The sequence below is a fragment of the Hyla sarda genome, chromosome 1 (assembly GCF_029499605.1).
Source record: "Hyla sarda isolate aHylSar1 chromosome 1, aHylSar1.hap1, whole genome shotgun sequence".
Lineage (NCBI taxonomy): Eukaryota > Metazoa > Chordata > Amphibia > Anura > Hylidae > Hyla > Hyla sarda.
In genome coordinates this window covers 283,311,180-283,564,059 of record NC_079189.1, presented here as the reverse complement: position 1 = coordinate 283,564,059, position 252,880 = coordinate 283,311,180, and the positions used below count along the sequence as shown (strand labels likewise).

General features: G+C 44.5%; 3 protein-coding genes and 1 pseudogene across 11 annotated transcripts; 2 read left to right on the top strand and 2 right to left on the bottom strand.

Moving 5' to 3' along the window:
* Positions 1-18,546: 18,546 nt before the first annotated feature.
* AMH (anti-Mullerian hormone) lies at positions 18,547-42,182 on the top strand. Its single transcript, XM_056574184.1, has 5 exons — positions 18,547-19,221; positions 19,455-19,621; positions 19,942-20,062; positions 20,635-20,776; positions 39,428-42,182. The coding sequence occupies exons 1-5, from the start codon at positions 18,801-18,803 to the stop codon at positions 40,299-40,301; spliced, it is 1,725 nt and encodes a 574-aa protein (XP_056430159.1). The 5' UTR covers positions 18,547-18,800; the 3' UTR covers positions 40,302-42,182.
* Positions 42,183-48,206: 6,024 nt separating this feature from the next.
* Positions 48,207-158,503, bottom strand: JSRP1 (junctional sarcoplasmic reticulum protein 1). 9 transcript variants are annotated; one of them, XM_056574103.1, is made up of 8 exons: positions 158,364-158,503; positions 109,006-109,068; positions 102,544-102,602; positions 100,855-100,906; positions 99,348-99,514; positions 88,571-88,728; positions 87,093-87,160; positions 48,209-49,294 (listed from the first exon to the last, which is right to left on the bottom strand). In XM_056574103.1, exons 6-8 carry the CDS (start codon positions 88,710-88,712, stop codon positions 48,677-48,679), a joined length of 828 nt encoding a protein of 275 aa, XP_056430078.1. In that variant the 5' UTR covers positions 88,713-88,728; positions 99,348-99,514; positions 100,855-100,906; positions 102,544-102,602; positions 109,006-109,068; positions 158,364-158,503; the 3' UTR covers positions 48,209-48,676. The 9 variants fall into 9 exon arrangements, with proteins under 9 accessions (XP_056430132.1, XP_056430078.1, XP_056430068.1 ...); XM_056574093.1 differs by lacking the exon at positions 100,855-100,906; XM_056574147.1 differs by lacking the exon at positions 109,006-109,068 and having other exon boundaries at positions 158,364-158,501.
* A 138-nt stretch (positions 158,504-158,641) lies between these two features.
* Positions 158,642-170,313, top strand: OAZ1 (ornithine decarboxylase antizyme 1). Its single transcript, XM_056574170.1, is given in 6 exon segments — positions 158,642-158,912; positions 160,612-160,669; positions 160,671-160,757; positions 163,771-163,943; positions 168,269-168,354; positions 169,945-170,313. Coding segments are annotated over 6 exon segments (648 nt in total). The 5' UTR covers positions 158,642-158,796; the 3' UTR covers positions 170,073-170,313.
* A 19,166-nt stretch (positions 170,314-189,479) lies between these two features.
* On the bottom strand, positions 189,480-189,589 carry LOC130343303 (U2 spliceosomal RNA; annotated as a pseudogene).
* Positions 189,590-252,880: the final 63,291 nt, after the last annotated feature.

Genomic DNA, 252,880 nt, shown 5'->3' with positions numbered 1-252,880 from the left:
ATATATGTGTGTGTGTGTGTGTATATATATGTGTGTGTGTGTGTGTATATATATGTGTGTGTGTGTGTGTGTGTATATATGTGTATGTGTGTATATATATATGTATATATATATATATATATATATGTGTATGTTCCACAAAAACTTTCAAACGGCTAAAGATATTAACATGAAACTTGGCACACGTTACATATGTCAACAACAAACATAGGATAGGTAATTTAACCCTTACTCACCCCCATTTGCCAGGGGCAGGGCTTATGTTTAAAGTCCCATACAAGTCTATGGGAAATATGTTACCGCATAACTTCCAAACGGCTGGAGATATTTCAATAATACTTGGTCACATATTACTTATATGTCCACTTAAAATATAGGATAGTTAATTTAACCCTTAACTACCCCCATTTGTGAGGGACGGGGTTTTTGTTTAAAGTCCCATGCAAATCAATGGGAAATGTATGTTCCCATATAATTTCCATACGGCTGGAGCTATTTCAATACCTGGTACACATATTACGGGACGGGATAGGAGGTCGAGATTGGAGGACCGGGATAGGAGGTCGGGATAGGACAACAATATAGGAGGACTGCATATGAAGTCAAAAGCTTTCTCCTTCGTTTATTTTCCTCCCCAACAAGGATTACGAAGGAAAAACCCGGCAACGCCGGGTACTCAGCTAGTACATATATAAAACTCAACGTGTGTGTGTGTATATGTATGTGTGTTTGTTCCAGCATCACGTCCAAACGGCTAAAGATATTAACATGAAACTTGGCACACGTTACTTATATGTCAACAACAAACATAGGATAGGTGATTTAACCGTTACTCACCCCCATTTGCCAGGGGCAGGGTTTATGTTTAAAGTCCCATACAAGTCAATTTGAAATATGTTACTGCATAACTTCCAAACGGCTGGAGATATAATAATACTTGGTCACATGTTACTTATATGTCCACTTAAAATATAGGATACCTAATTTAACCCTTAACTACCCCCATTTGTGAGGGTCGGGGTTTTTGTTTAAAGTCCTATGCAAATCAAGGGGAAATGTATGTTCCCACATCACTTCCTGGAGATGTTGAGATAGGAGGTCAAGATAGGAGGATGGGATAGGAGGTCGGGGTATGAGGAAGGGATATGGGGTTGGGATATGACAACAATATATGGGGATGGGATTTGAAGTCAAAAGCTTCCTCCTTTTGTTGATTTTCCTCCCCAACAAGGATGAGGAAGGAAAAACCGGGCAACGCCGGGTATTCAGCTAGGACGGGATGGTCGGGATAGAAGGTCGAGTTAGGTCGGGATATGAGGACGGGATAGGAGTTCGTGATAAGAGGCTGGGATAGGAGGTCGGGAAAGGAGGTCGAGATAGGAAGTGGGGATATTAGGACGGGATAGGAGGTCGGGGTATGAGGACGGCATAGGAGGTCAGGGTATGAGGACGGGATAGGAGGTCGGGGTTTGAGGACGGGATATGGGGTTGGGATATGACAACAATATATGGGGATGGGATATGAAGTCAAAAGCTTCCTACTTTGTTGATTTTCCTCCCCAACAAGGATGAGGAAGGAAAAACCGGGCAATGCCGGTTACTCAGCTAGTATATATATATATATATATATATATATATATATATATATATATATAACTCAATTGTGTGTGTGTGTGTGTGTGTGCGCGCGCGCGCGTGCGTGTATGTATGTTCCAGCATCACGTCCAAACGGCTAAAGATATTAACATGAAACTTGGCACACATGTTACTTATATGTCTACAACAAACATAAGATAGGTCATTTAACCCTTACTCTCCCCCCATTTGCCAGGGGCGGGGTTTTTGTTTAAAGTCCCATACAAGTCTATGGGAAATATGTTACTGCATAACTTCCAAACGGCTGGAGATATTTCGATAATACTTGGTCACATGTTACTTATATGTCCGCTTAAAATATAGGATAGCTAATTTAACCCTTAACTACCCCTATTTGTGAGGTTCGGGTTTTTCGTTTAAAGTCCCACGCAAATCAATGGGAAATGTATGTTCCCACATAACTTCCATATGGCTGGAGATATTTCAATACCTGGTACACATATTATGGGTCGGGACGGGATAGGAGGACAGGATATGGGGTTGGGATATGAAGTCAAAAGCTTCCTCTGTTGATTTTCCTCCACAACAAGGATTAGGAAGGAAAAACCGGGCAACGCTGGGTACTCAGCTAGTTATTGATATATTTGCTTTGGTAAGGTCTAACAAAAAACTTACATTTTAATATAGGTGTGTGGTTGAAATCGCGGCGTCCCGAACAGCTTGCAGGACACCGGGAGGGCCCTTACCTGCCTCCTCGGTGTCCGATCGATGAATGACTGCTCCGTGCCTGAGATCCAGGCAGGAGCAGTCAAGCGCCGATAACGCTGATCAAAGGCGTGTTAATACACGCCAGTGATTAGCATAGGAGATCAGTGTGTGCAGTGTTATAGGTCCCTATGGGACCTATAACACTGCAAAAAAAAAGTTTAAAAAAAGTGTTAATAAAGGTCATTTAACCCCTTCCCTAATATAAGTTTGAATCAACCCCTTTTTCCCATAAAAAAAATAAAACAGTGTAAATAAAAATAAACATATGTGGTATCACCCGGTGCGTAAATGTCCGAACTATAAAAATATATTGTTAATTAAACCACAGTGTCAATGGCGTACGCGCAAAAAAATTCCAAAGTCCAAAAAAGCGTATTTTGGTCACTTTTTATACCATTAAAAAATGAATAAAAAGTGATTAAAAAGTCCGATCAAAACAAAAATCATACCGATAAAAACTTCAGATCACGGCGCAAAAAATTAGCCCTCATACCGCCCAGTACGTGGAAAAATAAAAAAGTTATAGGGGTCAGAAGATGACATTTTTAAACGTATACATTTTCCTGCATGTAGTGATATTTTCCAAAAGTACGACAAAATCAAACCTATATAAGTAGGGTATCATTTTAACCGTATGGACCTACAGAATAATAAGGTGTAATTTTTACCAAAATATGCACTGCGTAGAAACGGAAGCCCCCAAAAGTTACAAAATGGCGTTTTTTCTTCGATTTTGTCACACAATGATTTTTTTTTTCGTTTCGTCGTGAATTTTTGGGTAAAATGACTGATGTCACTGCAAAGTAGAATTGGTGACGCAAAAAATAAGCCATAATATGGATTTTTAGGTGGAAAATTGAAAGGATTATGATTTTTTAAAAGGTAAGGAGGAAAAAACGAAAGTGCAAAAACTGAAAAACCCTGAGTCCTTAAGGGGTTAAAGAAGTACAAAGGCACTATTGTGTGCAGCAATATACTACCTACTGTTTTTTATGGCGGAAAAATGTTATTCCTTTCTAGTATATCAAACACCAAAAAGCTGATGCTTTTTGACAGGTTCACTATAAATGCTTTGTAGTGCTACTAGGGTCACTGCTATATTAGACTCCTGACCCTGAATCTATACATTGCTTTTTTAAATTGACCCTTTCGGCGAAGAGCTCACACTTTGAATTGATACGCAAACAATGAGGTACATTTTTTTTTTTTTTAAACCAAAAGGTAATAAATGTTAATAACAGGATTGCACAGGTCACTTCATATACCAGATCATGGCAGAAAAAATTAGCCCCCATACAGCCCCGTATATGGAAAAATTAAAGATAAAGAAGTCAGAAGAGGACATTTTTAATCATAGGAGGAAAAAAACAAAACCTCCTTCTGCTCCTTTAAGGGAATACACATACTCCCAGTGTGCCCTCCCATGTGGCTGCGCAGCACAATAGAGCAACGCCTGAGAGAGGGTTGAGAGACTACACTATAGGAGGCCAGGCACATGAATTAAGCTCCTTTCTCACCATTTCAAATCCATTCCGCACATTTTTCCCATATCGTGCAGCCCTTTATTTTTTAAACTGTAAATTTTTATTGACTTTGACATAAAAAAAAAAAACAACAAATATCAGGGGATGAATGTCCCCAAGGGGTCAGAATAACAAACATTGAGTACAATAATAATAAAAATAGCAATACTTCAAACCATGGCATCCAGAAATACAGTAATGTCACCCAATGGTCAACCAGGCAATCCAACGCAGTTCTGAACATACTGTTCTTCACCATTGGTGTTCTATACTAACAGTAAACAAGTGGACCACAATGATGGGAAACACAAAAGGGAAAAGAGGACAGAAGAGAGAGAAAGAGTAAACAGTGAGGTAAGGTGGTAAAAGAAAAGGTCTGATCAGATGGTTATGAGTCAGGGAGGTTGTCTATCAGTAAATCTGTCCCATGGGTCCCATACTGAAAAGAACTGCTGGGTAGTGTTGTTAAGGAAGGCCGTTAAAGACTCCAGAGAACGAATCTCACGCACTCTGGCTATCAGCTCATCCTCTGATGGGGCAGGGTCTGCTTCCAATGTTTGGCAATAAGGGTCTTGGCCACTAGGACCATATGCAAAAACAGCTTGAAAGTTTTTTTGGTCAACAGGTAAACTAAGGGGTCTAGAGGAACCAAGACACCCAGTACCTCCCGGAGCAGTTTTTGGACCACCCCCCAATAGGGACGTATGAGTGGACAGGACCAAAATATGTGGAAGACATCGCCCAATCCTACACCACATCTCCAACACTGGGGGGATATCAGGGTACAGCTTATTGAGCAGGACAGGGGTATGGTACCATCCTATCAGCATCTTCTATTGTGTCTCTTTGTATGCAGTACAAATAGAGGCCCACTCCCAAATGACCCACTGAGGGATTGTAATAGTGGTATCAAGTGTTTCTTCCCATCGGGTCATGTATCGGTGGGAAGGAGGGGTACCATCCGGGGGGGAGATAAGTAGGGCATAAATGCTCGAGAGTAATCCCTTCGTCTGAGGCCCACTCCTACACAGCCTCTCAAAGCTCGTTGGGAGTGACACAGTCAACGTTCCCCGCCTCGAGGGTAAGTAGTGCCGAAGCTGGGTATAGTGGGCTAATTCAGAGGCCGGGAGCTCCCATCACTCAACCATCCGTTCAAACGAAAGGAGAGTGTGTGTAACAGGGTCTACAACATCAGCCCAGCAAAAGAGTCCCCGAGAACCTCATACCCTAACCATAGGAGAAGTAACCCCCGGGGAGAAGTTTGGGTGATATAGAAAGGACTGCATGGGGGGGAAAAGGGGAGAAAAGACTGAACCGTTGCGAACAATAAGTCCACACATATTTGGAGAACTAGCCAAGGAGACATGTGGCATGGACCACAGTAAGGAGTTAGGGTGAATGGGTGCCAACCATAGTTTTTCCAGTTCCATCCACATACTATACGCAAGATAGGAGGACCAGGCCGCTAGGTGGCGCAAGTGGGCCGCCCAGTAGTATTTTGTTATATCCGGTACTCCCAACCCTCCCGAGGATCGACTCGTCATCATCACTGACATGGGGAGCCAATGTCTCTTTCCATCCCAAATTAACCTCAAAATAGCTGTCTGAAACGAGCGTAATGCAGCAAGGGGGACTCGCACCGGCAATGTTTAAAAAAAATATAGTATCTTAGGGAGAATGTTCATCTTGACAGCTGCTACTCGCGTGAAAAAAAGAGATAGATAAATGGAGGTCACAATACAACAGTGTGCGCATCTCTCAGATAAGAGAGGGAAAGTTAGCAGAGTACAAGGAGGAATAGCTCGGAGAGAGCGATACCCCTAGGTATCGTATAGCAGTAGGGAACCAAGGAAAAGAATAAGTGGCCCGATGGAGGGCCACGACAGGAGAAGGGAGATTAAGAAAGATTTACTTTATAGCCAGATACCAGCCCATACATATGCAGGAGTTTATACATTGTGGGTAGGGACATAAGAGGGTTAGTAAGGGTAAGCAAGACATCGATTGCAAAGAGGCAAATCTTAAAGGTCCTGTTATGAAGGGACACCCCAGAAATGTCCGGGTCCCCCCAGATCAGAGCAGCCAGCGGCTCTATACATAAGGCAAAGACCAGGGGGGATAGCGGACAGCCCTGCCTGGTGCCATTATGGATAGTAATAGGAGAGGAAGAAGTAGCCAGGAGTTTAAGGGAAACAGTAGGAGTGGCATAGAGACCCTGCAGTGCCGTAAGGAAATTCACAGTGATCCCAAATTTTTTAAGAGTAACGAACATAAACGGCCAACCCAACCTATCAAAACCTTTTCAGCATCTAGGCTCAGAATCAAGGCCTATTCAGATCTCCGGTTAACTAAATCACTGAGGTCTATTACCCTCCTCGTATTATCACCACCCAGTCTACAGGGGATGAAACCAACCTGAAACTTTTGTATAAGGGTAGGCATAAATGCACATAGGCGGTTAGCCATCACTTTAGAAAATAGCTTCAGGCCAGAGTTTAGGAGGGCTATAGGCCTATAGCTTGAGCAATCGTGAGGGTCTTTCCCGGGCTTAGGGATCAGCGTAATTAAGGAATGCAGGAAGGACTGCGGGATACCACTCAAAAAGGAATTGAATAGAGGGAGTAGTTTGGGCAGGAGGACAGAAGAATAGGTCTTATAATAGAGGTAAGTAAAGCCATCTGGCCCCGGGGAGCGCCCTGCCGGCAAGGATCCAAGTATGTCAGTCAATTCCTCAAGAGTGACCAGGGCATTAAGAGTTTCCCGGTCAGCCGTCGAGAGAGCAGGTAAGCTGCACTTAAAAAAAAAGGAGTCCAGCGCCCCGGCCCTCTCCCCTGGGTCCACAGGAAGCTGAGTAGAAAGAGAATATAGTTTGGAGTAGGGATCGACCGATTATTGGTTTGGCCGATATTATCGGCCGATAATCCCGATTTTGGACGTTATCGGCATCGGCAATTACCTTGCCGACAATGCCCCGCTCAGCACTGCCCCCCCCCCCACGCACTTCACACCCCACCGCACCGGCCAGAGACCACCGCTGCCCCATTGCCTCCCCGGTTTTATAATTACCAGTTCCCGGGGTCCGTGCTACTTCTGGCTCCTGCGGCGTCCTGTGTTATGCTGTGCGTTACGCTGTGTGCTGGGCAATGACGAGTGACGTCCTCAACACAACGTCACTGTCAGTGCGCACAGTGACAGCTCAGGACGCCACCGGATCCAGAAGTAGTGCCGACCCCGGGAACAGGTAATTATAAAACCGGGGATGGGGGAGGCAATGGGGCAGCGGCGGTGGTTGGACTAAGGTCAGGCAGGGCGAGAGAAGCGGGTGACGGCGGTCTCTGGCCCCGCAAAAGCCGCTGCAGTTCATTGATTTAAAGCATCCGCTTCTTCGGGGCCTCAGAGTCCTTCAGAGCGGAGAGGATCTGAGCCGCCGCACGGTCACGCAGGCGCCTAGCCAGCATTGTATGAGTTTTGTTACCTTTTTCATAAAATTGTTGTTTGGCATAAAGCAATTGCCTTTCCACTTTATGGATGGCCAAGTCCCCCAATTTAGACCGCACAGCAACAAAAGCCTCTACACCGAGAGAGAGGGGGTCGCCGGTAAGAGGGTTTCCAAGGTAGAATTCTCATCCTTCAGTCCTCAGGAGCGAGTCAAGGCATCACGTTTCAGTCTAGAGCTCAATGCTAGCTATACAATAGCCTCTGACCACCGCCTTATGAGCCTCCCATAAGATGGCAGGAGAAGACAGAGCCCTCATTATTTGCAAAATAATCAGCGATGCTCGCCAAGATCAACTCCCGAGAAGGAAGGGATTTGAGCAAGGAGTCGTTGAGACGCCAGTGACAGTGACGTACAGGAGAGGTAAACAGAGAGAAAGAGACAAGGACAGGGCCATGATCCAACCAAGAGATAGGTACCAAGGAGGCTGAGGAGAGCATGCGGACTAGAGGGAGGTTCCCAAAAAAATTATCAATATGGGTATTTGTTTTGTGGGGATGTGAGTAGAAAGAAAAAGAACAGTCCGAGGAGTGGTTAATATGCCATAAATCATAGAGTCCAGGCGAACGAATTAGCCGCCGAAAAAGCGTAGATAAGCGCAGCTGGGGGGGAACAGCAGGGAGCCCGTGAGCGACTGGCGGTCCACAGAGGGAGAAAAAATGTTTTAAATCCCATCCCAGTAGCCAGGCCGCAGGAGGATAGGTATGAAAACGTGCCAGAACCTGATGCAAAAATGGAATCTGGGTAGTGTTAGGGGCATATAGGTTACAGAGAAGCATCTGCTTACCTCCCAGGGTCCCTAGTATAATCACAAACCTACCGGATGGGTCAGCATAGGTGGACGAAATTTGCATCGGACATGATCTAGAGATCAGGATGGCCACCTCCGCCACTTTCCTATCCGAGGAAGCTACATAGGCCTGTGGATATAAGTGTGTGTGGAAGTGAAACAATCCTGACTTGTCAAAGTGCGTCTCACAAAGGTATACAATATCTGCCTTTAAGGCCACGAGTTCCCGATGAAGCAAACGCCATTTAGTGGGGGTGTTTAGACACCACACATTCAGGGAGACGCACTTAGCCATGAGGGATCAGAAAGATGTGGAGCTGTTGCATATCAAGGTACTCACTCGCTGTAGGGGCATCACAGGGCATCCAGGACAGTAGGGGAGCATACCACCAACTTCCTGGAGAGCTAGGAGAGAAAAGAAGGAAAAAGAAGGAGAAGAAACTGGAACAAAAGAGGGGGAATACAGGGGAAAGACACACCAGACAAACAAATGGGAGCAGCAGGGAGGGAGAACACGACAAACAAAACTTTAAATAAAAAAATGGCATAAATGCCAGAGGGGAGACCATTTTGGCAAGGCTATACATCCAATCACAATAGATCCGTAACAGGTACCATGGCCTCAGAGGGGGCAGTGGAAGAACACACCAAAGGGAATGCCAACCAGAATATAGGTCCCACTCAATGGCCATGCTAAGGTTTACCCAACAATAACATCTCTAATGAGAACAATTAGCATAACAAAGTAGCACACAAAGGTTAGAGCAATAAATTGGCAAGCACTAAAAGAAGAGAGGTTAAGTGTCTGCAGTCCCAATACAGCAACAACTCAGGAGTCCCGATTAGCCTCCTCAAGGGGGGTCAGCTCCACGACCCGGGGATCCAATCTGAGAAGTCGCTCGACCCCCTCTAAAGCGCTTCCCACAGACAGGTTGCCACACCGGTGGCAGAGGAGGAGGTGGAGAGATTTGACCCCAGTCCTGGAGTCGGGGGACAGGGATGTCCAATGTAGCACAGAAATCCGGCAAATCTGTGAAGGACCGCAACACTGCAGAGCGTCTCTCCTGGCTTGTAAGGCAAACGGGAAAGCCCACGGTATGGCATCTGTGCAGAACGCAGAGTAGATAAGAGAGGCTGCAACAACCTCTGCTTGCATCAGGTAATCCATGAGAGATCCTGGTACAATTGAATAGCGGTGCCATCAAAATCAAAGTTCTTTAAAGAGCATGATTTTGCCATGATCCTCTCTTTCAGCTGGAAATCCGTCACACAGCAGATGACATCTCTAAGCGAGCCATTAGCCGGCCGGGGTCAGAGAGCCTATTGCGCTCGATCCAATTTGATCTTGTGAGACGAGGGTTCCCCCAGAATCATGTTGAATATAGCCTCCAGGGTAATGTGGAGATCCTCAGCCTGCGTAGCCTCCGGAAGCCTCCTCATCCGAATGTTATTACGCCGACCCCTGTTGTCAAGGTCCTCCACATGAGTGCATATCATTGAGAAAGTCTGCTGGGTGGACACCGATCCCTGAAGCTGTGCAATCATCCACCCTGCTGAACATCAAATCATCCACATGCTGAAGATCCTTGCGTATTGCGGCAATCTCTGCCCTGCAGGCGTCTTTAACTTCAGTAATGAGTGCTTTAAAATCTGCTTTAGAAGGCAGGTGAGAGAGTAGCTGACTAAAGTCCATAGACAAAGAGGCAGAGGCAGGGACTCCGGAATATGCTATCTCCGAGCCACTATCCCAGTCAAGGCGGCCCATGACCATGCGAGGGGACCCCAGCAACCCCTGGGCCGAGGAGGGGCCCAGCAAGGGTACCACCCCAGGGGCTCCCCCTGAGGGCCTATGCAAGGCCATGATCCTCTGTGGCTTAGGAGACGAGACAGAGAGGTCCGCAGAGGCCTCAGGTGACCAGCTACCCGCTGCAGAGGACAGGGTGGTAGGAACTGTCCAGGAAGCTAGGTTCTCAAGTGCACACTCACTGGAGGGGGAGGCTGAGTGCGCAACAGATTGCAATGCAGCGGAGGAGGACCCCTGTATATCTGCTGGGGGATTCCCCTCTGTATACTGCCCCAGCAAAGAATTCAAGTCGTGGGGAGAGCAGGCACTGGCTTCCGGTACTGGCAAGGGGACAAAGGTTGCTGAGCAGAGACAATCCAGGGTCTGCTGCTGGTGTGCAGCAGCAGAAACTGCCGGCACAGCTCCGGGGCCGTGAGGAGCACTGAGCAACTGTGCGCCACGCAGTCCACCTGATCCCGGGGACTGCCAAAGGAGAGAGCCAGGTGAGGTACCTTGGGGCACAGGAGTGCCGTCCAGCGCTGCGGTACTGTCCTGAGCGCGATGCTAAAGGGAGCGCAACGTGCGCACGGGTACAGGCGAAGCAGGCCGGGAGGCCGGAGCTGATGAAGAAGACTCGTGGAAGTATCGGGCAATCCCTCCGGAGGCTGCTTGTAGGGCGAGAGGTCCGCAGGGTCCTCTTACGCCTGCGGGCACCCCTCGTCATGGTTGAGAGTAGTCAGGGTAGCTAATGGAGCTACTTGTTCGACCACGAGGTGCGGAGCTCCTAGTTTAGGCGGCCATCTTTGGCAGCGGAAAGCCACGCCCCCGTGCAGCCCTAATTTAAATTCACATTAAGCTAGCACAAAAGCTGCACTGACTACATGCACAGTGGGTAACAGTCAGGATCTCACCACTGATTCTGATCACACAACAATGCTGATCATGGCATCTAAAGCAGTTGTGGGCCACCCGCAGCATGATCACAGGGGGTTAGATAAGTAAAGATGGTGGCAGGCGGAGGTCTGCTCAAATGCTCCGTGCCGCTCTCAGGGTATCTTGTTGTAACCCAAGAGTTCTTAGAGAGGTAAGTTCAGTAATATCTGTACCCCTGTTCATGATATTTAGAGATTCTCTGGTGTCTGGTATTGTGCCAAGGGACTGGCGCAAGGCGAATGTGGTGCCAATCTTCAAAAAGGGCTCTAGGTCTTCCCCAGGAAACTATAGACCGGTAAGTTTAACGTGCATTGTGGGTAAATTGTTTGAAGGACTTATAAGGGATTACATACAGGAATACATAGGGGATAATTGTATTATAAGTGATAGCCAGCATGGGTTTACTAAGGATAGAAGTTGTCAAACCAATCTAATTTGCTTTTATGAAGAGGTGAGTAGAAGCCTTGACAGAGGAATGGCTGTGGATATAGTGTTTCTGGATTTTGCTAAAGCATTTGATACTGTCCCTCATAGACGTCTGACAGGTAAGTTAAGGTCTTTGGGTTTGGAAATTTTAGTTTGTAACTGGATTGAACACTGGCTTATGGATCGTACCCAGAGAGTGGTGGTCAATGATTCGTACTCTGATTGGTCCCCGGTTATTAGTGGTGTACCCCAAGGTTCAGTACTGGGAGTGCTGTTGTTTAATTTATTTATCAATGATATAGAGGATGGTATTAACAGCTCTGTTTCTATCTTTGCAGATGACACCAAGCTTTGTAGCACAGTACAGTCTATAGAGGATGTGCATAAGTTACAAGATGACTTGGATAGACTAAGTGTCTGGGCATCCACTTGGCAAATGAGGTTCAATGTGGATAAATGTAAAGTTATGCATCTGGGTACTAATAACCTGCATGCATCGTATGTCTTAGGGGGGATTAAACTGGCAGAGTCACTGGTAGAGAAGGATCTGGGTGTACTTGTAGATCACAGACTACAGAATAGCATGCAATGTCAGGCTGCTGCTTCCAAAGCCGGCAGGATATTGTCATGTATCAAAAGAGGCATGGACTCAAGGGACAGGGACATAATACTCCCCCTTTATAAATCATTGGTACGGCCTTACCTGGAATATGCTGTTCAGTTTTGGGCACCTGTCCATAAAAGGGACACTGCGGAGTTGGAAAGGGTGCAGAGACGCGCGACTAAACTAATATGGGGCATGGAACATCTTAGCTATGAGGAGCGATTAAAGGAGTTACAATTGTTTAGTCTTGAGAAGAGATGTTTAAGGGGGGATATGATAAACGTATATAAGTATATTAATGGCCCATACAAAAAATATGGAGAAAAACTGTTCCAGGTTAAACCCCCCCAAAGGACGAGGGGGCACTCCCTCTGTCTGGAGAAGAAAAAGTTTAGTCTCAAGGGGCGACACGCCTTCTTTACCGTGAGGACTGTGAATTTATGGAACGGTCTACCTCAGGAACTGGTCACAGCAGGAACAATTAACAGCTTTAAAACAGGATTAGATACATTCCTGGAACAAAATAAGATTAATGCTTATGAAGAAATATAAAATCTCATCCCTTCCCCAATATCGCGCCACACCCCTACCCCTTAATTCCCTGGTTGAACTTGATGGACATATGTCTTTTTTCGACCGTACTAACTATGTAACTATGTAACTCTTTAAACAAGCAGGCTATACAAGTAGATTGCCGATTTTACTGATCAGTGCTATGCCATTGCATAGCACAGAACAGTAAAAGCAATAATTTAGCTATTACTATATATTTATAGTGTATACTAAAAAAGAAAAAAAAGGTCAGCACATCCTACACAACTATTATATATATCAAGTAGACAGGTGCAAGCTGCTGCAGCTGAACTACAAGTACAAACAAGAGTTACAGCAGCACACTGCTAGCGCAAAGATACTTGTAGTACTGTTTGTACTTTTAGTTCAACCGCAGTAGCTTGCACCTGTGTACTTGATATATATAGTTGTGTAGGATGTACTGAGCATTTTTTGCTTTTTATGTTACATATGTGGAGGGAGTGGCTGACTCCATATTGGTCCGTGCACTCTACCCATTCCACTAGGTGTTTTTAAGTAGGGAATAGCTGGATCTTACATGCCCAGAAATTGTAGGCTTAGGCTAGGTTCACACTGCGGAATGTCCAGGCAGAATTTTTGACGGAGATTGAGCCGGCGGCACTAGGACCATGTGGGCTGCATTGCCATCCCCATAGATGGCAATGCGTTTCTGGGTGGATCTTTTTGAGAGATCTGCTCAGAAATGCATTGCCATCTATGGGGACGGCAATGCAGTCCACACGGACCTAGTGCCTCCGGCAGAAATTCTGCCCAGAGATTCCGCAGTGTGAACCTAGCCTCAGTGCTAGCCCAAGAGAGGCATATCTATAGTGTAGGGTCCGTTCCAACTGAGGTCATCGTGGTGGGATGGTAGACACTATTTGGCCAAATGGTGAGCTAAGAACCTCTAATTTTCTCTATTACAGTATTGCAATGAAAAAGTGTTGTATTACACATATCTTAGCACTAGTAGGGTGCTTCTGTAATTCTTTTGTTTGTACTTACAGTGTATACTATTTATATTTAAATAGATTGCTATGAATTGTCTAAAAAGTGTGGGTACTTTAGAAATGTAAAATATATATATATATATATATTTTTTATATAAGCCCCTCGGACTACCGGTTCCAAGGCACTGATGCACGGCCATGTAAGTGAGCTCCATGCCTCCCTTCTGCATACTGCCCATACCCACAAACATACCGGACATTGGAGAAGCTCACCTGGCAGACCACCTCTCCCTCAACTTCTGCATATTGAGACGGTCACTATCCGCAGCTGGTCGCGGGTATCTCCAGACTGCTTCTCCCTCAGTGGCGGCGTGTTATGTGCCCCAGATGGTGGTGGAGCCCACGCTGATAAGTTTAGATACTCCTGTGCTGCTCTTCCTTTTCCCAGCAGCATCACCTGCAGTGGACACCATAGATGAACGTATCCCAATGCTGGGCTTCTCAAGTAGACAGCTAGCACTAGAAGTAGCGAAACTAATATCTCTGCAGCTCTTGTACAAATTAACCTGGATGTAACTGCTCACACAGGACAGATAAATGAATTAGAACAGAGGACAGCTGTCCTTGAAGATGAGCTAGAAGGGACAAAAACAGATTTACATTTCCTATCCCAGGCTAATAGGGTCCTTATGGACAAAGTGGAAGACTTTGAAAACCATTCACGGAACAATCTGGATGGTGGGTCTCCCAGAATCATTCCCACTCTCTCAGCTAGTGGCATAGTGCTCCTCTTACATACCACTGGCTCTGAGCCTGACAGGCACCTACACTGTGGTATGAACTCACAGGGTGGTCGCCTGTGATGATCAAAGGCCATAAGATCTTTTTTTTTTTTTTTTTTTGGGGGGGGGGGGAGACTTATACTTGAGGGGATTTAGGAGTGATTTTGGTTGCTGCATATTGGGAGTGTCATATGTTGTTGTCTACATTCTTGATGCCATTTTGGCAGGGTGTGCATTGTGACTGATCAAATATCAATAGTGGCAGCTTCTGTATCTCTATTCTACTGTCTTTTCGCCCCAACACTGGCTCCTCTTAGTCTCCATAGCAGGGGATGTCTTCTCTTCGGATTAGGGGATGAGCCCCTGATTTTTTTCCGCCACCACATACTTTCCTCTATCTCCCTGGAAGACTCTTCTCTAACTTCTCTCTTTTAGGATTGATTTCCTCTAGGGCAGTGGTTCCTAACCAGGGGTACAAGTACTCCCAGGGGTACTTAGTTCTCCAGGGGATACCTGAAAACAAATCAGTAATGGTGACTCCAGCCATAGGTCACTTTTTCTACAGTGTTGGTAGGCTAACGTTATTGCATCGAGGAGTGGAGCTGAAGGACAGCAGAGGAGAAGCATGGGCATTGGGCTGCTCTGAGCTTGGGCTGCTCTAACTACCATAAACTTTGGTGCTCCACTGCTTCTGCAGACTGGGGACCGTCTGCTATGAGCTATAGCCATAGGTCTCAAGACCAAAGGAGCAGTGGAGCACCAAAGCGTGACAGTATAGGGGCCTAAAACTATATAGGGGCACAGAGGGAGTCTAATTATTTTATAGGGACACAAAGCCAGAATTTTTACAATGTGGGCAATGCACATGAGGAGTATGTAAAGAGGTGGGTATTGTAATGGAGAAAGGTTTGTTTGGCTGGTTCTGTGGAGATAAGTCTTGGCCGGAAGAAATGTTGATGGCAATCTAGGCCAGATAGTGAAGAAAAAAGAAGAGTAAATAACTACAATCAGAGAAGATGTCACATGTGAATCGGGGGGACTAGGCAGATAGTGGAGGAGCAGGCAGCCTGGGGAGAGGATATGGAGTAAAGTAAAGCATATGAATTCTACTTTATTCCTTATAAAAATGTCTCTTCTATGGAGGTACAATTTTTGGGAATGGTCAAGGGGTACTCGGGAAAAAAAAAAAGGTTGGGAACCACTCCCCTAGGGAATAGAGGTTCTATTGGTGGAGCCTGGTTCTCTGCTACCCTGAGCAGGGGGAGTTGGGTCTCTTCCACGTGGGCAGTAAGTATTTTGTTAGATGGTTCAGCTTTTGCATCAGAGAAAAAAGTGAAGTCTGTAAGATTGCTGGTGCTACTATGTGGTGGTGGTGGTGGTGTTGTCTTTTTTCTCTGCTATGGTGTACCACTTTTCTTCCAACAGGTTTTGTCCACTTTTTCTCTCATAGACCTGGTTATAGTAGGTGACATCTTGCTCTCTTTTCCAGTGCTGTCCAGGGATCCAGGCAGTAAATCTGTCCCCATTGTTAACCGATGACTATCCTGTCATGGAATGTTAAAGAGTACCTCTCATTATCTTATAATTCTCCCAGTTCACTGCCCCCATCATGACGAACCGCCCCGTCTGTATTTTCTGCTCAGTCAGATTCACATTGATCTATTTTGATCCACGGGAACCTCCAGTAACCAGTGCCGACCTCTTTCTTACCTTTATCAGTCAGATTCACAGACGGGAAAAAGGTGTTACCCACCAGGCGTGACATCATCTGAAGCAATACAGGGGAGAACTTCCTCCCTCACTCTGCTACACACAGTCCAGAGCAGTTCAGTGTGTGAGATGAGCTCTGATTGGATAATGCTGCACACCCACCCCTCAGCATTTCCTGTATTTGGACTTCTGCCAGGCCAGAGATGTGAAATGTGCTCTGGACAAGTAGGGAGACACCTAGTGGCAGCTTTTTTAAATATAAATAAAACATAGAAAACGTAATTTAAAAAACAAAGTACATTAGAAAGATTTTAGTATTTACCATAAGGAGTGCAATAGCAAAAATTAGTTTAAATAATAGTGCCCATTAAATCTTACTAATGAAAGGGTTCTTTTCAGTGAAAACACAGTTGTCCACCAGTATGGCGAGGAAAATGTTCGCGTACGAACAACATGTGGGCGACCATATTGCAGTCCAAAGACCTGCTTGTAACAGACACTGCCATACTGCAGGACATTGTTGTCTAAAATGAAAAACAAAGAATAAGTAACAAAATTAATGAACTCTGGTGACTTGTCAGTTGTTTCCAATAATTCCCATGTAGCCTGTGCATCCGCATCATGAGAGAGGCGGGTGTACAGGCTCTCTACGTCCACCGATGCTAATTTGAACCCAGGCTGCCAATGGAATTCAAGAACCATGATCAAATCTCCTGTATCCCTAAAATAAGAGGCAATCTCATTCAACAATGTGGAAATCAGCCAGTACAGCTTGACAGGTACTCTAGTCGGTGAGCCAATCCCCGAGACTATGCTACTATACTACTTAATAATTGGTTTATTTTGCAAGGTAATGAGGAGATGCAGTACAAGAGAGACCCTTAATTACTTATAAAAAAAATAAAATGATTGGGGACTATATAAAAAAGAAGTGAGATGGATCCTGAGGCTAGATGTAATGGGCTCACTAGGTCTTAATGAACGGACAGAACTCAATGCTTTATTATGATTCTCTTTGCGGTTTGCTTTTAGATATGTTTTTAACTTGACACCTTCCTCTGTTTGTTTACTTGTTACTATAGTAACGTAAGGTCAGGGGTTGCATAAAATGTATCTGTGACGCAATGACGCTAGGGCCAATTGAAGCGCGTGTAGAGTGCAAACCGGCAACCGTCGCCCAGCGGAAAAATCCCTGTGTTTTTGTGTCCTGTATGTCCCCAAAAAGCACTGATGTTATTTGTTTTTGCACAATAAAGAAGCAAGAAGTAGTGACTATGGTGAGTGCCCTGATTTATTTTCTTGGGTGAAGTATTTCTATGGACTGCATATGTGCAGTTAGAGAGCACCACAGGTCACTAAGGAACTGCTGTACAAAGGGATTAAGTGTGAAGTTGAAGGGGCATTTGCTTAACACTACTAGTGCTGGGTCATCTGTTGTTTGCATGAAGTTACTGTCCTTGACATATTCATTGCTGAGCATCCCTCCAGACTAACTTACTCTGGTTTTCCTGATCAAATGGAAAAACGGACGGTATAGTTCTCGCTGACTTCTGAACAGCGTTCTCATATTTTCCACTTGGTCCTCCACTTGTCTTTATGTCTTCTCTTTGTTTTAGGTGTATATAAAATACCCTGTGGGGGACTCGTAGTCGGGACTGGTGGTCGGCGCCTTCACTGTTCAGTCTTATTGCACTAATGCTTCACCATACATTCATTTCTCTTTCAGTCAACCATGCAAAATCTTGTTCATTTTCCTACCTGGTTTGCTGTTGTATATTACTCACAATTTTGCCTTTGATGTACTTAAATGCATTTAAAAGGGGTCTGGATACATTTGCGGATTGTAATACCATTCATTATAGGTTATAGTCACTAAATTATGGAGAAGGAATTTTATTTCTACTTCATGGTATATTTTACTTTCCTCTAGATCAACACTTTAGGGTAACAGGTTAACCTGGTGCATGGCGGTTTTTCACCTTACAAACTATAGCCCAAATTTATCAATCTGCGTGAAACAAAAACTGGAGTGATTTGCTCACAGCAACCAATCACAGCTCCGCTTTATATCTTAAAGACCTCTGGTAAGATTACAGCTGAATTTTGATTGGTTGTTAAGAGAGATTAGACAAATTGACAATTTTGGGTCTGTGTTATATTCGTTTAATGCTAAACATTAGTCCAAATAACAGTCTCACCATCCTAAGGAAGTACTATTAACATGTGGAAAACAAACTTGGTTTCTTTATTCACTCAATGTCATAAGAACGGCAACATTTCTTCTCTATCACTGAACCATTTTCAAGCCATATCAGAATACGATTGTCATATTTTAGGCTACAATTAGTCTTTGATTGCAGCGTAGACAGATGGCTCTCATGTATCTCCTCTTCTGTAATAATCATATATACCCTTCTGGAACCCTTTTTGGCAAACACAAAGCCAACACATTAATAGATGAGGCACCTTCAATAGAGGTATTGTTATACTATGTTCAAGGACAAGGTACAGGAGATTCTTTCACAGAAGCAACATTCTAAAAATACACTGCTAGGGATTCCATCCCATCTGCATTAAAAAAAATATATACACACGGGAGAAGTCTGTTTGGGAATATACATCCCACGGGTTGTTCAAGGTTTAAGGTTTGGCCAAAACAAGAAAACTTGCCTCCCTTTTGTATGGTTTCTGGCAGCATACTCTTTCTCAAAGAAAGCATCAGGGGTGTGACAGTACCAACAAAGCTGCTTAGGTGGAAAGTAGTCTTTTTGAAAGATGCCTCTGACCCAGGACATATTTAAAGACAGAGGCTTTAAATAGAGTTCTCACTCCAGACTCTTTCACCTTTTTGTATTTACAAACAGTGATGGGGTTTTTTCCCATTTGTTTCTTGTTTTTGTTTCCATTACTTTGTCAAACACTGCCCAGCAATGTCAGTAAGAGGGAAAGAGAATTGACACTGATAGATGATGAGCGTCTTGTCTTGGCAGAAGACCTATCCCATGGTGATCATAATACCAATAAGGATGCATCAATGAATTTTCCAGCATCAGAGTGTGGAAAAAATGTAGGCACTAAATGGGGAAACCTAGAGACTCATGGGTTTCTCAGAGAGTATGAGACTGGTTTTCTGGACAGAATAAAACAGAAGCAATGGGAAGATCTTGCATTATTTGGCATGTGCGCGGAAGAGCTACAGGCTGCTAATAAGGGAGCTATAAATGAACTGGCAAGATTTATTACAGAACCTGAAGGGAAACAGCTTCTTGTCCTGCATCTTGAAAAAGGTGAGTTGACTTTGGGGAACATTTAGCTGATGGATAATACTTAATCAAATTTAAGAATAATCCCTAGAAATGTTTCACTTAAATTTATTCGTGGGTCTATGATTGTACCTTTGTCTTTACCAGCTCAGATGATTCAGCATTGCTTCCACCACACTTTGGCTTGCATCAAACATGCTTTTTGCATTTTTCATTACATTGTTAAGAATAATACATACTTTGTGTCTGACCTACAGTGGACAGGGAGATTGGGACCAACTTCCAATTTCAAGGAAGTATGAGGCAGCATATCCCCCTTCTTCAGTATCTGCACTTCCTTGTAGTGGTCTTTTATCCTGATACACACAACCTCACAATGGAATCTAAGGTCATGATATCAGGTGACGCCGTCCCACAAAGCCAGGTAAGTCAGTTAAAAGATCAGTTATTTGCAAGAAACATATGGTCTGCTTTAAAAATAAAAAATTATATATATATATATATATATATATATATATACACACACACACATACATATACATACACACATAGGCAATCTCAGTTTTATCATTTATTTACATGTACAATAACAACTATCATATAAACATAAGAAATATCTGATAAAGATATATCACTATTAAGAATAAAATTATACATTTGTTAGCTGGACATTATCCCTTTATTATTTAGGTCATATAGCAGGGGAAGTCTGATGTTCTGATTATTATTATTCTGTTGTTCCAGGTTGTTTGCTTGTCACAAGAAACTCGCTATGTTGTTGTCAGGCTGAGTGAACAGTTTATGGACATTGAACCAGAGGACCTACAACTCAACACATCCTTCCAAATAAAAAAGTATTCAGATGGTAAGACCTCTACACCAACGCCTCATAGTACACAATAGAGTCTCTAAAGACGATCTAATTTAAAATAAACCTGTCATGTAGGACAGCATAACTTAACAGCTGATATCAGCGTTCTGTCCTTAAGTTGGGATGCTAGGTTAGCAGAACATACACCCGATCACGCAATGCACTGCAAAAAAAAGTCGCGGCTGTTTCGGCCTTAGCCAGCGATTGATGGACTTCTTCCTATACATAGTGATAGGGAGAAATCTGTCTATCATTGACAGGTGGGCGGACACAATAGTGACCCTTCTCTGGTCATGTACTGCATTCTATTAGGTGTAGGCTCCTCTAACCTACAATACACCCAACATAAGGGAGAGAGCTAAAAAAAAAAAAAAAAGCAATTCTGTCCTAATGTATGCTGCCTGTCTGTCTCACAATAGATAGATCGTTTTTCTACAAACTGAGTGCCACAGGTTGGATATCACTATCAACACTGTGGATATTTACTATTCTTTAGTCTATGACTAATCTGAAGGAATATTGCTGACAAGACAAAGACCTTTCTAATTTTATTTTTTTATTATTAGGATCTGTTCTTTCACCTACACAAGCTGCATGGCACCTAATTGGCATGGATAAAAGGTGCTTTAGCAAGATCACACCTGTCATATTTATGGTATTAAGCCACAGTGCCCCTATAAGATTTGATCATACTCTCTCAGTCTCCAGGTAAGCATATTACTAATTTCAGTTAGAAAACGATGAGGTATGATTAGAAGTAATCTTCTAATGTGCATAATTCATGTAGTATCTAATTGCATAAGCATAATGTAAATGATATGCTTTATGGTACTAATATTCACAATATTCCTTTAGAATGCAATCAGTGTCCTCTGAGTGACTTATACTTATAGTGCTAATGTTATAGTACCCTTACCAACATAATTGTAAATCATCTACATTAGATTGTGATCATACCTGTTCTTCTTTAACTTTTAAACACAGTAGACCTGAAACTAAATAGTTAAAAAAAAAACACACTACAAGCATAAGGCTGGGTTCACATCACGTTTTTGCCATACAGTTTTCATTCAGTTTTTCTAAAGAAAACTGTATGGCAAAAAAAAACGTATGGAACAGTATGGGATGTTTCCCACTGACATCCATGTTAAAAAAAAACGTATGCTGTTGTAGTACGGTTTTTAACCGGAGACAAAATCGTGGTCAACCATGGTTTTGACTCCGGTTTAAAAACCGTACTGCAACCGCATAAGTTTTTTTTTTAACATGGAAGTCAATGGGAAACGCACATGTATACGGTTCCATACGGGAAACCGTATACGGTTTTTACTTTGCACATGTGTATTTGTATCCTAAAGTCCCCACCCAACATCCCTCCCATAAAAAATGGACAAAATTTTCAAAAACGTATGTGTTTTTTATAAAAACAGACGGAACTATATGCTTTTAAAAACAGTATACGATTTAAAAACGCATACGGTGTACTTTTTCCCATACTGTTCCATCCGTGTTTTTTTGCCATCCAGTTTTCTTTAGAAAAACTGATTGAAAACAGTATGGCAAAAACGTGATGTGAACCCAGGCTTACTTATACATTGTCTTATGCCAAGTGCAGTGCCTAAGAGTGTTGATGCATGGCTCAGGGATTCTAAAACACTGAAGAGAGTCACTGTCATGTACTGTTCTCTCAGGGCCTGAACTAGGCATATCTCAGTAGGTTACCATGTTTACCTCTATATGTTTGTATTTCATCGCCTTAGCGCTGCTTCATTACTAGGTGTATTTGCTACTGGTTTACTAAATTCTGTAAGTGACGGATTCTGAATGCACACAGTCAGATGTATGGGATTTGTACAACAAATTAGCAATGTGTGAAAATTCCCTATTGGTAGCTTCTACAAGATAGAGTTGACGTGCAAAAAACCTAAATGCATTTAGTATCCACCAGTAAACCGCAGGTAATGTGATGAGACATTACACACAGCATGGAGATGAAAGTGCTTGTGGCACATATCGTAAAAAGTCAGAAAGAAGTGCAAAAAAATGAATACAGTAGGAGAAAGTGGCACAACAATGAGTTTCTAATGCAAATTATTATTTCAAAAAGCAAGTACACATAGCAAATGAAAGGCCAGATGCCAGAGAAAAAACACTAGTAACAGTAACATTTCATGCTGTGAAGTGCTACTTCAGGCATGTTATCTAAAGATGAACTCCACAATGCTTTTCCCAATTATCCAGGAGCAATTTGGTAATGAACAATGCTTTTTTTCAGCACAACAGAGGAAAATATTACATGCCAAAAGTAATGACTAAGTATCTTGGTAACCAAAACAATGACATTTTGGGTTCATGGCCAGGAATCCCCGAATCCTGTGGTCAAAAAGTGGATGGATAAACAAAAAGGCAGAGATTGTGTGTGATAAACTTCAGTATTTGGCACAGAAGCTGATATCCAGTACGCCAGGCCAAATTACAGAAGTATTTAACCTGTTGGGGATGAAGGGCGTACAGGTATGCCCTTGCGTCCTGGTAGTTAAGGACCAAGAGTGTACCTGTATGCCCTTGGTATTTCCAATCACCGCCACTTGCTGGGCGGTAATCGGAACAGGATGGCTGCTGAAAACATTCAGCAGGCATTCCATGTAAATGCCCAGGGAGGTGATCAGACCCCCCCCCCCCCTCCATCGGCGTGATTCGCTTGTCAATTATGACCAGCGAATCACGGTACTTCTGTTACAATCTAGTCTCTGGTTAGCTGATGGCACAGAAGATGAGGGTGATTGGTGCTGTTTGAGACACCAATCACCCTCCACTGGCAGGAGGGAGGTGGCACTGATGCCAGCTCCTGTTCGCTCTGATTGGCCAGTCAGAACCAACCGACCAATCAGAGCTACTGCTGGGGAACCTTCCTCTCTGCCTGCCTGATCCTGAGTCTGGACGGAGAGAAGAGCAGGAGCAGAAGCGATCAGCAGTGGCGGCGACGGTTGCAGCGGGATCAGCGGCGGAGATCAATGGTGGCAGACGGGGATCGTATGGCCGGCAGCAGGATCAGGTGAGAGGGACACTATTTTTCTTCACCTGTTGCAAAACTCCAACTCCCAGCATGCATGATCTGTCAATGCATGCTGAGAATTGTAGTTTTGCAACAGCTGGAGGCACACTGGTTGGAAAACACTGAGTTAAGGTCTAAGTTAAACTACCAGCATGCCCCTCGGCTGTCTGCGCATGCTGGGAGTTGTTTTGCAACAGCTGAAGGCACACTTTTTGATCGAAAAGAAGTGCCTCTAGTGGTTTCATAACTACAACTCCTAGCATGCATGGACAGTCAAAAGGCATGCTGGGCGTTGTCTTTATGCAACAGCTGGAGGCACATAACTACAACTCTAAGCATGCCAGGAGTTGTAGTTATGCATCGCCTAAAGGCACGTCTTTTATATCAAAAAGTGTGCCTCCAGCTGTTGCATATCTACAACTCCCAGCATGCCCTGACAGCCGAATGGCATGCTAGGAGTTGTAGTTATACAACAGCTAGAGCACAAGGCTGGTTTACACTAAGTTTCCCGCTCTGAGTTTGAGTTGGAAAATCCTCCATTGCTCAAACTTGTAGCGGGAAACCCATTGTAAAGCTGACCATGTGTATTGCAGTAAAAACACTGCACTACACTACACTATACTTACACAAAATAAAAAGAGTAATACACTGCATATACACACACCCTTACACTGTTACACCCCCCCCCCCACATAAGAATTAAAACCACCTTGTTTCCTAAGCAGAGCTTCCAGCTGCAGCAAAATAGCAACTCCTAGCATGCATGGACTGCCATTGACCATCCAGCAGGCATGCTGGAAGTTGTAGTTTTTAAACAGCTGGAGACACCCTGTTAGGCAAATTACTAATCTGGGCCTCAAATGCGCATGGCGCTCCCTCACTATGGAGCCCTGTCTTATTTCAAGGCATCAGTTTAGGGCCACATATGGGGTATTTCCGTACTCGGGAGAAATTGTGTTACAAATTTGGGGGGGCTTTTTCTCCTTTTACCCCTTATGAAAAAGAAAAGTTGGGGGATACACCAGCATGATAGTATAAAAAAAATTACAATTTCTACACTTACATGCTGATGTAGCCCCATACTTTTAATTTTCAGAAGAGGTAAAAAGAGAAAAAGACCCCAACATTTTTAATTTTACACCACACAGATGTCTTACAAATTTTTGGAACAGTGGTCCGTGAAAATGAAAAATGTAATTTGTCAAACACCAGTGGAGTTTAAATGCTCACAGCACCCCTTGTTACATTCATTGAGGGGTGTAGTTTCCAAAATGAGGTCACATGTTGGGGGGTCCACTGTTCTGGCACAATGGGGGCTTTGTAAATGCACATAGCACCCGACTTCCATTCTAACCAAATTCTCTATCCAAAAGCCCAATGGCGCTACTTATCTTTTGAGCACTGTAGTGCGCCCGCAGGACACTTTACGTTCACATATGGGGTATTTCCATACTCTGTGGGGTGTTAAGGCTCACTGAAACCCTTTTTAGGTTCCTTGATGTGTGTAGTTTCCAAAATAGTATGCCATGTATTTTTTTTTTTAGCTGTTCTGACACCATGGGGTTTCCTAAAGGCGACATGCCCCCCAAAAAACATTTCAGCTAAATTTGCTCTCCAAGAGCCCTATGATGCTCCTTCCCTTCTGAGCCCTCTAGTGCACCCACAGAGCACTTTACATCCACATATGAGGCATTTCCTTACTAGAGAGAAATTGGGTTACAAATTTTAATGTTTTTTCTCCTTTTACCTCTTGTGAAAATGAAAGTGTTTAACAAACATGCCATGAAGTAGACATATATTGATTCACATATACAATATAATTTATTTGTCATGTCCATTTACCTTACAAGCAGAGAGTTTCAACGTTTTCAAAGAATTTTTCACCAAGAAATGATGCAAGTATCGAATTTACCACTATCTTAACCCCTTAAGGACCAGGCCATTTTTCACTGTAGGACCAGAGCGTTTTTTGCACATCTGACCACTTTCACTTTAAGCATTAATCACTCTGGGATGCTTTTACCTTTCATTCTGATTCCGAGACAGTTTTTTTGTGACATATTCTACGTAAAATTTTGTCGATACTGAAAAAATTGAAAATTGTGCATTTTTCTAACTTTGAAGCTCTCTGCTTGTAAGGAAAATAGACATTCCAAATACATTATATTTTGATTCACAAATACAATATGTCAACTTTATGTTTGCATCATAAAGTTGACATGTTTTTACTTTTGCAAGACATCAGAGGGCTTCAAAGTTCAGCAGCAATTTTCCAATTTTTCACAAAATTTTCAAAATCAGAATTTTTCATGGACCAGTTCAGGTTTGAAGTGGATTTGAAGGGCCTTCATATTAGAAATCCCCCATAAATGACCCCATTATAAAAACTGCACCCCTCAAAGTATTCAAAATGACATTCAGTAAGTGTGTTAACCCTTTACGTGTTTCACAGGAATAGCAGCAAAGTGAAGGAGAAAATTCAAAATCACTCGCATGTTCTTGTAGACCCAGTTTTTGATTTTTTACAAGGGGTAAACGGAGAAAAATCCTCTCAAAATTTGTAACCCAATTTCTCTCGAGTAAGGAAATACCTCATGTGTATGTCAAGTGTTCTGTGGGCGCAGTAGAGGGCTCAGAAGGGAAGGAGCGACAGTGGGATTTTGGAGAGTGAGTTTTTCTGAAATGGTTTTTGGGGGGCATGTCACATTTAGGAAGCCCCTATGGTGCCAGAACAGCAGAAAAAATCCCACATGGCATACCATTTTGGAAACTACACCCCTCAAGGCACCACACAGGTGTTTGACGACTTTTCTTTAAAGTCACATGTGTAAATGAAAAAAAAATTTTTTTCACTAAAGTGCAGATTTCCCCCCCAAATTTACCATTTTTATAAAGGGTAATGGGAGAAAATGCCCCCCCCCCCCAAATTTGTAACTTCATCTCTTCTGAGTTTGGAAATACCCCATGTTAGGACGTAAAATTCTCTGCGGGCGAACTACAATGCTCAGAAGAGAAGGAGTCACATTTGACTTTTGGAAAGCAAATTTTGAAGAAATGGTTATTGGGGGGCATGTCGCATTTAGGAAGCCCCTAAGGTGCCAGAACAGCAAAAATACCCACATGGCATACTATTTTGTAAACTACACCCCTAAAGGAATGTAACAAGGGGTACAGTGAGCCTTAACACCTCACAGGTATTTCACGACTTTTTGTTAAATGAAAAAAAAAAATTTTCACAAAAATGCTGGTTTTTCCCCAAATTTTACATTTTTACAAGGGGTAATAGGAGAAAATTACCCCCAAAATTTGTCACCCCATTTCTTCTGAGTATGGAAATACCCCATGTGTGGACGTCAAGTGCTCTGCGGGCGAACTACAATGCTCAGAAGAGGAGGAGCGCCATTGAACTTTTGAAGAGTGAATTTGTTTGGAATGGAAGTCAGGGGCCATGTGCATTTACAAAGCCCCTCGTGGTGCCAGAACAGTGGACCCCCCCACATGTGTCCCCATTTTGGAAACTACACCCCTCTCAGAATTTAATAATGGGTGCAGTGAGCATTTACACCCCACTGGCATTTGACAGATCTTTGGAACAGTGGGCTGAGCAAATGAAAAATTACATTTTTCATTTTCACGGACCACTGTTCCAAAAATCTGTCAGACACCTGTGGGGCGTAAATGCTCACTGTACCCCTTATTACATTACATGAGGGGTGTAGTTTCCAAAAAGGGGTCACATGTGGGGGGGTCCATTGTTCTGGCACTATGGGGGCTTTGTAAACACACGTGGCCTTCAATTCTGGACACATTTTCTCTTCAAAATCCCAATGGTGCTCCTTCTCTTCTGAGCATTGTGGTGCACCCGCAGAGCACTTTACATCCACATATGGGGTATGTTCTTACTCAGAAGAAATGGGGTTACAAATTTTTTTTTTCCTATTTTCCCTTGTGAAAATGAAAAATTTAGGGTAACACCAGCATTTTAGTGAACAAAAAATTATTTTTTTTTCATTTTCCCATCCAACTTTAACGAAAATTTGTCAAACACCTGTGGGGTGTTAAGGCTCACTATACCCCTTGTTACATTCCGTGAGGGGTGGTTTCCAAAATGGTGTCACATGTCGGTATTTATTTTTTTGCGTTCATGTCAGAACCGCTGTAAAATCAGCCACCCCTGTGCAAATCACCAATTTAGGCCTCAAATGTACATAGTGCGCTCTCACTCCTGAGCCTTGTTGTGCGCCTGCAGAGCATTTTACGCCCACATTTGGGGTATTTCCGTACTCAGGAGAAATTGCGTTACAAATTTTTTTCCTTTTACCTCTTGTGAAAATAAAAAGTAAAGGGCAACACCAGCATGTTAGTGCTTGGGCTCCGAAGTGAGAGAGCGCCATGCGCATTTGAGGACTGAATTAGGGGTGGACATAGGGGTATTCTACACCAGTGATTCCCAAACAGGGTGCCTCCAGCTGTTGCTAAACTCCCAGCATGCCTGGACAGTCAGTGGCTGTCCAGAAATGCTGGGAGTTGTTGTTTTGCAACAGCTAGCGGCTCTGTTTTGGAAACACTGCCATACAATATGTTTATCATTTTTATTTGGGGGTGGGTGGGTTGGAGACAGTGTAAGGGGGTGTATATGTAGTGTTTTGCCCTTTATTATGTGTTGGTGTAGTGTAGTGTAGTGTTTTTAGGGTACATTTGCACTAGCGGAGGTTTACAGTGAGTTCCCCGCTAGAAGTTTGCGCTGCGGCGAAAAATTTGCCGCAGCCCAAACTTGAAACAGGGAACTTACTGTAAACCTGCCTGTGTGAATGTACCCTGTACATTCACATGGGGGGGCAAACCTCCAGCTGTTTCAAAACTACAACTCCCAGCATGCACTGACAGACCGTGCATGCTGGGAGTTGTACTTTTGAAACAGCTGGAGGCACACTGGTTGGAAAACCTTCAGTTAGGTTCTATTATCTAACTCAATATTTTTCAAACAATGTGCCTCCAGCTGTTGCAAAACTACAACTCCCAGCATGTACTGATTGCCAGTAGTTATGCAACAGCTGGAGGTACACAACTACAACTCCCAGCATGCCGAGGCTGTTTGGGCATGCTGGGATTTGCAGTTTTGCAACATCTGGAGAGCTACAGTATAGAGACCACTGCAAACTGTGGCCCTCCAGATGCCCAGACAGTAAACAGTTGTGTGGGCATGCTAGGAGTTGTAGTTTTGCAATATATGGAGGGCTATAGTTGAGAGACTACTGTAAAGTGGTCTCAAACTGTAGCCCTCCAGCTGTTGCACAACTACAAATCCCAGCATGCCCAAACAGCTGTCTGGGCATGCTGGGAGTTGTAGTTTTGCAACATCTGGAGTGCTACAATATAGAGACCACTGTATAGTGGTCTCAAACTGTAGCCCTCCAGATGTTGCTAGGCAACTCACCGGCTTCTGTAGGATCCAGCTGCACGACATCGCCGCCTGCTGATCTCCAACACCGATCGTCGTCCGCAGGGTAAGTGGACGTTGGCGCCGGTCCTCCTCGGTTTCCCCGTTCTGCCTGGCCTATTGTGGGTGGGCAGAAAGAGGAAAATGAAAGTTAACCCCCCCCGCCCCCGATCTGCTATTGGTTGTCGCGTCTATACGACCAATAGCAGGGATAGGAGGGGTGGCACCCCTGCCACCTCACTCCTATGCCTTCAGGGGGATCGTGGGTGTCTTGGACAACCGCAATCCCTTAAATTCCGGGTCACTGGGTCACCATTGACCCGTAATGACCTGGAATCGCGCAAATCGCAAGTGTGAATTCACTTCGGCGATTTGCGCCGATCACCGACATGGGGGGGTCTGATGACCCCCCTGGGCATTTGCGCGGGGTGACTGCTGATCAATATCAGCAGTCACCCCGGTCCCCACGCGGCAGGGACTGAAATTCCCAGGGACGTACCCGTACGTCCTTGGTCCTTAACTACCAGGGTGCTTAGATGTACGCATACGTCCATGGTCCTTAAAGGAGTAGTCCAGTGGTGATTCAGTGGTGAGCAACTTATCCCCTATCCTAAGGATAGGGGATAAGTTGCAGATCGCGGGGGGTCCGACCGCTGGGGCCCCCTGCGATCTCCTGTACGGAGCCCCGAGAGCCCGCTGGAAGGGGGCGTGTCAACCTCCGCACGAGGCGGCGGCCGACACGCCCCCTCAATACAACTCTATGGCAGAGCCGAAGCGCTGCCTTCGGCAATCTCCGGCTCTGCCATAGAGATGTATTGAGGGGGCGTGTAGGCCGCCGCCTCGTGCGGGGGTCGACACCCGCTATCTCGGCGGAGAGCCGGGGCCCCGTACAGAGAGATCGCAGGGGGCCCCAGCGGTCGGACCCCCCGCGATCTCAAACTTATCCCCTATCCTTAGGATAGGGGATACGTTTTTCACCACTGGACTACCCCTTTAAGGGGTTAAAGTAAAATATGTCACGAAAAAACAATCTCTGAATCAAAAGTAAAAGAGGTCAGATTTGCTAAAAAATTGCCTGATTCTTAAGGTCAAAATGGGCTCCGTGCTTAACCCCTTAAGGACTCAGCCCATTTTGGCCTTAAGGACAGAGAATTTTATTTTTATGTTTTTGTTTTTTCCTCCTCGCCTTCAAAAAATCATAACTCTTTTATATTTTCATCCACAGACTAGTATGAGGGCTTGTTTTTTGCACAACCAGTTGTCCGTTGTAATGCCATCACTCACTTTACCATAAAATGTATGGCGCAACCCAAAAAATACTATTTGTGTGGGGAAAATAAAAAGAAAACCGCAATTTAGCTAATTTTGGAAGGTTTCGCTTTCACGCCATACAGTTTATGGTAAAAATGACATGTGTTCTTTATTCTTTGGGTCAATACAATTAAAATGATACCCATGATAACATACTTTTCTATTACTGCTGTGCTTAAAAATAAAAATCGCAAACTTTTTAACAAAATTAGTACATTTAAGATCCCTCTATTTTGAAGACCTATAACTTTTAAATTTTTTCGCATAAGCGGCGGTATGAGGGCTCATTTTTTGCGCCGTGATCTGTACTTTTTATTGATACCATATTTGCATATCAAAAACTTGATACATTTTTTTATCAATGTTTTTTGGAATAAAATGTTATAAAAAAGCCGTTCACAGTACGGTATCATTTAAATAATATTTTAACATTTCGGATATTTATGAACGCGGCGATACCAAATATGTTTATAATTTTTTTTTTTTTTTTTTACACTTTTTGGGGGGTGAAATGGGGAAAATGGGACAATTTACATTTTTATTGGAGGAGAGGATTATTCAAATTTTGTAAACTTAAAAAAAAAACTTTTTTAGCTTTTTTTTTTTACACTTTGATAGTCCCCATAGGGGACTATTTATAGCAATCATTTGATTGCTAATACAGTACTGTTCAGTGATATACATAGGGCATAGCACTGATCAGTGTTATCGGTCATCTTCTGCTCTGGTCTGCTCAATATAAGACCAGAGCAGAAGACCCGTGGAAGACAGTGCAGGCAGGCGAGGGGACCTCCTTCTGCCGTTCTGGATGACTGGATCTCCGCGACAGCCGCTGTGGGCAACCTGATCATCCATTTTAGTGACTGCAGCGCTGCAGATGCTGTGATCTGTATTGATCACGGCATCTGAGGGGTTAATGGCAGACATCCGCGTGATCGCAAATGACGGCCATTACCGGCTGGTCCCTGGCTGCTACAAGCAGCCGGGATCTTCCGCGCATGACCTGAGCATCACTTTGCTACTCGTGGTCATGTATAGGACGTAAATGTACGTCATGGTGCATTAAGTACCACCGCACCAGGACGTACATTTACATCCAGTGTCCTTGAGGGGTTAAAGAGGTACTCCATTGGCCAGCCTTCCTGCTGCATTCGGAACATTTAGTTCTGAACGCTGTGCTCGCGCTGCGGTGGTCGGCCATGCCCCCTAATGACGTCAGGCCAAGCCCCCTCAATGCAAGTCTATGGGAGAGGGCATGACGGCTTCTCCGCCCCTGCCCATAGACTTACATTGAGGGGGCGTGGCCTGACATCACGAGTGGGCATGGCCGACCACCACAGCGTGAGCACAGCGTTCAGAACTAAATACAGACACATCTGACTAAAAGATCTAAACACACTGAAGCAGAAAACTTTGTTAAACCAAAATTCATGTATTGCATCCTTTTAATCCCTTAACCCCTTAAGGACCCAGGACGTACTAGAACGTCCTGGCACCCTGGGCTTTAAGGACCCAGGACGTACTAGTACGTCCCGGTGTTTCTCCGGTCTCTGCCGTGCCCCGGGCAGAGATCGGAAGCGGATGACTGCTGAAATGCTTCAGCAGGCATCCAGGCCAAACGCCGAGGGGGGCCATGTAGGCCCCCATGTCGGCGATCGCCGCAAATCGCAAGGGAAATCGCCCTTGCGATCTCCGGCGATACCGGGCTGATCGGGTCTCTGGGACCCGACCGCCCAGTAATTTTGCATGATCCCGGTTGTCACAGACAGCCAGGACCATGCTAAAGAATAGGAGCGAGGTGGCAAGCCTGCCACCTCCTCCGATCCCCTGCGATTCTTCGGTTAGTTAACCGACCAATCGCAGGGGGGGGGGGGGGGGGGGCGGTTACTTCCTCCCGCCCTGCCCGGCCCCTTGAAGTCCGGAGAGGACGGGAGGAAGACCGGAGGACGCGGTGAGGGAGGGGGGAGTACTTACCTCGTCCCTGAAGACCCGGATCCAGACGATGAAGACGGCGGCGGTGGCGACAGGTGAGTAGATCTTCAGCCGCGGTCGGGCCCTTTACAGCAATGCACGTCGCCGTAAAGCGACCTGAATTGCTGTAATGGGACCCTGTAAACTACAACTCCCAGTTTTGCAACATCTGGAGGTCCACAGTTTGGAGACCACTGTGCCCTTCCAGATGTTGCAAAACTACACATCCTCAGCATGCCCTTACTGTCCAGGCATGCTGGGAGTTGTAGTTCTGTAGCATCTGGCCCTTCAGATGTTGCAGAACTACAACTCCCAGCATGCCTGGACAGTTTTGGCATACTGGGAGTTGTAGTTTTGCAACATCTGGAGGGCTACAGCTTGGACACCACTACACAGTGGTCCCAAACTGTTCTCCTTCAGGCTGTTGCGTAACCACTACTCCCAATATGCCCTTCGGCTGCCTGGGCATGCTGGGAGTTGTGGTTTTGCAACAACTGGAGGCACACTGGTTGGGAAACATTGTCTGTTTCCTAACTCAGTGTTTCCCAACCCGTGTGCCTCCAGCTGTTGCAAAACTATAACTACCAGCATGCACTGATAGATTGTGCATGCTGGGAGTTGTAGTTTTGCAACAGCTGGAGGTTTCCCCAACCCCCCCCCCCCCTGTGAATGTACAGGGTACATTCACATGGGCAGGGGGCTTGCAGTGAGTATCAGGCTGCAAGTTTGCGATGCAGCAAATTTTGCGCGGCAGCTCAAACTCGCAGCGGGAAACTCGCTGTAATCCCCCGCCCGTGTGACTGTACCCTAAAAACACTACACTACACTGCCACAAAATAAAAAGTAAAAAACACTACATATACACATACCCCTACACAGCCCCCCTCCCCAATAAAAATGAAAAACGTCTGGTACGCCACTCTTTCCAAAATGGAGCCTCCAGCTGTTGCAAAACAACAACTCCCAGTATTGCTGGACAGCCGTTGACTGTCCAAGCATGCTGGGAGTTTTGCAACAGCTGGAGGCACCCTGTTTGGGAATCGCTGGCGTAGAATACCCCTATGTCCACCCCTATGCAAATCCCTAATTCAGGCCTCAAATGCACATGGCGCTCTCACTTTGGAGCCCTGTCGTATTTCAAGGCAACAGTTTAGGGTCACATATGGGGTATCGCCGTACTCGGGAGAAATTGCCTAACAAATTTTGGGGGGCTTTTTCTCCTTTCACCCCCTTATGAAAAGGGGAAGTTGGGGTCTACACCAGCATGTTAGTGTAAAAAAAAAAAATTTTTACACTAACATGCTGGTGTAGCCCTATACTTTTCATTTTGACAAGCGGTAAAAGGGAAAAAAGCCCCCCAAAATTTGTAATGCAGTTTCTTCCGACTACGGAGATACCCCATATGTGGGCGTAAAGTGCTCTGGGGGCGCACAACAAGGCCCAGAAGGGAGAGTGCACCATGTACATTTGAGGTGATTTGCACAGGGGTGGCTGATTGTTACAGCGGTTTTGACAAACGCAAAAAAAACAAAACCCCACATGTGACCCCATTTTGGAAACTACACCCCTCACGGAATGTAATGAGGGGTGTGTAGTGAGAATTTACACCCCACATGTGTCTGACGGATCATTGGAATAATGGGCTGTGCAAATAAAAAAAAATTGTACAGCCCACTGTTCCAAAGATCTGACAGACACCAGTGGGGGGTAAATGCTCACTGTACCCCTTGTTACATTCCTCAAGGGGTCTAGTTTCCAAAATGGGATGCCATGTGGAGGTTATTTTGCTGTCCTGGCACCATAGGGGCTTCCTAAATGCGACATGCCCCCCGAGCAAAATTTGCTCTCAAAAAGCCAAATATGACTCCTTCTCTTCTGAGCACTGTAGTTCGCCCGTAGTGCACTTCAGGTCAACTTATGGGGTACTTCCATACCCAGAAGAGATGGGGTTACAAATTTTGGGGGTATTTTCTGCTATTAACCCTTGCATAAATGTGAAATTTGGGGGGGAAACACACATTTTAGTGAAATTTTTTTTTTTTACGTATGCAAAAGTCGTGAAACCCCTGTGGGGTATTAAGGCTCACTTAATTCCTTGTTACGTTCCTCAAGGGGTCTAGTTTGCAAAATGGTATGGCATGTTGGTATTTTTTGCTGTCCTAGCACCACAGGGGCTTCCTAAATGCGACATGCCGCCGAGCAAAATTTGCTCTCAAAAAGCCAAATATGACTCCTTCTCTTCTGAGCATTGTAGTTTGCCCGTAGTGCACTTCAGGTCAACTTATGGGGTACCTCCATACTCAGAAGAGATGAGTTTACAAATTTTGGGGGGTATTTTCTGCTATTAACCCTTGCAAAAATGTGAAATTTGGGGGGAAAACACACATTTTTGTGAAATATATATATATTTTTTTGCATATGCAAAAGTCGTGAAACACCTGTGGGGTATTAAGGCTCACCTAATTCCTTGTTACGTTCCTCAAGGGGTCTAGTTTTCAAAATGGTATGCCATGTGTTTTTTTTTTTTTGCTGTTCTGGCACCATAGGGGCTTCCTAAATGCAACATGCCCCCCAAAAACCATTTCTGAAAAACGTACTCTCCAAAATCCCCTTGTCGCTCCTTCGCTTCTGAGCCCTCTACTGCGCCTGCCGAACACTTTACATAGACATATGAGGTATGTGCTTACTCGAGAGAAATTGGGCTACAAATATAAGTATAAATTTTCTCCCTTTACCCCTTGTAAAAATTCAAAAATTGGGTCTACAAGAAAATGCGAGTGTAAAAAATTAAGATTGTGAATTTTCTCCTTCACTTTGCTGCTATTCCTGTGAAACACCTAAAGGGTTAAAACGCTGACTGAATGTCATTTTGAATACTTTGGGGGGTGCCGTTTTTATAATGGGGTCTTTTGTGGGGTATTTCTAATATGAAGACCCTTCAAATCCACTTCAATCCTGAACTGGTCCCTGAAAAATAGTGAGTTTGAAAATTTTGTGAAAAATTGGAAAATTGCTGCTGAACTTTGAAGCCCTCTGATGTCTTCCAAAAGTAAAAACACGTAAATTTTATGATGCAAACATAAAGTAGACATATTGTATATGTGAATAAAAATATTTTTTTTTGGAATATCCATTTTCCTTACAAGCAGAGAGCTTCAAAGTTAGAATAATGCTAAATTTTCAAATTTTTCATAAAATTTGGGGATTTTTCACCAAGAAAGGATGCAAGTTACCACAAAATTTTACCACTATGTTAAAGTAGAATATGTCACGAAAAAACAATCTCGGAATCAGAATGATAACTAAAAGCATTCCAGAGTTATTAATGTTTAAAGTGACAGTGGTCAGATGTTCAAAAAATGGCCGGGTCCTAAGGTGTAAAATGGCTGGGTCCTTAAGGGGTTAAGGACCAGGGCAATTTTCACTGTAGGACCAGAGCGTTTTTTGCACATCTGAACACTTTCACTTTAAGCATTAATAACTATGGGATGTTTTTACCTATCATTCTAATTCCGAGATTGTTTTTTTCGTGACATATTCTACTTTATGTTATTGGTAAAATTTTGTCGATACTTGCACCATTTCTTAGTGAAAAATTCCCAAATTTGATGAAAAAATTGAAAATGTAGCATTTTTCTAACTTTGAAGCTCTCTGCTTGTAAGGAAAATAGACATTCTAAATAAATAATATTTTGATTCACATATACAATATGTCTACTTTATGTTTGCATCATAAAGTTGACATGTTTCAACTTTTGGACGACATCAGAGGGCTTCAAAGTTCAGCAGCCATTTTCCAATTTTTCACCAAATTTTCAAAATCGGAATTTTTCATGGACCAGTTCAGGTTTGAAGTGGATTTGAAGGGCCTTCATATTAGAAATACCCCACAAATGACCCCATTATAAAAACTGCACCCCTCAAAGTATTCAAAATGACATTCAGTAAGTGTGTTAACCCTTTACGTGTTTCACAGGAATAGCAGCAAAGTGAAGGAGAAAATTCAAAATCACTCGCATGTTCTTGTAGACCCAGTTTTTGAATTGTTACAAGAGGTAAAAGGAAAAAAATACTCTCAAAATTTGTAACCCAATTTCTCTCGAGTAAGGAAATACCTCATATGTGTATGTCAAGTGTTCGGCGGGCGCTGTAGAGGGCTCAGAAGGGAGGGAGCGACAATGGGATTTTGGAGAGTGAGTTTTTCTGAAATGGTTTTTGGGGGGCATTTCACATTTAGGAAGCCCCTATGATGCCAGAACAGCAAAAAAAAAACAAAAAAAAAAAAACACATGGTATACTATTTTGGAAACTACACCCCTCAAGGAATGTAACTAGGGGTACAGGAAGCCTTAACACCTCACAGGTATTTCACAACTTTTTGTTAAAGTCAGATGTGTAAATGAAAAATAAAAACATTTTCACTAAAATGCTTTTTTTTCCCCAAACTTTACATTTTTACAAGGGGTAATAGGAGAAAATTACCCCCAAAATTTGTAACCCCATTTCTTCTGAAGAAAAAACTGATGTCCAGCGCTGCTCCCATATAAAAGTAAAATTCTTTATTCAAACATGACACCAACAGGTACAGAAGACACAGTAGTCACAGGTAGGTGATGCGTTTCAGCCCACCAAAGGGGCCTTAGTCATGGTATGAATAAAGAATTCTACTTTTATACGGGAGCAGCGCTGGACATCAGTTTTTTCTTCATTGTATACACTTGGGTACGGTCCGTACCAGTCCGTGCGCAGCAGGACGTGGGAGGTGAGCTGAACACTTCTCTACACAGCTTCCCATTTCTTCTGTATGGAAATACCCCATGTGTGGACATCCAGTGCTCTGCTGGCGCACTACAATGCTCAGAAGAGAAGGAGCGCCATTAAGCTTTTGAAAAGGGAATTTGTTTACAAAGCCCCCCGTGGTGCCAGAACAGTGGACATGTGACCACATGTGACCCCATTTTGGAAACTACACCCCTCACAGAATTTAATAAGGGGTTCAGTGAGCATTTAAACCCCACTGACGTTTGACAGATCTTTGGAACAGTGGGCTGTGCAAATGAAAAATTAAAATTTTCATTTTCACGGACCACTGTTCCAAAAATCTGTCAAACGTCAGTGGGGTTTAAATGCTCACTGTACCCCTTATTACATTACATGAGGGGTGTAGTTTCCAAAATGGGGTCACATGTGGGTATTTATTTTTTTGCGTTTATGTCAGAACCGCTGTAAAATCAGCCACCCTGTGCAAATCACCGATTTAGGCCTCAAATGCACATAGTTCTCTCTCACTCCTGAGCCTCGTTGTGCCCCCGCTGAGCATTTTACGCCCACATATGGGGCATTTCCGTACTCAGGAGAAATTGCATTACAAATTTTGGGGGTCTTTTTTTCCTTTTACCTCTTGTGAAAATAAAAAGTAAAGGACAACACCAGTATGTTAGTGTAAACATTTGTTTTTTTACACTAACAGGCTGGTGTAGACCCCAACTTTTCCTTTTCATAAGGGGTAAAAGGAGAAAAAGCCCCCCAAAATTTGTAGTGCAATTTCTCCCGAGTACGGAAATACCCCATATGTGGCCCTAAACTGTTTCCTTGAAATACGACAGGGCTCCGAAGTGAGAGAGCGCCATGCACATTTGAGGACTAAATTAGGGATTACATAGGAGTGGACATGGGGTATTCTACGCCAATGATTCCCAAACAGGGTGCCTCCAGCTGTTGCTAAACTCCCAGCATGCCTGGACAGTCAGTGGCTGTCCAGAAATGCTGGGAGTTGTTGTTTTGCAACAGCTGGAGGCTCCGTTTTAGAAACACTGCCGTACGATACGTTTTTCATTTTTATTGGGGGGAGGGGGGGCAGTGTAAGGGGGTGTATATGTAGTGTTATACCCTTTATTATGTGTTCATGTAGTGTAGTGTTTTTAGGGTACATTCACACTGGCGGCGGTTTACAGTGATTTTACCAATAGGAGTATGCGCTGTGGCGAAAAATTTTCCGCAGCTCATACTTGAAGCAGGACACTTACTGTAAACCTGCCTGTGTGAATGTACCCTGTACATTCACATGGGTTGGCAAACCTCCAGTGCATGCTGGGAGTTGTACTTTTGCAACAGCTGGAGGCACACTGGTTGGAAAACCTTCAATTAGGTTCTGTTACCTAACTCAGTATTTACCAACCAGTGTGCCTCCAGCTGTTGCAAAACTACTACTCCCAGCATGTACTGATCGCCGAAGGGAATGCTGGGAGATGTAGTTATGCAACAGCTGGAGGACCACAACTACAACTCCTAGCATGCCGAGACAGCTGTTTGCTGTTTGGGCATGCTGGGATTTGCAGTTTGCAACATCTGTAGGGCTACAATTTAGAGATCTCCAAACTGTGGACCTCCAGCTGTTGCAAAACTACAAATCCCAGCATGCCCAGACAGCAAACTGCTGTTTGGGCATGCTGGGAGTTGCAGTTTTGCAATATCTGGAGGGCCACAGTTAGAGATCACTGCCAGTGATCTCCAAACTGGGGCCCTCCAGCTGTTGCAAAACTACAAATCCCTGCATGCCCAAACAGCTGTCTGGGCATGCTGGGAGTTGTAGTTTTGCAACATCTGGAGGGTTACAGTTTAGAGACCACTGTATAGTGGTCTCAAACTGTACCCTCCAGATGTTGCTAGGCAACTTACCGGCTTCCGTCGGATCCAGCCGCATGACATCGCCGGACTCCGATCTCCGACACCGATGGTCGCCCGCAGCCTCGCCCGCGGGGTAAGTGGACGTCGGCGCCGGTCCTCTGACGGTTCCCCGTTCTGCCCCGCCTATTGTGGGTGGGCAGAACGGGGAAACCGAAAGTAAAGCCCCCCGCCCCCGATCTGCTATTGGTGGTTGCGTCTAGACCACCAATAGCAGGGATAGGAGGGGTGGCACCCCTCCCACCTCACTCCTATGCCTTCAGGGGGATCCTGGGTGTCTTGGACAACCGCGATCCCCCTTATATTCCGGGTCACTGGGTCACCATAGACCCGTCTGACCAGGAATAGCCACAAATCGCAAGTGTGAATAAAAAAAAAAATTTAATTTTAATCAACAAGTTAAACAACTTTATAAATTACTTCTATTTTAAAATCTTAATCCTTCCAGTACTTATCAGCTGCTATATTCCGGACATGGGCAGAAGTGTCAGCAGAGAGCACTGTGATCAGACAGAAAGGAAATTCAAAAAGAAAAGAACTTCCTGTGGCGCATATAGCAGCTGATAAGTACTAGAAGGATTAAGATTTTTAAATAGAAGTCATTTACAAATCTATTTAACTTTCTGGCACCAGTTGATTTAAATATCAACATTTTTTTCCAGTGGAGTACCCAATAATTAGACAAACACATAACTCATATACACCCATTTCTAAAGATAGCCCCTCTATTACATTGCTAAAGCTCCTTTCAAATACAAAGCATTATGGTTATACTGACAGCCACTTTGACGTTTGCGTGAAAATAAGCAAGGAACAGTTTTGCTTTATCTGATATGTATCTGGCCATTCTTACCTCATGCCGCACATTCATATCAGGTTTCTATGTTTATGCTTGCAGTGTTCACAATCAAATGATTCATTCCAAGGATACATTTTTGGAAACTCTGTCCCATTTCTCAACACTTCTGATGACCTCTCAAACTAAAACATCTTCCACTGTCCATGTGTCCCTTGATCCTAATGATGAAAGTGCTGGTGACCTTCGTCCCCAATTGTTGAATGTTACAGAGGCAGAGGCACTGGAGTGGTTGGTGGACTCTCAAGAACCCCTTGTGTTTCAGATTTTACCAGGAAGCAAACATCTCTTGGCTAATAGAATCCAAAAAAGGCTGAATGGGACACAACTTGAGAGAATCACAGAAAAGACACAAGAGGTGCTAGAGGACATGAAAGATATCTTTTCAACTAGAGAGCATATCCAAATCCTTCATAAACTCATTAATTCTTGCCATAGCCACATCAATGTTAGCTATATATCTACAGATCAGGAGCAGTCAGCACAGCTGGGAGATAAGCAACATAGGAAACTGCATTCACTGATGCTCCTTAAAACTTTACAAACAATACGCACTTATTGGCAAGATCGCAAAAAATTATCACGACAAAATCGTGGAGCGGGCCTCAAACATTATTGTCGTCTGCAAGAGCTGACCATCAACTTAAAACCACATAAGGACATACACCTACCAGAAGAAATAAACATCAACAACTGTGTAGGACCTTGCCGCTTCCCACAGACCACTCAAAGCAATTACGAGGCCCACGTTATTCTACTCATCCAGCTTCAGGAAAAAATACAATCTAGCCTTGATCGGCCACCTTGTTGTGTACCGATTCAGTACCAAGAGCAATATCTGATTGTGGCACAAAAGAATGGCTGCGAGCTCCACAAGTACCCCAACATGATTGCCAAAGAATGTGGTTGTAGATAGGTACATTATGTAAAAGCATTATATTAAGTTTTACGTAAAATATTAAGTGTTAATTTCTACAAATATGAGAAAAAAAGAATACATGTGCTACATATGCATTGGCAGCCAAAACACGCTATAATATTTCATCTCGGCCTCAGGAGGATATTGATTTTATATCACATAAAATGGAGAGCTCCTTGATTTCTTGCAGCTAGACTTATACACCTTTAATTTACATTGCAAAATATGAGACATACAAAACACTGGGAACATTTAGTTTGATGTACACTGTTAAGCTTCTTCATGTAGCTCAAAAGAGATATATGAAAGGAGGCCATTTCTTTTTATACCCCCTCTCCTCCTAAGCTGCACTTTTACCTTTCTTTGAATAATTTCACATACCTTCACACAGGGCTCTGTAGTGAATCTTCTACATATTTTCCTTTTGGCAGCTGAAAAAGGACAAAAGGTTTGAACTCCAGGAAAGAGTATGGGGACAGTATATGCATAAGAGCGTGCAAAATTGGGTAGTCTCCAATGTCACGCCCCCTCCCATAGACTTGCATTGAGGGGCGGAGTGTGACATCACACTGGGGCGGAGTCATGACATCACGATCTTCCGTCCCCGTGGTCGAGATGGACTCAGCATGAGGACCTCCAGCGGTAAAGGTGGGTGCCGCATGGTAGATCCTCGGGGTCCCCAGCAGCGGGACCCTGGCAATCTGACATCTTATCCCCTATCCTTTGGATAGGGGATAAGATGTCTAGGGGCGGAGTACCCCTTTAAACCAGTGTATTTTCATAATATACCTCCACCTAATAACACCTGTTTTCATCAGTATACAGACACTTTAAAAAAAGCATTTTCCCACTGCTTGCATTTCTTGTTCGAAAATTCTGCAGCCAAACATGACTTTAAAGAGGTATTCCGCTAGACATGTTATCCCCTATTCAAAGGATAGGGGATAACATGTCTGATTGTGGGGGTGCGGCGGCTGGGGACCCCCATGATCTCTGCAGCAGTACCCCAGTCATCCGGTGCACAGCACGATCATGGAAGCTCCAGGCTTCCGTGACTGTAATGCTGCAGCGTCGGCCCGGAGATCACAGGACCCCCCGCGATCAGACAGAGTAGCAACAGAGTACCCCTTTAACCTCTCTTATTTTTCCAAACACAGTAATACATGTATGTAGAGAAATTCACCTGGCACTGCTTTGGGATGAATATTCCTTTTGCTAAGCGGTCATCTGGTCAGTGCTGCGATCAGCAAACAGGTGGTGGTGCTCACGCTAAATAGTCACTGCATATAGACACAAAGAAGAAGCTTCAAAGAAAGATGCGGATCACTCACCACACATACGATGCGGTTTCCTTTATTCCATGTGTAGCAGTACAGATGGCTAAACACAGACAGATGTTATGGCAGGGCAGTAGGTGTTGGGAGCCCCGTCCAAAGTATAGCCATCTGTACTGCTACACATGGAATAAAGGAAACAGCATCGTATGTGTGGTGAGTGATCCGTGTCTTTCTTTGAAGCTTCTTCTTTGTGTCTATATACAGTAATACATGTTTTACTTTTTAATAATATTTTTAAGGTATTTGCAGCTATATAAGAGGACGTTCTGGGCATAAAACAGGAGGAGGCAACTGCACCACTTTTAAGCTGCACAAGTTTTGATAAATCTTCCCCTATTTCACAAGATATGCCCCTTCTTCTGCAAAGATATCATGGAAGGTTAGGTTTTCTATATACAAGTCAACTGATTATGATTATTATGTACCCTGTAAGTTTTCTGTTGTCCATACTGTAAAGGTGCAGTTGATTTATTGTTTTCTATTTCTATATGTGTGTGTTTATGTATATATATATATATATATATATATATATATATATATATACATATATATGCACACACACATACTATAAAACACTTCAATAATAAAACATCTGCCATGAAATGCAGAGTAACAGAGATCCATGGCAAAAACTTGTCTCTCAACTATGTTTTCCTGATGTCCCCTTTACGTGTTAAACTTCCTTAAACTGCTTGTAGATGAGTAGGATTTTTTTTTAAACCTGTATTTAATATTAAAAACCTGCTTTTAAAACTGTTTTTGCTTTTTTTCAATAAGCATTTAAAATGAAACATCTAAGGTCTCGAAAATGACATGCTACTGGGCCTCAAACTGCTTCATATGTGGGTAATACAAATTCCTATCTGCAGTGATATGATATGGCAGACAATTATACAATATCATGTAGTCTGGTGACAGGCTGATGAGAAATCTGTAGACAAAGGTTTTGACTTGGATTACTCCTACTACTACAATGTTCCCCATTCCAGTCCTCAAGGAAACCCAACAGATCCTTGTATTGAGGTTTTTCTTTAAAACAGCAAAAGTGACTGACATAGCTTACTTTTATGAATATTTACCAGAGAAATCCATAGGAAGTTATCAAGACATGCTCCAAAATTGCTATAAAAGTCTTAGCTATTTCTAGAGAATTACTTTAAAATAAATCTGGCGGATATTCAGTAATAACTGAGATTATTGGAGGTGTGGTATGCATAAATGACCCAGTAATTTATTTTTATTCTTACATTTGGAAGTACTTATTTTTTTGCCATCCCTTGGAGTAACACAGCAAGAAAATCACAGACTGAATGTGCAGATGAACTATGTAACTGTTTGCAAAATATTCCTCTGTAAACTAAATTCTTTGGAGTATTATGAGTAATTCCATGTGAGCAAACACATTCTTCCTTCCTTTTTTATCATACAAATAAGAGTTGAGGAATAACCAAGGATAAAAACTCAGATATAGCTGTTTACTGTTTATGTGGGTCCTGCTGTAAAAACTGGGAGTATTGCAGGACAGAAACAAAAATATTTGAATTAAATTAATCCTAACATTGTTATTATGAAAAAGCTGTTATCTTACATTAAATACCTTACTTATTAAAAGGCGCATATTTTATTTTGTAAAAATCCATTTCCCCCTGAACAGTTGTTCTACAAGTTTATACCGATATTCACATACTACAAGTTTGGTTTTTTCACTAGCAATATAGGTTATAGATAGATTTGAACCCCATCCAATGGAGCTAATTCATGTGTTGTTTACAGTCATGGCTTTCATTTCTGAGCCAAGAAGTGACAATACCGATTCCTATTGAAATGTGAGAAAAAGCTCTGTGTGAACATCTGTTGTTTCTAACAGTTCTGGATCATCCATCTTTCTGAATTATTGGATGCTGGGTTAAGGAATGTATATTCAGACAGGTAGATTAATGCAAGTAAGAAAACAAAGCACGCCCAATAGCTTAAATCAAATAGGTGGTTTATTTATCCATGTTGAGACCAAGCATGTTGCATAGTCAAAACAGTAACATGAATAAATACAAGATCTATTTGATTGGAACTATTTGGAGTTCTTTGGTTCCTTCCTTACATCAAGATTTTGGATCCTTGTTTAAGATCCTAACATCTGGCACCTGCCAAATGGATTTCCATTTCCATATAGGTAGATACATAGATTTTTAAATTGAAAGGGTATGAAAACTGTTTAAATGCATTGTATGTAATTTTGTTATGTTGCGGCCTTGTACTAATATGAAAAAAAATAAGATAAAATACATTTACCCTATCATTTTGTAAATAATACCCCATAATGACAAAGTACAAACAACATTTTTGAAATTTTAGCAAATTTATTAAAAACGGATAAATGAAAATGTTGCAGATAGTAATGATCACATATGACAATTACATAGATTTCTTAATGCTTTTCTTTAGTGATTCATTTTCCATAGTACAAAAAAAATATCCAAAGATCTCCAGTATTACAGTCATTAAAGAATACAAAGTTAGACATCACCCATAGTGCTCGACAGTCCTCAGCAAACGGAATCTCTTCGCCCTTTCCCGAGCATCCTATTGCTGACGCTCCTTCTCACGAAGGGGTGGACAAGTGAGCAGTCGCCGGACACTTCCGACATTTTGGAGGACACGCCCCCTTTCTCAAGTATCCCTATCGTGCTCCCACCACCATATACATAGTAATTCACATCTCGTGCGAACTCAATTCTGAAACGAGAAGTTATATATTAAAACCACAGTAAAAAAAACGCTTTGCAATTAAAAACATCAATTATCATGAGTATATTCTTAGCAGCAATATATATACATTTCATTCACAGAAATCCCGAAAAATTACATATTTCATTGAGCCCATCTGGGGTCAATGAATTCTATGTTTCAATCCAAAAAACTTCTCTGTAACAATTTCTTTTTCACAATTTCTTCTGATGCCCCCTCAATTTCTTCTGATACCTTCCACCGTAATTCACTAGCTTGGTGCCCAAATTCAGCTAAATGCTTCGCTACTCCTGTTTCACCATATTTATTAGTTGCCTCTGTTTGATTCTGACTCACTATAGTTCTCATGTTCCGGATTGTGCAACGATGCTCGCTAATCAACTGGGCATGTCAATCATAAGAGGACAAAAAAAAGTAATGTTACCTTCTCTCTTTTTACCTTCTTATTCGGTCTCAAATTTTCCCTCTGAATTTCCTGTACCTCTTCACCCACTTTTCTCACCATACTTTCATTATATCCTCTTTTAACAAATTTTTTAATCAACATTTCCTTATTTTTAACATAATCTTCAATATTACTACAAATTCTCCTAGCTCTTATAAATTGTCCCCTAGGTATCCCTTTAAACGTCTTAGGGGCATGCTGGCTCTGTCACAATAGTAAATTATTATCAGCCTCTTTTTTTATATAAGGTAGATTCAAGCTTTGTCCCATTTCTATACACCTCCACATCAAGATAATGGATTCGCTGGAGATGTAAACCCAATGAGTGGATGACAATCATTTAATTGTTTTACATATTCCTCTAACTGTTCATGAGAACCTGACCATAATAAAAAATATGTCATCCAGGTATCGAACCCATATTTTCACATAGCTACTCGTTGCAAAATATTTAACAAATAACTCTTCAAACTTAGCTAACAAAATATTAGCGACATTAAGTGCGACAGGGGACCCCATCGAGGTCCCCTGTACCTGTAAATAAAAATCTCCAAATCTAAAGTAATTTTTCATAAGTATCATCTCCAGCAAATCCATAATAAACCTGATCTTAGAGTTACTCAGTGTAAGGTCTTTTATTATTTCTTCTCTTACTGCAATAAGTCCTTCTTGATTCGGTAGGTTAATATAGAGACTCTTTATATCTAACATACACAATAATGTTTCCTTTGTTACCTCTATATGGATCAAGAATTCATTAGTGTCACTTAAACAATTTCTCAATTTTCTAACAACGTTCTGCAAAAATCCATCTACATATACTGCCAAGGGATAAAGAATGGAGTCGACACCCGTGACTATGGGACGTCTTGGGGGTCTCTCCATATCCTTATGCACCGTAGGAAGTTATATAAAATAGGTATTCTCGGTGGTTGTTAACCAAGGCCTGTTGGATCGTGGCATCAATAATACCATTATTTTACGGCTTCTTCCAACACAGAAAATATCTTGACTAAATTGATTAGTAGGGTCCCCTTTTAGTTTTTTGGCTTCTTGCAGGTAAAGTTCTTTATCCCACAGCACTGTAGCCCAGCCTTTGTCAGCCTTTTTCACAACCACCCATCATCTTTTACCAATTCTGTTTTTAACACATCTTTTTTATTTATTTATTTATATATATATATATATATATATATATATATCTTTCCATGTCTGGGTTGCCAGAATTGTATCAGCATTATCAGAACTGATCTTGTATGTCATCCATTACAGGGTACAAAGATCCCCATCAAGGGTTGGTGTAGTTGTAATTCCAAACAAGTCATTTACCTTCTAAAATCTCCATGCTGCCAGATTTATATCGGCCAAACAATGAGAAATGTGAAATGCCGGATTAGCGAGCATCGTTGAACAATCCGGAACATGAGAAGTATAGTGAGTCAGAATCAAAACAGAGGTAACTAATAAATATGGTGAAACAGGAGTAGCGAAGGATTTAGCTGAATTTGAGCACCAAGCTAGTGAATTAAGGTGGATGGTATTAGAAGAAATTGAGGGGGCATCAGAAGAAATTGTGAAAAAGAAATTGTTACAGAGAAAAGTGTTTTGGATTGAAACATTGAAATAATTGACCCTAGATGGGCTCAATGAAATAAGTAATTTTTCGATATTTCTGTGAATGAACATCTATATATATATATATATATATATATATATATTGCTGCTAAGAATATACACATAATAATTGATGTTTTTAATTGCAAAGCATTTTTTCCTGTGGTTTTAATATATAACCTCTCATTTCAGAATTGAGTTTGTGCGAGATCTGAATTACTATGTATATGGTGGTGGGAGCAAGATAGGGATACTTTAGAAAGGGGGTGTGTCCTCTGAAACATCGGAAGTGTCCGGTGACTGCTGGCTTGTCCCCCCTTTGTGAGAGGAAGGAGCATCAGCAATAGGATGCTCGGGAAAGGGCGAAGATATTCCGATTGCTGAGGAATGTCGAGCGTGTCAAGTGAGCACTATGGGTGATGTCTAACTTTAATGACTAATACTGGAGATCTATGGATCTTTATTTGTACTATGAAAAATGAATCACTAAAGAAAAGCATTAAGAAATCTATGGGTTTTTCAAGTGTGATCCTTACTATCCATGGTTGCCCTGGGATATGGAATTGAGCCTCCATTTTTTTTTTTAACTACACTTACACTATAGTGCGATTTAAGGTTTATCTGTATGGAACAACCAGGACTCTTCCTTGATCTGGCCGCCCCATCAAACTAAGAAATCAGGGGTGAAAGGCCTTGGTAAGAGAGGTGACTAAGAACCCAATGGTCACTCTGGCTGCACTCTAAAGATCCTATGTGCAGATGGGAGAAACTTCCAGAAGGTCAACCATCACTGCAGCACACCACTAATCTGGGCTTGAGTGGGCAGAAAAAAAACCTCTTTTTAGTTTTCAAATAACACCTAATGGTTCTTTTATGTGTGATAAAAAAATACTCTGTCTGCTAAAATCAAAATGTTACTTTTTAGCCTCAATTCTAAGTGTCATGTCTGGAGGTTACCAGGCACTGCTGATCACCTTCCCAATTTCAATCCATACAGGAAGCATGGGGGGATTTGTGACAATTTTAGACAAGAATTAGCATTAATAGATTTTTCGAGTTCCACCACATTATAATAATACTCCTGATGTCAACTCAAAATACATAAGAGCAGCACATTACATGTGGCACAGGCAGAGAGTGCTTTAAAGTAATACATATAGCACCTATAGCACTGCAAATTGAATGTGGTTGCAAGTAATGATGACTGTTAAGAGTAAAGTAATAAAGATATATGTGGCTAGTAGCAAATCCCATAAGGTTAGGTATTAAAGGGGTTCTCCGGTGCTTAGACATCTTATCCCCTATCCAAAGGATAGGGGATAAGATGCCTGATCGTGGGAGTCCCGCCGCTGGGGACCCCCGGGATCTTGCACGCGGCACCCCGTTTGTAATCAGTCCCCGGAGCGTGTTTGCTCCGGGTATGATTACGGACGACCACAAGGCCGGCGGCGTGTGACGTCATGCCGCCGGTGGCGTGTGACGTCACGCTCCCCCCCTCAATGCAAGCCTATGGGAGGGGGCATGATAGCTGTCACGCCCACTTCCGTGGGCTTGCATTGAGGGCGGAGTGTGATGTCACATGCTGCCGGCCTTGTGGTCGTCCGTAATCAGACCCGGTGCGAACACGCTCCGGGGACTGATTACAAACGGGGTGCCGCGTGCAAGATCCCGGGGGTCCCCAGCGGCGGCACTCCCTCGATCAGGCATCTTATCCCCTATCCTTTGGATAGGGGATAAGATGTCAAAGCACTGGAGAACCCCTTTAAAATGGAAGCCTGTAGGTAGCATAAAAGAAGTAGTTTGATATCGTAATTTTTGCCATTTTTAATTTTCTCTCAATCACATATTTATCATTTAAATATTTTTAAATGAGCAGTAGACATTTTTTATTTAAATAAAAGATCAGAAAAACTAAAAGTTTTTTTAATTTTTATTACAGAATTTTCTAAGCTAGTGTTAGTGTTATATTTAGGCCTACAATGCCTCATTATTAAATAAAAACAAAACAAAAACCATAGAATTAACTATATTGATTTTCACTATTTTAGTGTTAACTAGATTCTGAATTCATAACTAGTGATTTAACTAGTGATAATGATAGTTAATGATATCCATGGAATAGGCTATGACTGCTTTGTTCTCAACTTTTCATCACAGTAGTTTAGTCACTGTATATATCCACATTTAATTATACCCTTAGTACTGCCCTTCAGGACAAAGATTAAGAAGCATTAATTATAATGCCTTTTCTTGTGGTCCTTTTCTTGGCGATACTCTTTATACCCCTTACTCTCCTTTTCCTCTTTTTTTCCCTTGTTTTGTTTGATGTATTTATTTTGTTCATCTTTTTCCTTTCTATATGGCTTTCCATAATCTTGTTTCTTTGAGTGGTCATATTTGTTTTCATATTTTTTCTGGTTACTTTTTTCTTTGTATGGCTTAACTTTTGCATCTGCAAAAGATTTGATTGGATCTTTGGTTTTTTTCTGAAATGGAAATACATCCCTACTTTGAGAACCATCCTCAGTTGCTCTTCGTATTTTGCCAGCTTTGGCTTCCATGTATTTGCTTTTGGACTTTAACCCCCATTGTTCAGTTAGCTTTTCGCTGTCTGTTTTTGTCTCCGTTTTCTCGTACTGTGGTGTCTCTTTTGTTACCAAATCTTCCTCAGTTTCAATTGTTTCATCTACTTCTACACTGGTTAGTTCTGGTTCTTCATCTTCAGGCAGTTCAACATCTTCTATCATTGGTCGGTCTGATTGTTCAATATCAGGAGATGATGATTGCTCGACTACAGGCATCTCTGGTTCAGATGAGCCAAACCAAGCTTCAAAAAACCATGGTTCTGACTGACAAAGAAATTGTAAACATCAAACATCTTGTCATTTATTTAACAGTAGATTATAACAGGAAAAGGAAAAGAATATTGAAAAAAAGAACCAGCAGTGGGGTAGCATGTCTGTAGATCAATAGGTATAGTCCCTGCAAATTCTAAAACCACATTATCTAGAGAAGGCCCTAACAGAATGCTGTAGCAACATGTTATTGTGCTGGAGTCTTAATAAATTAAAGGGGTACTCCGGTGAAAAACTTTTTTTTTTTAAATCAACTGGTGTCAGAAAGTTAAAGGGGTTATCCAGCATAAGGTGATTTTAGTACGTAATGGACATGCTTAGGAAGGATCTGCGTTTGTCTTGGGCTAAATGGCTATGCTGTGAGATTACCAGAACACTGTTGCTAGCTTTCTCTGAACTTGTATTTCCTGTTTTCACTTTTCTTGTTTGCCTACAAATCCCATGATACCATGTTTCTCCTTCACACATATCAGCTACCCCACCCATTGAAACATAAATGAGCTGCAGACCTGTGGTTTTCAATCAGAGTGACTTCAGCTGTTGCATTACTTGCAGATTGCTCTCTCCACCCATTGAAGCAGACAGGCTCCCTGTCATTAGCTGACTAGTGAGTCAGGTCTCGACCGCATTGCAAGCTGGGAAAATTCCGAGACAGCAGTCATTTTGTATGCTGTTAAAAATAAATATTGGGATGAAAATCACATTGTGAGAAAACCGTCACACAGTGGAATACTACAGTGGAAATTATTTTCCGTTTGAAACACAGAGCTGTCTGCTGACATCATGAGCACAGTGCTCTCTGCTGACATCTCTGTCCATTTTAGGAACTGTCCAGAGTAAAAGGAAATAGCCATAGCAAACATATGCTGTTCTGGACAGTTCCAAAAATGGACAGAGATGTCAGCAGAGAGCACTGTGCTCATGATGTCAGCAGACAGCTCTGTGTTTCAAAAAGAAAATAATTTCCGCTGTAGTATTCAGCATCTAATAAGTAAAGGAAGGATTAAGATTTTTTAATAGAAGTAATTTACAAATCTGTAACTTTATGGCACCAGTTGATTTAAAAAAAAGTGTAAAGTGTGTTTCACTGGAGTACCCCTTTAATCCGAATTTTACAAACAAACCAATACCCCAAATTAATTTGAAATTCAGATTAATAAAGTGTGCAACGAATAATTTCTCTGAGCATATCTCATAACAGCCAGACATACAACTTTGACAGAGTTTCTAGTGCCATATGGTTGTTTAAGGAACCAGAGTGCCAACTCTCCTGTTACCATTACTTGCGGCAGGCATAGTTGGCAACATTAATGAAGGTATCAAACAGAATAGATAATAGTAGTCGACACTCCTACCCCGGCAAAGCCTCACTTACAACAGACTTTTCACAGTACACAGCTTACACACAGCGGATAGCTTCTGACTGCCTGTCCTAAACCATTGACCGTGGTTGCAGAGCCCCAGAGACACAGTTCCATAAATGCAGGTATGAAAGAAGATAGGCGTCACTCACCAGTCAGATGATACAGGTAGGGCTGCAGCTAACGATTATTTTAATAATAGATTAGTTGTCGATTATTTTATCGATCGGAAAAAATTTCAAAATTCCAAAAAAAGAGGTTCAGCTGATTCTACTTGAAAAATGATGTACAATGGCCATATTAAAAGTTTCTAGCAAGATGTGACCAAACAGCAGAAACTTTTTTTTTTTTTACATTTACGCCAGTTGCTGTACAGTACAGAAACAGTGTAAATTTGATACTGCCGCACGGGTAACTGTCTGAACTATTAAAATAAAATTTTAATGATTCAAAGATTCACTAATATTTTAATAGTTCAGACAGTTAGCCATGCGGCAGTATGAAATATGTAAAAAAATTAAATTAAATTAAAAAAAATGATTTGACTTTTTTTGTATATCAATAGGAAAAGGGGGGGGGGTAATTTTTATTGGGGGAGCAGTTTATTTACATTATTATTTTATTTTTTTACTTTACTCTTTTTATATAGGCTCTTTAGGTTTCTCACCCCTATTAAATGCTACTACCCAAGATCTAGGAGCCATTAACACTCTGTCATCTTGCAGATAAGGAACCTTCCATCCCTCCTGATCCCACTATTGAGGTTTTGCCATTTAGAGGTGGCAATCCCTCCACGTACTCTTCCCCCCCCCAACCCCTGTCCCGGTAGGCAGCTCTATTGACTTGTTCCCCAGGGCAGTGGAACGAGATGTTAGGGCTTTAATTTACCCCCCACAAAAAAGCAACCTGTTGATGGGTGAAAAGAGGGCTTTAAAATGGCTTAAATCACGACCTGATCTTAAAATTGTTAAGGCAGATAAAGGGGGTAGCACTGTTGTTATGTTTTTCACCATGTACGATGAAGAAAAAAATGTGGTTATTAGGCGACACCACTACCTACACTAAACTCAAAGTTGATCCTACCACCAAAACTATGAGCCAACTACTTTCTTTCTTAAGAACTAGATGTGAGCCAGGTATCATATCACAAAACACTGCTGAGAAACATCTTCCCAAAAATCCTTCATATGCGAAATTATATTTTCTGCCTAAGGTTCACAGGTCGCAGAAAGTACAATTGGTCACGCAAAAAACAAGCCCTTATATGGGTCTGTAGATGGAAATATAAAAGAGTTATGGATTTTAGAAGGCGAGGAGGAAAATGCAAAAATAGAATTGGCCTGTTCCTTAAGGTTAAAATGGGCTTGGTCCTTAAGGGGTTAAGGATACCGGTGATCTGTTGACTCACTTGCAACATTTCACTTGGCAACACACATACCATCTCACTTCTATTGATGTTGAGAGCCTGTACACCCGCATCTCCCATGATGCGGGTGTAGAGGCTATCCGGGAATTCCTTTACTACACTGACAAGACTACAGAGTTCACCGATTTTATCTGTGAAGCACTCCTGTTCATCCTCTCCCACAATGAATTCAAGGGCGGCGAGGGCTGGTACAGACAGGAGAGCGGGACTGCGATGGGCACCCCGGTCTCCTGTACTTATGCAAACCTGTTCCTCTCCGTCCTTGAAAGCCGCTATGTTTTTTCATCCACCAGTTGCTTTGCCCGTAACATCAAACTTTTTCTCAGGTATGTAGACGATATTATTGTAATATGGGAGGGCTCCAAAGCCATGAATTCATGAATTTAATGAATCCATATTGTAATATGGGAGGGCTCCAAAGCCATGAATTCATGAATTTAATGAATTCATCACATACCTTAACCCTACCAATAAAGAGACATGTTTTTTACTTCTGTCTTTGGAGATTCAGAGATCGACTTCCTAGATGTAAAGTTAAACGTAAATCGTTGAATCTACATTAACCACACAGGGATATCGTAAAAGTATAGCCCGTAACTCTCTCTTACATTTTCATAGCTCTCACCCTCCCCATGTGAAACGCAGTATTCCCTACTCACAATTTCTCCATTTAAGGAAAGTGATTAGTGAAACTGCCAATTTTATAAAACAAGTCTCTGATTTAAAACATCGACTACTTGAGCGTAATACTCCCATAAAATAATTGGAGAAGGTTTTCAAAAAGCAGCCCTAACCAACCGAACAGACTTGTTAAAATCTAAAAGTCGTTGTGAGCAAAAACCTAAGCGTTTCCTCTTCTCCCTAGCAAATTCTAATATGAACGACACAGTAGCTAGAACAATAACAAACAATTGGTTTATAATAGAGGTAGATCTGAATTAAAGGAGATTGCTTCAAATTCTCCTCTGATCACTTACCGTAAGAACAGGACCATTGGCGATAAGCTCAAGAGCCCTGTGTAAGCTGATAGAGGAAAACAAGGGTCCAAATGGCTTACTGATCTGAGCCTTACTGGTAATTGCTCCAGTGGAACTTGTTTTTTTTTTTGTTCTAACAATTTAGCTACTGACCCTTTCAAACTCGGTAGTCATCTTTTTTCTGTCAAGGACTTAATGACATGTTGCACATCCTTTGTGGTATATGCAATTCTCTGCCCTTGTGGTTGCTTTTATGTGGGCAAAACCATCTGACCATTACACGTATGCTACCGCAAGCATGTTCGTTCTATTCGCACCGGCGTCTGTGCCCCTCATTTGGTTGCCCACATGAGAGAAACACATAATGGCAATATCAATCTGATGAGATTCACTGGTTTTGAGAATCAATCCCTACTGGTGGTGATAGTCACTCATCTGTTAAGAAGAGAGGCATATTGGATCGTGGAGCTTGATGCCACTGGCCCATTGGGTCTTAATGACCGTACTGAATTAGCTCCTTTTCTTTATAATAATTTTTTAGTATGCTAGTTTTCACGTTTTAATATGCCTCCTTTAACCCCTTAAGGACCGACCTATTTTTTACCTCTATGACCAGGCTCTTTTTTTAAAATTTGACATGTGTCTCTTTAAATGGTAATAACATTAGAACGCTTTTTCTGAGCAGAGCGATTCTGAGATAGTTTTTTCGTGACATATTGTACTTTATATAACTGGTGCATTTTTGTTGACACATGAAGCATTTTTTATGAAAAACTTCAAAATATTGTGAAAAACTGGAAAATTTCTGGCATTTTTTTAATTAAATTTTTTTATGGTGTACACTGTGCGGTAAAAGTGATGTTATATTTATTCTGTGGGTCAGTACGATTATAGCTTTCTATGTTCTTTTTCCTTTTCTGAGCAAAATTCTTTTTCTGCCATTTTCCAACAGCCGTAACTTTTTTATTTTTCGTCCGACACCATTAACCCGATAACGACCATGGACGTCTATACTCGTCCAATGGCCGTTACCGGGGTATGACGCGGGCTCCCGACTCGAGCCCGCATCATACCGGCCAGCCCCCAGCTGATTCCTGTAGCTGGGGGCCGGCGTTAAAAGCCGACATGCGGCGATCGCCGCGGCCAGCTATTAACCCTTTAGATCGCCGCTGTCAAAGTTGACAGCGGCGTCTAAAGGTGCCTGTATACAGTCCCTGGTGGTCCAGTGGGGTGGATCGCTCCCCCGCAGCGCGATCGCAGGGGAGCGATCCACTGCTGAGGTAGCCTGAGGGCTTACCTCTCCTCCTGTGTCGGCCTGGCTCTCTGAATGATAAAGCCTGGCAGGACCAGGCTTTATCAATCGAGCGCAGAGCACACAGATAAATGGGATTGTATGCAATCCCATTCATCTGTATGAGGAATCAAATGATTCCTCCTAAAAGTCCCCTAAGGGGACTAAAAGTGTAAAAAAAAAAAAAGTTTAAAAAAAGTTTAAAAACACACACATTAACCCCTTCTTTATTAAAAGTTTAAATCACCCCCCTTTTCCCAAATTCCATATTAAAAATATGTAACCATAATAAAAATAAACATATGTAGTATCGTTGCGTGCGTAAATGTCTGAACTATAAAAAATATATCATTAATTAAACCGCACGGTCAATGGCGTACACGCAAAAAAATTCCAAAGTCCAAAATAGCGTATTTTTGGTCACTTTTCATACCATAAAAAAAGGAATAAAAAGCGATCAAGAAGTCCAATCAAAATAAAAATGGTACCGATTAAAACTTCAGATCACGGCGCAAAAAATGAGCCCTCAAACTGCCCTGTACGTGGAGAAATAAAAAAGTTATAGGGGTCAGAAAAGGACAATTTTAAATGTATAACTTTTCCTGCATGTAGTTATGATTTTTTCCAGAAGTGCGACAAAATCAAACCTATATAAGTAGGGTATCATTTTAATCGTATGGACCTACAGAATAAAGATAAAGTGTAATTTTTACCGAAAAATGTACTGCCTAGAAACAGAAGCCCCAAAAATTTACAAAATGGTGTTTTTTCTTCAATTTTGTCGCACAATGATTTTTTTTTCCGTTTCGCCATAAATGTTTGTGTAAAATGACTCATGTCATTCCAAAGTAGAATTGGTGGCGCAAAAAATAAGCCCTCATATGGATTTTTAGGTGCAAAATTGAAAGGGTTATGATTTTTAAAAGGTGAGGAGGAAAAAACAAAAGTGTAAAAACAGAAAAATGCTTGGTCCTTAAGGGGTTAAGGGCTTAATTTTTGTGGGATGAGCTGTACTTTTTATTGGTATCATTTTTGTGCTACGTGCTACCTTTTGATCTTTTTTATTCCGCTATTTGTACCAAAATTGGCGAATTTTGCGCTTTTTTTGATGTTTTTTTTACGGCGTTCACTGTACGGGATAATTTACATTATAGTTTTATAGTACACGTCATTACGGACATGGCAATACCTATTATGTATATGATTTGTGTTTTTGATCTGTTTTTGTGATAATACAGGGCTTTTATTGGGAAAGGGGCATTTTTTTTTTTTTTTACACTTCATACTTTTATTGAAGAACTTTTTATTTTATTTTTTACACTTTTTACAGGTAATACTATGCTGCAATACATTTGTACTGCAGCACAGTATAACCTGATGAGCTGCAGATACTACAGCCTGTGCGATCCAGCCTCTGGCTGGATCTCACAGGCTTCCGTAGCAGGCATACAGGAGGTCATGATCTGACCTCCTGCTGCCATAGCAACCAACAACGACCCGCGATTGTATCGCGGCGCCGCCGTTGGAGAACAGGGGGAGAGCGTTCCCCCCTTTAACACCATAGATGCCGTGATCAGGATTGATCACGGCATCTATGGGGTTAATGCTGCCGGGAACGGCGCGATCGCGGCTCCGGCGGGACTCCAGCTGTGATTGACAGCCGGTTCCCGTCGCCGATCTCCTGCGCTGCCTGTGGCGGTGCCGGAGATCGCTATGACGTAGATAAACTTGTGGATGGTGAGTGCAATCTCTTTTGGACTTTTCTCTTTGTATACCTCTTTTGATATAGCACTCCTATACACATGGGGGTATGTGCAGACTGCTGAGCATTGCACCCGACCCATGTCTGTAGTCCTGACTCTGTAGTACTACAAATACTAGGGTGCAAATGCTCTGCACACCCCCCCCCCCCATGTGTATAGCAGTGTATATGTACTACATACACTCCGCTATACCCATGGGGATATGTGCAGAGCATTGCATCTTAGTGTCTGTACTACAGACACAAGGGTGCAATGCTCTGCACATACCCCCATGGGTAAAGTGGTGTGCACAGTACTACAGACACAAGGGTGCAATGCTTTACATATGCTGCTATACACATAGGGTATATGCAGAGCATTGCACCCTTGTGTTGGTAGTACAGACTAGGGTGCAATGCTCTGTACATCCCCCCACCTGTATAGGAATGTACACACACTGCTATACACATGGGGGGTATGTGCAGGCCACAGAGCATTGTACCCTAAGGTCTGTAGAAGACTCTGTCTGCTGACACACACGGACGGAGGCCCTGGGAGGATCACCGTCCGCCAGGGCCACAGCACAGTGAGTGTGTGCTGTATTGGAATCTCAACCTACCGTACGGGGGGCCTGGAGGCAGCGGCAGGTGGCGGTGGACGGTGGCAGAAAACAGAGGGTCACTGATCCTCATGGGCTGAGTGGGGAAAATACAGGTAAAATGGTGGCGGGGGAGGAGACAGTTAGGAGGAGCAGCAGCCTTCTAACTGGTAACACTGATTGGAGGGTGGAGCTGAGAGTCTCAGCCTGAGACTGTCACTGAGGCTGCAGCGGGATTTGCGGGACTCGTGCCTGACCGCCTGCCTACCCCCGCAGCAGCCTCCTGACCGCGGACAACGAATGGGGCGATTATTCGATAACGGGAGTCGTCGACAACGAATCCCATTATCGAATGTAATCGATTTTATCGATTAATCATTGCAGCTCTAGATACAGGATTTCCTTAGTTCAAAGATGCAGAAATAACAGGGTGCTAACACAGACAGGACTAAGGGAATGCTGCGAGTCAGCAACATGTCGGGTGACAACTGTTTGCGCGTGCGTCCGCATGCTTCGTCAGACATGGGTCTGACGAAACGCATCATCTGACCGATGAGTGATGCCCATCTTCTTTCATACCTGCATTAATGAAGGTATCCTTTCAGAAAGGAAAAGTCTTCAGTAAATATGAAGGTTTGCAAAAGTGACCATATTGGCAAAGTAAGACAAGGAAACATGTTGTTTTTTACCTGTATTTGCCAGTGCCAGTTAAAGGTTTCTGATGTATATGCTTTTTGTGTTAGTTGGCACTCTGATGATCAGATAGGTGACAGAATATTTTTGCCAACTAAAAAGGGAAAGACCCTCTGCAGTCCTGATCTAAAAAATGTTAAAGGGGTATTCTGCCCCTAGACATCTTATCCCCTATATAAAGGAAAGGGGATAAGATGTCTGATCGCGGGGGCACCCCCGTTCACCAGATGCATGGAGCAAAGTATGCTCCATGGACGATGACGGGCGATACAGGGGCCGGAGTATTGTGACGTCATGGCCCAGCCCCCTAGTGACATCACAGAAACAGAAGTAAACAGAAACAAAAAAGGAAAAAGATCCTGTACATGAGCACACAATGCTTGTTTTGTTGTATAGCAGAGCTGACTTCTAGTGCCTATTGACTTAAAGGGGTACTCCAGTGGAAATTATTTTTTTTCAAATGAACTGGTGCCAGAAAGTTAAACAGATGTGTAAATTACTTCTGTTTACAAATCTTAATCCTTCCAGAACTTATCAGCTGCTGTATGCTCCAAAGGAAGTTGTATTTTTTTCTGGAGTTCTTTCCAGTCTGGCCACAGTGCTCTCTGTTGACACCTCTGTCCGTATCAGGGACTTATTGAGGGAAAATGAAAAACAAAGAGGACAGCGCCTTGTGTATTACCCAAGATACCCTGCAGAGGACAGGACAAGGTGGGCTCTGTAAAATGGCCGCTCACCTGGTTACAAACAGTTTGCTCTTATCACCCCTATGGGGTATGAGAAGGTCTTCTGGGTTAGAACTGCTGAGCACAAGGTGCGGATGGGAAAGAAGAGGACTTCTCCCATAGAAAACTGCAGACTTGTGGAAAAATTCAACCTTATCAGCGGGCGCTGCTCAGAACTCCAGAAGCATCAAGATGGAAGCCAAGATAGGGTTAAAGTGCTAGGAAGCATCATGTTTATTTAAATATCAAAAGACGCATTTCGGAGGGTCAATCCTCTTTTCCTCAGACTGGTATGTGAGGAGGGGGGGAGTGTCCGGGCGCCGGTGGCAGAGAGTGTTGCATCTGTGTGCTCGGGGGGCGGTTCTCCGAGTACAGTGTGTTCCGTGGGCGCTGCGGGGCACTCCACTGTGAAGGTGGGGGGGGGGGGTGAGTTCAGGTTCTGGTCTGGCTGCCCCCCCGGTAGTGACTGCTCCTAGGAGCAATGGGAATGTCCCTGCCGGGGGTTCAGGGGGGACCCCGGCTCTGGAGGCCATTTGCAACAATGCCTCCTGGAGGCTCTACGCAGGGGTGACAGGTCGATCCAGATAGAGGGAAGGGGTGAGGTCGACCTGTCTTTCTGGATAGAGAGGCACAGTTTGGGGGCTTTCCGAGAGCGGAATGGGGAGGTGGTCTGGTCCCTCCCGACACCCGGGCAGGACAATAACCGTAGGAATGTGGTCCGATTTGGAGGGGCGAGGGTGCATGTCCACCTCGCGCTAAAGAGGTTGAGCTCCTCCTTCAGATGGAATTCAGGGCAAGTGACATCATTGCCCTGATTCACCCCTACGGTTCGTCTGAGTTTGACGTCAGTTTTGTTCAGCCAGAGGGTCTTTAACTCTTCTGGTCAAACTACAAAGTAGCGAAGAACGAGCCCGGCTGGCGGGATTTCGCCGTAAAGGCGATTTCCCGTCAGAACTCTGACAAGAAAGTGACAGTTTTGACCCGTAACAAGTCGCTTTCTTGTTATGACATCATGACCTGACTCGGACCGTATGGGAATGCGACGGACATGCCCAAGAAAAACTTTGATGAGCACGGGATCTGGTCTGGGGCCTGGACGTTTTCCGTCAAACTCAAGCGTTCAGGGAGTACGGTTGCCCACATTCCGTCAGCCGCCTTCCTTGGGCGTGATAGGATCAGGGTCTTTTACCAGGGGCAACCTAAGGTCTGTCACAGGTGTGGCAGCCCCACCCACTTTAGCGCAGCCTCTACTGTGTAGGTCTGTGCTTTGTGTGGTGGGTCATCTGGCCACATCCTGCAGGCAGATCCGGTGCCCCCTGTGTGGTGTCCTCGAGCACCTTTTTAGCCGTTGTCCCAGCGCCTTCGCCCGTGCAGCGGCCGCTCCAGCTGAGGAGAGCTGTGAAGTTGCCTCGGTTGGGGAGGGTACAGGCAGGGATGGGGGTGCAACAGGGCTAGTGAGGAGGAAAAAGGGCCCCGCCAAACTAAGGCGGGAGGAAAATCGTAGGAGCCGGAGAGTGCCCAGGTGACGAGGGTAGCTCCAGCCCCTGCTCCTAAAGCTGGCCCTGTAACTGCTGAAGCCCTGGAGAATGTGCTGGATGAGGAGATCAGGAGGCTGTGCAAAGAAGAAGGCAATATGCCTGACCCTTCTGATTCCTCCCACTATGAAAGTGTGGATGAGGAGAGTGGGGAGAGGCCTAAAAAGAAAGAAAGGGGCGAAAGGGATAAAGAAGAGGTCAGAGCCCTCTGTTCCTTGTACTACGGGTCAGGTCCAAAGCGGAAGCCTGGCTGCCCCCCCCTCTGATTGACCAAGTCAAACCGGTACCTCATCCTCGATACCATCTCCTCCCCCTCCTTGGAGGGGGAAGGTGAGGGCGAGGTGCCTAGGGAGAAAGAGCCTCTGGGGGGAACTGGGCCCTGTCCTGTTGAGGCACCTTCCTCAGAGGGCAGGTCTAGACCGGGGCCGGACGCAGACGGGGACCATATGGATCAATCAGAATCCAAGAAAAGGTCCAAAAGCGGTCCTGCCTTCTCTTCTTCTTCGGGGCATGAGGGGGCTAAGAAGAAGGGGAAACAGAAGTAAAGGGTGAGGCCGTCTAATTTAATCACCCTGTATGGCGGCACTCACCCCATTGACGCTGACATCTATTAACTGTGCCAGCATAAAGTCTGATACGGCTAGATTTGCAGCCTTTGATTTTCTCTGCCGTGTTGAAGCCGACATTTTCTTTTACAGGAGACCAGGTTGTCAGATCTAGCCTCCCTGCTAAAAGCCAGGAGAGAGTGGATGCGCGGTCCCACCCACTGGTCTCTTGCGGCTGAGCCGTATAGTGGGGTGGCGGTCCTTTTTACCACTCCTGTTGAATGCCGATGGGTTATTGAATTAGAAATGGGGAGGTGCCTGATCTTAAAATCTCTTCATGAGGATTAAGCCCTTTCTTTTTACGAGTCGGCAAGTGATCTTTGGGGGGGACTTCAATAATGTCACAAGGTCCCAAGATAGGAGAGGCTCCAATGGTCCGCTGACTTGCAATAGTGTGGCACTGATTAGCATAGCTAGAGAAGCTCGCCTAGAGGACGCCCACATCCAGAGCCCCGCGGGCATCAAGGTAGTCGCAGGTCTAGGATAGATAGGTTTTAGTTGAAGGAGGAAATCATCTCTTCTGCAGTGTCCGTGGTTGAGGTGGAGTTCTCCAATCACTGTATGATTTTGTTTTCCCTGAATGGGTAAAGGTTATTGGAAGCTGAATTCGTCCCTCCTGGAGGAAGCGGAGATAAGACAGTCCTTTGAGGATTTTCTTCAGAGCCAGGTACCTTTACTGGATCTTTGCAGTAATAAGCTGGAGTGGTGGGAGATGTTTAAGAAGCGGGTTGCAGGGTTCTTCCACCAGCTCTCGAGCCTCAGGTCCCTGAACAGGTAATCGCCTGTATCAGGGTCTGAGGAGGAAACTCGAACTTCTCGTCTCGACTGGAGGTATCCGAGAGGATATCTCTAGAGATGAGCGAACTTACAGTAAATTCGATTTGTCACAAACTTCTCGGCTCGGCAGTTGATTACTTATCCTGCATAAATTAGTTCAGCTTTCAGGTGCTCCCGTGGGCTGGAAAAGGTGGATACAGTCGTAGGAGAATCTTTCCTAGGACTGTATCCACCTTTTCCAGCCCACCGGAGCACCTGAAAGCTGAACTAATTTATGCAGGATAAGTCATCAACTGCCAAGCCGAGAAGTTCATGGCGAATCGAATTTACTGTAAGTTCGCTCATCTCTAGATATCTCCAGATTTATGGTTCAAAATATTTTATTCGGGATACATCATAGGTAAAGTACAAACAAATCAAACATGCCTTAACAAGTACCCAGTTTTTTCTTTCGTGTTTCACATCACATGTATAGCATACACAAGTTAAGTGAAAGAGAGAAACAAAAAGGAAAAATAAAACTTAACTTGCAGGGTAGCGTGATCAGGAGTACGTGCATGTAATGGGGGAGAAACAGGAAAGTTTACTCCCACGGTCGCCCCATTAGCCTAGAATATACGACCTGCTCTAAGTGACATAGCAACATGCAGTACATCAACAGGTATAAGTAATAAAAGAAACGTCTCACAATTGTGATGGTAAGTGAGACAACCAGTAAATAACCAGCAAACCTAAGTAACTAAGGTGGAAAGTGGGAAAACAGACTGTCTACCAAGGATTGTGAAGATGACATAGTAAGGTACTACTGAAAGAGAAGATAAGATGGACTCCAGGGGTTCCCGGGGTACCGAGTGCAATATGAAATGGAGAAAACACAAAGGGAAGGAGGTAGAGGGAGGAAAGCGAGAGAAGAAGAAGGAAATGGAGAGTGGGGAAATAAAGGGGAAAGGATGAAGGCCTAAAAGGCACCCCAGGATGCCCAGGAAGGCATGTAGTCAACTCTATTATTCCATCATATCACGGAGTGGATAGGTAAGGAGGCAGTGGATCTAGTCCCATCCCAATATTTCTTCCAACCGGTCCACATGTCACGGAATCGGTGATGCCGGCCTTGGCCTATCGCCCAGATCTCCTCCAGGACATAGGCATGATTAATAACTGTGCATAGCTCATTGAGTGATGGGCTGGTGGAAGTTTTCCAATGTCTAGTGAGAACCAATTTGGCTATTATTAAGATTTTACACATCAGGCATCTGACATTGGGAGGAAATTGTTCCAGACCTATCAGCAATAAAGCTAGACTTGGGGTCAGCTGTATTCTAATGGAAAGGACAGCTGTAAGGAGGTGTTCCACGCCCTTCCAATATGATGAGATTATCGGGCAGTCCCATAAAATGTGTAAAAGTGTACCCCTGTGTGAGCAACCCCTCCAGCATAGATCAGAGCAAGTCGGGTACATGCGGTGAAGCCGTGCAGGGGTGTGGTACCACCTGAGATGGGTTTTCATGGCCGCTTCAATGTGGGTCATACTCTGAAGGGATTTATAGATATATTTATACGCCAAAGCCCAATCAGCAGGAGTAAACACATTATTAAGGTCTAGTTCCCAGGCTCTCATTACCGGTGTTAGTGTAAGGTCACAATGGGAGCCTAGTTCAGAGTAAATAGGTTTTAAACCTGCCTTTCTAAGAGAAAAAGCTCTAAACAGAGATGAGTTCAGTGGAGGGGGGCGGCAGTTTTGTATAAAATTTTTGATCCTAAGATAGGGAAAGAGTAGGCGCGGTGGTAAGCTGTATTTGTGTTGTAATGTGGGGTAGGGAAGAATCGTGTCGCCATCACATAAATGACCTACCGTAGTGATATTACATTGTAGCCAAGGTGACACGTTCAAGTCTGGTATAGCCAGTCGTAACAGCTCCAATGGAGCCTGTAATTTACAGGATGTGACTGTCGCTGAACTCATGGAATGGGATAATTTCCAACAGTTGAGCCCTGCAAGGGTTAGGGGTGACAGTGTAGGTGGGGGTGTGATGCCCCATGCATATATGTACAACAGGGTTTTGGGGCTAACTCCCTGTGCATAAAAGCTTTCTATAGCAACCCATGGGATTGCCGTGTTGTCCTCCCATAGGGGCCGTAAGAGAGAGACCAATGTAGCTAAATAATATCTGCGTACATCTGGGATTCCCAGACCGCCCACTCCCTTATGTTTAGTCGCTATAGAGTGATGGATGCGGGGTCTGGACCCTCCCCAAATATAAGAGTTGACTAATGTTCTAACCTTCGAGAAGAAAGATAATGGGATAGTGATAGGCAATGTTCGGAATAGATATAGTAATTTGGGCAATGTGGACATCTTAAAGGCCGCAACTCTACCAAGCCATGAAACCTCAACCTTGCCCATCTGTGTAAGTTCTGCCTGTAGAGATTGGAGAAAAGGAGTGTAATTGGCATTGTAGAGAGTGTGAAGCCAGGGGGTGAGAGTAACACCCAGATATTTAATGCCGCCGGATTGCCAGTCTAATTGGTATTTCATTTTAAGGGAAGCAAGGGAAGAGGGGGGAAGGTGGAGGGGTAGTACTTGAGATTTTAGGTGGTTCAATATATAATATGATATTTCTCCAAATCTTTGCAGTAAGGAAAGTATCACCGGGAGGGAACTGTCAGGATGTGACAAAGTTAAGAGTATATCGTCAGCATAAAGCGATATAACATGTGTGCGATTGCCCACACGTATGCCGTGGATATCAACATGCGTCCGTACCGCCTGGGCCAGAGGTTCCAGAGAGAGAATAAACAAAAGGGGCGACAAGGGGCAACCCTGTCTAGTCCCATTGGTCAGGCGGAAGGAGTCTGATAGAGTTCCATTGGTGTAAACGGCAGCGGTGGGGTGTGTATATAGAGCATTAATTGCTGATATTATGGGGCCGGAGAAACCCATTACTTCAAGGACTTTAAAGGCATAAGACCAGTGTATGCGGTCAAACGCCTTTTCCGCGTCTAAAGCAACCAAGACGGCTGGCAACTTGTGGTGGTTGATGCAATGTATAAGATTGAGGGCCCTGCGGGAATTATCGGAGGACTGACGGTTCTTTACAAATCCAGTTTGGTCTGCAGCAATTAGATATGGGAGAACTTGAGAGAGTCTAGACGCAAGCAGTTTTGCGTATATCTTAACATCGCAATTTAACAAAGATATGGGGCGGAAATTTTGGGGGGTATCAGGTTCCTTTCCAGGCTTAGCTAGGGCAACAATTAGTGCCTGTTGATTTTCTGTGGGTAATGAACCATGGTCTATGGCATGTTGAAAGAGGTTCAGCATGGGGGTCATCAGAACAGAGGTAAAGGCTTTAAAATATTCATTAGTCAGACCATCCGGTCCTGGTGACTTCCCTATGGGGAGGGACTTTATGGTCTTAGTAAGCTCGTCAGTAGTGATAGGGGAGTTGAGGATAGCGAGGTGGTAAGGTTGTAAAGAGGGGAGCTTAATTGATGTGAGGAAGTCCTCTATGGTGTCACGTGTCGGCTGAGGAGTATTGGTGTCATCCCTAAGATTATATAGAGATTCATAATAGGTTTTAAATTGGTTTGCTATTTCCTTCGGATGTGTCAGCTTGGCTGATTTATCCGGATTCCAAAGGAAAGGGATTTTTGATTTGGCCTGCCTACGTTTAAGTGCGGAGGCTAATAGTTTGCCAGCCTTATTGGAGCAGGTGTAGTAAGTCGCTTTTATTCGCCGCAACCGTCGTTCATGGTCAACAAACAATCTCTCCCTCAGTGTAGTTCTAAGTTCTAACAAACGTGTTTTAAGTGCTAGGGTTTGGCAAGATTTATTGAGGGACTCTATGTCTTGGATATCTTGAAATAACCTATTCAGTTCAGCTGTCCTAGCGGCTTTTAATTTGGAGCCTAGCTTAATGAATGTGCCCCTGATGAACGCCTTATGGGCATTCCAAATAGTATCAGCAGGTGTAGTAGTGCAGGCATGTATGTCAAAATATTCTCTTAGGTCAGACTCCAACACTTGCGAGTGGACGGGGTGGTGCAATAGGAATTGGTTGGTACGCCAAAGGTACGTCAGAGGTACACATGTGGTTTCTTTAATCGTTAGCAGGACTGGTGCATGATCCGACCACTTTATTTGACCAATAGAAGACGTAAGCACATCCAGTAATAGTGCTCTATCCAATAGAAAAAAGTCTAGTCGAGAGTAACTATTATGGGCTGACGAGAAGAAGGAGTAATCCCTCTCGCCGCTATGCTGGGTTCTCCAGACATCAAACAAATCAGCACCATGAAGAATTTTAATAAAATCAGAGGAGCCCGAATGGAACCCCGTAGTGCTATCCCACTCCCCGTCCACCACAGTGTTGAAGTCTCCACATAACAGCAGTCTACCTTCACAGCAGCCTTTTACCCTCTTAAGTATTTTATTTAGAAACCGCCCCTGACCCCTATTAGGAGCGTAGACCGATACAATTGTGTAAAGTATATTATTCAGGGATCCCACTAAGATAATGTATCTACCCGAAGGGTCCTCGATACAGGATTTGAGAGTGAAAGCCACTGAATTTTTAATTGCAATTGATACACCTCTTGTTTTGGAGGAGGCATGAGAATGAAAAATATTAGCGTATTGGGGATGTTTTAGTCTATGAGCGTCACCCTGTAAAAGATGCGTCTCTTGAATACATATAACATCAGCACCTAGTTGTTTCATTTCAGACCATAGCATCGCCCTTTTATACGGACTGTTGAGTCCATTTACATTCAGTGACACAAATGTCAGCACCATGACAACAACTTATCTTCTGCTAAAGATGCATACATCCTGAGCTGTTTACATAACTGAAACTGCAGTACCTCACGGACAGTTGGAAGGCAATCTATCCACCTAGAAAAGAACGACAAAGAGCAATAGAACAAAACAAACGAACAGGAAACAAAACAAAAAAATAAAAAGAACCAACGCATAGCATCAGTGTGGGAAAGTCTGCAGTGTACCGCTCCTGCAGACAACTCATCAGGGGACATAGTCTACTTGTGCTAGTTTAGCCAGTCAGACCAGTCCGTGCCATGGATTACTGGTGTAGACTCATTTCACCGATCCCACTGTAGACCATTCCGGGTCTACCCTATTAGGTGGAGGGCGACACGGAGGAGCTTCATTTTCTCCCAGCAGCTGCCATTTGGCCAGCAACTGCTGACCCTCCTCAACCGTCTTTAAAACATGCAGAGTATTGTCTTTTTGAACTAAGAGACGAACAGGGAACCCCCAACGATACATGATCTTGTTTCTCCTCAGTATGGAAGTAACAGGGAAAAATGATCTTCTCTGCTGCAGGGTGGCGGCAGAGAGGTCCGTGAAGAGAGTGATCTTCCCAAAGTCTCCAGACAGTGGAGGAGCCTTCCTTGAGGTAGCCATGAGCTCGTCCTTAACATGGAAGTAGTGCAGTCTAGCTAGTACGTCCCTGGGGATGTCGTCAGCCAGATGGTTGGGTTTAGGCACCCTGTGTGCCCTATCAATAGTTAAGTCGAGAGGAGAACAATTAGGCAGTAGCTGTTTAATGAAATCTTGCAAGAACTTCTTTAGAGCGGAGGGGGGGGACAGATTCCGGCACCCCTCTAAACTTCACATTATTTCTACGGGACCTGTCCTCCAGATCCGCCATTTTAGCCCGCATGGTAGCCACCTCTGCTTCTAGCTCATAGTGTGCATCAATGAGGGCGTTATGTGAGGCAGCATATTCACTCAGCTTTGTTTCAGCATGCCCGACTCTCTGCTTCACCTCCATGAGGTCTAATTGCACCGGTTTTAGCATGGAGGCAACATCAGCATGGATAGATTGTTGTAAGGCAACCAGCATGTTTTTGAGAGTAAGACCCGTAATCGGATCATCACTAGTAGGGTGGCTCGCTAGGCAGTCTGCAATACATGGGGCAGTAGAAACACTCACCCCTGGCGCATCCTGAAGTCGCTGGCGCTGTTTCGCTGGGCTTCCAGACAGGGGAGATGCAGGGGCTGAGGCAAAAGCCCTGTCCGCAACCTGATGAGGACTTCCCGCTGCCAACACGGATCTCCCGGACGGAGACACCGGAGCCTCTGGTGGTGAGGATGGAGGTACCGAGGAGCTTCTGCAAGCTGCACGTGTAGCGGGTAAGTGTGCAGACGGACTGTGGTGACACGCGGAGGACTCCGAGGCCGCCGGAGAAGAAGCGCCATCTTGGGAGTCCAGAGGATCTGCCGAGATGTAGAAATCGGTCAGTTTTCGGAGTTTCACTCCAGATTTCACCCTCTTTCTGTTCCTATGGGACATAGCTGATGATAGGGATCAGGTGGGGTAGCAATTCTTCGCTGTGGACAGTCCACAAGTCGCTGTAGTAGTCGCTCGGGCACGGAGCTCTCAGCCTAAGCTGCCATTTCCAGCAAGCGCCAAGCCACCGATATCTCCAGATTTAAGTCCTTGCTGATGAAGTGTCAGTACGATAGTCACGCATCTTTGTTTTTTGAGAGGGATTACGGGAGGTACCGCTCGCCCGACACTTACAGAAACTGTAAGATGTCAGTGAGTAGTAAAGTCATTTCAGGACTGATTGATAGTACAGGATCTCTGAATCGGTCCAGATCAGGGATCTTGGAGGTCGTCAGATCCTTCTACTCGCACCTCTTGGGAAGGAAGGATCTGGATGTGATGTCGGGTTTCCTGGCTGAAACCATTCCTGAGCCAGGGTAGACCCCTCTCTTGGCATTTTGGCAGAAGAAATCAGGGAAGAGGAAGTGAGACTGGCGATCGAGGGGCTTGCCCCTAAGAAGTCGCCAGGTCCGGATAGCTTAAACATCCGAGTGGTACAGGACCTTTAAGGAGTCTTTAGCTCCCCTCTTGACTGAGGTATTCAATGAGTCTCTCCCTGGGCACTCTGCCGAAGTCAATGAGGAGGTCAGCCCTGATTCTTCTCTAAAAGGGTAAAGATCCTAGCCGTATTGAGAATTGGAGGCCCATAGCTCTTCTCAATACGGACAGGAAGCTTCTGGCCAAGATACTGTTTAATCGGCTGGTGAAGTTTGCACCCCGGCTCCTTTCGGGGGCTCAGCACTGCTCTGTTCCAGGCCGAGTGCTGTCCTTAGTGTCAGGAGGGCAGTGGAGCGGAGTTGTGCGGCTTTCTGGAAGGGGTACTTGCTGTCCCTGGATCAGGCCAAGGTGCTGGATCGGGGGAACCACGAGTACCTCTGGTCCGTCCTCCTGAGATATGGCTTACCAAGTACTTTTGTTAATTGGCTTAAGATCTTGTATGCAGGGGCAGAGAGTTTCCCGCTCGTGAACGGTTAGTCTGGCCGCACTTTTGAGGTGGGGTCCGGAGTCTGTCAGGGTTGTCCTTTGAGCCCGCTTTTATACGTGTTCGCAATCGATCGCTTCGTCCGGAGGGTAGATTGTGGGTCGTTGGCGGGAGTCGGGATGAGTCTGGCGGTGCTGGATGTCACCCAGAGAGTGGTGGCGTACGCTGACAAGGTGGATGTGGTGATGTCGGAGGTGGACCGCTTCTCGGAGGCATCCGGGTCTAAGATCAACCGGGATAAGTGTGAGAGCCTCTGGCTGGGAGGGGGGATCCCACGTTTGATCTCCCGGACAACCTTCCAGGGCCCCAAGAATCAGCAAAAGTCTTAAGCATCACATTCGGCCAGGATGATTATCCCACCAAAAACTGGGATGGTAAGCTCTGGGTTGCCACTCAGAAGGTGGACCAGTGGAAGGGTTGGTCTTTGACCCTCAGGGAAAGAGTACACCTGATCAAATCGTACCTGTTCCCCTTGTTTATCTATCTGGGCAGTGTATGTATCTTGCCAGAGGCTTACTACACTAGGATCTACAGCCTGTTTTTCCAGATGTTATGGGGGAACAGGATGAACCTAGTGAAGAGGGAGGTTACGTACCGCAGGAGGAGACTAGGGGGTTTATCTATGGTAAACCCAGTGGTGTTCTTAACGAACACCTTCTTGAAAGCAAACATCTCAAACCTCTGGTCAGAGAGGGCTTCTCCGTGGGTACTCTCCTGCAGGGAATGGTTTCGGCCTTTCTTCCAGGAATGGGAGACAGGAGGGCGAGTGAAGGACCTCCGTACGCCCCATAGATATCTTCGGCTTACGCTACCCCAACTCTGAAGGCGATACGTCGGTGGGGTCGGAGTGTGGGAGATCAGGACCCAGTCAAGGCAGTTCCTTGACAAACGGCTTCTGTTGACCCACTTCCAGAAGCCTCTGGCACTCAGGGACTGCCCAGGTTGGGATCTGAGGGTGGGGTTGTATCTTTTGAACATGAAATGGATCCCCCAGAAGTTTTGGGACTTGGCCTGGCGCTGCTTTCAGGGGAAGCTATATGTAAGGGACAACCTGAAGTGCAGGAACTCTGATGACTGGGAATGTCCCCGAGAAGAGTGAGGGGACACGCTGGAAAACATGGACTACTTCCTGCTTCATTGTCCCTTTAATATAGGGGTTTACAACCGGGTTGGTGCTTACATCGGCTGGAGTCAACTTGCCGGCCTAACCTATCCGGAGTGGGCTTATGGGGCATTTAGGAACCTGGGTGGCCGAGACCGGGGCACTTTATTCTTAGTTAGCTTAGTGGTTAGGTACTACACGTGGAACGCACGGTGTTTAGTGTCAACCCAACAAAAAATCCTCTCTGAGGTGGAGGTCTGTAGGAATATCACCAGTGACCTCGGGAAGATCAGGTCTTTGGAGTATGGCAGTCTTGGTACCAGTAGGGCTTCTCTCCTATGGAGAGGGTTTTCTTTTGATATGCCCTAGGTACTAGAACTTTTGGGTAGAGTACCTTTAATTTTGGTTACGGGAAGTGTTATAGGGATAGAGATAGGTTGAGAGTAGGGTCAGTTTTAATGGAGGGATAGAATTAGGGAGAATTGTAGCGGGAGTTAGGGAAAGAGTTTAAAATTATTTTGATGTATCAAGTCTGCCATCCTTCTTCCCGGTGGTGGGCTAATGCATGTGCATGCTAGCTTTTTGTTTTGTTTTAAGCTGATACGTTATGAAGGGCTTACAGGCGACCAAACTTGGGCCTAAAGTGGGTTGTGGTTTAGTGTGCATAAGTTTGTGTATAAGTTGGTTGGGAGGAGTGCTAGGTGGGTGGTGCATTTATGGGTGGTGTTTATTTGTTTTCTTTGGGGGGGACCTGACATGGGTCAGTTAAGGACAGGACTTTGTGAACTGTATGAACGGTATGGACTCCGACCCATGTGCAGGAGGGGGGGGGGGGTGGGGGGATGGGGTGAGGGCACAGTTTTAGTGTAGGTTTTTTTCTGTGGGGTTTTTTCTAGGGTTTTCTGTTGATTTTGTAAAAATGTTTTCTGTAGTGCATATGTTTATTTATTTGTTTATATATTTGTTTATTTATATTCTATATTGTTTTGGCAGTTGGACCAGTTATGTTGATATGTGGTTTATTTGGTTTATTTCAGTTGATATGTGGTTTATTAGGTTTATTCCAGCTTAATTTATTTTTATTTTTTTGCAGTGGTGTACTTGCTATGTTTTCTGTTTTGTTTTATTGTTTTGTTTTCTTCTTGTGTGTTTCCCGAGTTTGGATGTTTATGAGTTACAGCCGAGTAGTGCTAATTTAATTTATTTTAAAAAAAATATATTTTTTAAGCCAAGTTGTGCTATTTTTATGTTCATTTTCGGTATGTGTGTCAGTGTGCTTCGGTAGTTTGGTTAGGTAAGTGGGTTTATTTATAAATTTTTCTGTCAAGCTGGGCTGGCCGGTTAGGCAGGGTTTTGTTTTTGATTTATGTTATAGCTGGTTAAGCTTGTTTTCTTTTTTCTGTATTGGATAAGTTTTGTATTTTTATAATAAAAAGAGTGTTAGCAGAGCACTGTGGTCAGATTGGAAAGAACTCCAGACCAACTGCTCGGACCAACCGCGATCTCCTGTATGGGGCCCCAACTGAGCTGCTGTGTGTGACGTTTCACATACAGCAGGTCAGCTGGTATAAACATGCCCCCTCCATTAATCTTTATAGAGATGAATGGAGGTGGCGTGTTTATACCAGCTGACCTGCTGGGTACGAAACATGCTCTAGCAGCGGTGGGTCCCAGCGGTTGGACCCCTCGCGATCAGACATTTATCCTCTATTATCACATGCAAGGCTGGTTTATTAACCCCTTAAGGACTGAGCCCTTTTTCACCTTAAGGACTGAGCCCTTTTTTGCAATTCTGACCACTGTCACTTTATGCATTAATAACTCTGGGATGCTTTTACCGATTGTTTTGATTCCGAGATTGCTTTTTTGTGACATATTCTACTTTAACACAGTGGTAAATTTTCGTTGCTACTTGCATCCTTTCTTGGTGAAAAATCCCCAAATTTCATGAAAATTTGCATTTTTCTAACTTTGAAACTCTCTGCTTGTAAAGAAAATGAATATTCCAAATAAATTATATATTAATTAACAAATACAATATGTCTACTTTATGTTGGCATCATAAAGTTGACATGTTTTTACTTTTGGAAGACATCAGAGGGCTTCAAAGTTCAGAAGCAATTTTCACATTTTTCACAAAATTTTCTAAATCTGAATTTTTCAGGGAGCAGTTCAGTTTCGAAGTGGATTTGAGGGGTCTTCATATTAGAAATACCCCACAAATGACACCATTATAACAACTGGACCCCTCCAAGTATTCAAAATGACATTCAGAAAGCGTGTTAACCCTTTAGGTGTTTCACAGGAATAGCAGCAAGGTAAAGGAGAAAATTCAAAATCTTCATTTTTTACACTCGCATGTTCTTGTAGATCCAGTTTTTCAAATTTTACAAGGGGTAAAAGGTTAAAAAGCCCCCCAAAATTTGTAACCCAATTTCTCTCGAGTAAGGAAATACCTCATATGTGTATGTCAAGTGTTCGGCAGGCGCAGTAGAGGGCTCAGAAGGAAAGGAGCAACAATGGGATTTTGGAGAGTGAATTTTGCTGAAATGGTTTTTGGGGGGCATGTCACATTTAGGAAGCCCCTATGGTGCCAGAACAGCAGAAAACCCCACATGGCATACCATTTTGGAAACTACACCCCTCAAGGCACGTAACAAGGAGTCCAGTGAGCCTTAGCATCGCACAGGTGCTTGACAAATTTCCGCTAAAATTGGACGTATGGAAATACCCCATATATGGATGTAAAGTTTTCTGCGGGCGAACTACAATGCTCAGAAGAGAAGGAGCGCCATTGAGCTTATGGCGAGAGAATTTGTTTGGAATGGAAGTCAGGGGCCATATGCGTTTACAAAGCCCCCCGTGGTGTCAGAACAGAGGACCCCCCCACATGTGACCCTATTTTGGAAACTACACACCTCACAGAATTGAATAAGGGGTGCAGTGAACATTTACACCCCACTGGCGTTTGACAGATCTTTAGAACAGTGGGCTGTGCAAATGAAAAATAAAATTTTTCATTTTCACGGACCACTGTTCCAAAAATCTGTCAGACACCTGTGAGGTGTAAATGCTCACTGCACCCCTTATTACAATACGTGAAGGGTGTAGCTTTCAAAAGGGGTCACATGTGGTAGGGGGGGGGGGGGTCCACTGTTCTGGCACTATGGGGGCTTTGTAAATACACATGGCCTTCAATTTCGGACACATTCTCTCTCCAGAAGCCCAATGGCGCTCCTTCTATTCTGAGCATTGTAGTTCGCCCGCAGAGCACTTTACATCCACATATGGGGTATGTTCTTACTCAGAAGAAATGGGGCTACACATTTTGGCGGGCTTTTTTCCTATTCTCCCTTGTGAAAATGAAAAAACGTAGGGTAACACCAGCATTTTAGTGAAAAATTTTCACATCCAACTTTAACGAAAATTTGTCAAACACGTGTGGGGTGTTAGGGCTCACTATACCCCTTGTTACATTCCGTGAGGGGTGTAGCTTCCAAAATGGGGTCACATCTGGGTATTTATTGTTTTGCATTTATGTCAGAACTGCTGTAAAATCAGCCACCCCTGTGCAAATCACCAATTTAGACCTCAAATGTACATGGCACGCTCTCACTTCTGAGCCATGTTGTGCGCTCGCAGAGCACTTAACGCCACATATGGGGTAGAAATTGTGTTACAAATTTTGGGGGTCTTTTTTTCCCATTTACTGCTTGTGAAAATTAAAAGTATGGGGCAACACCAGCATGTTAGTGTAAAAAAACTTTTTTTTACACTAACATGCTGGTGTAGACCCCAACTTTTCCTTTTCATAAGGGGTAAAAGGAGAAAAAGCCCCCCAAAATTTGTAACGCAATTTCTCTTGAGTACGGAGATACCCCATATGTGGCCCTAAACTCTTTCCTTGAAATATGATAGTGCTCCGAAGTGAGAAAGCGCCATGCGTATTTGAGGACTAAATAGGGTATTTGAATCCGCCACAAAAATACCCTACAGCAGTATTTCCCGAACAGGGTGTCTCCAGCTGTTGCAAGACTCCCAGCATGCCTTGACAGTCAGTGGCTGAGTTGTTGTTTTTCAACAGCTGGAGGCTCCAATAAGTTTTTTTTTTTATGGGGTTGGGGGGGGGGGTAATTAGGGGTATGTGTATATGTAGTGTCTTACCCTTTATTATGTGTTAGTGTAGTGTTTTTAGGATACATTCATACGGGCGGAGGTTTACAATGAGTTTCTCGCTAGGAGTTTGAGCTGCGGCAGAAAATTTGCTGCATCTCAAACTTGCAGCAGAACTCGCTGTAAACCCACCCGTTTGAATGTACCTGGGGGAGGGGGGGGGAACCTCAAGCTGTTGCAAAACTACAACTCCCAGCATGCACTGACAGACCATACATGCTGGGAGTTGTAGTTATGCAACAGATGGAGGCACACTGGTTGCAAAACACAGAGTTTGTTACTTAACTCAGTGTTTCGCAACCAGTGTGCCTCCAGCTGTTGCAAAACTAGAACTCACAGCATGTACAGTCTCTCAGTGCATGCTTGGAGTTGTATTTTTGCAACAGCTGGAGGCACACTGGTTGCAAAACACTGAGTAAGCTAACAAACTCAGTTTCACAACCAATGTGTGTCCAGCTGTTGCAAAACTGCAACAATCAGCATGCATTGACAGTGGAAGGGCATGCTGGGAGTTGTAGTTTTGCAACAGCTGGAGGCACACTGCTTCAACTCCCAGCATGCCCTTTGGTAGTCTCTGCATGCTGGGAGTTTTAGTTTTGCAACAGCTGGCTGCACACTTTTTCATAGAAAAACAACCCCCAGCATGCACAGACTAACAAAGGGCATGCTGGAAGTTGTATTTGGAACTCCAGCTATTGCAAAACTAAAACTCCCAGCATGCCCTTTGCCTGTGCATGCTGCGATTTGTTGCTAAGCAACAGCAGGAAGTGATCAGGCCTCACCTCCTGCTGGATCCTTCCACTGGGACCGCCACCGTTGCTGCTGCCGATCCTGCTGCTCCTGTCGCCGCCACCGATCCCGAGGGGACCCCCCCCGGACCAGGGCAAGGTAGGAGACTCCCTCCGGCGCCCATCTCCGCCATCCCGATCGCCACCCAGCAGGGTCGTGATTGATCGGTCGTTCCGACCGATCAATCACGTGATCGTGAGGTGGCACCTGTGCCACCTCACTCCTGCTGGGTAAGGGGGAATGGGGCTGTCTCGGACAGCCCCATTCACCCTTTTTTTCCGGGTCACCAGAGACCCGATTGACCCGGAAAAGCCGCAAATCGTTGGTCTGAATTGACCGACGATTTGCAGCGATCGCCCACATGGGGGGTCTCGGGACCCCCCCAGGGGTTTGCACGGGGTGCCTGCTGATAGATATCAGCAGTCACCCCGGTCCGGTCCCCCCGCCCGGCGAAAGGCAGGGACCGGAAATCCCACGGGCGTATCCATACGCCCTCAGTCCTTAAAGGGGTACTCTGGTGATTAATATGGCAGGTGACTATATGGCATCTTCTTTGTAAGTATAGTTTTTTTGCAATATACATGTGTTATATGTTTTGGCAGCATGTAAGTGTTTTTCTTACCTGTTTGTTGGGCAGGAAGTTCTGTAGTTCAGAGGGTTTTCTTTTACTGTTGTCCACAGTTCTGAGTCTGTTGTGGACAAGATGTCACAGCTTTTTTTTTTCTCTGTCTGCATGAGAGGAATAAGCCACGCCCCCTCATCTCATCCAGCTGAGTACACAGGTCCTCATCTCCCCTCCCCCCTGCTCTGTATTCTAAGGACGCAGGTCTGCACAGGAGAAGGACCTCACAGAGAAGATAAGTGTTATCTGAAGGGGAGGGTGACAGGGTGCACGGGCTGGGGATGTATGGACTGCAGGGGAATAACTCTCATACTGGGAATGATCTCTACTGGGGAGATTTATCAAAACCTGTGCAGAGGAAAACTTGCCCAGTTGCCCATAGCAACCAATCAGATTGCTTCTTTCATTTTTCACAGGCCTTCATAAAAATTAAAGCAGTAAGCTGATTGGTTGCTATGGGCAACTGGGCAAGTTTTCCTCTGCACAGGTTTTGATAAATCTCCCCCTATATGTGAAGGGGGAGGGGGGACTCCTGAATGACACATGCTGGGAGTTGTTATCCCTGTTTTGTGTGTGTGTGTGTGTGTGTGTATGCTAGTGTTTACAAACCAGTGTGCCTTCGCTCCAGCTGTTGTAAAACTACAACTCCCAGCATGCCCTGACAGACTTTGGGCATGCTGAGAGTTGTAGATTTGCAACAGCTGGAGGTACACTGGTTGGGAAACACTGTTCTAGCCTATTCAGCCTACACATTTTTTACACCAGTGTTTCCCAACCAGTGTGCCTCCAGCTGTTGCAAAACTACAACTCCTAGCATGCCCAAAGGCTGTCAGGGCATGCTGGGAGTTGTAGTTTTGCAACACCTGGAGGCACCCTGGTTGGGAAACACTGGTGTATGCCCTACAGCGGTGTGGTGAACTACAACCCCCAGGAGACTACAGAGGCAGCATGCTGGTGTTATACCACAGACTGAAGACTCCTGAATGACACATGCTGGGAGTTGTAGTCCCTTTTGTGTGTGTATGCCAGTGTATCAAAACCAGGGCTGATTATATTAGTGTGCTGTGTATAAGGGGGCTGACCCGGGAAAATAGTAGGATGGGAAAAGGGCGGAACAAAAAATAAAAAATAAAAAAAAAGGAGCCGCCCCAAACCAGCAAGGCATGAGGCATGCTGGGATTTGTAGTTTTCAGCACAGCAAGAAACAGGAAATAGAAGCAAAGATAGGAAAACAAAGTGGGGGATAAAAAGACATCACAGAACGGAAATAGAGTAGGCTAAACAACAAGAATAGAAATGAAACAAAACAAATAGGGTAAGTCAAAAACGGAAAAACACGTTGACCACCGGAGTACCCCTTTAAGGACTTTAAAACGGGGGCGTATGCATACGCCCGCCGGCCTTAACCCCTTCACGACGAGCGACGTACATGTACGGCGCCGCGAAGTGTCACTTGGCGTGTGGCGACATACATGTACGTCGGGGGGTTCCGGGAGCGCCGCGTCACCGGTAGCGGTGATCGGGCCGGGATGACTGCTGTTATCTAACAGCAGGCATCCTGGCACATTGCCGAGGGGGGTCCTGAGACCCCCCCCCCATGACTGCGATAGGCGCAATTCGCAGGTCAATTCAGACCTGCGATCTGCGCGATTCCGGGTCATACGGGTCACTGGTGACCCGGAAAATAAGAGGGATCGGGGGTGTCCGACACACCCTCGATCCCCCTGAAGGGATAGGAGTTTGTTGGCAGGGGTGCCACCCCTCCTATCCCTGCTATTGGTCGGCCGAGCGACCGACCGAGAGCAGAACGGGGGAGGGGGGGCGGTTAAAGTTCGGTTCCTCCCGCTTTGCCCACCTATCGGTGTCCGGCCAAAACTGTCCAGGGACCGGCGCCGAAGGTCCCTTAACTGGATCCCGGAGCGCGATCCTCCATGCGGGGATCCCCCACGTGCGGCCGCGGCAGCAATTCATCCGGGTCCTGCTAGGTGAGTTGTTGCCTAGCAACATCCGGAAGGACCACAGTTTACAGTGGTCTCTAAACCGTGGCCCTCCAGATGTTGCAAAACTACAACTCCCAGCATGCCCAGACAGCTGTTTGCTGTGTGGGCATGCTGGGACTTGTAGTTTTGCAATATTTAGAGGGGTTCAGGTTGTAGATCACTAAGTGGTCTCAAACTGAAGCCCTCCAGATGTTGCAAAACTACAACTCTCAGCATGCCCAGACAGCAGTTTGCTGTCTGGGCATGCTGCGAGTTGTAGTTTTGCAACATCTGGAGGGCCACAGTTTTGACACCACTGGACAGTGATTTACAAACTGAACCCCTCTAAATCTTGCAAAACTACAACTCCCAGCATTCAGGAACAGCATAAGGCTGTCTTGGCATGCTGGGAGTTGTACTTGCGTGCCTTCAGCCGTTGCATAACTACATCTCCCAGCATGCCCTTCCGCAATCAGTACATGCTCGGGAGTTGTAGTTTTGCAACAGCTGGAGGCACACTGGTTGGAAAATACTGAGTTAGGTCATAGAACCTAACTCAAGGTTTTCATACCAGTGTGCCTCCAGCTGTTGCTAAACTACAACTCCCAGCATGCATGGTCTGTCAGTGCATGCTGGGAGTTGTAGTTTTGACCCCCGCTCCCATGTGAATGTACAGGCTACATTCACACTGGCGGCAGATTACAGTGAGTTTCCCGCTTATAGTTTGAGCTGCGGCAAATTTTCCGCCGCAGCTCAAACTCCTAGCGGGAGACTCAGTGTAATCTGCCTCCAGTGTGAATGTAACCTAAAAACACTACACTACACTAACATAAAATAAAGAGTAAAACACTACATATAGACACACACACACACATACACTGCCCCCCCTACCACCCCCCTTCCCCAATAAAAATGAAAAACATATTGTACGGCAGTGTTTCTAAGATGGAGCCTCCAGCTGTTCCAAAACAAAAACTCCCAGCATTTCTGGACAGCAATTGACTATCCAAGCATGCTGGGAGTTTTACAACAGCTGGAGGCACCCTGTTTGGGAATCACTGGCATAGAATACCCCTATGTCCACCCCTATGCAAGTCCCTAATTCAGGCCTCAAATGTGCATGGCGCTCTCACTTTGGAGCGCTGTTGTATTTCAAGGCAACTGTATAGGGTCACATATGGGGTATCGCCATATTCGGGAAAAATTGCCTAACAAATTTTGTGGGGCTTTTTCTCCTTTTACCCATTATGAAAGGGAACAGTTGAGGTCTACACCAGCATGTTAGTGTAAAAAAATAAACAAACATTCTTACACTAAGATGCTGGTGTTGCCCTATACTTTTCATTTTCACAAGAGGTAAAAGGGAAAAAATGCCCCCCAAAATTTGTAACGCAATTTCTCCCGAGTACGGAGATACCCCATATGTGGGCGCAAAGTGCTCTGGGGGCGCACAACAAGGCCCAGAAGGGAGAGTGCACCATGTACATTTGAGGTGATTTGCACAGGGGTGGCTGATTGTTACAGCGGTTCTGACGAACGCAAAAAAAAAAAAAAAAAAACACCCACATGTGACCCCATTTTGGAAACTACACCCCTCACGGAATGGAATAAGGGGTGCAGTGAGAATTTACACCCCACAGGTGTCTGACGGATCTTTGGAACAGTGGTCTGTGAAAATGAAAAATTTTGCACAGCCCACTGTTCCAAAGATCTGTCAGACACCAGTGGGGTTTAAATGCTTACTGTGCCCCTCATTACATTCTGTGAGGGGTCTAGTTTCCAAAATGGTATGCCATGTGTTTTTTTTTGCTGTCCTGGCACCATAGGGGCTTCCTAAATGCGACATGCCCCCCGAGCAAAATTTGCTCTCAAAAAGCCAAATATGACGCCTTCTCTTCTGAGCATTGTAGTTTGCCTGCAGTACACTTCAGGTCCACTTATGGGGTACCTCCATACTCAGAGGAGATGGGGTTACAAATTTTGGGTGGTCTTTTCTGCTATTAACCCTTGCAATAATGTGAAATTTGGGGGGAAACCCACATTTTAGTGAAAAAAAATAAAAAAATTTTTACATATGCAAAAGTCGTGAAACACCTGTGGGGTATTAAGGCTCACTTTATTCCTTGTTATGTTCCTCAAGGTGGTCTAGTTTCCAAAATGGTATGCCATGTGTTTTTTTTTGCTGTTCTGGCACCATAGGGGCATCCTAAATGCGACATGCCCCCAAAAACCATTTCAGAAAAACGTACTCTCCAAAATCCCCTTGTCGCTCCTTCGCTTCTGAGCCCTCTACTGCGCCCGCCGAACACTTTACATAGACATATGAGGTATGTGCTTACTCGAGAAAAATTGGGTTACACATACATGTATACATTTTCTCCTTTTACCCCTTGTAAAAATTCAAAAATTGGGTCTACAAGAACATGCGAGTGTAAAAAATTAAGATTTTGAATTTTCTCCTTCACTTTGCTGCTTTTCCTGTGAAACACCTAAAGGGCTAAAACACTTACTGAATGTCATTTTGAATACTTTGGGGGTGCAGTTTTTATAATGGGGTCATTTATGGGGTATTTCTAATATGAAGACCCTTCAAATCCACTTCAAACCTGAACTGGTCCCTGAAAAATTGTGAGTTTGAAAATTTTGTGAAAAATTGGAAAATTGCTGCTGAACTTTGAAGCCCTCTGGTGTCTTCCAAAAGTAAAAATTCGTCAATTTTATGATGCAATCATAAAGTATACATATTGTATATGTGAATCCAAAAATAAATATTATTTGGAATATCCATTTTCCTTACAAGCAGACAACTTCAAAGTTAGAAAAATGCTAAATTTGGGGGGGGGGCGTGGCTTGGTGCCGACGGTGATGGCCGCACATTAGGAGGGCTCCTGCTCTGCTGGCCGTAAAGCAGCTTTAATTCCACAAAGGTGACCCTGCTTTCAGATGGGGAAGAATTCCCGACGTGCACGAAACCCCTCCGCACCCGCCCGGCTGACTTTATCTACCTCCGGAGGCATACCACGCTACTTTCAGCCGTCCCCGGCCTCAGCTTCTTCCTCACTCTCCGCCATTACGGGACCTGCGCTGGGCCTGCGCTCCCGTTCCGGCGCTCACCCAGTGCTACCCACGGAGGATCTCTCTGCTTGCCGCCTGCCGAAGACACCAGGGACGCCTGCGCTCCTACTGCCGGTGACTGCAGCTGCTGTGACAGTGCCTGTGACCTTGCCTCAGCCGTCGGGGAGCAGCGCTACTGACCCTGCTCCGGATCTCCTGCCTGCTGCTGCGGCCCCTGTTGTGGGCTCTTCTCCTACTCCGGAACTGTTGCCTGTGGCGGTGAGTGCTGCTGGGGGACCTGTGTTAACGGCAAATTCCCCCCCTAACCCCTCTCTGCAGCTGTCCCTGGTGGGCTCCTCTCCCTTATCGTTGGGTGGACCTGCTGGGGCTCCATCTTGGGCCTCCTTGGTGGGGGGCCAACCTTCTCCAGCAAGTTCTCTGCCGTACTCAGCTACTCACTACTGCTCGGCCTCCCACTCCCCTACATCCCCGGTTAAGGGTTCTGTGCCTTCCACTGCTGGACAGTTTCTACAAGTGGGACCTGCCTCTGTTCCCCCAGCTCATCCACATATTACCCCTCTGGACCCTCTAGCTGCCTGCTATACCCCCTCTCGTTCCCCTAAGCCAGGTCCAGGCCAGCTGCCATGCAGACCTCCATACCAGCTTCTGGGGCACTCCATATGTCTCGTAAGGGGACTCCTCGCTCTCAACCTGGGCCGGTAGCACCACCGGGGCCGGCCCCAGCCCTCCTGTCCTGGGACTTGGCATCTGAATCTGATTTACCCTGCTCGGGCCTGTCTGTGCATTCTTCTGCTCTCCCTGATTTGAGCCAGCTCCTTTCCCAAATTCCTACTAAGGAGGACTTCCGCTCTCTTATTGCTGAGGTTAAGGAAGCCTGCCGAGCGGAGATCTCCTCTATGCGACAGGACCTCCAGCATGTCTCTGACCGAGTGGATGGATTGGAAGACACTCATGATCACACCAGAGAGTATATTGCCCAGCTCCACTCTACCATTGCTTCCCAGAAGGACTTCCTTGGGGATCGCCATGCCCATGTTGAGGATCTTATCAATAGAGGGAGGCGTAACAACATTAGGGTGCGAGGGCTGCCGGAAGCTGCACGTGAGGAGGACCTTTTTGCCACCCTGGAAACCATTTTAACCTGATACTTGGCGAACCCCCCTCCCATAAGATCAAACTGGACAGAGCTCACAGGGCGCTTCGTCCTAAATCTGCCACGGGCGCCCCACGGGATGTTATTTGCTCTGTGCATGATTTCCAAGTTAAAGAAGCTATAATGGCTAAGGCTAGGTCCCTGAGACATTTTGACTTTAATGGGGCTCCTCTTCAACTTTTTCAGGACTTGTCCTGGTTAACCCTCAGGAAGCGACGACTGCTCCAACCCCTCCTGGAGGTCCTACGCTCTCATCAGGTGCCATATAGGTGGAATTTTCCATTTGGGCTCCATGCCCGCAGAGATGGACGCTCCGCTGTTTTACGCTCCTTTTCTGACCTTCAAGCCTTCTGCTCCACCTTGGAATTGCCCGTGCCTCAGTTGGAAGATTGGGACCTGATGTCTCCCCCTCCACCTTTGCCTCCTGTGTGGCAACCAGTCCGGGCTCGCCGGTCTGGTTCTCAGCGGAAGTCTTCGCCACCCGCCCTGGGGGCCCCGACTCGGGGTCCCCCCTGAGTTTCTGACTGGGACGTTTTTTTCCTCAATACTTTTTGCTTGGGGGTTCTTGCTGGACTCTGACTGTTCCCTGATTGGCGGAGATTATCCCCTCCGAGCGGTTGACATTTGTTCTAGTTTTATATTGTCCCCATCATTATAGTACAGTTGCATTTTTTGGTCACCTGTGGTTCTTATTCATATGTGTTTTTTTTTTGCAATGGCCTCAGAGTTGGGTTCCTACCTTTTTGGTGGTGGTTTTCCAGTTGGCTCCTTCCATTTCCCCTCCTGAGGCCATAGTTATGGATCGCCCATGCTTTGGTTCATGGTCCACATTGATGTCCTGGCCTCCGCATTGGCTTCCTGGTCAATGGTTTATTTTACTATTATTTGTTGTACTTTATTTGTTTATTTGTTTATCTGGTATCTGTTTGGTCTTTCGTCTGTTTGTTTGTCTTTGTGTTTTCTCTTGATTTGGTGTTGTTTTCTGTTGGTCTTCTGTTGTCTTGTGTGTCCTTTTCCCTTTTTTTTCTCCCGCCTTAGGTTGCCTTCTCCTGTCAGTACAGTTGCTGGTCCCTGCTCTTTCCCAGTCCCCATTGAGGTTTTGGTGCTGCCCGGTGTATCCTACCAGGTTGTTCTTGTGAGTATGCTTCTTCTTGGCTGTTTCTTTTTCTTCACTCACCTGCCATGGTCAGGTGTGTCTCCCTGAATGTTAAGGGGCTTAATTCCCCCACTAAGCGACGCCTACTTCAAAGGGAGTTGGTTGGTTTACATGCTGATATAGTTTTCCTTCAGGAGACGCACTTCGACCATTCTGGGTCCTTCCAATTTCTTCAACACCTGTTCCCCCAGTCTTACTCGGCTACCACGAGTAGGAAAACAGCGGGGGTGGCTATCCTGGTCTCTAGGTCCTGCTCGCTTCAAGTTTCTTCCTCTCTCTCTGACCCTATGGGACGATACGTAATCTTAGAAGGTACTCTGGGAGGGGTCCCCCTTTTGCTCTGTAATGTCTATGCGCCTAACACTTCGCAAATCCCTTTCCTGCGTAGGGTTTTTGCTAAACTCCAGAGGTATCCCCCATCTGCATGGTTAGTGGGCGGTGACTTCAACCTCATTTTTTCCCCGTCCTTGGACCGCCATTCTGTTACTAGTGCTCCCCCTGTACCTGCGCAGCTGCGTCTGGCTTCACTTTTTCGACGTCTCATACGTAACTCCTCGCTCTACGATTTGTGGCGGATTGGCCATCCGACGGAGCGCTCTTTTAGTTTTTACTCACATCCCCACAAATTGCATACACGTATTGATTATTTTTTTGGGAATCTCCCAATGGTGCGCATGCTCTCTGATACTTCTCTAGATCCTATCTCCTGGTCTGACCACTGTCCAGTTCTTCTCTCTTTTTCTTCTACCCCTTCCTCTCTGAGATCCTGTCATTGAAGGATGAACGACTCTCTTCTTAAAACTTTACCTTCCCGTGAATCGATTCAGCAGTGTATTTCCGACTACTTTACCACTAATGACGGCTCTGTGTCCTCTCAGGCTATCCTTTGGGAAGCTCACAAATCGGTGATCCGGGGCCATTGCATTGCTCTGGGCGCCGGTCTCAAGCGGAGCGCTCTGAATCGATCTCGGGAACTTCGTATGGAGATTGCTCGACTGGAGGCTCTCTTGTTGTGTTCTCCTTCTGTTTCGACTCTGAGGGGCTGGGTGGCGGCTCGGGCACGCTTAAGCGACCTGGCTCTCCATAAAGTTGAGAGGCAATTGCTTTATGCTAGGCAGCGTTTCTATGAGAAGGGGAACAAGGCCCACACTATGCTGGCGAGACGGTTGCGTGACCGGGCTGCTGCTCAGTCCCCCTCTGCTTTGAAGGACCCTGCTGGGGTGCTTCATTACCACCCTGCTGATATCTCTCGTCTGTTTGTTGACTATTACACTAATCTTTACTCACTTCCTTCCCAGTTGCCATCCGACCCGGGGGAGAGAGTGGCAGCCTTAGATGCCTATCTTTCTCAGTGTGGATTGCCCTATCTTTCAGGGGCAGACCGGGATGCTCTTAATGCTCCTATTACTGGAGAGGAGATCTCTGAGGTCCTTAAATCTCTCCCCTCTGGTCGCTCCCCTGGGCCGGATGGCTTCCCTTACCTGTACTATAAAACATTTTCATCTTTGTTGGTGCCTAAACTTGTCCCTCTTTTCAATTCCTTTCTAGACGGAGAAACGATCCCGCAGTCTTTCTTGCACTCCCTTATCACCCTCATACCCAAGCCTGGTAAGGATCCTCATGATTGTTCCAGTTACCGGCCCATTGCCCTCCTTAACTCTGACCTTAAGCTTTTTTCTAAGCTTTTGGCAGTTAGGCTATGCTCCTTCCTCCCGGCCCTTGTTCATAAGGACCAGGTTGGATTTATCCCTTGTCGCCAGGGTGGAGACAACACTAGGAGGGTAGTGGACCTGATTGATTTGATCAATCGGAGATCTGAACAGGCATTAATTCTTAGTCTTGATGCTGAGAAGGCTTTTGATAGGCTTGGGTGGCCGTTCCTTTTTGCTAGCTTACAGAAATTTGGGATTTCGGGGAAGTTTTTGACTGCACTGCGGGGTCTCTACTCCTCCCCTACAGCTTCACTTAAACTTCCTCACTCGCCATCTCCTACTTTTTCTTTGTTTAATGGGACTCGTCAGGGTTGCCCGTTATCCCCGCTGATCTTTGCACTCTGTATTGAACCCTTGGCTGCCATGATCAGGGGTGATCCGGACATAACTGGTATTTCCTTACATGATAGGGAGTTCAAGGTTTGTTTATTTGCTGATGATGTTCTTCTTACGCTTTCTCGACCTCTACTGTCTCTTCCTTCTCTCTATAGGGTCCTGCATGACTATGGGGTGGTTTCTGCCTACAAGGTAAATCTTTCTAAGTCAGAGGCCCTTCCTCTTAACCTTCCCCCTCATCTTTCTACTCTTTTACGCTCTAACTTTTCTTTTCGGTGGTCTCCCTCTGCTATTAAATACCTTGGGGTCTGGATCTCCTCTCACTATTCCTCACTATACTCCACCAACTATCTCCCCCTATTCAGGGATCTCCGTGCCCTTATGGAAAAATGGCGCTTGCAATATATTTCTTTTTTTGGTCGCATTGCCGCGGTGAAAATGACTGTTCTTCCAAAACTCCTCTACTTTTTTGAAACCCTGCCGGTTCGGGTCCTGCTGTCGGCCCTGAGCTCCCTACAGGTGGCTATTTTTCGGTTCATTTGGGACGGGAAAAGGCATCGGCTACCGATGTCCGTGATGTTGGCTGGGCGGGCGTTTGGGGGTCTGGCTGTCCCGGATGTGGTGAAGTATTACTGGGCTGCCCATTTGCGCCATCTAGCGGCGTGGTCCACCTATCATGCCTACAGCCGCTGGATGGAAATAGAGAAGCTGTGGTTAGCGCCTGTCCACCCTAACGCTCTCCTTTGGACTCTTCCTGCCTCTGCTCCTACTCTCTCCCCTCTCCTGGGTCCTATGGCATTTTCTAAATATGTGTGGAATTACTGTTCTGTCAAATTTAAATTGCTGTCTCCCTCTTCCCCTCTTCAATCTTTCCTTTATCATCCTAGCTTTCCCCCTGGCCTGACCTCTCTTATGGTGAGGGAATGGGGGTCTAGAGGCCTTTTTTGCTGGGCGGATGTAGTTGACCCTTTGTTGCGTACCCTCTTGCCTTTCTCTCAGTTACAGTCTCGTTGGGATCTCCCCTCGTCTGAGCGTTTTCATTATTTACAGCTACAATACTTTATGTCCTCCACGCTGGGTGCGCTAGTGGGGTCTTCCCCTACGGGCTTTGAACGGCTGTGTCGTGGTGGACCTCAGGCGAGGGGGCTTCTCTCCAATATTTATTCCTTGCTAATCCAACCTCAGGAGGGAGTCCAGGTATCTCATCGCTATATGTCTCGCTGGGAGGAGGCGCTTAGTACTACTATCACTCTCCCTCAATGGAAGATAATATGGGAGCTGGCCTCTAGGGCATCTATATGTACGGCTTATAAGGAGACTCAATATAAGCTACTTATGGGTTGGTACCATACTCCAGAGTTATTGAATAGGCTGAATCCCGATATCCCCCCCCAGTGCTGGCGTTGTGGGGTGGGTTTGGGTACACTGTTTCATGTTTTCTGGTCCTGCCCTCTTATCACGGGGTATTGGGAGTTAGTGAGTCGTTTGGTATCAGATATTCTTGGAGTATCGGTCCCTCCTGACCCTCAGGTCTACCTCTTGCACCTTTCACACTCTGCTCTGCCCAAGAAACTGTTTAAGCTAGCTATGCATATGTTCTTGGCAGCTAAGACACTTGTTGCTAAATGTTGGAAGAGGACTCTTCCTCCCTCTGAATCAGACCTGCTCTCCCGAATACTCGATATGCGCTCTTTAGAATACCTCACTGCCTCTTTGAATAATACTATCCCTGCCTTTCTCTCAGTTTGGGAACCATGGGACCGTTTCTCTGACAGGCAACCTCCCTGAGGCGGTACTGACATCTTCCTCCCCCCCCCCTCTTTCCCCTCCCTCCTTGTTCCCCCTCCCCCCCCTTTTTTTTTGTTGTTGTTTGTTTGTTTTTGTTTGTTGTTTGTTCGAGGTTCTGTTGTCCTTGTCTCTTTTTTGTCTTTGTTTCTGTCTCCTCTCTTTGTCTTCGTGTTGAAGAGTTTTAGTTCTCTCTTTGAATATTTGGCTATATAACTATGTTCATTTACTACAGAGTTTATGGTTTATCTGAGGTTGGGGCTAGATGTTTTGGACTACAACTGTTTCTGAATGCTCTGGTCTCTATCTTAGCTTGTCATTTGCCCTGATGCGATCGCACTGGGCACTGTCCCAGATTATGCTTTGATTGTGTTTTACTAACTTTGTTTTTTATGTGAAAATCTTTAATAAAAACTACAGTAAAAAAAAAAAAAAAAAAATGCTAAATTTAAAATTTTTTCATCAAATTTGAGGATTTTTCACCAAGAAAGGATGCAAGTTACCACAAAAATTTACCACCATGTTAAAGTAGAATATGTCACGAAAAAACAATCTCAGAATCAGAATGATAAGTAAAAGCATTCCAGAGTTATTAATGTTTAAAGTGACAGTGGTCAGATTTACAAAAAAGGGCTTTGTCCTAGAGGTGAAAATGGGCTCCGTCCTTAAGGGGTTAAAGGCATGCCATGCTGGTTTATTTAAAAGTCCTGGACAACCCCTTTAACGTGGCATAGCTAAAGGTAGCCATTGACATTAAACAGCTCAAACATAGTCTACAAGCATTACCCTAATGCATACATTTTATTTGGAGGACTCAAAAAGCTATTGGCATAGTAGGTTCTTACCAGCTCATCACTTTGGTTGGGTAGAGTCCAGGCTTTAGCTTCATCTTCTAAGTCATCATCAACAGCATCTTAATAAATCATAATTCAATATTAACTCAGGAGACAGAACTATGCATCCAATTTCTTCATCTTCTGTATTGGCTCCTCTTATGAAGCAGACCTAAACTCTACTAAGCTACCTATCAATGATACCACTTACTGGATTCTTAAATGACAATAAAGAACTTGATATATTTCACTTCTGTTGTTGCTGACATACATTCACAAGCCATGTAAGAAAATTATTACTTTCTTTTTAAGGGGTTCTACCCATAATGGCATTTTGCAAGCGGAAAGTTAGAAGTGCTCATTCTCAACCATCTCTGAATTCAAACAGGGGTACTCAGACCCTTGCTTTCCTGATCCTTTGGGGTACCAGAAATCAGATACCCACCAATCAACCACTTATTACCTATACCGTGGATAGGTGATAGATTGTCATGGAAATCCCCAAACTCAAAGTGTTACTGTAAATAATAATTTTTGACATGTTGGTCAGACATGTCAAAAGTTGTTTATCGCTTCGGGTCTTACTCCTTATACCCGCTGCAATCATGAGATATAAACTGGGGAAGTGAGATTCATTGCAATCCATTCCCTAGCTAGCTGGCAGATCAGACCTTTTCTCTGCATAGGCTTCTATGCAGAGAAAAAGTTGGAATCTGCTGGTTGGTCGTGGAGTGAAACATGATGAGATTAATAACTTGTCTGAGCAACATGTCAAAAGATATTTTAAATGACAGCAAATCTTTAAAAAGTATGATATAAAAGGGACATATTAGTTCTAATATGTGTGTGTAAGATTCATCTCACTGATTATACAAAACACTGGCTTAAAAAGGATTGGGATAGAGACAGCTTTCAATCAACATATTTTATAACTTCAAAGAGAATCTGTCAGTTCCCCATGAGGTACGGAGCTGCTGACTCCAGGCAATAGTAACTAACTGTACAGGGATCCGTGCTGGAAGCTGAGTTCTGTACACCAATCATACAGGGCAGAGGCGTGCCGATGCAGCTCAGAACTGCTGCAAAAGTGGTTTGTTTAGAACAAGAGGTAAACAGTAAACAAGAGTACAGATATTTTTTATCTTCCTATGCCCTAACTAGTGGGGTCTGCAGCTCTTTACCTCGCATGAAGATGACAGATTCCCTTTAAAAGCTGAAAGTAAATTGACCCAAAAGAGACAATCCAGATGCTGGTGAATGATAAATTATTCATTTTTAGAGAACAAAAGTAGTAAAATAATAATCAGAAAATTATGCAAATATCTTTTATACTAAGCATACTCTCAACATCAATTAATGCACATTCTACATCAGGTTAATCCACCCTTTTGTATTTTATATTTTAACAGCTATAAACCACCAATAAGTGTACAGAATATTGTCCTTTACAATCATTGATCACAAATCATTGATTTGTTTGTTCACCCTACCTTGAAGTACCTGAAAACCCATACTCAGAAGGGCGGCAATAGCAGCAACAGCTAGACATCTATTAAGAGTAATACCATTCCATGGAGAAAATTCCTCATCTCTCACAGGGCCAATACTTTTTTGTTCTGGCTTCTTTTTCATTGTGGTAATTTACACGCTACAAAAGAGAAGATCAAATTACTTACCAATCCCATACAGTGTATATGTAATTTTTTTATATTAACAAACCTAAGGACGTTTATATGTACAAAATCTGATGGATTACTGAAGATTCTCTGCTGCAGAATTCATGCTCGGAAATCAATGATGAAATCTGCAGTGTATAATCCACAGCAGATTATGTACCTGTGACCATACCCTCAAACTCCCATAGGGGCTAGTCTACAGGGTGGGCCATTTATATGGATACACCTTAATAAAATGGCATAGCACACGTGACGTAGCTGGCCTCAATGTTAGCTGTGAGAGGAATCAGTGATGATCCTCCCACAGCCCTTTGATTGGAGCACCCTCCCCTTGCCCTCCAGATGCCCCCAAATCACCTCAAAGTCCTGCTCTGCCCACCAAAAGCTTGTAGTTGGTGAGCAGAGCAGAGACTGAGGGGAACTACTAAAATCCCCCCATACTAATCCCCCCTTAGAACGCCTCTGTAGCCCCTTTACATCCGGGTCACCAGATCTATGGAGACCCCTGAATGCCCAGAAAGGCTGCAAATTGCCGGTCTGTATAAACCGGCCATTTGCATGAATTATTTCAGCAGGCATCCCGTTCCGATCACCGCCCAGCGAGCAGCAGGGATCGGAATCGCTGCAAATCGCTCGTCTGAATTGACAAGCGATTTGCAACGATCGCCGATAAGGGGTGGTCTCATGACCCCCCTGGGCGATATCACAGGATGCCTGCTGAATGATTTTAGCAGGCATCCCATTCCGATCATCGCCCGGCGAGCTGCGGTGATCGGAAATACGGAGGGCGTATGGATACGCCCTCCGTCCTTAAGTGACGGGATACAAGGGCGTATACATACGCCCTCCGTCCCCAAGGAGTTAATAACTCTGGAATGCTTTTACTTATAAATTTGATTCTGAGATAGTTTTTTTTCGTGACATATTCTACTTTATGTTAGTTGTAAATTTACGTCGATACTTGCATAATTTCTTGGTCAAAAATTCCAAAATTTCAGGAAGAATTTGAAAATGTTTCATTTCTCTAACTTTGAAGCTCTCTGGTTGATAGGAAAAGGGACATGTAAAAAAAAATTACATATTGATTCACATATACAATATGTCTTCTTTATATTTGCATCATAAAGTTGACATCAGAGGGCTTCAAAGTATAGCAGCAATTTTCCAATTTTTCCCGAAAATTTCTAAATCAGATTTTTTCAGGGACCAGTCAAGTTTAGAAGTGAATTTGAGGGTCTTTATGTTAGAAATTCCCAATAATGGACCCCATTATGAAAACTGCACCCCTCAAAGTATTCAAAATGACATTCAAAAAGTTTGTTATCCCTTTAGGTGTTTCACAGGAATAGCAGCAAATTGGAGGAGAAAAATCAAAATCTAAATTTTTTTACACTAAAATGTTATTGTAGCCCCATTTATTTCATTTTTACAAGGGGTAAAAGGTAAAAAGGCCCCCCAAAACTTTTAAGTAATTTTCTCTCGAGTAAGGAAATACCTCATATGTGTATGTAAAGTGCTCTGTGGGTGCACTAGAGGGCTCAGAAGGGAAGGAGCGACAATGTTATTTTGGAGAGCGAATTTTGCTGAAATGGTTTTTGGGGGGCATGTCCCATTTAGGAAGCCCCTATAATTTCAGAACAGTAAAAACAAAAACACATGGCATATAATTTTGGAAACTACATCCCTCAAAGAACGTAACAAGGGGTATAGTGAGCCTTAACTCCTTGGGGATGGAGCCCATTATAACCCTAAGGACGGGAGCATTTTTTGTAATTCTGACCACTGTCACTTTAAGCATTAATAACTCTGGGATGCTTTTACTTTTCATTCTGATTCCGAGACTGTTTTTTCGTGACATATTCTACTTTATGTTAGTGGTAAATTTTTGTCGATACTTGCATCATTTCTTGGTGAAAAATTCCCAAATTTGATGAAAAAATTGAAAATTTAGCATTTTTCTAACTTTGAAGCTCTCTGCTTGTAAGGAAAATAAACATTCTAAATAAATAATATTTTGATTCACATATACAATATGTCTACTTTATGTTTGCATCATGAAGTTGACATGTTTTTACTTTTGGAAAACATCAGAGGGCTTAAAAGTTCAGAAGCAATTTTCCAATTTTTCACAAAATTTTCAAAATCGGAATTTTTTAGGGGCCAGTTCAGTTTTGAAGTGGATTTGAAGGGCCTTCATATTAGAAATACCCCATAAATGACCCCATTATAAAAACTGCACCCCTCAAAGTATTCAAAATGACATTCAGTAAGTTTGTTAACCCTTTAGGTGTTTCACAGCAATAGCAGCAAAGTGAAGGAGAAAATTCAAAATCTTAATTTTTTACACTCGCATGTTCTTGTAGACCCAGTTTTAGAAATTTTACAAGGGGTAAAAGGAGAAAAAGCCCCCCAAAATTTGTAACCCAATTTCTCTCAAGTATGGAAATAACTCATATGTGTATGTCAAGTGTTCGGCGGGCGCAGTAGAGGGCTCAGAAGGGAAGGAGCGACAATGGGATTTTGGAGAGTGAGTTTTGCTGAAATGTTTTTTGGGGGCATGTCGCATTTAGGAAGCCCCTATGGTGCCAGAACAGCAAACAAAAAACACATGGCATACTATTTTAGAAACTACACCCCTCAAGGCACGTAACAAGGGGTCCGGTGAGCCTTAACACCCCACAGGTGTTTGACGACTAAAGTGCAGGTTTTTCCCCCAAATTTACCATTTCTACGAAGGGTAATGGGAGAAAAATCCCCCCAAAATTTGTAACGCAATTTCTCCCGAGTACGGAGATACCCCATATGTGGCCCTAAACTGTTGCCTTGAAATACGACAGGGCTCTGAAGTGAGAGCGCCGTGCGCATTTGAGGCCTGAATAAGGAATTTGCAGTAGGGGTGGACCCTGTTACAAGGATGGGGCTTGTCTCCACCAAAACCCTACAGCAGTGTCTCCCACAGGGTGCCTCCAGCTGCTGCAAGACTCCCAGCCTGCCAGGACAGTCTATGGCTGTCCGGCAACACTGGGAGTTGTGGTTTTGCCACAGCTGGAGGCGCCGTTTAGGAAACACTGCCGTATGAGACGTTTTTCATTTTTATTGGGGGGGGGGCGACGTAAGGGGGTGTATGTGTAGTGTTTTACTTTTTATTATTTGTTAGTGTAGTGTTCACACAGGCGGGGGCTCACAGTAAGTTTGAAGGAAACCCACTGTAAACCCGCCCGTGTGAATGTACCCTGTACATTCACATGGGGGGGTGGGGGGCGCCCCAAGGGGGGGGGCACCCCAAACCTTCAGCTGTGGCAAAATGACAACTCCTAGAATGCACTGACAGACCGTACATGCTGGGAGTTGTAGTTTTACAACAGCTGTAGGCACACTGGTGGGGAACCACTGAGTTAGAAAACAGACTAGCTCAGTGATTCCAACCCATGTGCCTCCAGCTGTTGCAAGACTACAACTCCCAGCATGTACGGTCTGTCAGTGCACTCTGGGAGTTGTAGTTTTGCAACAGCTGGAGGCACACGGGTTGGAACCACTGAGTTAGGAAACAGACTCTAGCTCAGTGTTTCCCAACCAGTGTGCCTACAGCTGTTGCAAAACTACAATTCTCAGCATGCCCGTACAGTCAGGGATGCTGGGCGTGTAGTTCTGCAATATCTGGCCCTTCAGATGTTGCAGAACTACAACTCCCAGCATGCCTAGGCATGCTAGGAGTTGTAGTTATGCAACAACTGGGGAAGAACAGTGGCCTCCAAACTGTAGCCCTCCAGATGTTGCAAAACTACAACTCCAAGCATGCCCAGACTGTCCAGGCATGCTGGGAGTTGTAGTTCTGCAACATCTGAAGGGCCAGATATTGCCGAACTACACGCCCATCATCCCTGACTGTCTGGGCATGCTGGGAGTTGTAGTTTTGCAACATCTGGAGGGCTACAGTTTGGAGACCACCATATAGTGGTCTCCAAACTGTGCCACTTCAGATGTTGCAAAACTACAACTCCCAGCATGCCCAGACAGTCAGTGCATGCTGGGAGTTGTAGTTTTGCAACATCTGGAGGACCACAGTTTAGAGACCATTACACAGTGGTCTCCAAACTGTGACCCTCCAGATGTTGCAAAACTACAACTCCCTGCATTCCCAGACAGCTTTTGGCTGTGTGGGCATGCTGGGAGTTGTAGTTTTGCAGCTTTTAGAAGGCCACAGTGAAGATCATTTATCGCGATCTTCACTGCAGCCTTCTCAGAAGCACTTTCCGGCCGCCGCTCCTCCTGCTCGCGCCGCTACTCCGGGATGTCGCCTCTGCCGCCTCCTCCTCCGGTCCGGGTAAGCCGGGCCATGTCCCTCACCTCGCCGCCCGTGTTCCCCCTGCTCTGTACCGACTTCGATCGGTGCGCAGAGTGGGGGGAAATGAACTGTAACCCCCCGCCCCCCTCCTGCCATTGGTGGTCAGCCTGACCGACCAATGGCAGGGAATAGGAGGGGGTGGCAACATTGCCACCTCGCTCCTATGCTTTAGGCTGGTCGGATCAGTCTTATTTTCCGGGAGATCGGGTCACCAGTGACCCGATTTGCCCGGATCGCGGCAAATCGCAGGTCTGAATTGATCTGCGATTTGCTGCGATCGCCGATATGGGGGGGTCTCAGGACCCCCCTAGGCATTGCCAGGGGATGCATGCTGATAGATATCAGAAGGCATCCCGGTTCGATCAACGCCTGGCGAGCGGCAGTGATCGGAAATGCCGAGGGCGTATGGATACGCCCTCCGTCCTTAAGTGACGGGACGCGAGGGCGTATGCATACGCCCTTCGTCCACAAGGAGTTAACACCCCACAGGTGATTGACGAAGTTTCGTTAAAGTTGGATGTGAAAATTTTTCACTATAATGCTGGTGTTACCCTACGTTTTTCATTTTCACAAGGGAGAATAGGAAAAAAGCCCCCCAAATGTGTAGCCCCATTTCTTCTGAGTAAGAACATACCCCATATGTGGATGTAAAGTGCTCTGCGGGCGAACTACAATGCTCAGAAGAGAAGGAGCGCCATTGGGCTTCTGGAGAGAGAATGTGTCCGAAATTGAAGGCCATGTGTATTTACAAAGCCCCCATAGTGCCAGAACAGTGGATCCCCCCCCCCCACATGTGACCCCATTTTGGAAGCTACACCCTTCACGTATTGTGATAAGGGGTGCAGTGAGCATTTACACCTCACAGGTGTCTGACAGATTTTTGTAACAGTGGTCCGTGAAAATGAAAAATGTTATTTTTCATTTGCACAGCCCACTGTTCTAAAGATCTGGCAAACGCCAGTGGGGTGTAAATGTTCACTGCACCCCTTATTAAATTCTGTGAGGGGTGTATTTTCCAAAATAGGGTCACATGTGGGTGCAATGGAGGGCTCAGAAGGGAAGGAGCGACATTGGGCTTTTGGAGAGCGAATTTTGCTGAAACGGTTTTTGGGGGGCATGTCGCATTTAGGAAGCCCCCATGATGCCAGAACAGTTAAAAAAAAAACAAAAAAAAAAAACAAACACATGACATACAATTTTGGAAACTACACCCCTGAAGGAATGTAACAAGGGGTATAGTGAGCCTTAACACCCCACAGGTGATTGACGAACTTTCGTAAAATTGGGATGTAAAAAAAAGGGGGTAATAGGAGAAAAAGCCCCCAAAATGTTTTAACCCCATTTCTTCTGAATATGGAAATACCTCATATGTGGATGTATAGTGCTCTGTGGGCGAACTACAATGCTCAGAAGAGAAGGAGCGCCATTGAGCTTTTAGAGAGAGAGAGAATTTGTTTGGAATGGAAGTCGAGGGCCATGTGCGTTTACAAAGCCCCCCGTGGTGCCAGAACAGTGGAATCCCCCCACATGTGACCCTATTTTGGAAACTACACCCCTCACAGAATTTAATAAGGGGTGCAGTGACAGATCTTTGGAACAGTGGACAGGCATTTGACAGATCTTTTGAACAGTGGGCTGTGCAAATGAAAATTTACATTTTTCATTTTTACGGTCGACACCTGTGGGGTGTAAATGATCACTGCACCCCTTGTTACATTCCATGAGGGATGCAATTTCCAAAATGGGGTCCCATTTGGGGGGGGGGGGGGGTCCACTGTTCTGGCACCATGGGGGCTTTGTAAACGCACATTGCCTTCAATTCCAGCTTAAAGGGGTATTCCAGGCAAAAACTTTTTTTTATATATCAACTGGCTCCGGAAAGTTAAACAGACTTGTAAATAAACAAAGTGGGGAAAAAAAGTGAATAAAGATCATTTAACCCCTTCCCTAATAAAAGTTTTAATCACCCCCTTCCTTCCAATAGTTATTAGCTTCTGAAGTTTTCTGTCTAACTGCTCAATGATGATGTCACGGGACGTGAGTCATCAGAAAGCAGTTAGACAGAAAACAGCAACTCAACTTCAGAAGATAATAACTATTGGAAGGATTAAGATTTTTTATTAGAAGTAATTTACAAATCTGTTTAACTTTCCGCAGCCAGTTGATATATAAAAAAAGTTTTGGCCTGGAATACCCCTTCAATCCTCTCTCAAAAAGCCCAATGGCGCTCCTTCTCTTCCGAGCATTGTAGTTCGCTCGCAGAGCACTTTACATGGCGTATGTTCTTACTCAGAAAAAATGGTGTTACAAATTTTGGGAGGCTTTTTTCCTATTACCCATTGTGAAAATGAAAAATTTGAGGTAACTCCAGCATTTCAGGTTTTTTTTGGGAGGGGGGTTTTCTCCTTTTACCTCTTGCGAAAATGAAAAGTATAAGGCAACACCAGCATGTTAGTGTAAATTTTTTTATTTCTTTACACTAACATGCTGGTGTAGCCCCCAACTTTACCTTTTCATAAGGGGTAAAAGAGAAAAATCCCCCCAAAATTTGTAACGCAATTTCTCCTGAGTATGGAAATACCCCATATGTGGCCCTAAACTGTTGCCTTGAAATACGACAGGGCTCTGAAGTGAGAGAGTTCCATGTGTATTTGAGGCCTAAATGAGGAATTTGCAATATGGGCGGACCTGAATACAAGGATGGGGCTTGTCTCCAATAAAACCATACAGCAGTGTTTCCCAAACAGGGTGCCTCCAGCTGTTGCAAGACTCCCAGCCTGCCAGGGCAGTCAATGGCTGTCCGGCAATATTGGGAGTTGTTGTTTTGCAACAGCTGGAGGCTCCGTTTAGGAAACACTGCTGTATGAGACATTTTCCATTTTCATTAGGGGTGGGGTGGACGTGTAAGGGGGTGTATATGTAGTGTTTTACTTTTTATTTTATGTTAGTGTAGTGTTTTAAGGGTACATTCACACGGTTGGGTTCACAGTGAGTTTTCTGCTGGGAGTTTGAGCTGCGGCGGAAAATTTGCCGCAGCTCAAACTTGTAGAAGGAAACCCACTGTAAACCGCCCCTGTGAATGTACCCTGTACACTCACATGGGGGGGGCCCAAACCTTTAGCTGTGGCAAAACTACAACTCCCAGAATGCACTGACAGACCGTACATGCTGGAAGTTGTAGTTTTGCAACAGCTGTAGGCACACTGGTGGGGAACCACTGAGTTAAGAGACAGACTCTAGCTCAGTGATTCCAACCCGTGTGCCTCCAGCTGTTGCAAAACTACAACTCCCAGCATGTACGGTCTGTCAGTGCATTCTGGAAATTGTAGTTTTGCAACAGCTGGAGGCACACAGGTTGGAATCACTGAGTTAGGAAACAGACTCTAGCTCAGTGTTTCCCAACCAGTGTGCATACAGCTGTTGCAATACTACAATTCTCAGCATGCCCAGACAGTCAGGGATGCTAGGCGTGTAGTTCTGCAATATCTGGCCCTTCAGATGTTGCAGAACTACAACTCCCAGCATGCCTGGACAGTCTGGGCATGCTAGGAGCTAATATTCTGAAATTTTTAGGGGAAATACAGCTCCCCTCCCCTTTCCAACTGGCTGAATTGTCAAGTAAAATAACCACAGGAGAAGGGGCGTATGCGATCAAAAATCTTAAAAGTAATAAAACACCAAGGCCGGATGGGCTGCCTAATGATTACTATAAAGTCCATGGCTCCCTACTCGTACCATATTTGGCTAGGATGTATAATGAGGCAATGTTATTAGCAACCTTTCCAAATGAAATGTTAAAAGCCATAAAAGTGACCATAACGAAAGAGGGCAAAAAAACGGATGAACCAAGCAATTTTAGACCTATGGCAATGTTAAATTCGGATTTGAAGCTGTATGCTAATTTCATAGTCGCTTTCATACAATACGCTCAAATCATACAACACCGCATGGAGGTTGTTTGGCAAGTTCCAGCATACATACCCTCAGCAGCAGCTTGGTAATATCAAATACCTACTGGCTTTTGTTGCTTTCTGCCATTCAAACCTAAAACTGTGTCACAACACAATAAAACTCTAGCTCTCGGGCATCCAGCACTTTCAGATCTTAGTGTCCAGAAAGCTGTCGCTCTTTTACACCCATCTTATCCAAGCAATCCTTAAAGGGATCAGTAAAGTTAACAGTACATCAGGCTCAACGCGTCAACCTGTGTCTGGGCAGCTATTCAGGTCTTTGGCACAGGTCCTGACTGGCATGCCCTTTGGTCATACTTTAAGTTTACTCATTAAAACTGCCATGTATCTAGCATATTACAGATTCCTCAGGCCGGGTGAATTCACTAAGACAAATGCTTTTTTGGCTTTTTTAAGGTAGTCACAAATAGTGTAGTGTGACTCCTATGTCCTGACACTACACTCTGCGGAAACTCTGGTACAGCCGTTACACCCCCTCCCATAGACTTACATTGAGGGGGCGGGGCATGACATCATAATGGAGCGGGGCTATAACATCACGAGCTCTCGGCACCAGCGCCGTTTGTTCCAAATGCTGAGCAGTGGAGTACCCCTTTAAGTATTTCCCTACCGGTAACTCTTGGTGTCCTGTTATGGTCAGTGTGGTTACGGGTCATTAGCGGGGAGCCACCTGATTCTCCATTGTTCCCTACATCTGGTGTGCCGTTAACAACTGCAGTGTTTATGAAATACATCCGTGTGTTACTGAGTAATATGGGAGTCAACTCGATGTCCATATCTGGCCATTCTTTCAGAATAGGAGCAGCCTCGGCCGCTTCTAAGAATAATACCCCAGCTCATATTATAAAGAAACTCGGCAGGTAGAAATCTTCATGTTACTCCAGATGCATTCTGGATCCACATTGTGAAATGATGTAAGCATTTAAAGTTCTGGTTATGTGACTGTATTCCATTCATGCAATAAAATATTCTTGCTTCAAACCCTAATGATGTCTTTGCCCTATTTTAGGTGTATCTGTCGCAGCAGTTATGGCACAACTGAAGTTGCATATACATATATATATATATATATATATATACACACACACACATATATCTTATATGCCTGAATAAAAAATAAGCTATACTCACTCCCATTCCCGGACTGATGACTTTCTGATGGCACTCAGTCCTTGGTCCTGTGCATCTTCCTACTTCCAGTGATGCCAGGAAAATACTGAAAATGACCACTCACCAGTCACTGGACGCAGTGAGTAAGCAGTTTTTACAGGGTTAGGACAACATAAAAGCTAAATGAAGCAAAGAGGACCAGGGGCAGAGCAACAACAGGTAATAAAAAAAAAAGGTTCCCCCCAGAAAACTCCTTTAAAGAGGTTGTCCAACTACTATCGCTTATCTTCTATCCGCAGAATAAGGAACAAGTATATGATCCACAGGGGGGGCAAGTGTATGATGGTGAGGGTCAAGCTACTGGGACTACCCACAATATCAAGAACAGTGTATTGAGTCTCCTATTAGAATAGAGTGGCAGTTGCCCATGGAGCCCACTCATTGTCTATGGGAGCTGATTGAGATAGCCAAATACAGCTCCTTGCTATCTTCCGCAGCTTATGTAGACAATAAATGGAGCAGCCGTGCGCATGCACCACCAACATTCTATTCCTATGGGAGATTTGGACCCCTTGCAAGACATAAGATTTTTACCAATCAGCTTCATTCGTTAATTTCTATTATTTTTTCCAGGTCCCAGAAGGATAACTCCTTGAAATGTTTGATGAACCTTTACTTTACGGCAATTTGTTCAGTTTTAATGTGCAGATTTTTTTTTATAATTTCCCATGAGGGTCAAAATTGGATTAGTTTGGAAAAAAAGTGCCTTTGAAAATAAGTAGTGGTCTGGCTGATGTACTCCTTAACATTAACAATGTTTAATGCAAATCTAGCCACAGAATCCCTACCTTACTATATAAGGTTTTTTTTATGAGATGCCCATCACTGAAAACCTTTTGAATACATGACATTTAAACAACAGCATTTGTAGAAAACTGGTTAACTTTCTAATTTGAGAAGAGCCTGCTGCACTGAAGGGGTTTAACTGTAGTGACTGCCAGCTTTACTAAGCTACCTTACTAAATATAGTATACTTGCATGGCATTTCTTGACTACTTGAATCAAACGGCTCATTTTCTACCTTAGGAGGTTCTCAATATTTATTTCTAGGTTCCATTTGAAATCATCCATTTGAAAAGAATAGAAATAAAAAGGTGTCCCTTACCTTTTAGATTTCAGTTCCACACTACATGTCCATACCCCACTGGCACAGGAGACAGCTAAATATACAGAGACAGGTGCAAAACTCAGCTGGTGTAAAGTAACACCCAATCATGAAGAAATATAAGCCATGGGGATGTAATTTTCATATGTTGTTATAGCTGTAGTTGACTGTGGGAGAGAGAAAAAATGTCCTATCTTTAAAATATGTCTATTTTCTACAAATATCTTTTTTCCTTATAACTAAAAAGATAATTTTTTTCCATTGCATAAATTACATGGTCAGAAGTACATGGACAACACTCACATGTATTGAGACCATACGTCATACCCATGCATCTTGCAACGGTTAAATAATTTAATTAGCACACAGCCGGGCATTCTCAGTAGACAAACATTGAGCATTTTATTACAAATCATGCTACAGCCAATTACTTTAATCCCTTAAAGGGGTACTCCAGTCAAAAACAAATGTTTTTAAATCAACTGGTGGCAGAAAATAAAACAGATTTGTATATTACTTCTATTTAAAAGTCATACTCCTTCTAGTACTTATCAGCTACTGCATAGTACAGAGGAAGTTGTGCAGTTCTTTCCAGTCTGACCACAGGGCTCTCTGCTGACACCTCTCTCCGTGTCAGGAACTGTCTAGAGCAGTAGTTAATCTCTCCAAGCTTGCAGGAAGGGGTGCGGCCCTTACATGATGTAGGCAGCTGTGCTCTGGACCGACTCCCGTTCCAGCTGAGAGCACTGACTTGACCTCCGGAACTCCTGAGACTCCCACCAGAAGCCCTGTGAGCAGCGTGCTGTGCTGAGCTTGCCACACTTCCCTGCCATGCCGGCTGTGTAGTACCTTCCTGGGGCTACAGGACAGGAGCAGTGATGACGGAGATAAGGGCCTTGGCGTCCAAAGCCGCAGGCGGCCGTGGAGATGCCTGAGCGCAGCCTAGGTAAGGAGGAGACCGGAGCTGTGCAGGTGGACAATGTAGCTCTCTCCCCATGGCGTAAGGATGTGGCGTGCCAGTTGGAGCGCTTAGCCCGCACTGATGCTGGCAGAGAGAGGGCCATCTACGGCTGGAAAAAGCCTCCTTGGACAGAGACGGACACTGCACAGTGGAGAGACAGCCATAACCCTGAACTGGGTGCCGTGAGCTATGTCTTGGGAGATGTAATGTCAAATCCTATCAAGTCTGCTATGTTAAGGGAGGATGGGGGTAGTAGTGAAGCTATTAATAACAAAGTTGAGCCCTCTTTAAGAGATATTTTTCTGGCAATAAATGGCTTATCGGCACAATTAGAACATTTACAGCAGGATATTTCTCTCCTATACACTATCGCTGACAATTAGACACACCAGTGTCCCTTAGCTAATTTTATCAGAAAAATCTAAACTTTACCATAGAGTTAAAAATATTATTTATTAGTTAATTTAAAATTCCCATAGCAATCAAAAAATAGAATAAGAAACATAATACATAGACATAAATAGGTAATTCTCCTATGATGAACACCTGTATATCCCAACGCGTTTCCCCGTGTATCTTATAGTATACAGCGGTTAATCTGGGGATGACAAAAACAGTAATATGATATACACAAAATGAATATAGACAGGGGGGAGAGATGAAAAAATTTATTAAATAAATGGTGTATAGATTACAGACCCTGGTACTTTTAAAAAAAGATTCCTGAAACTGCAAAGCTGAAAATTGATTGGTTGGTAGGGGCAACTGCTCCACTGTTCTTATGCACAAAGTTTAATAAATCTTCCCCATAGTGTAATCAAACCAGAATAGACCGGAAAGCCAAGACACATGGGGCAATTTATCATTGCGTTTAAAAGAGTCGATACATTTATCATTGCGTGTGGGTCAACAAATTTTGTCATAAATCCTCAAATTTTTGCGCAATCTCACACCAGCCCATACCACAACTAGAAACTTGTCTACATCTAAGCCAATCTTTGTCATTTATGAAGAACATGCATCTCTTTGATAAATGTGGGGGAAGCACACATGAGATATGTCAAGGCAAAGGGTGTAAAAAACGAAACAAAAAAACTTCACACCCCATGTCACATTCAATTTTATGCCCACGCCTCCCTTTCATTCCATCCCCCCCACCCTCCTCATGTCATATCTTGCCTCATTAATGTTATGCCATGGCACGGGGGGAAACATAACACACATGACACTGCTGCAGCCACTGACTGGCTGTGTCAGACAGGTCCTGGAACCTGCTGCTTGTTGCAAGCCACAGATAAAATACTGAGACTACATGGAGGAGAAAACGATCTGTGGTAGAACTATGGGGACTGGGGCTACATGAGCATTATAACCATTTATTTAATATTTCCCCTGAACTCCTATTATCACTTAGGACAGTGATTCCCAACCAGGGTGCCTCCAGCTGATGCAAAACTACAACTCCCAGCATGCTTGAAGTTGTAATTTTGCAACAGCTGGAGCGCCCTGGTAAGGAAACACTGACCTAGCATTTGAATTTCGTTTGTGGCCCAGTCCAGCTCCCTGCTTGCATGATATGATGCTTGGCTGCCTTAGCTAATTGCACAGTGGGCGGGTGGGGGCAGTTTATGGAAGAGGGTTGGGATGTATTGCATAAATCGCAATGCAATTGTGATTTATTGTGCAGCGCTACTAACAAATATAGCAAATATAGCAACAGAGGACTAACATGCTGTAAATGTTGATTTCCTTATTCATTTAGGAAAATATGCAGTATTTCAGTCTTGTGTGAACATACCCCTTAGGGTACATTCACACATACAGAATCCGCTACAGATTTTATGCCTTTGTTCAATCATTTAGTTGCATTGATATCTGCAGCATCAAATAAGCAGCCGATACAGACTTTTATAATGGAAAAATACATTCTTTCGAAAGGGCTGGGATAGCAGCATATAAATTGTTTAGGATTTATTGCCAAAAGAGAAAAAAAAACAACAACGTAAGCCAACACCAAACTAGTTTTTTCGAGATAACACTGGCTGAAAGAAAGAATTTGAGCTGCGTGAAGAGGAATATAGAAATATACAGACTGCAGAGACACAACATAAGAAGTTACACAAAACTGTTTGAAAAGTGACAAAAACTGGATCAAGAATACAGTTGAGCAAGTGTCTACAGTCTTAAATGTTAGCACAGGTTTCTACAGGAAACAAAACCATATATACTCCTCACCTCCCAGCTACCTCCATTAAAAGTCTGTGGGGTCTTCCTGTGAAGCAGGACGAATATGGCTAAAAGCAGGGGAGAGAAGCATGCTCATTTCAAAAAAATTATCAAAACTTTTGCACATGATAAGTTTTTATAAATGACCAGTACACTTTAATCATATAATGAAAAAATAATTGTAAACTTATTAAATATCTTCTATTATACATTCATCCAAATACACTCATTATGGGAGGTGGTACATGACATGATAGACAACATAGACTTGTGTGTAATCTAATATAAACCAGCACGGCCGGTTCCCATTGATTATAATGGGGTCCGCTGTTTTACAGGAATATAGTGGGGAAAAAGACGGAGCATGCACTAACTTTTCTCCTGTCAATTTGCAATGGCTGGTGTACTGCCAGGTCACAACAGCAGTGTGAAAGAAGCCTAACAAAAGTGTCTATTTGCTTTGGCCTTCTGGCTACACAATGTGACTATCCCTGTAAGAAGAAAGAAGTTCCTATTTCAGACATAATTGAATCCATCTCTGTTACCATATCAATATCTGACATGTGTGGCAGAATTGGCAAACTAGAAAGGTTCTGGAAAAAGATCATAGAGGTAATATTTCTGACCACGATGATCCTCAGCTAGAAGGAGCTCATAAAATGTCCCTGTGATCTCCCCCAGTTGTTAAAGTTTATGTAACACTATGCTTAACCCCTTAACGAAATAGGACGTAAATGTATGTCCTGATGGCCTAGTACAGTGGTGGGCAACCTTTTTTTTTTTCAACTGAGCCAAATCTCGCCAAAACCACGATTGAAATTTATTTTGAGAGCCACATTTTTAAAACCGAAAATACATAGGATGAAACACTGTTTTTAGTTTCAATAAGTTTTTATTATATGTGGGGGCCCATGTCCTGTGCCCCTCACAATATAATACCCCCCTGACATATGCCCCTCACTTATAATGCCCCCTGTCATGTGCCCCCACATATAATGCCCCCTGTCATGTGCCCCTCACATATACCGTATATGCCGGCGTATAAGACGACCCCCAACTTTCACAGTTAAAATATAGAGTTTGGGACATACTCGCAGTATAAGACTACCCCTCCTACCGTGATGTACGGTACCTTGTAGTCCCCCCCCATTAGGTAGGCAGTATAGTTCCCCCCACATTAGGTAGGCAGCATGTTCCCCCACAATAGTAGGCAGCTCCCCCACATTAGGTCAGCAGTTTCCCCACAATAGTAGGCAGCTCCCCCACAATAGTTGGCAGCTTCCCCCACAATATTAGGAAGTTCCCCCACAATAGTAGGCAGCTCCCCCCTACAATAGTTGGCAGTATAGTTCCCCCACAATGGTAGGCAGCTCCCCCCCACAATAGTTGGCAGTATAGTTCCCCCACAATGGTAGGCAGCTCCCCCTACAATAGTTGGCAGTATAGTTCCCCCACAATGGTAGGCAGCTCCCCCCCACAATAGTTGGCAGTATAGTTCCCCCACAATAGTTGGCAGTATAGTTCCCCCACAATAGTTAGCAGTATAGTTCCCCCACAATAGTTGTCAGTATAGTTCCCCCAAAATACTTGGCAGTATAGTTCCCCCCACAATAGCTGGCAGTATAGTTCCCCCCACAATAGTTGGCAGTATAGTTCCCCCCACAATAGTTGTCAGTATAGTTCCCCCCCACAGACATACAGCTTCAAGCCATATACAGTGTACGGCTGGAGGCTGTATGTCTGTATACTGCCCTCCACAGTGTTCCGGTCACCGCTCCTCCGGCCGGGGTCACCATCTACTGCTATGGCCTATGGACCATAGCAGTAGGTGCCGGGACCGGAGGAGCGGTGACCGGAACACTGAAGATGACGTGCCGTCGGTCACTTACCAGGCTCCGGCCGGCGCGTGTCTTCCTCCGGTCCTCCTGCGCCTCTATGGTTGTACGCACGAGACGTCACTGAGGTCCCGTGCGTACAACCATAGAGAGGCGGAGGATCGCAGGAAGACCGCAGGAGGACCGGAGGAGGACGCGCGGTGGGCGGGGAATGGTTAGTGGCTCGCGGACATCCTTATGTCCCGAAAAGATTTTTCGGGACACAGGGATGTCCGGCATAGGAAAACCTATGATTATCTGCCCGGGCCGGCTCCCGTGTGCGGCTGCAGGCGGGGGCCGGCCAGAGCAGGTAAAAACTAATACTGTATATTAAAAACCAGGGGGCCTCCAGCTGTTGTGAAACTACAACTACCAGCATGCCCGGACAGCCATTGCCGCTCCGGGCATGCTGGGAGTTGTAGTTTCACAACAGCTGGAGGCACCCTGGTTTTTAGCATACAGCAGTGGTCGGCACTATGCGGCCGCTGCTGCTCTGCATACAAGGGCCTGATACTAGTATCAGGCCCTTGTATGTTACCAGTGTGCATGGGCGGCCGCCGCGGCCCGACCGCACTGCAAGAGCCGCATTAAAATGCGTGAAGAGCCGCAGCTTGCCGACCACAGGCCTAGTACTTAACGCACCAGGTCATACATTTACGTCCTATACATAACGCGAGCACCAGAGTATGCATGCATGCATAACTATCAGCAGCCAGGGAACCGCCGGTAATGTTTGCCATTAACCCCTGATGTCCGCCATTAACTCCTCATATGCTGTGATCAATAAAGATTTTCTTTTTTTAAAATGTGAAAAAAAACCTCCTCGCATCGCATCACTAGAAGCCAGGGACCCGCAGGTAATGGTCAGTGATTGCGCTGACGTGTGCCATTAACACCTCAGATGACGTGATCAATACAGATCACGGCATCTGCAGCAGTGTGGTCACTAAAATGGATGAGGAGCAGGGATCCGATCATCCAGAACGGCAGACAGAGCTCCCCTCACCTGCCTCCGCCGCTTTCCTTGGGTTTTCTGCTCTGGTCTGCGATTGAGCAAACAAGAGCAGAAGATAGCTGATAATACTGATCAGTGCTATGCCCTATGCATAGCACTATTCAGTATCTGCAATCAAGTGATTGCAATAAATATTCCCCTATGGGAACATAAAAAGTGTTAAAAAAAATTTAAAAAAAAGGAAAAAATAAATAGGAAAAAATTTGAAAAATTCCCTCCCCCAATAAAAATGTAAATTGTCCCTTTAACTCATTTTATCCCCAAAAAATTATAAACATCTTTGGTATCACCGCATGCGTAAATGTCCGAACTATCAAAATATATTGTTAATAATCCCGTACGGTGAACGGCGTAAACGTAAAAAAAAAAAAAAAAAAAAAAAAAAAAAAGTCCACAATTGCTGCTTTATTTATAGTTTATTTAGTTTATATTTAGCTTGATATACGAAAATGTGGTACCAATAAAAAGTACAGAACACGGCGCAAAAAATTAGCCCTCATACCGCCGCTTATACGGAAAAATGAAAAAGTTATAGGTTGTCAAAATAGAGGGATTTTAAATGTACTAATTTGATTTAAAAAATGTATTAACATTTTATTTATTCTATTATTTACAATAATAGAAAAGTATGTAGTCATGGGTATCATTTTAATCTTATTGACCCACAGAATAAAGAAAACATGTCATATTTACCGTAAAGTCTACAGCGTGAAAATGAAACCTTCCAAAATTTGCTACACTGCGGTTTTCTATTCAGTTCCCCACACAAAAAATTTTTTTTTTTTATTACGCCATACATTTTATGGTAAAAGGATTGATGTCATTATGAAGGACAATTAGTCATGCAAAAAACATGCCCTCATATGGGTATGTGGATGAAAATATAGTTATGATTTAGTTATATATAGTTATGAGTTATTATTTTTAGAAGGCGAGGAGCAAAAATGAAAATGCAACAATAAAATTGTCTGTGTCCTTAACCCCTTAAGGACTCAGCCCATTTTGCCCTTAAGGACTCAGACAATTTAATTTTTACGTTTTCATTTTTTCCTCCTCGCCTTCTAAAAATCATAACTCTTTTATATTTTCATCCACAGACTAGTATGAGGGCTTATTTTTTGCGTGACCAGTTGTCCTTTGTAATGACATCACTCATTATATCATAAAATGTATGGCGCAACCAAAAAACACTATTTTTGTGGGGAAATTAAAACGAAAAACGCAATTTTGCTAATTTTGGAAGGTTTCGTTTTCACGCCGTACAATTTATGGTAAAAGTGACGTGTGTTCTTTATTCTGAGGGTCAATACGATTAAAATGATACCCATTATTATATACTTTTATATTATTGTTGCGCTTAAAAAAAATCACAAACTTTTTAACCAAATTAGTACGTTTATAATCCCTTTATTTTGATGACCTCTAACTTTTTTATTTTTCCGTATAAGTGGCGGTATGGGGGCTCATTTTTTGCGCCATGATCTGTATTTTTTTTTGATACCACATTTCCATATAAAAAAACTTTTAATACATTTTTTATAATTTTTTTTTTTTATAAAATGTATTAAAAAAGTTTTTTTTTCGTTCACCGTACGGGATCATTAACATTTTATTTTAATAGTTCGGACATTTACGCACGCGGCGATACCAAATATGTCTATAAAAAAAAATTTTTACGCTTTTTGGGGGTAAAATAGGAAAAAACGGACGTTTTACTTTTTTATTGGGGGAGGGGATTTTTCACTTTTTTTTTACTTTTACATTTTTTTAAATTTTTTTTTTTACACTTGAATAGTCCCCATAGGGGACTATTCATAGCAATACCATGATTGCTAATACTGATCTGTTCTATGTATAGGACATAGAACAGATCAGTGTTTTCGGTGATCTTCTGCTCTGGTCTGCTGGATCTCAGACCAGAGTAGGAGACGCCGGGAGCCGGACGGAGGAAGGAGAGGGGACCTCCGTGCGGCGTTATGAATGATTGGATCCCCGCAGCAGCGCTGCGGCGATCCGATCATTCATTCAAATCGCGCACTGCCGCAGATGCCGGGATCTGTATTGATCCCGGCACCTGAGGGGTTAATGGCGGACGCCCGAGAGATTGCGGGCGTCGGCCATTGCCGGCAGGTCCCTGGCTGCGATCAGCAGCCGGGATCAGCCGCGCATGACACGGGCATCGCTCCGATGCCCGCGGTTATGCACAGGACGTAAATGTACGTCCTGGTGCGTTAAGTACCACCTCACCAGGACGTACATTTACGTCCTGCGTCCTTAAGGTGTTAAAGGGGTACTCCACCCCTAGACATCTTATCCCCTATCCAAAGGATAGGGGATAAGATGTCTGATCGCGGAGGTCCCGCCGTTGTGGACCCCTGCAATATAGCATGCGGCACCCACCTGTTTCTGCTCCGGAAGCGCTGGAGGGTCTAGGTCCCGACCACCGGAACGAAGTCAGTGACGTCACGACTCCTCCCCCGTGTGACCGCCATGCTCTCTGCTGACACCTCTGTTCATATCAGGTACGAACAGAGGTCCAAGCAAATCCCCATAGCAAACCTCTCCTGCTCTGGACATAGGTGTCAGCAGAGAGCACTGTGGTCAGACTGAAAAGAATTCCAGAAAGAAATTGAAACTTCCTCTGTAGTATACAGCAGCTGATAAGTACTGGAAGGATTAAGGATTTTTGAAATAGAAGTAATTTACAAATCTGTTTAACTTTCTGGCACCAGTTGATTTGAAAAAACATGTTTTCCACCGGAGTACCCCTTTAAGGCCAGGGGCTTATGGAAGTATTCATATTATTTCCATTTAGTGACTGTAAACTACAGAGAAATCGGGCAGACTAGATAGGCCTAACAGCCTTATCTGCCAAATAGGGCTGAAAAAACTAAGCGCTTAATCTGCAATTAATCTATTATGAAAATAGTTGTGAACTATTTTCATAATAATCAATTAATCTGTTGGTCAATTAGTTGGTAATACAATTTGTAAAGACCACATACACTTAGCGATTATCACTTTGTATATATGCAGCCTGTTTAGTGAAGATGGGGCCCAGCACAAACAATCTTCTGCTCCCTGCAGATATTGTGAGTCCCTGATTGTTGGGTTCTGTGATCAAGGTCAGATTCACAATGGTTGCAGAGAGAAGATGCAGGAAGTAGAACATTCTGTGGGAGATTTATCAAAACCTGTTCAATCAGATTACTACATTCATTATGAAAAGGCCTCTGAAAAATGAAAGAAGCGATCTGACTGGTTGCTATGGGCAACTCAGCAACTTTTCCCATGGAAAGGTTTTGATAAATCTCCCCTTATGTGTGCTGGACCCTCTTCTCCACTATGGTTATTTTTATCCCGATTAGTCGATTAATCGAAACACTAATTGGCCAACTAATCCATTATGAAAATAATAGTTAGTCGCAGCCTTACTGCCAACACATTATATGCTTCTTTATTTCTATGTACATAATATTGGATACAGTCATTTTCAATTTACGTGCTACTTCAGAGCCTCTCCTGCCATGCTATTTGTTAACTGCTTCACAACACACAATGTATAAAGGAAATTTTTCCTACCATAAATTTAGTTTCCACTAATCCTTCATGACAGCACCAATATGGAGGTTACTCCTCCAATCACTGTAGGGACAAGAAACAAAGAGGTTTAAAATGCTCCTCCCCATACACACCCCAGTGCTTTTCAACTTACTACCAGGATGTGAGATATCATGCAGGGGTGTGGAAATTTAATAATCTACTTGTCCACAGGTCTAAAACTGAGACAAATTTTCGCTTTTACACTAATTTTTCCCTCCTTGCCCTATAATAGCCATAACTACCTACTATAATGATACCTTTTAATTATATTTTTAATAACATATTCTCCAAACCCAAAAAATTTAAATAAAATTCTCTCTCTCTCTCTCTCTCTCTCTCTCTCTCTCTCTCTCTCTCTCTCGTATATACTCGAGTATAAGCCGACCCGAATATAAGCCGAGGCCCCTAATTTCACCCCAAAATCGAGTATAAGCCTAGGGTGGGAAATACATCATCCCCCCCCCCTGTCATCATCCCCCCTTTATCATCACCGCCTGTCATCATCCCACACCCCCCCCTTCATCATCCCCTTGTCATCATCCCCACCCCCCCTTCATCATCCCCTTGTCATCATCCACTTGTCATCATCCTCTTGCCATCATCCCACCCCCCTTCATCATCCCCCTGTCATCATCCCCCTGTCATCATCCCACACCCCCCCCTTCATCATCCCCTTGTCATAATCCCACACACCCCCCCTTCATCATCCCCTTGTCATCATCCCCTTGTCATCATCCCCACCCCGCTTCATCATCCCCTTGTCATCATCCCACACCCCCCCTTCATCATCCCCTTGTCATCATCCCCACCCCCCTTCATCATCCCCTTGTCATCATCCTCTTGTCATCATCCTCTTGTCATCATCCCACCCCCCTTTATCATCCCCCTGTCATCATCCCACACCCCCCCCCTTTATCATCCCCCTGTCATCATCCCACACACCCCCCCTTCATCATCCCCTTGTCATAATCCCACACACCCCCCTTCATCATCCCCTTGTCATCATCCCACACCCCCCCTTCATCATCCCCTTGTCATCATCCCACACCCCCCCTTTCATCATCCCCTTGTCATCATCACCACATGTCATCATCATCACCACTTGTCAATGTCTGATACAGTGGTCTTCAACCTGCAGACCTCCAGATGTTTCAAAACTACAACTCCCAGCAAGCCCGGGCAGCCATCGGCTGTCCGGGCTTGCTGGGAGTTGTAGTTTTGAAACCTCTGGAGGTCCGCAGGTTGAAGACCACTGCGGCCTTCGACATCATCCAGCCCCCTCTCACCCCCTTTAGTTCTGTACTCACCTCCGCTCGGCGCTGGTCCGGTGCTGCAGGACTGTCCAGTGGGGAGGTCGTCCGGTGGGATTGTGGTTCCGGGCTGCCATCTTCACCGGGGGGGCCTCTTCTCCGCGCTTCGGGTCCGAAATAGAGGCGTTGCCTTGACGATGACGCAGAGGGACGTTGGTAATGAACGTACCTCTGCGTCGTTGTCAAGGCAACGTAACTATTCCGGGGCCGGGCCCAAAGCGCGGAGAAGAGGCCTCCCCGGTGAAGATGGCAGCCCGCAACGACTATCACCCCGGACGACCTCCCCACTGGACAGTCCTGCAGCACCGGACCAGCGCCGAGCGGAGGTGAGTACAGAACTAAAGGGGGTGAGAGGGGGCTGGATGATGTCGAAGGCCTCAGTGGTCTTCAACCTGCGGACCTCCAGAGGTTTTAAAACTACAACTCTCAGCAAGCCCGGACAGTAGTTTTTAAACCTCTGGAGGTCCGCAGGTTGAAGACCACTGAGGGCGGAGAGTTCACTCGAGTATAAGCCGAGGGGGGTGTTTTCAGCGCGAAAAAGCGTGCTGAAAAACTCGGCTTATACTCGAGTATATACTAATATATATATATATATATATATATATATATATATATATATATATATATATATATATACTATATATATATATATATATATATATATATATATATATATATATATATATAAAATCGGTGAAGTGAAATTGAAATAGTACAAGATAATTTAGCAAATTTGGTGGTTTTTTTTGCTACACCATTTACCATGTGGTTGAGATAACATGTTATTTTTATACTTTAGACCGGCCTGATTACAATCAATACAATATTTGTATAGTTTCCGTCATGTTTTACTAATTAAAAAAAAATTCTAAGCTTTTTCCAATTTGTATAATTGCCATTTTTTGACCCCTGTAGCTTCTTCTTTTTCCTGCATACCATGCTGTATGAGGGCTAATTTTTTGTGCCATAATTAGAGATGAGCGAACTTACAGTAAATTCGATTCGTCACGAACTTCTCGGCTCGGCAGTTGATGGCTTTTCCTGCGTAAATTAGTTCAGCCTTTAAGTGCTCTGGTGGGCTGGAAAAGGTGGATACATTCCTAGGAAAGAGTCTCCTAGGACTGCATCCACCTTTTTCAGCCCACCGAAGCACCGGAAAGCTGAACTAATTTATGCAGGAAAAGTCATCAACTGCCGAGCCGAGAAGTTCGTGACAAATCGAATTTACTGTAAGTTCGCTCATCTCTAGCCATAATCTGTTTTTTGTATCGGTACCATTTTTGTATTGTTCTGACTTTTTAATCGCTTTTTAACTTTTTTTTCTGGGACATTATAAAAATTGCAATTCTGTGGTTTGGTATTTTTTTTACATTTACGTCATTTACCATATGGGATACATAATGTTATATTTTAATAGTTTGTACAACGGAGCGATACCAAATATTTTTATTTTAATTATGTTTACATGTTTTATATAGGAAAAGGGGGTGATTTGAACTTTTAACATGGAAGGGGTTAATGTGTGTCTTTTAAACTTTTATTAAAACTTTTTTTTTGCTTTTATTTTTTGTTTTACACTTTATTGGACTTTTAGGAGGAATCATTAGATTCCTCATACAGATCAATTAAGTTCGATTGAACTCCATTGATCTGTATGCTCTGCAATACATTGATAGAGTCTAGTCCAGACAGGCTCTACCAATGATAGAGCCACAGACACCAGGGAAGCCCTCTGGCTACCTCTACAGTGGATCGCCCCCCGGCGATAACGCTGCGGGGAGGCTCGATCCACCCCACTAGCCCACCAGGGAGCATTCACATGTCCCTTTAGACGCCGCTGTCAGCTTTGACAGCGGTGATCTAAAGGGTTAATAGCCAACCGCGGCGATCGACACATGCTGGCTATTAGCAGCGGCCCCTGGCTACTGAGAACAGCTAGGGGCTGCAGAGTATGGAGCGGGCACGAGTCCGGAGCCCGCTCCATACAGATTTCTGAGTGCCGCCGTGTTTGTCAGGTCCGGCCCTACTTGCCCGAAGTTAAGGGGCGGAAAAATTCACCTGCCCGGCGCCCGTAACTGCATGTCCCAGGCGATAGGAATTCCACATCCCTGTAATGAATTCAACACCAACAATATAGGGTAGGAGTTACGGTGCTGCCGTCATGAAGGATTAGTGAAAATCGAATTAACAGTAGGAAATAATTCCAAATATGGAGCCATACCAGATAAGTAGCTCTGGGGAGGGACTGTGGCCTGCAGGACCTTGCATATTGGCTTATACATCCAATCTGAAGCGACAGGTGAATATGTGAAGGCTTGACCACGTAGCCGCCCAGCAGATTTGATCAGGAGATGTGTCTGCTATTTTGGCCCATGACGAAGAAATTGCTCTTGTAGAGTGTGCTTTAACTGAAATAGGACAATATTTCCCTTCTGATTTATAAGCTTCTAAAATAGCAGATATAATCAATCTACCGACAGTATCTTTAGGGGAAACTAGGGAAGAAAATCTGGACAGTGTCTGAGAATTATGTTCTCATCTGTGACCTTAAAGGGGTACTCCGGTGGGAGAAAAAAAAAATTCAAATCAACTAGCTCCAGAAAGATAAATAGATTTGTAAATTCAATAAAAATAAATATATGCAACGGCGCTACAATGGTCTACGATTAAACTCTGAATATCAATAGAGAAAATAATGCTTCAGGAAGCACATAACTTTGCTGATGGATAGTGAATCAACAATTCTGCAGCAGTGACAGCGCTAAGTTATTCTGCTCTGTACATACACAGTGCACACGTTATCACTCTATATAGTATAAATGAATATGGCTCCCAAGGTAATACCTATTTTGATGACTTTTCCTTCGTCAGGGATCCTTCTGTGAGTTGGGATGATGCCGGCCAGGGCTGTTCTCCTCACAGGTGAAGTCTCCTGCTCTCTGTTGAACAACCTGTACAATCGGAAGTTGAATGAGGATCCTGACACACAAGGATAGTCAGCGAAATAGGTATTACCTCAGGAGCCATATTCATTTATACTATATAGAGTGATAACGTGTGCACTATGCATGTACAGAGCGGAAAAACTTAGCGCTGCCACTGCTGCAGAATTGTTGATTCACTATCCATCAGCAGTTATGTGTTCCCGAAGCATTTTTTTCTCTATTGATATTCAGAGTTTAATCATAGACCATTATAGCGCCGTTTCATATATTTATTCTTATTGAGCTATTTTTAATAGTGGTTCAGAAGGGACCCACTTAATACAACTTGGCAGCATATATATATATATATATATATATATATATATATATGTGGGAAGCCTATCAGGCTGAATTTGTGGGAGGGGCTTTGGCTATTTAACATCCATCGGCCCCTCCCTCTGGGCGTATGCTGGGTTGGCGAAATTGCGGGGGTTCTTTCGTTGCGTACGCTGGGTCAGGTGTGTGGTGGTGCAGGTAAGTGCCGGGTGACCGGCAGGTTTCTTTTACTGGGGCCCTGGTCTGTTGCTATTGCTCCCCTCGTTTGGCGAGCAGGCTCCGGCACCCAGCGTGTTATGTAGGCGGCGGTCCGTTGGTGCAGCGTGTGCCCGGGCTGGCCGCAGTGAACACGGCCTCTGGATCCAGCGGCAGCTGGCGGCATGGCAGGCGCGGGGAGATGCGACCCATGTGGGTCTCCCTGTGCCGGCGTCTCACGTGTAACACGGGGCTCTGAACGGGCGGAGTGACAGCATGCCAGTGAGCCGGCGGTATAGCTCCACGGATGGCCAGCAGGTGGCGCAGAAAAAAAAAAAAGGGGTGTGAGGAAATGTGTTAGGTATTGGTACCATGCAGTAATAAGGGGCTGGTTCATGGTGCACCGGTGTCAGGCCACAGTTCCTGACACATGCACTGTCGCAGACAAGGGGCAGCTTGTAAAGTTAATAACACGATAATCCATATTACTGTGGCTTTGGTTTAAGGGGGGGGGGGGTGGTCATGCATATCGGGGTACCGGGTCAGAGGCTTGGGGTAGTCAAGCAATTAGTGGGGTTGGGGTAGTTTCAGGCATAGGGGGGGGGGGGGCTAGGGGGTGCCAGCATGTATGGGTCAGAGGTGGTAGGTGGCGCGTAAACCATATGGTTAGTACACTGTTAGTTTCTCTTGCAGATTAGGTGGGCTGTATCCAGTTAGGTGGTCGTTACATTCCTGGTCATTGCAACTTGGCTACGGTCAGTACCAACCGTACGGCGGTTGTTCATGTTATTTATTCACGTTTCACGGTGGTCATCACTTTCGCTAGCAGACGCTAGTTCACGTCATTTCAGTCAAATGCTTAATACTCCTGTTACATTAGTTAATGTTACGCACTGCTACTGTTACACATAGGCCCTGAATCACTGTATATCTGACTCGACATGTCAGATAGGGTTCAAGGCGTATTGGCTACTGTCACGCATACAGAGCATTTCGTTTACACGGGTAGTGGTCACTGCGATCTTGACTCTTCTTCAAGGGTGACCACTTGCCTGCGGTGGTTGCTGACACGTCTTCAGAGCCATCGCTAGTTAGTTAGAAACGGTGCACACTGTAATCTTGACTCGCAGTCAGGAGGTGTTCACGGTTTAATTATTCATGACTATGCGCGTCATGCACACGTTCTCGGTCAGACACACGGTCAGGCCTCGTTTCAAACTATTCAGGTGGTACTCTGGGTCGCACTGGCACTACGGTCAGCACTCTTGGGTTCGGCCACATTGCACGGGCAGTCTGCAGCTGTAAGCTAACATTAAGTATGTATTCGGTTGTTTGCAGGGTTACAGTCGATTTGCTGTTCGTTTCAGGCGTCTAACTGTTGTGTTACAGTGGTGGTAAGGTCAGTCAGTACTCAGCGAGGGGGGTACACGTTTCTCATATCTGGTGACTCACGATTACCGTTTTTCCCCGGCACCCGTTACGACCCGGACAGGTCATGTCTCACGTGTCAGACATAGAGGACCCGATGTCCATCCCTGATACACCAGCTAGAAGCTCCGTGCGAGGGACGCCCTCCTCTGCAGCTTACAGGGCTTGGACGATCCCCAAGTTGATGGAGGAGTTGCGCAAGAGGGCAATTCCATTTCCAGCAACCGCCCGAAAAGCAGAGTTGTACAAACTCCTGATGGCGGATCAGGGGGCTGGCGACAGTCAGGAGGGGACCTCGGGCCAGTCCACCCTCTCTGAACTGCATGCAATGATGACTTCCATGTTGGGCAGGCTGGATTCTCTGGAGAGAAGGGGCATTCAGGGGCCCCCAGCTCCAGCAGCATTGCAGGCGCCAACGCCTACACAGATGTCTGCCCCTGTTCCGGTAGGCAACCCAGGTAGGCGCTCTGGGCCACCAAGGGTGTCACCAGTCCATTTTGTCCCAGCGGCCCTGAGAAAGGACATACTGGAATCTGGACATCAATTTGACGGCCCTGTTGCTATCTGCCTTCGACGTTGAGGACACTAGAACGGTAGCGTGCGCTGACTTATCTGTTGTCCTTAAGAGTAAGGACACCAGGCTGAAACGGAAGCTAAATATCCACGAGTTTGTGATTGCCTTCAGCAAATACAGGGAGGTGATATGCTCAGCCAGGCCGGAGCGCAGAGAGGAGCTCGACCTGTATTTGCTGAGGGTTACTGAATACGCATACAAATACGGTGGTACCCATTTCTACGATTATCATAGAAGTTTCTCAGCCATGGCAGCGGCGGCCTTCAGCCAAGATGGGTACCTCACGGACTGGAGCATCGAAGATTCACAGATGTTCTGCAGCCACTTCGCAAATCTCAAATTCCCCGCATGTGCCGCCTGTCAATCAATCACGCATACTACGGCGTGGTGTGTAGGGCTGGCTCAACAGGGCGAGCAGAGCGCCACCAGACCGTCCACTTCCACGGACAGTTTCAGCAGGTCCGCACCTTCCGTGGATAAGTTGGGCCGTCCAGTACACTATCTCGGAGGCTCACAAATTTGTAACAACTATATGTCTTCGTGCAATTTCAGCAATTGCAGGTTATTACACGTCTGCTTCTACTGCTTCAGGGCACATCCGGGCTCTGCATGTAGGCAGAAAGGGCCAGCATGACTAGGCGGGGTGCGTACCCCAGTCCTGGCCGCTCTGCTCACGGATCACCCAGACCCAGATTGGGTCCAATGGTTGATCAATAGTTTTGATAGAGGCTTCCACGCCGACATGGTCACACTGCCGCAGGCCACATTTGAATGCGACAATCTGCTGTCTGCCGTAAACGATCCCGCTGTTGTCACTGAATTAATAAATGCTGAGCTAATGAAAGGTTATATGATTGGCCCCTTGTTAGTTTCTCCATTCAGGTCTTGGAGGGTCAGTCCGGTAGGGGTGGTAACAGGCAAGTTCAATGGGAAAAAGAGACTGATATTTGACTTGTCGGCTCCCCATGGGTCACTTGTCCCCAGTATCAACTCTCTCATTCCATCCGAGGAGTTTAGCATGCATTATTCTTCCATAGACCAGGCTATTCAGGTCATCTTGGCGCTCGGCCCAGGGACTTGGATGGCGAAGGCGGATATCACTGATGCCTTCAAGTTGCTGCCATTGCACAGGGACCAGTGGCAATGGTTTGGGCTCAAATGGCAGGGGGCATATTATTTTGCTTCCAAGTTGACTTTCGGATGCAAGAGCAGCCCGTGGCTGTTTGACCAACTGGCCCAGGCATTGCACTGGCTGCTGGTTAATGTCTCTGAATGCAGCCAGGTCATCCATTATTTGGATGACTTTCTTCTGCTCAGTCGCCCGAGGGAAGAGCCGGACCAGTTGGTCAGATTGCTGAAACTGTTCACTGATATTGGGGTGCCAGTGTCTCCCAAGAAAACGGTCGGTCCAACTAAGTGTCTCACCTTTCTGGGAGTAATCCTAGATTCAGTCGCAATGCAAGTCAGCTTGCCCACTGACAAACTCAACCGTATCAGAGACACTATCCACAAGTACACGGTCTCCCAGGTCACGACCAAGGGCGAGTTGCAGAGCTTGCTGGGAATGCTGGCATTTGCTATGCGAGCAATTCCGCAGGGCAGAGCGTTCGTATCCAGAATATTGTCTTTGCTGCATGGTGTCCCTCATCAACACAGTAGGGTTTGGTTAGATTGCCAAGCCCTGGCTGACCTGAACATGTGGGATAGGTTCATGGCACAATAGAATGGGACGGCTATGTTTGTCAGGGCAGACGGTGGAGTTTCAGTGTGACAATCAGGCGACAGTTGCCATAGTCAACAAGGGCAGTTCCAGGCATGCTACTGTAATGTCATTCATGCGCAGGCTAGTCTGGGTGTCCTTACAACACAACTTCAATTTTGCAGCCAGACACATACCGGGGGTAGACAACACGGCCGCAGATGCTCTGTCCAGGGCTAATTTCCATCTCTTTTCACAGGTGGCTCCGCAAGCAGACGCAGTAGGAACACAAACCCCTTGCCTGGCACAATTAATCTTGGACTGAATCATTACACACAGGTGGCCCCGGGAGTTAATGTTGGACGCCTTAGCCCCCAATACCAGAAAGGCCTATCATGCAGCACACGACACCTTTAGGTCATATCTGTCGCAACATAGCATCCCCTTTTCTTACGACACCACTATCATTCTATCTTTCATCGGTTTCTGCCACTCTTCTCTGCACCTGTCTCATAGCACTATTAAATCTTATCTTTCGGGCATCCAGCATTTCATTTCTTTATCCCACCCAGACAGGCTATCTATCCTATCATCTCAGGCTGTCAAGGCTGCGCTCAGAGGGGTGGTGGCTCGTAGCGCCACAGCGCCACCTCTCAGGAAACCGATCAGCGGCGAGCTGTTCCGAGCCATGTCTGACGCATTAGCCAATAACCCGTTTGGCTTCGAGCGCAGTCTGATAATCAAATCTGCCATTTATCTAGCCTTCCATGGCTTCCTCCGGCCAGGTGAATTTTCATGTGTCAGGCGGGGAGCGACACATCCACAGAAGGCTCATTTAAGGTGGCAGGGTTCTTGGTTCGAAGTTTCACTGTCTGTCACAAAAACTTGCAGGTGGGGGGCGGTGGTTAAGTATTTCCTTCAGGCAACAACTGGTGCCCGGTGGCGGTGTTGGCACAACTGGTTGAGTTCTTCCATGATAAGCCTCCGGAGTCGCCACTGTTGCCTTTCGGTGGGGATGCTCTTACCACTTCTCTTTTCACATCGCATGTCCGCACGCTGCTTGGCAATTTAGGACACAACCCCAGAGAGTTCTCAGGTCACTCATTCCGCATAGGAGCAGCATCGGCGGCCTCCAGGCACAAGGTGCCTGTACATGTCATCCAGAAGTTGGGGAGGTGGCGTTCTGATGCATATACCACTTATGTCCCAGATCCCTCAAGGGAAATGGCAGAGGCATTTCAATTTTTGGCATTATAAATAAATGATACTTAATTACCCTAACTGGTGGTGTATTTTTGCCCTCTATAGGCGGACCCTCGACGCGGTTTTCAGGCACACCTCAACCGCTGTTCTATGTTATAAGTAGAGTTTTGTGTTAGGTCTTGGTAAATCTAGTTTCTTGCAGGTGGCCTTGGCAGGAGATAACAGGTAAGCCCATGCACGGTTCAAAGTCCTGACCACAAGTGGGAAGCCTATCAGGCTGAATTTGTGGGAGGGGCTTTGACTATTTAACATCCATCGGCCCCTCCCTCTGGGCGTATGCTGGGTTGGCGAAACCCACCCTCCTCACCCTTTTCTTCATCACCATACATAAGGGAATGCCCTCTATAGGCGGACCCTCGACGCGGTTTTCAGGCACACCTCAACCGCTGTTCTATGTTATAAGTAGAGTTTTGTGTTAGGTCTTGGTAAATCTAGTTTCTTGCAGGTGGCCTTGGCAGGAGATAACAGGTAAGCCCATGCACGGTTCAAAGTCCTGACCACAAGTGGGAAGCCTATCAGGCTGAATTTGTGGGAGGGGCTTTGGCTATTTAACATCCATCGGCCCCTCCCTCTGGGCGTATGCTGGGTTGGCGAAACCCACCCTCCTCACCCTTTTCTTCATCACCATACATAAGGGAATGCCCTCTATAGGCGGACCCTCGACGCGGTTTTCAGGCACACCTCAACCGCTGTTCTATGTTATAAGTAGAGTTTTGTGTTAGGTCTTGGTAAATCTAGTTTCTTGCAGGTGGCCTTGGCAGGAGATAACAGGTAAGCCCATGCACGGTTCAAAGTCCTGACCACAAATATATATGGATGTAGGCAGCACACCAAAATAGGTGAAAAAATAAGTGCTTTTATTCCAAGGAAAATTGACAACGTTTCAGCGATCTCTCACCGCCATTTTCAAGCGGTGAGAGATCGCTGAAACGTTGTCAATTTTCCTTGGAATAAAAGCACTTATTTTTTCACCTATTTTGGTGTGCTGCCTACATCCATTTATACTTAAAGAGGACCGGAGCACCGAGGTTCAAGGGCTTGCACCCAATCACCTGGATACAAGGAGGTGCTGCTTTATATGATAATTGTTATATATATATATATATATATATATATATATATATATATATGAATAAAAACATCATAGTGGCGGTGTTAATTTTGAATAGATTTGTAAATTACTTCTATATAAAAATCATAATCCTTCCTGTACTTATCAGCTGCTGTATATTACAGAAGAAGCTGAGTTGTTCTTTTCAGCCTGACCACAGTGCTCTCTGCTGACACCTCTGCCCATGTCAGGAACTGTCCAGAGTAGGAGCAAATCTCCATAGCAAGCCTCTCCTGCTCCGAACAGTTTCTAAAATGGACAGAGGTGTCAGTAGAGAAAAAATAAAAATAACTTCCTCTGGAGCATACAGCAGCTGATATGTACTGAAAGGATTAAGATTTTTAAATAGAAGTAATTTACAAATCTGTTTAACTTTCTATAGCCATTTGATATGAAAACAAAATGTTTTCCCCCGGAGTACCCCTTTAACCCCTTCAGGACGGAGCCCATTTTGGCCTTAAGGACCGGAGCGTTTTTTGCACATCTGACCACTGTCACTTTAAACATTAATAACTCTGGAATGCTTTTAGTTATCATTCTGATTCAGAGATTGTTTTTTCGTGACATATTCTACTTTAACATAGTGGTAAATTTTTGTCGATACTTGCATCCTTTCTTGGTGAAAAATCCGTAAATTTGATGAAAAATTTGAAAATTTAGCATTTTTCTAACTTTGAAGCTCTCTGTCTGTAAGGAAAATGGATATTACGAATACATTTTTTTTTGGTTCACATATACAATATGTCTACTTTATGTTTGGCTTTTTGAACGCAAATTTTTCTCTGGGGGCATGCCGCATTTAGGAAGCCCCTATGGTGCCAGGACAGCAAAAAAAAAACCCACATGGCATACCATTTTGGAAACTAGACCCCTCGGGGAACGTAACAAGGGGTTAAGTGAACCTTTATACCCCACAGGTGTTTCACGACTTTTGCATATGTAAAAAAAAAATTTTTATTTACCTAAAATGCTTGTTTTCCCAAAAATTTTACATTTTTAAAAAGGGTAATAGCGGAAAATATCCCCCGAAATTTGAAGCCCAATTTCTCCCGAGTACGGCGATACCTCATATGTGACCCTAAACTGTTGCCTTGAAATACGACAGGGCTCCAAAGTGAGAGCGCCATGCGCATTTGAGGCCTAAATTAGGGATTGCATAGGGGTGGACATAGGGGTATTCTACGCCAGTGATTCCCAAACAGGGTGCCTCCAGCTGTTGCAAAACTCCCAGCATGCCTGGACAGTCAACGGCTGTCTGACAATACTGGGAGTTGTTTTGCAACAGCTGGAGGCTCCGTTCTGGAAACAGTGGCGTACCAGACGTTTTTCATTTTTATTGGGGAGGGGGGCTGTGTAGGGGTATGTGTATATGTAGTGTTTTTTACTTTTTATTTTATTTTTTGTGCTAGTGTAGTGTAGTGTTTTTAGGGTACAGTCGCACGGGCGGGGGGTTCACAGTAGTTTCTCGCTGGCAATTTGAGCTGCGGCAGAAAGTTTGCGGCAGCTCAAATTTGCAGCCAGATTCTTACTGTAATCCTCCGCCCATGTGAGTGTACCCTGTACGTTCACATTGGGGGGGACATCCAGCTGTTGCATAACTACAACTCCCAGCATGCCCGTTGGCTGTCGGTGACTGCTGAGAGTTGCAGTTTTGCAACAACTGTAGGCACACTGGTTATGTATCACTGAGTTTGTGACCTAACTCAGTGTTTCACAACCAGTGTGCCTCCAGCTGTTGCAAAACTACAACTCCCAGCATGTACGGTGCATGGTGTACGGTGACTGCTGAGAGTTGTAGTTTGCAACAGCTGGAGGCACACCGGTCGTGTAACACTGAGTTAGGTAAAAAAAAAACTGAGTTTCACAACCAGTGTGCCTTCAGCTGTTGCAAAACTACAACTCTCAGCAGTCACCGACAGCCAACGGGCATGCTGGGAGTTGTAGTTATGCAACCAGCAGATGCACCACTACAACTCCCAGCATGCACTTTAGCTGTTTGTGCAAGCTGGGAGTTGTAGTTATACAACAGCTGAAGGTACACTTTTCCATAGAAAGAATGTGCCTCCAGCTGTTGCAAAACCATAAGTCCCAGCATGCCCATAAGGGAATGCTGGGAGTTGTGGTGGTCTGCCTCCTGCTGTTGCATAACTACAGCTCCCAGCATGCCCTTTTTGCATGCTGGGAGCTGTTGCTAAGCAACAGCAGGAGGCTGTCACTCACCTCCAACGATCCAGACGCTTCAGGTCAGTCCCGCCGCCGCAGCTGCTCCTGGGGCCCCGATCCCAACAGGGGCGCCGGGGATCGGGGTCCCCAGCACCCGGGGTGCACGTCCCGCACCCGCTCACGTCCTCCAGAAGAGGGGCGGAGCGGTTGCGGGAGTGACACCCGCAGCAGGCGCCCTGATTGGTCGGCCGGTAATCCGGCCGACGAATCAGGGCGATCGTGAGGTGGCACCAGTGCCACCTCACCCCTGCAGGCTCTGGCTGTTCGGGGCCGTCAGAGACGGCCCCGAACAGCCAGTAATTCCGGGTCATCGGGTCACTGGAGACCCGATTGACCCGGAATCGCCGCAGATCGCTGGACTGAATTGTCCAGCGATCTGCGGCGATCGCCGACATGGGGGGGGGCATAATGACCCCCCTGGGCGATATGCCGGGATGCCTGCTGAACGATTTCAGCAGGCATCCGGCTCCGGTCCCCAACCGGCTAGCGGTGGGGGCCGGAATTCCCACGGGCGTATGGATACGCCCTCGGTCCTTAAGGACTCGGGATGCAGGGCGTATCCATACGCCCTATGTCCTGAAGAGGTTAAAAAATGGTTCTCTAATAGGGCCTGAATTTCCCCTATTCTGCGGGCTGCAGTAATGGCAACTAAAAAGGCCGCTTTCCACGAAAGACATTTAATCTCGGCAGCAGAGACAAGCTCAAAGGGATTTTCGTTAACCTCGAAAGTACAATGTTGAGATCCCAGCTAGGTACATAAGGTCTAGACCTGGGTCTGATGAAACTGACCACTTTAATTAATCTTTTAACTAGTTTATCCTCGGCTAGCGATACACCTAGAAAAATTTGATAGTGCTGTTACCTGCACTTTAATAGTGCTACAACTAAGACCCTTTTGTAGATACTCCTGCAAAAACTCTAAGACAAGAGGAATATTAGGATTATTTATAACAAAAGGGCCTATCCTGCAACCAGAAATTAAATCCACACCATATTCTAGTGTACACTGAAACTGTAGAGCATGGGTGTCAAACATGCGGCCCACAATGAATATCTTTGCGGCCCGGGAAAGATATTCATTGCTCTGGTCAGGGCCGGATCACCATTGGCGCTCCTGGAGCACCTGCTCCAGGCCCCGTGCCTGCAGGGGGCCCCCGTCACATTCGGGGCATCCCTGTGTCCCGTAAAATCTTTTGAGAACACAAGGATGCCCTCTGCGGCCCGAGTTAACTTTAAAAACCCAGGAGCGTGCGCTCATAGGAGGAGAGCGGAGCGGAGCAGTGAGGAGGACTCATCAGCCCGTCATTTTCGTGTTCCAACCGGAGGAGTGGTGGTCGTAACACTGAATTGGGGCAGTAAACAGACATACAGCCTCCAGCCATACACTGTATATGGCTGCAGGCTGTATGTCTGTGGGGGAACTGTACTGCACCTAATGTGTGGAACTATACTGCACCTAATGTGGGGAACTATACTGCGCCTAATGTGGGGAACTACACTGCACCTAATGTGGAGAACTATACTACACCTAATGTGGGGAACTATACTGCCAACCTAATGTGGGGGAACTGTACTGCACCTAATGTGGGGGAACTATACTGCACCTAATGTGGGGGAACTATACTGCACCTAATGTGGGGGAACTATACTGCACCTAATGTGGGGGAACTATACTGCACCTAATGTGGGGGAACTGTACTGCACCTAATGTGGGGGAACTATACTGCACCTAATGTGGGGGAACTATACTGCCAACTTAATGTGGGGGAACTATATTGCCAACCTAATGTGGGAATGTGTACTGCCAACCTAATGTGGGGGAACTGTACTGCCAACCTAATGTGGAGGAACTGTACTGCCAACCTAATGTGGGGGAACTTTACTGCACCTAACGTGGGGGAACTGTACTGCACCTAATGGGGGGGAACTGTACTACACCTAATGTGGGTCTTATGCAAAGGGGGCATGGAGTGTTGTACAAAAGGGTCATGGGGTCTTGTGAAGGGGGGGCCATGCGGTCTTGTGAAGGGGGTCATGAGGTGTTGTGCAGGGGGGCATGGGGTCTTGTGCAGGGGGGGCATAAGATGTTGTGCAGGGGGGGTATGGGTTGTTGGGCAAAGGGGACATGGGGTGTTGTGCAGGGATGGCATTTTTTTCTTATGCGGCCCACATAAACTTAAACCTTGTTTTTTTGGCCCATGTTAGCCTTTGAGTTTGACCAAAGGCGACCCTGATGTAGAAGATCTGGTCTGACCGGGAGTGTGAGAGGAGGGGCAATAGCTAGGGTCTCTAACAGAGGGAACCAGTTCCTCTTGGACCAGGCCGTAGCTTCTAGAATCACTCTCCCTTTCCCTTCCTTTATCTTCCTTAGGACAGCCAGAATAAGAAGAAAGGGGGAAAAGGCATAGGCCAAGTTCCAATGCCAGTGCTGACCTTGGGCATACAGATCTGTGGGAAAGTCTCTCCTGTTCAGAGAAAAGAACAATTGTACTTTCCTGTTTTCTCGAGTAGCAAACAGGTCTATCTGAGGAAGACCCCAAGTCTGGACTATCAACTCAAAAGCTGCCTTGTGAAGTTTCCATTCCCCGGGATCCACCCTACTCCTGCTCAAGAAGTCTGCCTGAACATTGTCTAACCCTCTCAGGTGGACTGCTGAGATAGCAAGGACAGTCTTTTCCACCCAGAAGAAAATCTCCCTGGAGAGACACTGGAGATGAGGGTGTCTGGCCCCTCCTTGGTGTTTTAGGAAGGATACCACAGTCATATTGTCAGAGTATATTTTTAGGTGTTTCCCAACAAGATGGTTCTGAAGGGACATAAGAGCCTCCCAAACTACCCTGAGTTCCCTGTAATTCGACGATCTCCCACTTACTTCTGGTGTCCAGGATCCCTGAACTGAGCCCAACTGGGAAACCGCCCCCCAGCCAGTCCCTCTTTCGTCTATAGTTAACATCACTACTGGGGAACGGGACCAAACTACTCCTACAGAGAGATCCTTTCTGTCCTGCCACCAATCCAGAGATTTCTTGGTGACTAAAGGAGACAGAAATCATGCTTTCTAAAGACGACTGACTTTTGTCCCAGTGGGAGAGGAGATTCGCCTGCAAGGGTCTGGAGTGAGCTTGACTACAGGCAACTGCCTGTATGCAGGAAGTCATGAGGCCTAAAATCCTCATGCATTCCCGAATAGAAGCCCGAGACCTCTTCTGAAGAGCCTCTACTTTGTGGATCAGAGCGTCCTTCTTGGTGTCTGGGAGAAAGGACGCCTGGGCAACTGAATCTAAAGAGATTCCCAGGAAAACCTTGCAGACGAGACTTGACTTTTCCCAATTTACCTGCCACCCCAGAAACTGGAAGATATCTAAGGATATGGATAGGTGAGATTTGATCTCTTCCCTGGATTTCACCACAAGCAGGAAGTCATCCTCATATGGAAATATCTGGATGCCTTGCTGCCTTAAATGGGCAAACATCTATACTACGAGTTTGGTAAAAACTTGAGGGGCAGAGATGATCCAGAACGGGAGACATCGGAACTGAAAATGGCAAATCTCTCCATTTAGAGATACAGCAACTGTAAATACTGACGGTACCAGTGGTGAATAGGGATGTGGTAGTATGCGTCTACCGAACACATCCGAGAATTCTGAGGAATCAGAGGGACTATGGTAGCTAAGGATTCCATCTTAAAGTGTCAGTAGACTATACACTTGTTGAGATGTTTTAAATGTATTATTGTTCGATACGACTTGTTTCATTTCCTCACCAGAAAGAGTCTGGAGTAAGGAACCCTACCTTGTTCATCTGAGAGTAGCGGAACAATAGCCCCTAGAAACAACATGGGTGAGGAAAGTAAAGTGACCTAAAAATTGTTAGGGGAGGGGAGGGACTCAACAGTTCCTGCAGGATTACTTGCAGAACCCTAGGGTTCGAAGTTACACTGGCCCACTTACCCTAAATTGGAGAAGCACGCCCCCCCCCCCCACCCCAAGGGTTGGAGTTAAACTTGGAATTGAGAATAAAATTTGTCCCTTTATTCTCCTTGGGGTAACTCCAGCGCCCCAACTTTCCCTTCCCTGCAGAATCTCTGGGAGGGTGATGGTTGCCTCAAAAGGACTAGGGTTTTTTAGGATTTTTTTTCTACCGGAAATCCCTTTTTATTGGAGGCATCCTCTAAAATGTTGTCTCTGGTCCAAACAACTGAAGACCCCTGAAAGGAATAGAGCAAAGCTTATTTTTAGACAGGGAGTCACCAGACCAGGCTTTAAGCCAAGAGTGCACGGCGGACAGAGTAAGACAGACAAGAGGATCTGATGGCAAATCTCACAGATTCTGCTGACCAGAAATCCACTAGCCATTTTCAAGAGGGGAAAATAAGCCAAAATTTGATCCCTTCGGGTACCTTTCTTAGCCCCTTAGGGACTCAGGGTTTCTCCACTTTTGTTTTTTCCTCCTCACATTTTAAAATCATAACCCTTTCAATTTTGCACCTACAGACCCAAATGATGGCTTATTTTTTGCGCTACCAATTCTACTTTGTAATGACATCAGTCATTTTACCCAAAAATTGTGCGACGAAATTGAAGAAAAAATGCCATTTTGTAACTTTCGGGGGCTTTCATTTCTACCCAGTAAATTTTTCGGTAAAAATGACACCTTATCTTTATCCTGTAAGTCCATACGATTAAAATGATACCCTACTTATATAGGTTGGATTTTCTATTACTTCTGAAAAAATGCCGGCATCCTGGGACTTGCAGTACTTTTCTATATTACTGCGGTATGTATATGTTATTTATTTGTCACTATAGGATTAATGCTTAGGCCTTATCCTGTTTGCACTTGCACTTTAACTGGAATCGCCAGCATATGCATCTACTGTACCCCCTTGCCTCAGTAATTGTATACATAAATTTAATGAGATTCAGCAATATTTGCACATTTATTGCCATTGTCCCAGGTATGCCGCCTGTCTGTGCCGTATTACTCCTTTTTTAACATATTGCACTATGTTTTTAATAATATCATTAAATAAAGTTTATATTTTATATTTCACTTATAATTTTTGAGTAGCTCCTTTTTTCTTTGGGTCTGTTACTATTTGGAGTCTAACAAAGAGGCTGTTTTGCCTACGTGGCTAGGGGTTGAGGTGGATATATATATATATACATGAATACCCAACTTTGGGCAACACCATACATTTCTAATATTCATTGATTTGCTCATACCCCACACAGTAGCGCTTGTTTTCATGTTCTTGTTGTATATCTATGTGAATAATCTAAGATCTGCCTATTGAGATATATTACTGAGGGACCATTACTGTTAAAGATTATGATACATGGAGAGGTGAATGGATGCATTAGTGTGCGCGCACAGGTATAAGCGAGTACACATAGAGGTATGTTGGGACACAGTTTGAGAAAGAATTAATGATCGAGCGTAGAGTGGAGATAGGCTGATTTTAGGAGTATACAGTGTAGATAGGCAGATGCGGACCTGAAAGACTCCTGGGTGCACTGCGCAAGCACATGTAGTGAAGCCTGTAGTATGGAGTGCGCATGCGTGGATGTTGTATGTTGTTACGGATGTAATCCGGAAGTACAAGCGAGCGACAGCGCTCGGGTAAGAGACCCGGAAGTAGAAGCGAGCGGCAGAGCTCGGACATGAAACCACAGAGACTCACAGGTATCTCCTTCTGGTCAAACAGACCTTTGTAATTTAGTTGATTATGTAGTATATATAAGACAGATGTAAGAAAATAGAGGCACAACACCCATGAGGAAGTTGCCGACGGGCAACGGAACGCGTGGGGTCTTTAGGGGGGCACCTGCCAGGTAACTTCTCCATTAACCGTCCTGTGTCATCTTATTATACCTATGCTACATGAGAATACAGGTTGTATATGAGCTGTTGAGATGAATATATTACTATGTGGCAGCTTATGTGTATATCATAGTGACGTTATTGACGCATTGTAATAGGCAGGTGCCCTGGGTGGGGTTCCCTTGTTGAGGGGGCTCACCCCGTTTTGTGCTCTGGCTGCTTTTGGCCTTTTTAATTGTTTTTAATGATCTTGTCTGTCTTTTTGATATATGTATTAATAAAGAGAATTTTTTGACATTTACCTTATATGGGTGTGCTGTTTTACGCGTTTCTTTTTCTTCTGGAAAAATATTGTGTTATATTTGATACGTATAGCAGCACCCCTTTTTCTAATTGATGTTGCTGAGCCCGCTCATACTTTAGTCCATGTACATTTGAGGCCTAAACTGGTGATTTGCACAGGGATGGCTGACAGTGGTTCTGACATAAACACCAAAAAAAAGAAAAAACACCCACATGTGTAGTTTTCGAAATGGGGTCACATGTGGGGGTCCACTGTTCTGGCAGCACGGGGGCTTTGTTAAAGTACATGGCCCCTGACTTCTATTCCAACCAAATTCTCTCTCCAAAAGCCTAAAGGTGCTCCATTCCTTCTGAGCCCTGTAGTGCGCCCACAGAGCACTTTACATCCACATATGGGGTATTTCCATGGTGTAACAAATTTTGGGGGGCTTTTTCTCCTATTTTTCATGAAATTTTACCAAGAAATGACGCAAGTATCGACAAAGATTTACCACTAACAAAGTAGAATTTGTCACGAAAAAACAATCTTGGAATCAAATTCATAAGTAAAAGCATTCCAGAGTTATTAATTGCTTAACTCCTTGGGGACGGTGCCCATTATAACCCTAAGGACGGGAGCATTTTTTGCAATTCTGACCACTGTCACTTAAAGCATTGATAACTCTGGGATGCTTTTACTTTTCATTCTGATTCCGAGATTGTTTTTTCGTGACATATTTTACTTTATGTTAGTGGTAAACTTTTGTCGATACTTGCATAATTTCTTGGTGAAAAATTCAAAAATTTGATGAAAAAATTGAAAATTTAGGATTTTTCTAACTTTGAAGCTCTCTGCTTGTAAGGAAAATAAACATTCTAAATAAATAATATATTGATTAACATATACAATATGTCTACTTTATGTTTGCATCATAAAATTGACGTGTTTTTACTTTTGGAAAACATCAGAGGGCTTAAAAGTTCAGAAGCAATTTTCCAATTTTTCACAAAATTTTCAAAATCAGAATTTTTCAGGGACCAGTTCAGTTTTGAAGTGTCTTCATATTAGAAATACCCCATAAATTACCCCATTATAAAAACTGCACCCCTCAAAGTATTCAAAATGACATTCAGTAAGTTTGTTAACCCTTTAGGTGTTTCACAGGAATAGCAGCAAAGTGAAGGAGAAAATTCTAAATCTTAATTTTTTACACTCGCATGTTCTTGTAGACCCAGTTTTTGAAATTTTACAAGGGGTAATGGGAGAAAAAGCCCCCCAAAATTTGTAACCCAATTTCTCTCGAGTATGGAAATACCTCATATGTGTATATCAAGTGTTTGGCGGGCGCAGTAGAGGGCTCAGAAGGGAAGGAGCGACAGTGGGATTTTGGAGAGTGAATTTTGCTGAAATGGTTTTTGGGAGCATGTCACATTTAGGAAGCCCCTATGGTGCCAGAAGAGCAAAAAAAAAAAAACACATGGCATACTATTTTGTAAACTACACCCCTCAAGGCACGTAACAAGGGGTCCGGTTAGCCTTAACACCCCACAGGTGTTTGACGACTTTTCGTTAAATTCGGATGTGCAAATGAAAAAAAAAACATTTTCACTAAAGTGCAGGTTTTTTTCCCCAAATTTACCATTTCTACAAAGGGTAATAGGATAAAAATCCCCCCAAAATTTGTAACGCAATTTCTTCCGAGTACGGAGATACCCCATATGTGGCCCTAAACTGTTGCTTTGAAATACGACAGGGCTCTGAAGTGAGAGAGCTCCATGCGCATTTGAGGTCTGAATAAAGAATTTGCAATAGGGGTGGACCCGGTTACAAGGATAGGGCTTGTCTCCACCAAAACCCTACAGCAGTGTTTCCCAAACAGGGTGCCTCCAGTTGTTGCAATGTTGCAAGACTCCCAGCCAGCAAGGACAGTCTATGGCTGTCCGGCAACACTGGGAGTTGTGGTTTTGGAACAGCTGGAGGCGCCGTTTAGGAAACACTGCCATATGAGACGTTTTTAGTGTTTGTAGTGTTTTTAGGGTACATTCCTTCAGCTGTGCCAAAATGACAACTCCCAGAAAGCACTGACGGACCGTACATGCTGGGAGTTGTAGTTTTACAACAGCTGTAGGCACACTGGTGGGGAACCACTTAGTTAGAAAACAGACTCTAGCTAAGTGATTCCAACCCATGTGCCTCCAGCTGTTGCAAGACTACAACTCCCAGCATGTACAGTCTGTCAGTGCACTCTGGGAGTTGTAGCTTTGCAACAGCTGGAGGCACACGGGTTGGAATCACTGAGTTAGGGAACAAACTGTAGCTCAGTGTTTCCCAACCAGTGTGCCTACAGCTGTTGCAAAATTACAATTCCCAGCACGGCCAGACAGTCAGGGATGCTGGGCGGCGTGTAGTTCTGCAATATCTGGCCCTTCAGATGTTGCAGAACTACAACTCCCAGCATGCCTGGACAGTCTGGGCATGCTAGGAGTTGTAGTTATGCAACAACTGGGGAAGAACAGTGGTCTCCAAACTGTGACCCTCCAGATGTTGCAAAACTACAACTCCCAGCTCAGGAACTCAGGAACCAGCGGCACAAGCAGGAGGAGCGGCGGCCGGAAAGTGCGGCTGAGAAGGCTGCAGTGAAGATCGCAATAAGTGATCTTCACTGTGGCCTTCTAAAAGCTGCAAAACTACAACTCCCAGCATGCCCACACAGCCAAAGATCTGTCAAACGCCAGTGGGGTGTAAATGATCACTGCACCACTTATTAAATTCTGTGAGGGGTGTAGTTTCCAAAATAGGGTCACATGTGGGGGGGGGGGGGGTCCACTGTTCTGGCACCATGGGGGGCTTTGTAAATGCACATGGCCCCTGACTACCATTCCAAACGAATTCTCTTTCCAAAAGCTCAATGGTGCTCCTCCTCTTCTGAGCATTGTAGTTCGCCCGTAGTGCACTTAAGGTCAACTTATGGGGTACCTCCATACTCAGAAGAGATGGGGTTACAAATTTTGGGGGGTATTTTCTGCTATTAACCCTTGCAAAAATGTGAAATTTGGGGGGAAACACACATTTTAGTGAAAAAAAATATATATTTTTTTACATATGCAAAAGTCGTGAAACACCTGTGGGGTATTAAGACTCACTTAATTCCTTGTTACATTCCCCAAGGGGTCTAGTTTCCAAAATGGTATGTCATGTGTTTTTTTTTTTTTCCTGTTCTGGCACCATAGGGGCTTCCTAAATGCAACATGCCCCCCAAAAACCATTTCTGAAAAACGTACTCTCCAAAATCCCCTTGTCGCTCCTTCGCTTCTGAGCCCTCTACTGCGCCCGCCGAACAATTTACATAGACATATGAGGTATGTCCTTACTCGAGAGAAATTGGGCTACAAATATAAGTATATATTTTCTCCTTTTACCCCTTGTAAAAATTCAAAAATTGGGTTTACATGAACATGCGAGTGTAAAAAATGAAGATTGTGAATTTTCTCCTTCACTTTGCTGCTATTCCTGTGAAACACCTAAAGGGTTAAAACACTTACTGATTGTCATTTTGAATACTTTGGGGGGTGTAGTTTTTATAATGGGTCATTTGTGGGGTATTTCTAATATGAAGACCCTTCAAATCCACTTCAAACCTAAACTGGTCCCTGAAAAAAACCGAGGTTCAAAATTTTGTGAAAAATTTGAAAATTGCTGGTGAACTTTGAAGCCCTCTGGTGTCTTCCAAAAGTAAAAACACGTCAATTTTATGATGCAAACATAAAGTAGACATATTGGAAATGTGAATAAAAAAATATATATTTTGAATATCCATTTTCCTTACAAGCAGAAAGCTTCAAAGTTAGAAAAATGCTAAATTTTAACATTTTTCATAAAATTTTGGGATTTTTCACCAAGAAAGGATGCAAGTTACCACAAAATTTTACCACTATGTTAAAGTAGAATATGTCACGAAAAAACAATCTCGGAATAAGAATGATAACTAAAAGCATTCCAGAGTTATTAATATTTAAATGACAGTGGTCAGATGTGCAAAAAACGCTCTGGTCCTAAGGTGTAAAATGGCCTGGTCCTTAACCCCTTAAGGACGCAGGACGTAAATGTACGTCCTGGTGAGGTGGTACTTAACGCACCAGGACGTACATTTACGTCCTGTGCATAACCGCGGGCATCGGAGCGATGCCCGTGTCATGCGCGGCTGATCCCGGCTGCTGATCGCAGCCAGGGACCCGCCGGCAATGGGCGACGCCCGCAATCTCGCGGGCGTCCGCCATTAACCCCTCAGGTGCCGGGATCAATACAGATCCCGGCATCTGCGGCAGTGCGCGATTTGAATTAATGATCGGATCGCCCGCAGCGCTGCTGCGGGGATCCGATCATTCATATCGCCGCACGGAGGTCCCCTCTCCTTCCTCCGTTCGGCTCCCGGTGTCTCCTGCTCTGGTCTGTGATCGAGCAGAAGATCACCGAAAACACTGATCTGTTCTATGTCCTATACATAGAACAGATCAGTATTAGCAATCATGGTATTGCTATGAATAGTCCCCTATGGGGACATTTTAAGTGTAAAAAAAAATGTAAATAAATGTAAAAGTAAAAGTAACAAAAAAGTGAAAAATCCCCTCCCCCAATAAAAAAGTAAAACGTCCGTTTTTCTTCCTATTTTACCCCAAAAAGCGTTAACATTTTTTTTATAGACATATTTGGTATCGCCGTGTGTGTAAATGTCCGAACTATTAAAATAAAATGTTAATGATCCCGTACGGTGAACGGCGTGAACGAAAAAAAAAAAAGGTCCAAAACACCTACTTTTTTAATACATATTATTTAAAAAAAAATTATAAAAAATGTATTAAAAGTTTTTTATATGCAAATGTGGTATAAAAAAAAAAGTACAGATCATGGCGCAAAAAATGAGCCCCCATACCGCCGCTTATACGGAAAAATAAAAAAGTTAGAGGTCATCAAAATAAAGGGATTATAAACGTACTAATTTGGTTAAAAAGTTTGTGATTTTTTTAACAATAATATAAAAGTATGTAATAATGGGTATCATTTTAATCGTATTGACCCTCAGAATAAAGAACACATGTCATTTTTACCATAAATTGTACGGCGTGAAAACGAAACCTTCCAAAATTAGCAAAATTGCGTTTTTCGTTTTAATTTCCCCACAAAAATAGTGTTTTTTGGTTGCGCCATACATTTTATGATATAATGAGTTATGTCATTACAAAGAACAACTGGTCACGCAAAAAACAAGCCCTCATACTAGTCTGTGGATGAAAATATAAAAGAGTTATGATTTTTAGAAGGCGAGGAGGAAAAAATGAAAACGTAAAAATTAAATTGTCTGAGTCCTTAAGGCCAAAATGGGCTGAGTCCTTAACCCCTTAAGGACCAGGCCATTTTACACCTTAGGACCAGAGCGTTTTTTGAACATCTGACCACTGTCACTTTAAGCATTAATAACTCTAAGACGCTTTTACCTATCATTCTGATTCCAAGATTGTTTTTTCGTGACATATTCTACTTTATGTTATTGGTAAAATTTTGTCGATACTTGCATCGTTTCTTAGTGAAAAATTCCAAAATTTGATGAAAAAATTGAAAATTTTGCATTTTTCTAACTTTGAAGCTCTCTGCTTGTAAGGAAAATGGATATTCCAAATAATTATTTTTTTTATTCACATATACAATATGTCCACTTTATGTTTGCATCATAAAATTTACGATTTTTTACTTTTGGAAGACACCAGAGGGCTTCAAAGTTCAGCAGCAATTTTCCAATTTTTCACAAAATTTCCAAAATCACAATTTTTCAGGGACCAGTTCAGGTTTGAAGTGGATTTGAAGGGTCTTCATATTAGAAATACCCCATAAATGACCCAATTATAAAAACTGCACCCCCCAAAGTATTCAAAATGACATTCAGTCAGCGTTTTAACCCTTTAGGTGTTTCACAGGAATAGCAGCAAAGTGAAGGAGAAAATTCACAATCTTCATTTTTTACACTTGCATGTTCTTGTAGACCCAATTTTTGAATTTTTACAAGGGGTAAAAGGAGAAAATGTATACTTATATTTGTAGCCCAATTTCTCTCGAGTAAGCACATACCTCATATGTCTATGTAAAGTGTTCGGCGGGCACAGTAGAGGGCTCAGAAGCGAAGGAGCGACGAGGGGATTTTGGAGAGTACGTTTTTCTGAAATGGTTTTTGGGGGGCATGTTGCATTTAGGAAGCCCCTATGGTGCCAGAACAGGAACAAATACCCACATGGCATACCATTTTGGAAACTAGACCCCTTGAGGAACGTAACATAGAATAAAGTGAGCCTTAATACCCCACAGGTGTTTCACGACTTTTGCATATGTAAAAAAATGTTTTAAAAATGTCACTAAAATGTGTGTTTCCACCCAAATTTCACATGTATGCAAGGGTTAATAGCAGAAAATACCCCCCAAAATTTGTAACCCCATCTCTTCTGAGTATGGGGGTACCCCATAAGTTGACCTGAAGTGTACTACGGACGAACTACAATGCTCAGAAGAGAAGGAGTCATATTTGGCTTTTTGAGAGCAAATTTTGCTCGGGGGCATGTCGCATTTAGGAAGCCCCTATGGTGCCAGGACAGCAAAAAATACCCACATGGCATACCATTTTGGAAACTAGACCCCTTGAGGAACGTAACAAGAAATAAAGTGAGCCTTAATACCCCACAGGGGTTTCACGCCTTTTGCATACGTAAAAAAAAAAAAAAAAAAATTTCACTAAAATGTGTGTTTCCCCCCCAAATTTCACATTTTTGCAAGGGTTAATAGCAGAAAATACCCCCCAAAATTTGTAACCCCATCTCTTCTGAGTATGAAGGTACCCCATAAATTGACCTGAAGTGCACTACGGGCGAACTACAATGCTCATAAGAGAGGGAGTCATATTTGGCTTTTTGAGAGCAAATTTTGCTCGGGGGGCATGTCGCATTTAGGAAGCCCCTATGGTGCCAGGACAGCAAAATAACCCCCACATGGCATACCATTTTGGAAACTAAACCCCTTGAGGAACGTAACAAGGGGTACAGTGAGCATTTACCCCCCACTGGTGTCTGTCAGATCTTTGGAACAGTGGGCTGTACAAAATTTTTAATTTGCGCAGCCCACTGTTCCAAAGATCTGTCAGACACCAGTGGGGTGTAAATTCTCACTGCACCCCTCATTACATTCCGTGAGGGGTGTAGTTTCCGAAATGGGGTCACATGTGAGGTTTTTTTTTTTTTGCGTTTGTCAAAACCGCTGTAACAATCAGCCAGCCCTGTGCAAATCGCCTCAAATGTACATGGTGCACTCTCCCTTCTGGGCCTTGTTGTGCGCCCCAAGAGCACTTTGCGCCCACATATGGGGTATCTCCGTAGTCGGGAGAAATTGCATTACAAATTTTGGGGGGTGTTTTTCCCTTTTACCTCTTGTCAAAATGAAAAGTATGGGGCAACACCAGCATGTTGGTGTAAAAAATTTTTTTTTTTACACTAACATGCTGGTGTAGACCCCAACTTCACCTTTTCATGAGGGGTGAAAGGAGAAAAAGCCCCCCAAAATTTGTTAAGAAATTTCTCCCGAGTACGGCGATACCCCATATGTGACCCTAAACTGTTGCCTTGAAATACGACAGGGCTCCAAAGTGAGAGCGCCATGCGCATTTGAGGCCTAAATTAGGGACTTGCATAGGGGTGGACATTGGGGTATTCTACGCCAGTGATTCCCAAACAGGGTGCCTCCAGCTGTTGCAAAACTCCCAGCATGCCTGGACAGTCAACGGCTGTCCGGCAATACTGGGAGTTGTTGTTTTGCAACAGCTGGAGGCTCCATTTTGGAAACAGTGGCGTACCAGACGTTTTTCATTTTTATTGGGGAGGGGAGGGGGGCTGTGTAGGGGTATGTGTATATGTAGTGTTTTTTACTTTTTATTTTATTTTGTGGTAGTGTAGTGTTTTTAGGGTACAGTCACATGGGCGGGGGATTACAGCGAGTTTGAGCTGCCGCGCAAAATTTGCTGCATCGCAAACTTGCAGCCTGATACTCACTGTAAGCCCCCTGCCCATGTGAATGTACCCTGTACATTCACAGTGGGGGGGGGGGGGGGGGTGGGGGACCTCCAGCTGTTGCAAAACTACAACTCCCAGCATGCACAGTCCATCAGTGCATGCTGGTAGTTATAGTTTTGCAACAGCTGGAGGCACACGGGTTGGGAAACACTGAGTTAGGAAACAGACAATGTTTCCCAACCAGTGTGCCTCCTGTTGTTGCAAAACCACAACTCCCAGCATTCTCAGGCATGCTGGGAGTAGTAGTTCGGCAACATCTTTAGAGCTAGATGTTGCCGAACTACAACTCCCAGCATGCTTGGAGTTGTAGTTTTGCAACATCTGGAGGACTACAGTTTGCAGACCACTAATACAGTGGTTCCCAATCTGTGCCCTTCCAGATGTTGCAAAACTACAACTCGCAGTATGCCAAAACTGTCCAGGCATGCTGGGAGTTGTAGTTCTGCAACATCTGAAGGGCCAGATGTTACAGCACTACAAATCCCAGCATGCCTGGACAGTAAGGGCATGCTGAGGATGTGTAGTTTTGCAACATCTGGAAGGGCACAGTGGTCTCCAAACTGTGGACCTCCAGATGTCGCAAAACTGCAACTCCCAGCATGCCCAGACGCCAAGGGCTGTCTGGGCATGCTGGGAGTTGTAGTTTACAGGGTCCCTTTACAGCAATGCATGTCGCTTTACGGCGACGTGCATTGCTGTAAAGGGCCCGACCGCGGCTGAAGATCTACTCACCTGTCTCCGCCGCCGCCATCTTCATCGTCTGGATCCGGGTCTTCAGGGACGAGGTAAGTACCGGGGCCGGTCCCCAGCACTCCCCCGTCCCCCGCCGCGTCCTCCGGTCTTCCTCCCGTCCTCTCCGGACTTCAAGGGGCCGGGCAGGACGGGAGGAAGTAACCGCCCCCCCTCCTGCGATTGGTCGGTTAACTAACCGACAGATCGCAGGGGATCGGAGGAGGTGGCAGGCTTGCCACCTCGCTCCTAGGCTCCAGCATGGTCCTGGCTGTGTGTGACAGCCGGGATCATGCGAAATTACCGGGCGGTCGGGTCCCAGAGACCCGATCAGCCCGGTATCGCCGCAGATCGCAAGGGCGATTTCCCTTGCGATTTGCGGCGATCGCCGACATGGGGGGCCTACATGGCCCCCCTCGGCGTTTGCCCTGGATGCCTGCTGAAGGATTTCAGCAGGCATCCAGTTTCGATCTCTGCCCGGCGAGCGGCAGAGACCGGAAAATGCCATGACGTTGTGGAACGTCATTGGTCCTTAAAGCCCAGGGTGCCATGACGTTCCACAACGTCATTGGTCCTTAAGAGGTTAAGGGGTTAAGGGGTAAAAGAGGTACTCCGGTGGAAATTTTTATTTATTTTTTTAAATCAACTGGTGCCAGAAAGTTAAACAGATTTGTAAATTTCTTCTATTAAAAAATCTTAATCCTTCCAGTACTTATTAGCTGCTGAATACTACAGAGTAAATTCTTTTATTTTTGGACCACAGTGCTCTCTGCTGAAATCTCTGTCCATTTTAAGAACTGTCCAGAGTAAAAGAAAATCCCCATAGAAAACATATGCTGCTCTGGACAGTTCCTAAAATGGACAGAGATGTCAGCAGAGAGCACTGTGGTCATGATGTCAGCAGAGAGCTCTGTGTTCCATAAAGAAAACAATTTCCTCTGTAGTATTCAGCAACTAATAAGTACTGGAAGGATTAAAGGGTACCTCTCATCAAATAAACTTTTGATATATTTTAGATTAATGAATGTTGAATAACTTTCCAATAGCATGTAAATGAAAAATATGCTTCTTTCTATTGTATTTTTCCCGATCAGTCCTGTCAGCAAGCATTTCTGACTCATGCTGGAGTCCTAAACACTCAGAGCTGCCAGCCTGCTTTGTTCACAGCCAAACAGGCTGTGAACAAAGCAGGCTGGCAGCTCTGAGTGTTCTCCTTTGTGAACAAAGCAGACTGGCAGCTCGTAGTGTTTAGGACTCCAGCACGAGTCTGAAATGCTTGCTGCCAGGACTGGTAGGGAGACCCCTAGTGGCCATTTCTTCAAAGTGGAAAATTAAATAGAAAGAAGCATATTTTCTAATAACATGCAATTGTAAAGTTATTCTGCATACATTAATCTATAATATATCAAAAGTTTTTTTGATGAGAGGTACCCTTTAAGATTTTTTTAATAGAAGTCATTTACAAATCTAGAAAAATTGGGGTATGTGCAGCTCACAATATAAATTAGTAGAGGCTATATGGAATGTACTTACACCAAAAAAAAAGTACAAATATAAAATAATTTGTAGAAAGAAAATGGTACCAAAAAGCCTCTAGACTAATACCATAAATGGTACATGATGGTTGAATTACAGAAAAATAGTCGGACTGTGCTTCACTTTAAATGATGAAAAAGGATTTATTATAAAATAAATAAGACATTAATATAAATCATAAATCCAAAATATGAATTAATACCTCCTTACACAGGGCCCCTGTGGGTAGGTAACACAAGATAATATACAACAATAAAATTAATAAAATTCGCTTATATAGTGAAATCTTCCGCAAATCCAACATTATATAAACCAGCATAGTTCACTTTTTGTAAAGTGCACTCCGTAATCATATACCGTATTTTTCGCCCTATAGGACGCACCGGCGTATAAGACGCACCCAATTTATAGGTGTAAAATCAAAAAAATAAAGAATTTAAACCCAATAGTGGTCTTCAACCTGCGGACCTCCAGATGTTGCAAAACTACAACTCCCAGCATGCCCGGACAGCGGTTGGCTGTCCGGGCATGCTGGGAGTTGTAGTTTTGCAACATCTGGAGGTCTGCAGATTGAAGACCACTGCATAGGAGGTAATACTCACGTGTTCCCGCCGCTCCAGACCCGTCACCGCTGCCCTGGATGTAGCTCCATCGCTGTCGCCGTGTCCCCGTCGCTCCGGAACGTCTCTGCTGCCGGCCGGGTATCCTCGCTCTCCGTCGCCGTCAACACGTCGTTACGTACGCCGACGCATGTACGCGACGACGTGATGACGAGGAAGGAGAGCACCGGCCATACAGGGGATCCCTGAACGGAGAAGACACCGAGGAGGTAGGTAAGGTCCCTCCCGGTGTCCTGTAAACACTAACCCGGCTATTCAGTCGGGCTGTTCGGGACCGCCACGGTGAAATCGCGGCGGTCCCGAACAGCCCGACTGAACAGCCGGGTTAGTGTCACTTTCCCTTCAGACGCGGCGGTCAGCTTTGATCGCCGCGTCTGAAGGGTTAATACAGGGCATCACCGCGATCGGTGATATCCTTTATTAGCCGCGGGTCCCGGCCATTGATGGCCTCAGGGACCGCCGCGATAGGGGTGTATTCGCCGTATAAGACGCACCGACTTTTTCCCCCCAGTTTTGGGGAAGAAAAAGTGCGTCTTATACGGCAAAAAATACGGTATGTTGTAGAGTTTCAAGATTTTTAGAAACCACTCCTGTAATTGTATAGTTACTAACTCCCATAGATAGAAGGAAGTCCTTGGTGTATTAGTATGGCTGGATGTCTGAGAGGCAGATGGAGAAAACTGTGGAGGCTGTGTCCAGCGTTGGCATGCGCTTGCGGCGACCAGCCCGGAGGTCGCCGATCACGGAGATAGATGAATAACTTCGGAGATGGAAGCAAGCTCGGATGCAGATGGCAAATGCTATGGAGGCTGTGTCCAGCGCTGGCATGCGCTAGCGGCGACAGGCCCGATTGCCACAGGCCTAGGAGAAGTCGCCGGTCACGGAAGTAGATGGATTACTCCGGAGATGGATGCAAGCTCGGATGCAGATGGCAAATGCTATGGAGGCTGTGTCCAGCGCTGGCATGCGCTAGCGGCGTCGGGCCCGATTGCCACAGGCCTAGGAGAAGTCGCCGGTCACGGAGGTAGATGGATTACTCCGGAGATGGAAGCAAGCTCGGAGGCAGATGGATCCGCTCCGGGGACAAAGCAAAGCCTCGTGGATATATCTCTACTGAGGAAATGGTTGTATATAAAGTACCCTGAAACGCGTCTAGAGAAAGAGACTATTGCTGCACAACTACCGCAATCCATCTACCGCATCTTCCTATCTTTGCTACCACTCCTGTAAAGCTTTGCCATATCCTGCATTTACACCTGGCTGAATTTACCTTTTCGCCACCATCAGACGCCGAGAGGCTCTCCACAAGGCTTTGCTTTGTCCCCGGAGCGGATCCATCTGCCTTCGAGCTTGCTTCCATCTCCGGAGTAATCCAACTTCCGTGACCGGAAACTTCTCCTAGGCCTGTGGCAATCGTGCCTGTCGCCGCTAGCGCATGCCAGCGCTGGACACAGCCTCCATAGCATTTGTCATCTGCCTCCGAGCTTGCTTCCATCTCCGGAGTTATTCATCCATCTCCGTGACCGGCGACCTCTCCTAGGCCTGTGGCAACCGGGCCGGTCGCCGCAAGCGCATGCCAACGCTGGACACAGCCTCCACAGTATTCTATATCTGCCTCTCGGACGTCCAGCCATACTAATACACCAAGGACTTCCTTCTATCTATGGGAGTTGGTAACTATACAATTACAGGAGTGGTTTCTAAAAATCTTGAAACTCTACAACATATATGATTACGGAGTGCACTTTACAAAAAGTGACCTATGCTGGTTTATATAATGTTGGATTAGCGGAAGATTTTACTATATAAGCGGATTTTATTGTTGTATATTATCTTGTATTACCTCCCCACAAGGGCCCTGTGCAAGGAGGTATTAATTCATATTTTGGATTTATGATTTATATTAATGTCTTATTTATTTTATAATAAATCCTTTTTCATCATTTAAAGTGAAGCACAGTCCGACTCTATTTTTCTGTAATTCAACCATCATGTACAATTTATGGTATTAGTCTACAGGCTTTTTGGTACCTTTTTCTTTCTACAAATCATTTACAAATCTGTTTAACTTTCTGGCACCAGTTGATTTAAAAAAAAGAAAAAAAAGAAAAAAAGTTTTTCCACCAGAATACCCCTTTAAAGGGTACCTCTCATCAAAAAAAACTTATAATATATTATAGATTAATGTATGCAGAATAACTTTACAATTGCATGTTATTAAAAAAATATGCTTCTTTCTATTTAATTTTCCACTTTGAAGAAATGACCACTAGGGGTCTCCCTACCAGTCCTGGCAGCAAGCATTTCAGACTCATGCTGGAGTCCTAAACACTACGAGCTGCCAGTCTGCTTTGTTCACAAAGGAGAACACTCAGAGCTGCCAGCCTGCTTTGTTCACAGCCTGTTTGGCTGTGAACAAAGCAGGCTGGCAGCTCTGAGTGTTTAGGACTCCAGCATGAGTCAGAAATGCTTGCTGACAGGACTGATCTTGAAAAATACAATAGAAAGAAGCATATTTTTCATTTACATGCTATTGGAAAGTTATTCAACATTCATTAATCTAAAATATATCAAAAGTTTATTTGATGAGAGGTACCCTTTAACCCCTTAAGGACCCAGCCATTTTACACCTTAGGACCCGGCCATTTTTTGAACATCTGACCACTGTCACTTTAAACATTAATAACTCTGGAATGCTTTTAGTTATCATTCTGATTCAGAGATTGTTTTTTCGTGACATATTCTACTTTAACATAGTGTTAAATTTTTGTGGTAACTTGCATCCTTTCTTGGTGAAAAATCCCAAAATTTTATGAAAAAGTTGAAAATTTAGCATTTATTTAACTTTGAAGCTCTCTGCTTGTAAGGAAAATGGATATTCCAAATAAAAAAATTTTTATTCACATATACAATATGTCTACTTTATGTTTGCATCATAAAATTGACGTGTTTTTACTTTTGGAAGACACCAGAGGGCTTCAAAGTTCACCAGCAATTTTCCAATTTTTCCCAAAATTTTCAAATTCACTATTTTTCAGGGACCAGTTCAGGTTTGAAGTGGATTTGAAGGGTCTTCATATTAGAAATACCCCACAAAAGACCCCATTATAAAAACTGCACCCCCCAAAGTATTCAAAATGACATTCAGTCAGCGTTTTAACCCTTTAGGCGTTTCACAGGAATAGCAGCAAAGTGAAGGAGAAAATTCACAATCTTCATTTTTTACGCTCGCATTTTCTTGTAGACCCAATTTTTGAATTTTTACAAGGGGTAAAAGGAGAAAATGTATACTAATATTTGTAGCCCAATTTCTCTCGAGTAAGCATGTTGCATTTAGGAAGCCCCTATGGTGCCAGAACAGAAAAAAAAAAAAAACACATGCCATACCATTTTGGAAACAAGACCGCTTGAGGAACGTAACAAGGAATTAGGTGAGCCTTAATACCCCACAGGTGTTTCAAAAAAAAAAAAAAATTTCACTAAAATGTGTGTTTCCCCCCAAATTTCACATTTTTGCAAGGGTTAATAGCAGAAAATACCCCCCAAAATTTGTAACCTCATCTCTTCTGAGCATGGAGGTACCTCATAAGTTGACCTGAAGTGCACTACGGGCGAACTACAATGCTCAGAAGAGAAGGAGTCATATTTGGCTTTTTGAGAGCAAATTTTGCTCGGGGGGCATGTCGCATTTAGGAAGCCTCTATGGTGGCAGGACAGCAAAATAACCTCCACATGGCATACCATTTTGGAAACTAGACCCCTTGAGGAATGTAACAAGGCATACAGTGAGCATTTACCCCCCACTGGTGTCTGTCAGATCTTTGGAACAATGAGCTGTACAAAATTTTTTATTTGCACAGCTCATTGTTCCAAAGATCTGTCAGACACCAGTGGGGTGTAAATTCTCACTGCACCCCTCATTACATTCCGTGAGGGGTGTAGTTTCCGAAATGGGGTCACATGTGGGGTTTTATTTTTTTTGCGTTTGTCAAAACCGCTGTAACAAATCGGCCACCCCTGTGCAAATCACCTCAAATGTACATGGTGCACTCTCCCTTCTGGGCCTTGTTGTGCGCCCCCAGAGCACTTTACGCCCGCATATGGGGTATCGCCGTAGTCGGGAGAAACTGCATTACAAATTTTGGGGGGCTTTTTTCCCTTTTACCTCTTGTCAAAATGAAGTATAGGGCAACACCAGCATGTTAGTGTAAAAAATTATTTTTTTACACTAACATGCTGGTGTAGACCCCAACTTCCCATTTTCATAAGGGGTGAAAGGGGAAAAAGCCCACCAAAATTTGTTAGGCAATTTCTCCCCAGTACGGCGATACCCCATATGTGACCCTAAACTGTTGCCTTGAAATACGACAGGGCTCCGAAGTGAGAGCGCCATGTGCATTTGAGGCCTGAATTAGGGATTTGCACAGGGGTGGACATAGGGGTATTCTACGCCAGCGATTCCCAAACAGGGTGTCTCCAGCTGTTGCAAAACTCCCAGCATGCTTGGACAGTCAACGGCTGTCCGGCAATACTGGGAGTTGTTGTTTTGCAACAGCTGGAGGCTCCATTTTGGAAAGAGTGGCGTACCAGACGTTTTTCATTTTTATTGGGGAGGGGGGGCTGTGTAGGGGTATGTGTATATGTAGTGTTTTTTACTTATTTTATGTTAGTGTAGTGTAGTGTTTTTAGGGTACAGTCACACGGGCGGGGGATTACAGCGAGTTTCCAGCTGCGAGTTTGAGCTGCCGCGCAAATTTTGCTGCATCGCAAACTTGCAGCCTGATACTCACTGTAAGCCCCCTGCCCATGTGAATGTACCCTGTACATTCACAGGGGGGGGGGGGGGGGTTGGGGAAACCTCCAGCTGTTGCAAAACTACAACTCCCAGCATGCACAGTCTATCAGTGCATGCTGGTAGTTATAGTTTTGCAAAAGCTGGAGGCACACGGGTTGGGAAACACTGAGTTAGGAAACAGACAATGTTTCCCAACCAGTGTGCCTCCAGTTGTTGCAAAACCACAACTCCTAGCATGCCCAGGCAGCCGAAGGGCATGTTGGGAGTAGTGGTTACGCAACAGCTGGAGGAGAACAGTTTGGGACCACTGTGTAGTGGAGTCCAAGCTGTAGCCATCCAGATGTTGCAAAACTACAACTCCCAGTATGCCAAAACTGTCCAGGCATGCTGGGAGTTGTAGTTCTGCAACATCTGAAGGGCCAGATGTTACAGAACTACAACTCCCAGCATGCCTGGACAGTAAGGGCATGCTGAGGATGTGTAGTTTTGCAACATCTGGAAGGGCACAGTGGTCTCCAAACTGTGGACCTCCAGATGTTGCAAAACTGCAACTCCCAGCATGTCCAGAAGCCAAGGGCTGTCTGGGCATGCTGGGAGTTGTAGTTTACAGGGTCCCATTACAGCAATGCATGTCGCTTTACGGCGACATGCATTGCTGTAAAGGGCCCGACCGCGACTGAAGATCCACTCACCTGTCGCCGCTATCTTCATCGCCGGGATCCGGGTCTTTAGGGACGAGGTAAGTACCGGGGCCGGTCCCCAGCACTCCCCCGTCCCCGCCGCACCCTCCGGTCTTCCTCCCGTCCTCTCCGGACTTCAAGGGGCCGGGCAGGGCGGGAGGAAGTAACCGCCCACCCCCCCTGCGATTGGTCGGTTAACTAACCGAAGAAATGCAGGGGATCGGAGGAGGTGGCAGGCTTGCCACCTCGCTCCTATACTTTAGCATGGTCCTGGCTGTCTGTGACAGCCGGGATCATGCAAAATTACCGGGCGGTCGGGTCTCGGAGACCAGATCAGCCCGGTATCGCCGCAGATCGCAAGGGCGATTTCCTTTGCGATTTGCGGTGATCGCCGACATGGGGGGCCTACATAGCCCCCCTCTGCGCTTGCCCTGGATGCATGCTGAAGCATTTTAGCAGGCATCCGCTTCCGATCTCTGCCCGGGGCACGGCAGAGACCGGAGAAACACCAGGATGTACTAGTACGTCCTTAAAGCCCAGGGTGCCAGGACGTTCTAGTACGTCCTGGGTCCTTAAGGGGTTAAAGAGTACCTGTCATTGTTAAATTTTATAATCCTCCCAGTTCACTGCCCCATCATGATAAACCACCCCCTGCCTTTATTTTTATTTGTTAGTTTTCTTCCTTGATATTGTTTTGTATTTTCTGCTCAGTCTCAGTGGGAATTATTGGCACCCTTAACTTAATATTTGGTTGCCCCAGGTGAGTTTAAAGGAGCATCACATGCCTGAAACTATCTTATTTATCCACAATTTTGAAAGGGTGCCAATAATTTTGTCCAGCCCATTTTTGGAGTTTGGTGTGACATTATGTCCAATTAGCTTTTTTTGCTCCCTTTTTTGGTTTAGTTCCAACACAAAGGGAATAAACATGTGTATAGCAAAACATGTGTTACTGCAATCCTTTTCTGAGAGAAATACTTAATTTTCTTGAAAAATTTCAGGGGTGCCAACATTTACGGCCATGACTGTATGATTGGCTAAGGCTGCACACACACACACACACACAACCCCCCCCCCCCCCACAGCACTTTAGACTGCATTTCCTGATTTTGAACTTCTGCCAGGCATGCATGAGTTCATAGTTTGTGCAAGCGATGGGGGGAAATGTGCTTTGGACAAGTAGGGAGACACCTAGTGGCAGTTTTTTTTAAACACAAATAAAACATAGAAAACTTTTAGTGCAATAGAAAAAATTTGTTTAACCCCGTGAGGACATGTGCTGTAAATGTACGGCGCTGCATAGTGTAACTTAACGCACAGCACAGTACAGTACATTTACGGCGCAGCTGTGCTCGCGAGCACCAGGAGATGCGCTCGCTTCATTCCTGGCGGGTTACGGCGGCTGTCAGCATCCGCGGACCCGCCAGTAATGGCGGACATCAGCGATCGCGCCGATGTCTGCCATTAACCCCTCAGATGCCGTGATCAATACAGATCACGGCATCTGCTGCACTTATAATGGCTGATCTTATCGCTCGCGGTTATCAGATCAGCCAAGATGGAGATCCCCTCACCTGCCTCCGTCCGTCTCCCGGGGTCTTCTGCACTGATCTGCCTTCCAGCAGACCAGAGCAGAAGATCGCCGATAATACTGATCAGTGCTATGCCCTATGCATAGCACTGAACAGTATTAGCAATCTAATGATTGCTATAAATAGTCCCCTATGGGGACTAAAAAAGTGTAAAATAAATGTTAAAAAAAAGTTTTTTTTAAAGTGCAAACATTTTTTTAAAAGCCCCTCCTCAATAAAGTTTTAAATCACCCCTTTTCCCCATTGTAAAGGGGTTATCCAGGAAAAAACTTGTTTTATATATATCAGCTCCCTAAAGAAAGTTAAACAGATTTGTAAATGACTTCTATTAAAAAATCTTAATCCTTTCAGTACTTATGAGCTGCTGAAGTTGAGTTGTTCTTTTCTGTCTAAGTGCTCTCTGATAACACGAGTCTCGGGAAACGCCCAGTTTAGAAGAGGTTTGCTATGGGGATTTGCTTCTAAACTGGGCGGTTCCCCGAGACACGTGTCATCAGAGAGCACTTAGAAAAGAACAACCTTAACTTCAGAAGCTCATAAGTACTGAAAGGATTAAGATATTTTAATAGAAGTAATTTACAAATCTGTTTAACTTTCTGGAGCCAGTTGATATATTAAAAAAAACGTTTTTTCCAGGATAACCCCTTTGGGGACGAAGGGCGTATGCATACTGATATCGATCAGCAGGCACCCCGTGCAAATGCCCAGGGGGGTCATTAGACCTCCCCCTATGTCGGCGATTTGTGGCTATTCCGGGTCATACGGGTCTATGGTGACCCGGAAAATAGGGGGGATTGCAGTTGTCTAAGACACAGACGATCCCCCTGAAGGGATAGGAGTGAGGTGGCAGGGGTGCCACCCCTCCTATCCCTGCTATTGGTCGTCTAGAAGTGACGTCCAATAGCAGATCAAGGGTGGGGGGGGGGGTTAACTTTGGTTTTCCCCGTTCTGCACACCCACAATAGGCGGGGCAGGACGGGGAAACAGTCAGGGACCGGGCGCCGAAGTCCACTTACCCTACGGGCGAGGCTGCGGGCGACGATCGGTGTTGGTGATCGGCGGGTGGCATGTCGTGCGACTGGCTCCCTGGATCCGATGGAAGCCTGTAAGTTGCCTAGCAACATCTAGAGGGCTACAGTTAGAGACCACTATACAGTGGTCTCTACACTGTTGCCCTCCAGATGTTGCAAAACTACAACTCCCAGCATGCCCAGACAAGCTGTCATGTTGGGATTTGTAGTTTTGCAACAGCTGGAGGGCTAGAGTTTGGATATCACTGTGCAGTGAACTGTGGCCTTCTAGATCTTGCAAAACTACAACTATAGCAGTTTGCTGTCTGGGCATGCTGGGATTTGTAGTTTTGCAACATCTGGAGGTCCACAGTTTGGAGATCACTGTGCAGTGGTCTCTAAACTGTAGCCCTCCAGATGTTGCAAAACTGCAAATCCCAGCATGCCCAAACGGCAAATAGCTGTCTCAACATGCTGGGAGTTGTAGCATAACTACATCTCCCAGCATGCACTTCGGCGATCAATACATGCTGGGAGTTGTAGTTTTGCAATAGCTGGAGGGACACTGGTTGGAAAATACTGAGTTAGGTAAAAGAACCTAACTGATGGTTTTCCAACCAGTGTGCCTCCAGCTGTTGCAAAAGTACAATTCCCAGCATGCACGGGCAGGTTTACAGTAAGTTTCCTGCTTCAAGTATGAGCTGTAGGAGCGGTAGCGGTAAGCTCACTGTAAACCTCCGCCAGTGCGAATGTACCCTAAAAACACTACACTAACACATAATAAAGGGTAAAACACTACATATACACACCTTACACTGTCCCCCCCCCCCCAATAAAAATGAAAAACATATTGTACAGCAGTGTTTCCAAAATGGAGCCTCCAGCTGTTGCAAAACAACAACTCCCACCATTTCCGGACAGCCACTGACTGTCCAGGCATGCTGGGAGTTTAGCAACAGCTGGAGGCACCCTGTTTGGTAATCACTGGTGTAGAATACCCCTATGTCCACCACTGTGCAATACCTAATTTAGTCCTCAAATGCGCATGGCGCTCTCTCACTTCAGCGCCCTGGCGTATTTCAAGGAAACAGTTTAGTGCCACATATGGGGTATTTCCGTACTCGGGGAAATTGCACTACAAATTTTGGGGGGCTATTTCTCCTTTTACCCCTTATGAAAAGGAAAAGTTGGGGGTCTACACCAGCCTGTTAGTGTAAAAAAAATTTTTTTTACACTAACATGCTGGTGTTGCCCTTTACTTTGTATTTTCACAAGAGGTAAAAAGAAAGAAAGACCCTCAAAATTTGTAACGCAATTTCTCCTGAGTACGGAAATACCCCATATGTGGGCGTAAAATGCTCTGCAGGCGCATAACAAGGCTCAGTAGTGAGAGCGCACTATGTACATTTGAGGCCTAAATTGGTGATTTGCACAGGGGTGGCTGATTTTACAATGGTTCTGACAAATGCAAAAAGATAAATACCCTACACCCCTCACGAAATGTAACAAGGGGTATAGTGACCTTTAACACCCCACGGGTGTTTGACGAATTTTCATTAAAGTTGAATGGGAAAATAAAAAATAAAAAATCACTAAAATGCTGGTGTTACCCTAAATTTTTCCTTTTCACAAGGGAAAATAGGAAACAAAGCCCCCAAAATGTATAACCCCATTTCTTCTGAGTATATAAATACCCCATATGTGGATGTAAAGTGATCTACGGGCGAACTACAATGCTCAGAAGAGAAGGAGCGCCACTTGGCTTTTGGAGAGAAAGTTTGCCAGAACAAGGAACCTCCCCCACATGTGACCCCATTTTAGAAACTAAACCCCTGACAGAATGTCATAAGGGGTACAGTGAGCATTTACGCCCCACAGGTGTCTGACAGATTTTTGGAACAGTCGTCCGTGAAAATGAAAAACGTAATTTTTCGTTACAGTAGGGTGCAAATACTCACTGCACCACTTATTACATTCTCTGAGGCGTGTAGTTTCCAAAATGGGGTCACATGTGGGGGGGGGTCCACTGTTCTGGCACCACGGGGGGGCTTTGTAAATGCACATGGCCCCCGACTTCCATTCCAAACAAATTCTCTCTCTAAAAGCTCAATGGTGCTCCTTTTCTTCTGAGCATTGTAGTGCGCTCGCAGTGCACTTGACATCCACACATGGGGTATTTCCATACTCAGAAGAAATGGGGTTACAAATTTTGGAGGGCATTTTCTCCCATTATCCCTTGTAAAAAAAGTAAAATTTGGGGGAAACCAGCATTTTAGTGAAACATTTTATTTTTTTTTCCCATTTACACATCCAACTTTAACAAAAAGTTGTCAAACACCTGTGGGGTGTTAAGGCTCACCGTACTCCTTGTTACATTCCTTGAGGGGTGTAGTTTCCATAATAGTATGCCATGTAGGTTTGTTTTTTCTGTCCTGGCACCATAGGTGCTTCCTAAATGTGACATGCCCCCCAAAAACCATTTCAGAAAAACTCACTCTCCAAAATCCCATTGTCGCTCCTTCCCTTCTGAGCCCTCTACTGCGCCCGCCGAACACTTGACATACACATATGAGGTATTTCCTTACTCAAGAGAAATTGGGTTACAAATTTTGAGAGGATTTTTCTCCTTTTACCCCTTGAAAAAATTCAAAAACTGGGTCTACAAGAACATGCGAGTGTAAAAAATTAAGATTTTGAATTTTCTCCTTTATTTTGCTGTTATTCCTGTGAAACACCTAAAGGCTTAACACACTTACTGAATGTCATTTTGGATACTTTGAGGGGTGCAGTTTTTATAATTGGGTCATTTGTGGGATATTTCTAATATGAAGACCCTTCAAATCCACTTCAAACCTGAACTGGTCCCTGAAAAATACCGATTTTGAAAATGTCGTGAAAAATGTGAAAATTGCTGCTGAACTTTGAAGCCCTCTGATGTCTTTCAGAAGTGAAAACATGTCAACTTTATGATGCAAACATAAAGTAGACATATTGTATATGTGAATCAATGTATAAATTATTTGGAATGTCTATTTTCCTTACAAGCAGAGAGATTCAAAGTCAGAAAAATAAAAAAATTTCACATTTTTTATCAAATTTTTAGAATTTTTCACCAAGAAATGATGCAAATATCGACGAAAATTTTCCACTAACATAAAGTAGAAAATGTCATGAAAAAACAATCTCGGAATCAAATTTATAAGTAAAAGCATCCCAGAGTTATTAATGCTTAAAGTGACAGTGGTCAGATTTGCAAAAAATGCTCCCGTCCTTAGGGTCATAATGGGCTTCGTCCCCAAGGGGTTAATACAAAAAAAAGTGTAAAAAAACAATAAATAATAAACCTATTTGGTATTGTTGCGTGCGTAAATGTCCAAACTATACATGTTAATGATCTCGTACGGCGAAAGGCGTAAACGTAAGAAAAATAAAGTAAAAAATTTCTGTTTTTTTGTCACATCAAACTGCAATTTATTTATTTATTTATTTATTTTAATAAAAAGCAATCAAAAAGTCATATATACGCAAATGTAGTACCAAAACAAACTACAGATCATGGTGCAAAAAGTTAGCCTTCACACATCCCTGAATACAGAAAAATAAGAAAGTTAGAGGTAGTCAAAATAGGGCAATTTTAAACATACTGATTTTGTAAAAAAAAGTTAGAGATTTTTTAAAAGCAGTGCAATAATAGAAATGTATGTAACCATGGGTATCATTTTAATCGTATTGACCCAGAGAATAAAGAAAACATGTTTTTTTTACCGCAAAGTGTACAGGGTAAAAACAACCCCCCCACAAATTTGCAAAATGATGATTTTCGTTTCAAGAGTAGCTATCACTAAATAAAATTTCCCTATTCCCCAGCTGCATCCGTCCCTGACACTAACTACATCTATCCCTGTCTTCATTTTTACCCAAATCACCATAAAATGCACTTATTGTGCACAGCTGCAAGAGCTCAGAGTTGAGCTCTCCGGTGAGGGCAGGAAGTGGGTGGCCCCGGCAGGCGCAACGTCATCTGAAGCCTGGCCGGGGCTCGCTTCCGCCCATCTCCTCTCTCTCTTCTGCAGCTCGCGCGCTGCAATGGATGAGGAGAGGGATATTTAAATTTTGCGTGCCGCGCGCATACGAACGCTGTGCTCGCTCTCTGCCTGTATAGGAAAAATTTTAATACAACCGCCCCCCCCTCTCCCTCTCATTCATGTGAATGCGCATTTCGGACCACGCTATGCCACGCTGCCCGGCCAACGTTGGTCCGAACGTAATCAACATCGGGGGGGGGGGAAGTAATCCTGAGCCATATAGGGGGACACCTAGTGGCCAGGTTTACAAATGTAAGAAACACATGTAAAACATGATTCTTTTTAAATAAAATATATTACAAACATTTTTCTTTTTACATAATGTATTTAATTAAAAAAAATTAAACATTTTTATGAGAGTACCCATTTAAATTTCCTTACACAAAAATTTTTTGGGGGGGATTTACTATACATTTACCATACCAAAAGATCTTTTCGGGACATAAGGATTAGGGATCGACCGATATTATCGGCCGATAATCACGATTTTGGGCATTATCGGTATCAGCAATTACCTTGCCGATAATGCCCCGCCCCCTGCACCGCCCCCACCGCACCACGACCGACCCCCGACCCACCGCGTCGCACCCCCCACCGTAGTGCTGGGCGGTACCCGGTATGGATTTTTGCCCATACCGCTATACCGGTTGGGCCCCTTCCCAACCCTCCGAGTCAATAAAAAAAATTAAATAAATAAACTTACCCGTAATGGGGGTGGTTCGGGCCATCCATCCTTCCTTCCTGTAGTGTCCGGCGAAATTCCGGGTGGAGAGTGCACCGGTACGGGCTGTCCTTCTCCGGGGGTCCTCTTCTCCACTCCGGGCAGGCTCCGGCCTAGTACGCTGCATAGATGCCGCTACGCCGTGACGTCAGGTGTGTCGCTGCGCACGGGCGTCACTGCGCAGCGGCGTCTATGCTGCGCTACTAGGCCGGAGCCTGCCCGGAGTGGAGAAGAGGACCCCCGGAGAAGAAGGACAGCCCGGACCACTTCACCCTCCACCCGGAATGCCGCCGGACACTACAGGAAGGAAGGAAGGATGGATGGCCTGGACCACCCTGACAGGTAGTGGGAGAGAAGCGGGTGGTGGCGGCGGCGGCCTATGGCCCCGCAAAAGCCACTGCAGTGCATTGATTTAAAGCGCCCACTTTAAATCAATGACCTGCAGTGGTGTCGAGGGGGGATAAATAGCCGATAACTTATACCGGAATATCGGTATAAGTTATCGGCTATCGGCCCTAACCTTCACCGATTATCGGTATCGTATCGGCCCTAAAAAAACGATATCGGTCGATCCCTAATAAGGATGTCCCGGTTAACTTTCTGCGACCCCGCGTTAACTTTAACCTCTTAAGGACCCATGATATAACGGTACATCATGAGTCCGCTCCCGTTCTATAACGGGTCATATCGAGTCGGGCCCGGCACCTAGCAATTGCCGGGACCCATGGCTAATAGCTATTAACCCTTTAGACGCGGCATCAAAAGTTGATCGCCGCGTCTAAAGTGAAACTAAACTAATGCAGGTTAGCTCAGTGGGCTGTTCGGGATCACCCAGGCATGAGCAATCAAGCGGCAGAATCATCGATCAATGGTTTCCTATGATCAATGTAAAAGATCAGTGTGTGCAGTGTTATAGACCCCTATGGAAGCTAGAACATTGCAAAAAAAAAAAAAGTGAAAAAAGATTGTTTAACACCTTCGCTAAAAGTTTGAACCACCCCCCTTTTCCACAGAAACATATGTGGTATCGCCGCGTGTGGAAATGTCCGAACTATAAAATATATCATTAATTTAACTGCAAGGTTAATGTCGTACACGCAACAAAATTCCATAGTCCAAAATAGCGTATTTTTGGTCACTTTTTATATAATGAAAAAAATTAATAAAAAGCGATCAACCGTTCAATACAAAAATGGTACCGCTAAAAACTTCAGATCAAGGCGCAAAAAATGAACCTCCATACCGGCCCATACGCGGAAAAATAAAAAAGTTATACGGGTAAGAATATGACAATTTTAAACACATACATTTTCCTGCATGTAGTTATGATTTTTTCCAGAAGTACGACAAAATCATATCGTATGATTTTAATCGTATGGACCTACAGAATAAAGAAAAGGTGTAATTTTTACCGAAAAATGTACTGCGTAAACGGAAGCCCCCGAAAGTTACAAAATGGCGTTTTTTCTTAAATTTTGTCACACAATTATTTTTTTTCTGTTTCGCCGTAGATTTTTGAGTAAAATTACTGATGTCATTAAAACGTAGAATTGGTGGCGCAAAAAATAAGCCATCGTATGTATTTTTAGGTGCAAAATTTTAAGAGTTATGAGTTTTAAAGGTAAGGAGAAAAAAACTAAAGTGCAAAAACGGAAAAACCCCGGTTCCTTAAGGGGTTAAAAAGGCAGGGGCCGTCAGGAGGTAGCGCACGCAGGGAAGTCATTGATGTCCCGCACGTGCGCCCATAGGTACGGAGGAGCGCGCGCGCGACCACACATGGTAAGTTACCTGCACGTCATCTACAGTGCTCCGACCACCGCTCCTCCAGAGGAGGGGTGGTTGGAACACTGAAGTGGGGCAGTACACAAACATACAGCCTCCAGACATACTCTGTATATGGCTGAAGGCTGTATGTCTGTGGGGGAACTGTACTGCCCTAATGTAGGGAGCTATACTGCACCTAATGTGGGGGAACTATACTGCACCTAATGTGGGGGAACTATACTGCACTTAATGTGGGGGAACTATACTGCACCTAACGTGGGGGAACTATACTGCACCTAACGTGGAGGAATATTGCACCTAACGTGGGGGAAGAATACTGCACCTAACGTGGGGGAAGAATACTGCACCTAACGTGGGGGAACTATACTGCACCTAACGTGGGGGAACTATACTGCACCTAACGTGGGGGAACTATACTGCACAGCTAATGTGGGGGAACTAAACTGACAACTTAATGTGGGGGAACTATACTGCCAACCTAATGCGGGGGAACTATACTGCCAACCTAATGTGGGGGGGGGGGGGACTATACTGCCATCCTAATGTGGGGGAACTATACTGCCAGCCTAATGTGGGGGAAACTATACTGCCAACATAATGTGGGGGGGGACTATACTGCCAACCTAATTTGGGGGGGGGGGAACTATACAGTCAGCCTAATGTGGGGGAACTAAAAACACAAAACCCAGAAAAAGGAGATATATGGTCCTTCAGCCAATGATATACATGCCCTTGGAGACAATTTTACAAAATAATAACTCAACTGAAATCTACCAATGAGGCCACAGATAAACACATTAAGCTAAAATATATAATTTTTATTATTAAAGATGATAAGAAAAACAATGCCTCACAATACAGTGCTCAGAAAGATATCAAATCAGATATAGCACTAAATAATGAACACAAAACCAAGGGAGGGGGTTTAGGGTACAGGTGAATAACCTGACCTGACCAACCCTACCTAGTCTAACCTCTTGCCCTCACTACAATAAGTGTGGACAGGGAATAGGGATAGTAGAAGTCACATATACATTAAGAATAAACAATGCAATGACTTAATATGTATATACTCTTACTCCTAATGACCACATTAGGAGTAAGAGTATATACATATTAAGTCATTGCATTGTTTATTCTTAATGTATATGTGACTTCTACTATCCCTATTCCCTGTCCCAGGGGTGTGGAAATTTTATAAAAAACTACTTGTCCACGGGACTAAAATGGAGCAAAATCTACTTGTCCCTCATGACGATCCACTTGTCCGGGCCAATTTTTGCTTTTACGCTCTCGTTTTTTCCTCCTCGCCCTATAATAGCCATAACTACCTACTATAATGATACCTTATAATTTTTCAATAACATATTCTCCGAACCAAAAATATATATATATTAAGGGAAGTGAAATTGAAATAGTAAAAGATAATTTTGCAGATTTGGTGGTTTTCTTTTCTGCGCCATTTACCTTGTGGTTGAGGCAACATGTTAGTTTTATACTTTAGGCGCTTGATTACAGCGATACCAGATTTGTATCGTTTACGTCATGTTTTACTAATTCTGGACTTTTTCAAAAAATTTTAATTGTCATTTTTTAACCCCTGTAGCTTTATTTTTTTTCACATACCAGGCTGTATGAGGGATCATGTTTTGCGCCATAATCAGTTTTTTGTATCGGCACCATTTTGGTGTTGATCTGACTTTTTAATCGCTTTTTAACTTTTTTTTCTGGGATATTATAAAAATTGCAAATCTGTGGTTTGGTATTTTTTTACATTTACCATACGAGATACATAATGTTATATTTTCATAGGTTGTACAATTACGCACGAAGCGATACCAAATATGTTTATTTTTATTATGTTTGCATGTTTTTATATAGGAAAAAGGGGTGATTTGAACTTTTAACATGGAAGGGGTTAATGCAGCGGTCTTCAAACTGTGGCCCTCCAGATGTTGCAAAACTACAACTCCCAGCATGCCCGGACAGCCAACGGCTGTCCTGCCATGCTGGGAATTGTAGTTTTGCAACATCTGGAGGGGCACAGTTTGAAGACCACTGGGTTAATATGTGTCTTTCAAACTTTTATTAAAACTTTTTTATTTTATTTATTTATTTTTTTACACTTTATTACATTTATAGGAGGAATCATTAGATTCCTCAGGCAGATTAATAGAGTTCTATTGAACTCTATTAATCTGTGTGCTCTGTGATCCATTGATAGAGCCTGGTCCAGCCAGGCTCTATCAATGACAGAGCGGGACAGGACGAAGCAGAGGTAAGTCCTCTGGCTACCTCCATAGTGGATCGCCCCCCTGCGATCACGCTGCGGGGGGGGCGATCCACCCCACTAGCCCACCAGGGAGCATTCACATCTCCCTTTAGACGCCGCTGTCAGCTTTGACAGCGGCGATCTAAAGGATTAATAGCCAGCCGCAGCTATTAGCGGCGGCCCCCGGCTACTGTGAACAGCCGGGGGCTGCAGAGTATGGAGCGGGCAGGAATCCTGAGCCTGCTCCATACTCCCCTTTGAGCGCTGCATACAGTCTCCCCGTGCAGACGTGTGGGGAGCGAAGGCAGAGGATGCAGGTCTGCACGGGGAGAAATAAGCCACGCCCCCTCACCTCCCCCCGCACGTCTGCAGAGCAGGGGAGAGAAGACATACACAGCTTCTCATCTCCCCTGCTCTGTTTCGGAGGACACAGGCTGCAGAGTATGGAGCGGGCAGGAGTCGGGATCCCGCTCCATACAAACTGCAGATCGCCGCCGCACTTGTCAGGTCCGGCCCTGCTTGCCCGAAGCCGGGCTAAGGGCCGGACAAATTCACCTGCCCGGCGCCCAAAACTGCTAGTCCCGGGCGTCGGGCGATAAAAATTCCACATCCCTGCTGTCCACACTTATTGTAGTGAGGGCAAGGGGTTAGACTAGGTAGGGTTGGTCAGGTCAGGTTATTCACCTGTACCCTAAACCCCCTCCCTTGGTTTTGTGTTCATTATTTAGTGCTATATCTGATTTGATACCTTTCTGAGCACTGTATTGTGAGGCATTGTTTTTCTTATCTTTAATAATAAAAATTATATATTTTAGCTTAATGTGTTTATCTGTGGCCTCATTGGTAGATTTCAGTTGAGTTATTAATGTGGGGGAACTATACTGACAGCCTAACGTGGGGGAACTATACTGACAGCCTAACGTGGGGGAACTATACTGACAGCCTAACGTGGGGGAACTATACTGACAGCCTAATGTGGGGGGGAAACTGTACTGCCAACCTAATGTGGGGGGGGGGGGGAACTATACAAAAATATAAAATTGTACTATACTGATCCCTAAAACTTTAAAGGGTCACTCTCATTAAAACTAATTTTTGCTATTGCACTCCTTATGGTAAATGAAAAATATTTCTAATATACTTTGTTTAAAAAAAAAAAGAATTTTTCTACATTTTATTTGTGCTTAAAAAAAGAGCTCAAAGCTCACATTTTCCCCCAACTCATACACAGGCTTTGGACCAAAGTCCAAACACAGGAAGTGCCACCTGGAGTGCTGAAGGGGGGGGGGGGGTTGTCCAGGCTCATCCAATCATAGCTCCTCTCACACGAAACTGCCATATGCTGTTGGTTGGACCCCCCCAGCACTTCCTGTGTTTGGACTTTGGTCCAAAGTATATGTATGAGTTGGGGGAAAATGTGCTCTTGCGCTTTTTTAAGCACAAATAAAACATAGAAAAATTCATTTTTTTTTTAAACAAAGTATATTAGAAATATTTTTCATTTACCATAAGGAGTGCAATAGCAAAAATTAGTTTTAATATGAGTGCCCATTTAATTTTTCTGTATATGGCGATGTATGAGGGCTCATTTTTTGCGCTGTGATTTGTAGTTTTTATCGGTACCATTTTTGTTTTGATGGGACTTTTCAGATATTTTTTTTTATGGTAGTGTAAGTGATGAAAAATGTGCAAATCTGGTTAGTGCACTATTACGAGTTTTGGGGCCCCACTTTTGATTTAGCCAAGGGCCACGTTAAGCCTAAAACAGGCCTTGACCAGCACAAACGCTCATTTTTGTGGCACAAGTCAGCACAAACGAATTGTGTATTTATTTTATTCATCTTTTGAGAACATAAGGGTGCCAACTTTACACAGGTTGTAACTTCAGGAAGGTCAAAGTGTAAATATGTATATAACTCTATATGACAGGAACCATACACATCTCTCCACACAGAACACCCTGACCTAGACTGTGACTGAAAGCGCAGAACGGTCACGTGTACGCCCTACAGCAGGTGACGCTGACGTCATCATAGCCCCAGGCCGCGCTCCATTTTAGACACGACCTTCACTGCAAGCACACTTTTCTCTTCCGCAAACGTAATCCTACCACGTGACTAAGCTACCATAGCAATATTTACGTCAGTTCTTGTCTTCTACAGACACAACATTCATGTAGGAGGGCTCCCTGCGCCAGTGGAGAGGTGCTCTCTTGTACCCAAGACCTCACACACTTACTTTTTCACCCGAACCTGCCAGCAGGTGTATGTGCCCATTTAGGTCTCGCGAGCTTTTTCCGACTTCCGGAAGTCGGCGAGAGCTCGCTCAATCCTAGTTTTGCTCTCGTGCCTGCGCGCGGTGTCGTCACCTCCTTTTCATCCTGTGTGCGCGCTGTTGCCAGGCCAAATTGGGCGCGCGCAGAGGAGTCATGTGACGTTTCCTCCCGCAGCTCTTCCTAGTGTAGTTACAGCTACCAATCAGCTGAAGAGGCTGGGAGCGCGCGACCCGGTAGAGCAGTGCGGCCATTGGTTGGAGCCGCTGACAGGGCGTGGGCGGGGCCAAGGCTTATACTAAAAGCTGTTATTCCATTCTGCCGTGCGCCATTTTGAGAGACTCCGACGGAAGAGGCAGAAGGCCTGGGAATTTCTGGTTCTGTGACCAGAGAGGCCGGATGGTGAAGTCCTCCCTCCAACGGATACTCAATAGCCATTGCTTTGCCAGAGAAAAAGAAGGAAATAAAAGAAGCACCACCATGCCTCTTCTGAGTATTCCCAGTAGTAGTGAAAGGTATGAGGCGTCTGCTGTGTCCTCGCCGCCGTTCTGACGTCACCGGCATCTAGTGACGTCTGTTTTAACGCTTAGCGTCCTATCTCGTGGGCACGGTGACGCCATAGTTGTAATGATGTCATGAGTATACCCAGGGCCTGGCCTGTTATATAGTCATGTTACACGAATCCTCAATGTTAGGAGGAAACAAGCGAGTGAGGCACAGGAGGCTTTTTAGGTGTTTCCTCGATTACATCAGCTCCCCGTGTGCTTACGTCACACAAACTATAACCAGGGCAGCCATAGATACTTGCTCTTTACATGAAGTGTCTGGCCTACATACAGATGCAATAGTGCGGAGTCTGTTATTTGGTTCATCTAGTCCAGCTCCCTTTAATCCTGTGTAAACCGCTAATAGTATAGAACCGTGTGCTATTTAAAGACATCAGGCAGTATTGTGCTTGTATATAGGACAATAGAAAAGCTGTGTAATCCTGGTAGAGTAGGAAGTTGTCCATTTATTCTTTAAGGATAGGTTTCAGGATAGAGATGTGGCTTCATTGGTTGTATTGTCTGTGCAGTGCCCATTGGGTGCCAGCTTTGTTTGACTCTTAGCATGTGGCTTCTAGAATCTTCTTGGTTAAACAATGGCTTATCAGACTGATATGGGGGGAGGTGGGGATTCCTTGAGGCTGTTTGTGGAAAAGACTGAATTATGCTGGTACTATACATGATAAATGGTGATAAAGGGTTAATGGAATGTGGGGGTTGTCTTTCCTCATCTTGGATGGATATGTGCATTGTTTTGGCCTGCTTCTATTCCCCCCTGTCCCCCTTATTCTGGTGTCCTGGCTTGGCTCTGATTGTAGGCCTGCGATGAGTTTGCACTTTTCCAACCACTTCTCCTTGTGGCCATGGGTTGTAAATGCAGACCTGCTGTGGAGTAGCAGCAGCTCCCGTATTGCCAGCGTACAACCTCTTTGTGACTGCACCTCGATATCTTAAGACGTCATATGATCTATTTGGTAATTGCCGTAGCAGTCTTTTTGTACAGTCTGCTGCATGGCTTAAGCTTGTGGTGTAGTTTACCTGATGTACAAAATGGAGGGGCATTCTCAGCAGATGCATAAAGCGATCTGAAAAATGGCTGTCTTTAGGGCCTCTGAATCCCTTATGGACATCTTTTTGCTGCTTCTAGTGAGATGATGTGAGCTGCAGATGGTGCATAGCAAGGAGTCGGGCTTCATACCATAGCAAGTGAAGTCATTTTGTAGAGCTGGCTGGTGGGTATGTATCAGGGTTCCTTCAGGTATAGGCTTGCTTGTTTTGGATACGAGTAATGATTCCATCCTGCAGTCCTCTTGGTGTACTTAGAATTGTTACTTTGTGGCCAGTTTTTATTTGATCACTTCTTAACAATCCAGTGTTTACATTGTATAATTTTCTAGCAGTACCCCCACAATGTGTTTTTAGAGCTTTCAGTGAAAACTTATGGTCAGAATATTCCCAGGGAGTTCCCTGTTGTCCTGCAAGTCCGACTATCCTCGGGCTCAAAATGAGCTATGCCAGTGTATAACATTAATGTCCCACAAAATCTCTTGTCCTAATATGGCCATATGAGCATGTCTGTCTGTCCTACAATGAAAATGTATCTCCTTTTCAGTAAACGAAATGGATTCTCACAACTGTTCTAACATTTTTTTTTTTTTTTTATATATAGTTCCAGGGTTTCTTTCAATTGCTGTAGTAACCTGGGTCCAGGGCCTCGGTGGTGTTCCTGATGTCCCTCACCCACCCCTGAAGATCCCAGGTGGGCGAGGGAATTGTCAAAGGGATCACAATCTTTCAGCTAATTTATTTTATTCTGTAAGTATTATGACTCGTTGGGTAATTGTAATTTATTGTGATACACTTTCACTGAAGTTGTAGTGATCAGTTGAAGTTGATGTGTCAATCAGCCCTATAAAGCCAACTTGTGTTTTATCCCAATTCTGTTGCATCTATACACTGAGCAATCTGATGCCTCATCAGAACTGTGTAAACAGGATGTGTGGCTAACTTTTTACTTCCCGATTGCATAATCACGTATAAGAGCCCTCCTGACTGTTTTAGGGCCCCTCCATTATTACTTTATTTTAAGTAGAACATTTCTGCAATAGACAAGGAGATAAAGTAGTTATAAAACTATGCAGACTAATACACAGGAGATTGCATAGATAAGATGCAGCTTTATTCTGCTCTCTTTGTCCTCCTGTTTGTACCAGCCAAAAGGATGAAATCCCATAAAAATACACGAAGACTACTCTCTGTTTTCAGGGGCAGAAGTTCTGTCACAGAAATAGGACTCTGAGCAGGACATGTGACTCTTCTCTCTGTATTAGGGGAACTATTAGGAAGGAGAATTGAGGAGGTGCTTTAATGATAGGTGTACCCTAGAGCCTCTTGGGTTGTTAGACAATAATGTGAAAAAGGCGAAGTTTCACTATATAGGCAGCTGTCTTGAAGGGGTGTGCTTAGGAGAAGAGTACCCATAAAAACTCATTGTGCAAAAAATGAGCCATAATACAGAGCCATAGTTGGGAAAAAAAAAGTGACAGGGATCAGAATAAAGCAATGATAAGCATATCCTCGGATGAATTCTATGGACATGTCGTTGTTCAATACTAAGGGTCTATTCACACTGTGGAATTCTGCACACGGGTTCTGCCTCAAAGTAAAGACTAATAGACTTCTATGGGATTCCGCACTCCCATTCACACTTCTAAATTTGCACAACCCAGAAACTAAACCTGAATGAATGGACACGGTATTGGGCCAGATGTGTGAATAGACCCTAATTATTTGTGTATGTATACATATTACCAAAAACATGTCAACTTTTACCATAACCCACAACTTTTAACCACCTCCCAAAACTGCGTTTTTGTTCCCATTTTGCCAAGCATTTTATTGTAATAAGAAAGTACAATTGGTTCTACAAAAAACAAGCAATTATATTGCTCTGTTAATGGAATTATCTATTGCTTTTAGGTGGTGAAGAGGAAAAAAATGGTCAAATGGGCCCTGTTAAATACAAAAAAATTAATGAGTTTTTTTTGTTGTAAATCTAGGCAAAACTTAAACCTTTCTAATATAATTTAGGAGAATTTTTTAATTTTTATTTTTTAATAGAAATCATGGCTTTGTCCTAGTTAAAGCACAGGCCTGAACAAAATCCAGAAAGAGGGTGGGCTAGTGCTCCTCTGTCTGATAGGACAGGAGATGGCACAGAGGTGGGTTCACACCACGTTTTTCAAGTACGTTTCCTGTATACGTTTTCATTATTGAAAACCGGCTGCGTACTGTTTGCTTGCAATATGGGTTTCTCCCGTAGTTGACCACGGCTTTGTCTCCAGTTTAAAAACCGTACTGCAACCGCATGCATTTTTTTTTTAACATGGCTGTCAATGGGAAACGCACATGTATACGGTTCCATACAGGAAACCGTATACTTTTTTTTTTTACTTTAGGATGCTAATGCGCATGTGCTAAGTCTCTATCCAAGACTCCTCCTATTAAAAATGGACAATTTTCACGTGTGTGTGTGTGTATGTATATATAATATATATATATACACACACATACACACACACACTTACACTTTTTAAATAAAAACGGACAGAACTGTATGCACTTTAAAAAAACAGTATGTGGTTTAAAAATGCATACGGTTTACATTTTCCCCATACTGTTCCCATCTGTTTTTTTGCCATACGGTTTTCTTTAGAAAAATTGATTGAGAACAGTATGGCAAAAACGTGATGTGAACCCAGCCTAACTGGACTTTGTTAATGCCTGTGCTTTAACTTGGACAAAGTTTTTGATGATTGTATAACTTGTGATTTCTATTAAAAATAAGTATAAGTTCTTGAAAGGCTGTTTTGGCAGGATGTACAACATATAACATTTTTTTGTATCAGACAGTGGCCATTTAAAAGGGTTGAAGGGGTTATCCAGTGGAATACATAAACTTTTTTTTTTTATTGTCCCCAGGCTGCATACTAAAATAACACTAACTCCCCTTCCATGGCCAGTGTCAACCCCCCCCCCTTCCCAAGCTGCATAGGGTTTACAGCCGTGGGAACACAGTGCTGCTCTCTAATCACTGGCTGTGGCAAGACACTGCTGCTGCCAGTGATAGGTGGAGTGGGGCTGTAACGTAATGTCTACAGCTTTGACCGGCTCTGGTGAAGCAGACGGTCAGCGGAGAACGGCTGGAAATTGGGCACCCGAAACCTGAAGTGACAGGCTGCTTTTTTTATGCAGCCTGTGAACAACAAGAAATTAACTAACTCCACTGGATAACTTTTTTATGTATTTTTTTTTTTTTAATCAACTGGTGCCAGAAAGTTAAACAGATTTGTAAATCACTTCTATAAAAAAAATCTTAATCCTTGCATTTCTTTTTGGATTTCTCTTTAGTATACAGCCCCTAAAAAGTAATGGATTTCCTGTGATGTCCTGTCCACAGTGCTCTCTGCTGACCTCTGCTGTCCATTTTAGGAACTGGAGAAAATCCCCATAGCAAACATATGCTTCTATGGACAGCAGAGAGCACTGTGGTCAGGACATCACAGGAAATGCATTTCTTTTTGGATTTTGCTTTAGTATACAGCCACTAAAAAGTAATGGAAGGATTAAGATTTTTTTAATAGAAGTGATTTACAAATCTGTTTAACTTGCTGGCACCAGTTGATTTAAAAAAAATAAAAATTCCATGGTAGTACCCCTTTAACCCTTGGAAGAACCACATCTGGGTACCCTTTCAAGGAGTTGGTGTTTGGATATACTAAATATAGTACTTTTATTTTTAAAGTGTTTGGCTTTTTGCCCTCTTTAGGATAATAGGCTGATTATTACAGAAGACCTTTCGTCCAATAACCGGACAAGAATTCTTAATGTCCAATCCAGGCTGACAGATGGCAAGCAAGTAGATTGGAGAGCCGTGTTAAACAATAATAACCTCTATGTAGAAATCCCAACCGGCACACTCCCTGATGGGAGCAAAGATAGGTAAGCATTATGTAATGAGATTTCCCACAGTATCTTGGAATACATTAAAATGTTAAGTGCGTGTTTTCAATACCTTTTTTAAAAATGTACTGAGATTGTTTCCTGTATTGTTGAATCAAATGTTGTGTAGATGAAGCGAAAGCTTGTAGTGTCACCCTATAGTACAATACTTCAGTGCTGTGCTGCTCTTTATATGTACCAGGATGAGCTACTGTCTTGGAATCTGGTATGGACAGCTTGTCTGTCTTGCTGTGTCCTATACAGAAGCTCTTGTACTATACATAGATGATATACAGCTTCCAGCAGCTTTGTTTGACTCTTATATAAGGACTTCATCTGTGTTAGGTTATCTGCTTGTTTTTCCTATTTTGGATGAACAGTTTAAGGGTTTCAAAATCACTCCTATTGATCTGAAGTTAGCGGTTTCAACTAACAATGGTATATTATATTAAATTATATTTATTATATTTATTATATTTATTTTTATTATATTTATTATATTATAATTTTACTCTTAAATTGGCATTTCATCCTAGAGTGAAATCAAAGATTGACCCTCCAGATTTCCAAACCTGTGGCATGCAAAATAAGTAGTGTCGATTTCAATCTTTTGAAGTGTCTTAAATTGCACCATTGTCTCTGAGGTGTCTTCAAACACCCTGACCCCCCCCCCCCACCCCCAAAAAATTATCAGCTACGCTGTCCCCAAATCATATCACCCACAAGTGCTCCTCTGCTCATCCTCCTATGAGTTGCGGGCTGCCAGCACTAGAAAACTTTACGATACTACAAATATCGTTTCCTGGGCTGCAAAAATATACTAAACTTTAACCTGCCTACGCTCCCAATCCCCCCCCCCCCCGTTGCTCTAGTACAGTCTTCACTGTCCTGCGCTGCTGTCCTCTTGCTGTTTCCTTGGGACGGGAAACTCATCTCGGTGGCCGGTGATAGGCTGAGCGCACTGTCATGTATGAAGCTGGCCTTCTCCTTACATGACAGTGGGCTCTCAGCCTCAGCGGCCGATGCAGGACATCGCTGCAGCCAGTGATACGCTGACGGTTCTGTGACTTTCCCATCCCCAGGGCCACAGTGGAGGGACTGTGAGGCGGGGAACATCGAAAGGAGTGTTAAAGTTTTATTTAGTTTTTTGCAGCCCGGTCAATGTTATTTGTATTACAGTACAGATTTCTAAGGACCAAGGGCATACCTGCAAGTCATAGGAGGATGAGCAGAGGAGCGCTTGCGGGTGACATGATGTGGGGACAGCGCAGCTAAGTCATTGGGGATGGAAGAAAAGCAGAACAGCGGTCACATATGATTAGTTCCCCGATGTGGGGACAGCGCACTGCGGCGGGTAATTCACTCATTTGAGGGGGGGAGGGGCCCAACCAGTATTGCGGTATGGGCAAAATTCATATTGTGCAGGAAAAATTTTCGGTATGAACAAGTATACCGCCCAGTAGGAATTGACCGATTATCAGTTTTGACGATATTATCGGCCGATAATCGCGATTTTGGACATTATATCGGCAATTACTTTGCCGATGATGCCCCGCCCATCGCTACGGCTGTCCCCGGGGGTCCGCGATCCTTCTGGCTCCTGCGCTGCATAATTACGAGTGACGTCGACAACGTGACGACAGTCAGTACGCACAGTGACAGTTCAGGACGCCGACAGAGCCAGAAGGATTGCAGACCCCCGGGAGCAGGTAATTATAACACCGGGGATGGGGGGGAGGCAATGGGGCAGCGGCGGTATGTGGGCAGAGGATGGGGAGGCGATGGGGCAACTGTGGTGGTTAGACTCGGGACAGGCAGGGGGAGAGAAGCGGGCGGCGGTCTCTGGCACCGCAAAAGCTGCTGTAGTTCATTGATTTAAAGCGCCCGCTTTAAATCATTTATCTGCAACGGCTTCTGCCGATATTCCAGTATAAGTTATCGGCCTGAAAGGTGACAGCTTATCAGTATCGGCCCTAAAAAATATCGGATCCCTACTGCCCAGCACTGTGAATGTACAGGGTACATTCACACTGGCAGGTGTACAGCGAGTTTCCTGCTTCAAGTATTTGAGCTGCGGCAAATTTTCCACCACAGCGCAAACTCGTAGCGGGAAACTCGCTGTAAACCCGCCAGTGTGAATGTACCCAAAAAAGTACACTACATGAACACATAATACAAAGTAAAACACTACATATACACCTCCTTACTGTCCCAACCACCAATAAAAATGAAAATGTATTGTACTTCAGTGTTTCCAAAACAGAGCCTCCAGCTGTCGCAAAACTCCCAGCATTTCCGGACAGCCACGGACTGTCCAGGCATGCTGGGAGTTTAGCAACAGCTGGAGGCACCCTGTTTGGGAATCACTGGTGTAGAATACCCCTATGTCCACCCCTATGCAATCCCCAATCTAATCTTCAAATGCGCATGGCGCTCTCACTTCGTATTTCTGTCCTAGTTCAAGGAAACAGTATAGGGCCACATATGGGGTATTTCCGTACTAGGTACTGGGCTTTTTCTCCCTTTACCCCTTATGAAAATGAAAAGTTGGGCTCTGTCAGCCTTTTTATAAAAAAAAGTACCTACATGCTGGTGTTGCCCCATACTTAATTTTCACAAGAGGTAAAAGGAAAAATGACTAAATTTGTAATGCAATTTCTCCTAAGTACGGAAATACCCCATATGTGGGCGTAAAATGCTCTGCGGACGCACAACAAGGCTCAGGAGTGAGGGTGCCATGTACATTTGAGGTAGTTTTCACAAGGGTGGCTGAATGTGCGGTTCTGACATAAATGCAAAAAAATACCCACATGTGACCCCATTTTAGAAACTACACATAGGGGCTTCCTAAATGCAACACGGGTCCCCCCCCCCCCACAAACCATTTAAAAATGAAGATTTTGAATTTTCTCCACTTTGCTGCTATTCCTGTGAAACACCTAAAGGGATAAACTTTTGGAATGTCATCTTGAATACTTTGAAGGGTACAGTTTCTATATTGTGGTCATTTATGGGGTATTTCTAATATGAAGGCCCTTCAAATCCACTTCAAAACTGAACTGGTCCCTGAAATTCTGGTTTTTGAAAAGTTTGTGAAAAATTGGAAAATTGCTGCAGAACTTTGAAGCCCTCTGGTGTCTTCCAAAAGTAAAAACATGTCAACTTTTATGATGCAAACATAAAGTAGACATATTGGGGGAGATTTATCAAAATCAGTGCAAAGGAAAAGTTGCCCATAGCAACCAATCAGCTTGCTGCTTTGATTTTGCAGAAGCCTTGTTTAAAATGAAAGAAGCGAGCTGATTGGTTGCTATGGGCAACTCGGCAACTTTCCCTCTGCACAGGTTTTGATAAATCTTCCCCATTGTGTATGTGAATCAATATATTTTAGTTATGTCTATTTTCCTTACAAGCAGAGAGCTTCAAAGTTAAAAAAAAACTACTAAAATTTTTCAAATTTTTCACCAAGAAATGATGCAAGTATCGACAAATTTAACACTAACATAAAGTATGTCACGAAAAAAATCTCTGACTCAGAATGAAAGGTAAAAGTATCCCAGAGTTATTAATGTTTAAAGTGACAGTGGTCAGATGTGCAAAAAACACTGGTCCTTAAGGTGAAAATGGGCTTTGTCCTTAAGGGGTTAAATATTGTTTACTTAAAAATGGGAAAGGTGTTAAAGGGGTACTCCAGAAGAGAACTTTTCTTCTATTAAAAAAATCTTAAGCCTTCTGGTACTTATCAGCTGCTATATGGTCCACAGGAATAAATGTTCTTGATTTTTTCCTTTGTCTGACCACAGTGCTCTCTGCTGACACCTCTGTCCAGTTTAGGAACTGCCCAGAGTAAGAGCAAGTCCCCATAGCAAACCTTTCCTGCTCTGGACAGTTCCTAAACTGGACAGAGGTGTCAGCAGAGAGCACTGTGGTCAGACAGAAAGGAAATTCAAAAAGAAAAAAATTCTCATGGAGCATATATCAGCTAGGTACTGGAAGGATTACGATATTTTTGAATATAAAGTTACAAATCTTATTTATAACTTTATTTTTAGTAAATTTTTAAAGTTACTACTTGGTATCCTCAGATTTAAACATTCCACCCGTTGTTTGTTTTTAACTTTGTTCTATCTAGAGGCCGCGTGTAATGCAAATATTAACATGATAATCCCTTGGCACCCCATGGTTATGTTTAAGGGAGATTGGTGATCTGGGGGAAAAGTTTGTTAGTATTGTACATTTACTTTTTGGATTATCTCCAGCTACATAAAACCGTAGGGTGAAAAGAGCAAAGTTCATATAAGCACTTTAACTTGTGTTTCTTTTAGCTTCGCTGTTCTGTTGGAATTTGCAGAGGAGCAACTCCAAGTCGATCATGTCTTCATCTGTTTCCACAAGAACAGAGATGATAGAGGTAAGAAGTCTGAACAACCTCGTGGTTATTTAATTACCCTTTAGTATGATAGAATCAATAAAGAATTAGGACAATGGAATTTGTATCTGACATGTCAAGAATAAATCATTGGGTTGTTTACCCACAAGAAACCAGCCTTGCAGCTTATTTAAAATTAACTTTTTCCAAAACTCAACCCTCAAAATAAAATTACTCCACACAGTTAATGTAATCTCTCCTGATCCCAGGTTGTATAGTGAAGATTAGGAGCAAATATACATTCCTTACAGCTGGAAAATATGAATCCTTAGTTTAGTGAAAATCTTAGAGGGTCGCTTTCGAATGGCAGGATTAGTCCAGCTGGCTGTTATACTTTGTAATCCAAAACAAGTGGAAGACATTAGCCCCTCTTTTGGACCCACTTATGTCTTAACCCCTTAAGGACTCAACAGTTTCAGTTTTTGAATTTGCGTTTTTCCTCACCTTTTAAAAAAAATCATAACTCTTTAAATTTTCCACCTAAAAATCCATATGATGGCTTATTTTTTGCACCACCAATTCTACTTTGTAATGACATCAGTCATGTTACCCAAAAATCTACGGCAAAATGGGGGGCAGGGGGAAATCTAACACTTTGGTCAACAAAATTGAATGCCATTTTGGTCCTTTTGGGGATTTGGTTTCTACGCAGTACATTTTTTGTTGTACTTCTGGAAAAAATCATAACTACATGCACGAAAATTGTTAAATGGTAATTTTCTGATCCCTAGAACTTTATTTTTCCGCAAATGGGGCAGTAAGAGGGCTAATTTTTTGCTCCGTGATCTGAGGTTTTTAGCAGTACCATTTTTTTTTCATGATCTAAAGTGACCAAAAATACGCAATTGGAATTTTTTTGCGCATAAGCTATTGACTTGCAGTGTAACGATATATTATATAGAATACCTTCTTTTTTTATTTTATTTTTTTATGGGAAAAGGGGTAATTCAAACTTTTATTAGGGAAGGGGTTAAATGGCCTTAACTTTTTTCCCCTTTATTTTTTTGCAATGTTAAACATTGACCATTGTTATCCTATAGGATAACATTGATCAATGATTCTGCTGCTTGACTGATCTCAGGCACTGAGCAGTCATTTGGCAATCAGACATGCAGGGGGCAGGTAGGGGCCCTCCTTGTGTGTTCCAACTGTTCAGGATGCTGCGATTTCACCGCGGTGGTCCAGACCAGCCAACTGAGCTAGCCGGGACTGGTATACTTTCACTTTAGAGGCGGCGATCCACTTTAAACGCCGCATCTAAAGGGTTAATAGCACACGGCACTGCGATCAGTGCCACACACTATTAGCCATGGGCCATGGCCTCGCATTATAGAAAGGGAGTGGACCCGGGGCATACCTGTACGCCCTTAAGTGTCTATTTATACTACTTTGTCTCTGTTCCACTCCTTGTGTTGGCATACAAATAATGTTACAAAATAGTGATGCGTAGTAAAGGCATCAATAGAGCAGCTGCTTTTGTTTCCAAAAAGCCTCTGAGGAGAAAAAGAACAGTTGGTTAGCAATAAGCGGTGTCCTGTGGGTTTGAACTTATGTCAATGCTTCTCATTTCAGCTGCACTCCTCCGGACCTTCAGCTTCTTAGGCTTTGAGATTGTGAGACCTGGACATCCCCTTGTCCCTAAGAGACCAGATGCTTGCTTCATGGCTTACACGTATGAAAGAGATTCTGATGAAGATTAGAAACCCGCAATGTTCTGCAACTTTTTAGAGCTATTTTTTTTTTCTTTAGTCTGTTAAGAGGAGTTGTGAAATATTGTCTACATATTTTCTTTTACTGGTGTTGTTGTTGGACCCTGGTGGAGCATGTAGTGGGGAGAGATGTTGTTTTCCCGGCCAGATCATCCTTTTTGAAATCTCTTTGCATGTTTGATGTTGAATAAATGCGCACTCCATACGGCTATGTCAATGGAGGTTTAATGTGTGTTTTTGTGAGAAATTCTTGCTTTAATTCTAAATAAAACATTTATATTTGTTTTTAAGAAACCTTTAATTTACATAGCTTATCCACATATCTACATAATCTAGTTATGACATGGAGTGAAGACTAAAACAAAAGAGAAATCCAGCTACAGGACAGTGCCATGAACATTCTTGGATGTTGATTCCTTTGTGGACTGATCTGCTCAAGAAGACCCTTCCATGTAGTCATACTTTCCCGTATTACATCCCATGCTCTTGTATTGATAAAATGGGTATCCTGCTAGGAGTTTCTCTACCATGCACTTCAATGGGTCTGCTAATCTGCCACTATTGTGGATGTTTCCCTTGCCCGTTGAAGTAACAACTCGCAATCAGGGGTAAACCGCTGTGAGTTAATTAACAAGTGAACATACCCTTAGGGGTAGGGTCCCATGTAGCATATGTGCAGCCTATTTCACCCTGCGGGGAATACAGAGTATTCCCTCTAGCAGACACAGGGCTTCTGGTGTCAGCCTTTCATGTGCAGTGAGGTTTGGATGTGGGCCCCGCATGCAAACATGACTGATGCCTGCCTCCAAACACTATTCTGCATGCTGGGTTGCAGCCGGGTAGCACTGTCTTTTCATGGGAGAGTAGACAGTGTATTTCCTGCTGCACAGCAGATTTTGTGCAGTGTGAAATACTCGATGTGAAAGTTTACCCTAGAGTAGGGTCCAAACGTAGACACACGTTCTGTTTAACCCCTTAAGGACTCAGCCCATTTTGGCTTTAAGGACAGAATTTTAAGTTTTTTGTGTTTTCCTCCTCTCCTTCAAAAAAATCATAACTTTTTAAAATATTTTCATCCACAGACTAGTATGAAGGCTTGTGTTTTGCGCGACCAGTTGTCCGTTATAATGCAATCACTCACTTTGCCATAAAATGTATGGCGCAACCAAAAAATACTGTGTGGAAATTAAAAAGAAAATCGTAATTTTGCCAATTGTAGAAGGTTTCGTTTTTGTGCTGTACAAGTTACAGTAAAAATGTCATGTATTCTGTATTTGGGTCAATATGATTAAAATGATACCCATGATTGCATACTTTTCTATTACTGTTGCGCTTATAAAAAAAAAAATTGTAAACTCTTCAACCAAATTAGTATGTTTCAAATCACCCTCTTAAAGACCTATAACTTCATTTTCTTTATAAGCGGCAGTATGAGGGCTCATTTTTTGCGCTGTGATCTGTACACTTTATTGATACCATATTTGCTTATATAAAACATAAAAAAAAAATTATCAATTGATTTTGGAATAAAATTTTATAAAGCAGCAATTTTGATATTTATGCACGCAGCTTTTTTAAAAAAAAAAACTTTGGGGGAGAAATAGGGAAAATGGGACAATTATTATTATACTCCCAATTGTCCCATTTTCCAGATTTCACCCCCAAAAAGTGTAAAAAATAAAAAAGCAGAGCATCAAAGTTTGAAAAAAATGACAAAAAAAATTTCATCAAATATTGGAATTTTTCATAAAGAAATGGCGCAAGTACTGTCAAAATTACCACTGTTAAAATAGAATGTCATGGAAAAACAATATCGGAATCAAATTCATAAGTAAAATCATCCCAGAGTTGTTAATGCTTAGTGACTGGTCAGATGTGCAAAGAAAATGGGCTTGGTCCTTTAGTGGTATCCTACTTAACCCTTGAGCAGCTTCTTACCAACCTTAGTTGGTGTGGATTTTGTCAGATACCTCAGCAGGACTATTGCTGTATCTACAGTAAAGGAAAAATATTTGATCCCCTGCTGATTTTGTACATTTGCCCACTGACAAATGATCAGTCTATAATTTTAATGGAAGTTTTGTTTGAACAGTTAAAAAGAATAACAAAATAATCCAGAAAAACGCATTTGAATTAAGCTATGAATTGATTTGCATTTTACTGAGTGAAGTAAGTATTTGATTACATTGCAAAACATGACTTATTACCTGTTTGCAGAGGTCAGATGTTTCTTGTTGTTGGCCATCAGGTTTGCACACCCCTCAGGAGGTCAGGAGGGATTTTTTATTTTGAAATATAACAAGAAGTACAGAAGCATATAAGAAGGTTTAATACACAATAAACAGAAAACAAGAATAATGATGTAATCACAAACAGTACAATCAACATAAGTGCATAAATAACATGTCAAAGGCAATTCTTTGGTTAGAGAAGTGCCACTAACAGTGAGCATGTACAGCTCATGGTCCAGATTAGAGTTTGCCATCAGCACTAGAGCTTTGAAAATGACTAGATAATGAAATCACAAAGTATAAAAAAAAAATCACAAAATGAATCAGAACAATTGTGACATTCCATAGTGCACTTTAAAGGGTTCAAGGTACTGCAATAGCGTAGTGGCATAGTTTTTATTGATGAGGGTAATGTGGGCTGGACATCCAAGTTCACCACTGGGCTAGAAATTTTAAAATGACTTATGAGCTAATCAGTATGCCTTTTCATATTCACAAGTTAGGGTGCGTTCACACTGCAGAATTCTGCGAAAAGATTCCGTCTGGTGGCTTGCCCCGTCACCATTGGCGGCTATACAGTGCCCATGGAATTCTGCACAAAGAATGTTCGTTCTCTGTGCGGAACAAGTTCAGCGTTGTAATTGTCCGCCGCTGAAATTCCTCAGTGTGAACCGGTCTCGTGGAAGACAATTCAAGATAGAAAAGTCTTTTGGGAATTGGTTTTGGCATTTAAAGTCATCCATAAGCAGGCTTATTAGTTGCAGACTTTAATAACTTTAACAAAAGTCTCTATGTGGATGTCTTAAAGGGATATTTCAGGAAAAAACTTTTTTTTTATTTTATTTTTTTTATATCAACTGGCTCCAGAAACAGATAACTGTAAATTACTTCTATTAAAAGATATCTTAATCCTTCAAATAATTATCAGCTGCTGAAGTTGAGTTCTTTTCTGTCTGGCAAAAGTGCTCTCTGCTGACATCTCTGATTGTCTCGGGAACTTCACAGAGTAAGGCTGGGTTCACACTACGATTTGTAACTACGGTTCCCGTATACGGCTGGGAGGAGGGGGGCGGGGCTTAATCGCGGCGCCCGCACTCAGCCGTATAGGGGAACCGTATTTAATGCATGTCTATGAGCCGACCGGAGTGAACCGCAGCCTCCGGTCGGCTGCTTTTTCGGCCGTATGTGGTTTACCGACCGTAGGCAAAAACGCGGTTGACCACGTTTTTGCCTGCGGTCGGGAAACAGCATAGGGCCCGAAAAAGCAGCCGACCGGAGGCTGCGGTTCACTCCGGTCGGCTCATAGACATGCATTAAATACAGTTCCCCTAAACGGCTGAGTGCGGGTGCTGCGATTAAGCCCCGTCCCCTCCTCACAGCCGTATACGGGAACCGTAGTTACAAATCGTAGTGTGAACCCAGCCTAAAAGAGGTATGCTATGGGGCTTTGCTTCTACTCTGGACAGTTCCCGAGACAGGTGTCATCAGAGAGCACTTAGACAGAAAAGAACAACTCAACTTTTAATAAAAGTAATTTACAAATCTGTTTAACTTTTTGGAGCCAGTTGATACATAAAAAAACATTTTTTTCCTGGACTTCGCGCACCAGGACGTACATTTACGTCCTGTGTGTGACCACGAGCATTGGAACGGTGCTTGCGTCATACACGTAAGGTTCCGGCTGCTAGCAGCGCGGATGTCTGCCATTAACCCCTCAGATGCTGTGATCAATACAGATCGCGGCAGTGCGATCGTCCAGCATGGCGGCAGGAGGTCCCCTCACCTGGCTCCGGCCGTCTCCCGGTCTTTTAAAAATTAAAAGTGGAAAAAAAAGTGAAAAATCCCCTCCCCCAGTAAAAATTAAAACTGTCAGTTTTTCCAATTTTAACCGCAAAAAGCGTAATAAAAAAAAAAAAATATATATATATATATATTTGGTATCGCCACGTGCGTAAATGTCCAAACTATCAAAATATGTTAATTATCCCATACGGTGAATGGCGTAAACGTAAAAAATTCGGCTTTTTTTTGTCACATTTTATTTAAAAAAAAAATTAATAAAAATGAGCCCTCATACCGCCCTATATATGGAAAAAAAAGTTATAGGTGGTCAAAATAGGGCGATTTTAGATTACTGATTTTGTACAAAAAGTTTTAGATTTTTTTTTAAGTGGTACAAAATATAAAAGTATCTAGCCATTGGTATAATTTTAATCGTATTGACCCACAGAATAAAGAACACGTCATTTACCGTAAAGTGTATAGTGTGAAAACAAAACCCTCCAAAATGTGCAAAATTGTGGTTTTCATTTAAAATTCCTCCCTAAAAAAATTTCTTTGGGTTTGCCGTACATTTCATGGTAAAATGAGAGGTTTCAGGGGAGTTGAGAGAGAGGAGGAGTGGGAAGAGCTGTAAATAAAATAAGCCTCCAATACTATCGGGTATTTCAGATTGCCAACGCAAGCACAGAAGACTCATAACAGCGGCTCTGACTGAGGGTTGCTTTGAAAGAGAGGAGCTGCAAGAGAGTTGGAAATCTGATATATCTGCTGTGTGTCTGCCTCTAGGGGGAGGGGTGGATTGGACACAGGTGTATAAATTGTAGCTTGGGACTCATTCTGAGCTTGCTTTCAAAGAGAGGAGCTGCAAGAGAGTTGGAAATCGGAGTTTGAAAGCAGGAGTTTGAGATCACTGTGAGTGTTACTTTGCTTACACTGGAGAGACTTTAACTCAGAAGGTCTGCTGAGAATTCATTTGTAATATTTACTGTCTGTTTTTTGCTGTAAATCTGTTAAATCTCCATAACTAGATGGCCTCCATGTTGGAAAATGCAGTCCGATGTACATCCTGTTCAATGTATGCAATCCTTGAACAACAGTTTGAGGGTGCATATTGTTGTGCGAGATGTGTGCTAGTTGTTCATTTAGAAGCCCAGATCCTGGATCTAGAGGAGCGACTGGCAACAATGAGAAGCATTGACAGCATGGAGAGGAGTCTCCTACTCACTGAGCAAGTACTCTCTGGGGTAGAGGTGGGGGAGGATAGTCAGGCAGCTAGCTGGGTTAGTTAGAAAATGGGGTAGAGGGAAAAGTGTCAGGGTGGCTACTCCTGAACTGGCACACCCCAACAAGTTTGCCCGGTTGGCAGATGAGGGGGATACCATTTTAGAGCTAGCAGTACTGCAGAAAGGTACTGCTCCAGGGCTGTCTGCTCCAGTAAGGAGGGAAGAAGGAGTGCAGGGAAGGCCAGACGGGTACTGGTAGTGGGGAGACTCAATTATTAGGGGGACAGACAGGGCAATCTGTCAAAAAGACCTGGATCGCCGAAGAGTGTGCTGTCTTCCTGGCGCTTGAGTTCGGGCACATTGCGGATCGGGTTGACAGGTTGCTGGGTGGGGCTGGAGAGGATCCAGCAGTCATGGTACATATTGGCACCAATGACAAAGAGGTAGGTGGAGTGCCACACCAGAGAGGCAGCGGGAGATCAGGGAGGTAAACAAGTGGCTCAGAAGCTGGTGTAGGAAGGAGGGGTTTGGGTTCATGGAGTACTGGGCCGACTTCGCTGTCGGTTACCGGCTGTACCATAGGGACGGGCTGCACCTCAATGGGGAGGGTGCAGCTGTGCTTGGGGAGAAGATGGCTAGAAGGGTGGAGGAGTGGCTAGGGACTAGGGGGGGGGAGGAAGCCTAGAACATAGAAGGGGAAGTTAGTGTAGATAGAGAGGGGGGACTAAGTAATATACCTGGGGGTGGAGCGGAGGGAGGGATTAGAATAGTTAATAGGGATAGGCTTCATAGGAAGAAAAAACATACTACATTGAATTGCATGATGGCTAATGCCAGAAGTCTGACCAATAAAACTGACGAACTGGAGGGGTTGGTGTCTGAGGAGAATTATGACATAGTGGGTATAACATACACTTGGTTGGACGATAGCTGTGAATGGGCGGTCAACATACAGGGTTATAGTTTATTCAGGAAGGATCGGACAAAACGGAAATGGGGAGGAGTTTGTCTGTATGTGAAATCGAGTGTAAAGGCCGCACTACGGGAGGATATATGGGAGGAAAACGATAATGTGGAGACATTATGGGTAGAAATATATCGAGATAAAAAAAAAAAAATCCTGATAGAGGTTTGCTATAAGCCACCAAACTTAATGGAAGAGGCAGAAGATCAATTACTGAGGCAAATAATCAAGGCAGCAAATCAAAATGATGTGATAATAATGGGGGGGGGGGTTTAACTATACTGATATAAACTGGGAGACTGAGACCTGTGAATCTTATAAAGGAAAAAGGTTTCTGACTATAGCTAAAGACAATTATCTGTCCCAAATGGTGAAGGGCCTGACCAGAGGGGGCGCCCTACTAGATTTAATATTAACCAACAGACCTGATAGAGTAACTAATGTGCAAGTAGAAGGCCACCTAGGAAATAGTGATCATAATATAATACATTATAACTTGTTCTTCAATAAGGGAATCTCTTGAGGGGCCACAAAAACAATGAACTTAACCCCTTAAGGACGCAGGACGTAAATGTACGTCCTGGTGCGGTGGTACTTAACGCACCAGGACGTACATTTACGTCCTAAGCATAACCGCGGGCATCGGAGCGATGCCCGTGTCATGCGCGGCTGATCCCGGCTGCTGATCGCAACCAGGGACCCGCCGGCAATGGCCGACGCCCGCGATCTCGCGGGCGTCCGCCATTAACCCCTCAGGTGCCGGGATCAATACAGATCCCGGCATCTGCGGCAGTGCGCGATTTGAATGAATGATCGGATCACCCGCAGCGCTGCTGTGGGGATCCGATCATTCATAACGCCGCACGGAGGTCCCCTCTCCTTCCTCCGTGCGGCTCCCGGCGTCTCCTGCTCTGGTCTGTGATCGAGCAGACCAGAGCAGGAGATGACCGAAAACACTGATCTGTTCTATGTCCTATACATAGAACAGATCAGTATTAGCAATCATGGTATTGCTATGAATAGTCCCCTATGGGGACTATTCAAGTGTAAAAAAAAATGTAAAAAAATGTAAAAGTAAAAGTAAAAAAAAAGTGAAAAATCCCCTCCCCCAATAAAAAAGTAAAACGTCCGTTTTTTCCTATTTTACCCCCAAAAAGCGTAAATTTTTTTTTTATAGACATATTTGGTATCGCCGCGTGCGTAAATGTCCGAACTATTAAAATAAAATGTTAATGATCCCGTACGGTTAACGGCGTGAACGAAAAAAAAAAAAAGTCCAAAATTCCTACTTTTTTAATACATTTTATTAAAAAAAAATTATAAAAAATTTATTAAAAGTTTTTTATATGCAAATGTGGTATAAAAAAAAGTGCAGATCATGGCGCAAAAAATGAGCCCCCATACCGCCGCTTATACGGAAAAATAAAAAAGTTATAGGTCATCAAAATAAAGGGATTATAAACGTACTAATTTGGTTAAAAAGTTTGTGATTTTTTTTTAAGCGCAACAATAATATAAAAGTACGTAATAATGGGTATCATTTTAATCGTATTGACCCTCAATAATATAAAAGTACGTAATAATGGGTATCATTTTAATCGTATTGACCCACATGTCATTTTTACCGTAAATTGTACGGCGTGAAAACGAAACCTTCCAAAATTAGCAAAATTGCGTTTTTCGTTTTAATTTCCCCACAAAAATAGTGTTTTTTGGTTGCGCAATACATTTTATGGCATAATGAGTTATGTCATTACAAAGGACAACTGGTCGCGCAAAAAACAAGCCCTCATACTAGTCTGTGGATGAAAATATAAAACAGTTATGATTTTTAGAAGGCGAGGAGGAAAAAATGAAAACGTAAAAATTTAATTGTCTGAGTCCTTAAGGCCAAAATGGGCTGAGTCCTTAAGGGGTTAAGGAAGGCAAAGTTTGATCAACTCAGAGAAGCCCTTAGCAATATAAAATGGGAAAATGTCCTCAAAAATAAAAGAAATGTCCTCAAAGAAATAAAAGAAAACCAATATGGATGAACAAAAATGTTCAGGGGGCAATAAATGACAAAAATAAAGCATTTAAACTACTAAAACAGGACGGCAGTGAGGAAGCATTAAAAAGCTATAGAGAAAAAAGTAAAATATGTAAAAAAAATGATAAAATATGCAAAAATAGAAACAGAAAGACTCATTTCCAAAGAGAGTAAAACTAACCCCAAAATGTTCTTTAACTATATAAATAGAAAAAAAGGTCAAAATGAAAGTGTAGGCCCTTTAAAAAATTATGAGGAAGAAATTATAAACGGGGATCAGGAAAAAGCAAATATATTAAACAAATTCTTCTCCACTGTGTTCACCGAGGAAAATGAAATGCCACGTGAAATACAGCGAGATAAAGTAAACTCCCCAGTTGAGGTCACCTTTCTAACCCAGGAAGAAGTACAGTGCTGCATACAAAAAAATCAAAATAGATAAATCACCAGGTCCAGATGGCATTCACCACCGTGTTCTATAGGAATTAAGTAATGTAACAGACAGACCCCTATTTTTAATATTCACGGACTCTATAGTAACAGGTTCTGTTCCCAAGGAATGGCAAATGTGGTACCAATATTTAAAAAGGGATCAAAAGGTGACCCTGGGAATTATAGACCTGTTAGTTTAATCTCCGTTGTATGTAAATTGTTTGAGGGTTTTCTAAGGGATGCAATTCTGGAGTATCTTAATAAAAATAAATGTATGACTCCATATCAGCATGGCTTTATGAGGGATCGGTCCTGTCAAACTAACCTGATCAGCTTTTATGAGGAGGTGAGCTCCAGACTGGACCAGGGTGAATTGCTGGATGTCGTATATCTTGATTTTTCCAAAGCATTTTATACGGTTCCACATAAAAGGTTGGTGCATAAAATGAGAAGGATTGGGCTGGGGAAGAATGTGTGTAAGTGGGTAAGTAACTGGCTCAGTGATAGGAAACAGAGGGTGGTTATATGGTACTTATTCTGATAGGATGACTGTTACTAGTGGGGTACCACAGGGGTGCATCTTGGGTCCTGTTCTATTTAATATATTTATTAATGACCTTGTAGAGGGGTTGAATAGTGAAGTAGCAATCTTTGCAGATGATACTAAACTCTGTAAAGCAGTAAACAGTAGTGACCAGTGTCGGGCAGCTGCTGCCAAGGCAAATAAAATCATGGGGTGCATCAATAGGGGCATAGATGCCCACGACAAGGAAATAATTCTACCACTGTACAAATCACTAGTCAGACCACACATAGAATACTGTGTACAGTACTGGGCACCAGTGTACAAGAAAGATATAGTGGACCTGGAGAGGGTTCAAAGACGGGCAACCAGGGTAATACGGGGAATGGGAGGACTACAGTATCCAGAAAGATTATCAGAATTAGGGTTATTTAGTTTAGAAAAAAGAAGGCTTAAGGGAGATCTAATAACTATGTATAAATATATCCGGGGACAGTACAGAGATCTCTCCCATGATCTATTTACACCCAGGACTATATCTATAACAAGGGGGTATCCTTTACGTTTAGAGGAAAGAAGGTTTCTACACCAGTACAGACGGGTTCTTTACTGTAAGAGCAGTGAGATTGTGGAATTCTCTGCCTGAGGAGGTGGTCATGGTGAACTCTGTAAAAGAGTTGGTGGTCGCTGCCCAAAAAGTACAAGCCCACTCGCCACGTCAAGGCCACCTATCCAGAGTGGGTCCCTAGCATAAAATGGCGTAGCACTGGGCGGCGGCCACCACCGCCTCGACACCAGTGCCCACGGGGGGGGGAAACGACCCACTGGCAGTGCGGCCCCAATGCCACTCAAACCAGTCTATGGGTCGCACCCCCCCGCAGACACGTCGCCACGGCAGCAACGGACGCCGCACAGCACCACACCAGTGTGAACAAGGTGTAATAGCTCACTTACCATGCTCTCCCAGTCAGACTGGGAGGCTGCTAGGAAAGAAATGGCCCTTGTGTAGCTAACTACTACTTATATAGGGTTGGGCTGAGGGGGTGGGGAAGAGTGCAGCACATGTTCAAACAAAAAAAAGGAGGGGATAGAAAACAGAGATGGTGCACATCTACAATCTTGTATAATGATCTGATTGCTTCTCAGAATTATATCAAAAACTAACAGGTTGTTAGTATACATTTTTGATCAAAAAGTACAAGCCCACTCGCCACGTCAAGGCCACCTATCCAGAGTGGGTCCCTAATGTCCCTAGCATAAAATGGCGTAGCACTGGGCGGCGACCACCACCGCCGCGACAAGCTGAGAAGCAATCAGATCATTGTGCAAGATTGTAGATGTGCACCATGTCTGTTTTCTACCTGAATTCAAATTGTATTTTCTATCCCCTCTTTTTTTTTTTCCCCCACCCCCTCAGCCCAACCCTATATAAGTAGTAGTTAGCTACACATGGGCCTTTCCTTTCCTGGCAGCCTCCCAGTTTGACTGGGAGAGCATTGTAAGTGGGCTGTAACAACCTGTTCACTCTGGTGTGGTGCTGTGCGGCGTCCGTTGCTGCCGTGGCGCCATGTCTGCGGGGAGGTGCGACCCATGGACTGGTTTGAGTAGCATTGGGGCCGCTGTGCCAGTGGGTCGTTCCCCCTGTGGGCACTGGTGTCGCGGCGGTGGTGGTCGCTGCCCAGTGCTACGCCATTTTATGCTAGGGACGTTAGGGACCCACTCTTAATAGGTGGCCTTGACGTGGCGAGTGGGCTTTGTACTTTTTGATCAAAACGTATATACTAACAACCTGTTGGTTTTTGAAATTATGGTGAGAAGCAATCAGATCTTTGTGCAAGATTGTAGATGTCCACCATGTCTGTTTTCTACCGGAATTCACATTGTGTTTTCTATCCCCTCTTTTTTTTTTTTTTTGAACATGTTGTTTGCACTCTTCCCCACCCCCTCAGCCCAACCCTATATAAGTAGAAGTTAGCTACACATGGGCCTTTTCTTTCCTGGCAGCCTCCCAGTTTGACTGGGAGAGCATGGTAAGTGGGCTGTAACAACCTGTTCACACTGGTGTGGTGCTGTGCGGCGTCCGTTGCTGCCGTGGCGCCATGTCTGCGGGGAGGTGCGACCCATGGACTGGTTTGAGTGGCATTGGGGCCGCTCTGCCAGTGGGTCGTTCCCCCTGTGGGCACTGGTGTCGCGGCGGTGATGGTCGCCGCCCAGTGCTACTCCATTTTATGCTAGGGACGTTAGGGACCCACTCTTAATAGGTGGCCTTGACGTGGCGAGTGAGCTTTGTACTTTTTGATCAAAACGTATATATACTAACAACCTGTTAGTTTTTGAAATTATGCTGAGAAGCAATCAGATCATTGTTCAAGATTGTAGATGTGCACCATGTCTGTTTTCTACCTGAATTCACATAGAGTTCAAAAGGGGTCTGGATGCATTTTTGGAGAGTAATAACATTACATGTTATGGATTTCTAGATCTATAGGGACAAAACGTTGATCCAGGGATTTATTCTGACTGCCATAGTTGGAGTCGGGAAGGAATTTTTTACCTCTAGTATGAGGGTTTTTTGCCTTCCTCTGGATCAACTCAGTAGGGACTCATTAGGGTTATAGGTAGAAATGAGCGAACTTACAGTAAATTCGATTTGTCACGAACTTCTCGGCTCGGCAGTTGATAACTTTTCCTGCCTAAATTAGTTCAGCCTTCAGGTGCTGCGGTGGGCTGGAAAAGGTGGATACATTCCTAGGAAAGAGTCTCCTAGGACTGTATCCACCTTTTCCAGCCCACCGGAGCACCAGAAAGCTGAACTAATTTATGCAGGAAAAGTCATCAACTGCCGAGCCGAGAAGTTCGTGACGAATCGAATTTACTGTAAGTTCGCTCATCTCTAGCTATAGGTTGAACTTGATGGACTTTGGTCTTTTTTCAACCCTATGAACTATGTTACTATGTAAAGTTATTGTCCATGCGCGAACCAATATGGAGCGTTCGCAGAAGAATCTCCTCGGCACAATAATATACAAGTTCTTGAGCATGTGCAGAACATGCGCAGAAGATGCAGGTTAGTGCAGCGGGACTTACGTTTTCACGCATGCGCACAGTATATACGCATTGAATCTTACTGTAACGTGGTGTCGTGACCTGTTACTATTGGTCAGTATCTGACAGCTCGGTAACATCATGTCAGGATTTGTTCAAACAGATCACAAATTTTACACCTTAGGACCAGAGCGTTTTTTGAACATCTGACCACTGTCACTTTAAGCATTAATAACTCTGGGATGCTTTTACCTATCATTCTGATTCCGAGATTGTTTTTTCGTGACATATTCTACTTTATGTTATTGGTAAAATTTTGTCGATACTTGCATTGTTTCTTAGTGAAAAATTCCAAAATTTGATGAAAAAATGGAAAATTTTGCATTTTGAAGCTCTCTGCTTGTAAGGAAAATGGATATTCCATATTGACGTGTTTTTACTTTTGGAAGACCCCAGAGGGCTTCAAAGTTCAGCAGCAATTTTCCAATTTTTCACAAAATTTCCAAAATCACAATTTTTCAGGGACCAGTTCAGGTTTGAAGTGGATTTGAAGGGTCTTCATATTAGAAATACCCCACAAATGACTCCATTATAAAAACTGCACCCCCCCAAAGTATTCAAAATGACATTCAGTCAGCATTTTAACCCTTTAGGTGTTTCACAGGAATAGCAGCAAAGTTATTGTAGACCCAATTTTTGAATTTTGAAAGGGGTAAAAGGAGAAAATGTATACTTATATTTGTAGCCCAATTTCTCTCGAGTAAGCACATACCTCATATGTCTATGTAAATTGTTCGGCGGGCGCAGTAGAGGGCTCAGAAGCGAAGGAGCGACAAGGGGATTTTGGAGAGTAAGTTTTTCTGAAATGGTTTTTGGGGGGCATGTTGCATTTAGGAAGCCCCTATGGTACCAGAACAGGAAAAAAAAACACATGGCATACCATTTTAGAAACTAGACCCCTTGAGGAACGTAACAAAGAATAAAGTGAGCCTTAATACCCCACAGGTGTTTCACGACTTTTGCATATGTAAAAAAAAAAAAAATTCACTAAAATGTGTTTCCCCCCAAATTTCACATTTATGCAAGGGTTAATAGCAGAAAATACCCCCCAAAATTTGTAACCCCATCTCTTCTGAGTATGGAGGTACCCCATAAGTTGACCTGAAGTGCACTACGGGCGAACTACAATGCTCAGAAGAGAAGGAGTCATATTTGGCTTTTTGAGAGCAAATTTTGCTTGGGGGCATGTCACATTTAGGAAGCCCCTATGGTGCCAGGACAGCAAAAAATACCCACATGGCATACCATTTTGGAAGCTAGACCCCTTGAGGAACGTAACAAGGAATAAAGTGAGCCTTAATACCCCACAGGTGTTTCACGACTTTTGCATATGTAAAAAAAAAAAAAATTCACTAAAATGTGTGTTTCCCCCCAAATTTCACATTTATGCAAGGGTTAATAGCAGAAAATACCCCCCAAAATTTGTAACCCCATCTCTTCTGAGTATGGAGGTACCCCATAAGTTGACCTGAAGTGCACTACGGGCGAACTACAATGCTCAGAAGAGAAGGAGTCATATTTGGCTTTTTGAGAGCAAATTTTGCTCGGGGGGCATGTCGCATTTAGGAAGCACCTATGGTGCCAGGACAGCAAAATAACCCCCACATGGCATACCATTTTGGAAACTAGACCCTTTGAGGAACATAACAAGGGGTACAGTGAGCATTTACCCCCCACTGGTGTCTGTCAGATCTTTGGAACAGTGGGCTGTACAAAATTTTTTATTTGCACAGCCCACTGTTCCAAAGATCTGTCAGACACCAGTGGGGTGTAAATTCTCACTGCACCCCTCATTACATTCCGTGAGGGGTATAGTTTCCGAAATGGGGTCACATGTGTTTTTTTGTTTTTTTTTGTGTTTGTCAAAACAGCTGTAACAATCAGCCACCCCTGTGCAAATCACCTCAAATGTACATGGCCCACTCTCCCTTCTGGGCCTTGTTGTGCGCCCCCAGAGCACTTTGCGCCCACATATGGGGTATCTCCGTAGTCGGGAGAAATTGCATTACAAATTTTTGGGGGCATTTTTTCCTTTTACCTCTTATCAAAATGAAAAGTATGGGGCAACACCAGCATGTTAGTGTAAAAAATTTATTTTTTTACACTAACATGCTGGTGTAGACCCCAACTTCACCTTTTCATAAGGGGTGAAAGGAGAAAAAGCCCCCCAAAATTTGTTAGACAATTTCTCCCGAGTACGGCGATACCCCGTATGTGACCCTAAACTGTTGACTTGAAATACGACAGGGCTCCAAAGTGAGAGCGCCATGCGCATTTGAGGCCTGGATTAGGGATTTGCATAGGGGTCGACATAGAGGTATTCTATGTCAGTGATTCCCAAACAGGGTTCCTCCAGCTGTTGCAAAACTCCCAGCATGCCTGGACAGTCAACGGCTGTCCGGCAATACTGGGAGTTGTTGTTTTGCAACAGCTGGAGGCTCCATTTTGGAAACAGTGGCGTACCAGATGTTTTTCATTTTTATTGGGGAGGGGAGGGGGGCTGTGTAGGGGTATGTGTATATGTAGTGTTTTTTACTTTTTATTTTATTTTGTGGTAGTGTAGTGTTTTTAGGGTACACACGGGCGGGGGATTACAGCGAGTTTCCCGCTGTGAGTTTGAGCTGCCGCGCAAAATTTGCTGCATCGCAAACTTGGAGACTGATACTCACTGTAAGCCCCCTGCCCATGTGAATGTACCCTGTACATTAACGGGGGGGGGGACCTCCAGCTATTGCAAAACTACAACTCCCAGCATGCACAGTCTATCAGTGCATGCTGGTAGTTATAGTTTTGCAACAGCTGGAGGCACACCTCGCTTGCCACCTCGCTCCTAGCCTTCAGCATGATCCTGGCTGTCTGTGACAACCGGGATCATGCAAAATTACCGGGCGGTCGGGTCCCAGAGACCCGATCAGCCCGGTATTGCCGCAGATCGCAAGGGCGATTTCCCTTGCGAATTGCGGCGATCGCCGACATGGGGGGCCTACATGGCCCCCCTCGGCGTTTGCCCTGGATGCCTGCTGAAGCATTTCAGCAGGCATCCGGTTCCGATCTCTGCCCGGCGAGCGGCAGGGACTGGAAAACGCAATGACGTTGTGGAACGTCATTGGTCCTTAAAGCCCAGGGTGCCATGACGTTCCACAACATCATTGGTCCTTAAGAGGTTAAAGGGGTTATCCGGGAAAAAACTTATTTATATATATATATATATATATATATATCAATCAACTGGCTCCAGAAAGTTAAACAGATTTGTAAATTACTTCTATTAAAAAATCTTAACCGTTTCAGTACTTATAAGCTTCTGAAGTTAAGGTTGTTCTTTTCTGTCTAAGTGCTCTCTGATGACACGTGTCTCAGGAAATGCCCAGTTTAGAAGCAAATCCCCATAGCAAACCTCTTCTAAACTGGGCGGTTCCTGAGACACGTGTCATGAGAAAGTACCTACACAGAAAAGAACAACCTTAATCCTTTCAGTACTTATGAGCTTCTGAAGTTAAGATTTTTTAATAGAAGTAATTTACAAATCTGTTTAACTTTCTGGAGACAGTTGATAATATATATATATATATATATATAAAGTTTTTCCTGGAATGCCCCTTTAAAGATACGTCGCAAACAGAGTAAATATATACTCGAGTATAAGCCGACCCGAATATAAGCCGAGGCCCCTAATTTCACCCCAAAATCCCAGGAAAAGTTATTGACTCGACTATAAGCCTAGGGTGGGAAATGCATCATCCCCCCTGGCATCATCCAGACCCCCGTCATTAACACCCTCATCATCATCACCCTGTCATCTTCCCCCCCCTTCATCATCACTGCCTGTCATCATCCCCCCCTTCATGATCACCGCCTGTCATCATCCCACCCCCCCTTCATCATCACCGCCTGTCATCATCCCACCCCCCCTTCATCATCACCGCCTGTCATCATCCCCTTGTCATCATCCCACACCCCCCTTCATCATCCCCTTGTCATCATCCCACACCCCCCTTCATCATCCCCTTATCATCCCACACCCCCCTTCATCATCCCCTTGTCATCATCCCACACCCCCCCTTCATCATCCCCTTATCATCCCACACCCCCCCTTGTCATCATCCCCTTGTCATCATCCCCTTGTCATCATCCCCACCCCCCCTTCATCATCTTCACATGTCATCAGCCCCCCCCTTCATCATCACCGCTTGTCAATGTCTGATAAAGTGGTCTTCAACCTGCGGACCTCCAGATGTTTCAAAACTACAACTCCCAGCAAGCCCGGGCAGCCTCTTTTTGGAGCCAAGGAACCTATTGAGGAGTTCCTTGTCGAGGATATTGTCCTCGGGCTCCCACGACCTCTCTTCGGGGCCACAATTCTCCCAGTCAACAAGATTTTTTTTTTACCTCTGACCACCTTGGAGGCGAGGATTTTACCGTGAAGACATCAGAGGAGCCAGAGACAGGAGCAGGAGCGAGACCTTGGGGGAAAAGCGGTCAAAAACGAGAGGTTTGAGAAAAGAAACATGAAAGGACTTAGGAATACGAAGAGAAGGAGGAAGATGAAGTTTGTAGGAGACAGAATTGATTTGACTTTTGACTTTAAATGGTCCAAGGTAACGTGGACCCAGCTTGTAGCTAGGAACATGAAACTGGATATATTTGGCAGAGAGCCACAATTTGTCCCCAGGAGCGAAGACAGGAGGAGTTCTTCTCTTCTTATCTGCATGTCTCTTCATACGAGACAAGGCCAGTAGGAGCGACTTTTGAGTCTCCTTCCAGATAACAGAGAAATCCCGTGTTACTTCATCTACAGCAGGAAGTCCAGAAGAAGTGGGAATGTGGAGGGGGGGCAGAGGGTGACGGCCGTACACCACAAAGAATGGGGATTTGGCAGAGGATTCCGAATTTTTGAAATTGTACGAGAATTCAGCCCAGGGCAGAAGGTCGACCCAATCATCTTGGCGGGAGGAGACAAAATGTCGCAAGTAGTCACCAAGAATCTGGTTTACTCTCTCTACTTGTCCATTGGATTGGGGGTGATAGGAGGATGAGAAATTTAATTTGATTTTTAATTGGTTACAGAGAGCACTCCAAAATTTCTACACAAATTGAACGCCTCTATCCGAGACGATATGCGTGGGAAGCCCGTGAAGGCGAAAAATATGCAGAAAAAATTGCTTCGCCAACTGTGGCGCAGAAGGAAGACCTGGAAGAGGAATGAAGTGAGCCATTTTGGAAAAACGATCAATGACCACCCAGATGACTGTGTTGCCATGGGATACGGGCAGATCAGTAATGAAATCCATGGCAATTTGGGACCATGGTTGCTCAGAGACGGGCAAAGGAAGGAGGAGTCCAGCAGGCTTCTGGCGAGGGGTTTTATCCCGGGCACAAATAGTACAGGCCAAAACGAAATCAGTAACGTCGCCCTCTAGTTTAGGCCACCAATACAAACGGGAAACAAGCTGGATGGACTTTTTAATGCCAGCATGGCCAGCTAGGTGAGAGGAATGCCCCCATTTGAGGATCTTGAGGAGAAGGCGTGGAGGAACAAAAGTCTTTCCAGGGGGGGTTTGTCCCAGTGAGGCTGGAGCAGAGGAGACCAGGCACTCAGGTGGTACGATATGCTGCAGAGGGGTTTCAGATTCGTTGGCATCAGAGGACCGAGAAAGGGCGTCAGCTCTGACATTTTTGTCTGCGGGACGGAAGTGTATCTCGAAGTTAAAGCGGGCAAAAAACAACGACCATCTAGCCTGGCGAGGATTCAGACGCTGAGCAGACTGGAGGTACAAGAGATTCTTGTGGTCAGTGTAAATGAAAATGGGGTGTTTGGAACCCTCCAATAGATGCCTCCACTCCTCGAGTGCTAACTTGATGGCCAGAAGTTCACGATCTCAAATGGAGTAATTCTTTTCTGCCGGAGAGAAAGTTTTAGAGAAAAAACCACAAGTAATGTTATGTCCGGTAGCGTTTTTTTTTTAAGAAGTATGGCTCCAGCTCTGACTGAGGAAGCATCAACTTCCAGGAAGAAAGGTTTCAATGGATACGGTCTGGACAGCACTGGTGCAGAAGCGAAGGCAGTTTTGAGATGATTGAAGGCCTCATCTGCTTGAGGAGGCCATGACTTAGGATTAGCATTCTTCCTGGTCAGGGCCACAATGGTGAAGTGGGGAATGCACTGTCGGTAATAGTTGGCAAATCCCAGGAAGCGTTGGATAGCGCGGAGTCCGGAAGGGCGTGGCCAATCCAAAACCGCTGACAGTTTATCTGGATCCATTTGAAGCCCTTGGCCAGAGACTAGGTAACCTAGGAAAGGAAGACTGTTGCATTCTTTTTTTTTTTTTTTTTAAGCCGAGGAACGTGCTCTCGATTCACCCAAAGTGCAAGAAAAAGTGCAAACGTGTTACACAAAAAAAATGTGCACAAAGGATGCGGTCTATCACAAGCCCTTCTCCGATAGGAGAGAGGCCCCCCAACAAACCTTACCCTTCGCCTCCGGACCAAAAGGTACCTGCGAGGTTCTAGGTTCGATGTCCCTTTTCGCCGAAGCTACTAGGGGACCACAAATGCTCCCGGCATCCCCCTTGGCGTTAGCCAAGGTATCTGCCCGCAGAGCCGATAACGGTAGGTACCCTGTCAAAGCAGGAGTACCCGGGGTGTTTGCAGGGAGGTGCGGAACCTAATGGCCACACACACCTCCCCTAGACCGCCAGGAGGGACACCCAGAAGGGCTACCGCATCCTGACAAATCCTGTGAACACACAACACGCAAAAAGTGACAGTGAGACAAAAATAAATAAATAAGTGAATGTGTGCAGATATACTGCCCGGACACCCGGCCGGATCTATAAAAATTTCTCTGATCCTAGCCAGAAGGCCGGGAATCAAGAGGTGAGTGCCACAAGGTGAAGAGATTATGGTGCCCGTGCTTCAACTCAGTGAGCCAGTATTCCCAGTGAGTTTCGGCACCTCGGGGTCACCACTCCCCGAGGCACAAAAGTACCTCGGCTCTAGACCCTCTCAGCCTAGTGGCGAGACCCGGAGGGATCAGGTCACATCGGGGCAGCCGTCGAGCTGATTCCTCAGAACCAGCCCCGGAAAGCCCTGGTACACCTGCACCCTCCATGCAGCACCCATCCCCACCAGCCCCATACCGGCATTACTGCCCACCAGCATGAAAAACTGATAAGAACAGATACTACACTTGATCTTAGCCAAAAGGCCGAGAAGCGAAAGAGAAGACTGTTGCATTCAAAGAGACATTTTTAAATTTTAGCATACAGGTGGTTTTCCCGAAGTCTTTGGAGCACTAGATGGACATGACGACGGTGTTCCTCTAAATTAGAGGAAAAAAATCAAGATGTCATCCAAGTAAACCACAACACAGGTATACAATAAGTCCCGAAATATCCCATTAACGAAGTCCTGGAAAACTGCAGGGGCGTTGCAGAGCCCAAAGGGCATAACTAGATATTCAAAATGTCCATCTCTAGTATTGAAATTAGTACAAAAAGAGGGGGGCTCACCAAATCATACAATGGGTGCTACTGCTCAGTAAGCAAAAAACTTGCTATACAAGGGTAAGGATTACTGTAAAGAGTGCACACCACAAGATCAATATTCATATATATAACAAATTTTATTAGGTATCACATAAAAATTGCAAAAAAGACGACAAAAAGGGCTAAAATCACTTAAAAAGCTCTAAATCGAGCAACCTCTACAACATGGGAGAGGGGCCATGAACCCCCTTCTCACCAAAGTCCCGTCCCTCTGTGATAAGATATAATGGCTCAAGTAGTGGTGCTAACTGATAAAATGATACACAGGCAACATTAATCTTTTCACCAAATCAAATAAACTTAACACCAAATGAAATGGAATACACAATGTGCAAAGAAAAAAATTGATTCATATCACCAGTGCATAGCGACCACAGAACAAAGGAACCGAAATAGTAAATGGCGGGACGGGACCCCTAAGCCATTTACTATTTCGGCTCCTTTGTTCTGTGGTCGCTATGCACTGGTGATATGAATCTATTTTTCTCTTTGCACATTGTGTATTCCATTTCATTTGGTGTTAAGTGTATTTGATTTGGTGAAAAGATTTATTTTGCATGTGTATCGTTTTTTCAGTTAGCACCACTACTTGAGCCATTATATCTTATCACAGAGGGACGGGACTTTGGTGAGAAGGGGGTTCATGGCCCCTCTCCCATGTTGTAGAGGTTGCTCGATTTAGAGCTTTTTAAGTGATTTTAGCCCTTTTTGTCGTCTTTTTTTGCAATTTTTATGTGATACCTAATAAAATTTGTTATATATATGAATATTGATCTTGTGGTGTGCACTCTTTACAGTAATCCTTACCCTTGTATAGCATCTCTAGTATTGAACGCGGTCTTCCACTCATCATCACCCTTCCTGATGCGAATATGACTATACGCACCCCTTAAGTCCAATTTAGTGAATATATTAGCTCCGCGAAGATGGTCAAAGAGTTCAGAGATCAAAGGCAGGGGATAGCGTTTTTTGATAGTAATTTTATTTAAACCGCGGTAGTCAATTCATGGTCGTAAGGATCCATCCTTTTTAGAAACAAAGAACCCCGCTCCAGCAGGGGATGAGGACTTCCAAATAAAACCTCTCTTTAGGTTCTCTTGGATATACTCAGACATGGCTTGAGTCTTTGGGGCAGACAGAGGGTAGATCCTGCCCCGGGGCGGAGGGGTACCAGGAAAGAGGTCAATGGGACAATCATAAGGCCTGTGAGGTGGTAAGATCTCTGCTTGCTTTTTGCAAAAAACATCTGAAAAGTCCTGGTAGGCCTTGGGAAGGCCTGGTATAGGTGGAGCCACAGGGGTTTGACAAGTGGGAGCAGATGTGAGGCATCGTTTGAGACAAGAAGGGCCCAAACTTTTAATCTCCCCAGTGGTCCAGTCGAGGGTAGGAGCATGACGTTGGAGCCACGGCAGGCCGAGAAGAACTTCAGAGGTGCAGTTGGGCAGAACAAAAAATTAAATTTTTTCATGATGCAGTCCAATGCTCATAGGCAGGGGTTCTGTGCGGTAGCGCACAGTGCAGTCCAACTTTTCTCCGTTGACAGAAGAAATATAGAGCGGTTTGACGAGACAGGTTAATGGGATGCTGAACCTATTAACAAAAGAGGCCAAAATAAAATTTCGAGAGAGAGGAGAAAGCATTACCGCTCACCCAGGAAGCACACACCTTCTGTGCGTGGATCCACCAGTCCCGCCTCCGGTTTAAAGTAGCAGACAAAACGAAATTATTGTCCAGCACCAGGATGTGGATAAAAACGGGTTTCTTTATTCAATGAAGACAGCTACATACATGAAATCTCTGACGCGTTTCACGCTTTCGCGCTTAGTCATAGAGTGGCATACAACACATAAGAACACATATATATACTAAAATTTCTTCTCACCAATTGGTGATAAAACAGATGGAAAATACAAAACGGATTCGGTATATACAAAAAACATGTACTGGATTCACCAGAAATATACATTGTGTTGTGGATGCAGTGTGGATAACATTCAAGGCACAAGCGAAGACTGCGACAAATATATAGATCTATCAGAATGAATATATATAATATGTAAAAAGAGAGGTTTTCTCTATTATATATAAAAAGAGTTGAAAAAAAGCTATATGTATATATATTGCACAAACAGCAGGAAAAAAAATCGCATGTGTCTGAATATATGCCACAGTGTCCAATACTATAAGCAGGGACCATTATCAAAATAAGTGATTGATAATATGGATAACGACACATTACTTTTTATATATCAAACACCCAAATGGGAAGTAGAAATTAATATGTCATAATCAAATCCAATCTATGATTTAGACCAGTTGGGTGTCTGGTATTCAAAACAAATATCCAGTAAGTCTCCCTATTTAGTAGTTTTCTACGGAGATCTCCTCCCCTAATGTTATATTTTACCTTTTCGATGCCCATAACTACAAGAGATGTAACATCCCCTTTATGAATATCTCTAAAATGTTTGCTCAACGCTGAGATATTGAATTTATCAGTACGGGCGTCGGAAATGTGTCTCCTAATTCTCTCTTTTAAATGGTTGCTAGTACAACCGACATATTGTTGGCGGCAGACTGTACATGCTGCCAGATAAACCACCGATGATGTATTGCAGTTCACAAAGGTTTTTATAATATATTTTCTACTTGTAGCATATGATTCAAACTCCTTGCTAACCTTCATATGTGAACAAGTAACACATCTTCGGTGGCCACATCTCCAGTTTCCCGTGCTGTTCAACCAAGTACTGGCTGCCGCACTGTCTGTATTACTACTAAATAGACTAGGTGATACTTTAGATCCTAAAGACGGACCTCTTCTGGACACTATATTAACACCCCCAGATACTGAATTTCTCAAAAGTGGATCCATTTCAAGTAATGGTAAATATTTATTGATAATGTGTCTAATACCTGCAAACTGTCTACTATATGCAGTAATGAAAGTTGGCTTGCGTTTCTCCTGTTTTTTCCACCCATCTCTGTTATCTCTCCTACTTTCTCCAATTAAATCTCTTCTATCTATTTTCTCCACTTTATTTTTAGCAATCTCTATATCCTTTTTCCCATACCCTCTTTCAACAAATTTTTGTTCCCAAATCTTTTTTTCTTTTTCGTATTTTTCTGGATCAGAACAGTTGCGTTTAATTCGACATAATTCACCGAAAGGAATATTTTTTACAACATGTCGTGGGTGGCAGGATGTGGCAAGTAACACAGAATTTGTTGCCGTTTCTTTTCTATACGGACTTACCACAAACCTGTCATCCCGGCATGTCACTGTAATGTCCAAAAAATTTGCAGAAATATTATCAAAATGGGAGGTAAATTTTAAATTGAGATTATTATCATTTATATAGCTCATGAATCGCTCTAATTCACTTTCTGTCCCCCTCCACACCAGCAGTAGGTAGTCTATGAAACGACCCACCCACTGGATGTGGTTGGAGAAAGGGTTGGAGGATGAAAAAAGAAAACCTATTTCCCAGTAGATCATGAAGATGTTAGCCAAGGAAGGCGAATATTTAGCCCCCATTGGAGCTCCCCTGGATTGAAGGTAATACTAGCCATCGAACATAAAAAAATTATTGTGTAACAAATAGTTTAATGCCATAAGAATGTATTCCTTCAATCCAGGGGAGTAACTACTGAACTGATCCAGACAGTATTCTACAGCTTCCATGCCTTTGACCCAGGGTATAGAGGGATATAGTGCTATGACGTCACATGTGGCCAGGGCCAAGCCAGGCTCACAGTTGATGTCATCAAGCAAATTGATGATATGTTTGGTATCTCTCATATATGTGGGAGTTATTTTTGTAATAGGCTGTAGATAATGATCCACCCACTCCCCCAAGCGTTCCACAAGGGAGCCTATGCCCGCCACAATGGGTCTTAATGGTGGCGGGAAGACTCCCTTGTGGACCTTGGGGAGTGAGTGGAAAATGGGCATCACAGGATTTTTAACAAATAAATATTCCTCTAACTTTTTGTCAATAACACCTAGAGCTACCCCCTCACTTAAGATTTTTTTCAATTTCAATTGACACCCAGATGTAGGATTGTTCTGTAATTTCTTATAGATGTTGGCATCCGCCAACATTTCTAAATTAAATTTTTTGTACAATCCTGCTGAACCAGAGTCCAAGAAGGCCACAGCTGAGAAGGAGGAATTGGTGCAAGGAGAAATCCGCACAGGCACAGTCAGACGTGGAGAAGCAGAATTCACACCGAGAGTCATCTCGCCTTTGTGAGGTAATAGAGTGCGTCTCTCCTGACGCGGAGGGCAGATAGGACAGTCTTTTAGGAAATGTTCGGTACTAGCACAGTACAGGCACAGATTCTCGTTACGGCGGCGAGTCCTCTCTTGTAAGGTCAGGCGGGACCGATCCACTTGCATAGCCTGCTCAGCGGAAGGCACAGGAACAGATTGCAAAGGACTTTGGAAGAGAGGGAGAGAAATTGCCTGGTGCGAACAAGATCCTTTTCCTTTCAAAGTTCCTGGCGTCTTTCAGAGAAACGCATATCGATGCGGGTGGCCAAATGGATAAGTTCAGACAAATTAGCAGGAATTTCTTATGCGGCCAGGACATCTTTGATGTTACTGGATAAGCCTTTCTTGAAGGTCGCGCAGAGGGCCTCATTGTTCCAGGATAGCTCTGAGGCGAGGGTACGAAACTGGATGGCGTATTCGCCTACAGAAGAACTCCCTTGGACGAGGTTCAGCAAAGCAGTCTCGGCTGAGGTGGCCCGGGCTGGCTCCTCAAAGACACTACGTAATTCTGAGAAGGACTGGATTGTAGAGGTGGCAGGGTTCTTTGCGGTCCCAGAGCAGTGTGGCCCATGACAAGGCCTTTCCAGACAGGAGACTGACCACGAAAGCCACCTTAGACCGTTCAGTGGGGAATTGGTCCGACATCATCTCCAAGTGTAGGGAACACTGGGACAGGAATCCTCGGCACTGTTTAGAGTCCCCATCAAACTTGTCCAGTTGAGACAGGCGGAAGCTGGGAGCAGCCACTCGCTGCGGAGGAGATGCAGGAGCTGGCGGAGGAGATGATTGCTGAAGTTGCGGCAGAAGCTGTTGCAGCAAGACGGTCAGTTGAGTCAGCTGCTGTCCTTGTTGCGCGATCTGTTGTGATTGCTGGGCGACCACCGTGGTTAGGTCAGCGACACTAGGCAGCGGGACCTCAGCGGGATCCATGGCCGGATCTACCGTCAGGATCCGGACTGGTATGCAGCGAGGACACTGGTGGTGGATCCTCTGTGTCAGTGGGGTGATGGCGTGGGCCGTACCAGGGGAAGGGAGTCTAAGGGGTTACTGGTTTTCACCAGGGATGGACTTGCAGCGGCAGGTAACCCCTAGGTCGTTCCACCTGATAGCGACTCAACCCCAGCTGACAGCTCAGAAAGGCGCGGTACACAGGGACAAGGCAAGAGCAAGGTCGGACGTAGCAGAAGGTCAGGGCAGGCAGCAAGAGTCGTAGTCAGGGGCAACAGCAGGAGGTCTGGGTACACAGGCTTGGTAACACACTAAACGCTTTCACAGGACACAAGGCAACAAGATCCGGCAAGGACAGGAAGGGGAAGTGGGTTTTTATACACATAGTACAGGTGTAGGTACTGATTGGGCCAGGCACCAATTAATGGTGCACTGGCCCTTTAAATTTCAGAGAGCCGGCGCGCGCACGCCCTAGAGAGCGGGGCCGCGCGCACCGGGACAGAACAGCAAGAGGACGGGGCAGGTGAGGAGATTGGGATGTGACCCGCGGGCGCGTCTCGCTACGCGGATCGCATCCCCACCGGTGACACCAGTGCAGCGCTCCCGGTCAGCGGGTCTGACCGGGGCGCTGCACAGAGAAGAACGCCGCGAGCGCTCCGGGGAGGAGCAGGGACCCGGAGCGCTCGGCGTAACAAACCTATGTCAAGGGAATTCTTCTGTTGATGACTACACGGTTCAATTCCGCACTCCAGACTCTGAACTAGTATGGAATGATGAGGCCTTGTGTTCCACATTCAAAAAGGGACTGTCTAGCAGGATTAAAAATGCCCTTGCTGCACGCGATCCTCCTTCTTCTTTGACTGAACTTAACCTCTTGGCCACACGTATTGATGTGCGTTTTGCTGAAAGGCAGGAAGAACTGCACTAAGAGAGGGAACCTGCACGAACACGGAGATATCCTTACCTGGCACTGTGTTTCAACGTCCACCTCTACAGTTTCCTGCGCCCCTTGCTGAAGAGGCTATGCAAGTGGATCATTCCGGTCTTACGCAACAGAAGAGATCACGAAACAGTGAGAATTTGTGTTTCTATTGTGCTAGCTCCGAACACTTCCTCAAAGACTGTTCTGTTCATCCACAGTATCCGGGAAAACGCTTGCACCTAGGGCACGTAGGGGAGAGATCCCTAGGTGTGAATACCACCTCTCCTCACTTAACTATTTCTGTACAAGTCTTCCCTTCTACCAAGTCTTCCTTCAGTGCTACAGCATTTTTGGATTCTGGATCTGCAGGTGACTTTATTGATGCTTCTTTGGTCCACAAGTATCATCTTCCTGTCACTCGGCTTGCCAAACCCTTGTTCATCTCCTCCGTTAATGGACAAAATCTGTACTATGTGGTTCACTCCCATACTGAATGTCTTGTCATGCAAGTGGGTGTATTGAATAAAGAAAAGATTAAATTCTATGTTCTGCCACACTTTACTTCAGAGATTCTTCTTGGCCTTCCTTGGCTGCAACGCCATTCTTCTCACCTGGATTGGAGAACTGGAGAAATGATTTGCTGTGGACAATCCTGTCAAAATCTTTGCCTCCAATCGGTTCAGTCTAAAATTGTTTTTCGTCCTCCTCCTTTACCTGGTCTGCCACCACCTTACCAAGATTTCTCTGACTTTTTTTGCAAGAAACAGGCCGAGTCTCTGCGTCCACATCGTCCTTACGACTGCCTTATTGATCTTCTGCCTGGTACCACTCCTCCTAGTGGAAGGATATACCCTCTGTCAGTTCCTGAGACCAAAGCTATGGCTGAGTATATCCAGGAGAATCTCAAAAAGGGATTTATCCGTAAGTCCTCTTCTCCTGCTGGAGCAGGTTTCTTCTTTGTAGAGAAGAAGGATGGCTCACTCTGTCCATGCATTGACTACAGGGGACTTAACAAAATCACGGTCAAGAACCATTACTCTCTACATCTTATCTCAGAACTTTTTGACCTTCTACGTGGTGCCATGGTCTTCTCAAAATTGGACTTACGTGGAGTGTATAACCTCATTCGTATCTGCAAGGGAGATGAATGGAAAACGTCCTTCAATATTCGTGACAGACATTTTGAGTATCTTGTAATTGCCATCTCTGCAATGCTCCACCCATTTTTAGAGTTTGTCAATGTTATCTTCCGTGATCTTCTCTACACCTGTGTTGTCGTATACCTAGATGACATCCTGATCTTTTCTTCCAACTTAGAGGAGCATCGTACGCATGTTCGTCTCGTTCTTCAGCAATTACAGAAGAATCATCTCTATGCCAAACTGGAGAAATGCCTGGTCAAGAAATCTAGTCGAAATCTAGTCTTCCATTTCTTGGCTACATTGTCTCTCACCAGGGCCTGCAGATGGATCCAGATAAATTGTCTGCAGTATTGGATTGGCTTCGTCCTTCTGGCCTACTTGCTATTCAACGCTTTCTGGGATTCGCAAACTATCATCGTCAATTCAACCCACATTTTTCATCCTTGGTTGCTCCAATTGTGGCTCTCACTAAGAAGGCATCTAATCCTAAGTTTTGGCCTCAAGAGGCTGAAGAGGCCTTATCCCGTTTAAAGTCTGCGTTTACCTCTGCTCCCGTGCTTACAAGACATGATCCGGAGAGGCCCTTTGCTTTGGAGGTTGATGCCTTATCTATTGGAGGGTGTGCCGTTCTTAATCAGAAAAACGCCAAGGGCAAGACTGTTACTCGTGGGTTCTTCTCCAAGACCTTCTCTCCTGCTGAGAGCAATTACTCCATTGGAGATCATGAACTCCTCACTATCAAGCTAGCGTTGGAGGAATGGCGACATTTATTGGAAGGTTCTTCTCATCCGTTCAGCATCTACTTCGACCATAAGAATCTTCTATACCATCAGTCTGCTCAGCATTTGAACCCCAGCCAGGCAAGATGGTCACTGTTCATTTCTAGGTTTATCTTCTTCATTCACTTCCATCCAGCAGACAAGAACATCAGGGCTGATGCTCTCTCCAGGTACTCTGACATCATTGGTTTAGACTCCATGCCTAGGCATATTATTCCTCCTGACCATTTGATTCCTGCAGCTCCTGCTGAGATTTAGCAAGTTCCTCCTGGAAAATCCTTTGTGCCCACCAAATTGAGACACAAGGTCCTGAAATGGGGTCATTCTTCCTTGACAGCAGGACATCCTGGAATACGGAAGACTCTACTTATCTCCCGGCACTACTGGTGGCCCCATCTTGAACATGATTTCTGATTTTGTTCGTTCTGTGAAACTTGTGCCCGTGACAAAACTCCTCGACAGAGACCTGCAGGACTCTTACAGCCTTTACCCATTCCAGAGACTCCCTGGTCCCATATCGCCATTAATTTCATCACCAATTTGCTATCATCTCATACTAACACAACTGGATCGTTGTAGATCGGTTTTCCAAGATGGCTCATTTCATTCCTCTACCAGGTCCTCCTTCTGGCGAAGTACTTCTTGTTGCATGCCTTTCGTTTACATGGTCTTCCTCAGCATATCGTTTCGGATTGAGATGTACAGTTTGTCTCTAAGTTCTGGCGGCCCTTTGTAACCGTCTGGACATCAATCTGGACTTCTCCTTGGCCTATTACCCTCAGTCCAACAGTCAGGTGGAGAGGGTTAATCAAATCCTAGAGACTTATCTTCGGCATTGTGTTTCAGCTCGCCAAGATGATTGGGTGGAACTTCTTCCCTGGGCTGAATTCTCACATAATCATAAGGATTCCGAGTCCAAGAGGTCGTCTCCCTTTTTTGTTGTCTACAGACTCCATCCCCATCCTCCTCTTCCTCTCCCAGTCTCCTCCGGTGTGCCTGCTGTTGATGAGCTGGTCCGTGACTTCTCTACCATTTGGCAACAGACCCGACAGTCGTTATCTCAGAGTTCTTCACGCATGAAGGCACAAGCGGATAAAAGTAGAAGACCTCCGTCCTTCTCATCTGGTGACATGGTGTCGCTTTCATCCAAATACATCCGCTTCAAGATCCCCTGTTACAAGCTCAGTCCTTGCTACCTTGGTCCCTTCCAGATTCTACAAAAAAATCAACCCTGTATCCTACATACTCCGTCTACCTGCTACGCTACATATTCCCAATTCCTTCCACATCTCTCTCCTCAAGCCTCTTGTCATAAACCGGTTTTCTCAGAAGAATCTTGTCCCCACACCTGTTTCTGGCTCTTCTGACATCTTCAAGGTTAAAGAGATTCTTGCTACAAAAACTGTGAGAGGTAAACAATTTTTTTTTGGTCGACTGGGAGGGTTACGGTCCTGAGGAGAGATCTTGGGAGCCTGAGGAGAATATCCTGGACCCTGACCTTCTCAGGAGTTTTCTGACTCATAAAAGGAGGGGTAGACCAAGGGGGGGGGTACTGTTACGTTATGCGCTCCGGCCGCACTCCCTTGCTGTGAGTACATGGTCCTGTTACCTGCTGCTGCCAGTGGGGTTTGGACGCGCCAGCATGCGAGCCCCAGTCCGTCACTCACCTAGTGCTTCTCCTGCCCCAGCCTCTGCCTCTTTGCTCCGGCGCGCGTGTCCCCTTGGGCACTCCCACGCTGGAGCTTTAAGATTTAAAAGGCCAGTGTGCTCATTAGTGTTATTCCCCTGTGGCTCATTGATAAATTCCTCCACCCTCCTCACTTCCCTGCCAGATCTTTGTTGCCTTGTGCCTGAGAGAAAGCATTCCTGAGAGTTGCCTTACCGTGTATCTGATCCTTTGCTCTGTGACTTGACCTTGCTCCTCTGCCGCCTGCCTACTGACCTCCTGCTACGTCCTGACTACGCTACTTTGCCACCTGCCTTGACCTACTGCTATCCTGACTACAAGCTGCCTTATCCCTCCTGTGCCTCGCATCTACTCAGCTGCTTGTGTTGTCGGTCCATGCCAGGGCTTTGCGGCGGGCTCTGGAGCCATTTGCCACACAGGTCCAGCGGATCCACATCCAGCAGGCTGGAGCAGCAGAGCGCCAATAACACTGATCAAGGCTATGCTATGGCATAGCATTGAACAATGTATGCAATCACAAGATTGCATGTAATATTTCCCTAAAGGGGACAAAAAAATGGTGTAAAAAAAGTAAAAAAAAAAGTTAATAAATGGGATTTAACCCCTTTCCTAATAAAAGTTTGAATCACCCCGCTTTTCCCATTTAAAAATTTTTTTAAACAAATATAAACATACACGTATGGTATCGCCGCATGCATAAAAGTCCAAACTATAAAATTATAATGTTAATTATACTGCAAGGCCAATGGCGTGTGCGAAAAAATATTCCAAAGTCCAAAATTGCGTATTTGTGGTTATTTTGTTTACCCTAAAAAAATATATAAAAGCTATCAAAAGTCCTATCAAAACAAATATGGTAAAGATAAAAATTACAGACCATGGCGCAAAAATTTTTATGGGGGTCAGAAAATGACAACTTTAAACATACTAATTTTAGTGCATGTAGTTATAGTTTTTTTTTAAGTAGTATAATAAAATAAAACCTGCATCAATTGGGTATCCTTGTAATCATATGGACCTACAGAATAAATATAAGGTGTCATTTTTACGGAAAAGTACACTGCATAGAAACGGAAGCCACTAAAATTTACAAAATGGCAATTTTTAAAAACATTTTGTTCCAGAAATATTTTTTTTTTTAAAACTGCACCCCTCAACGTATACAAAATGACATTTAGAAAGTTTGTTAACCCTATAGGGTGTTTCACAGGAATAGCAGCAAAGTGGAGGCGAAAATTCAAAATCTTCATTTTTACACTAACATGTTCTTGTAGACCTATATTTTTTTATTTTTACAAGGGGTAAAAGGAGAAAAAGCCCCCCAAATTGTGTAACCCAATTTCTCTCGAGTAAGGAAATACCCCATATGTGGATGTAAAGTGCTTTGTGGGCGCAGTAGAGGGCTCAGAAGAGAAGGAGTGACGATGGGATTTTGAAGAGCGAATTTTGCTGAAATGGTTTTTGGGGGGCATGTCGCATTTAGGAAGTCCCTACGGTGCTAGAACAGTGAAAAACACCTCACATGGCATACTATTTTGGAAACTGCACCCCTCAAGGAATGTAACAAGTGGTACAGTCAGCCTTAACACCTCACAGGTGTTTGAAGAATTTTGAGTAAAGTTGAACGTGAAAATTAAAATTTTTATTTTTTTTCACTAAAATGCTGATGTTACCCCAAATTTTTCATTTACACAAGGGGTAATAGGTGAAAATGTCCCCCAAAATTTGAGACACCATTTCTCTCGAGTAAGGAAATATATCATATGTGGATGTAAAGTGCTCTGTAGAGGGCTCAAAAGGAAGGAGCGACATTGGGCTATTGGAAAGCGAATTTTGCTGAATTGGTTTTTGCGGGGCATGTCTCATTTAGGAAGCCCCCATGGTGCCAGAACAGCGAAAAACACCCCACATGGTATACTATTTGGGAAACTACACCCCTCAAGGAACGTATCAAGGGGTACAGTGAGCCTTAACAGGGTGTTTGACGACTTTGCGTTGAAGTTGGACGTGAAATAAAAAAAATTAATTTTTTTACTAAAATGCTTATGCTATCCGAAATTTTTCATTTTCACAAGGAGTAATAGGTGAAAATTTGAAACCTAATTTCTCTCGCGTAAGGAAATACCTTATATGTGGATGTAAAATGATCTGCGGGTGCACTAGAGGGCTCAAAAGGAAGGGAACGACATTAGGCTTTTGGAAAGCGAATGTTGCTGAAATGGTTTTTGGGGGGCATGTCACATTTAGGAAGCCCATATGGTGCCAGAATAGCAAAAAAACACCCAACATTGAACTCTATTTGGGAAACTAAACCCTCAAGGAATATAACAAGGGGTGAAGTGAGCATTAACACCCCACTGGCGTGGGGTGTTAATGCTCATCTTCATTTTCACTGACCACTGTTTCAAAAATCTGTCAGTCACCTGTGGGGTGATAAGGCTCACTATACCCATTATTACGTTCCGTGAGGGGTGTAGTTTCCAAAATGGGGTCACATGTGGGTATTTGTTTTGCGTTTATGTCAGAACCGCTGTAACCAGCAGCCACCCCTGTGCAAATCACCAGTTTATGCCTTAAATGTACATGGTGCGCTCTCACTCCTGAGCCTTGTTGTGCACCCACAGAGCATTGTAGAGTAAAAAAAAACATGCTGGTGTAGACCCCAACTTTACCTTTTCATAAGGGGTAAAAGGAGAAAAAGCCCCCCAAAATTTGTAGTGCAATTGAAATACGACAGGGCTCAGAAGTGAGAGAGCGCCATGCGCATTTGAGGGATTTTCATAGTGGTGTACCCAGATGCAAGCGTTACTCTTGCATCCTGCACCAAAAATACTGTACGTCAGTTTCCCCAAACAGAGTGCCTCCAGCTGTTGCAAAACTCTGAAATATGCCTGGACAGTCAATGGCTGTCCGGCAATACTGGGAGTTGTTATTTTGCAACAGCTTAAGGCTCCGCTTTGGAAAAACTGGCATACAAGATGTTTTTTATTTTTAATGGGGGGTGGGGGGGTGGGCGACAGTGTAGTGGTGTATTGTATATGTAGTGTTGTACTCTTTATTTAGGGTTAGTGTAGTGTAGTGTTTTTAGGGTACATTCACACTGGTGGAGATTTACAGTGAGTTTCCCGCTGCAGCCAAAAATTTCAGGAATTTCATCCATCCTGCCCATTGACTACATCCCAGCACATGTTACCAATCGCTTGGAAGCTCTGGGAAAGAAAGAGATGTATTGGATTTACAGACTAGAATCGCTCCAACCCCATGGGCTGAATGAAGCTACAGAGCTCATTCACTGAATGTGTCATCCTGCCCTCTTACCAATAAAGATGACCCCCACCAGCCCAGCAATCAACCAAAGAAGAATACATGGGAGGATGTGTGTACAACTGCGCATGTGTATATATATATATATATATGTATGTATATGTATATGTGTATGTGTCTGTTTGGGCACCCGAATACAGAAGACGCACACCATATGTGTTTACAGACTTAGAATATACTTCTCTGTGTGGTCACACAGAAAATCTGCAGGACATGCAGAAAATATAAAGTGCCGTCAATTGTGCAGTCCATACGTCTGTCATTGGCCCCCGCAACCCATGACTATGAATATATAATAACTCATATAATTTTCCTTAAACCATAGGACTTATATGGGACGCTACGGTGACGATCAACATCGTATTGCATATGATTGCAACACTGTGTAAATATTGTAAATACTTCAGCACAATGTTAGATCTAGACCTAAAATACGTCTGAATATTATGACATCCCAGAAACATTATATTAGTTCGTGCACCAATTCCCTAACAGCATCTATCACTGAAAAAGTAAAACATGGATGGCATATGACAACACCATATCACCCCATGCACAACCAAATTCCCTGCTATGGTTCCTGCTGTCTCCGGAAACCAGATCAATGACATCAATATACACCATGGCACTACTGCATAGAATATGCTCTATTGCAATGCCGATGCCTGCGTTTGTTAAATCGATCCAGCGGAGGATATGCGCTTCTACTATGAACTTTTTTGTAATTTGGGACGTTTCCTCCCGAGCACTTGGATGAGGGGTCTCCCATACAGGGGAGGACCACGGTCCCGTTGTGCCTCTATCTTTGAGATGCTGCCGCAACATGGAGAGCAGCGCTTTGATTTTTCTACTTGCTCTGCTCCCCGAACGGAAGGCCAGGCTAATAGTAGTAATACCTTTTTTGATCTGCCACCCAAGCACCATTCATGTTAAATGTAATATGTGTTAAATTTATGTTTTGCTTTTGATTTGAGACATCCTCAACACTGTGGAAATTGTATTGCACAGATGCATATTTGTATTTTAATCTGTACCCGGTAATTGCTGTTAAATTTCGCGGGCTTTTTTTTTGCATAAATTTGTGGCCTCCCACATCTGCCACATCATTGATCTGACGAAGAGGGGGTCCCACCCCTCGAAACGCGTTATCTGTTATCTATCCAAATAAAATCCGGTTATTATATCCTCAACCGTGTCCGGCTACTTCTATACTGCCACGATCCCAGCCAAGCTATTCTACAGGAGTGAGCGCTCGAACACACTTTTTTTTTCCACGTGAACCAGAGCCCCAGGGATCTTCACCTCTTGCATTCTCCAGACGTCCTGGAATCCCAAGACGCCACGGTGTGAGCTGCACCCCCTGATTTCACTATTCCCTTTGCAACGGGATTCAAGCGCGATATGGTGTTGTGCCCACTGCACAACACCAGAAGGTGAGAAAGTTTTTTTCACCTCTTTGTCTTCGTTATATGTGAAAACTTTTACGGCACATTGTTGCGCTTCCCTTTTGTGTATCCAATTTTTTCTGCATATCGAGCATCAACTCTTTATTTAGGGTTGGTGTAGTGTAGTGTTTTTAGGGTACATTCACACTGGTGGAGATTTACAGTGAGTTTCCCGCTGCAGCAGAAAATTTGCGGCATCTCAAACTTGAAGCGCAAAACTTGCTGTAAACCCCCGCCCATGTGAATGTACCCTGTACATTCATGTGGGGGAGGGGGGGGGGGGGGCAAAACTACAACTCCCGGCATGCACTGACAGAGCATGCATGCTGGGAGTTGTAATTATGCTACAGCTGGAGGCACACTGGTTGGGATTGGGAAACACTGAGTTAGGTAACAGACTACTGCAGTGTTTCCGCACCACTGTCTGTTTCCTAACTCAGTGTTTCCCTACCCATGTGCCTACAGCTGTTGCAAAACTACAACTGCCAGCATGCATGGTCTGTCAGTGCATGCTGGGAGTTATAGTTTTGCAACAGTAGGAGGCACACAGGTTGGGAAACACTGAGTTAGGAAACAGACAATGTTTCCCAACCAATGCGCCTCCAGTTGTTGCAATACTACAACTCCCAGCATGCCCAAACAACCAAAGGGCATGTTGGGAATTGTTCTTATGCAACAACTGGAGGAGAACAGTTCGGAGACCACTGTGTAGGTTTGATTTTGTATCACTTCAGAAAAAAATCATGAATACATGCAGGAAAATGTATACGTTTAAAATGGTCATCTTCTGACCCCTATATTTTTTTTATTTTTCTGGGCGCTATGAGGGCTAATTTTTTGCGCCGTGATCTGAAGTTTTTGTTCTGATCAGACTTTTTGATCACTTTTTATAAATTTTTTTTGTGGTATAAAAAGTGATCAAAAATGCGCTATTTTCGACTTTGGAATTTTTTTGCGTGTACGCCATTGAATGTGCGGTTTAAAAAGCGGTATATTTTTATAATTCGGACATTTCCGCACGCGGCAATACCACAAGTGTCGGCGATCGGACTGCAGGAAGGAAGGTAAGAGACCTTCCTCCTGTGCTACAGCTGTTCAGGATGCCGCGATTATACCACGGCGATCCTGAACAGCTCCCTGAGCTAACCGGCAACTTTCACTTTCGTTTTTAGCCACACGCTATTAGAGGCGGGTCCCGGCTTCACTATGACGACGGGCCCGCCGCGATATGATGCGGGGTCACCCTGGGGCCCCCGCGTTATATCGCAGGACCGGGACCCAGGACATACCCATACGTCCAGGGTCCTTAACCCCTTAAGGACTCAGGGTTTTTCAGTTTTTGCACTTTCATTTTTTCCTCCTTACCTTTTAAAAATCATAACCCTTTCAATTTTCCACCTAAAAATCCATATTATGGCTTATTTTTTGCAGTGACATTAGTCATTTTACCCAAAAATGCACGGTGAAACGGAAAAAAAAAATCATTGTGCGACAAAATCGAAGAAAAAACGCCATTTTGTAACTTTTGGGGGCTTCAGTTTCTATGTAGTGCATATTTCTGTAAAAATTACACCTTATCATTATTCTGTAGGTCCATACGGTTAAAATGATACCCTACTTATATAGGTTTGATTTTGTCATACTTCTGGAAAAAATCATAACTACATGCAGGAAAATTTATACGTTTAAAAATGTCATCTTCTGACCCCTATAACTTTTTTATTTTTCCACGTACAGGGCGGTATGAGGACTCATTTTTTTGCGCTGTGATCTGAAGTTTTTATCGGTATGATTTTTGTTTTGGTCGGACTTTTTGATCACTTTTTATTCATTTTTTAATGGTATAAAAAGTGACCAAAAATGCGCTTTTTTTTACTTTGGAATTTTTTTGCGCGTACGCCATTGACGGTGCTGTTTAATTAATTATATATTTTTATAGTTTGGACATTTACGCACACGGCGATACCACATATGTTAATTATTTTTATTTTTTTTACACTGTTTTATTTTTTTATGGGAAAAGGGTGGTGATTCAAACTTTTATTAGGGAAGGGGTTAAATGACCTTTATTAACACTTTTTTTAAAACTTTTTTTTGCAGTGTTATAGGTCCCATAGGGACCTATAACACTGCACACACTGATCTCTTGCACAGATCACTGGCGTGTATTAACACGCCTGTGATCAGTGTTATCGGCGCTTGACTGCTCCTGCCTGGATCTCAGGCACGGAGCAGTCATTCGCCGATCGGACACAGAGTAGGCAGGTAAGGGCCCTCCCGGTGTCCTGTAAGCTGTTCGGGAAGCCGCGATTTCACCACGGCGGTCCCGAACAGCCCGACTGAGCAGCCGGGTCACTTTCACTTTGACCGCCACTTCTAAAGGGTTAATACCGCACATCGCCGCGATCGGCGATGTGTGGTATTAGCCGCGGGTCCCGGCCGTTGATGAGTGCCGGGACCGACGCGATATGATTCATATCGCGGGAGCCGGCACAGGACGTAAATATACGTCCTGCGTCGTTAAAGGGGTACTCCTGTGGAAAACTTTTTTTTTTTTTTTTTAAATCAACTTGTGCCAGAAAGTTAAACAGATTTGTAAATTACATCCATTAAAAAATCTTAATAAATACTACAGAGGAAATGCTTTTCTTTTTAGATTTCTCTGATGTCATGACCACAGTGCTCTCTGCTGACACCTCTGTCCATTTTAGGAACTGTCCAGAGCAGCATATGTTTGCTATGGGAATTTTCTCCTGCTCTGGATAGTTCCTAAAATGGACAGCAGAGGTCAGCAGAGAACACTGTGGTCATGACATCAGAGAAATCAAAAAAGAAAATAATTTGCTCTGTAGTATATAGCCCCTAAAAAGTACTGGAAGGATTAAGATATTTTAAAAGTAATTTACAAATCTGTCTAACTTTCTGGCACCAGTTGATTAAAAAAAAAAAATAAATTTCCACGGGAGTACCCCTTTGTGACATGGTGCATTATCCTGCTGGAAGTAGCCAGAAGATGGGTGCACTGTGGTCATAAAGGGATGGAAATGGTCAGCGACAATATTCAGGTAGGCAATGCTCAATTGGTACTAAGGGGTAGTGTTGAGCGGCATAGGCCATATTCGAATTCGCGAATATTCGCGAATATATGAACGAATATTCGTCATATATTCGCGAATATTCGCATATTCGTCATACCCTCGTTTTATTTTCGCATATGCGAAAATGTACAGATGTGAAAATTAGCATACGCGAAAATTCGCATATGAGAAAATTCGCATATGCTAATTTTCGCATATACTAATTTTCGCATATGCGCATTTTCGCACGCCAGTCTCACACAGTAGTATTAGAGCCTTCTTTACACCACACAAGCTGGAAGCAGAGAGGGATGATCACTGTGATGTGTACTGTGAAGAAAAAAAAACGAATATTCGTAATTACGAATATATAGCGCTATATTCGCGGAATTCGCGAATATGCGATATTCGCAAATAATATTCGAATTGCGAATATTTGCGAGCAACACTACTAAGGGGTCCAAAGTGTGACAAGAAAATGTCACCATTCATACAAGGCAGGATGGATCCATGCTTTCATGTGGTTTACGCTAAATTCTGACCTTGCCACCCTGACTGTTGCAGCTGAAATCAAGACCAGATTAAACAACATTTTTCCAGTCTTCCACTATCCAAATCTTTTGGACATTTGCGTTCAGAGATTTATCTTCATACCTGTCGCCTGTTGCCTTTCTGTCATCTGCCCGTCTTCTCTGACATCAATGAGGTGTAGTGGTTCCTCAACATACGATGGTAATTCGTTCCAAACGAGCCATTGTTTGTCGAAATCATCGTATGTTGAGGGATTCGTGCAATGTAAAGTATAGGAAGCTGTACTCACCTGTCCCCGCCACTCGAGATGGTGTCCCCGGGCCTCCGCTGGGCTGTCCGCTGTCTTCTCCGGTCCTCCGCTTACTTCTCCGGTCCTCCGCTTACTTCTCCGGTCCTCTGCTTACTTCTCCGGTCCTCTGCTGTCTTCTCCGGTCCTCTGCTTTCTTCCGCAAGGCCTTACTGGGCCTGCGTAGCGACGTCATTACGCCGCTGCGTACGCCATTCCTATTGGATGACGTGCGCAGCAGCGTATTGACGTCATCGGAGAGGGCCGAGAAGACACCGGAAGACCAGCGCTGGACCCGGAGGGCACCCCGGAGCATCGTGGAGGGGTAAGTAATACTTACCGCACCACACGGGGAACATTAAGCTGCTATCCGGCAGCAGCTTAAGCATTTGGCACTGCCGGATAGCACTTAATGCGATGGCCCCGTCATAAAAAAGCATCGTATGTCGATGCTGACATCGACATGCGATGGCCTCTGAGAGGCAATCGTATGTCAATTTTATCATATGTCGGGGCCATCGTAGGTCGGGGGGTCACTGTATTTTTGTATCAAAAACCTGTGTAGTGAAGACACTGTTTTAATGTATTTGCACTATGCTTCTTAGATATTGCTAATACTAATGTGAGCATGATGATATGTCTTTCTGAGAGCCAGTGGTATTATACAGTTTTTTTCATGTAAACCTATGGTTGCTTTACTTTCCCTATGGTGTGTGTTCCTGTGAGATTTTTTAGGGCCTTTGTTTTATGTATTGTTATGCATGATTTTGTTTTATATATTTTGTCTTTTTCAAAATTATATGCTTTTCATATTTAATTATACCTTTGCGGTAGTGTTTTTGTTCAGAGTAATCTAAATATATATATGTTTGTGGTCATGGCAACCAAGTGAACCTTACCCTATGTATGGAGCTGCAGCTTGAGTTGTGTCCTAGCCGCCGTGGTAAATATGCTTAACCTCTTAAGGACGTAGGGCATACCTGTACACCCTACGCCCGGTCCCGGTGTTTAAAACGGGGTCACGGTCCCGGCTGCTATTCATAACCGGGACCCTGGGCTAACAGCACGCGCCACAGATCGTTGTGCCGCGTGCTATTAACCTTTCAGATGCGGCGATCAAAGTTGACTGCCGCGTCTGAAAGTGAAAGTAAACTCTTCCTGGCAGCTCAGTCGGGCTGATCAGGACATCGCGATAAAATCGCAATGTCCTGATCAGATAGGACGCGAGCGGAGGTCCCCTTACCTGTCTCCGCCGCGTCCAATCGGGGTTTGATTGCTCCAAGCCTGAGCTACAGGCTTGAGCAATCGAGCCCCTATCTCGCGGATCCATGCAAATCTATGGCTTACACCTCCTCCTATCCCCTGCGATTGGCCAATGCGGCCAATTGGCAACTAGCAGGGCAGGGGGAACGTTCACTTCCCCTGCTCTGCCCACTCCTAGATGTAGGGGCAGAGCAGAGGAAGATGGCGGCCATTGTGGGGACCGGCTGACAGGAGGCGCAGGCAAGTGGAGGCGACGGCGGCAGTTTCCTAGATACAGCTGTGAAGATCGCCGTAAACTGATCTTCACTACTGTATCTAGGAGTTTCAAAACTACAACTTCCAGCATGCCCAGACAGCATTTGGCTGTCTGGGCATGCTGGGAGTTGTAGTTTTGAAACATCTGGAGGGCCACAGTTTGGAGACCACTGTCCTTCCAGATGTTGCAAAACTACAACTCTCAGCATGCCCAGTTCTGTAACATCTGGCCCTCCAGATGTTGCAGAACTACAACTCCCAGTTTTACCTACAACTACAATTTTAACCATATGGACCTACAGAATAAAGATAAGGCATCATTTTTGCCGAAAAATGTACTGCGTAAAAACGGAAGCCCCCAAAACATACAAAATAGTGTTTTTCATCAATTTTGTCGTTAGATTTTTGGGTAAAATGACTAATGTCATTACAAAGTAGAATTAGTGACGCAAAAAATAAGCCATCATATAGAATTTTAGGTGAAAATTTTAAAGAGTTATGATTTTTTTAAGTTAAAGAGAAAAAATTGAAAATGAAAAATGGAAAAAGCCCGGGTCCTTAAGGGGTTAAACTGGTTTCTTGATGACAATGAGTTTACTGTACTCCAATGGCCTCCACAGTTACCAGATCTCAATCCAATAGAGCACCTTTGGGATGTGGTGGAATTCACTCTATGGATTTGCAGACAAATTTGCAGCACCTGCATGATGTCTTCATGTCCATGTTGACCAGCATTTTGGAGGAATGATTCCAGCACCTTGCAGAATATATGCCACCAAGAATGGCATTTCTGAAAGCAAAAGGGGGTCCAACATACTAACAAAGTGTACCCAATGAAGTGGCCAGTGGGTAGTATTCCTCTTGGTGAGGGATCATTGACTGCTCGACATGCCTCTACAATGCATTCAGACATTTTACCAGTTGGAATTGCCCTTCATCTACGCCATTCTGACCAAGCTGTAAATAGGTGTTGAAAGCAGTGGTTACATTAGGACATGCAAACACAGGGACCAGGCTCTGGATGGCTCAGACAAACAAACAGTATAGAGGATTGTTTGATCTGTCAACAAACACAAACAGCTTCCACAGTTTCCTTGTCCATAATCCACACAGGTGGCACCTTCATTACACACTTAGCAAAAGGAAATTTAGTGTCACGGAACCTATCATAGCAACACTGTGTGTGGACAGCTCTCTCCTTCTCCCAACACCAACGCCTAGTGTGGTAAAACGACAGGTATTTTATTGTAGGATCAGTGGATGCAAATTTGCATCAGGCAGGAGCCGACGTGTTTTGGACCGTTACAGGTCCTTAGTCATGGCATAACACACAGGATAAAATCCAAACTTTAAATACTTTCTTAGAAACATGACATGTATCATGACATCACACTTAATAAAGACATGTGGAAAACATGGAAATGGAACAATGGATGTGTATGTACACATGAATTCAGGGGGGAAAAAAAACACACAAAAAAAAACGTATGCAGTTGCAGTACGGTTTTTAAACCGGAATCAAAACCGTGGTTGACCACGATTTTGTCTCCGGTTTAAAAACCGTACTGCAACCGCATACGTTTTTTTTAACATGGACGTCAATGGGAAACGCACATGTATACGGTTCCATACGGGAAAAACGTATACGTTTTTACTTTGCACATGCGCATTTGCATCCTAAAGTCCCCACCCAAGACCCCTCCAATTGAAAATGTACAAAATTTTCAAAAACGTATGTTTTTTTTTTCTATAAAAACTGACGGAACTGTATGCACTTTTAAAAACAGTATACTGTATAAAAACGCATACGGTTTACTTTTTTCCATACTGTTCCATCCGTTTTTTTGCCATACGGTTTTCTTTAGAAAAACGGATTGAAAACAGTATGGCAAAAACGTGATGTGAACCCAGGTTAAGGCTGGGTTCACAATACGGTTTGTAATTACGGTTCCCGTATACGGCTGGGAGGAGGGGTGGGCGGGGCTTAATCGCGGGGCCCGCACTCAGCCGTATTCGGGAACCGTAGTTAATGTATGTCTATGAGCCGACCGGAGTGAACCGCAGCCTCCGGTCGGCTGCTTTTTCGGCCGTATGCGGTTTCCCGTCCGCAGGCAAAAACGTGGTTCTCCTTAGACGAACCCACTCCCCATAAGTTATGTTATTAACTACTTGTTTTGGGTGGCATGAATAAGCCTGTAAAATGCTGTTCCCGGCCGACTCCTTCCTATATGGTTCTACAGTAATCATGCTAATATTGGTCACTGTATATCCATATGGGGAGGGTGCACATAATTTACTGTCCAAGAATGGAATGCTTGTATGGGAAAAATGTGCTGTAAACTGGCGGTTAAGATTGTTATTAATGTAAGAAACAAAATCCAGGAAACAGCTTAAAGTATCCCTCCATACCACAACCAGATCATCAATATATCTGCCAAAATATTTAATGGATGAAAAAAAGGGATTGTTGTCTGAAAAAATGTATTCCTTTTCCCCAAAAATCTTATAGATGTTAGCAAAAGATGGCGAGTATTTAGCCCCCATAGAAGCTCCCCTGATCTGAAGGAAATAATCACCATTAAATATAAAATAATTATGAGACAACAGAAATTCTGTGGCCATGATGATAAATTCCTTCAGATCACGGGAGTCGCTATGACTTGGTGGGATTAACTGTAAGTTTTCTATAGGTGGAGGTGTCATTGAGCATTTCTGAATTTTATTTTGAATATAGACCTGCGTTCATAAGAACGACTGCCCCACCTTTATCGGCATTATGTACGATAAAGTCTTTGTTGTTTTTAATATCTTGTAGGGCAGTCTGTTCCACTGAACTAAGGTTGCCATGGGTAACCTGCTTCTTTAACCCATGATGTAAATTGACCAGGTCTTTTTCCACTAGCTCCTGAAACCTGTCAAGGGTAGGTGTTCTGGAAACCAGTGGATAAAACCTGGGATTGGGAATAGGATATCATATGTTCTGTCATTGAAAGTCAGTTACAATTGCCTTTACAATGGTGTAGTAAACGAGAAACCTGGACTACAACTGTATAATCTTTAGATAAGAATCCAGGTTCTGCTAGGGATCCGATGACGGTGGGGTCTTAATATGGAGGCCTCATGGTGAGCTTCAAACTTGTTTTTGCTCTGAAGCGACACACTGCCACAACTGCAAGTGTGATGATCTTGAAAACCATTGCACTCAGTGTCATGGGGGCATTAGTGATAAGAGGGACACAACAGGCCACAGATATGTGCAGAACATCCTGCAGCCACAAATGTTGCATCTTATGGCAAGGCTTTCCCACTGGTAATATACAGCAGGATAATGCCTACCCATACACAGGAAGGGTTTTCCAGGAGTGTTTTAGCCCAAGCATTCTGCAAGGAAATGCTAGCAAAATGCTTGGATGTATAGGGAGAGGTATTAGCAGTAGAAAAAGGGAAGTGCCATTGTCGTTGTACAGAGCACTGGTGAAACTTCACTTGGAGCTACCACTTGGACCACCTAGGGACCACTGGGACTTTATCATCTGTGGTCACCAAGCAGTTAAAGATGCTGTTACATATTTAGTTATTGGTTAGGTTTTTAAATGCAGTTTTAAAGTTAAAACCACGAGTTGATTCAACTGGTTTTGGCTTCACTGGCTGTATGTAAAAACATGATCAAAGTCAGAATGTGTGAGAATCCTTAGAAAATGCATAGCTGCCAACAGGGCTGAATTATTGCAGTAAATTGCCTCTGATATAACTCACCTCTCCAGTTTTCTGTCTTATCAGCATATCAATATCAATACTCCTCTACTCTTTTTGTTAATAAGCAAACAAGGCTCAAGTGACCCCCCTGGGCACTTGAGCCTCATTTGCTTTCCCTAGATTGGCAAGAGCTTAGATAGGTCCAGGAATCATAATAACTAGCCATGGACTCATTTACCCCCCGCCCCCATTTTATTCATGACAAGTCAACTTTCATGCACTGTGTACAAAGTATATGTCAGTTCCAGTCAAAACAGGGATGCTGAAATACACTGCAGTGGGCCCCGTTCACTAGAGATGTCGCGAATTGTTCGCCCGCGAACAGTTCCGGGCGAACTTAGCATGTTCGCGTTCGCATCGCCGGGCGAACATATGTGAAGTTCGATCCGCCCCCTATACTTTAACATTGCAGTAAACTTTGACCCTGTGAGTCAGTCAGCAGACACATTACAGCCAATCAGTCCCTCCCTTCCATACCCTCCTACCTCTTGCACGGACGCCATTTTAGCCTCATTCAGCATGCTGCAGGCTTAGGAAGTGGAGGGTTAGAGAAGCTGCTCCTGCTGTATAGGGAAAGCGATAGCTAGGTTGCTACTAGGTGGTGTATTCAGGGTCCAGTTTACTTCTAAAGCACTAGTGTAACATCTGCTTTAAGGACAGCACCCAAAAAAGCCCTTTTTAGTGCTGAAAGAGATCAGTCCTGGTTGGGAGGGAACCGCTGGTTAAAAGGGGTACTCCAGAATCAAACTTAAGTTCCTTCAAGCAACTATCTACTACAGTATTAAAAGGGCTGAAAGATATCAGTCCGTTAGTCTTGCAACAGCTGGAGGCACCCTGGTTGGGAGGGAACCACAGGTTAAAAGGGGTACTCCAGAATCAAACTTAAGTTCCTTCAAGCAACTAACTACTACAGTATTCAAAGGGCTGAAAGATATCAGTCTGTGTGTTTTGCAACAGCTGTAGGTACCCTGGTTGGGGACCACTGCTTAAAAGGGGAACTCCGCTGGCAAGCGTTTTTTCTTTAAAGCAACTAACTACTACAGTATTCAAAGGGCTGAAATATATCAGTCCGTGTGTTTTGCAACAGCTGGAGGCACCCTGGTTGGGGACCACTGCATAAAAGGGGAACTCCGCTGGCAAGTTTTTTTGCTCATTGCCACACTAGTGCAAATCACATTAGGTGTGACAGTTTGGCAAATTTAAAAAAAATACTTTTTTGGCTGTTAAATAAAATCAGCCGTCACTGTTAGTTCACGTCACAGTTGCCATTTTTCCTGCCTGCAGGGCAAATTGTGTCACCCTAGTTAGTGCAAATCACATTAGGTGTGACAGTTGCGCAAATAAAAAAAAATTCCTTTTTTGGCTGTTAAATAAAATCAGCCGTCACTGTTAGTTCACGTCACAGTTGCCATTTTTCTTGCCTGCAGGGCAAATTGTGTCACCCTAGTGCAAATCACATTAGGTGTGACACTTGTGTAAATTTAACCAACAAAATGACAGGCAGAGGAAGGCCCCCCGCAGGGGCCGTCGTGGTGCTGGGATTCCCTTTGGCCCTAGAATGGCCAGTGTTCAGAGGCCACGTACCCTGAACCCCCAAAGTTCTGAGGACTGACTGACTATCACAAGACACCCAATCTACTACTAAAGCTTCCGCTCGGAACCTTGATGCACCGTCCTTCTCCTCCTCTAGCTTAGCTTCGGGCACCTCTCATGCTACCACTTGCCTGCCTGCCGCCACCACCAACACTAGCACCACAGCAGGTTTACTTGATCCGTCAGAGGAGTTATTTACACATCAGTTTGAAGACATGAGTGATGCGCAACCATTATTGCCAGAGGATGTAGTTAACAAGGATATGTCTCAGTCAGGCAGCATTACACACATGGACGTACGGTGTGATGATGATGTTGTACCCGCTGCTGCTTCCTTTCTTGAGGTGTCAGATAGCGGTGAAGGTGTTGATGATGATGATGTGTCCGTGGATGCCACGTGGGTGCCCGCTAGAAGAGAAGAAGAGGGGGAAAGTTCAGATGGGGAGACAGAGGAGGAGGAGACGAGTTGGAAGCAGGGGGAGGTCGTTGCAAGGAGCTAGTGGCACAGTCAGACCAACAGAATGCCGTCATCGCAGAGCTCAGCAGTGTGGCATTTTTTTTGTGTGTCTGCCTCGGACAACAGCGAGGCCATTTGCAACCTGTGCCAGAAGAAACTGAGTCGTGGGAAGTCCAACTCCCACCTAGGCACAACTGCTTTGCGAAGGCACATGATGTCACATCGCAAACATCTATGGGATCAACACGTCAGTACAGGCAGCACACAAAGTCAAAGCCGCCATCCTCCTCCTGGTCCAGCATCTTCAGCCAGGTCAACCACTGCTGCCCTCCTTGCCCCCTCTCAACCATCCGCCTCTCCGTCTCTCGCCTTGAGCAGTTCCTGCTCATCTGCCCAGTCAGGTGTCTGTCAAGGAGATGTTTGAGCGCAAGAAGACAATGTCTCAAAGTCACCCCCTAGCCTGGTGTCTGACAGCTGGCTTGTCAAAACTGCTAGCCCGCCAGCTTTTACCATACAAGCTGGTTGAATCTGAGGCCTTTAAAAAATGCGTAGTCATTGGGACACCGCAGTGGAAGGTACCCGGACAATTTTTTTGCACAAAAGGCAATCCCCAACCTTTACTCCATTGTGCAAAAGGAAATTATGGCATGTCTGGCACACAGTGTAGGGGCAAGGGTCCATCTGACCACTGATACCTGGTCTGCAAAGCATGGTCAGGGCAGGTATATCACCTACACTGCTCATTGGCTAAACCTGGTGACGACTGCCAAGCATGGAATGCGTGGCTCTGCAGAGGAGTTGGTGACACCGCCACGACTTGCAGGCAGGCCTGCTGCCACCTCCTCTACTCCTCCTACTCCATTCTCTTCCATAACATCCTTGTCAGAGTCCTCTTCCACTGCTGCGTCTTGCTCCACATCACCGGCACCCCCCCCCAGCTCCCCAGGTGCTATTCCACATCCTGGATACGGCAGTGTCACGCCATCTTGGGGTTCACTTGCCTCAAAGCGGATAGTCACACCGCACCAGCGCTCCTGTCGGCCCTGAATGCACAGGTGGACATGTGTGTAATCTTTACAACACTTTGTGCTCAAGTACCCAGGCTTACAGGATGTCCTGAAGCAGTCCAGGAAGGTGTGTGGCGATTTCAGGTGTTCCTACACTGCCATGGCGCACTTGTCAGATATCCAGCGGCGAAACAACATGCCAGTGAGGCGCTTGATTTGCAACAGCCCGACACGTTGGAATTCAACACTCCTAATGTTTGACCGCCTGCTCCAACAAAAAAAAGCCGTCAACGAATATTTGTATGACCGGGGTGCTAGGACATCATCTGCGGAGCTGGGAATTTTTTTGCCCATGTCTCATACGTCCTTTTGAGGAGGTGACAAACCTGGTCAGTCGCACCGAAGGCACCATCAGCGACATCATACCGTTTGTTTTCTTCCTGGAGCGTGCCCTGCAAAGGGTGCTGGATCAGGTAGTAGATGAGCGTGAGGAGGAAGAGTTGTGGACACCATCACCACCAGAAACAGCCTTATCAGCATTGCTTGCTGGACCTGCGGCAACGCTGGAAGAGGATTGTGAGGAAGAGGAGTCAGAGGAGGAATGTGGCTTTGAAGAGGAGGAGGAAGACCAACCACAGCAGGCATCCCAGGGTGCTCCTTGTCACCTATCTGGTTCCCGTGGTGTTGTACGTGGCTGGGGGGAAGAAGATTATACCTTCCCTGACATCACTGAGGACAAGGAACGGGACATGAGTAGCTCGGCATCCATCCTTTGTGCAAATGGGGTCTTTCATGCTGTCGTGCCTGTTGAAGGACCCTCGTATAAAAAGGATGAAGGAGAACGACCTGTACTGGGTGTCCATGCTACTAGACCCCCGGTATAAACATAAAGTGCCTGACATGTTACCGCATTACAGCAAAGTGGAAAGGATTCAGCAGGTCCAAAATAAATTAAGAAGTATGCTGTACACAGCGTATAAGGGTCATGTCACAGCACAACAGAGGAAGAGGTGAAAGTAATCCTCCTCCTCCTCCCACGAACACGCCGGCAAGGACAGGAAGCTGTACAGACATGCTGCTGATGGAGGACATGCAGAGCTTTTTAAGTCCTACGCATCGCTACAGCCCTTCGGGGTCCACCATCAGAGAACGACTTGACCGACAGGTAGCAGACTACCTGGCCTTAACCGCAGATATCGACACTCTGAGGAGCGCTGAACCCCTTGACTACTGGGTGTGGCAGCTTGACCTGTGGCCTGAGCTATCCCAATTTGCGCTCAAACTTCTCGCCTGTCCTGCTTCAAGTGTCCTGTCAGAAAGGACCTTCAGTGCAGCAGGAGGTATTGTCACTGAGAAGAGGAGTCGCCTTGGTCAAAAAAGTCTGGATTACCTCACCCTTCTTAAGATGAATGAGGGATGGATCCTGAAGGGACTGACACTGGGCGATACATTTGACTGAACAAGGCCTGATCAGTTGACCTGCCTTGGCCTAAAAATGATCCACACGCTGCTGTATTTGAACTCTGAATGCCGAATGACTTGCGTGACTTATCCGCCACCAACTAGGGTTAAAGCCGCAATGTTTTAGGGCACTTTCTGCCTGGCAAAACAAACAGAAATTTTTCAGGCCGCTGCTACTGCAGCGCCTGCGACAATACCAAATTGTCCAGCCAGGTGTACAGGCCTAATTTTTTTGGCCTCTGCTGCACTTGTTATGGTGCTGCAATTTTTATGGCCGCTGCCACAGCTGCGGCAATACCCAATTTTTCATCCATGTGTACATGCCTAATTTTTCTGGCCTCTGCTGCTGCACTTGTTATGGTGCTGCAATTTTTATGGCCGCTGCTACAGCTGCGACAATACCAAATTTTCCTGCCAGGTGTACATGCCTAATTTTTCTGGCCTCTGCTACTGCACTTTTTCTGGTGCTGCAATTTTTCTGGCTGCTGCTACAGATGCGGCTGCGACAATACCCAATTTTTCATCCATGTGTACATGCCTAATTTTTCTGGCCTCTGCTGCTGCAATTGTTATGGTGCTGCAATTTTTATGGCCGCTGCTACAGAAGCGGCTGCAACAATACCAAATTTTTCAGGCATGTGTACATGCCTAATTTTTCAGGTACTCTCTGCTGACATCTCTGTCCATTTTTGCAACCGTGGATATTAGATGTATGCTAAGGGTAGCATGGTGGCTCAGAGATTAGCACTGCTGCCTTGCAGCGCTGGGGCCTTGTGTTCAAATCCCACTATGTGCTGCCTCAAGGGGGGCTCTAACTATGTGCTGCCTAATATGGGGGAATCTTATGTGCTGCCTAAATGGGGAATCTAACTATGTGATGCCTAAAGGGGGGATCTAATTATGTGCTGCCTAATATGGGGGAATCTAACTATTTGCTACCTAAAGTGGGCTAAAGCACGTTATTCCAAACCATTTAGGAATAATAGGTGATTTATGCCCTTTATGGATTAAAACCGGGCTCTGCATCAACTATGTAATTTGCCATGGATCCCACTCAGGCAAGCCACAGTCCAGGTGTTAGTCCCCTTGAAACATCTTTTAAATCACTATTGTGGCCAGAAAGAGTCCCTGTGGGTTTTAAAATTCGCCTGCCCATTGAAGTCAATGGCGGTTCGCCCGTTTCGCGAACCGAAAATTTTATGTTCGCGACATCACTACCGTTCACTTCAGTGGCAGAACATAGTCTGCTAGGGACTTCGTTCGGGCTGTTTCTTGCTCAGATACTTTTAATTTGCTGGACTTATTAGTGTGGTCAGTGTTTTATGGTTCGGTTTTCAAGTTTTCCCTGCATTACAGACTACATTTTCATATCATATCTATCAGGGCCGGCCCATGACATTGTGCTGCCTGGGTCCAAGAGTTAAATGCTGCCCCCCCCCATTAAAAAAAAAAAAGTACTATGCCATAAAATTGCATTGCAACTCACATTAATCTGGGCTTTAGGTAGGCATCAGTTCCCTCACATTAGGTAGTATAGTTTCCCCACATTAGGTAGCATATTTTCCCCACATTAGGTAGCAGTTTCCCCACATTAGGTAGCAGTTTCCCCACATTAGGTATCATAGTTTCCCCACATTAGGTATCATAGTTTCCCTACATTAGGTAGCAAAGTTTCCCAACATAAGGTAGCATAGTTTCCCCACATTAGGTAGCATAGTTTCTCCACATTTGGTAGCAGTTTCCCCAAATTAGGTAGCATGTTTTCCCTACATTAGGTAGCATAGATTCCCCACATTAGGTAGCATAGTTGTTAGGATTCGGCAGGCTGGATGTTGATCCTCTGTGTCAGCGAGGGATAGGCGTGGACCGTGTCGGTGGACCGGTTCTAGGTTGCTACTGGTATTCACCAGAGCCCGCCGCAAAGCGGGATGGTCTTGCTGCGGCGGTAGCAACCAGGTCGTATCCACCGGCAACGGCTCAACCTCGGTGACTGCTGAGAATGCGTGGGACAGAAGGACTAGACAGAGGCAAGGCCAGACGTAGCAGAAGGTTGGGGCAGGCGGCAAGGTTCGTAGTCAATGGCGATAGCAAGAGGTCAGGAACACTGGTAAGGCAAACACTATAAACGCTTTCTCTGGCACAAGGCAACAAGATCCAGCAAAGCAGTGAAGGGGAAGTGAGGTTATGTGAGCAGGGAGCAGGTGGAGGCTAATTAGACTGATTGGGCCAGGCACCAATCATTGGTGCACTGGCCCTTTAAATCTTAGAGAGCTGGCGCGCGCGCCCTAAGGAGCGGAGCCGCGCGCGCCAGGACGTGACAGCCGGGGACCGGGACAGGTGAGTGGCTTGGGATGCGATTCGCGAGCGGGCGCGTCCCGCTATGAGAATCGCATCCCCGCCGCCAGTGTCAGTGCAGCGCTCCCGGTCAGCGGGTCTGACCGGGGCGCTGCAGAGAGAGGAACGCCGCGAGCATTCTGGGGAGGAGCAGGGACCCGGAGCGCTCGGTGTAACAATAGTTCCCCACATTAGGTAGCATAGATTCCTCACATTAGGTAGCAGTTTCCCCAAAGTAGGTAGCATAATTTCCCTACATTAGTTAGCATAGATTCCCCACATTAGGTAGCATAGTTTCCCCACATTAGGTAACATAGATTCCCCACATTAGGTAGCATAGTTTTCCCCACATTAGGTAGGATAGTTTCCCCACATTAGGTAGCATAGTTTCCCCACATTAGGTAACATAGATTTCCCACATTAGGTAGCATAGTTTTCCCCACATTAGGTAGGATAGTTTCCCCACATTAGGTAGCATAGTTTCCCCACATTAGGTAACATAGATTTCCCACATTAGGTAGCATAGTTTCCCCGCATTAGGTAGCATAGTCCCCCGCCCCCCCACCCACACCCAACACACAGACACACACACATAGACACACTGACCTGGCCTGTGCAGCGGCAGTCTGGTGAGTGATGTCACTGAAGTCCTCCTGCCCGGGTTTGCAGAGGGACATCACTTGCGCGACATTCCTTGTCGGACCCGGGCTGGACGGCCGCAGACTCAATGTCTAAGGTTCCCGCAGTGGCAGGGCTGGCCCTACCATCTAAAGTACCCTACTGTCTAAAGTGCGTGCAGTGGCAGGGTCGGCCCTACCATGAACCTAGGAGGCACAAAAAAAAGAAAGCAAAGTGTCGCCCCTGAAAACTGCCGCCTGGGACCAATGTTCCCACTGGGTCCCATGGTAGGGCCGGCCCTGATATCTATTATGATTCACAGTTTGCTTTTTGCTTTTGGTCACAATGGTGCTAATCTACTCCACTCCAGGATACTGGAATGCTGCCAATTCATTAAATGTAGCCTACACATCTTCCAGTTTTTATTGACCTTGAATATATTCCTGGAAAGTCTCTGAAACAAGTATTTATTGCTAACCTCTAATTGTGGAATTTCATGTATACAATGCCTCATGCTATTTCATAGTCGGTTAGGAACAGGTGCAGTTAAAACAAAACAAAAATCTTTTAACAGCCTATTTACAATGTTTGGAAATTAACCCTGTATGGACAGCTCATACACTTTTAACATCTGTCAGATTACTAGTACCTTTTATAGGCTTACCTGTGAAAATGAGTAGCAACTTTCCAATTATATTTATTGTATATGAATATTATATATATAATTTACACTTTCCAGTAAATGTTATAACCATCTGGAATACCTGGATCGCGAACTATCTAACGAAAAAGGAAAATTCATTACAAAAATATACCGTATTTATCGGCGTATAACACGCACTTTTTAGGCTAAAATTTTTAGCCTAAAGTCTATGTGCGTGTTATACGCCGATACACCCCCAGGAAAGGCAGGGGGAGAGAGGCCGTCGCTACCCGCTTCTCTCCCCCTGCCTTTCCTGGGGTCTAGAGCCCTGCTGCTGGCCCTTCTCTCCCTCTGGCTATCGGCGCCGCTGCCCGTTCTGTCCCCCTGACTAACGGTGCCGGCGCCTCATTGCCGGCGCCGATAGCCAGGGGGAGAGAAGCGGCGCCGACAGCCAGGGGGAGAGAAGGGGCAGTGGCACCCATTGCCGGCACCGCTGCCCTGTTGCCTCACCCCATCCCCGGTGGCATAATTACCTGTTGCCGGGGTCGGGTCCGCGCTGCTGCAGGCCTCCGGAGTGCGTCCCCTGCGTCGTTGCTATGCGCTGCACGGCGCGGCGCATGACGTCAGTGAGATAATGTATCCATTATATTTTGTACTAAATGCTTAGGTATTTGCTCAGTGTTTTTACCTGTTTATATTTTTACTCAATGTTACTTACATCTCCTAGTAAGTTGACAGGGGAACTATTTTAAATATCTCAATATAAAATGTCCTACTGATCAAAATTCTGTAACCAGGGGCGGACTGAAACCACTCAGGGCCCCCAGACCAAATAAAGCAAGTGCCCCCCAGCAAGACTCCACTCCTGGCCCCACCTCTGCCCCGCCACTATTCCTGTCTAAACAACTCCTCATGACCCACCCTACATATCAGAGTACAATTTCAATCTTTCTAACACTCCTCTTTGGTGTTTCTTTTGATATTTTTCACTCCTCTTTGGCGTTTTCCTGTTCCTTGGCAGTTTATCAAAATTGCAGCATGTTGAGATTTTGGCGTCTTTTTTCAACAGAAATATTGGTGTTTTTTTCTCATAGAAGTCTATGGGAGTGAAAAAAACGCTGTTAAAAACGCCATGTGGGTTTTAACATTGAGGTTTTTACTGGTGTTTTTCTATTCTTTTTTTTACTTTAGCAATCTAAAAACTGATGGAGTTACAGTGGGGCAAAAAAGTATTTAGTCAGCCACCAATTGTGCAAGTTCTCCCACTTGAAAAGATGAGTCCTGTAATTTTCATCATAGGTATACCTCAACTATGAGACATAATGAGAAACAAAAATCCATGAAATCACGTTGTCTGATTTTTAACCTCCTGCACGGTAATCCCGAGCGTGACTCGGGGTTAATTTTCCATGCCAGGATCGGTAATCCCGAGTCACGCTCGAGGTAGAATTGCAGAGTTGCCGGACGGGCTGCACGATATATCGCAAAAGCTGAGCGATATAGCGATACGGCCCCCGGGAAAACATGCGATTATCTGCTCTGGTCGGCTCCCGTGGCGGGGGCCGGCCAGAGCAGGTAAAGAAAAATACTAAAAGTCAGTGTTTCCCTACCAGGGGGCCTCCAGCTGTTGCAAAACTACAACTCTCAGCATGCCCGAACAGCCAAAGTCTGTCCGGGCATGCTGGGAGTAGTAGTTTCACAACAGCTGGAGGCACCCTGTTAGAAAAACACAAAGCTAAGTGTAAAATAAAAAAAAACTTTTGCTCACCTACTCCCGGTCCCTGCAGATGCCGTTCCCCTCTGTGCGCTCCAGTCCCTGCTCTCTTCACTATTCATCTTACAGGACCTTTCACTTTTCAGCCAATCACAGGCTGCAGTGGTGTAAAGCCCGTGATTGCCTGAAGGGGAAAGGGCTTGTTCTGCAGCAAATACACTAGGTTTGAAATCTGCCCGGCAAACCTAGTGTATGCTGCTGCAGGACAAGACAAGGTGACAAGAGGGGGGGGGGGGGGGTGGAATGTGACAGAGGGGGGAATGTGACAGAGGGGGGGAATGTGACAGAGGGGGGGAATGTGACAGAGGGGGGGGAATGTGACAGAGGGGGGGGAATGTGACAGAGGGGGGGGAATGTGACAGAGGGGGGGGGAATGTGACAGAGGGGGGGGAATGTGACAGAGGGGGGGGAATGTGACAGAGGGGGGGAATGTGACAGAGGGGGGGAATGTGACAGGGGGGGGGAATGTGGCAGGGGGGGGGGAATGTGGCAGGGGGGGGGGAATGTGGCAGGGGGGGGGAATGTGACAGAGGGGGGGAATGTGACAAGGGGGGGAATGTGACAGAGGGGGGGAATGTGACAAGGGGGGGAATGTGACAGGGGGGGAATGTGACAGAGGGGGGGAATGTGACAGAGGGGGGGAATGTGACAGAGGGGGGGAATGTGACAGAGGGGGGGAATGTGACAAGGGGGGGAATGTGACAAGGGGGGGAATGTGACAGGGGGGGAATGTGACAAGGGCCGGAATGTGACAGAGGGGGGGAATGTGACAGAGGGGGGGAATGTGACAGAGGGGGGAATGTGACAGAGGGGGGGAATGTGACAAGGGGGGGAATGTGACAAGGGGGGGAATGTGACAAGGGGGGGAATGTGACAGGGGGGGGGAATGTGACAGAGGGGGGGAATGTGACAGAGGGGGGGAATGTGACATAGGAGGAAGAATGTGACAAGGAGGGGGGAGAATGTGACGGGGGGGATGTGAAATGGGCGGGGGGAGATGTGAAATTCAGTGCCAAAAATTGTACCGCTTTTGGTACAAATTTCCAGACAGAATCATACCACCAGGGAGGTTAAAGAATTTAGTTGCAAATGATGGCGGAAAATAAGTATTTGGTCAACAACAAAAGTTAATCTCAATACTTTGTTATATACCCTTTGTTGGCAATGGTGACGTTTTCTATAAGTTTTCACAAGGTTTTCACACACTGTTGCTGGTATTTTGGCCCATTCCTCCATGCAGATCTTCTCTAGAGCAGTGATGTTTTGGGGCTGTCGCTGGGCAACATGCACTTTAAACTCCCTCCAAAGGTTTTCTATGGGGTTGAGATCTGGGGACTGGCTAGGCCACTTCAGAACCATGAAATGCTTCTTACAAAGCCACTCCTTCATGGCCCAGGCAGTGTGTTTGGGATCATTGTCATGCTGAAAGACCCAGCCACGTTTCATCTTTAATGCTATTAGTGATGGAGGGAGGTTTTTGCTCAAAATCTCACGATACACGGCCCTATTCATTCTTTCCTTTACATGGATCAGTCATCCTGGTCCCTTTGCTGAAAAACAGCCCGAAAGCATGATGATTCCACCCCATGCTTCACTAGGTATGGTGTTCTTTGGATGCAAATCAGCATTCTTTCTCCTGTGCTGAAAACTACAAATCCCAGCATGCCACATGCCTTGCTGGTTTGGGGCAGCTCCTTTTTTTTTTTTGTTCCGCCCTTTACCCACCCTACTATTTTCCCGGGTCGGCACCCTATTTTCCCGGGTCGGCATATGCATACACCCTACGTCCTTAAGGACTTGGGATGCACAGCGTATGCATACACCCTACGTCCTGAAAAGGTTGAAGTAGTTACAGGTCTTGCTTGTTTGTAGGTGACCAAATACTTATTTTCCACCATAATTTGCTAATAAATTCTTTAAAAATCAGACAATGTGATTCTATGGATTTTTTTTCTTATTATGTCTCTCATAGTTGAGGTATACCTATGATGAAAATTACAGGCCTCTCTCATTTTTTTAAGTGAGAAAACTTGCTCAATTGGTGGCTGACTAAATATTTTTTTTTAAATTACATTTCGTAGGTTACCATTTAAAAAAAATTATGCAGTAGCAATGGGAAAAATTATAGATTTTATCTTTTTTTATAACAATTTTTTTTTAAATTTTCTATCAATGAATGATTTTTGTGAGCATGCAGGGACATGAAATTTAGCCAACAATATAACAAATTGCAAAGGAGTCCATGTGATTTTTACATTAAAATATGTTATTGTTGAATATTAATTTAATTTTAAAAAAATTAGCATTTTTTATTAATATATTTTCAGCTTTTTTTTATAATTTGCATTCTAAACAATAACAATCCTTTTTCCACTATATGTCAGTACATTATTATGGTACTACTACTGCTCCCTTCATGGAAGAGTCTGTTGGGAGCAATAGTACCTGCACTGAGGGACAGATAAAACTAGGTCTTACTCTTGAGACCCATTGCGATCAGAATTTATATTAACATCATTGATTCATATTTGCTCCAAATATGAATCAGTGATGTGAAGTTCTATTCACATCACTGGCTGGCTGGAGTACATAGCAGGGGTGCTGACGGTACAGCGTGCCACCTGCTTCTCTGGATTGTAAATTACGATCGCAATGGGTTTCAATACACTGAATTGTTTAGAAAGCAAATTATGAAAAGGCAAAAATATATTAATAGAAAATGAAACTAAAAATTAGAAGAAAATATTTAATTTATACATGGACCCACCCCTTTGCCATTTGTAATATTGCCGGCTGCATTTTCACGTCGCTGCACACTCACATAAATAATTCCTTGATAGAAAAATTAAAAATTTTTTTTTACCTAAGCTCCTCTCCCAGGAAGCTCTCTCCCAACCTTCTCTTAAAGGGCTGCCACCACAGTGGCTCTCTGGGAGAGGAATGATAGTGAAATCAGCTCCGGGCCCGGCTCCAACACAGCGGAATCTCCGCAATAACACAGTGGCTGCAGCGGGCCCTTTCCCCGGGCCGGGCCTGGGTGTTTAAAAAAAATTATTCTTGTGAAATGATGTCACAGGCGGAGGACGGCGGGCCCCTTCCCCGGCCAGGCCCTCGGGCCAAGTCCAATGGACCGGCCGGTCAGTCCGCCCCTGTCTGTAACCTGACCCTAATTGTATACCACCAGTGCATAATGTAGAAAAAAAAACTCCATATCTTTTCTGATGTTTATTAGAAAAACAAAGTACAAAATCTAAAATAGAGGATGTGGATGAAGATTGATCACAGGACACATATGTTATATACCGGTATTTATCCAAATATTCTCTCTGACTATAGTAGTTTGGAGTACTCGTATTAGTCCAATGATGAGAATACAAAATCATATAAAGTTGCATTATCTTGTAATACCTTTTTTATTGGGCTAACAATATTTTCGGGAGTCCTCTCTTTATCAAGTCAAAAGCATTTGTGTATTATTGAATTTTAATTTTTTAATCTTTATTGTATTTTGAGTCAACACATTTCTTAAAGCCTAAACCCCTTAATTTTTTTTCTCAGAAATCTTGTACTCTATGCTAAAGTGTTTTATAAAATGTCTTTCATATTGTCATATGTGTAAGACTAAAACATAAAGGTCTGTTTTGTCTAATATAAAAAGGCTTTAAAATGATCAACTTAAATGAGCATAAAACCTCTCAAAATTCATAGGGTACTAGAGTCGATTTTTTAAAATCAACTGGTGCCAGAAAGTTAAACAGATTTGTAAATTACTTATATTAAAAAATCTTATCAGCTGCTGTATAATACAGAGGAAGTTCTTTTCTTTTTGAATTTCCTTTCTGTCTTTCCATGATGCTCTCTGCTGACACCTCTGTTCATGTCAGGGACTGTCCAGAGCAGGAGAGGTTTGCTATGGGGAATTGTTCCTTCTCAGATCTTGACATGGACAGAGGTGTCAGCAGAGAGCACCTTGGACAGACAGTAAAGAAATATATGTAAAAAAAGAACTACCTCTGTATTATACAGCAGCTGATAAGTACTGGAAGGATTAAGATTTTTAAATAGGAGTAATTTACAAATCTGTTTAACTTTCTGGCACCAGTTGATTTAAAAAAAATATATATATTCCACCGGAGTACCACTTTAACAGCAAAAAAAACCATAGGAACAAAGAAAAAGACTTCCAGAGCCAGGTTTGTTTAGAACTAATATGGTGATGTGCAAGCTTTTTCTTACAATTGTAAAACCAAATGTAACTAATTCCTATAAAGAAAACACTATCATTTTGGATTAGTAAAAAGTGAGCATTTTTGTTACCAGCAGCAGATGAACTTTCCTAGTATTTTGGTAACTATGTGTGCTGTTCTTAGTGTGTACAAAAGGAGGAGCTGTTGGCATAGTCTACACATTTGGGCAGACTGCTGTAGAACTGAAATGGTCAATATGAAATGCTGTAGGTCAGATAAAAGTCATGTCCATCTCAGTTCATCTTTCGTTCGAAAAAAATAGTATTCAGTTTTTAAGAAACAAAGCATTAAGTGTTAATCTTTTATCCCTATGCCTCCCCTTCTGCACGCTCAAAAAATACGGTATTTACTTTGGACCCGTCATACATATCCTGTGAAACATTTGTCATAAATTTTATGCATTTATCCATGTTTTTTTTGGGGTGTAGATTTCAGACAATTTTGACAATGCATTTTCTTCAGGGACTTCAGGTTATGTAAACAAATTAGGATTGTTTGAAGTCTGTTTCATATTTCACTACTGATTTTTGGCAAACACGTCAATGCAACAGCTGCATACAGCAGGGAAGCTGCATGACCTGTCTGTTTTCTACATTTGTCTATTAACCAATTAATACTAACTGTCCAGTGATCTACCAGTGATCTTATATATGGAAAAGCTGACAAGGCAAGAGCGCCAAACACCACTCTATAGGAATGAGCAATGAGAGATGTGTTCTATAATAAGGCACATGCCTCTCAACAGTTTAACTTTTGGAAATGAAGGGGCTCATAAACTTACGTACTTCTACTATGGGGCGGTAAATGAATTGGGGCCAGCTATTATTGGTCACATCTCCAATGTGTTTGGATTGTTAGAAAACAAGGGAGGGGGCAGTCATCACTGAAAGAGTGACAAGGGAAACAGACATCAGATCCTCTTGGTTCAGGTGACAGACTCAGCACCATAATAGTGGACTTAAATCTCTTCTATATATTCTTCTAAGGGGGGGGGGGGGGGGGGGACTTTACTTTATAGTTGTACCACACTGTGAGAAGTGAACAGTCTCTTTAAAGGAGTAGTCCAGTGGTGATCCAGTGGTGAACAACTTATCCCCTATCCTAAGGATATAAGGGGATAAGTTTGAGATTGCGGGGGGTCTGACTGTTGGGGCCCCCTGCGATCTCCTGTACGGAGCCCCGACAGCCCGCGGGAAGGGGGCGTGTCGACCTCCGCACGAAGCAGCGGCCGACATGCCCCCTCAATACAACTCTATGGCAGAGCCGAAGCGCTGACTTCGGCAATCTCCGGCTCTGCCATAGAGATGTATTGAGGGGGTTTGTTAACCCACAAACAATGCACAAAATGACTATGCGGTCAGGCTATATCAAAGTGAACTGTATTTATGCTAGCTGATGGGGATGGGTTTATTAAAATTTTCTAAATAGTTATAATATTTTTAACTCCTTAAGGGCGTACCTGTACGTCCTGCGCCCACTCCCGCTGATAGGGATGACCCTTATGTTTCCAATGACTGATCAATATACTAATATGCCATTGCTGCTGGAAAAAAAATCTGTTACCTACCCCTTAACGGGCGTTGAAGCACTACTAAGTGCAAAACACAGGTGTCGCCTCTCTGTGGTACCCCCCTTTGTTACCATCCGTCGTCTCCCCTAGAATTGTACTACGGCTGTGAGTATCGTGCAATAAAATCTGCTGAATTGGAAATCCGGTGAGTGCCGACCTTTCTTTGTATATTTTCTTATGTTGACACTTAGCAAAATATAACAGCACAGTCAATCACATTTGAAGGTCTCACCCTCGGGCCATCCCTGACAGTTGGTGCCGTGACTCCTTTTCGAACCGAGGGTGAGATAATCTGTTCCCTTACGGGAAGACCAAGCCTGGTGGAGCGACAGCTTTAACCATCCGTGGGAATCTGGTGCCGCTCAATACAAAGGCTTGATCAACCCTACACAACGCAGTAAGTCTGCTGATTTCTTTATAAACCTGTAGCTCTTATCAGTGTTCATTGAGCAGCTCTGGGAAGCCCAATAGATGGTCCTTGTCGAACCTCTAAGACAAACGCTAGCGGCTGGGAATCTTTCCGCTGTGTGGTCTGATTTGTGAGTTCGAGCCGTAAGTGCTTGACTGTAGCTGTTTGAATCTAAGATTAGAGGCAGTAGGAAGGAGATTTGCCTTTCTTCATGCAGCCTCGTGTAAACAATAACCCCCTTTCTCTGGCTCACTGTGAAACGCTTATCAAGCTCACAAGGCTAAGCATTCTAAAACATGTGAAATGCACTGTTTAATAAGATTCCTTCTGATTTTTTTTTTCAACGGCAGGGAAAACCTAACAAGACATTCTAGAATACAGAGAATGCTTTGCAAGGATTTATATTTTTGACATTTTAAAATCAACTCAGTGAATACAGTCAAGGGAAAAGTGCTGTAGATTTTTTTTTTTAGAGATTTTCTCTATCTCTGGTAAATTGGAGTGTCTATTTGGTAAATTTTCCATGGGATACTCCTGGTAACTGAATTGAGAGAGAGAGAGAGATGTGTTGTATCAGTAGGAGTATACGTACCAGAGGGCAACCATGTACTGCTGAGGGGAATATGCCAGTTCAGTAAATGTACCAAGGCATAACTATTGTGCAAAGTACTGCTATTAGTCAGCCCAGTATCCTCTCTGTTGTATCCTTGGTAAATTTTTTGCGTACTGCTGAAAAATATTTCTCAGTTCAGTATACTTGTGTACCAGAGATTAGCATCAGGAGGCAAACTTTGGTTGACAAAACTTTTTGTTTAGTGCTGGATACCAATTTGTGAACGGCCAGTCCACTGAGAGATTTTGCTAATAGGGTAATTTGCAACCCTTACTCTACCTGAGATTTTAAAAGCTTTACGCCCTATGCCCGGTGTTTAAAACGGGGTCACGCCACGACCCCGCATGTCACTGGGTCGGTCCCGGCTGCTAATCATAGCCGGGACCCTGGGCGAACAGCGCGCAGCATCAATCGTTGTGCCGTGCGCTGTTAACCCTTCAGACGCGGCGATCAAAGTTGACCGCCGCGTCTGAAAACGAAAGTAAACACTTCCCGGCAGCTCAGTGGGGCTGATCGGGAAATCGCGATAAAATCGCGATGTTCCGATCAGCTGGGACGCAGGTGGAGGTCTCCTTACCTGACTCCGCGACGTCCAATCGTCGATTGATTGCTCCAAGCCTGAGCTACAGGCTTGAGCAATCAAGCCCCTATCTGACTGATCCGTGCAAAGCTATGGCTTTGCAGGGATCAGCATAGGAGATCAGTGTGTGCAGTGCTATAGCTCTAACTATGTGGTATCGCCGCATACGAAAATGTCCGAACTATAAAAATATATAGTTAATTAAATCGCACGGTCAATGGCGTGTGCGCAAAAAAATTCAAAAGTCCAAAATAGTGTATTTTTGGTCACTTTTTATATCATGAAAAAATGAATAAAAAGTGATTAAAAAGTCCAATCAATACAAAAATGGTACCGCTAAAAACTTCAGAACATGGCACAAAAAATGAGCCCTCATACCGGCCCGTACGCAGAAAAATAAAAAAGTTATAGGGGTTAGAAGATGAGAATTCTTAACATATACATTTTCCTGCATGTAGTTATGTTTTTTTTCCGAAGTACGACAATATCCAACCTATATAAGTAGGGTTATCATTTTAACCGTATGGACCTACAGAATAAAGATAAGGTGTTATTTTTACCGAAAAATGCACTGCGTAGAAACGGAAGCCCACAAAAGTTACAAAATGAATTTTTTCTTCAATTTTGTCGCACAATTAATTTATTTTCCGCTTTGCAGTGGATTTTTGGGTAAAATGACTAATGTCACTGCAAAGTAGAATTGGTGGTGCAAAAAATAAGCCATCATATGGAATTTTATGTGCAAAATTTAAAGCGTTATGAATTTTAGAAGGTGATGAGGAAAAAATTAAAATGCAAAAACTGAAAAACCCTTCGTCCGTAAGGGGTTAAAGGGTATAATATGAGCCGTTTGCACCCTCCCTGGGGTGAAGAGCCACGTGACATAGTAATGCACCGTGAGGGAAAGAAGTGTCTTGACAAAATGAAAAAATGTATGTCTATATGCAATTTGCCCGAAAAGGGTAGATTACACCAAGATTTATGGTCTGAGGCTCTTAAACAACATAAAGGGATTTTAGAAGCTAATGATTTGCTGGCATCTGCCCAGGCATGGCACCATACTTCATGCGCTATTGCTAAAGAAGGATTTGTGGAGGAGGAATGCAGAGATAGGAAGAGAAATGTGATTATGTATCTGTATTACAAAGACGTATCACCGCTCGATGATGATGATCCTAGCTGTTGGTTGTGTTCCCATTGTGGTCAGCAAAACCTGCCCTCAGTGAAAGACTGTGTTTCCTGTGGCCAAGCCTGGCCTGAAAATGCTCCACCATGTACTGCCACAGCACCTCCGTATACTGCAAAAGTAGAAATCCCCCAAAATGGACCGGTCCCACTATATCCCGTTCTACCTCCTTCTACTGGTGGCAATGTTACTACATCAACTTCCTGTGCTTTCAGCCATCTTGGAATACCAGGAAGTGCTGCTCAACCCACTTCCTGTGCTGTCAGCCATCTTGGAGTACCAGGAAGTGCTGCTCAACCCACTTCCTGTGCTGTCAGCCATCTTGGAGTACCAAGAAGTGCTGCTCCATCCACTTCCTGTGCTGTCAGCCATCTTGGAGGACCAGGAAGTACTGCCTCACCCACTTCCTCTACTGTCAGCCATCTTGGCTACTTACTCCCTGTAATGGGCCCTCATCCAGTACACCCAAACAGGCCTTGCCAGTTGCTGGAAGGTTTCAAAACGGAACTTCCTCTAGCAGTCAACATAGTGCTGTAGCACTTGATCTCTAGCCAGTTATGACTCAGGATGGTGGTTACTTTGTACCTAATGACCAGATCCATGGCCTATACCCAAATCAAAACTCACACACTTGCAGATCAACCCACACCAGAAAGCTCTGTATTTCATTCTGCTAATAATTGCTGGGCCTCTCCAAGAAGTCAGACCTCTCTACCCAGTGAAGACAGTCCTCCAGCCCAAGATGAACCCCATGCACGGTTTCAGTCTCCTACCAATGATGATGATCATCAGTCTCCTATCACTGATCATCATCATCATCATCATCAGTCCCCAGGAAAGATACCACTTTCACCTGTTAATACAATCACACCTATTGTGGTGCAATTTCATGTGCCTCTCAATACCTCCAACAGTAACATGTACCAAACCATTAGATCAAGTATGGTGTCTGAATCTTTTCAACTGGACTTTGGAACAAAGATCTGGAATAACACCTTACTCCGGGTTGGCATGGGTTCCATGGAAACCCAGCGAGTGCAAGCTATAGTTAACCCTGCAAATCCTTATCTTCAGCATAATGATGGCCTTGCTGCTGCCTTAGGGCATGCAGGGGGGACTAGTATACAGCATGACTCTAATCTGTATGTACTACAACAAGGGCCCATTTCAACCTCCCAACTGGCCATTACAGGTTCTGGGACACTGCCTTGCAACATGATAATACATGTTGTTGGTCGCAGACATTCCTCTTCCCAACATGATGCCTGCATAAGGCAGCTTCAGTCCGCAATACACCACATTCTTGATCTAGCTGGAGAGAAGAATATTTCCTCTCTGGCCATTCCACCCATCAGTTCTGGACTCTTTGGATTTCCTCCTAATATCTGTGCCAATGCAATAATGTCCAGTATTAAGAATCACAAGCCAGTACCAACATTGCAAGAAATCAGGCTAATCTCTAAAACATACGAAACAGTCCAAGCTCTGGTGGATGCTGTCAACTTGCTCAAGAAACCTAACCTCTTGGGTAAACACCCAATGCCACACGATGATTCAGATAACCTACAACATGGATTACCCAGATCCACCCCATCTAAACTGCCCATACAGCCTGATGATTCCAGAGATCTCCTGCATAGTTTAGTTGAATCCAGTCCACCGCAAATTATGCCGATACCACTTACCTATAGTGGTGGAAATAAAGGGTCTGAGAAACCTCTTTCAGAAACTCTTTATAAATATGTTCAGTTTACCTCGGTTTAAGTAAATAATCTTGTAGCCTAACTTCCTTACCCAGAGAAAAAGCCAATGCCTTTCTACAGAAGAATCAAGCAAATTCAACAAACCTATTCATCAGTATGGAAGGATTTATATAATCTAGTCTCTATCAAAACTGGAGACACCTTCTGGCCTATCATTTCCGTTGCCTTGATAGCTCTGCTATTATGGATGAGGAGACATACTCCTCTGGAATGGAATTCTGCCGACAACTACAAGCCTGGGTCATAAGACACTCTTCATTAGCACCTTTGTTACTGGCCTCCATGATGCTACCAAGAAAAGGCTTACGGACACTAAGCCTGAATATGTGACACTTAAACCAAAGCAGCTCTTACTTATTGTCAAAGCTATTGAAAAACAAACTGGAGTGGCACCTACTAAGAAGAGCTCAGATGTGTTAATCTGTCAAGATTCACGATAATGCTTAAAGGGGTTATCCAGCATAAGGTGATTTTAGTACATACCTGGCAGACAGTAATGGACATGCTTAGGAAGGATCTGCGCTTGTCTTGGGCTAAATGGCTATGCTGTGAGATTACCAGAACACTGTTGCTAGCTTTCTGTGAACTTGTATTTCCTGTTTTCAGTTTTCTTGTTTGCCTAGAAATCCCATGATGCCATTTTCCTTCCCACACTCCTTCCCACACATCAGCTACCCCACCCATTGAAACATAAATGAGCTGCAGACCTGTGGTTTTAAATCAAGGTGGCTCCAGATGTTGCATTACTTGCAGATTGCTCTCTCCACGTATTGAAGTAGACAGGCTCCCTGTCATCAGCTGACTAGTGAGTCAGGTCTCGACCGTATTGCAAGCTGGGAAAAATCCGAGACAGCAGTCATTTTGTATGCTGTTAAAAATAAATATTGGGATGAAAATCACAGAAGAATTGTGAGAAAACCGTCACACACAGTTAAAGACACTATATTATGAACTACACTAACTTTACAGTCCCTGTAGCATAGTCAAATAAAAAAAACTTCCTGGAATACCCCTTTAATGCTACAGCACAATACCCGGTTCAGAATTATGTCCCACAGTTCCAAACCGTTCCTGCTCAGTACCATGTTCCGAATTATTCTCCTCGAAAATCACCCATCAGAACGATCATCTGCTACAGATGTGGTAAACTCTGACATGTCAAGCGAAACTGCAGAACCAGACTTCCTCCTGTCAACTACTGAATGGATTCAGCCTCTGCAAGGCCAATGATGTCACAATAAACCGTCATAATATGGACCAACAACAATCTGGACCTCTCTCTGGACACCCAAACCACTCCAGGATGAATCAACAATGAAGACCCAACAACAGAATAACTCAAGAGAATCCAGCTAATCATGTCTCATATAGAAATTATCAAAAATCTGGATCTGAGATTTACTCCTGAAACTCAAAGCCACCAATTAATATGAGGATGATGGGATGCACCTTGAATTAGCTTAAGCACTCACACCTGAAGAACTTTGTGTCCTGCAAGCCTCTCCACTGATGGTCATGAACATCCCAACAAAGACAATACTGGCAAGTCTCTACTACAGGGAATAATAATTGGATGTTGCATAGTCCCCTGTGTAAAAAAAAACAATAATCTCCACTGTAGAGGCCACATTTCAAACAGGGACAATGTATGTGGATATGGAACCTACTAACTCAGCTTATCTGAACCTAATTGATACATCAGACCCAAGCATGACCGAGAGAATTCCCCCCAGGAGAACAACCATCCTATATGCCAATGGTGCAAGTGCAAACCCAACAGAGTAGGGCTAATATAAGAGTCTCAGGTGAAGGATCAGTCTTGCTACAAAGGGGAGTGGTTCACAATGAGCCACTCGTCTCAAACCAGTGAAGCATCCATACCCGTTTTTTCTTTATCCCACCTGAATCTGAGACCATTTGGCGCAATATATTCTAGGGAGAGATGTTGTGTACGGTAACAAATATCTTTTAGGGGGGAATTGATAGGGATGACCCTTATGTTTCTAATGACTGATCAATATACTAATACTAATATGCCATTGCTGCTGGAAAAAAATATCTGTTACCTACCCCTTAACCCATATACATCAGCTTGCTATCTGCTCGTGACTACGATGGAGGCCTTGGCATGACTCCATGCAGGAGTAGAAAGACAAAATATCTGACGAACAGAGATCTCTGGAATTTCCCAGTAGAGAAACTTCTGCCAAGAAATTAATGGACACTAGATATGCTAATATATTAGGACACAATAATCAAACAACCAATCAAAATGTAACATGCTGATTCTGACGTCATAACTAAACCTACTTCTTTGTCAAATGTAAAAACTAAATGTACTTCCTGGATTAAACAGAACTCTTTTGGGGAGTTTCCTGCTAAGAGAGAGTTCATACCAACAACCTGTTTGGTGTATATTTTCTTATGTCGACACTTAGCAATATATAACAGCACAGTCAATCACATTTGAAAGCCTCACCCTCGGGCCATCCCTAACATTGCGATATAATGCGGGGTCACACGGTGACCCCGCATGATATAGGGTCGGTCCCGGCGGCTAACGATAGCCAGGTCCCGTGGCTAATACCGGACATAACCGATCGCAGTGATGCCTGGTATTAACTCTTTAGACACGAAGATCAAAGTTGATCACTTTGTCTAAAGTAAAAAAAAAAAAAAAAAAAAACATTCCTGGCAGCTTGATCAGTGTCTGCAAACAATGTATTGCATGTTATAGTCCCCTATGGGGGCTATAACATTGCAAAAAAAAGTGTTAAAAAATTGTTAATAAATGTAATTTAACCCCTTCCCTAATAAAAGTTTGAATCACCCCCCTTTTCCCATTTAAAAAACAACAACGTCAATAAAAATAAATATTAAACATTTTATGTAGTATTGCCACAAATGTATGAACTATAAAAATATATGGTCAATTAAACTGCACGGTCAATGGCGTACATGTAAAAAAAAGAGGACATATTTAAACATATTAATTGTCGTGCATGTAGCTATGATTTTTTCAAGAAGTAAAACATAATCAAACCTATATAAGTAGGGTATCATTTTAATCGTATGGACCTACAGAGTAAAGATAAGGTGTCATTTTTACCAAAAAATGCATTGCGTAGAAATGGAAGCCCCCAAAATTTACACAATTGCTTTTTTTTCAATTTTGTCCCACAACAATTTTTTTGGGGGTTTCGCTGTAGATTTTCTGGGTAGAATGACTGATGTCATTACAAAGTAGAATTGGTAGAGCAAAAAACAAGCCATCAAATGGGTGTGTAGGTGCAAAATTGAAAGGGTTATGACTTTTAAAAGGTAAGGAGGAAAAAACAAAAGTGGAAAAATGCTGAGTCCATAAGGGGATGAACCATGTGCATTGGCAAAAAATGTTATAACTTAACAAAATACAGTGACCCCTCAACATATGATGGTAATTCATTCCAAATGAACCATCGTATGTTGAGGGATCCGTGCAATAATAATATAGAAAGTTATACTCACTTGTCCCCGCCGTTCCGGACTGTCACCGCTGCCCTGGATAGTCGCTCTCCATTGCCGCCATCATGTCCCCAGGGTGTCCCGGCCGCTCCAGACCGTCACTGCTGCCCTGAATCTTTGCTCTCCATCGCCATCATCACGTCGCTACGCACGCCGCTCCTATTGGATGACGACAAAGGAGAGCAACAACCCTGCAGCGGAGCCCGAAGAAGGCGGTCCAGAGCGTCAGGGACAGGTGAGTGACACTCACTGGACCACACAGGGCACATTAAACGGCTATCCTGCAGCAGCTGAAGCAGTCTGCGCTGCCGGATAGCCGTTTATGCAATGGCCCCAACATACAAAAGCATTGCATGTGTCATGTCTGTCCTGTCCTGGTCTGTGTTCACACACAGCTATTGGATTTGCTGTGTGGTTACAGTTTTATTTTCCCTGGTCAGGGAATAGTTTATGTCTCTGGCTTTTTCAACTTTAGCCCCTATTTTCCAATAGCCTTTAGGGTGTGTCTATTTAAGTTCAGCACTGACTAGCTTCAGGGCTGGTGATACTTAATTTGGACTTCATTACATCTTGCTACTGCCATGCTGCTAATGGAGGCTTTGGGTGAAACTCTTCTTATTTGAGGTTTTAAATCTACTTTCTCTGTTTTAGTATGCACCTTGTATGTTTTGCTTTTAAGCATGATAAGGTGGATTTAAAGCTGTGTTTGTATAGTCGGTTTTAGTATTTGTTTATCCTTTCTGCTATATGTCTGTTCACACTATGTTTTCTCTTGTATCCGTTTATGTGAAGTTCTGTGTTTTATATTTCTGTTTTCCTACTGGGCCAGCATCCTGTCCACACTGATGAGCATGCCGCTGGCTAGTAGTCTATTTGGATCTATTATTAATGGCTACTTCGTTAGTTGAGTGTCCAGTTAGTGTGTCCAGTGTGAACAGTGTCCTATGTTGCATCCCTGTTACCGCTCCATGGGGACTACTTGTCTATTGGGAGTGTTCGGAGGGATTGCTATTCTTGTCTTGTGTTCAGTGTGAACAGTGTTATACAAATATATCCTGTGTATATCGGCATCCCTATTACCTGTCCATGGGGTCTTCGTGTCTACTGGAGGTTTGCATAGGGAATGCGAATATTCCTGATTAGCAATAGATCCCTGTTTCTGGTCCATGGGGACTTTGTGTCTACTGGATGTTCTGGGGGATTATGCTACATTCCTGTCTGTTCCTAAAGTCTGTTGACTTATCCGTTTTTCTTTCTGGTGTTTTGAACTATGTTTATTAGTTCTTGATTTCAGAGCTTTGGAGTTCTGTACATGTCTACTAATCTGTAGTTTCCTCTGTTCACGACCACAGATCTATAGTGTCCTCTGTTCACAACCATTGGTTCCTCTGTTCTTGTCCGCTGATCCATAGTGTCTCCTATGCTGCTCACTGATCTGTGTCCCCTGAACTTAATCTGTTATAAAGTTCCATGTTCCTGTTTTGTTTCTGGTTTGTGACCGACTATTTATTAGTATTTGTATTTATTCGGTCCCTGCACTTTAGTTCAGGGAGGGACCGGGGCTCAGTTGTCGATCCACCGTTTAGGGTGGATGGGCAAGTAGGCATGGAGAGCGGTTTTAGGGTCAGTTTAGGGCTCACTCTCCCTGTCCCCCAGTCGGTCCCTGACAGAATGTTGATGCTGCCTTCAACATGCGATGGCCTCTGAGAGGCTATCGTATGTTTAAATTATCGTATGTTGGGGCCATTGTAAGTCGGGGGATCACTGTATAGCAGTATTCTAATATGTCTGGATTTGACAGAGCCTGGCCAAAACTAGATGTTGGAGAAAGGTGTATAGAATTGTTCCTGTTAAATTCATTTTTAATTGTAAATAGATATTACATATCTATAAATTTTGTTTCAATTTTGTCCGTCGGCGACACACAAAGGGTAATGTCTTTCTTTTTTCCTACTGGACAGAAGATATCACAATAGGATTAATTAAACAATGAAACAATTAATTAATCCAGGACATCTGGACCAGGAACCTCCTCCGAATTATAACCCCCCCCCAAGAAACAGAGACACATATGTTTTATTCTTTCTGGCATACTGCTGATCCAGCTTAGCCGTCCCTTAGGGGTTAAATTAAACCATTGTCTTTGCCTGTCAGTCCACAGGCCTCCAATGTTGTTTTTGGATTCATGTTACATTCCCAGAGTACTGGAAAGCACATGTGGGCTGCAACAGGTAAGTTGGTGATATAGGGGTCTTGTATCTGGATCTACTTTGCACTCACCGTCATTTTGCTGGACGTTCCCATCATCCGTACTTACGGAGTGTTCCCTTCATGCTGCGCTGTGGCAATTGCTTCGGGTCCCGGGCGCTGTATATATGCAGTCTAACTCGTCAGGGATGACGTGTTTCTGGAGTCCAGCCCCACTATCTGCGCTTCACCAGGTTAGTGATTTTGCGTTTTCCCCGGGACTGCAAGCGCTCTAGCGCTCAGGGCGGCGTCATTTCCGGTATCCCCTACGTTGGGCTATTTAATCAGGCTGTTTCTTGCAGCCAGTCCAGCCTCTGCCAGGCGTGTCACCCTGTTAGTTTTCAGAATGGACAGATCTTATGATACCCATGTTACCAGAAAGAGGAAAAGAAAGGAGCATCATAAATTGTGCCATCAGTGCACTTAACACTTACCAGATGAGTATTCTCAAGATTTATGCTCGGTTTGTGCCTCTTATGGGCCTACATCCAGTGCCTTTCATTCCGAGGCGAAGTAGATTTTAGGATGGTTTAGATCCAGCCTTCAGTCGGTTTTATCTGATGTGTCAAGCCATCGTAAGTCAGGGAACAGCGCCTTAAATTAATTTGACCCTATCCATATTTGTGAAGTGTTGGTGTGGCACCATGGTCAATCTACTCTGATGCATCAGTCATTGGTGGTTGGAAATCCTGGCTGATCCATGCTTGATTCATATTCACACGATTTCTCCTTGATGTGACTATTCCCCCCACCCCCTGCACTAAACACCTGTTCTGATGGCACACTTCTGGCCGGGCAGGACAGCTTTTCCAGGGCAAACTCTGCTAGTTGCGGCCACAAATTAAGTTTTGCTGCCCAAATTCCAGCAGATCTTCAAGGTGTGTTGGCATGGGCATGTAAAGGTATGCCACCACCTGCTGGTTCAGGTCCTGCTCCAGGTGTACCTGCTGCTGATGAGTTGCTTCATTATGCGGGTTTAGAAAGCTACTCATCAGCGACTGAAGACTCAGGCTGTTGCTGATGGAACTGGTACTGCTCCTGTCACCCCACCTCTCCCCAGCAGCCATGGCAGTGGAAGGGGAGCACAGGGAGCCCCCCGATTGAGACCTGCAAGATCATGGATGATGGCGCCGATAGACATCGGCCAACTGACTACATAGGATGCCTCTAGTAGGTTACTTTGTCCTCCCTCTCAGTGGGTGTAAAAAAAGGCCTCTATTTTGTGGCGGTAGCGAGGGTCCAATAAGGTGGAGATCCAGAAGTCATCCCGCTGCTGAATGGTGACAATTCGGCTGTCACTACGCAAGCAAGTGAGCATGTATCGTGCCATTTTTGCAAGTGACTTTGAGGGACTCCCTGCCTCCATCTCCACTGCATACTGCCACGGTGTGCCTGGGTCCTCTGTTTCGGCTTCCTCATAACCCTCTAGCTCCTCTGGCTGCACTTGCTCCTCCTCTCCTGTCAGATTACTAGAAGAACCGCCCATTTGGTGAAACCTAATCTGAGCTCCACTGTGCCCCTCCCCCTCCTCCTCCAGTTCAGCCCCCACAGGGCTCATGTGGCCGTGAGATGTAGGCGCCACATCTCCAGCGGCCTGACCAGCCATCATTTCCAACACGTGTTGAGAAATGAAGCAGTGGAATGACGTCGTTCATCCCGTAATCCTGACGACTTACTAATAATGTGGCTTCCTTAAAGGTCCTGAGTAAACGGCAGGTGTCACGTATGAGCTGCCACTCATTCACGTTGAAGATACACAGGGGAGTACCCCTATCCGCTTGGATCATCAAGAAATCGGTGATGGCTTGTCTCTGTTCGTACAGTCAGTCCAACATATGGAGAGTGGAATTCCAACGTGTGGCAACGTCACAAATCAGACTATATTGGAGGATACCGTTCTGACCCTGCAGCTCAAGGAGGGCGTGCTTGGCGGTGTACGAGTGGCTGAAGTGCATGCAAAGTTTCCTTCCCATTGTTAGAATGTCTTGCAAATGAGGGGAACACTTCAGGAACTGCTTCACAACCAGATCGAACACGTGTGCCATACAGGGCGCATGGCCCAGCCTTACCAGTCGCAGCGAATGGAAGATGTTCTTCTTGTTGTCAGTCACCATGGTTCCCATTTCTTTACAAATGACTCTTAGCAGTTTCTCCCCTGTGTGACTCCGATCGCCAAGGCAAACCATGTGAAGAACAGCATGACACTGCCGTGCCCTGCACACATGATATGCTGAAGGGCCACTGAGACTTTTCTGGCCAGTGGACACTGAGGACACAGTGGAGGATGAGGAGGCAGAGTCACACACTGTCACAGGACCAACGGCCTGAGAGCGTGGAGGAGGAAGCGGCGTGACCTGTCCAAGTTGGTGTTGTGGCTGTGCAGGAACCACATTCACCCAGTGAGCCGTAAAGCCGACATGTATTGTCCCTGACCATAGTTACAGCTAAATTGTGCAGGGCTGGTACTGCCTTCTTCGCAAATAAATGATGATTTGGCACTCTCCACTTCGGCTCGGCACAAGCCATCAGTTCTCTGAAAGGTGCATGGTCCACCACATTCAGCTTCTGAGCCATTGGATGAGTGGACGCATACTGTTGTCTCTTGGACATGGCTTCGCCGATGGATTGTTGGCGGAATGGCTGACTAAAAGTAAGAGGAACAGGAGCATCTGGAGCAACAGAAGGAGGGTATGACACACAGCTCCCTTTGGCTGAGGTGGTGGAGCCTTGGCTGGCTGAAAGAGGGAGCAGCGTGCCACTGGGTGATGCAGCATCGGAGCCATGGTTCTCTAGGCCGCTTTATGGTGGCGAAGCATATGTTGATGCAGGGCTGTGGTGCCAACATTGGGACCCTGGCCACGCATCACCTTCTGCCGACATATCTTGCATGTGGCTATGTGGACCTCCTCCGGATGCTTGATGAAAAACTGCCACACTGCTGAGAAGCTGATTTTCCCACCAACAGTCCGCACTAATTGACTGCTACTGTCGCTGTCTCTAGGAACCCCTGTTCCACTACCTCCCGGGAAGGTAGGCTGACGCAAAGTAGGTGGTCTCCCCCGGGCACGTTTGGCTGCAGAATTTCCACTTCTGCCACCATGCTGACTGCCAACCATGCTACCACCTTGCTGGCTCAGCTGCTGCCTCAAGGGCAACCTGCAACTCTCTTCTCATGATGATGAAGCCCCTTCTGCTCCTGGATCCCAATTACGATCATCTTCATCATAATCAACAAGTGTCTGCACGTCACTTATGTCCTCCTCAGATTTCTCAATAGTGTCTGCTTCAGGACCCTGAACCCTGGCAACACTGCCTCCCACGTCACACTCCTCATCACTACTTGCCCGACTAGTGGGGGAAGTGGCAGATGTCTCCTCCACTTTTTGGCTGGGCAGTAGCTGCTGACTGTCCTCTATTAGATCGTCCTCACTGAATAGTGGAGCTGAACCCACAGCATTGGATACTTCTTAACCCCTTAAGGACGCAGGACGTAAATGTACGTCCTGGTGAGGTGGTACTTAACGCACCAGGACGTACATTTACGTCCTAAGCATAACTGCGGGCATCGGAGCGATGCCCGTGTCATGCGCGGCTGATCCCGGCTGCTGATCGCAGCCAGGGACCCGCCGGCAATGGCCAACGCCCACGATCTCGCGGGCGTCCGCCATTAACCCCTCAGGTGCCGGGATCAATACAGATCCCGGCATCTGCGGCAGTTCGCGATTAAAATGAACGATCGGATCGCCCGCAGCGCTGCTGCGGGGATCCGATCATTCATAACGCCGCACGGAGGTCCCCTCTCCTTCCTCCGTGCGGCTCCCGGCGTCTCCTGCTCTGGTCTGTGATCGAGCAGACCAGAGCAGAAGATGACCGAAAACACTGATCTGTTCTATGTCCTATACATAGAACAGATCAGTATTAGCAATCATGGTATTGCTATGAATAGTCCCCTATGGGGACTATTCAAGTGTAAAAAAAAATGTAAAAAAATGTAAAAGTAAAAGTAAAAAAAAAGTGAAAAATCCCCTCCCCCAATAAAAAAGTAAAACGTCCGTTTTTTCCTATTTTACCCCCAAAAAGCGTAAAAAACATTTTTTATAGACATATTTGGTATCGCCGCGTGCGTAAATGTCCGAACTATTAAAATAAAATGTTAATGATCCCGTACGGTGAACGGCGTGAACGAAAAAAAATTTAAAAAGTCCAAAATTCCTACTTTTTTAATACATTTTATTAAAAAAAAAAATTATAAAAAATGTATTAAAAGTTTTTTATATGCAAATGTGGTATCAAAAAAAAGTACAGATCATGGCGCAAAAAATGAGCCCCCATACCGCCGCTTATACGGAAAAATAAAAAAGTTATAGGTCATCAAAATAAAGGGATTATAAACGTACTAATTTGGTTAAAAAGTTTGTGATTTTTTTTTAAGCGCAACAATAATATAAAAGTATATAATAATGGGTATCATTTTAATCGTATTGACCCTCAGAATAAAGAACACATGTCATTTTTACCAGAAATTGTACGGCGTGAAAACAAAACCTTCCAAAATTAGCAAAATTGCGTTTTTCGTTTTAATTTCCCCACAAAAATAGTGTTTTTTGGTTGCGCCATACATTTTATGATATAATGAGTGATGTCATTACAAAGGACAACTGGTCGCGCAAAAAACAAGCCCTCATACTAGTCTGTGGATGAAAATATAAAAGAGTTATGATTTTTAGAAGGCGAGGAGGAAAAAATGAAAACGTAAAAATTAAATTGTCTGAGTCCTTAAGGCCAAAATGGGCTGAGTCCTTAAGGGGTTAAGGGGAGGGAACAGCATAGGACAGAGGCAATGGAAGGACAGGGACTGCTCCCGGGCAATGCCAACTGAGGGTTGTGTCTGAGTAACCACCGACTGTTGACTGGGGTTATCAGATGTCACTGTTACGCCGAGCGCTCCGGGTCCCCGCTCCTCCCCGGAGCGCTCGCTTCACTCCCTCCGCTGCAGCGCTCCGGTCACGTCCTCTGACCCGGGGCGCTGCGATCCCGCTGCCAGCCGGGATGCGATTCGCGATGCGGGTAGCGCCCGCTCGCGATGCGCACCCCGGCTCCCCTACCTGACTCGCTCCCCGTCTGTTCTGTCCCGGCGCGCGCGGCCCCGCTCCCTAGGGCGCGCGCGCCGGGTCTCTGCGATTTAAAGGGCCACTGCGCCGCTGATTGGCGCAGTGGTTCCAATTAGGGTTTTCACCTGTGCACTTCCCTATATTACCTCACTTCCCTTGCACTCCCTTGCCGGATCTTGTTGCCTTAGTGCCAGTGAAAGCGTTCCTTGTGTGTTCCTTGCCTGTGTTTCCAGACCTTCTGCCGTTGCCCCTGACTACGATCCTTGCTGCCTGCCCCGACCTTCTGCTACGTCCGACCTTGCTTCTGCCTACTCCCTTGTACCGCGCCTATCTTCAGCAGCCAGAGAGGTGAGCCGTTGCTAGTGGATACGACCTGGTCACTACCGCCGCAGCAAGACCATCCCGCTTTGCGGCGGGCTCTGGTGAAAACCAGTAGTGGCTTAGAACCGGTCCACTAGCACGGTCCACGCCAATCCCTCTCTGGCACAGAGGGTCCACTACCTGCCAGCCGGCATCGTGACAGTAGATCCGGCCATGGATCCCGCTGAAGTTCCTCTGCCAGTTGTCGCTGACCTCACCACGGTGGTCGCCCAGCAGTCACAACAGATAGCGCAACAAGGCCAACAGCTGTCTCAACTGACCGTTATGCTACAACAGTTGCTACCACAGCTTCAGCAGTCATCTCCTCCGCCAGCTCCTGCACCTCCTCCGCAGCGAGTGGCCGCTCCTGGGATACGCTTATCCTTGCCGGATAAATTTGATGGGGACTCTAAGTTTTGCCGTGGCTTTCTTTCCCAATGTTCCCTGCATCTGGAGATGATGTCGGACCTGTTTCCCACTGAAAGGTCTAAGGTGGCTTTCGTAGTCAGTCTTCTGTCCGGAAAAGCCCTGTCATGGGCCACACCGCTCTGGGACCGCAATGACCCCGTCACTGCCTCTGTACACTCCTTCTTCTCGGAAATCCGAAGTGTCTTTGAGGAACCTGCCCGAGCCTCTTCTGCTGAGACTGCCCTGTTGAACCTGGTCCAGGGTAATTCTTCCGTTGGCGAGTATGCCGTACAATTCCGTACACTTGCTTCAGAATTGTCCTGGAATAATGAGGCCCTCTGCGCGACCTTCAAAAAAGGCCTATCCAGCAACATTAAAGATGTTCTGGCCGCACGAGAAATTCCTGCTAATCTACATGAACTTATTCACCTAGCCACTCGCATTGACATGCGTTTTTCTGAAAGGCGTCAGGAACTCCGCCAAGATATGGACTCTGTTCGCACGAGGCGTTTCGTCTCCTCGGCTCCTCTCTCCTCTGGTCCCCTGCAATCTGTTCCTGTGCCTCCCGCCGTGGAGGCTATGCAGGTCGACCGGTCTCGCCTGACACCTCAAGAGAGGACACGACGCCGTATGGAGAACCTCTGCCTATACTGTGCTAGTACCGAACACTTCCTGAGGGATTGTCCTATCCGTCCTCCCCGCCTGGAAAGACGTACGCTGACTCCGCACAAAGGTGAGACAGTCCTTGATGTCTACTCTGCTTCTCCACGTCTTACTGTGCCTGTGCGGATGTCTGCCTCTGCCTTCTCCTTCTCTACAGTGGCCTTCTTGGACTCTGGATCTGCAGGAAATTTTATTTTGGCCTCTCTCGTCAACAGGTTCAACATCCCGGTGACCAGTCTCGCCAGACCCCTCTACATCAATTGTGTAAATAATGAAAGATTGGACTGTACCATACGTTTCCGCACGGAGCCCCTTCTTATGAGCATCGGATCTCATCATGAGAGGATTGAACTTTTGGTCCTCCCCAATTGCACCTCGGAGATTCTCCTTGGACTTCCCTGGCTTCAACTTCATTCCCCAACCCTGGATTGGTCCACTGGGGAGATCAAGAGTTGGGGGTCCTCTTGTTCCAAGAACTGTCTAAAACCGGTTCCCAGTAACCCTTGCCGTAACTCTGTGGTTCCTCCAGTAACCGGTCTCCCTAAGGCCTATATGGACTTCGCGGATGTTTTCTGCAAAAAACAAGCTGAGACTCTACCTCCTCACAGGCCTTATGATTGCCCTATCGACCTCCTCCCGGGTACTACTCCACCCCGGGGCAGAATTTATCCTCTCTCTGCCCCAGAGACTCTTGCCATGTCCGAATACGTCCAGGAGAATCTAAAAAAGGGCTTTATCCGTAAATCCTCCTCTCCTGCCGGAGCCGGATTTTTCTTTGTGTCCAAAAAAGATGGCTCCCTACGTCCTTGCATTGACTACCGCGGTCTTAATAAAATCACGGTTAAGAACCGCTACCCCTTACCCCTCATCTCTGAACTCTTTGATCGCCTCCAAGGTGCCCACATCTTCACTAAATTGGACTTAAGAGGCGCCTATAACCTCATCCGCATCAGAGAGGGGGACGAGTGGAAAACGGCATTTAACACCAGAGATGGACACTTTGAGTATCTGGTCATGCCCTTTGGACTGTGCAATGCCCCTGCCGTCTTCCAAGACTTTGTCAATGAAATTTTTCGTGATCTGTTATACTCCTGTGTTGTTGTATATCTGGACGATATCCTAATTTTTTCTGCCAATCTAGAAGAACACCGCCAGCATGTCCGTATGGTTCTTCAGAGACTTCGTGACAACCAACTCTATGCCAAAATTGAGAAATGTCTGTTTGAATGCCAATCTCTTCCTTTTCTAGGATATTTGGTCTCTGGCCAGGGACTACAGATGGATCCAGACAAACTCTCTGCCGTCTTAGATTGGCCACGCCCCTCCGGACTCCGTGCTATCCAACGCTTTTTGGGGTTCGCCAATTATTACAGGCAATTTATTCCACATTTTTCTACCATTGTGGCTCCTATCGTGGCTTTAACCAAAAAAAATGCTGATCCCAAGTCCTGGCCTCCTCAAGCAGAAGACTCCTTTAAACGACTCAAGTCTGCCTTTTCTTCGGCTCCCGTGCTCTCCAGACCTGACCCTTCCAAACCCTTCCTATTGGAGGTTGATGCCTCCTCAGTGGGAGCTGGAGCTGTTCTTCTACAAAAAAATTCTTCCGGGCATGCTGTCACTTGTGGTTTTTTCTCTAGGACCTTCTCTCCAGCGGAGAGGAACTACTCCATCGGGGATCGAGAGCTTCTAGCCATTAAATTAGCACTTGAGGAATGGAGGCATCTGCTGGAGGGATCAAGATTTCCTGTTATTATCTACACCGACCACAAGAACCTCTCCTACCTCCAGTCTGCCCAACGGCTGAATCCTCGCCAGGCCCGGTGGTCTCTGTTCTTTGCCCGATTTAATTTTGAGATTCACTTTCGTCCTGCCGATAAGAACATTAGGGCCGATGCTCTCTCTCGTTCCTCGGATGCCTCAGAAGTTGATCTCCCTCCGCAACACATCATTCCACCTGACTGCCTGATCTCCACTTCTCCTGCCTCCATCAGGCAGACTCCTCCAGGAAAGACCTTTGTTTCTCCACGCCAACGCCTCGGAATCCTCAAATGGGGTCACTCCTCCCATCTCGCAGGTCATGCGGGCATCAAGAAATCTGTGCAACTCATCTCCCGCTTCTATTGGTGGCCGACTCTGGAGACGGATGTTGGGGACTTTGTGCGAGCCTGCACTATCTGTGCCCGGGATAAGACTCCTCGCCAGAAGCCCGCTGGTTTTCTTCATCCTCTGCCTGTCCCCGAACAGCCTTGGTCTCTGATTGGTATGGATTTTATTACTGATTTACCCCCTTCCCGTGGCAACACCGTTATTTGGGTGGTCGTTGATCGATTCTCCAAAATGGCACATTTCATCCCTCTTCCTGGTCTTCCTTCTGCGCCTCAGTTGGCTAAACAATTTTTTGTACACATTTTTCGTCTTCACGGGTTGCCTACGCAGATTGTCTCGGATAGAGGGGTCCAATTCGTGTCTAAATTCTGGAGGGCTCTCTGTAAACAACTCAAGATTAAATTAAATTTTTCCTCTGCATATCATCCCCAGTCCAATGGACAAGTAGAAAGAATTAACCAGATCCTGGGTGATTATTTGCGACATTTTGTTTCCTCCCGCCAGGATGACTGGGCAGATCTCCTTCCATGGGCCGAATTCTCGTATAACTTCAGGGTCTCTGAATCTTCCTCCAAATCCCCATTTTTCGTGGTGTACGGCCGTCACCCTCTTCCCCCCCCTCCCTACCCCCTTGCCCTCTGGTCTGCCCGCTGTGGATGAAATTTCTCGTGACCTTTCCATTATATGGAGAGAGACCCAAAATTCTCTCTTACAGGCTTCTTCACGCATGAAGAGGTTCGCGGATAAGAAAAGAAGAGCTCCCCCCGTTTTTTCCCCTGGAGACAAGGTATGGCTCTCCGCTAAATATGTCCGCTTCCGTGTCCCTAGCTACAAGTTGGGACCACGCTATCTTGGTCCTTTCAAAATTTTGTGTCAAATTAATCCTGTCTCTTATAAACTTCTTCTTCCTCCTTCTCTTCGTATCCCTAATGCCTTTCACGTCTCTCTTCTCAAACCACTCATCCTCAACCGTTTTTCTCCCAAATCTGTTCCTCCCACTCCTGTTTCCGGCTCCTCGGACGTCTTCTCGGTCAAGGAAATTTTGGCTGCCAAAAAGGTCAGAGGGAAAAATTTTTTTTTAGTAGACTGGGAGGGTTGTGGTCCTGAAGAGAGATCCTGGGAACCTGAGGACAACATCCTTGACAAAAGTCTGCTCCTCAGGTTCTCAGGCTCCAAGAAGAGGGGGAGACCCAAGGGGGGGGTACTGTTACGCCGAGCGCTCCGGGTCCCCGCTCCTCCCCGGAGCGCTCGCTTCACTCCCTCCGCTGCAGCGCTCCGGTCACGTCCTCTGACCCGGGGCGCTGCGATCCCGCTGCCAGCCGGGATGCGATTCGCGATGCGGGTAGCGCCCGCTCGCGATGCGCACCCCGGCTCCCCTACCTGACTCGCTCCCCGTCTGTTCTGTCCCGGCGCGCGCGGCCCCGCTCCCTAGGGCGCGCGCGCGCCGGGTCTCTGCGATTTAAAGGGCCACTGCGCCGCTGATTGGCGCAGTGGTTCCAATTAGGGTTTTCACCTGTGCACTTCCCTATATTACCTCACTTCCCTTGCACTCCCTTGCCGGATCTTGTTGCCTTAGTGCCAGTGAAAGCGTTCCTTGTGTGTTCCTTGCCTGTGTTTCCAGACCTTCTGCCGTTGCCCCTGACTACGATCCTTGCTGCCTGCCCCGACCTTCTGCTACGTCCGACCTTGCTTCTGCCTACTCCCTTGTACCGCGCCTATCTTCAGCAGCCAGAGAGGTGAGCCGTTGCTAGTGGATACGACCTGGTCACTACCGCCGCAGCAAGACCATCCCGCTTTGCGGCGGGCTCTGGTGAAAACCAGTAGTGGCTTAGAACCGGTCCACTAGCACGGTCCACGCCAATCCCTCTCTGGCACAGAGGGTCCACTACCTGCCAGCCGGCATCGTGACAGTCACTTGTGATGAAGTGGATGACCATGCTAACCAATCGATGACGGCAGATGGGTTGCTGGTCGAGACACCTCTCTCTCATGCACCACTGAGGAAGGGGTTCTGACTTTACTCCCAATACCCCGAAACGCATTTGGTGAAACAAGTTTGCTGCAGCTACTGTTCTGGCATATGAATGCTGTTCACATTGTACGTTATTACTCTGGATGCCTAACTGGGATGTCAAGGGCTAATCATCCTTTTTATCGGTTTTATCAAAGCTCTGGACAAAAGGAAAGCTACATACTCTCACCAGCCATATCTTTCCACTACTGAGGTCCGTTGCCATTGGAGACCACCACCGCTAACCACAAGCCACTTTCACCTGACGGAACGATCATTTTCCATCTGACGGCACGTCCCGGTCAGCTGACCTGCAATCAGCTTACCGCAGTCACCGGAGGCTCACCAGCTCACAGCCACGAGATACATCAGAGACGCCGGCAGGCGCGCGGCTGTCTGAAGTCCAACTACTGCCGGTTAGAGCCCCGTCACAGGACCCGCAGCCCCGGCGTGGAGCGGTGAGTGGCACATAGTGCCAAAACTAAGTCGTTCCTGTCTTAGACTTGTGTCCTATCCATCAATTTAGTGAGTGGAATAGTGGATACTGGTGGGACTTATTTACTCTATTATCTATACGGGACTGTACATCCTGATAACCTGCCATTGACACAACATGTTATTGAGTGATCAAACTTTTTCCTATAGACTCGAGCTATTTGTCCTTAGGTGGACTACTCCAGCTGTTTATCTATAGGTGGATCCTTTTAGGTGGATGCATTCATTTTATCAGGTGGACACATTATATCCACATATCTCTTTGTTTAGACCTTGAGTATATATGGCCACATTTTTATGATTTATGTATCTTTATGTTTTTGTCTATATTGTTTTATCACACAAGGGCCCTGCGTAAAATATTTTACATTATGTCTATTTATGTGATTGAAGTTTTGAGGAGAGAAATAAATATTTCCTTTTTACACATACCATCCTTGCATTGATTTCCATCATATACCCCCAGTGGGTAGAACACAGAGGACTGTGAATATATTTTCTAGTTTTTTCCTTATTTTTCCCCTCTTGGGTGAGAGGGTCACAGTTAACCTCGTGTTGTGTGTTTTTGTGAGCTCCACTCCCCTATACGTATGCTGGTCAAGACACAACTGCTAGCTGATACCGGGAGCTCAGGCCTCTTGCTGCGACTCCTGCTGCCACTCGCCCCTAGTCTGCTGTGACCTCTGCCTGATGAATTTAGGCCTCTGCCACTCCTCTGTGCACTTCTTGGCACTTCTCTGCCTGACATACTTAGTGCGTATATGAGGAGAGTACAATACGCTTCACTACGCTTAAAACAGTATTTGTCTAGAACAGTAGCAGGTGTGTCCTTTCACAGTATCTAGGCCCTTGACAGATTAACAGGTACAAAATAGTACACTACTTAGATGTATGTATGTGGTATGCACTTATGAGGGTAGAAAATGCACTACAGTACACTTAAAAAAGTAAAACACCATTCGGTTAACAGGTTTAAAATAGTACACTACTTAGATGTACGTATGTGGTATATACTTATGTGCTACAGTACGCTTAATAAATGTATTGGAGTAAAACACCAGCCGGACCGTGCCCGCATGCGAATCCCAGCCCGTCACTCACCTCCCTTATTTTCCGCCTCTCCGTGTCCTCACAGCCCCGGCGCGTGTCTTACCCCCGCCTCCTAGGGCGTGCGCCAGAGTTCTTTCACTTAAAGCGCCAGTGCTCTATTAACCAAGTGTTTACACCTGTCCCCTGTCCTTAACTATCAGCTCCTACCTTGTTTCCCTGTCGGATCTTTAGTTACCTTGTGCCATAGTGAAAGTCCTTTGTCCCTGTTACGGTGTACCTGTTCCTTGCTACCTTACCTCCCCTGCACCTATGTTACTTGCCCTGACCTACTGCCATCTTGCCATGTCCTGCGAGTCTCCTTCTGTGCCACACCACCTCCCAGCTACCTGTGTCGACGAGTCGCGTCAGGGGTAGTGACCTGGGTGTTGCCTGCCGCAGCAAGACCATCCCAATATAACTTTTCTTTGCTTGACCACCCCGGTTCTAGTATTTTCCTCTGCCAAGATGTCTTTCATCGCTTCTGTTCTTTTGGACTACTGTTCCGCTGGTAACTTTATTGGTGCCTCCCAGGTCCGTAAATGCCATCTTCCAGTGTCTCGTCTTGCCGGTGATTACTTTTGCCTGGACTTTCACAGTATCTAGGCCCTTGACAGATTAACAGGTACAAAATAGTACACTTCTTAGATGTCGGTATGTTATATGCGTTTACGAGGGCAGAATAATTTCCTTCAGTACTCTTAATAAACATATTGGAGTAAAACACCAGCCAGTGATTACTTTTGGCTGTCCTTTCACAGTATGTAGGCCCTTGACAGATTAACAGGCACAAAATAGTACACTACTTAGATGTAGGTATGTGCTATGCATTTATGAGGGCAGAAAAAATGCGCTACTGTACGCTTCAAAAATTATTTGAGTATAACACCAGCTGGTGATTACTTTTGGCTGTCCTTTCACAGTATGTAGGCCCTTGACAGATTAACAGGTACAAAATAGTATACCACTAGATGTAGGTATGTGGTATGCACTTATGAGGGCAGAAAAATGTGTCACAGCACCAGC

What these genes read in the sequence shown, in the direction of transcription:
- AMH (XM_056574184.1), top strand. Translation starts at nt 18,801, where the DNA reads ATGGGGTTTTTTCCCATTTGTTTCTTGTTTTTGTTTCCATTACTTTGT. An exon ending in AATAAAAAAGTATTCAGATG is followed by an intron (nt 20,063 to 20,634) that starts GTAAGACCTCTA and finishes TTTTATTATTAG; the next exon opens with GATCTGTTCTTTCACCTACA. An exon ending in CATACTCTCTCAGTCTCCAG is followed by an intron (nt 20,777 to 39,427) that starts GTAAGCATATTA and finishes TTATGCTTGCAG; the next exon opens with TGTTCACAATCAAATGATTC.
- JSRP1 (XM_056574103.1), bottom strand. Translation starts at nt 88,712, where the DNA reads ATGAAAAAGAAGCCAGAACAAAAAAGTATTGGCCCTGTGAGAGATGAG. An exon ending in GGGTTTTCAGGTACTTCAAG is followed by an intron (nt 87,161 to 88,570) that starts GTAGGGTGAACA and finishes TGATTTATTAAG; the next exon opens with ATGCTGTTGATGATGACTTA. An exon ending in CCAACCAAAGTGATGAGCTG is followed by an intron (nt 49,295 to 87,092) that starts GTAAGAACCTAC and finishes TTTCTTTGTCAG; the next exon opens with TCAGAACCATGGTTTTTTGA.